General features: G+C 50.7%; 12 protein-coding genes and 7 pseudogenes across 14 annotated transcripts in view; 15 read left to right on the forward strand and 4 right to left on the reverse strand.

Moving 5' to 3' along the window:
- Serpina12 (serpin family A member 12) overlaps positions 1 to 3,254 on the reverse strand; it is an 11,775-nt gene extending 8,521 nt beyond the window's left edge. The window contains exon 1 of the mRNA XM_048362272.1: positions 3,235 to 3,254. The gene's annotated coding sequence lies outside the window, so the exon portion shown is untranslated. The remainder of the gene's footprint in view (positions 1 to 3,234) is intronic.
- Positions 3,255 to 33,504: 30,250 nt separating this feature from the next.
- Positions 33,505 to 36,792, forward strand: Serpina4 (serpin family A member 4). The gene is made up of 4 exons (XM_048362390.1): positions 33,505 to 33,978; positions 35,009 to 35,279; positions 35,887 to 36,046; positions 36,477 to 36,792. The coding sequence occupies exons 1-4, from the start codon at positions 33,591 to 33,593 to the stop codon at positions 36,675 to 36,677; spliced, it is 1,020 nt and encodes a 339-aa protein (XP_048218347.1). The 5' UTR covers positions 33,505 to 33,590; the 3' UTR covers positions 36,678 to 36,792.
- A 5,258-nt stretch (positions 36,793 to 42,050) lies between these two features.
- On the forward strand, positions 42,051 to 53,473 carry Serpina5 (serpin family A member 5). Its single transcript, XM_048362534.1, has 5 exons — positions 42,051 to 42,115; positions 47,874 to 48,496; positions 50,448 to 50,718; positions 51,692 to 51,839; positions 52,426 to 53,473. Exons 2-5 carry the CDS (start codon positions 47,884 to 47,886, stop codon positions 52,609 to 52,611), a joined length of 1,218 nt encoding a protein of 405 aa, XP_048218491.1. The 5' UTR covers positions 42,051 to 42,115; positions 47,874 to 47,883; the 3' UTR covers positions 52,612 to 53,473.
- Positions 53,474 to 59,012: 5,539 nt separating this feature from the next.
- Positions 59,013 to 79,593, forward strand: LOC125363042 (alpha-1-antichymotrypsin-like). The gene is made up of 8 exons (XM_048362017.1): positions 59,013 to 59,255; positions 59,544 to 59,747; positions 60,234 to 60,249; positions 60,610 to 60,775; positions 69,271 to 69,905; positions 76,230 to 76,503; positions 78,110 to 78,260; positions 79,279 to 79,593. The coding sequence occupies exons 1-8, from the start codon at positions 59,013 to 59,015 to the stop codon at positions 79,486 to 79,488; spliced, it is 1,899 nt and encodes a 632-aa protein (XP_048217974.1). The 3' UTR covers positions 79,489 to 79,593.
- Positions 73,917 to 75,886, reverse strand: LOC125363539 (annotated as a pseudogene).
- Positions 79,594 to 93,740: 14,147 nt separating the features above from the next.
- On the forward strand, positions 93,741 to 99,164 carry LOC125363546 (annotated as a pseudogene).
- Positions 99,165 to 108,375: 9,211 nt separating this feature from the next.
- Positions 108,376 to 115,927, forward strand: LOC125363043 (serine protease inhibitor A3N-like; the record flags this gene model as incomplete). The annotated part of the gene is made up of 5 exons (XM_048362018.1): positions 108,376 to 108,408; positions 109,781 to 110,381; positions 112,065 to 112,338; positions 114,549 to 114,699; positions 115,718 to 115,927. Coding segments are annotated over 5 exons (1,269 nt in total), but the record flags the coding sequence as incomplete, so codon positions are not given.
- Positions 115,928 to 119,688: 3,761 nt separating this feature from the next.
- LOC125363543 (alpha-1-antichymotrypsin-like) lies at positions 119,689 to 137,317 on the forward strand. Its single transcript, XM_048362841.1, has 6 exons — positions 119,689 to 119,727; positions 121,576 to 122,177; positions 123,748 to 124,021; positions 125,643 to 125,793; positions 126,811 to 127,065; positions 137,290 to 137,317. Exons 1-5 carry the CDS (start codon positions 119,720 to 119,722, stop codon positions 127,018 to 127,020), a joined length of 1,245 nt encoding a protein of 414 aa, XP_048218798.1. The 5' UTR covers positions 119,689 to 119,719; the 3' UTR covers positions 127,021 to 127,065; positions 137,290 to 137,317.
- Positions 137,318 to 140,919: 3,602 nt separating this feature from the next.
- Positions 140,920 to 191,171, forward strand: LOC125363542 (alpha-1-antichymotrypsin-like). Of its 3 annotated transcripts, XM_048362839.1 has the most exons (6): positions 140,920 to 140,951; positions 143,275 to 143,817; positions 180,612 to 180,658; positions 186,978 to 187,251; positions 188,853 to 189,003; positions 189,969 to 191,171. In XM_048362839.1, exons 1-6 carry the CDS (start codon positions 140,944 to 140,946, stop codon positions 190,176 to 190,178), a joined length of 1,233 nt encoding a protein of 410 aa, XP_048218796.1. In that variant the 5' UTR covers positions 140,920 to 140,943; the 3' UTR covers positions 190,179 to 191,171. The 3 variants fall into 3 exon arrangements, with proteins under 3 accessions (XP_048218796.1, XP_048218797.1, XP_048218795.1); XM_048362840.1 differs by lacking the exons at positions 180,612 to 180,658; positions 186,978 to 187,251; positions 188,853 to 189,003; positions 189,969 to 191,171 and adding exons at positions 145,339 to 145,612; positions 146,412 to 146,562; positions 147,585 to 149,044 and having other exon boundaries at positions 143,275 to 143,858; XM_048362838.1 differs by lacking the exons at positions 140,920 to 140,951; positions 143,275 to 143,817 and adding an exon at positions 178,181 to 178,262 and having other exon boundaries at positions 180,024 to 180,658.
- LOC125363540 (serine protease inhibitor A3N-like) lies at positions 155,302 to 166,160 on the forward strand. Its single transcript, XM_048362837.1, has 5 exons — positions 155,302 to 155,445; positions 157,433 to 158,067; positions 159,841 to 160,114; positions 162,439 to 162,589; positions 163,609 to 166,160. Exons 1-5 carry the CDS (start codon positions 155,438 to 155,440, stop codon positions 163,816 to 163,818), a joined length of 1,278 nt encoding a protein of 425 aa, XP_048218794.1. The 5' UTR covers positions 155,302 to 155,437; the 3' UTR covers positions 163,819 to 166,160.
- LOC125363581 lies at positions 170,241 to 173,383 on the forward strand (annotated as a pseudogene).
- On the reverse strand, positions 184,792 to 186,633 carry LOC125363538 (annotated as a pseudogene).
- Positions 191,172 to 193,854: 2,683 nt separating the features above from the next.
- LOC125363553 (serine protease inhibitor 2.1-like) lies at positions 193,855 to 204,348 on the forward strand. Its single transcript, XM_048362848.1, has 5 exons — positions 193,855 to 193,901; positions 195,870 to 196,471; positions 198,021 to 198,294; positions 202,771 to 202,921; positions 203,930 to 204,348. The coding sequence occupies exons 1-5, from the start codon at positions 193,894 to 193,896 to the stop codon at positions 204,137 to 204,139; spliced, it is 1,245 nt and encodes a 414-aa protein (XP_048218805.1). The 5' UTR covers positions 193,855 to 193,893; the 3' UTR covers positions 204,140 to 204,348.
- A 6,812-nt stretch (positions 204,349 to 211,160) lies between these two features.
- LOC125363544 lies at positions 211,161 to 221,028 on the forward strand (annotated as a pseudogene).
- On the reverse strand, positions 215,716 to 217,295 carry LOC125363537 (annotated as a pseudogene).
- Positions 221,029 to 242,156: 21,128 nt separating the features above from the next.
- LOC125363548 (alpha-1-antichymotrypsin-like) lies at positions 242,157 to 247,639 on the forward strand. Its single transcript, XM_048362843.1, has 4 exons — positions 242,157 to 242,508; positions 243,978 to 244,251; positions 246,163 to 246,313; positions 247,323 to 247,639. Exons 1-4 carry the CDS (start codon positions 242,163 to 242,165, stop codon positions 247,530 to 247,532), a joined length of 981 nt encoding a protein of 326 aa, XP_048218800.1. The 5' UTR covers positions 242,157 to 242,162; the 3' UTR covers positions 247,533 to 247,639.
- An 8,548-nt stretch (positions 247,640 to 256,187) lies between these two features.
- Positions 256,188 to 267,533, forward strand: LOC125363549 (annotated as a pseudogene).
- A 2,268-nt stretch (positions 267,534 to 269,801) lies between these two features.
- Positions 269,802 to 270,062, forward strand: LOC125363552 (mitochondrial import receptor subunit TOM7 homolog). The gene has a single exon (XM_048362847.1). It carries the CDS (start codon positions 269,802 to 269,804, stop codon positions 269,967 to 269,969), a length of 168 nt encoding a protein of 55 aa, XP_048218804.1. The 3' UTR covers positions 269,970 to 270,062.
- An 11,464-nt stretch (positions 270,063 to 281,526) lies between these two features.
- Positions 281,527 to 282,340, forward strand: part of LOC125363044 (serine protease inhibitor A3N-like) — a 5,777-nt gene continuing 4,963 nt past the window's right edge. The window contains exon 1 of the mRNA XM_048362020.1: positions 281,527 to 281,611. Coding sequence (XP_048217977.1) covers positions 281,542 to 281,611 — 70 coding nt within the window. The 5' untranslated portion in view covers positions 281,527 to 281,541. The remainder of the gene's footprint in view (positions 281,612 to 282,340) is intronic.

Below are 282,340 nucleotides of genomic sequence, written 5' to 3' on the forward strand. Positions count from 1 at the left end.
ACCCTAGAAAAGCTCCCTGGCACGCCGGTACCCTTACCCAAGGCTTTGTGCGGAGAGGCTGAGCTGCAGACGGGCACCGGGCCTTTCCACCGCATGGTTGTGGCCTGTGAGAACCGACCTGGGCATTCCAAGGTGGGCGTTGGCCGCCCCCTCATGAGGTGGGGGGCAAGTGTCTTTCTCACCTCCTGACCGTCTCTCTTCATGGACCGAATGGGCGGTCCCTACTCCATTCCACCCTGCTCATCAGCCCCTCTGAACAAAGACACGGCCATACCGTGCTGGGGTCTCGGCCTCTGCCCACTTCTGCCAGGCTGGGCCACTGCAGCCCCTTTCGGCCACTTGCCCAGTGCCCCCCTGGTGTCACCATCTGGGAACTCTCTCTCAACAACCTGCCCGTTCTGAGTCTGCCCATCTGTTATCACAGCCTCTAAACTGACCCAAATTTTTCAGATGGGCAAGATGCCTGAGGAGGCTACATTTTTTTCATTCCATAATTAAAAGAGCTGAGCCACTGTTTATTTCCCAATACATGGATAGGTTGCAATTTATTAAGCAATCCTTTACAGGGTTTTAGTGTGTGTGTGTGTGTGTGTGTGTGTGTGTGTGTGTGTGTGTGTGTGTGTGTTACCCAAAACAAATTAAATTAATACATTAAAGAAAAAGAAAAAAGAATGAGATAGAAGCCAAATTGTCTGGGGCACCCACAGGGCAGATAAAATTAAAAGAAATATCTGAATTCCCTGACAATCCCCGCCTCACATTTTCTATTAATTTGGGGAAAAGTATTTCCTTCTCCTGAAAAGGAGCAAAATAATATCTCGCAGACCCAGGACCCAGCCATCCTCCAAACAGATTCTCCAACCAGGTCACTTCAAAGCCACCCGGACAAGTGGCACACGTGGGTGAAAGTCCACGTGCGGAGGGGGTCCCCCACATTGAGGGGGTCCCCACAGGAGAGCTCTTCTCCCTCTCACATAGAGCAAAGTGACAGTGAGATATGACAGCAGATTTCATCCTTCTTCTCTTGGGCCAGGCATGGTGCCACAGGCCTGTAATCCCAGCACTTTGGGAGGAAGAGGCTGGAGGATCCTGACTTGGAGGCCAGCCTGAGATCTGTAAAACTCGGTCTCAAAAACTGAACAAATTGTAACCATTTCATACTTTTTTGTCTCCAGGTGATTTTTTTTCCCAGAATTTTCCAACACATAGATGCCAAAACTTACAGATAGCCAGTCTCCTATATAAAATGGCACCGCCTCTACATACAATCTACACAGCTTTCTGAGCCCTTTGAATTTGAGTCATGTCTGCATTGCACATGGCACCTAATACAGTGCAGGTGCTTTGAAAAGAGTTGGTGTACTCCGTTGCAATGCGACATGAAACACCACCTGCACATGCTCAGTACAGATGTAATTGTTCCTCCAAATATTTTCCAGCTGCGGTTATTTGAATCTGTGAATGTGGAACCCGTGGACTGGGAGTGAATGACATTTGTCATCTTGTAGAGTGCTTCCCCCAGCAGGTTGGGGAAGCAAGATGCAGGGAAATAGAGCTGCGGGAGATCTACCAGGTACACACTGGGTCCATTCACAGAGATCAGGAGTTCCCCTCCCCCATCAGCTCTCGCTCAATGTTTTCCCTGCCCACTTCCTCCCTCTTCCTGAGGATGGCTGGCCTGGGAAGTATTGCAATCACCAGATCAACACATTTAGGATGCTCCGGCCGTGCCCCAACCCAATATCGAGTCCAATGGGATGGGCTTCAGACAGCCTGAGCTCCCCGCCTAGTGGGAACACTTAGCTCAGGCTGGCTACAACACTCATCCTTTCCTGCCTGGGGACCCCGAGCCCTCTGAACCCCAGATTCCCTCAGCTCCTTCCCAGAGTTCCATGCAGAGCTCTCCCTCCCCTGAATTGAGTGATAGGAAGGGTCCTTCTTAAATATCTACTTGGATTCTCCCCCACACAAAGGAGAGCACCACAAAAAATCCTGGGCTTAGAGCCAGCCTATGTGTGCTCTGTGCTCCACCTGTATTGGGAACTGATATCGCTGTTTGGTTGTTCTTTCTTTCTTTTTTTGGAAATTACTCTAGATGTGTTAGAAACTAAATGACTATTTTCCTAAACAAGTCTGGAACTAAATGGTTAGAACGCATAATGCCTTCCCCTGGCTGAGTGAGAGGATCACAGAGAACTCCAGTCCCCGGGGCAACGGACCGTCTCCTCCCGCCTAGAAAACACTGGGGGAAACACATCCACTGTTGAACTTTTTGAGCACCAAGCAGAAAGATGCACACCTGTAATCCCAGCATTTGTGAGGCTGAGGAAGGCAAGGGGACTACTAGTTGGGGGCTAGCCTGGGCTACACAGAGAGAGTAAAAAAGAAAAGGGGGGGTGGACAGAAAAAGAGAAAAGTAGGGAAAGAAAAGAGAAATGAAAAAAAAGGAAAGGAAAGAGCAGAGGAAAACAGAAGTCCTGCTGAGTCCTCACTCTGAGCCAGGCACTGCCACACTAGAGGGATGCCTGGCTCCTGTCCACAGGACTGCTGCTGACCAGGAAACCATGGAGCTCGCCCTCCCTCAGACAACACGGTGGATGCCAGCAGCAAGACCCAGAACCCTCGGGGACTTTCATCTCTTTCCCTGGCTTGGTCCTCCTACCATTCACTGGCTTCATTCTAGACTGAGGAAACCGGGACTGGGAATCTGAGTGATCTCGTGCCACCAAGGAGAAACCAGAGTGGAAAAAGAGGGAGAGAGGGCTGCCAGGTGCTTTGATGATGGGGCAGAATAGTTACCTCGTCAGCTTAGGCAGCCCTGCAGAAATGCACTGAGAGGCCCCTGGCTTCACTTTCTCCACTCACTGTGGGCCGATGGATGGATGCAGCCTTATATCAGGGAGAGCTCCCACACAAAGCAGACTGGCCAATCAGAGAGCAGAGTGGGCTCCAGCTGGAGGGCGCGGCTGTCTATCTCCCCAGGACGCCCCCCCCCCCACACCGAGGTTTTCCCTTTAGTGCCATGAGTAAGATGTCCACGGAGCTGAATCAAGCCCCCACCGAGGTCCCAACAAGGTCCTCCAGGGGAGTTCTGCACATATTGGAAGTGTTCTAGACTGTTCCTCCAATAGGCACACCTTGAAGAGTACCCTGTCCTCCCTTTTGTGCACAGCCCACTTTATGAGGGAGAGAGTGGAAGCACTGGATCTTTCCAGAAAGGAGATAGCATACTCACAGTATGTCCAGGGAATCCACCAGTCCAGGCAAATGGACCTGCCCTTCCTTTGTTTTTATTTATACCTCCATGGCCTGCTGGAGAGGCAGGGCATGGCCAATAGAATTAGCTGGCCTGGGAGGTCAGGTGATGGGGGTTTCCAGAGCAGTGGCCACACCACTTCCCCAGGGGCTTCTCACACTGGAGGCTGGCCACGGGGTGATATATGCGGACCGCACCTGCTGGGCTGCGGCTACCTGAATGACGTCCACCTCATATCTTTTGCAACAACTTTGTTTCCCAAGTGCTGTCTGATCGGGTAGATGGAATATTCTGCCACTGGATCAGCCTGTTGTCCTGACATTGAAGAATCGACCTCAAATCACCTGTGACCTGTGTAAAGCTCCCAGGTGAACTCAAAGGCATCAAGAAAATGCAGAGGGCTAGAGAGGTACCCAAGAGCAGATCAGTGCAAGAGGTTAAGCACTAGTGTCCTGGGGGCTCGGGGCGGGTGGGGGGAGGGGATACCCAGTTCCTTTATCCCTGCAGCTCTTTCACCTGCCCCTATGTGGAATTGTGGGGTCCCGGGGACAAGGACTGAGACGAATAGCTAACTGCATATGTAACTTCTACTGGGGTGGCATTCATACCATAGCTTGTGCTCCTTCGAGACAGAGGGTGACTCCGTGCTCTAGTTCACTTTTGTGGGTTTGCGCTGATCCAATGGGTGCTTGAGTGGGGTCTGTCTCCCTCTCCTTGTTTTTGCACATGTTTCCAAACTGTCTTTAAGGAACAGGTATCATTTTAAAGTTAAGTTTCCAATGTTGGAAATATAGTGGGTAAGGTAGAAATCTTCCAACACCCGTGGACCTGGAATGGAAGAGCAATGAGCCCCATGGACAGATTCTCAATTCTCATTTCTCTTAATGAACTCCAGCCAGCACTCCTTTCCCACACGCTGGTGCTTTAGAACAGCCATTCTACGGCCAGAGCACCAGGAGGGCCTGGAAAGGGGTGCCTCCCTTTAGGAACATGGGACTCTCGTTCCCACAGCCGTGCAGACGCGTGGCCCAGTGAAGCCTTCTTGGACAGAGGCGATCCTGGCTCAGGGCCAGGCCCGTTTGGCCTGATTCGCCTTGAGCCATTCCATCTCTCCCTTTCTTCCTCCCACCCGCCGGGAGTCGGGCCTCCCTGCGGGGCTGTGTGTGTTGGTCAGATACACTTGTGACTGGACAAGAGACCTTTGTTCTGGTAGTCACTGAACGGAATAGAAGCTAGCGATGGTGGCCCCACGGTGACAGAGGCTAGGAGGTGGACACTGACCCAGAATCCTGCTCTGTGCCCGTGGACTGGAAGGGAAGAACCCTGCCCCCTAATAATAGGGTGAGGTCCATGTGAGTCCTATGGCCCTGCCCACCTGCCCCCCCACACCACCTATGCTCAGTTCGAACTCCCACAGGAGATTTTGTGGTGGGGGGGGTCCCCATTGGGGAGGTTCACCCAGTGATATGGGCTGCACCGATTTGCCTGAAGTCAGACGGAATAATTGGACCTAGGTGGAGCCACAGCCAGAGATGGGCCGCAGGCCAGGCTGGGCTCAGGACCTGGGTGAGGAGCCGTCCATCCTGCCTAGGGAGCCCTGCAGGTTGTCAGCTGTGTGGAGCAATGAAGGTGAGGTCTAAGGGGACCCGCCCCTCCCAGACCCCATCAGGGGGCCCGCCCTGCCCAGCCCCTATCACCGGTCCTTGGCCTTAGACTTGACTGTCCCCGACCACCCGTACGAAGGGGCGAGGATTTCCCTAGAGATTTGGGTGCCGTGAGCCCTGAGCACTGCCAGGGAACGTCAGGCAAAACCATTCTCCAAGCTGCTATAGAAATGGCATCTGAGTGGGCTGGTAGAGAGTGAAGGCGGGGTGAAGGGGGCGTGAAGAGCTTCCCTGAGGGGTGACTGTGAGTCCCCTGGGTGAAGAGCCTTCCCTCTCCGCAAGACCCAGCGGATGCTTGCCCGTTTGCCTTTAAAACCTCACTGCATGGGATAGCAAAAATAACCTATGAGATAGATACATCGACCTGAGGAGCTGACCAGAGGGTCCAGGGAGGCCCAGGAGGGAGGCGCCCCTGGACAGCTGGGCAAAGCATCACCGGAATCGGAGGGGAAAGGTCAGCCAGCAGCGGTGTCGGGGACACCAGAAGTCATGGAGGCCAGAATGAGCCTCAGCCCCACGTTCATTCTGTGTGTGAAAAGCTTGAGCCGCAGGAAAGAATGGTTGTCAGTTCTTTTAGGAAACAAATCACCGTGATCAAAGCAATAAAGCTTCCTGAATCTTGAAACGCCGACATACTTGATCAGTCTCTTTGATATGTTTGCTGTAAGATCTCCTGTTATCAATCTTTTCAACAGACAGAAGATCACGTTGAGCCTTTTGATGTCTTCAGCTACCAGCAAGGAAGTCGGTTTAGAGCATAATCAAAGGAGAGTCATATTATCGGTGCTATATTTATGATATGATACCAAATTTTATTCAAAATAATTTGAGCTCCTAAGGTTCCCCCCATGACTTTATTACTCGGATATGGGTATTTTAAAATCATGTATACAAATGTTGTTGGAAAATGAAAATCAGTTTTGGAGAATCCTGGTCATTTTGTACTTATAAGCTGGGGAGATATATTTTATGTTCACTATAGAGCTTTAGTTTAAATTACCTTTTTAACTGTACAAAAAAAAGAGTAAATAAAGCTGCCTGGAGAAAGTATAGTGTACTGTTTTCATGACCTTGTGCTGAGCAATGACTTCTTCAAAGCACACAGGAAAACCTAAATCAGATTTCGTTGTCACTAAGAGCTTTGTTTATCAGAACCACCTAAAGAGAATCAAATGTAAGCCTCAGACTGGGAAAGAGCATTGATCCTACTTCTGTCAAATGGAATATTAAATAACAAGTCAGACTTGGAAAACATCCCAGACTTGAATAAATACGCCACAAAATAAAGTATCCACCATGCGACTGAAAAGGCACTTACCATCGTCAGTCATCAAGCGTGCACAGGATAAAACCACAGCATGCTATGTCATAACACACCCAGGAAAAAACAACCGGAATTCAAGGGACTGACAAAAGCTGCTGCGTATGGAGCAAGTGGAACTCTCTCATCCTCGAGGCGGGGCATGAATGCTCTGGAAAATTGCTCCACAGGAACAATGCAAGCCAAATCTTTGCTTGCCCTTTGACCCATGAATTGTACTCTAGGGCATTTTTCCCAGTAGGAACAAGTGCTTGTAGGGCCCCCAAAGATGCATAAGCAGTGTCCACCACAGCTTTACAGACAAGGCCCCAAAGCAGCCACTGCCGGCACAGTGCGGCAGGGGATGTGCTAGGGCCGGGGACCGTGGGAATCAGGAACACACACTGTAGTGCCCGAGGCCCAGGGAACAAATGAAATTGCCATGGAGCAATTGGGCGATGAGAAAATTAATAAAAATGGCACTTGGTTCACTGTTAGACTCCCACTGGGGAGCTTTAGTGATAAACTAGTTAAATCACATAATTTAAAGGAATAAATAATTCCTTTAAAGAGGGGGGGAAAGAGCATGTTTAAAGCAATCTGCAACATGATCCTTGATTACCCTACGTGAAGGACTTACCTCTTATCTAGCCAAAGACAGAATATGAAAGATTGACCCCTCCCCCCCCCACACACCCTATTTCCCAGGTGCATGCAAATGTCAGGCACGACCCCAGGTATACATGGCCATGCTTGACACAGCCCTGGCCATAAACGTTCCATTGTGGGCCTAGCCTTAGGGAACGCCAAGGCCGAGCTGTGAGCCCAGGAAAGAGTTAAGAGGCTGGACGGCTGAGAACTGGACCCTGAGAAGGTCCAACCATCAAGGCAAGACAGATGTGGAGCTATGTGAGCATGGAGAAACTTGAGACCTTGGATACGGGAGTCAATTATTGGGAGAGCCAAGGAAATGTATATCTGCTCCCCCTGCCCTCCACCTTGCCCCGGAAGCTTCTAGAAACAACAGGGCTTGTAAAATTTCACTGTCTTAGAGTTTGCCATTAGTTTCTATAACTCCATTTTGGTGACTCCATGCTAGAGGGATGCCCCTCACCCCCACCCGTGAGACTAATCCCTCATAGTTTGCCATTTAAAAATACATGTAGCCCTCGCTCTTCTTTGTATCTAGGTAGCAACCCTAGTAACGGATTGTAAAAATGATCATAGTAACAGATTATAGAAATAACCACAGTAGTAGTTACAGAAGTGCCATGGCAACTGTCGGGTTGGTTCACTTATGATGGAGTACTGGATTGTTTTAGCCTGCTCATGCTTGCTTAGTTGATGTTAGGGAAATATGGTAACAATTGTTAAAATAAAAGTTGCTATTAGGTCAGCCTGACGGGGAAATTCTGCCTTTGTAAATGGCTTGCTTAACCCGTTTGTGACTTGCTCTGACCCCCTGCGTCTGTGCTACATGACCACCTGCTGTAGGATGCATAGCTTCTACCTTTAAAAACCCAGCCCTGCGGTGGCTCACTGCTGTTCTTTACCATCCCGATGGTGGAAAGCAGACGCTGTGCACAGCTAAACAAAGACTCCTCGCCAGACGGACCGAGTGCTGGTGACTTTCTTGTCGTGGGTGCGAGTCCTGGGTGATCAGGAGACTGCCGTTATCACTATGCTTACCCTATTCTCTGCCCACACCTGCAGTCACCTCCCCTGGACTGAACTCAAGTAACCTCTGTCTCCCTGCTCAGACCCCACAAAGTCCCAACTTCAGCCCCACCTCCTTGCACAACCTCCATTCCCACGGGAAGGCTGTGCCCTTCTTTGTGCCTCGAGGAACAGTCCTAGCCCGTAGAGAACGGAGTCCAGCCTTTGCCGTTTCCTTCCTCCTCCATTTTCCTAATGCTATGGAGATCTCCATCCACAATGTTTGAACAAAAATGGAAGCTTTTAGGTTTTCAAGAAAGAGAAAAGGGCTGGGGCTCCAGTAATAGACCACCTGATCAGATGCATAGGATTCACCAAGCACGAGGCTCTGAGCTCAAACCTCAGTCCCACCAAAAACAGGCAAAAGGAAAGGGAGAAAAATATAAATATGTCATGCAACATTAGAAATGACAGCACCCGAGATGATTTTCAAACAATGGGGAAAAGGTGAACGACTCCCTAAATGTTTCCAGATGGTGGCCACACCTCTGCCTTTAGCAGACAACAGACCAGAGTGTGGGAAATGCCCTGAAATGTTCTGGCCCGCAGCCTCCTCCTTTTCCTCTTTTCTCTTTCATCCTCCATCCTGTTTACGTTCCTAGTAGATCTGATCACTGATAGGAAGGAGGGATTTTTCACCTGGACTGCAAGTTCTGAGCTGCTAGATCCATTTTTAGCTTGGGGGGGGGTGGGGCGGGGGAAATCCTGAGGTCCCAAGAACCAGGTAATCAGCAAAACCAGGACTCGAAGATCAGGTCTTCTAGCTCTAACTTCTTCATGCCATCACCACTTCTGAACAACCAAAAAGACCAGCTGGGCCCACGGCCTTTGTCAGCCATCACTCCTCAGACTCCAGCCTCAGCCAAGTGTGGAAAGGACCAGAAGATGCCTGGATGTTTGAGTGGTGGCCTTGGCTGTTCTCTTTCCTAAGACAGACATGTGTTCTCTCTCTCTCTCTCTCTCTCTCTCTCTCTCTCTCTCTCTCTCTCACACACACACACACACACACACACACACACACACACACACACACACATACACCTTGACCAGACCTCACAGGCTCTTTTCTCCCCTTAGCATCTCTTCCTTGGCTCTCCCCCAAGCTAGCTGCTCCCTTCCTGGCAGAATGCCTTCTGCCCTGGCCAGGCGCCCTTGGGCTTCTAATATGTCTCAGTACCTTCCTCTGCTCCATGAGCCTCCTCAGCCAACGGGGTGGGCTTCTCCTGACTTGCTGAGCTCACTGCAACCCCTCCTCCCCCGGATTGGCTCCATGGGGGCGCCACACCCAGAGAGCAACAAGTCTGGGAGTTCCTATCCTTTCCTGTCCTTGCCCCTCCAGAAAGTTGGATCTCATGTTTCCCTGCCATCTCCTCAGTATACGATACATTCTGTGCTAGGCACATGCAAACGCTCTGCAGAGTTCATTGAAGGGGACCTGGTTTGCAGGATCCAAGTTTTGGCACCTAGAAAACCTCAGAGAGAAAGGTGATGCACACTGCCCAGCTACCAGGATGATATTCACCACTACAGCCCATCCCACGGCCCATCTCTAGATGTCTTTGAGCAGAGCCAACCACCCTAGATAGATTCTTTCCTGGGGGACCCTGGCAGACACCCAGTATTGTTGTTTATCTGGCCCTAGACCCAATTCCCAGAGCATACAGGGAGCAAATAGTATAACCCCACCTCACCCCCAAACTCTGGGAGGTCTCAGATCTGAGTCTGGGTTCTAGGTGGCAGGAATAGGAGACCCATAATGCACCAAGTGACTGGAGAAACCATCCTTTGCTCTGATTCCCAGTTTACCCACATTTCCATGGGCTGCAGTAGATCTATGGTTGGTGTTGGGAAGGGGGTGTGATTTCTTGGAAATTGCAGTCAATCAATTTCACTTAAAATATTACTGACACAGATTTGTGATAAGTGTCACTGTAGCAGAAGGCATAAGAATGGAGCATTACAGAAAATGTAACAGGAAGAAGTTAAATCACAAGCCACAGAAAGAAAACAGAGCACAAGAAGAAGAAGGAGGAGGAAGAGGGAGAAGGAGGAGGGGGAGGAGGAGAAGAAGAAGAAGGCTCTAATTCAATGTTTTACTATCCTTTGTGGCATGATGACTGATTTGACTTTAGCAGTGTGAATATTTATGTGATTGCTTGCATGTGCGCACACACACGCACACACGCACACACACACACACACACACACACACTCCATCTTGGGAGTCCTCCCTCTCCCAAGTGCCCCAGGGTGAGCCAGGGTGGATCCTCAGCATGAGTGCACTAGGTGCAAGACTGATTTCAACCCGTCCTTCCTCGCCGAGCCCGAGGAAAGTCTTAGGCCACATCTCCCCACCTGGAAACTGGGGCAGGAACTGTCAGAAGAAGGGAAGGAGGGTGGAGAGGGGAGTCAGGTTCCAGGGAAGGATGGGTCTCAGGCTGTGAGCGCCTCGCAGAGATGCACATTCATTTAACAGAGCCAAGGCTCCCAACCCCTTGGTCCCTGCTCCCCAAGGCCTGCCCACCTGGGTCCTGCCCACCCGGATCCTGCCCACAGAAGATGTGAGCTTGGGCTAGAGCACAAGTCCGGCTGTGGGTTTTGCTCCTGCAATGGCCATGCATTCGAGGCGCCTTATTCTGCCCATTTGTTCACTGTAAAGACTGACTCACATCACTAAATGGTTAGCAGTGGCCAATCCAAAGGAACATAATTAAAAATAACTAGTCATCACAGTAACAGCAATCACGGCAATTAATAATAATAATGATAGTGAGGTGAACACTGGGGGCTGATTCTCCCTGTGCAACCCTCCAGTATCAGCACGTGTGTGTACTTTAACAGAGCTGCCGGCGCCGGCTCTTCCGTCTCATCAAATGTGCTATCAATCATGAACCGGGTAAGAAGCACTGGATCTTAAAGAAGGCCAGGCTCTGTAAATAGTTTAATGTCACACAGTGGAAGATGCCCGTGTCTGTGTAAGTCCTGCTTTCAATGCTACGGGGCAGGATAAGGATAGGAAGAATGCACGTGTAAGCTTTCAGAAGTTCAGGAAGACACAGCAACCGTTGACCTCACATCAGAAAAGGTCGTTCCCAGGCTGGCAGAGAAGTATAAAGGAGTGTGCACTCCCAAGGAGCCCGGGACTCACACGTGCCTCAAGGAAGACTCGGGGCATGGGCATCGAGCAGCTGATACTGCCACCCGAAGAGGGAGGGTTTCCTCCATCTCCCCACAATTCCAAGGCTCTTGCCAGCGGCAACAGCAGCAGGCGGGTACAAACCATGCCCGTGTCTGTAAGTAGGTCAACTTTATCTGCAAAGGTGTAGTCTCAGGTGCCACTGCCTGTTTCGTTGATACCAGATCATCCATCTACAGGGGACGTCCTTGAGAGTCCCAGGGAATGGAGATCGATGGACTGTGAGAGCAGAACGTTTTTTTTATTTCAATTTCTGAGAGAATGTATGGATAGGAAGTTCCTCTCACTAAAGTATAAATGACTGATGTCAGGAAAGAAGCAGACGGTACCAATCTAAAGCAGGGCAGGAGGAAGAGGTCAGACTTGGGGGTGAGAGGACCAGATAATTTGATCCGAAGTCAGAAAATGACAGCAGACTTCCATGTCCACCACTTCCCAGATGCGCAGCTTCCTTGAGTGACTTTCTCCCTCGTGACCAGACTTCCCTCACCTTGAAAATTGGGGAAATGTTTGAGAAACCTCGCCGATCGCCCGGTGAGTAGGAACTGTGAGGTCCACAACCACAGAGAGATCCAGGCTGCTGTGCCATGTGGGGCCTCCCAGGGTCCCCAAGGGGTGAGAGCAGTTCTTTTCCTTTCTCCCCTTTTGGGATGGGCGTTTCCCCGGGCACTCAGCTGAAATCTGTGATGGGAGGCTTACACACAGGATTCCAGACACCAGCGCGGATATCAGAAATGGAATCTCTTGGCACAGAAACAGTGAAGAGCAAGCCCAGGGCCATGAGGAGTGCAGGCCATGCTTTTCAATCGGGGCAGAAGGGAAACAGCACCCATCAGAGGCGTGACTGAGGGAGAGGATTTTATTTATTTGCTGTAGCGGGCTGCTGGAGTTTTCTAATTTCCCTGTCTTGGGCACAGGAAGATGTTACTTTCTGTGCACAACCATTCTGACCTTGAGGCTTGCAGGCTACCAGGAGGTCAGCATCCCAAGAGGTGCCAGTTCCCCTCTCCTGTATCTGACTGATCCATCATTGTTTCACATAAACATCCCGGCTTCAGGGTTTGGTCGGGCCTAAAGCTAAAGGACTTAGGTTCCTGAGTTGCCAAGAAAGCACAGGGACAGAGAAGAAGAAATCTCTAGCAGCTCTAATGAGCAGGAAGTCAAACCAACCCCGTATTACTCAATTGCAGAGAAAACTATTTCAAATATTCAACATGTCTACATGCCTCTCAATAGAAGCTGACTCAAGGGTTAAGCCAACAAAGGGGACAGATATAAAGTAAAGGCAGAGATGTCAACATTTTATCTCATTCAGTCACCTATCAGCACGGTTGTAACCCATCCTTCAGAGGTGTGGGAGGCCAAGACAGCATTGTTGAGCTGTGTGATCCCCAAAGTTAGTGAAGGTGGCTTGAGAGGTTGATACAGAATATCTCTGTGTAACCCAGGATGGCCTCAAACTTGTGATTCTCTTGCATCTCGCTCCTAAATGCTGAGATTACAGGCATGAGGCACTACATTGAGCTAAAGTTAGCCATGAGTAAATGCTGTCATTCTACGTGGACAGACTGCTTGACACGCCTACCCATATTATAGTCTTGGACAAAACATTTTTTTCCAACTGCTTAACATGCCTATCTGCATGGGTGAGCAGAATCTGACCCAAGGGCTAAGAGAATGGAGGAGATTCTTACCAAGACTGTGGAGGTTACTAAGGGATTTGATGGGATGAGGATTTTCCTTACAACAAAGTGTCTGAAGAGTAGGAACGTGGACGAATTCGCTCTCCTCTGAAGCAGCTGCAGATCTGAAAGGTTTTCCCTTCCCCTAGTGGGCAGTCTGCAGGTTGTTCTAGTGGATTGGGGGTAGGGGGGAAGCTTCACAACTCAAGGAGAGACATGCGTGGAACCAGATCAGACTTCTAGGCATGTTTCTGGGCCTCTGCTTGCTGGGGTCTACTGTGCTTATCTCTTCACATTGAGTGGCTAAGGGAGGACAGCACAGAGCACTCTTAGTGGCTTCGTTGTTACATCATTGTTGTATGATCACATGCACTTTTAATTACTGTTTTATGATGACACTGATGCTGGAAGCCCAGATGGAACAGCCACGGCAAGCAGTGTATTACCATAGATGTGGCCACACCACCCTCCCCGCCTCCCTTTGAGCCACAGCTGGCAGGTGCCTGGCATGTTCTGGCAGCCTTCAGCATGCTTGGCTAGGTGAGAGGCACGTGCCCAAATGCCAGGGCCACCAAGCTGGCAGCCTCAGCCAGGCCCGGGGAGCCATGACTCACATCCTAGCTATGACTAGCAGAGGTGGGAGAATAGTGCTTAGAACTCAGTGCTGGAGAGGTGCAAACCGGGCAGGGCCAGGAGAAGCTGGGGACCTAGCAGGTGCTTGGAGATCAGGGATTTACCATGTTGGGAGTGGGGTGCAAGGGATCTGTATCCAGGCAGTGTCCAGAAATGGTATGTAGAAAAGATGTTCTCTGTGCTGGTAGTTCTACTCCCAAGGGCTTGGGTATCTGGGAGCTGGTGGAAAACTCAAGCCTGAGCTAGTCCTGAGTGACAGCGGTTGGCTACTAGAGATGGGAAGTTGATTTGCGTTGAGTATATTTGGGTAAAGGCTTTGTGGCTACTGGTCAAACAGGAGCAAGGCTGAGAAGGCAATTGGGAAGTATACCAGTTGCCAGGACAGCATTATGGCCCTGGCTAGTAAGAGGCTAGGCTTTGAGACAGGTTGAGTGACCTAGCCCTCCCTGAGGGCATTGAGCTAAAAGGTTGACCGAGGATCAGCACTATTGAGAAGGCCGATTCTGCCACAGGTCTTTATTACAAACACCCTTTGGTGCTTTCTTCTTCCCCTTTGTAATGGGCAGAGCCATTGGGAGTGGGCTATGTTGGATCTTTAGATGATCATTCCCTCATGCATGGGTGAGTGGAAGCTGTTGCAAATAACCCCTTTGTTACCCTTCCACTGCAGGTGTAAGAACCACTAGAAACACAGCAGTGGATGAAAACCAGGACAACTGGTCTGGGATACCTTGCTCCAGTCATGACTACTGCAGGCAGCTTGCTCTGCCTTTGGAAGCTTCCACTCTGGTCAGGACGGGCTGGGTGAACCGTATGGTAAAGGCTGACCCTACTCAGTCTGCAAGGAAGGAGGGGCATCTCCCCACAGCCTCAGCATGAAGCTTGTGATCAGTGCCCTGCAAGGCTTGTGACAGGTTCATAGGTACTGAGCCGAATGTAGCTCCAACGTGCATTGCTCAGGTAGCCACCATGATGTAGAACCATGCCAGGTGGAGAAACCTGAGGAATATGCTCCCCTCCGGGCTCAGTCAACACACCTGCCTGGAAAGAGCATCACATCGGTCTCTCCCATCAAGACTTAGGCCTTTCATCTTCCTGACCACAGTCCCTAATCCTGGGTCAGGTGACCCTTCCTGGACCAAACACCCCTGGGTATAGGGACAGGGCAAGAAGACAGCAAAATGGCAGCTCCTGTAGATAATTAAGGACTGATCATTTCTTAAGGACAGGAGGGATAAAATTATGTCATCCCAGTTATGATACACACACATCGATCAAAATAAGAATGCAGGGCTCCTGCAGGGGAGTAAAGAGTAGTAAAGAAGAGTGGGGAATCTTCCAGCTTCAAAAGATGATGCCATGCACTCGCGTGCAACCACGGCCGTCTGGGCTCTAGGAGCTGAGGGCCACACCCTGCCCCAGGGCTGTCTGCATGAGTGGGACTTGGAGTCACTCCCATACGCTTTAACAGCTCCATTGAGAAATAATTGTCATTCGCTCTACCAAGTCCATGACGTAATGGGTTTTGGTATATTCATGGAGGTTGAGGAGAGGGGGCATGTCCCTGTCAGACCTCATTCTCAAAATGATACAGCTACCTCAGTCTGTCTCTGCGACTGCCATGGGACACGAGGCCCTGTCTTTTACGAATAGGAGGGGTGAGTGTTGCCCATGGTTGTAGAAGCTGCGGAGTTGAGGAACAAGGGCTGGCATCTGCCCTGTGCAGGCTCATCACCTGACACAAGACATTTCATGGTGTCATGAGACAGTGGGTGCAAGGGGGACTCAACCTCAACACAGTCTCACGGTAACGTAACTCTGTCCACAATAACGGCACCAACCCGCATGTGAGATGCAGAGTCACCTCTTAAAGGCCCCAGTTCTCAATGTCACAATGGCCGATGACTTCCAAGGTAAAATGGTAGAGGAGACATTCAATCCAGAGTCCCAGGTAGAAGGCTATTTCTGTCACTACGATAGCTATTTATTCTATATATTTGTGCAGGGAAAAGAGAAAATTGGTTTTTTTTAATGGCGAAAAAAAATATATAGACCCACAGTTTGGGTTTCGTTGCATTGCTGGAATAGGGATGATTCAAAAGTAGATGACCAGGGGCTGGGAATATGGCCTAGTGGCAAGAGTGCTTGCCTTGTAATCATGAAGCCCTGGGTTCAATTCCCCAGCACCGTATCTACAGAAAATGGCCAGAAGTGGCGCTGTGGCTCAAGTGGCAGAGTGCTAGCCTTGAGCAAAACAGAAGCCAGGGACAGTGCTCAGGCCCTGAGTCCAAGGCCCAGGACTGGCCAAAAAAACCAAAACAAACAAACAAAAAAAAAACACCAAAAAAGTAGATGTCCAGCCACAAGGGAAAATAAAGTAGGGGGAGCATGAGGCTGGCAGAGGCTCAACCCACGATGTGCAGTGCAGCTTACTTCTGAGCTTGGCCGCGATGAGAATGTGTCTCCAGGACCCCATAGCGCCAGGAGGAAGAGAGCCACGTGGAACAGACATGGCCCCAAACTGTGACTCCATCCACCTAAACCATGCAACACTCAGCTAACCCACAGGCCTGTGCTCAAGCAAGAAATGCTATGCACGTAAACCAGTGAAAGTGCGAGGTGGTTGTCACACAGCTATAGCTGTCTAATACAGCTTGTCTGTCTGTCTGATACATACTTGTTGAAATTCCTCACTCCCTTCGAAGCAAGAGTCACCGCTGGACCCCAGCAGTAAGGCATGTGGTGTCAGACCATCCGGTGTTCTGTGCACAGAAGTGCTCCTCCCCACTGCTGGGTACCACATAAACTTAGCGCTTTCTAAAATAGGAGCTTGGAGCTCCTGGTGGCTCACACTTGTAATCCTAGCTACTCAACAGGCTGAGATCTGAGGATCCCCCTTCAAACCCAGCCTGGGCAGAAAAGTTTGTAAGACTCTTAAGTCCAATTTGAATCACCAAAAAAGCCAGAAGTAGAGCTGTGGATCAAAGAGCCTTGAACAAAAAGGCTCAAGGACAGAGCACAAGCCCTGAGTTCAAGCCCCAGGACCAGCGCACACACAAATAAAGAAGCCACAGTTGACCCCTGTTTTTGTTTGTTTCAAGACCCTTCTACACTCATTTCCCAACCTACAGAGAGGGGCTGCGTGTTCTAGGATGTTTGGCAGCATCCTTGGGGCCGCTTCTGGATGCCAGGGGCACCTTGCCCTCGCTGTAGAATCCATAAATGTCTCCTTGGTTGAGAACAGGGGCTGCAAGTCCCCTCTCAGCTCAGCATTGCCCGGCTGGAATGGATGAGGAGAGGGTAGAATCCACAGAAGCCTGAGGAGGCGTCCCTGAGCCCCCTGCTGGCCACGCAGAGCCTTTGCTCCCCCAACCTAGCCTCTCTTGCTTGGCTGGCAGCCGAGGGCAAACGTGGGCTGCATGAACCAGACCCAGAGGAGCCACCTGGAGGAATGGATGGCAAAAAGAAACGAAGAACATGAAGTTTGTAGAAGACTCACAAGTCGGGGGCAGAAGCCAGGTGGTTGTTAGAGAGAGCCGGTGTGGACATGGCTACGCTGAGCATTCTCCAAGGGGCAGGGGTGTGGAGGGCAGGACTGACCCCCCCAGGGACCCAACGTCTGTTCCCCATGTGACCAGTGGTCTCTAGGAAGTTAGAAACCAAGAAGCTTGAATATGCCCCGTGCACACTGGCTTCCAGTATGGCTTTTTTGAGCTGTGTACGTGACCAGGACTTGATAGTGGGTCTTGAAATTAAGTAGGGGAGTCCTGCAACTGAGCTTTCCTTCTTCACAATGGCTTCCATCCACGCTGCAGTTTAATTTCTATCTTCCCTGGTTGCTTGGGTTGTGATTTTTAATGTTTGAATCCTTTAACTTTAAATGGGAGGAATTTCCTGATTCGGCTCTGTATCTTCCGTGCAACCGCGAACCCGTCGGCTCTGTCGGGACTGCAGGGCTGAGGAAGACCTTGACGTCCTCCTAGCCAAAGGCATGCAGATCAGCACCACCGAGCACGTGCCATTTCTACACGGACTGAGATGAGGAGCCGTGTTCAAAAAGCGGAATAGGCCATATTTCTAAAAGTCTAAATTTCTAAATCCCTTAAGAATGAGGAAGTTTGAAGTGGCTGCAGGGCAAGGTGTCCAGATTCATCTCTGGCCCCCACACGTCTTGGCTGGACACCTGCCACATGGCGGTGACACCGTCAGAAGCCAGCCCTGGCAGAGCTGACAGGTTTTGCACTTACTCCTGTGGCCTACTTGGTTGTTACTGTAACAACCCAGTCTTGAGGGGATCAGTTAGAACCACTCCAGCCACTTGAACTCACAAATGGCCCAGGAAGGGAGTAACTCCCAATCACCACTCAGGGACCCAGGGCAAACATGGACCTGGAACTCGGCTTCTTGACCCATTCCCATGATGTTGGTCTGAGCCATGCCCTTTGGCCTTGAAGACTTTCATCTGCCCTTCCTCCCCACCACGATTCTGCTCTGCTTCCTGCCCAAGTCCCTTCTGCGTGGGTTTTCCCTCTCCCTGGAGCCTCTGTCAGTGAGCTGAGCTGAGCTGACCTGACCACAAGGCACATCCCTCTCGGCCCCAGCTAAAGAAAGTCCACCACTTCAGCACGGAATGTATGTGAAGAGCAGCTCCAGCCCCTGCCCTTGTAGGCAGCCAACTGAATAAGATTACTCTACCTTGTGTACTTGCTTAAAAAAAAAAAACTCCTAATCCACTCACATTATCTGCAGGCACATCTGACCTGCCATCTCTGTGAAGCTTGTCCACCTGAGTCATGATGATGACCAACTCGGCTTTTCCCTTCCTCCTACAACTCACCTGTGGGAGGCCAGTAACCTTGCTTCTCCTCCCGGTTCATTTCTACAGCTCTCCGGAGTGAGGAAGAGGGACCATTGCTTCCCTTGTTAGAGGGTTTCTATGACAACATAAGCTGTGGCTTCCAGAGAAGCAATGGCTACCTTTTCTACAGCCTCCCGTTGTTCCTTAGATGCACCTGCTGCTGAATTCCAATGGGGCTTGGACAGCACCCGCCATTCAGCCTGGAGCACTCAGTCCAAGCACTCGATGGCTTGCCCCTGTCCTTCATGCAGGTCTTGCCTCAGATGCCACTACCTCTGTGTGGACTTGGCTGACCTCCATCACTCGTTAGCCTTCTTCTCTCTTGCTATTACCACCAGCCAAAATTATTTTATTCACCTCTCATCACCCTGTTGGGAAGGTGAGTTCCACGGAGGTGGAGACTTGGCTCTGCTCAGTACTCAGTGTTCAGGGCCTTACATGGTCCCTGTCACGTGGTAGGTGACAAGCAGTGACTAACGATTAGGCAAACTGTTCTGTGCATGCTTGGCCAAGCTCCAGCTTCCTCTTCCATCCACAAGCACATCCCTGGTCCAAGCGTCACGTTGGACTACTTCCTGTCTCTGGGTGAACTTCCTTTGGAGTTCTTTAGAAGGAAAAACAAAGCAGGACAGCCATTAGGAAAGCTCTGAAGTCTGCGATGGCTTGCAGAACCCATAGCTATGGATAGGAAGACTCCCGACCTCTGCGGCTGAATCCATCCGCCTCATTTGCTCAGGGTTTGATGGCTCATGTGTGCAGGCGGGGCTTGGCCCCGTGCATCCTCGGCTCCACCTCAGGTGTAACTGGTGTTACGCATTCAGTTACATTCACACGGGGCTGGGCTAGGCCCAACAGCTCACACAGGCTTCACTCATGGGTGTGGTGCTCTTCCACGTGACTTCTTTGTCTCTGTTCTGTCATCTAGGCTTCCGCCAAAGCAGCCTCGGGGGACTCGGACTTCCAATGCCATGCTGTGCGCAGGGCTCAGCCTCCGAAGCTCACACAGCCTCCCTGCTACTGTGCACGAGCGTGACATCTCAGAAGAGGAGGAAATAGGGGCTCCCTTCCAGGGGAGCTGCTGTCAAGACTGCATTGGTAGTCACCCACTCGAGGGACCACCCCCTTCTCCGTCCTCTCTGGAAGGACCCAGGTCACGTGATGAGTCCCCTCACCCCCCACCCTGCCACTCATGTAAGGATTACAACAAATCCCAGGAAACCTACGCCCAAGGGTGGGTTGAGCTGTGAAGAATGGGTATGTTGGGCAAACCAATACTTAGGGACAAAATTGAGAAAGTACTTAGCCCAGTTGAGAGAACGCCATTTCATTATTGATCATATATACTAACAAAAATGGCTGTGCTACTTAAAGTTCTTGTGTTTGCAAAGCATCATAGAGATACTTTGGATTGCTTCAACAAGTGGATTTTTTTTAAGGCAGAGTCTTGAGCCCTGGACCCCAGGACCAGCTGCCGAAGTCTGTAGCTTTCCTTCCTGTTCTCCCCCACAACCACAAACTCAGCTCTCAGAATCACTGTTGGTTTGTTTGTGTAATCTACTTCTAAATCCAGCAAAGATACAGCCTTGGTGCCTGCCCAGTGTATCAGGGTCAGGCTCGAGAGAAGAACATGGCGGATAAACAGAGGCAGGATGGGCCTCACGCCCAAAGGAAGTTTGGATTGATGCTCCAAATTGATGATCCCACAGCATGAGCATTCAGAGTGTGTGAAAGAGTTTAATACTACTAAACTGGGCATGGTAGCAAACATCTGTAATCCCAGAACTAGGGATATGGAGGCAGGAGGGTGGAGAGTTTGAAGCCAGCATTGGGCTTTATCATGAGATCCTGTCTCAAAACAAAACAAAACAAAACAAAAAACACATTCAAAAGGTTAACAGTCATGTTAATGGAACTTCCTAGGAACAGTAGGGCTCATCTCCCATCCTCCTTCAAAAGTGAGAAAGCCAGCGAAGGAGACTATTTGGATTTTTAGGGTGAGTATTGGGGAACATGAGTCAAGGAGTCCCAGTCATGGTTTGCACTGCCCAATGGCACTCACCGCCAACCCCAGATGTGGGCAGCAGGACCTATGGGAGGGATGAGACTCAAAAGCTGTCAGCAGTCAGACATCAGTAATGGAGTCTCAATTCTGCCACCAGGGCCTGCTGCAGCCGTCAGACATCAATAACGGAGCAGCAGGAGGACCAAAGGCAAAGGGACCGAAGGTAGCTGAGATCATGGTCGAAGTGGGTAGAGACTGTAGGAGAAAACCGCCCTGAAAGGCAGACATCCTCATCCCATCCACAGAAATACACAAGGATGTTTACCTTCTCAGGTAACCGCCTCAGAGTCAGATAGGAAGTGCCGGTAGCTAAGGTAATACTTGCTCTCAGGGGACCCATGCACGTCGTGGTACCAAGCTAATGTGGATGAACCCGGACTCCTCCTCCAATAGCTGCTCCTCTCTCCCCCATCCAGCGTCTGCTCTATGTCTCCACTCTTGCCAGAGAAGCCTCCTTTTGTCAGTGCTCCTTGAAGCAAGGTGTTGTGTGGGATCCCACACAAAACAAAACAAAAAATCTAGGCTCAGACCTTACGGCTTCCAAAAACTTGCCTCAAAATGGATGCTAAGCCTAAGTGGATGCTAAGCAAATATATATCTATATATAGATATATAGATAGATAGATATCTATACTATATATATAGATATCTATATATACTATATATATAGATATCTAGATACTATATATATAGATATCTATCTATCTATCTATCTATCTATCTATCTATCTATCTATCTATCTATATCCTAGAAGACAACTGGAAAGATCTGGTGACCTTGGGCATGGCAATGATGTCTTAAATACTTTTTAAAAGACACAGTCCATGAACGTCATTAAAACTAAAACCTTGTGCTCCGTGCGACAATGTCCAGAGAAAGGAGAAGACAAGCCAGATTGGGAGAAAGTGTTTGTGTGAAAGAATTCTTTAACAAAGGATGGTTATCCAAACGCACGAATAATCCTTGTAGCTCAACAACAAGAGCATTAACAACTTGGTTAGGAAGTGAGATCGAGAATACGACAGATATGTCACCCCGGAAAACAGAGAGATGGTAAGGTAAGCGTGTGAAAAGACTGTCCACATGGTAAGTCATCAGGCAAGTGAGAATTCGAACAATGAGGCCCCATTGGACACCTATGAGAATGGCCAAAGTACCGAACACTAACAGCAGCAGAGGCTGGCGAGTATTTGAATGGCTGGAAGTCGCCACCATTTCCAGTGGGAAGCATGCTGGCTCAGGCACCTTGGAAGAAAACCTGGCAGGTGGAGAAAGGAGAGGAATTTGCATGTGTGTGGTTCTGGGGAATCCAGCCCGGGGCTCTGTGTGTGTTATGATACCCTCCACCGCGGAGCCGCACGCCCGGCCCCACGGTTGCAAGTTCCACAGCAGAGCATTTTATCTACTACATCTTGTATTTTATGTTCCAGTACTCTCTCCATGGAGGGGGCTCAGGAGGGTCCTTTGTGGAGGAAATGATTGCTTCCAATATCCTGGAATAAAAAAAAAAAAAAAGAAAAACGGCCTGTGGATTGTGAAAATTATACCAAGAATGGAAATTCCAATGGCTTTTCCTCCCGTTGTAATAATTTGGGAAGTAGTTGGAAACAACTCTGAGAACCACTAAAATTTCTGGAAAGCATATTGCTTCAACTTCTCAATTTCCGCCTTGTGACTTGCAGAGCACAGCAATGATTTGGGGCATAACTCTAACTGTGGTCTTTATTGCTCACTAGTTTGAGTCCCACAGAAGCTATCACCACAGGTCGGATGTGCATGGGGACTGTTCTGCCATCTCTGGAAAGCTGACTGTCACATACTTGTCAGCCTGAGACAGCTCCTCGATGCTCTCCAACATCCTCTGACTTTCCATTCTAACATGTATCACTAAGTCTAGCAGTTAGAAACACCAGAAATCTATCTATCTATCAAACATCTATCTATCACCTATCTATCTTTAATCTCAGCTCCACTATTCACTAGGTAAGTTATTTAAACTAAGCCTCAGTTACCTTATGTGTAAAATGGGGATACTAATACCCTCGTTTCATCAATGATCCGAATAAGTGTTTCTTGAGAGTTCTCACTGTGTGTCAGGTGCTTTGGAAACACTTGACTTGCACTCTTCCATTTAACCATACAATAGTCTTTGACATATTTGCAATCAGCACCTTTCATTTACAGATTAAAAAAAAAAGAACAGAAGGTCAGAGCCATTGAAGATTGTTTTTTAATTTTTTATTGTCAAACTGATGAACAGAGAGGTTACAGTTTCATATGTTAGGCATTGGATACATTTCTTATACTGTTTGTTACCTCCTCCCTCATTCCCCCCTCCCCCTTCCCCTTACCCCCACTCCCCATGAGTTGTTCAGTTCATTTACACCAAACAGTTTTGCAAGTATTGCTTTTGTAGTCGTTTGCCTTTTTTACCCTGTGTCTCTCGATTGTGGTCTTCCCTTTCAGTTTCCTAGTTCTAATACCAGTATACATGGTTTCCAATGTACTCAGATAAGATACAGAGATAGTGCAGGTACAACCATAGGAAAGGAATACAAGAAGATCATCAATAATAGAAGCTACGGTTTCACATCACATGTTGAAAGTAGTTACAACAGTGATATAACAGTCGTTTCCATAACATAGAGTTCATTTCCCTTAGCATCATCTTATGTGTTCATAAGGGTATAGCTATTGGGCTCTTGTGATCCTCTGCTGTGATTTGCCTAAACCATTAAAGATTTTATTGCTGTGATTTGGCCCTTAAAAAAATCTCACTCGGATTTTCATGCAAGCACGTTATTAGGGAATGCTCTCTGAAACGGTCCTTATGAAGCCACAAGAAAACCAAGCTTGGACAAAAGAAGAGTTTTAATACAAATTGCAATGGTGACTGTGGGGGCCACGCACAGGGCAGTCTGAAGTGGAGATGCACCAGATGGAGTCAAAGGGAACCAGACCTGGGTGCCCCCCATCGGCCCCTCATTGGTGTGGAAGTCTCCCCAGAGAAGTGGTAACTCTGGGGCATGGCAGCTTCCTTCAGCACAGAACAATTTTCAGAACGAAATAAAGTTATGGGTTGTTGGCAGCCAGCACTGTTGACAGCTGAGTGAATGAGAATCTTTCCCCCAGAACAACAACCCACAGTGCGCCGCCTTCTCCCCCCAAATGCGATGGTTAGAGGAGCCGGAATGGAGGGACAGCCCAGCCTCATCCCAGAGCGCACGCCTTTGCCTGCTTTCCTGCACCACTGGCCTAGTATGTGAAATGACTTGTGCTTCCTCCATGGAACACAGAAAGTACAGATCGAATGTTGATCCCTGTGTTGATCTAGGTCCAACCAGGAAACAGGGAACCATAGGATGATTTAATACAAAAAACAAACAAACATTAAACTATAAAAATATAAGTAGAGTAATTAGAAGGCACCAGAGAGCTGTGTAGAACACACTAGAGTTGACAAGGAATGCCCATAGAAAGCTGTGCTCCCCCGAGCTCCGGGCCTCAGTGGAGAGGGTGCTGTTTCCGTGCACTGGGGGTCGGAGGTGTTCGCTGGACTTCCTCAATCGCAGTTCATCTCCAGATGAACACAGGGAGGCAGGGCGGGCGAGGCAGGAGACTGAGGAGCCTTAATCCAGCAGCCCTGGGAATGGGAGGCCTGAAACTCACGGAGCCTCGATGGGGGAGGCTGGGATGTGGCAGCCGGCACGTTTGGCATGGCTGCCAGGCTGTCAAATGTTCCCACTCTGTGGCGGCACAGAACCCCCTCCACATCCTCACAACCTCCCAGCCCGGTCCCGCCCTGCCCCTTGCCATGCATCGCCAGCGCCCCCTACTGAGAAAGCCCGACACTGCCCACCGCATGAGGGAGAAAGACGGGGAGGGATCCCTCCGGCAGCCCGGTGCTCAGGCTGCAAGGTGAACCTGGAGGTGAGGGGCAAGGCATGGAGGGCTAGCGGACAGACATGCTGTGTTCTGGTGGAAAGAGTGCAGGCATTGCGATGGAGGTGGTGAATTAATTGGAAAACAGCAAGAGAAGGGGCGAGCCAATAATTTTTTTTAAAGAAATATTGTCGTAGATCAGTTCTTCAGCAGATCAAAATCACAAAGAGACTCCATTGCTGAAACAAAACCAGCTATGCCCTGAGCAGTGGCAGAAGCTGGCTGTCACAGCTGCCCCGGGATGGCAGGATGTCCACATCCCCAGGCCTCGGCTTCCGCCAGCATGCAGAAGTCTCTGGCCTCCCTCTTGCCACCCTCCGGATCCTGTCTCAGACGTTGCAGGGGTGTGAGGTGCCACGCGTCAACTAGGAATTCTGCTTTGGAGTTGGCAGCGCTGGCCACTCGCTCCTGTGTCCTGACACAGGATGGCAGCGCCAGGCTAAGGGGCAGCACGGAGTCAGCCTTGTGACCAGGGATACACAAGCAGCACCCACGGTCCCCTCACCAACATCGTGTACTTCCTGCAAGAGACAGCCCACCGGCCAAGCCCTACCAACAGCCTCTTGTCCCCAGTGAGTAGCACAACTACCTTTGCAATGCTGTCCCTGGGAACCAAGGTGACACTCTCACCCAGATCCTGGAGGGGCTGAGGCTCAACCTCGCAGAGACGCCCCGGGATAAGATCCACAAATGTTTCCACCACCTCCTGCACACCTGCCACCCACCGAACCACCAGCCCTGGCTGACCACAGGCAGCAGCCTGTCCACTGACACGCATCTGAGGCTGGTGGACATGTTTGTGCAGGGCGTCCGGGCGCTGTACCACTCCAAGACCGTCTCCATCGACTTCAGGGACACCACGGGGGCCAAGCCAGAGATCGACAAGCACGAGGAGAAGATGTCCCACCGGAACATAGTGGATGTGATCAGGGCTCTGGATACAGGCACGGCTCTGGTGCTGGTGACTTCCACTTCCTTCCATGGTAAGAGGGAAGCACCCATCTGCGCAGGTCCAGTCCGCAGTGCAGACACGGCCCCTCACTTCCATAGCTTTACCTTTGCTTGACAGCGCGGACTGGAGCGGGGCAGGGCGTCTGACATGGGCTCCTCACTTCTCCACCCTGAAGCACCTCCACAATTCCCATGAGCAAGGAGGTCTGAGGAATGAAGAGTTAAAGCCAGACAAGCCATCCTCCTCTCTCTGGGACTTCTGAGCTTTGATTTCTCTGCTGGTTTCCTTTGTATAAAAAGAATTTGGGAAGTAAAGATTGTCTTTGAGTGTTTATTTCAAAATGAAGAAAGGGAAAAACTAAGACTAACCACAGAACATCCAAGTAAGTAGCAGATGGTATGAGTATGTCTTGAAATTCATAAGGTAGTAGAGCTTGTTAGTAATGTTAGTGAAGTTGGCTGTGATTTAAATAAGGTCAAGATGAATGCACTGATGTTAAACCAGTTTCTCATTCTTTGTGCCCATCTGTGAAAGTAATTGTGTACTATTAAGTTTGTCGAGTTTTTAATGCCATAAAACTAAGTCGTAACTAGACCAAAGTTCACTTAAGTGTTTGTTTATGTCAAGGTCCTTCAAATGAACACCTTTTCTCGTATGGTTTTGCTTTGTTTTGTTTGTTGCTGTCTAATGTGTCTGTTTCCCCATCGTGTAAGCCTCCTTGGATTCAGAGCTCCTGTAGCAATTGCAGTCAGGCCCATAGAGGGACAAGTGACTCTTACAACTTTGTCACATTTAACTTTGAGTCTTAGTAACTTCCAGGTGAGCCCTACTTAAGAACTATTTCTGTTGACCTCCTTGTGGCTCGAGATGGAAATGAAAAGGGGCTATTGAAACAGACTCTCCGCCAACCTGTTAGCCGCCCCCTGCATAGTGGGATTCTGACAACTAGAACACGTCAGCCCAGCAAGAAGCAAAAAATGCTAACTGGGACATTAGCCCAGCAAGAAGAAGACAGCTACTGGGACCAAGCTCTTCCTGGCAGTGAGGGATGCTGGTGACAAGGAATCATTGAGGGAAGTTGGACAAAACCGCTCAGGTAAGAGGGGATGGCGTCAGACCCTGGATGCAGTCACTCTGTGCTGGCCCTTTCCAAACTAAAAAGCCAGGAGGTCATCAGGGAATAGTTCATAGGCATCCCCATCTAATGCCCATACCTACCTACCTACTTTGTAATTGGGCAGGAACTTCAACCTTACCGATCAGTCATCTGTTAGAGCAAGTGGTAAAAGGCTGGGGTTGTCAAATGGGGGATAATTGAAAATCAACAAAAGGCCCAGCCCCCGTATCTGCTCAAGGCCCTAATGGGCAGTGAAATTTGGTCTGGCCCTTGCCACGTGAGTCTATCTGCTGGGTTTAGAGGGTAAGGCTGGAGTGTTAGTAGGTCAGGACACCCTTCTCCAACCTGGTTTTTGGGGCCTAATAGAACCCCACATGCCTATAAAGAGGCCTGAAAAAACATCTGTACAGATGCTAAACATGCTTTCTTGGTACCACAAGCCCATGCAGACATTTAAGAAGGGGTTTATTAGCTAATGATGACTTCCCAATAAAACATGGACCTGAGCTCGTGCCCTTGTGAAAAGCTATCCAGAATCCTTCACAGGTAACAGTTACACATCACGGAGGCGACCAAAGACCAGGTCTCCCAGCCAGATAGGAAAATGCTTTTGCAAACTGGAGAGCTAAGCAGGCTGCACTCGCTAGCCTGCTGTATATATGTGGCTTTTCCACTCTTTCAGATCAACATTTACCTAGGTAGAAGGGTCCCTGTGCAGATCTTCTCAGTACTCCTAGAATGGTAACTCATTTTTACGATGAGTGCCAACTTTCATAAAGCCTGCAAATCTGCCAACGTGACTGCATGGGTAAACTAAGGCAGTTTTCCCACTAGTGTGATCATGGCCCTCTGTCTGCATTCCATCTCCTGGTCTGAAGGATATTTCCAAAGGGATCTCTTTTTAAATCTAGAGGTAAAAACGATGACGAGCTTTCCTTCAAAACAGGACATCTTTAGACATCCGTGCTGTAACCCAAGAAGAAACTGCACAGTTGTATAAAGTTAAATGCTGCATATGACTTAGATCTTTCCGAGCTTTAATGAGCTCCTTCCCTACAGTTTTCTGGAACCCCTTGGTGAAAAAAATTGCTATTTTTCTTTTGGGCACTAAAGTGCGGGGAGAGATTTGTTGTTCCTTACCATTTTTCTGTGGCTTGCTATCATCTCTAATTTGTCTTATGGTTCCCTTTCCAGTTTGAAGTAAAAACAACAACAACAAAACCCATCAGAAGTAATGACATCTGATCCTGGCAATCCAACAACTGAATTTCCCATCTCGCCCTTCGGCAAGATAGAACAAGACTTCGGGTCTCTGGGGCAGGGTCAGAGCCCTTACTCAGCTTGAAGCGGTTACAGAGGATGCGTGGATGCGTCTTCACTCCTCAACTTCCCCTGAGATCATTTTTTTTTTGGCGGGGGAGGGTGGGGAATGAGGCAGGATAGCTTAAGAAAAATAGGCATGGGAACACAGGGGTGACAAGTACAGACGCAGGTTTTGTGTCATGGCAGGAGGCTGTCCTGGAGCAGCCCTTGTCACGGGGCCAGGCGGGGCCTCCAGCAGCAATGAGCCTGGGTGGGGTCAGCACGTCCAACACGCGCCCCACGCAGACCCCTGAGTGACAACCGAAAAACGCCCACGACTTCCCGTCTCCACACACCTGCAGCAGGAGCTCTGTCCCTGCCTCCCGCTCTCCCGCGAGGGCGCAGGGCACGGGTGCGGGGCCCGGCTCGCCCCCTCTGCCGGTGTCCGCCAGGAGGAATGAGGAGCTGAGGCTCGGGTGGGAAGGAGGAACGAGGAAAGGGCAGGAGTGGAGGCCTCCTGCTGCACAGAGCCTGGCCCACCCGCCTGCCCCTCTGCCACACAGTGAGCTCCGAGAGGACGGAGCCTCTGGGCTGCGGGCAGAGAGCTGTGTCCTTCTCAGCTCAACTCCCCCACTAGCTGCTTGGAGCCACTTCTGTCCCTCTGTGAGAAGACCACAGGGCCACGAGAGCTTTCCCACAACCCAAGCCCACCCTTGCCCCCCAAAGCTCCAGGGCGGGAGTTTGGGTTCACCTGAAGCTGCAGGAGAGGCCCCAGGGTGCGTGATGGCGCGCCCTCTGGTGGTTGCACACCAAACTGCAGGCCCTAACCCAGCCCTTGCTGGGGGTTGGGGTGGGGGGGGTGCTCCTTCAGGACAGGTTCCTGGAGCACCCCTCCCACCCCTGCCACCCCTGCCACGGTTCTGCACCAGGAGAACCACTCAGAAAGCCTGTGATTCTCCCCTCCTCTCAAGACCCTCTTCCGGGACACTCCAGGGCCCTACTTGGAAGAACACTGGCTTCTGGCAAAAAGCAGGCGAATCCTTCCTTGTCCCCGCCCCCGTGAGACCTCCGGGGGCCGTCCTGTGTGCACAGGTGTGCATAGGCGTGGCACGGGTGTGCACAGGCCAGAGAGCAGCTTGGAGACGGGAGCAGTGGCATCATGGGGACGGCAGCCCATCACTCGGCAGCCGGGCCTGAATGCTGACCCTGGGAGGGCCGAGGCGGGCGGTGGAGCCCCGCTGCCCCCGCCAGCCTGGACTGCTGCGGGCTGCCCTCCCCACTGCCCGCCCTCCCCGCCTCCCCCCCGTGCCAGCCTGGACTGCTGCAGGCCGCCCTCCCCACTGCCCCCACCAGCCTGGACTGCTGCAGGCCGCCCTCCCCACTGCCTGCACTGCCCCCGCCAGCCTGGACTGCTGCAGGCCGCCCTCCCCACCGCCCCCGCCAGGCTGGACTGCTGCAGGCCGCCCTCCCCCCTACCCACAGTTTACAAATGAGGAAACCAAGGCAGAGTCAGCGACTTCATCCCCAGGCAGCAGAATCCCGCCCAGCAGCCGGTCTCCCTGCCCCGCGAGGCAGGAGGGGAGGAGGATGCACCCCGAGCCTGGAGGACTCAGCACACTCCTGCCTTCCTGCCAGCCTTTCCCACATGCCGACCGCCCCTAACTTGACCAACAAGGAAACTGAGGCAAGGAGGGAGAGGTGTGTGAGTTGTCCAAAGTTGCGGCTCAGAGACGGCACCTGGCTTCCGTCCAGAGCATCCCAGGGGCCAAGGAGCAAAGGCCAGCGCGGTGTGCTCGCCGCAGGGACAAGCTGCTGTCCCTGGCATGGACGCCAGGCACACGCTGACCCCTGGGTTCTGTTACGTCAGCCCCTCACTCGCTGCAGGCGCTGAGGGAGGACGGCGGGGAAGGGGGTATTGTGTTTTCACTTTCCTGAGACCAAACCCCAGGGCTCCCCTGTGTGACAGCCCCATCCTGCCCTTACAATGGCCACGGGGGACCAAGCCGGGGTGGTCATCCCAGCGGATGCGAGGTGGGTCCCAGGAGAGAAGCCTCAGGTACCACAGGGAAGCTCGGGTCCCAGCTCATGGCCAGCGGTGGGTCCTGACTCTGACATCCCGGTCGATGCCTTCCTTTGGTGTGCCATGTGTCAACGGGGCTCGAATGACAAAGACAGAGGTAGAACGGGAGAGACTTCACCGAGAACACAGATGTCACTGCCTAACACACCCAGTCCTCTCTTGTCCCAGTGTTGACATGATGACACCAGCGCTTCACTGGGCGTACTTTGCCATTCCGGGTTCTACCTGGCTCAGGGACCCCAGCCCTGTCCTGGAACCACATGTGCATATTTATTTTAGTTACGGTCCAAGCACCTAGAAACACTTCCAAGAGGTTACCTGAGCCGGGCACCAGTGGCTCACGCCTGTAACCCTAGCTACATAGGAGGCTGAGGTCTGAGGATTGCAGTTCAAAGCCAGCCCAGACAGGAAAGTCCTTGAGATGCTTATCTCTGATTCACTACCCCACAAAAAAAAAGCCATACAGGGAGCTGTGGCTCAAGTGGTAGAGCACGAGCCTTGATTGAGCACAGAAGCTCAGAGGCAGTGCCTACGTAGGCCCTGAGTTCAAGCCCCAGAACTGGCACCGAAAAAAAGTCTCCTGAAGGAAACCTGAGTCATTAAGGCCTCCTTCCGGACACTTTACGCTGTGCCCTTCCTGCCCTATCACCACGGTTCTTCCTCAACCTGCAGTTGCCCGGTGAGCCTCTGCTCAGTGGTTCCTAGAGAACGCAGGGTTCAGGTCTAGGGTTTAGAGAGGAAGCATGCTTGGCCCGAGAAGGGCTCTAGAGGCACTTTCCCTGGGCTTGAACCTGTGAGGTCCAAGGCTTCAACCCTCAGAAATCATACAGTCCATGGTGGTAATCAGAAGGTCCCGGACGGTCCCAGCCCACGGCTGGTGAGTGTGGCCGGATGACTGGCTCTCCACGTGGCTGCCGTCCTCGCCTGGCACCCGTCAACTCCCTCATCTAGTTCACAGAAGTCGGGGGGGGGGGGGCACGGACTTTGCTGTCCCCTCTCTGGAGCAGCCCTTCCTTGTCACGTGGGAGGGGGCCAGCTGAAGCCCAGAGATGGGGCCATATGGGCTAATACTCACACAGAAAGTGAGGGGCTGGTGGCCTCCAGAGCCTCCGTGCACTGAGCAAATGGGGACCGCCGGGGTCTCCAGGTCTAAAGGGGGAGTCCTCTGGAGTAGTGGCCCATCTGCAGGGAGTCTGGTCTGGGTGGGGACACCACGTCTTTGCTGCGCATCTGGGGGTTAATCATTAGCTGAGCGGGGAGGATTGCATCCTGCTCAAAGGCCCCATTTTCTGGTCCTCCCGGGCTTGGTAAGCAACAGCTCCGACAGCCACCCAGGCCCCTGCGGGACTGGCAGTGCGGTGAGTAGCCCGGGGACGGTGGGCATGCGGAGACCGGCAGGAGGGTGACCCGTTTGCACAGGACTGCGAGCCCTGCTGGGTCCCAGAAGCTCAGTGCTAGAGACAGGAAAGCTGCAGGCCACCGGGAACTACGGGTCACCACCCTGTGACCCCTGGAAGTGAGAAATGCTACCCCCACGTCCGGCGCCCCCTGTTCTTGCTGCACCACTGTGCGGCGGGTGTCCAGACCCAAAGGCCTCCCTGACATAGCTAGCTCGAGGCAAATCAGGCCAAGGCCAAGACCCTCCGGCTCTCAGGCCAGGAGCTGCTGGAGTGTCCTTGCCAGAGAAGATTGCGAGTGCTCTTACCTAAAGCCACAGAGAGGTTCCCGGCGTTGGGGGTGAGTGGGTGAGGACCTTGGATGCCATGCTGGGGTTGGGGGTGAGGGGAGACTGGGCAGGTGAGTAGAGAGGTCCCATCCAGCTGCTGAGGGGAAACCGAGGAGACGGACCGCTTAGGAGCTACTGCAGTAGTCAACGTGAGAAACGCATGGCTTTGGGTGAAATACGTCTCCTCTCCCCAACCCGTGAGCCACGAAAGGCCAATATAACATATATAAGTATGAAATGGAAGATGTTATACGGTGAATGTCAAGCATAAATGTAAGCTGTATAGGCAGCTGAAAAACATATCAATAGACACACTATTTTGTGATGTTTGAAAGTGCTTTCAGGGTCCCTAGAGTTTTGCTAGAACAGGGCTCTGTGTGTTTGTGTACATTGTATCCACACTGCTTTCCAAAGAGTGGTGACCACAGAGGGCACGGCCCTCCCAGATCACAAGGTCACGATCAGTCTCCTCCCTTCCCTAGGGAAAGTTTCTGAGCCCTGGTCTGAGGAAATTACATGGAGACCTGGACTAGGAGCCTGTCCTGCAGGGGAGGAGGGAGGTCCAGGGAAGAATCTTTAGGATGTGAGAACAGATGAAAGGGAGAGCGGTGGGCGAAAGGCCAGAGAGATGTTAGATCTGGCTGCCGGGCTTTTGGCCCCGGAGTCCATTAACAGTGGGTCCCTTTGATAGGGCAAGAGCAGATCTGGTGGGGGAAAAGGAGCCGCTTGCCTTAGCCAGGTCAAGTTCCTCAGGAGAAGGAGCTCAGTCCTCTCACTGCCACCATTAGCACGTTCCTCTTGACCATCACTTCCCGCCCCAGGAGGGGATGGAATAAGAACTGTTCTCCAGGCCTCCGCCTGGTGGGGGGTCACAGGAAGTGTCAGGAAAGTGGACTGCAGGCTGTAAAGTACAGCAGGGAGGGCAGGAGCAGCTGCTGCAGTGACCTTGGAGATGCACAGCCTGTGTCCTGTCACTGGGCTTGGAGATAAAGCACGGAGCTGCTGCCACAGGGGAATCAGGGCCTGGTGGAGACTAGATCTGGGCTCCTCCTTGCACACCGGCTAGGTGGTGACTTGGTCAAGTCACTTTGGGACCTTCTGTTTCTCATCTCCCCTCTGAAACGAGATGAAGCCTCATTATGTTCATGGGAATGACAAAAGTGTATCGAAAGCACTGTGCCATCCATTAAGGCACTGTGCATCTGGTGAGCACCAGTGCATTTCCTGGCCTTCTGTCTGCACTGGGGCATAGGTGTTCCTCCGTCATGGAACTCAAAGGGGTGAGTGCAAAGCCAAGAAGCACGACCAGGAGATAAAAGACTCAAAGAAGACATATCGCTGCAGGAAGTGAGCAGCAGGAAGAGTAGCAGGGCAAACACCCAAAGGAGCGTCTCCCTGAACACGGGAGGCGGGGCGCTTACGGGGGACACTGAGTCTTGCTCACAATGGAACAGCTCCCCATCTCATTCAGAGGCAGTACATTCAGCCGCAGTGGGAGATCATGCTTCGTACACCGTGTGGTCACAGACCATGGGCAGGAACGGCTTGATGGGGGAGAGCTAGCCCCATGCTTACGGCGGATCTGTAGGCGAGGGGCTGGATGGGCCATTCTGTCTGGCTTGAACCAGTCCCATGTAAGTTTTCTCTGGAAGGTCTTGTCTGAAACCCAAAAACAACTTGAAGGGGCGTTGGTAGTCCTGTGAAGGGACTGTAGCGTCTTACAAGCACAGGTGCTAGATCATAAGAGTCCCCATGGACAGCAACGCGTCCGCACCCCTGGGGCCGTGCCTGCTGCCATCTCAGCAAGGCGTGGCATCTGTCTCTTTCCTGCTGCAGGTCTGAGAGCCCAGCATGCCTTGTGCTCGCTGCCTGCTCCTCCTTCTGGTTGGACTCCTGGCCCTTTCCTGTGGCCAGGGGTATGCGGGCGGTGATGAAGCTCACACCAACAGCTCCCAGCAGCCAGCTCAGGGGGCAGATCAGGGCCCCTCCAGCCTCCAGGTTGGCAACATGGACTTTGCCCTCAGCCTCTTCCATGTGATTGGGTCGGAAAACCCCCAGAAGAACATCTTCCTGTCTCCCCTGAGCATCTCAGCGGCCTTTACCATGCTGTCCTTGGGGGCCCGTGGGCACAGCCAGACCCAGCTTCTCACCAGCCTCGGCTTCAACATCACCGAGTTGTCCACACTCGAACTCCACCAAGGCTTCCAGCAGCTGCTGCGAGACCTCAGCCCCCAGGATCACAGACTGGAAGTGCGCGTTGGCAATGCGCTGCTGCTGAACCACGACCTGGAGCTCCTCCCGGAGTTCCTCAATGACACCATGGCCTTCTACAACCCCATGGTTTTCCACCCCAACTTCGGAGACACTGCAGGCACAGCTCAGCTCATCAACGACCACATAAAGAAGGAAACTCATGGAAAGATCGTAGATTTGGTCAGTGACCTGAGCCCAGACACCGAGATGATGCTGGTGAATTATATCTACTTCAAAGGTGAGGTCAGAACCACTGTAATCAGCCCACTAGTGAACACAGGGGTGGGGGTGCTGCCCCGAAATGGGGCTTAGCCTACTTCCAGGTCTCTGACTGTGAGCAACTCCAGCCCAGAATTAACAGGGAACAAAATGCTGGGGCCATTCCTAGATGATCACCAAGCCACGTGTGTGTTGCACGTGGAATTCCCATGCACCAGCGAACTTCCCAATGTGAAGTAATTCAAGGACGGCAGGACATTAGGACAGTAGGACAGGGTTTGCGGTCAAGAAGATGCTGGGCAGAACAGGTTAGAGTCCCAGGTTGCTCACATTTATCTGGACTAACTTTCCTTGCTTCCTGTCTATCGCTTCCCATCTATCGCCTCCTGTCTCCAATCCCTGCACACCCAGGGCAGAGGCCGTGGCCTCTCCTTCGCACTTACCTGCACCAGCTTCATGCTGGTCCTCACCTCCGCTGAGCGGGCTGTGGCTGCCGGAAGTGACGCAAGTGCACAGTCACCTCACCTGGTGGCTGTGAGTGTGGGTCTGCACTGGCTCCCAGGAGAACCCCACTTCCTTCTTGCTCCCCATGCCCTTCTCCACTCCTGCTTACTAACCTTGTTTGCTAGACCGTGGAGAAAACCGCTGGAAGCCTCCCATCTTCTTGCCTCCACCTCTGCTCCCCTCCCTGCACCTAGAGCCATGTCGTGGCGGAAGGGACGCGCCTCCGGCGGAGAGCCAGCCCCACCGCTCCACTCCACCTTCTCTCTTCTGCTCAAGGATCCCACTGGACAGTCCAACCCCGTCCCATTTCCCCCTTGTGCTTCCATGCTGTGCACACAATGACGTGCCGCCAAGGAACACTCTCTGCTACCTCTTCTTGCAAAACCAGAACAAGCCTAAGGTCCCCGTCCCCCATGGATGCTCTTGGGAGAACACACGGATGAGATAAAGAGGACCACAGCTCGGGGCTGCGGGTGGAGCTCCCCTCTCAGGGGTTGGTCCTCGGGCCGCAGACGCTCTGTTGCCTCCTCCACGTGTCCCTTCAGGCCTGTGGGAGAAACCCTTCCCTGTCTTCAGAACCACCGAGGAAGACTTCCACGTGGACGAGCTCACCACGGTGAGGGTGCCCATGATGCAGAGTCTGTCGCATCACTGGTACATCCACGACAGACAGGTGCCCTGTTCTGTGCTGCGGCTGGATTACCAAGGCCCCGCAGCCGCCTTCTTCATCCTTCCTGACCCAGGCAAGATGAGGCAGGTGGAGCAGATGTTGACACCGACGATGATAGCGAGGTGGAACCGCCTGCTCCGGAACAGGTAACCAGCGTATCGCCTGGCTTTGGGTCGAGTGACATAGTCTCTCTGACATTGTCGCCCCTGTGCAACAGATGTGGTGCCCTCTGGCCAGATGGCTTCCTGAGTGGCTGAATAACATTAAATCTACCCCCACAAGGGAGTAGCAAGGCACCCACCCGAGGCCTCTGAGTGGCAAAGTTTATAGTCATAGTGAAAAAAAAAGATCCAGCCTGAGGTCCCTCATGGAGATGGAAAATTCACTCAGCTCTTGTGGCTGAAGGAATCCAAACTGAAGCAGGTGCCTAGGGCCCAGCAGAGGCAAAGGCAAAGGGCCATGGGTAGGGATCTGCACCCCACTATCCCAGCACCTGGACGCCCCAGAACTCAACGTCTGTGGAAGATGAGCTTCCAGGCAGCAGGGCCCAGGGGACATAGAGGAACCCGGCCTGCTGTCGCTGTGTGCTCCCTGAGAGGACACCTGAGCCATGGTGTGTTTCTTTTGAGCAAGCACAGAAATGGAGGTGTGGGCAGAGGATCCTTTCAGGAGGACCGAGCATCGCTGGAACCCTGGCTACTTCATGAATCTAATGGTTCTCCCCCGCCCCCCCCCCCCCAACCTTCATTCCAGGCGTTTTTATAAAGAAGTGGAGTTGTATTTCCCCAAGTTCTCCATTTCCACCTCCTATGAATTGGATGAGATTTTGCCCAAGCTGGGCTTCAAGGACATCTTCTCTCAGCAGGCTAACTTCTCTGGCATCACCAGACAGCGGAAGCTGCACGTATCCAAAGTAAGTCATCAAGGGGCAGCAAGGCTGTGGACATCTGGGGGGGGGGGCTCGAGCCCCCGAGGAGCAGCTGGGTGTGGAGCTGGGGTGGGCCCAGTCCAAGAGACCGTCACCTGCTAGGTGCTGTCTCAGAGCTGAGGGAGGCACTGACGCAGCCCTGGCCCTCAGGGAGGGAGGGAGGGAATGCAGTATGGAAATAGCCCGTGTGTGTGTGTGTGTGTGTGTGTGTGTGTGTGTGTGTGTGTGTGTGTGTGTGTGTGTACCAAAGACTCCACTAGTGGTAACTGTCATCCCGTTCAGTGGCTGCCCAGGGCTCACCGTCTCAGCCGATGGCCGGCAAGGCTGATCACTAAGAGTTCCCCAAGCCCCCGCTCTTTCTCAGCACCTCCCCGTGTGATGCCCGTGGAGGTGACACCCGGGGTTTCTCTTGCAGAGTTTCCACAAGGCCATGCTGGATGTGAATGAAGACGGCACGGAGGCTGCCGCGGCCACTGGCTTTTCCATCGTGTTTTTATCGGCCAGCCTCAGTCCTCCAGTCCTACGGTTCAACAGACCCTTCCTTATGGCCATCTTTTCCTCCAGCACGGAGAGTATCCTCTTTCTGGGCAAGGTGGTCAGGCCCAGAGCCCTATAGCCCGCTCCGGTCTCCCTGCCTCCAGCCGGAGGACTGGCTGGGAAGGGCTCCATGGAAGCAGCTCTGTGGTCAGGGCCTGGCCTGGGAGAGGGGTTCTGAGTCCAGGGCAGAAGCCATTGGCAAAGCGAAGGGAGTGGGTGGATGGGGGGTGAGATGGCTGGAGATCAGGAAGAGGACCTTCTGCCTGGCCACACGGATTAAACCAAATGATGCCTCTGAGACTCTGAAGCCATACTGCTCACTTCACAAAGGCATCCTCTGCCTGTCCCTCTGGGGTTTACCCTGTCCTTCCGTAGAAAACCTGGAGATATCGGGCAGCAGGTGCTCTAGGTCCCAGTGGACTGTCCAGGGGGGTGGTAAGGGGAAGTCAGGCCTCGTCCCAGGATAGGATCTGGGAAGGGGAAGACACCATCCCAGGCAGCCTGGACACAGTGCTGATGAGGGCTTCCTGCCTCTGGCCATAAGATGTGCTCTATTGCTCTGGTATGGGTGGCTTTGCTCCAGAGCTGGGAGACAGGAACAGGGGATGAGCTGGGAGCATGGATTTTACCTTCCAGCCCTGCCACTGATGTGCTATGGAAATACGTACTAGCAAACTCTGTCTCTTCTTGAGCCTCAGTTTCTCCTCCTGAGTAATATGGGGTGTCCCGGCTCGTCTTGCACATATTAAATTCAAGGAGCAATCCCTTTCGCCCCCAGAGAGTGGAAGAATGGACACCTTTCCTGTGGAAGGAGGCAGGCCTGCAGAAACTAGCTTTGTTAGCCACAGACCTCAGGCTTATGGCCAGCACTTCCTCTGGGCACCTGTGGGTTTATTGGTGGACATGGCTCAGGAGCTGAGTCACTTCCTTCTTCTCTTAGAGTGGGGGCTGGCCATGTCTGAGAAGGGACAAGACACCGTTCTCCCTTGATCTGCTCCCTGCCTGCCTCTCCTGCCTCACTTGCTCGTCCTGCTCTCCTGTCTCCTGCGATTTCAGTCACAGGAGATCCTGCCATTTCCCCAGGCCACCTCTAAGCCTTTCTGCTACAGACTTCCATCTGAGACTCCATACAAGGCCTCACACAAATGCCTGCCCACACTGCTTGGAGACAGAATGCCATCCTGCTATCAAAAACAGCCAGCCCTTGGGGCTGGGGATATGGCCTAGTGGCAAGAGTGCTTGACTGGCATACATGAAGCCATGGGTTTGATTCCCCAGCACCACATATATAGAAAATGGCCAGAAGTGGCGTTGTGGCTCAAGTGGCAGAGTGCTAGCCTTGAGCAAAAAGAAGCCAGGGACAGTGCTCAGGCCCTGAGTCCAAGGCCCAGGACTGGCAAAAAAAAAAACAAAAAAAAAAAAACCCAAGAAAACAAAACAGCCAGCCTGAGAACCATTTCTTCTCTTTAACTAGCCCCCTTAGATGAACCACCTCAGCCACTGCTATGTGATCTGACTTCCTTGAACTCCCTGATCCCTGGGCCAACAGTACACACCAGTGCCCTGGCCAGTATACTTGCGGAATGAGTCAATGAACAAATGACTGAGTGAATAAGTGAATAGGTGAGCTATGTACAAGGTCACTGAGCTATTTGCTCTGCATCACCACCCCTGACAGGCCCTGGCCTGAGATTGATTGGACAAATATTTAGTCCCTCTTTTCAGATTTCAAAACACCCTTTGGGAGCATTAAAGAAAATATTAATAAAGCAAAATAAAGATGTCAGGCAGGAGATGCTGCCGCCCCAGTGCGGTGCCCCGGGGCCCCTCTTGCATTTGCCACTGCCTTTGGCGCCTTGGGTTCGTGCAGATCTTCTTCTGCCACTAGTCCGAGGCCACTGTGCGGAGGAGACGCAGATGTGTGTGATTCTCTTGGCATCTCCCAGCAAGGAAAACAGCTCTGGCCTCGGAGGCCGAGGGCACACAGAGGCAGTGTGACCTCCAGTGACATGCTCTGGTCCCCACGCTGAACCGCAGGAGCGTGACAGTGGTGTGGACTATGGGAGTGTGTGCAGAGATTGGCAAGGTGGCACAGCGGCTGATTCCCTTCCTTCGTCACTGCGTCTGAGGGCGGGGAGGGAGGAGGAAGGGGGGGAAGCAAGCCCTTGGCTTGTTTTCACCTTCGGCACCACGTTCTGGGCACCAGAAGCGGCGGTCCCCACACCACAGGCACTTGTGTGGCAGATTCCACCACTGACTGAATCCTACAGGCCTGTTCTGCCCTCCCTGTCACTCTACCCTCAGAAGGGTCTGTTCCCCAGTCAGATCCTGCGGCTTGAGAGCCCAGTCCTGCCAGATTGTCCTTTAATACAAGCACCCAATTGTCACCTATGCTTCTGCAAAGCTGGCTCTCCTCTGCATGGCCACGCCCTGAGGGCCTGGTATTGGGCTAGGAAAGTCGATAGAACGTTGCCAGCTTATGATGTTAGTAAAGGGCAGCAATGAAGTCCTATGAAAGGGGTTCACGGGACCAGGCCTGGGGGGAGGGCGAGCCTCCAGGACCTTCCCCACACTTCCCCCTCCTCCTCCCTGCTCCTCCGTGCTCCTCCACGCGATCAGCTGCCATCTGGAAGCTCTCGGGATCTTGTCCTTTCCGTTTATGGAAGCTCCATGATTATGTGGGCCATTGGTGAGCAACCCAACACCTTCTCTTTCTCCTGTCCCCCGTGGGCAGGGGTGAGGGTGGTGCAGAACTTCCAACCTTCCAATCACAGGCTTGCTCCCCCTGGTAACCAGAATCCTGAGGCTCTGCAGGAGCCCAGCAAAGCACCTGACAACGGAGGCCTCCTACCACCCAGGAAGCTTCAAGAGGTTTAGGAGCTGTGCCAGACACTACGATCACTTAAGAAATTGCAAACGTTTCAGGGAATCAAATACAAAAGATCAGAAAAGAAGATTCTCCTGATACTGCTCTCTATGGGGTATAAGAACCTCTGGCTCAGTTGCTTAAGGAAAGAGCTCACATATTTATTTCCTACTACGTCACAGAACAACCAGAGGCCATGGCCAGGCAACCGAGGGAGGGACCACTCCAGTGTGGAGGAAGGCGGGCAGGAGTGCGGCCCCTGCCCCTCCATCAGGGATGTGCTGGGGCCATGGCTTCTCTTGTGGATCTGAATGACCGCCTCTGCGAATGAAGCATAGAGCCCTGCTCCAGTCATCACCCTGGAAATGGCTGGGTGGACACAGGGTCCCCGAGGATGCGGGTCTGGGGCCTTGGCTGCTGACTTGGTGTGGAGGACACAGGGCAGGGAGGAGGTCCCCCTATGGCTGACCAGACCTGGGCATGTGGTGCTTCTCTGAGATGAGGTGGGGGTCATGCTGACAGCCCCCAGGCAATGAGACCCTGCTGGGACTTAGGTGGCCAAGTACTTTCCAGCTTTCCTTTTGATAACAAGTACCCCTCATGCTGGATTAGCATCTACCCTGTTCCAGTGTGACCTTGCCTCAACTAATTACATCTGCAAGGAAGGAAGGGAAGAAGGGATAGAGGGAGGGAAGAGGGAAATGGAAGGAGGGGATTGAGGAAGAGAGAGAAGGAAAGGAGGAAAGAAGGAAGGAAGGAAGGAAGGAAGGAAGGAAGGAAGGAAGGAAGGAAGGAAGGAAGGGAGGGAGGAAGGAAGGAAGGGAGGGAGGAAGGAAGAAGGGAGGAGGGGAAATAGAAAGAGGGGAGAGAGGAAGGGAGAGAGGGAAGGAAGGAAGGAAGGAAGGAAGGAAGGAAGAAGGAAGGAAGGGAGGGAGGAAGGAAGGGAGGGAGGAAGGAAGAAGGGAGGAGGGGAAATAGAAAGAGGGGAGAGAGGAAGGGAGAGATGGAAGGAAGGAAGGAAGGAAGGAAGGAAGGAAGGAAGGAAGGGAGGGAGGGAGGGAGGGAGGGAGGGAGGGAGGGAGGGAGGGAGGGAGGGAGGGAAGAAGGAAGGAGGGAGGGAGGAGGAGGGAGAAAAGGAGGGAGGGAGGAAAGGAGGGAAAGGAGGAAAGAGAAGGAGAGGGGAGAAAGAGAAAAAGGAAGGAAGGGAGGGAGGGAAGGAGGAAGGGTGAACATGTGGACTTAGACCCAGGCAAGCAATTAACAGGTGCAGGAAGGCATGGTGCTCAACAGCAGGATTATGGCTGGTTAAAGGCAGGGTTGATCTAATACCAAATTCCCAGAATTATCCTGAAGACGTTGGGTTGGAGATTGACCAATGATGTATCCAACACTGCCTGATCACAGTACACGCAGCGTCCAGGATGGGAAGAGCCTGATTAATAGGTCTCACCCTCCTAGCGGCTGTCCAGAGGCCCTGTCACTGACTTGGCCCTCATTCATGAAACACTAGGAATGTTCTGGAGGGATCAGGGATCTGTTGGTGAGCATCAAGATTGCTCACGGGTGTATACCGGGCCCTGTCTCATTCTCTGGGCTGCACATCTTACCTTGTACCCACACGACCTTCCTGGGCAGTGGCCATGCACCGTGCACTGGGCTAAGAGGAAGCCTCAGATGCAGGAAGTTGGAAACATCACAGAGCCCCTGTCAGCAGCCAGCACCAGGTCTTAGAAACCACCTTGAGTGTAGTGCAGAGTGAGAGAGCCTCGGGTTCGAGGGAGAAAACTGGGCACACAGTGGAAGTCCCAGATGTGGCCCCGTTCTGAGCAAAGAGCTCTGGCTGCGAAGTTCTGGGCACCAGGGCCCTAATCTGATGGAGGACCTTGCTCGTTTTCCTTTGGGCCTCAGAGCACCGTGGGGTTGCTGCTGCCTTGAGGCAGGTGCAGTGACCTCTGCACACCAGCCATTGTGAGACTTCCACTGACCCCAGAAAATGGACAGCAGGCTTGTGGGGAAACGGCCCAAGGCCACAGAATCCACAGGAAATTGGCTACAGGAAATGAAAGAACTCTGCCCTGCAGAAGGAGGATGGCGGGGCTGGGGATATGGCCTAGTGGCAAGAGAGCTTGCCTTGTATACATGAAGCCCTGGGTTTGATTCCCCAGCACCACATATACAGTAAAGGCCAGAAGTGTCGCTGTGGCTCAAGTGGCAGAGTGCTAGCCTTGAGCAAAAGGAAGCCAGGGACAGTGCTCAGGCCCTGTGTTCGAGGCCCAGGACTGGCAAAAAAAGAAAAAGAAGGAGGATGGCCAGCTGTGCCCTTTGCTCTGCCTCTGGAATACCAGCAGCTGCTAGCCTGGCATTTCCATCTTTCAGGAGGCCCGTGCCCTGCCAGGTAGAGGGTGGCCAACGTAGCATTGGGAGACAGTAAACAGGCAGCCCTGTGAGAGGCTCAGACTCGGGTCACTGTGTCTGCGGAGGTCTGTTAGCCAGAAGTTTGACAGCCAGGATAGAGCAGGCTGGGCTGGACAGCCTGGGCGGGGCTGGGGTGGGGTGGGGACAGAGCCCTGGGATCAGAGACAATAACAAGCTGCAGCCCAGCCGGCCCTCTGCCCTTTCCTGAGCTCCGTGGACTGCACACACTTGGCAGAGTGAGTACAGCCATTGTGATGGGGCCCCGTGGGCTTGAGGGGGGTACAGGCCCCAGAGTACCAGGTTTGGAGAGATCTGAAGCTCTGTGGAGTCCCAGGGTGGCAGGAGAGGCCTCTGTGGTCCTCTGGGTCCTTCGGGGGGCCGGGGTGGGGGTGGTCCATGAGGTGAGTTTCCCCAGCCACCTCTGCAAAATCGAGCCTCAGTCTCCTCACGGGGAAGGTGGAGATGGTTACACCATCTACACAACATAACCGAGGCTCAGCTACGATGGGGCAACTCCACCGCTGCAGACAGGCTAGCTGGCCGCAGGCAGAAGGGGCGCGACTGGCATCTGGTAGACAGAGGCAGGGATGCTGCCAGACATTCCACAGGCCCCCCCAGAGCCGACCACAGGAACGACAGCCATTCCACACACACTCCCCCCGAGCCCCCCCACAGGAACGGTCCTGCAGGCAGAGGCGGGGAGCCCTGAAACAAGGCTGGAGGACAAGATGGGAACGCAGCCGTCTCTTCCATTCTCTGTGCCTGGTATCTTGGGTGTTAGAAATGAGGAAAAACTCTAATGTGATCTGCTCATCTGACGCCAGACAGCCCCCCAACTCTCCCACCAGGCCTGACGCTGGAGGCTGCCCGCGGGGTGGTCCTGCCGCTGCCCTGGCCCCTGGGGGGCTGCTGAGCAGCGTGTAAAATAAACACGACAGAAACTGAGAGGAATGTCCAGCTTTTCTAAGTAAGGGTGGGGCTTTGAGAACAAAAGCCAAGGGGAAAACCTTAGCTACGGAGAAGGCTGAGATCTGAGCTTTGAGATTCAAAGCCAGCCTGGGCAGAAAAGTCCATGAGATCCTTTTTTCCAAGTAATCGGAAGGAAGGAAGGAAGGAAGGAAGGAAGGAAGGAAGGAAGGAAGGAAGGAAGGAAGGAAGGAAGGAAGGAAGGAAGGAAGGGAGCCAACCCTGAAAGTGGAGTTGGGGCTCAAGTGGTAGAGAGCCAGCCATGAGCAAAAGAAACCAGGCAAGAGTGCAAGGCCCTGGGTCCAAGCTCTAGCTAGTACTGGTAACAAAAGCTAATAAAATTAAAGTTAAAAAAAAAAAAAGCCACAGGGAAGGCAAGCTGCTCATCTAGCATATCCTTGCCCACAGCAGGGATGGAAGCAATGAAAGTGAGGAGCCAGTAAGAGACATCTGGAGGTGATGGTGAAGATCATGGCTTTGCCTCTGGTGAAACTTTCCTGGTTGTACCTACAGCCAGGCTCAGAGGCTGGGGGTAGACAGTTTTGTTGTTGTTGTCATCATTGTTGTTTGTCAGTCCTGGGGCTTGAACTCAGGGCCTGGGCGCTGTCCCTGAGCTCCTCAGCTCAAGGCTAGTGCTCTACCACTTTGAGCCACAGCGTCACTTCTGGTTTTTTGGTGATTAATTGGAGATACAAGTCTCATGGACTTTCTTGCCCGGGGTTGGTTTTGAACCGTGATCCTCAGATCTCAGCCTCCTGAGTAGCCGGGATTACAGGTGTAAGCCACAGGCACCAGGCAAGTGGACAGTTTTTAATCTGTCAGCCACACCTCCAGAGTGTCTGTGAAAGGCAAAGAATGGAGGCACTAGTGACAGACAGGGGTTAATGTCTTGGGGCCACCTGACAAGACACACCCAGGCTAGTGAGCCCCCAACTCTGGCACCCAGCCCAGCTTAGCATCTACCAGTCAGTGTCCAGCTTGCATAGGATGCCTCTTAGGTACAAAGGACTAACCAGGACTCATGGAACAGATCGACCATCATTCATTCATTCAGGGCACATAGTACAAGCACAGGGTACCTCCTCTCCTTGCCAAAGGCTGGCGGCCAAGAGTAGTGTGGTGTGGGTCCCTTCTATTGACATCACATTTTCTCACAGGGAGAAAGATTGAACAAGAAATACAAAAGACAATTGTACGTGTACATGCATCAATGCCCTCAATGGAGCAGTGAGAGAAATGTGGCCCTTACAGAGAACAAGAGGGGACAGTATCAGCACAGCTGGGTCACCACAACTTGGCATCTGGGCAGGGGCTGACTCCCTACAAGGTCGGGTAGGGATTCCAGCCGAGTGAGCAGCGTCCAGACCCAGATTTCCCAATGCAGAGCCTGCTGCCGGTGCTGCCTCAGGAAAGGGAGGCCTGGGCAGGGACTCAGAGAAGAGCGGACTGTAGACTGGGGAGAGCCAGGCAGAGCAGAACAGGCGGGCTGACCCAAGGGCAGTGGGCACCTGTGGTCTTGCCAGCAAGGGGCACAGCACCCGAGTCGTGAGTGAACATGGCTGGTAGCCACAGAGCAGGGAGCCACTGGGGGGTGGGGAGGGGGGCTCTGTTCCATTCTGCGGAGGCCAGGAGAGATGGAGAAAGGTGAGGGGATTGAAGATCTGTTTTGCCAACGAGGCTGATGAGCCTTGCCGGTGGGCTGTGGGTGGACAGGAGCAGCTGGGTGTCCTGTCTCCCAGGAGGACCAGGAGGAAGCGCTAGCCTTGTCTTTCTCCACAGCCCACCTCCCACCTCCCATTCTAAAGAGCAGATAATGGACACACACACACACACACACACACACACACACACACACACCCCTGCACACTTCCCCCAGCTGAGTCAAGAATCAACTAGATAATCCTTTGCAGCTCCATCATGTTGGGCTAGGAGGGACCAGACTGGCCAGGGTCTCCCTGCTCCTCGTTGGGGCCTGGTACAGACATACCCTGGCTCAGAGTTGGCACCAATCTCCACCAAAGCTGCATATTTCCACCAGAGCAGAATGAGAATGCTCAGGCTTTCTAACAATTAAAAAGCAACAACAGCCAAACTAAAGGGAGCGGCTGAGGACTCTTCTTGCTGTCAGAGAAGCCTTTCCGACCCTCTGGTTCATCTTCTGCGCTACTAGGACGATCCCAAGTCTGTGTTGTTGCTGTGTTGTGCACGTGAGCTAACACAAGAGAACCGCCTGAGAGAAACTGGCAAACGGGAACCAGGAGATAAGGGCAAGGAAGGGAGTGTAGTTCCCCAGAGCCACAAAAGGCAGCCTAGATCAGCGTGCGCACCAGCCCACTGAAGCACACAGATAGGAACCCAGGTTCCATCACTCCCCGGCTGGAATAAGCACTTCCATGTCACTCTGCCTCCGTTTATCCATCTGTAAAAGGGGGCTGGTGACCAGGCCTTCCTGCTGTGAATTTAGACATAGCAATACCTATAGAGAGTCTCCTAAGGTCTTTCCAAAACAGTGGCTTTCCTAGAGGAGTGGGTCCAGACCGAACAAGACAACCCGAGGGGAATTGACGTGAACCTAGGCCCTCCCAGCAGAACCCCGGAGACCTAGAGAACTGCTCATCAATGGGGGGCGGGGCGATGCCGCTATTGTTACCCCCTCCCCAAGTGTTGATTATAGACCTGGTGCTGACAATGAAGAAACTGAGGCACCGGGAGCAGGAGGGGCTCGCTAAGGCGACCTGGGCAGCTGCACCGGCTGCCTGGGGCCCCCTGCTTCCTGTGGGAAAGCTCTTGGCTGGCCCTGAGGTTTTGTGGGTTGTCCAAAAGGACCTCTCCCCCTTCTAGATGGTTCTCAGGGAGCAGGAGGGAGCTGCTTGAGCCATAAGATAGGCAAAGTCACAAGATTTCATCCCTACAGTGTCCTTGAAGATGGAAGGGAGCTGTCACCGTGGGAACCGAGAGGGAGTGCGGCAGGAAGGCGGAGAGTGTTGCTGAATTATCTGCCGATTAGGGCTATCTGACTCGGGGCTCCCAGAAGCAGGATTTGGAGGCACAGCCCAGGGTCTGAGGGAGTTGAATGGAGGGGGGCGCTTAGAGCCGCTTCCCTGGGGAATGGCGCCTGAGACACCCCTTGCTGGGCGAGTCAGACAAAGGCAGGGTACCTGGTAGAGGAGGAATTCTCACTGGGCTTCCTGTGGCCAGGCTGTTGCACCCCAATCCCTGAGGTTCTGCAGGCCAAACACTCTAGATAAGCATTCTCTGAACTCAGGGTGCAACGTGAGACTGGCGATGGTAAGGATGAATTCCCCTCTACTCAGAGGCAGGCCGCCGTGTGGCTCCTACCTGTTCCTGGCCAGGGGTGTCCTCCAGGAGACCACACTGCTGCTTGGGCCTTTTGGGGTGTGGGTTTGCTTGGGTCTTATGACTGTGACAGGCTGTCCCTGCTGGCCTGGGTCCAGGCAACTCAGTGACAGGGTGACATGGGGACCCCAGAAACGGGTTCTTTCCAAGGACAATGCATGGATGAAATGTCACAGAACTTGCATCAGGCTCACATGACCGAGTTCAGGGGAGGCTAGCAGCCCACAGTACTCCCTGAGGAACTGGGGTACCGGCTGGGACTTTGGGACCTGTCGGGCCACACTAGGTAGGGGTGGGCTGCCACCGTACCAGTCCCCAGGTAGGGCACAGTTCCAGGAACGGCAACTTCCCAGATCCCACTGGGAGACCTCGGGGTGGGCTGAGGCGTGAATCCAGGCAGCGGATGAGGAGGCAGGTGCTGGACCGACAGGGTTGGGGGAGGAAGGGGCAGAGGGGCTGAAGGCTGGTGGAGGCAGGAGCATAGAAAGCCCCCAGGGGTTCACCTGAGAGACGAATGAAAGCAGCCACCTCTGTAAGACTTAAGGAGAGCCCTCCCCACCACCCAAGTCTGGGGGCTTAGACAGCAGAGATATATTTCCTTTACAATATTGGGTGGGAGAAGTCCAAGGTCAGAGAGACAGCGCTCCGCTCCTTGGCTGGTGGGTGGCTACACACTCTGTGTTTTCACGTAGTTAGCTAGCTGTGTCTCTGGATCCTGTCACCCTCTTTTTTTTTTTAATTTTCTAGTACTGGGATTTGAACTTAGGACCTCAGATCTGTTTGGCAGGCATTCTACCCCTTGAGCCAGACCATTAGCCAGGCTTTTTGCTGGTTGCTTTAGAGCTGGAGTCTCACGAACTTTTCTATCTGGGCTAGCTTCAAACCTCAGTCCTCCAGGTCTCAGCCTCCTGAGTAGATAGGACTACAGGTGTGAGCCACCAGCATTGGGCTTACAAAGATTACCATCCATTCAATGGCCTCATCCCAATGCTTTGTCAATGACCCTTTGAAAATATAGTTTCACAGTGAGGTGCTGGGGTGAACACTTCCTACGAATTTTAAGGGACTCTACTCACCCCCTAATGGAAGAAGAAGGAGTCCGGGTGCCCACACTGCGTGTGTAGAATTTCTCAGGCGGGGACAGTGTCTCTGATGACAGACAAGGAGCGGCCTCAGGAAAAGAAGGGGACCAATGGGTTTCCTGGTCCCCTGCCTGCCACAAATGAGCTGCTCAGTGCTCGTGGGAGCGGCCGGGCTGAGCTGATAGGACACCCACAGGAAAAGTCTGTGGCCACGGGTACAGACTGTAGATCGCTGACAACCTCCGCAATGCTGACAGGACAGCGCGCGAGAGGCTGTCTTTTCCCAGCCTCATCCTGACCCTCCACACGCACCTTGATGTGATGGCCAGGGAAGCCCCCTGTCCTGGTGGCCAGTAGCCTGCCTCCTATCTGCACCTCCTCGGCCTCCTGCTGGACATCATGTCCCCAAGTCTATCCTGAAGCCACCGTCACGTGGCGTCCCTGTAGATCCAGCCTACATGGCCGAGGCGGGGTGTGTGGGGGGGGGGCTGTTGGGAAGGAGGGCTCCGCCCTCTGGCGTGTCAGCTTTGCTCCCAGAGGCAGAGCAGCTACATCCTCTCTAAGAACAACTTCTTGCTCTTCCTGTCAGGGTGGCCGCCATGAAGCTGGTCCTCCTCCTCGGCCTGATGCTCCTCAGCTCTCAGGTGACGACTCGCCGCCACCACCCCCGGGAGATGAAGAAGAAGGGCAGGGACCCCGCCAGCAGAGCTCCAGTGGCCTCCAGTCCCAAGGACTTCGCCTTTGACCTCTACAGAACCTTGGCTTCCATTGCCCCTGGCCAGAACGTATTCTTCTCCCCCGTGAGTGTGACCATCAGCCTGGCCATGCTCTGCTTGGGGTCCCGTGCACACACGAAGGCAGAGATCCTGGAGGGCCTGGGCATCCACCTCCATCAGAGGTCGGAGGACCAGCTCCACGAGGGCTTCCGGCAGCTCCTGCTGGAGCTCAGCCATCCCAGAGAGGGCTTCCAGCTGACCCTGGGCAACGCCCTCTTCACCGACCCCATCATAGCCATTCAGGACAGCTTCGTGAGGGCCATGAAGACGCTGTACCTTGCAGAGCCTTTCCCCGTCAGCTTTACAGACCCCGCAGCCGCCATGAAGCAGATCAATGACTATGTGGCCAAGCAAACCAACGGCAAGATTGTGGACCTGATCCAGAACCTGGACAGTACCCATTTCATGGTGATCGTGAACTACATTTTCTTTAAAGGTAAGGAGCAGGGCTTAAATCTGCACTTTCTCTTTCCTGCCTGCTCTGAGCAAAACAGTATGCACAAAGAGGACGAGGAAGATAGTTTTCATCCTCTCCGGGGCCTGGGACGGAGGAAAGATGGGGCTTTCTTGCCAGGTGAGATGCTGTCTGTGGAGGCCGGGCCCCTTCCCAGCTGCCTCTTGGAGAGGGAGTATGGGCCTGAATGGGATATGCATATGTGTCCCGGCCCCTCCCTCCACCCAGGCCCTTGCCCCCTGCCCTCCCAGTGGCCCCCCGAGAAGTGCCTGCTCCTCTGGAAAGTTCTCTCTTCACCTATACTGCAGGTGAACACCCAGCCCCTGCCAGCGCGTGCCTCTGTTCCTCCTTCTAAAAGAGGCACCCCTGGTGGCCCGCCCAGCTCCCGCCCAGGTGGGAAAGTGCGAGTGGAGAAAGAGGAGGGAGAAAAGATAAAAGGCAGGAAGGGAGGGAGCTCAGTTGCCCTTTCCCTGTTCCTGGAGTTACAGACAGCCAGGGTCTCGGTCTGTTCTGCATGCCATAACAAAAAGCCAACACACCGGGTGGCTTATAAAGAGCAGAAATGAATTTCCCGAGGTTCTGGAGTTTGGGGTTGAGGATCAGCCACAGATCCAGAGTCTGTGGGGAGGCCTCGTCCCCTGATTCATATCGGTGTTCATGATGGAAGGACACACAGTCCCTCGGGCCTCTTCTATAGGGACAACACTCCCATTCACGAGGCTTTCACTCTTACTATCACTGATTTGCCTCCCAAAGGCCCCACCTCCTAAATACTGTCACCTTAAAGGTTAGGTCCAACAAATGAATTTTGGAGAATACGCACAAATGTCACACAATAGGGGTGAGTAGCAAACATGACGTCTAGAGTTCTTGATTCCTACCTCAGCGCTGATAGCGCTACAGCAGGCTGCAGAGGACAGTTGTGAAGTGAGTCTGGCATTTGGTAGGCTCTGCCTTTGGTAGCCACTAAAAAGTCAGAGCCAGACAAGGTAGCTCATTCCTATAATCCCAGTTAGTAGGGAGACAGAAATGGAGAGGATGGAGGTTCAAAGCCAACCCAGGCAACTTGAAAGTTAGTAAGACCCCATTTCAACTAATAATCTAGATGTGGTAATACTTGCCTATGATCCCTGGTGTACAGGGGGAAGTTGTGGGATGATCCCTCTCCAGTCTGGCCTTGATGAGAGAGAGGGAGGGGAGAGAGAGAGAGAAGAGAGAGAGAAAGGAGAGAGGGACAGAGGGAGGGAGGGAGGGAGAGAGAGAAGAGAGAGAGAGGAGAGAGGGAGGAAGGGAGGGAGGGAGAGAGAGAGACTGTCCAAAAAGGGGATGGGTGGAGTGTTGCTCAAGTGGTAGAGCACCTGCTTAGCAATTATAGGGCCCTCTGTTCAAACCCCAGTACTGCAAAGACCAACAGCAACAACAATAGTAATTTGGAAGCAATCACTTGTAGTGAGAAGAAGCCAGAGGAGAAAGCACAATGGCGGCTTTCTGAGGGGGGAGATCTCAAATATTTCCTGTACCCTCACAAACTCTCATCTAAACTGAGACCGAAATCAAATATTAGGGAAGGCAGAAGACCCACTCTCCCAGCTGTCAGGCTGAGCATAGACAGCTGTCCGTTCTTGGCTGACTCTCTTCCCTTGGCTATTTGAATAAAAGCAGAGAATCAAAGAACACGAGAAGCCTCTGCAGACAGTAAAGCCCATCTTATGGGGAGGGGGGAAGGCGAGGCTTCACGAGAGGTCTGGGCCATTCTGGAGCTATTAAAGGACTTCCCTTTGAGCTCAAGGAGTTTGGTTATGCTTGCTGCCGGGAACGCTTGAAAGAGGAAGCCCCTGCGACTACAGACTGTCTCCACGCTTCGTGGACAGCTGAGGTTTTCTCTTTCTTAGACAAAGTTCTCTTCCATTCCCACCCTACGTTTTGTCTTTAGCTAAGTGGGAAACCAGCTTCAGCATCAAAAACACCCAGGAGCAGAACTTCTACGTGACCCCGGAGACGGTGGTGCGGGTGCCCATGATGAGCCGAATAGACCAGTTTGACTACTTCCAGGACCAGAACCTGGCCTGCAGAGTGGTGGGTGTCCCCTACCAGGGCAACGCCACGGCGCTGTTCATTCTCCCCAACCAGGGCAAGATGGAGCAGCTGGAGAACGGGCTGAATGGGAGCACGCTGAGGAAGTGGCTGCGCATGCTCACAAAGAGGTACGCATCGGAGTCCTCCCAGGCCAGCCCAGTGCTGCCCACACCCAGGAAGACACCTGTCCCCCCAGCACCCCCACGGGAGTTCCACCAAGGGCCCGAGCAGCCAGCGCGCCGCCTCTAAACCCAGGCATCTCATGAGGTCGTGGGCCCTGGGATCTGGCCCTGCTGGAGGACCCAGAGCAGAAAGCTAGCTTTCCCGAGGGGGCTCTAGAGCAAGTCCATCTTAGACAAGGGGCCAGAGCAGCAGAAGAGGCTGAGAGGAGCTGATTGGAAGTGGTTCCGTGAGCCCATGATCAGCCTAAGTGTGTCCTTTGCTTGCCCAGCTCTGGGGCTCCCAGCCGTAATCCCAGCTACTCAGGAGGCTGGGATCTAAGGATCGTGGTTTGAAGGCAGCCTGCGCGGCAAAGTCTGTGACACTCTCCTCACCCATAAACCACCACAAAGCCCAAATGAGAGCTATGGCTCAAGTGATGGGACGCTGGCCTTGAGCACAAAGCTCATGGACGGGACCCAGGTCCTGAGGTCAAGCCCCAGGACCAGCACAAGGAAACAAAAAAAGTCCTTTTCCTGTCTGGGTGTGAGTGGCTCACACTGAAGCCTACCTCTGGGGAGGTTAAGAAAGCGTCTCAAGACCCTTTCTGAATCCATAGCTGAGCGCAGCGGCCCACACCTGTCATCCCCAGCTACACGGGATACAAGGGTAGAAAGATCCCGGAGACTCCACCTCCGCGGGGAGAGGCTGAACATAGCGGTCTTGAGAGCTTGCTCCAAGAAAGGAGAGCAGTTCTCAGCTGAGCCATGTGCCCAGGTGGGAAGCAAGACTTTAATCCTACAAATAATTAGAGAGGAAAAAAAAACAAAACAAAACAGAGCTGGAGGCACAGCCAGCCTAGCAAACGTGAGGCCCTAGTTCTGTCCCCTCCCCCCAAAAGTGAGTTGTTTTGCCTTTTGTTTCTTGTTTTTCTTTCTCCAGGGAACTCCGGCTTTACCTTCCCAAGTTCTCCATTGAGGGCTCCTACCAGCTGGAGAAAATTCTGCCCAGGCTGGGTATCAGCGAGGTCTTCTCCTCCTTTGCAGACCTGTCTGGCATCACTAACCACTCCCACACCCAGGTGTCAGAGGTGGGTCTGCAGACTCCTGAGTACCTTCAGACTAATCCATCTCAGACATCCTATCCCCCCCACCCACCCCATCCCCCCACCCATCCCATCCCCCCACCCACCCCATCTCACCCCACCACAACATCCCATCCCAGCCTACCCCAACCTAATCCGTCCTACCCCACCCCATTCCAGCCCAGCTCAGCCCATCTCTTCCTCATTTCCCTAGAGAACAAAGATGTTCCTTTAAGTCTTATCCTTTTGCAATGGAAAGCTATGCCTGGGGGAAAGGAGGCTTGTATTAAGCGATCAGATCTCAAAATCCGGGGCACACTTCTTTCTTCCCTAGATATGTGACCTCCAGGAATCCTTGAGTCTCCAGGCCTTTCTCTTGTCTATGAAAGGAGTCGTGTCATTCTCAGATGTCACACAAAGTCAATGGCTGGCATGTGTGGCTGCCTCTGGGCCCCTGTTCAATGGCTTCGTTGCTCAGTGTTATGGTGCTTTGGGTGGTGATTCCCACAGACATGGTTTCAATGTCTATGCCAGTTCTTAGAAAGCCTTGCCCAGCCCCTGCAGTCCACTGATACCGAGTGTCCTCCTGCAGATGGTACACAAAGCAAAGGCAGACGTGGACGAGGCAGGAACCACAGCCGCCGCCGCCACGGGGATCGTTTTCACCTTCCGATCAGCCCATCTGAATCCTCCAAGGATCGTGTTCAACAGGCCCTTCTTGATGCTCATCTTGAAGAACATGAACATCCTCTTCCTTGGGAAAGTGAGCAGGCCCTGAGGCGGGTGCTGCTCCTGAATTCCACAGGCCTCCATAGTGGACAGAGCTCACAGGAGAGCAAGGAGTCTGTGACGGGTCATCTGTCTGCTAGTAGCTAGTGATTCGCATAGGTTTCATCGCCTAATGAGGTGTCATCGACCGTCATACACTGATAGTTGCTTCCTCTGACATACATCAAGGAGACGTGAGTGGTTAGAACAACACTGATCTTTCCCTTGCCTTTGGCCAGTGAAGATGAGCACAGAGGCCTAGGCCCAGGCTCACACTGTACCTTAGTGGCACAGACAGACTTAGAATCTAGGGCCACCGACGCTTTATGCCAGAATTCTGTGGAAGAGTGGGCCTAGTAGGCGTGAGCCACCAGGAAGGACCTGGTTAAGTCCGGTCCCCACCTACCAGCTAACAACTCTCAATTCATCATGGTTTGGGAAGAACTCTGGAATGAAGGTCTGGGAGGGTCTAGACAATCCCAGCCTTGTCCAATTGTGTGACATTGGCATAACACAGTCCATCTCTAAGCCTGACTTTCCTCACCTAGTAGGAAGGATCAAGATAAGAATCCCACCCTGGGAAACCTTAAAGGCTATTCTATGGCAGTCATGGCTGGCTTTAGTCCACTCACATGCCATTCATCCATTAAGCGGAACAGTTGAGCATCCTCTGTGAGCCCATCATGTTGGGATCCAGTGTAGGTTCACGCCATCCCTAGAATGATCTCTATCAGCCACCATCTCTCTCAGCTCACAGGCGGGGCCAAGGTGGGAGAAGAGAAGTCTTTTGTAGACAGTAGAGTAGCGACGTGACAGACACTGATGACTAGCTTTCTGAATTTTAGTTTGTAATAATAAAGCATTTGCAAAGACTGGGTCTTTTCTATGTGGAGACAGCTACAGGCACGGTGACACAAATGACTTGGTACAGGACACCACCTGGGCGTTCACATTCACCCCTCACGAGGCAAGATCACCCCTATGTTCACTTTTTTTTTCTTTTTCATTTCATTTTCTTCCCTTTTGTTTCCTTCATCTCTTTTCTATCACTCATAGCCTACCTGCTTTATTTACCCTTGTTTGCTCGCTTACTCATCTATTTTCTGCACTCTGGTAACTCCTGTGAGAAACGTTTCTTTTCTATCAGAGTAGTTTTCTTCCTTTCTGCTAATCTTGAAAGAACTGTTTTTCTGAAAAGTTCCTGCTTTGCCAGGTGGCTTGGCCCTTGTTAATTACATTTTAGTTACATGCATCCTTTTCCTGAGCACTTGAATTAAGACATCCTGTTAGAAGCTCCTTGACTTTTCATTGCTTCCTGTTAGGTAAGCCACATCCTTTTGCAGATTGTGAACCTGAGCTCAGCCAGTGTGAGCAGAGGGGTGGAGACTGATGGGTTGGGGATCAAAAGGGAGCAGCAGACCTGCTCTGTGTGCTTAGCTGGCCATGTCTTTGGGTGATACACACACCCTTCTGCAGAAGTAAGTTTGAGTTCCTGTGGACTTGGTGACTAGTCCTATGCTACAGACACCCCAGCATCCCGAGTTATTTCTAACACTCCTGACAACCACCCTTCTCCATGGCAAGTGAACGAGCAGGTGAGTACAGTAATGCCGGCTCTCACCAGCTTCCTCACTCCACACCTCTTCCTCTCCCTCCCTGATCTGCCCAGGGCTTTACATATAACATGGAAACCCAGCCCTCAGCACCTGCTGAGGCACAAATGGTGGCATAACTGGATGGCTGGTGCTGCCAGTGGCGTTTTACTGTATCTAAATACTTTGTTGGGTTTTGAAATGGGGAAATGATTCAAGCTGAGATTTCCCCCTCATACCTGTGGCCGGAAACTGCTTATCAGGTCAGCAAATACCAGTCCTGTGAGACTATAGAGGCACACGGATGAGTAAAACCCAAGACAAAACATATAAAAAAGTTATGAGAAAACATGGAAGCACAGTTCCCCGAGAAATCAGTAATCACACCTTGAAGGACTGAAATGCTGCTGGGGAGGGGATGTAATACACTGAGCCCAAAAGAACGTTGGTAAGAACGTTCACTGAGAGGAAAGGAGCGGTACACACGCAGCTGCAATGAACTGGGGGCGAGATCCGGGGAGGCATGGTTAAAGGTGACAAGGGAGTATTAGTCGGTCTGCAACTATCTTGTCCTGGGTCAACCCAGAACAGCCCCCAAGGGGGTGGGCTTTTTTCCCCTTCTTCCTCTCCACAGGCATCTCCTTCTCCCAGGACTCTGAGGCCTCTCCCCTCCTCTGCAGGCTGGGGGGGGAGGAAAGGGGGGCTTGGGCCTCTCCTGTCCCCAAGCCTGAGGACAGCCCTGCTCGGCCCTAGGAGGCACCCCTTGCTGCCATCCTTTCTCTGCATCTCTCTTGGCCCCTTCTGGAACCCTGCCCTTTTATACCCCACCACCCTGTGGGAGGGCATGGCAGTGGCCTCTGTGGGGTGGGACTTCCTGTCCCTCAGCCCCCACCCACCTACCCAGGGCATGGCAGTGACCTCAGTGTGGGGCGGGACTTCCCATCCCTCAGGTTCTCACACAGTGACCTGAACACAAACAGCACAAAGAAATAGATTGAGTGAAGACACAGACGAAAAGCAGATAAACAGTGAAATGAGCTCAGAGAGAATGTGCATAACGGCTGAGAGAAGTCAGCGAATACACAGGTAGACAGATTAATGAGGTAATGTATCACAATAAAGAGAAATCCTAAATAGAAAAATCAAACAAAGTGGAAAGCTTCTCCATCATAGAAGATGATATGAAAGTCAGAATTCCAGGCTTGGAGATAGAACCAATACAATAGAAAACAAGGGAAAAAGATGAAATACAAGTGGAATTTGCAAGAACTTCAGGGCTCAAAAGAACAAATTAAACCTTATGGGCATTGAAGGTGAAGAGATGATATGAAAAGGCATAGCAATTGTTCAGTAGAGTAAAAACAAAAAAGAAAATCCCAAATCTTAAAAAAGATAAATCTATCCAGGTACAGGAGGGTTTGGGTTGGGGTTTTTTTCTTTGCATTTTTTGTTTTGTTTTTGCTAAATTTTTCATTTATTTCCCAATAGTGATTATTACAAACAAATATTTTGAAGAAAACAAAACTGAAAAGACATGAGAACAGAATTATAAAACCAAAAGAAAGAAGTTTAAAATGAATATGTTGGGTTAAATGGAAAAATTAAGATAACAGTTACATCATTTGCTGATGACAATAACTATTGTGAGGGACAAGAAAAGGCTATTTTCCTGATTCTGAAGATAGTATTGTTCTTTCTTTCTAGTACAGAAGTTAGCCACAAGTATAGAAATTTACATAGATGCCTATCACTAGGAGTCTACATTTTTGAAGGGTTAAATTAAAGTGACTCTGTTTTGAGGTGTTAGTCAGTTTGTTGTTTACATTAAAATATAAATGACCCTAAACATGCATAAAGCCCAGGAACTGGCTTGCTTGTGCTAAAGCTGTTGAGCTGCAAATTCCTTAACAACCCTAAAGTCAGACTCCCCACCTCGCTTGTAGATTCCTAGAACAAAGCTATCTTGAAGTCAGGCTCCACTCTGGGCGGTGCCTGGCTTTGGAAAAGACTGTCAATCACCCCATTTGGCAGGACAGCTTGTAAAAACCCAGACAGCCTGGAAACTCCCTTGATAACCTTTGACCGTCCTAGAAGGCCCCTAGCCTCAAGCCAGTCAGCCTTCGGCCTGTACCCTAATTCTGTCCAAACACCTGGTTGCTGTAAATTTCGTAGTTTTTGCCTTTATAAGCCCTGTAAAAATCCAGCTCAGGGCTTCCTCCCTATCTCCGCTGCGTCGGTGTAAGGGACGAGGCCCGAGTTGCAACTCGCCTGATTAAAGCCTTGCTTTTGCATTTCGGGATGTCTGGCTCTCGGTGATCTTCTTGGTGGGTTTCTCTCGACTTGGGCATTACAATTTTTAACCTGCCAAAAGACTTATATGCTGTTATTAAACTTATGTTTTACTTTTTTGTTCCATTATGTTATTGTCTTTACCCGTCCTTAAGAAAACATAGGCATTCATATTTCATTACAAGAGGTGTTTAAAACACTAAACAAGCCATAGTTGGTGTAATAGGGAGGCCAGATCTGCCCAGTGCCATCATTAACTGTGGAGGGACTTCAGGTTGACTCCAGCTCAGATAAGAGCAGAAGCCAACTCCATCTCCACTGAGCCCTCCCCCACCCTATTCAGGGAAGCTCCCCTTTACTATGTTAAGTTATGTAGATTTTCTACCTGAGGCCTGGGAGCTTCAAGAGAACCTGTGACCTCCTCTTTATTATGATAAGTTATGTAGATTGACCACCTGAGGCCTGGGAGCTTCAAGGGAACCTGCTATGAGTAGGCATAGAATGATAGGTTACTTCAAATAGATATTATGAGACAGATTGTAACTCTCTTGGCCACCTGTGTGCGGCCTAGCATGCTCTGTAAGTGTTGTATCTTCATTGGTCACCTGCATGTGATAAGTTTGTCTGTGATGTTTGCCTTATAACCAGTCTGGAAGGCCACACGGACACGCGGTCCCAGCTCCCGAGTCTGGGCTGCACAGGTGTGCGTGGTTCCAGCTCCCGAGTCTGGGCCCTGATCCTGCACTCGTGGTCGGCAGTTTCCAGTTTCGGCTCCCGAGTCTGGGCTGTGACCAAGGCCGGTCGGTTCACTTTTCATTCACTTTTTACTTCCCCAATAAAACTGTCTTTTTGTCACCTTGTAGCTGGAGACTGTGTGGTGGACTCTTGGGGGAACCAGGAATCCCCTCCTTTGGGGGGGGCCCGTTTCATTGTAGCGAACCCCCACTCTACTTCATATTGGTGCATGGGCCGGGAAGAGTCCTTAACCACAATATTTTGTTGGGGAAGGCACCCAGGTGAAGAAAAGGAACCTCCGGAGGTATGAGGTATGTGTAGGGCTGCCTGAGCGGGCCCGTTTTTAGGGCCACCGAAGTGGGCCCATTCGTAAAAGGGCTGCCGAGTGGGCCCATCTGCATGAGTGCACTGGCCGTGGAGGCCGTCTGTGGGGCTGCCGAGTGGGCCCGTCTGAATCTGAAGGTGCACCGTCTGTATGCCTAAGACAGAAGCTGGACGCAGCAGAGCTCTCTAAGGCTGGGGTGGTCAAGGGACGCCTTGACTCCCTTCTGGAAGTCCTCATTGGGGAGGACATGTATAAATTTTGTAAAAAAAAAAAAAAAAATCAGCAATTCTGACCTGGTTGTGCACATGGTCTTGTCTGTGTCTGTTCACACTTCTACTGCTTGCTAGTGCTGTGATTGACTTTTCTCTGCAGGGAAGCATGGGATGAGCAAAGTCCACCAAGGAACTGCTCCTCGACCTGTGTCTGTTCTTGCTTTTGCTTATTGTTGTTATCAGATGTGTTTTACTGGAAAATATGGGACCCCCTGAAGAGGGTCAGATTCACCCTTATGAGGTTCCTGTCCCCTTCGCTTCTAATGACCTATTAAATTGGAAACAGCAGAACCCTCCCTTCTCAAAGAAGCCTCAGGCACTAACCTCTTTGTTAGAAACTCTCTTTGTGATTCATCGACCCACCTGGGCCAATATTCAGCAACTCCTGGACGTCCTCTTCACCACTGAGGAGGAAGACAGGATTCTCCAGGAAGCCAAGAAGCTGGTCCCAGGAAACAACGGCAGGCCATCAGAAGACTCCCTTGAGATAGAGAAAGCCCTGCCCTCCTGGAATCCGGACTGGAACCCGAATTCGTCGGCAGGTAGGGAGCGGCTAAAGGTTTATTGCCAGACTATTCTGGGTGGTCTCCGGCTGCTGGAAAACGCCCTATAAATTTGTCTAAGGTTGGGGAAGTAAGACAGGGAATGGATGAGTCCCCAGCAGCCTATTTAGAAAGGCTTCTTGATGCTTACTGTACTTATACTCCTATAGATCTCCACTCCCAAGACTAAGAGACAAGTAAGGGAATTCTTGGGAACTGTAGGGTACTGTAGACTCTGGATTTTGGGGTTTGCTGAAGTAGCACGGCCCTTATATGAGATTACCAAAGGGCCAGGAGAAAATATTAGATGGACAGAAGAAGAGGAATGGGCGTTCCAGACCCTTAAAAAGCAGCTAGTCTCAGCTACAGCCCTGGCCATTCCGGATATCCACAAACCTTTCCACCTATTCGTGGATGAAAAGGCTGGAGTGGGAAAAGGCGTGCTAACTCAGAAGTTAGGACCCTGATATTGGTCAGTGGCCTACTTATCTAAAAAATTGGACCCTGTTGCATCAGGATAGCCTACCTGCCTTAGAGTGATTGCAGCAATGGCTCAGCTAGTTAAAGACTCTAAAAAGCTAACATTGGGGCAGGACCTAGTGGTAACTACTCCGCATGTGGTTGGGAACTTGTTGCAAAGCCCCCCAGACCGGTGGATGTCCAATGCCAGGCTAACACAGTACCAGGCCCGGTTGCTCAACCAGCCTAAAGTGACTTTCCCAGCTTCCACAGCCCTCAACACTGCTACCCTGCTGCCAGACACTGATCAGACAGTGCTGTACAACTGTGCGGAGGTTGTTGCCCATGTCCACAGCATTCGACCAGACCTCACAGATGTCCCGCTACCAGACGCGGAAAAGACCATGTTCACTGATGGGAGCAGCTACGTGATGGACGGAGTAAGGCTAGCGGGAGCAGCGGTCGTGGAAGGGGACCAGGTCATCTGGGCCGAGCCGTTACCAGTGAGCACCTCAGCGCAAAAAGCTGAGCTCATTGCCCTAACCCAAGCTCTGACGCTGGGAAAGGACAAGAAGGTCAACATCTATACGGACAGCAGGTATGCATTTGCCACTGTACATGTACATGGGGCCATTTATAAGGAACGTGGGCTGCTGACAGCAGAAGGCAAAACCATCAAAAACAAAGAACAGATATTAGGCCTACTTCAGGCCATATGGTTGCCAAAGGCAGCCGCTGTAATGCACTGCCAAGGACATCAGAAGGGAAACTCAGAGGAGGAAAAGGGGAACCGGAGAGCTGATGAGGCTGCACGGGAAGTGGCTACAAGAGATAGGGGCCTGATGGCATTAGCCCTTCTCCCAACGCCAGCCCTCCCAGAGGAGCCCCAGTATTCTTCTGAAGATCAAAAGGTTCTCCAGTCTCTTCACAATGTAAGTTAAAAGGGAAACTGGAAACAGACTCACAGCGGAAGAATTATTCTTCCACGAGCATTAGGACAGACTCTCATTAAACAAATACACCAGGGAATCCATCTAGGAAAGAGCAAGCTAGCAGAATTAATCCGCTGGTTCTACTATATACCTGAAATGGACAAAATGCTAGAAGATATTACCAGCCGGTGTGTGCCATGCCAGAGGACAAATGCTGCTGGTGGAGTAGCCGTCAAAGGAAGGAGGGAAAGAGGAACGGTGCCAGGAGCCTATTGGGAGGTAGACTTTACTGAGTTAAAAACAGGCAAGTATGGATGTAAGTACCTGCTAGTTTTTGTAGACACCTTTTCAGGATAGACAGAAGCTTTCCCAACCAAGTGGGAAACAGCACAGACTGTAACGAAGAAGCTGCTAGAGGAGATAATTCCCAGGTTTGGACTCCCAGTGGCCATAGGCTCGGACAATGGCCCTGCTTTCATCTCTCAGGTAACCCAGCTTTTGGGTAAGTCATTGGGGATTAATTGGAAATTACATTGTGCCTATCACCCCCAAAGTTCAGGTCAGGTAGAGAGGATTAATAGGACTCTAAAGGAGATCTTAACCAAATTGACCCTTGAGACTGGTGAAAACTGGACGGCCCCACCATACTTTAAGGGCATCACACCTTATGAGATAATGTTCGGGAGGCCTCCTCCCTTATGCCCTAAGCTTGGTTCTGAAGCCATAGCTGAACTGTCTAACCAACATTTGTTACAGTCCTTACAGGCCCTGCAGAGAGTCCAAAATGAACTTTACTCCCAGATCAAAGCCGCTCATGAGGAGCTGCCTAAGGATGCCCCAGCCTTACACCCCTTTGTGCCAGGACAGGTGGTGTGGGTAAGGCGACATAAGACTGAGTCCTTGGAGCCTCGCTGGAAAGGCCCCTACACTGTAGTCCTGACCACTCCTACTGCTGTCAAGGTAGATGGCCTAAGGACCTGGATCCACGCTTCCCACGTCAAAGCAGCTAACCTGACCAAGGAGGACAAGTGGGAGGTGGTGCAATCTGGTGATGACCCACTAAAATGGACATTTGTAAAACATTTGAACTAGTAATGTTCTTGTGACTTTGATAAAGAGTAAAAATGGGCAAGTTTAAGTTTAAACTCGGAGTTTGAGCATTACCAAATTTTTGGAGGTTTTTTTACATTGTCAAAAGAGAAACTAAAGAAAAGACTTTAAAATCAAAAACACATTTCCAGTCTGTCTATAGGCATTTTGTAACAGTTTTCAACAGACCCACAGAGGACAGGTGATTCCTAACATTGGCCCTTAATAAGTTCCAGGTAAGAGCATACTTAAAAACTATTTCTGTGTGGACCATCTTGTTGCCTTAATTGGAGTAAAGTGGCCTCTTGTAAGACTCTGATCTGAAATCTGTGGTTCGAAGCCAGCCTGGGCAGAGAAAGGTCCCTGTGAGAGTCTTCATCTCTACTCAGCCAGCAGAGTGCTGGGAACAGAGCTATGAGTTGCTTTGAGGCTCAAAGTGGTAGAGTGCTAGTCTTGAGCTGGAGAGCTGAGGGACAGCACTCAAGCCCTGAGTCCAAGTCCAGTGACAGACCAAGAAAAATGCCAAAGGTGCATTTACCTCTGAGTGAAAAAGTCACTCCTGGGACAAATGGAGCATCCAGAGGCAGCAAGCCACTGCTTGGATGGCAGAGACAGTGTCAGATCTCAGAGTCACCTGTGTTTGGCCTTTCAAAAGTTAACTGGAGCTGGGAGGTCCTAAAAGAATAGTTTGTAAACATGCCTTTCTAAATGCCCATGTCTATCTACTGGGCAGGAACTTGCCAGTCATCTGTAATAGTGGGTAGTAAAGCTAAGATATTGGGGAGACATTCTTCCTGTGGTAACCTTCCCACTCCTCTAAGTTAACTGGAGTTGAGTTCTATTAAGAAAAACATGCATGGCAGGCTACAGAGTCACTCCCAGGAAGTGCTTGGAGTGGGAGGTGTGTCCAAGTGTATTAGAGTGTCCAGATGAACTAGGGTGTGACCTCAGCGGAGGTATGCCAGTTACCTAGGTAACTGGATGGAGACTTAAAACAAGTGAGAACACCTGTAGCTGTCCTGGGGATGGACCTCATAGATAACCAGGTTCTTTCTGGGTACAAGCTTAAGAGCAGCAGTCACATCAGACTGGCTCTTGTATCATCCTTGCTCTCCCCAGAAACCTGTGGATGGAATCATGTTACAGTCCAGGCAAAAAGCTCTCAGAGAGAAATGAATGATTTGATTTTTATGTACAAGAAAAAAATGGGGGAATGTAATAAGAAGGCCAGATCTGCCCAGTGCCATCATTAACTGTGGAGGGACTTCAGGTTGACTCCAGCTCAGATAAGAGCAGAAGCCAACTCCATCTCCACTAAGCCCTCCCCCACCCTATTCAGGGAAGCTCCCCTTTACTATGTTAAGTTATGTAGATTTTCTACCTGAGGCCTGGGAGCTTCAAGAGAACCTGTGTCCTCTATTATGATAAGTTATGTAGATTGACCACCTGAGGCCTGGGAGCTTCAAGGGAACCTGCTATGAGTAGGCATAGAATGATAGGTTACTTCAAATAGATATTATGAGACAGACTGTAACTTTCTTGGCCAACTGTGTGTGGCCTAGCATGCTCTGTAAGTGTTGTATCTTCATTGGTCACCTGCATGTGACAAGTTTGTCTGTGATGTTTGCCTTATAACCAGGCTGGAAGGCCACATGGACACGCGGTCCCAGCTCCCGAGTCTGGGCTGCACAGGTGTGTGTAGTTCCAGCTCCCGCGTCTGGGCTGCACACGTGCGGGCGCTCCCAGCTCCCGAGTCTGGACCCTGATCCTGCACTCGTGGTCGGCAGTTTCGGCTCCCGAGTCTGGGCTGTGACCAAGGCCGGTTGGTTCACTTTTCATTCACTTTTTTCTTCCCCAATAAAACTGTCTTTTTGTCACCTTGTAGCTGGAGACTGTGTGGTGGACTCTTGGGGGAACCAGGAATCCCCTCCTTTGGGGGGGCCCGTTTCATTGTAGCGAACCCCCACTCTACTTCAGTTGGTACCAGTGGTTCATCCCTATAATCCTAGCTACTCAGGAAGCTGAGATCTAAGGATTGGGGTTTGAAACCAGAACAGATAGGAAAGTCCATGAGAGTCTTATCTCCAATTAATCACCAAAAACATTAAACCCCAGAGGTGGAGATGTAAATCAAGTGGTAGACTACTAGCCTTGAGCACAAAAGCTCAGAGAGAGTGCCTAGGTCATGAGTCCGACTCCCAGAACACACACATACAACAAACACACACACACCACACACACTGGCTTTTATGTAATCAACAGTGAACAGAATGAAAGGGATATCAGGAGAACAGTTTTCTTCAGAATAACTTCAAAAAATAAATAAAATACTTAGGAATAGAATTAACTAAAGGATTGATTGTTGAGAAGCATCTGTACATACATGGACTTGTTAATGATACCCCTCTGTGCCACTTAACTGATGTAAGTTTAAGTAAATGCATAGATGGGGTCAGTGATGCCACTTAGTGCAGAACAGTTGCCTAGCATGTATAATGAGCCAAGAGTAAGGGCAGTGTACATGGCTGAGTCATGAACTGCCACAAAACTAACAACCCAACACCACAGCTTGCAAGAATAAACCTGTATTATCTCACAGCCCCAAGAGGGGCTGAGCTGGTAGGTTCTTGCTCAGGGTGCTTCTTCTGAGTCTGTGTCACATTGTTGGCCAGGGCTAAGGTGCCCCATCCAAGCTCACTCATGTGACTGTTGCTGGGAAGTCTCTGTGGGCCTAATCAGAGGGCTGATCAAACATGACTTCCAAGAGAAAGAAGGGTGGATGGGGTGGGGGAGGAGAGAGAGAGAGAGAGAGGAAGCAAAGCAAATGACTGTGAAAGACAAAACACAAACAGAATCTCACTCTTTATAATTCAGTCCCCAAAAACATTCATCTATCTTTCCTGTCATACTCTTTGCATTACTAAAAGCCATTCAGCAAGTCCAAACTCAATGCAAAGGAGCCTCTTCTGAAGGAAGTAGTAGCAGAGAATTTATGGACCTATCAATAAGATGAATCAAGTTTTATAACCTAGTAGCCCACGAGAGACACAGCCCTCATTTGAAGAAATGATTGGCAGCTGGGTGCTGGTGGCTCACCCTGTAATCCTAGCTACTCAGGAGGCTGAGATCTGAGGACCACTGTTCTAAGCCAGCCAGCCAGGAAAGTCTGAGATTCTTACCTCCAGTTAGCCAACAGGAAACTGGAAGTGGGGCTGTGGCTCAGAGTGCTAGAATGCTAACCTTGAGCAAAAGAGCTCAGGAGCAATGCCCAGGCCCCAGGTTCAAGTCCCACAACTGACAAAAAACAAAAAATAAAAAGAAATAAATGACTGAATGGTGCTGAGAATCCCAGCCCTCAGGAGGCTGAGCAAGGGGATCCTAAGAAACATAGTAGAATCCTGTGTGAGAAACAAAACAAGAAGATTGGACAGATGAACTAATCCACTTAAACTGGTGAGAATACAGGGCTGTGGAAAGGATGAAGGAGTGCGAGGAAAAGGAAATCCAAAGGAAGAGAAACACTTGGGCTCATTGGCACAGGAAGAACCATCCTTAATAAAGGCCCAGAAATGCTACAAATCAAAGGAAAGTTGGACAAATGGGACTGCACCAAACAGCTGAGGCTCTGCAGGGCAAAAGACATAGCTCACAAGATAAACAGACAGTCCACAGATTGGGAAAAGATCTTTACCGGCCATACAACAGACAAAGACCTCATATCTAAAATATAGGAAGAAATAAAAAAATTAACTTCCTCCAAAACAAAACCGCAAAGAACCAACAGCCCACTCAACAAGTAGGCTAAAGACTTAAAAAGAGATGAGGAAATGAGAATGGCCAAGAGACATATGAGAAAGTGCTCTACCTCACTGGCCATATAAGAAATGGAAATCAAAACATCATTGAGATTCCATCTCACCCCAGTAAGAATGTCCTATATTAAGAAAACTAACAATGACAAATGTTGGAGGGGATGTGGCCAAAAGGGAACCCTACTTCATTGTTGGTGGAAATGTAAACTGGTTCAGCCACTCTAGAAAGCAGTAGGGAGATTCCTCAGAAGGCTAAACATAGAGCTCCCCTAAGACACAGCAGCCCCACTTTTGGGCATCTACCCAGAAGACCACAAACAAGAACACACTAAAGCCACCAGCACACAATGTTCATCGCAGCACAATTTGTCATAGCTAAAATATGGAACCAACCCAGATGCCCCTCAGTAGATGAATGGATCAGGAAAATGTGGTACATATACATAATGGAATTTTAAGCCTCTATCAGAAAGAATGACATTGCCCCATTTGTAAGGAAATAGAAGAACTTGGAAAAAATTGTACTAAGTGAAGTGAGCCAGACCCAAAGAAACATGGACTCTATGGTCTCCCTCATAGGGAATAATTAGCACAGGATTAGGCAAGTCACAGCAGAGAATCACAAGAGCCTAATAGCCATGCCCTATGAACGCATAAGATGATGCTAAATGAAATGAGCTCCATGTTATGGAAACAAGTGATATATCACTGTTGTAATTACTTTCAACACGCCATGTGAAACCGTAGCTTCTTTTGTTGATGATCCTCTTGTATCCCCTTCGTGTAGTTGTACTCATGCTATCACTGAATCTCATCTGAATACACTGGATACTGTATATACTGGTATTAGAACTAGGGAAGTGAAAGGAAATATCAAAATCAAGAGACAAAGGATAAAAAGTCAAAGGACTCCAAAAGCAATACTTGCAAAAACCATTTGGTATAAACCAACTGAACAACTCATGGGCAGAGAGGAAAAGGGGGAGGGAGAGGGGGGAATGAGGGAGGAGGTAACAAACAGTACAAGAAATGTACCCAAGGCCTAACCTATGAAACTGTAACCTCTGTGTACATCAATTTGGCAATACAATTTTTTAAATGAAAAAAAAAAAAAAGAAATGGGTGTTCTCCTTTCTCTGCCCTTTGCTATTACATGATTCTGCTTCAGATGTGATGGAGAGTGTGGATAGATCTGATCTAAGGAAACCAGCAATTAGAGCCCAGCGCCTAACATTCCCTGTTATAAGTGGAGGAGCTGGCTCTGGAGGGTTCTAGAAGTTGCTGCATTATATGGCCAATGCTTTGCTTTTCTGCAATTTCCCTTCCTTTCTCTGAGGAGAGCACTGTGCCACCCAGCACCCTGTATACATGGCGCTTGTAGAATCCACAGGGGTGGCAGACAAATGAGACAGGAGGAGCCTGGCTTCATGACAAGGTAAGGCTACAATACCAATCCACTTCAGCATGCAAGAGTCCATTTAGCATGCAAGAAATCTATCCTCAATTCACCTAAAAAATGTAATTAAATATGTATTCAACGGTGGCAATATTCTGAGACCTGAAGAACATAAAACAGGTTTTCAAAGAGGGATGGATCTAAACTGAGTGCTTGTGATGTGTGTGTTTGTGAGTGGGCTGGTAGTGTGTATTCAATTGATGATATGGGCACTGTTGCTTAGCTTTCTCACTCCAGTTTGGCACTCTACCAGTGGGGCCACAGCTACACCTTTGGCTTTTTGCTGGTGAATGGAGATGAGAGTCTCACAGACCTTCTGGCCTGCGTGGCTTCAAACCACAATAGTCACATGTCAGCCTCTTATGTACCTAGGATTCCAGATATGATCCATGGGGACTCAACCTCATCTGACTCTGAAAGTACACTCCACGGTGTTTATCCAAGCTGGGCAGTAGCCAGCAGTGCATTTCTCAGAATGTGCTGCCTGTTTTCCATTATCTTGGCTCATAGACATCAGGAAGGCCAGACATAAGGACCAGAGGTCACACAGGTAGTGAGTAGCAGCCTCAGGAAACAGACCCAAGCCCTCAGGCCCAAGCTATCAGCTCTCTGCTAATCCAGAGGTTTCCAGACCTGACATTGTGGAACCTGGGGCGATTTCACCAAGTGTCTCAGGAGCTGTCATGGAAGGCCATTTGGTTAGGAGCCCAAGGCAGGCCCAAGACGAAGTATGAGGAGACCTGAACATCAAAGGTACTGAGCTTGAAGCAGCAGAGGAGGCGGGAGAGGGTGAAGCCCAAGGTGAAGGAGGCCCCAAAGACCCAGAAAGCCTGGGGACTGGAGCCCCCTAGCAAGGGTTCTCTGGACATCCTGCCGCCCACATCTCTAGGTGCGAATGTGGGGAGGGGCACAGCCCTGAGGCCTATCCACCCCGGGGAAGGATACCCTACTGTATCTAAATGTGCAGGGAGAGAACACACACACACACACATGCACACACACACACACACACGTACCAAATGCATATGTTTCTGCTTTTATTTTTTTAATGATCTTTAAGTACTTGTACTAAGGAGTGTCAATTAAACACATCTGTTTATGAGTACAGTTTATCTTGATCAATGTCACCCCTTCCATTACTCCAATATTCTAGTCGTGATTGTTGTTTTCAAAGAACAGGACTGGGGAAGGGGTGGGGAAGAAGATTCCTGTAACTGGATATTCCCAGTAAATTGCCTAAACCAAGTTTACAAGAAGAGATCATTTGGCATTTCGAATTGGAACACAGCATCGATTGTCCTTGTCAGCATTTCCTAAGCTGGAGGAGGACATCTTCACAGGCATAAATAGCCATTAGGGATCACTCCAGAAACCCCTGCACTGCGGCTGGGTGACCATCTCGCTCTGGACAGCAGCTCTGGGCAGGCATCGCTGAGGTTTGTCCCTGGGAGTGAAGGCCCCGTGGCTGCTGGGTGGCGCTGGCTGTGGTCTGGAACCCAGGACTTGTGGAGGGTGGCAGTCTAGGCACCGAGCCCAGGGCCCCAGGGTGGGAGTCGGGACAGTTGTGGGACGTGGTTGGAGAGGGTCGGTCCAGATAGATGTGTGCACACCTGCCAGGGGGCCAGGGCGGGATGATGGCGCCTGTGGGCTCTGTGTGCATCACTGGAAGGAGAGAGGAGCTGCCACGCCCAGGCTGGCACTGGGGCCTCTGTCAGGAGGGGGGTTGTGGAAATGGGCCTCTCGGGGCTGACATCAAAAGCCCCATAGTGGGTTGGGGGATCCCATGGGAAGTGCGTCAGTGGGGTGGGGTGTCCAGGTCTCAACCAGGCTCTCCGGTTTACCTTGAAGAGAGAGAGAGCTCTCAGCAATAGAGCCAGACCTCCAGTGTGGAGAACTGAAATGAACAGCAGGGTGGGGTGGGGATATTGTTGTTGAACCTATTCCTAAAGCTGTGGTTGCCACAGAGAGGAAAAAACACTAGAGACAACCAGGCCACCACTGTCTCCGGGGTTCTAGAAAGGACTTCCAGGAAACCAGGCCCCTCACCCCTGCTCCACTTCCTCTTTTCATCTTTCCCTCTTCCTCTGACCCTCCCACCCAATCTCTCTCTCTGCCCCTTCGTCTCTCCCTCCTCTTCTCTCCTTTTCCCTTTGCCCCATCTCCCCTCTAATTGCTCCTCCCTTCTCCTCTCCCCTCCTCCCTCTCCCCCAGTCCTCCTTGGCCCTTCCTCCTCTTTCTCCCTCAACTTTCTCCTCACGCCCTCCTTCCTCTCTCTTCCTGCTCCCTGTCTCCTCATCTCCTTCCTTCCCCCTCCTCCCTTCTCCTCTGAAGGCCAGGACAGAGCTGGCAGAGGCTGACAGTGAGGAACTCTGTTGCTAGTGACAGGCTTTGCACTCGGGTCACTTGTGCACAGCTCCAGTCTCATGTGGAAGGAGGCGACTCTAGGGGACGCCCTGGGGAGCCAGCCACCTGCATCACTTGTGTCACCTGAGCACAGGACATGCTGCAGGAAGGGGGATTTGAGGCCCTGGGGGACTGTCTGATCCTTCCCCCCACACATGCTCTGGGCTTTCTCCTCACCTGAAGGCCTTTCCAGCCTGAAGGTGGAAATAAATGACCACACCCAAACCTGGAGGCATGGAAAGAAGATTACACAGCCTGGAGTCTTTATGCCAATTGCCAATCAACAAACATGTCGGGAGCCATCGTAGCTCCAGCTCCAGGCCAAGCACGATTGTGTGTTGCTCTCACTGAGTCTGCACTACAATTAGGCACTGACCTGGCCTAGCCTAGGCGCTGCCCTTCATTAAGAGCCCAGCAAGTGTGCAGTGCTCTTGGACTGCTCTGGGACCAGGGAGGAGACAAAGAAAAGCAATCTCTCTCTCTCTCTCTCTCTCTCTCTCTCCCTCTCTCTCTCTCTCTCACACACACACACACACAAACACACATAATAGCAATAATACCACTTTCCTCATTGGTAGAAAGAAACCTAGGACCTGTTGAGTAACCAGTTCAGCACCTTCCAGACCTTCCATGGAAGATCACACAGCCAATGGGGGGAGGGGAGGGTGCAGGGTCAGAATGCAGGCAGAGTGGGAGGCCATAGGAGATCGTGGCTGAGGGCACCAGCTGCTCCTCCAAGGCTTAAAGGCTTCTTTCTTTCCAGAATGAAGAGAATGGCGCTGGCCCTGGTTCTGGGACTCTTGTTTTCTGTGTGCTGCCACCCTGGTGGCACAGTGGACAAGAAGAGCCCAGTTCAGGCAGAGCAGGACAAGGCTATGCAGGTGGACATGCAAAGCACCATTGCCTCTAGCAACACCCAATTTGCCTTGGACCTCTACAAGCTGTTGGTCCTCAGGAAGCCTGATGACAATGTCATCTTCTCCCCCGTGAGCATCTCCACCAGCGTGGCCTTGCTCAGCCTCGGGGCCCGAGGAACCACCCTGGCAGAGATCATGAAAGGCCTGAAGTTCAGCCCCACACAGAGCCGTGTGCCCGACATCCACCGGGGCTTCCAGCACCTCGTGCGCACACTCAACCAGCCCCGCGAGCAGCTGCAGCTCAGCACGGGCAACGCCATGTTCATCCGAGAGCAGCTGGAGGTGCTGGCCTCGTTCCTGGACGATGCGCGCGCCCTGTACGCGGCCCAGGTTGTCCCCACCGACTTTGAGCAGCCGGCAGCCGCTGAGCAGCTCATCAATGACTTCGTCAGCAATGAGACCCACGGGAAGATCCGAGACCTGATCAGCAACCTGGACTGTGACACGGCCGTGATTCTGGTGAATTACATCTTCTTGAAAGGTGAGCGGCTGTGCTGGGGTTGGGAGGAAACAGAGTTCTGAGCTCTCAGGGTGATCCGTGTGCCCTGGACAGGAAGTGCTGGGGTTGGGGCGACACAGGCCCCAGGCTCTGCCCACACTCTAGCTGTCTTCATGTGGGTTGTGGTTCCCATACAAACGTTGAGGCATGTCCTTAACCAAGACTCTGATCTAAATTTTCCCAGAACACAGCAGGTACCAGTGCTCCATGCTGGCGAGGTCCACGCCCTTTCCTACAGAGCCACTATGGGACATGGTGGGAAGGCCCACAGCCCCGGCAAGCCTGGGTGGGCCTGGCCTACCCCTGCATGAACGGGCGTGTCTCTGTTGGAAGAGAGGGCTTTGTCTCTGGTGGGGATCCAGCTGGGGTACAGGGGCCATCTCCCAGGGGATAGATAAGGAGGCCCCTAAGAAGCCTGGCCACCCTGAAGTTCTACACCCGGGCGCTACTCTGGCATGGCCCCACCTGGGGAAGAGCCTCTGGGAGGAGCAGACTCCATGTTCTGTGCACCCTGGATTCTGATCACACTGATAGCAACCCAGCAATGCCCACCTCAACCGCCTGGGGGTGCAGTGCAAACTTCAGCCTGAAGGACAGTGCCTGTGACCCAGTCCTGAGGGAGGAGGACTGACAGGGAAGGAGGGAGAAAGCAGAGGGATGAGCCTGCCATGCTGTGGGCCCACAGGTGGTGGAGACAAGAGCCCATTCTGAGACCCCAGGAGCAACACCCATGTGATTTCCCCCGGATCACGAAGCCATGTGGAGAGCCCAGAGGCTGAGATGGAAACCCAACCACATTGTGCCATGGCTGGCGTTGGGTCTGGGGCTGAACCGGGGATGGCCCAGAGCAGAACGATGGGAGGGTCTTAGATTACAGACAGGAAACCCAGTCAGTCATGGAGAGCACAGTGCAGAGGGAGCAGGGCTGGAGTTAGGAGAGGACAGGGCCTGGCTGGGCCCACAGCCGCCTGGAGTAGAATGGCCCGGGAGACCACAGGGAACTCCCGGGGTTTTCGTTATGGTCCCTGCACCAATTTGCAGGTAGAGCTCAGTCTGTCTTTCTGGTCCCACCAAACCCCACAAGTCACTGGCAGGGGAATAGAGATTTAAGGTGTTTGCGGGATAGGGGGTTGTTGTTGTAGGTTCACATCCTGTAGTGTCTGGGACTCATAATTACTTACTTCATTTTTAAGAACTAAGGGTTCCCTGCTTGTCCACATCCTCCAGCACCTTCTGTTGTCCTGCCTCTTCCCCTGCCCCCCACTTTCTAACCTCCATCCCTTTCTCCTGATCCCAGAGATTCGTACTGACTTCCATTTAGCACCAGTACCATGTCATATTTTCACAACCCCTTTCTTTTTTTTTTTCACTAATAGATCTAAACTTTATGTTCATTTTTATTACATGTTTATTATTGACATTGAATACATAGTAGAACTGACAATCTACAATTTAGGAGAAAAGTTTGCATTCTCCATTGCATGGGTTAAAAAGAAGGAATGAAAAACTACAAAATACTTGAGTTTGAGTTCTAAATTATGATAAACAGAACAATAAATACTTTGTTATTTTCCTCTTCCTAATGTTCCAAGATGGTTTTCACTATAAAACCTTTCTTATAACAATGTATTTCTAGAAAGGCAATAAGGAGTAATCATAAAAAAACATTTTACTTTATAATGGGCATAGGGTACAAATAACTCCAGAGTTTTAACCCCTATTTAAAATATGAACAGAGGATTAATTCATTAATGCCAACTACAAATCCAATGTTTTAAACCCATATGAGGCTATTTGCTTTTCTAGTCAGGAAGAGTTAGGCTGATTTAAGATTGACACACAGCACAATTTTATTTGACAATCACAGTAACCATTTGGTGCTCGGAATAGGGATGGCCAAATATCCATGGCTTAGTGAGAGAAATTCAGAGCTAACAGAAGTAACCTTTCTATCTTCTGCTCTGTGTTCAGCTACAAATGTAGACTTTATTCCACATTCACTGAAAGTTGGCTGCTGAAATACAGAACACAAAGAATACTGCCTGTAGTATAATTCCAGTGTTCACACAGGGAAAAAATTATCCTGGCTATCAAGGCTGTTATTGGTAATAATAAATACTTTCAATTCTTTATAAGCCCTTTAACATACTTTGTGAAGTTGTGTCTTTTTAATGCTACCTTTACATGAGTACAATAAAACCCAAAATCTCTAATTATGGATCATAGCATGAAGATGCTTACTAAATGTGAATATTACTTATTGTTCTAAGTGTTTAGAATTATCTGTAAAAACCTATATTCCTTTTAATGCCACATGGACCAGAATAGCTTACCTCATTAAACTCTCAGGATAGATAAACTAGATAAACTCTCAGGATTAGATAAAGTATGTTTGTCAGGTTAACTTCTTAGATAATTTATGGCCTTAGAACTTCATATTTATTACCATGTTGTTAAAATTTTCATAAACTAGTCTTCTAATTCCAAACCCTCAAACCAACATTATTCTTAACCCTGCTCCTTGATGACAGCTGGCAAACTTTGTGGTGATTTTGTGCAAAGGCTTTGTGGATTAAATTTACTCTCTGTTACAACTTCTGCCACTGTAGTGGGAAAGCATCCATAAAAAGGTATTGACAAATAAAGGAGCAGTCTGTGAGATTTGGACTGTGGCGCAGAGCTGGCTGGCCTTGCCTTAGAAGAACAGACCTGTATAGATGAGTCATTTGCCAGGAAAGTGGTCTCTAGTTTTGCTGACTGACTCAATTTAGCAGTTAGTCACTTAACATTTTGGCGTTGAACACTTTAAAAATTTAGCCAACTCTGTATTTAGTCAAGACACTACCATCAAAAGTTCATGTTACCATGCTTTTCACTGGGGATAAGTTATCCTCGTTTAAGAACCTGATTGTTATTAAGGGATACGATTTTAAATTAATAAATGATGTCCATACAGTTTAATATCCAATTTAAATTTTAAAAAAACATAAGGGAAAATATAACAGAATCAAAATATTTAAAACGAGTACACTCACTACCCATTTCAGTAAATCATGGTAGTCATATCGACTATATAATATGAAAAATACATTCAGAAGTGTAATTCCTTTAAAATACACTACCTCCACTTTTGTCAATAGTTCACATTTATGTATATATTCTATATTGGAAGCAGAAAATCTCTCTAAAAACATTAGCTCCTTAAAATCTTGAGGTGCATATGAGAGCCACAGGCAATACCTGCCATATAAAATTGCAGTACAGGCCTTTCGAATTTGGCATTTCACTGATACATTACAATGACCACGATATATAACTGTAGAGTGCCTAGACATTCCAGTAAGAACCACTATTTTCTTTAGTGTAGAATGATGAGTACCTCTTCCACAAGGGGCAGTGAGGTCTAATTCTAGAGGGTATGTCTTGACATAATTTCCAAATTGTACAATAACACAAACAACTTTGTTAAGGCCATGTTTTATTTGCTGATTAATGGACAAAAGGCAATGTAATTTATTTTCTAGTATTTTCTTGAAAGTCTGTGCTCATAAAAATCATGAAAAGTTGGAAATACTGTTAAATCACTGAAACTTTAATATATCTTACACAATCATGTTTGTACAAAAATACAAGTTAAATATAAACATAAAGCAATCATGATAATTTTATGCAAATCTGTTTTATGTGATCTTTAGTTACATATAAAAATCTCTAGTTCTGTTACTTGTGAAAAGATCAATACCAGATTGAGTTACTACCTATTGGCAAAGGGCCCTAAAAAGCTCACTTTAGCATTAATCTTTTACGTGGTTATGTGTATTTCTTAATCTGAGTTCACTTAGACACTGGGGAAAAGGGCAGTATGTGCATAAACCAACAAATAATCTGGCTAAAATGTATCATAAAACACAAAGAACTCCCACATAGCTATACAAAAAAATTACGCATTACATACACACAGGTGTATACAGGCATGTATACACAAGGGCACACACATGCACACCCAGGCCTAAGGCAAAGCCTAATGAGGTGCTGCTTCCAGTTCCATATTCAGCTGTGCATATTTTCTGACTTCATCAAAGGTGTAGCTTTTTGTCATCTTCCCATTCTTGAAAACTGTATGGAGAAGATCGTGACCATATTCTTCTAGGTCTCCTTTTCCTACCTCTAGTGTAACAAAATTGCCAGCTGGTGTCCTATGTAAAGATAATGGGCCCTTTTTGGACCTTTTGTTGGGATCAGCAACTGGGTCCCTGAAGACATAAATCCCAAGGCCAGTGGTTACAACATAGCTACACTTAAGGAACAATTCAAAAGATCTCTTGTCAACTTCTGTAGCAAAGCTCCACCAGAACCAAAGGAAACATTTTGAATACTCCACTTCTTTTGTTTCATGCCTTCTACAATCTCCTGTAAGGTATAACTATCGACTCCATCCCCTCGAATGACTCTGAGATAGGGTGGCAACAACTTGTAGCCCTTGGAGTTCTCAAGAACAGGAAACTTCTTACCTAAAATATCCCAAACCTTTAATACAGTGTCCAGGGGATTTCCAGAATCAGGTCTGGTTATCAGTGGTGCCTCTGTACTTCTTGATACTATTAAATGTCTTAGATCTTCACCCCATATTTTCTCACACGCATTATAAATGTCATAGCTATCGCTGACCACAGATACAGGCACCTATGTAAACTGTGTCACTGTATGTTCAAAAGCATCTTTTTCATGATCTTTCCCCAAGATGTTATGGTACTGTGTTCTGCTGCTGGTACAGAATAGTCTGGAACAGGATCTTTTGTTCCATAATATTTTTTAATTAGCGCAATCCCTGCTACTGTATCTGTTCCTTTGAAGTTAGCCAAATGAGCAGATGCCCCAATGCCAGCAGTCTCTTGGGAGGAGACTCCTCTGTAGCCAAAACTGTGTAACTTATATTCCAGACCATCTAAGTTTCCAGAAGTTTCTAATAAGTATTTGGCCAATATTTTCTTCTGCTCCCTTGAATTTGTGGCCTCAGTCATTGGATAGGAGGATTGAGCAAGAACAGTCTCAATTCAGGTTGTAAAGCAGTAGCACTCTGGACCTGTGTTTTCCACTGTGAAGAGAACATTTCCTCTGGGAATGACAGCACCCTCAGGCATGGCCTTCACTTCCATTGAAGATGACCATCGTATTGCTCAAGAATATAGTTCCATCCCTTTTCTTTTCTTTCTTTTTTTTTTTTTTTTTGTGGCCAGTCCTGGGGCTTGGACTCAGGGCCTGAGCACTGTCCCTGGCTTCTTTTTGCTCAAGGCTAGCACTCTGCCACTTGAGCCACAGCGCCACTTCTGGCCATTTTCTGTATATGTGGTGCTGGGGAATTGAACCCAGGGCCTCATGAATACGAGGCAGGCACTCTAGCCACTAGGCCATATCCCCAGCCCAGTTCCATCCCTTTTCATTAAAGACATCATCCTGGAAATGTTCTTTGTACACTTCTTTAGCTTCCTGGATTTTTCCTATGGTCACTGCTTTACCTAAAAGGATTTACATGTCCTCTTTACATTTCTAAAGGCATTCTGGAAGTTGCTGACTTGTCACTCATTTTTGGAGTTTTCTGTCTTCTTTTCATGGCATTCAAATTAGGAATAAACTTAGCTTGTGTTGGGTGGGTATTGTTTTTTTTTCTTTTGTTTTTTTTTTTTTGCCAGTCCTGGGCCTTGGACTCAGGGCCTGAGAACTGTCCCTGGCTTCTTTTTGCTCAAGGCTAGCACTCTGCCACTTGAGCCACAGCACCTCTTCTGGCCGTTTTCCGTATACGTGGTGCTGGGGAATCGAACCTAGGGCTTCATGTATGGGAGGCAAGCTCTCTTGCCACTAGGCCATATCCCCAACCCCATGGGTGGGTATTGTTTATAGTGAGTAACCTTGGAGGAGTCGGTGGCCAAGAGGATGTTGAACTTGGCCTCTGCTGCCGGGTTCATCTTGGGCCGGAGCGGAGGGGCCTCGTGCCGTGAGCTACCCAGTGCAGCTAGGAGGAAGGGGGAAAAACACGGGCTTCACCATGCTCCGTTCCATGGCTTAACTCACCACTCGGTCGGAGGAGGCAGGAGACCCGGGAGAACACAACCCTCTTTCCATACCAGCTGTGTGGATCTCTCCGTAACCCCAAGAACCTTTCCATTAGCACAAGGATTTCTCCTCACCCAGCCAGGGCTCCCCGCTAGGAGGTGCTGTGGGTGGCCGTGGACATCCTGGGGCCAGCATTGTCCTGAAGCTGGACCAAGACAGCTCTTTCATGGTCTCTGATCAATTGCTTTCCTGCAGCCAAGTGGAAGACACCCTTTGACCCTGAGGATACCATCGAGTCCAGGTTCTACCTGAGCAAAAGCCGATCTGTGCAGGTGCCCACAATGAAGGTGGAAGACCTGACTGTACCCTACTTACGGGACAAGGCACTGTCCTGCACCGTGGTGGAGCTGAAGTACTTAGGCAATGCCAGCGCCCTCCTCATCCTTCCCGACCAGGGCAAAATGCAGAAGGTGGAAGCGAAGCTGCTCCCAGAGACCCTGGCCAGGTGGAGGAACAACCTGAAGCCCAGGTGCGTTTGCCCCACCAGCCAGCTCCCCTAATTCCCAGCTCCCACAGACTGCATGACTCATCTCAGGGCCCAGCCATGTCTGATGCTCAGGGCTGGGAAAGTCACACAGGAAGCGGAGGAATCTGGGGTGATTTTGGCTCTGCTGCCTCGCCTGATTCGTCATTCTTCCTTAGTTTATGACATCAGATAGAATAAGAAGACAAAGTTCTCATGTCTTCTAGCCTATTCTAAGTTCATGAGCAATTTCCAAGGCAATCCCAGTCCCCATGTGTGGGTAAAGACATAAGGAGATGGAGCCCTTTGGTCATTAGAACACAAAGTGACTCAGGCTCCAAGAATCAGCTCTGCACAGATGCACCATTATGTTCATCTATGAGTCATTCATTTCAATGCTGCATTAGCTGAGTGATTACTTTAAGACATACTAAGCCAGGCAATGGGGCTCATGCTTGTAATCCTGACAACTCAGGAGGTTGAGATATGAGGAACTAGGTTCAATCCAGCACAGGAAAGAAAAGCGATGAGTTCCTTATTTCCAATTAACTACCAAAAGTTGGAAATGAAGTCATGGCTCATGGGGTAGAACAATAAACTTGAGCTAAATATCTCAGGGACAGCACCCAGGCCCTGAGTTGAAGCCCAGGACTGGTACACACAAAAAATTAAATACTTACTACGTGCAAAGCATAGATTTAGTTCCTACAATATATTAGAGGCAAAAACACACAATTTTCTAGTTCCTACTCTAGGTGCCTCGTTTTAATTGAGAGAAGAGAGGAAGAGGGAGAGAGGAACATAAGTCAGTAAAGCATATGGTAAATAAGAAGGTGAGAGTTGGGAAGGTCCAAGTGTCTGGCAGGCTGGACCTGGACCTGGAGGGAGTTTGAAGTTGTGTCATAGCACAGATGCTAGGTCAAAGGTGAGGGGAGGTGACAGAGTCCCATGGGAGTTGGGAAAGGGGTCCCAAACCAGGGAACAGACAGCTAAAAACCTCAAAAGCCAGCAAGCCCAGCATGTGTGTTTGTAACCCTCTGCCAGATAGCTGCAGTCCAGGAAGAGAGGGAACAGTAGGAGAGGTCAGGGCCATGCAGAGCCATGGAGACCCTGGAAATCCCTGACCTTCCTCCTCTGGGGTTTTCCAGGAGAGATGGACCCAGACGCTGTTGTAAGGGGATCTCCTCGTTACTTGGTGGAGACCAGATGTTGGGGTAGTCATGGGGCAGGAGAGAACAGTCAGGGGGAGCAAGGAGCTCAGGCAGAGCCCATATGGCCAGCATTTCATGAGGGACACCTATTGTCTAAGTAGGGGGCAAGTCATGGATTCATCTAAGACCAGCCAGGCCATGGATCAAAACTTCTAAGCTGCAGAAAGGCCTTGAGCAGACTTAGGTGGAGTACCAGTTCAATCCTGGCACATTTCCTGGGTCATACGGACCCTCACAAGTGTTGCCAGAGAATCAATGAGTAAAGAAGAGGGATTCTAGAAAGGGAAGGGATGGGGTCTTCTGTCCAGAGGATGAGGGTGATGGTGGAGGAACCCACACAGCCCACGCTGCGAGACAGGGGGTGCTACGATGTGGTGTTCAGCTGTTGTCTTCTTCTCCAGGTTCATAAATGCCATCTACCTGCCCAAGTTTTCCATCTCGGGCAGCTATGAACTGCAGAGAATTCTTCCCCAGATGGGCATCAGGGAAGCCTTCTCCACACAATGTGACCTGTCAGGAATCACAACACGTCACAAACTAAAGGTCGCCGAGGTGAGTGGTGAGCTTGCAGCCCTTCATGTGCCACGCCTGGGCTTGAATGGGCCAGTGAGCACTTGGGGAGGGGACTGGTGAATGTGGACAGACACTTCCACTTCCTCACATCCAGTCACCCACTCTGGGCATGCCTACCCCCAGGACAGCCAGGCCCCTGCCCTGCTCCTCCTCCTGCCATAATGCAATGCCAGCAGCACCCTCCTCCACTCCACTGCCTTGTAATTGGATGCCCCTCCAGAAGCCCAGCATGGGAAACAGCCTGGCCTTGGCCTTGAACAGCTGCAGGCACCAGGCACACTCCACTGTGAGGACACAGGCCTTCCCCTCTCCTCTAGTTTAGAGTAAGAATTTCCAGCTAGAACCCAGGACCAAATGAGGTAGTATAGCTCAAAGGGATTAGAGAACAGAATGGTAGCGTAAATATTGTATGCCTAGAGCCTAAAAGAAGGCATGGGGGGACCCTCTAACTGCATTTCTAGAAGCATGTCAGTGAGAACAAAGGAGCAATACTGCAACACTCCACTGAAACCCCAACATCCTGGGTCCCTGAGCCCAGGCTTAGACCTGTGGAAAGGAAAAGGGTGTACCTAGCTGCTCCCAGCATGCAAAGCCTTGTCCCATGCCACATAGAGGAGCGCCCCCTAGTGGCTGGAGCAGGCGCACTGCCCCTGGCTAGCACAGGCATGGCAACATCAAGGTGGAAGCTGCTGACAGAAAAATTACCTGGTTCTGCCCCTGCCCCTCCTCACAGCAGTGAACTTTAGGGACAGGGCAGTTTCTGTGCTCAGAAAGAGAAGACTGTGGTTAGGGACCCTCGCCTTCACCCCTGTGGCTCTGAGGGAATCTCTTCTGCCTGTGCATGTCAGACTGCACAAGCAGCCAGCTGGTGGAGGGAGGAAGAGCAAGGAGACCGGCCAGTGGGTGACGCTTGGCACAGGGGTGTCCCCTGGGGGTCCTCGGGCCAGCTGCCTCCTCCTGCACCCCTGGCTGTCATCAGTAACACTCTGGTGCACAGGTGGTGCACCGCGCTCTGCTTGATGTGGCAGAGGAAGGCACTGAAGCCGCGGCTGCCACCGGAATTAAACTGATAAATATGTCTGCAATACTGAACCCAACAGTTATACGATTCGACAGGCCTTTTCTGATGAACATCTACGACAAAAACAGTGACACCATTCTCTTTCTAGGCAAAGTGGCCAACCCCAGTCAAGCACAGAGCTCCTAACTGAGCTGTGGGTTTTCACTGAGGAGCAGGGCTACACATCCAACTTGCAGGCCTGTGTGTGCAGCCCACGCTTCGTGAGCCCAATGGCCAGGGCCACACTGGGGAGGTGGCAGTGACTCTGTGACAACCATATGGCTCCTGCTGGGGCTCTGGCCGCAGTAAACCCTCACCCTGGGTCTGGACAATGTTCCTGGGCCCCTCCATCCTGACCCCCTGTTCCTCTGTGTCTGTCTGCCTCTCCCACAAAGTCACTCCCCCACCATGAGAGCATCTCAGTCCAAACCCAAGCTATGGTCATTTCTGCCTTCAGCTTCAACAGCCTGGTCAGGTCACATGAGCACAAAGTCAAATCCACCTGGATCTCAGGTCCAGCACTGAGATGGGACTCTGATGCTCTAAGCCCCTTCTTAACTCTGGGGCCACCTGGTGTCTTGATGTGAGTGCAGTCTTTCCCCTCTAGTTCCCCAGGTTGTATCACCCGTGGCCTCTTGCTCGGCCTCTAGAACCCCTGCTTCTTTCACTCCTGCAGCTGCTGGGGACCAGCATTTTGCATGCCCCTTCTGTCCACCCCTCCTCCTAGCTCCTCCAATTGATTGCCAGTAGCTATTTGTGTCATAGAAGGACTTCACCTGACTAATGCCCTCTGACCTAAGCACCAGAACACACTTGGGGGCCTAGGAGCAATGAGCACACAGGTCAGGTATGCTTTCCAGCAACAACAAAGGGAATGGTCATTATCTCTAACCATGGAGCACCACTGGCACTAGTCCTACCCAGTGAGTCAACATGTCAGACCATGTTTGTGTCCAGGTCCATATCTAAAAAAACAAGAAAAGAAAAGCCAACCCACTAGGGTTGGAGTTGTGGTTCAGTGGGAAGAATGTGAGGGGTTGCTAAAGGGCACCACTCAGGAGGCCCCTGTTGTTGAAAGAGGCCTTGAAACACCAAGTCCCCGAAGCACTTCTGGTCCTGGGAGGTGGACGATGTCACAGAAGATCATCAGGCATGCCCCTCACCCCTCACCTCCAAGTCCAATGGAATCCATGCAAGCAGAGCAGCCCAAGACATATGAACACGACCAGCAGGCCCCAGGTCCTTTTCTTCCCCAAGGCCCTGCGGTGGGCTGCCACAGAAGAGGTGCAAGATCTGAGTTGGCTGCATCCAGACTCCCCCTTCCCCGGGTGACAGCAGAAAACTGAAGCCCAGGGGCTGCTGTGTCAGCCATGCTGGGCCCAGGTCAGCCAGGAGTGGGCTGTGCTCACTGGACAGGGTGACTGCATGGACTGGAGGTTCAGCATCCCTGCTCTTATTCTGACTAGGAAGTTCCTGGATTTGTCTTCTTCCCTGTAGAGCAGAAAGAACAGTCAATACAACCCAGGTCTGCCAGAGGGTGGGACAACTCAAACCTAGAGAAGAGAACAATCATGAAGGCCAGGACTACAATCCAAGTCCTGAGGCATCTGTGGGATGAGGGAAGGAAAGCAAATTTGCACAAGACAAAAAATGGGACTCATATCTAGTAAGATATCTGCCCATGGTTAGTGTTATGATGTAGTCTGGCTGTCTTCTAAAATCTTCAAACTTCTCTTCTGATATAACGAGCCAAGAAAGGGCAGTGTGCATGGCTGAGTCATGAACTGCTAGTAAAGAAACAACCCCAAACAACAGCTTGCGATAATAAACACGTATTGTCTCACAGTGTCAGGAATCCAAGAAGGGCTGAGCCTGATGGTTCTTGCTCAGGGTGTCTCTTCTGAGTCCTTCTTAGATTATTGGCCAGGACCAAAGTTTCCCATCCAAGCTCACTCATGTGACTATTGGCCGGAATTCTCTGGGAGCCTAATCAGAGGGCTGATCAAATATGACTTCCAAGGAAAGGAGGGTGGAGGTGTGGGGGAGGACAGAGGGAGGATTCTAGAAAAGTTGAGTGAGTTCTAGAAAGGGAAAATCCAGAGGAAGAGAAATCCTGTGGAAATGGGTGTTCTCCTTTCTCTGCCCTTCACTATTACACAATTCCTTTTTTTTTTTGTTTGTTTTGTTTTGTTTTGTTTTGTTTTTGGCCAGTCCTGGGGCTTGGACTCAGGGCCTAAGCACTGTCCCTGGCTTCTTCATGCTCAAGGCTAGCACTCTGCCACTTGAGCCACAGCGCCACTTCTGGCCATTTTCTGTATATGTGGTGCTGGGGAATCGAACCCAGGGCCTCATGTATACAAGGCAAGCACTCTTGCCACTAGGCCATATCCCCAGCCCCTATTACACAATTCTTAATCAGATGTGATGGAGAGAGTGGCTGGATTGACCTAAGGAGTCCAGTGCCTCACATCTCCTGTTATAAGTGAAACAGCTGGCTCTGGAGGGTTCTAGAAGGTGCTGCCGTAGATGGCCTATGCTTTGTTTTTCTGCAATTCCCTTCCTTTCTCTTGGTCCCTGGGTGAGCACTGTGCCACAGAGCACCCTGTATACATGGCCTCTGCAGAGTCCATAGGGGTGACAGAGAAATGAGACAGAAGGAGCCTGGCTTCATGACAAGGTGAAGCTACAATACCAATCCACTTTAGCATGCAAGAGTCCATTTAGCATGCAAGAAATCTATCCTCAATTGAACTAAATAATGTAATTAAATATGTATTCAATGGTGGCAATATTGAGACCTGAAGAACATAAAACAGTTATTCAAAGAGGGATGGATAGAAACCGAATGCTTGTGATGTGTGTTTGTGAGTGGGCTGGTAGTGTGTATTCAATTCAGGATCTGGGCACTGTTGCTTACGTTTTTCACTCCAGTTTGGTACTCTACCAGTGGGGCCACAGCTCCACCTTTGGCTTTTTTCTGGTTAATGGAGACAAGAGTCTCACAGGGGAATGAAAATGGCTCCATCACAATAGGGAGGCACCCCAACTCGCTCCAACCATATACTGAGCTGGGAAATCCAACACCCAATGCCCCATCAAGAGACCAGCAAACCCAACATCCAGAAGAAACAGAGAAACACAGGAAACAAAAAAAGAACAAAGAAAGAAAAGCCTATAACCTGCACGTAGCTGGGAAATCTCTGGGGTACCCTCCCGACCCCGCCTCGAACAGGGCCAGGCTGGAAAAGCAGCCCCGGTGATGGTAAACGGGACCACACACCATCAGCGACCACAGAAGCAACATCAGAAAAGTTCCACCACAAGTGCAGAGTCCAGACCACAGGAGCTCCATGGGTCCCAGACTGAGTGCAGACTGGACTGAGACAGACAGCGGTGCGGGACCGGAGGTACGGGATCGTACAGCGGCCGGGACCAGACAACAACAGCAGGGTAACCAGGTAGCGTGGACCAGGAGAGCTGGGACATCTACTGCCAAATGATCGATCGCCACACCCTATCCCAAAAAAGCCCACAGCAGCGCAGGACATACACACAATCTAGAACCAGTAAGTTCCCCATTGCCCCTCTCCAATGGGAGATCAGCTCTGGCAGAGACCCAAAACCTGATGTAGATCTCATCACAAGAGGACAAAGAAGCTAGAGCTCCCTCCCTCTCCCTCCCTGCCCCAAGGGAACAAAAGAGCCCCATATCTGGTGGCTCTAGGCCCCTACAGCTCCTGGGAGGACACAGGAGCTAGCAGCGGCAGAGCAGCACCCAACAAAGTGGCTGGGAGACACCTTAGGCAGCGTCCCCCAAAACCTCAACTGGGGAGCCTAAATCTTTCCGCATGAGTCCCCCTTACCAGCAGGGACCTGGGGACTGATAGGCATTTGAATACCACCTGAGGCACCCTAGTATGCACTTTAGAGGTTTGCTGGTGTGCAATACCAGCCCAGCAGGGTAGACTGGGCCCGAGCACACACACACAACTCACAGTGGAGGCGCAGAGAATCTGTGGGCACCAATCCACAACCAGACACTAGAACCTGCTGGGGATCACACATTCCACCCCCACAGTAGATTTGCGAGAGGGCACAAGCACCTTTCAACAATCTGGGGCAGCACCCCCCCCCCAAAAGAAGCACAAGAGCGCACATGCATGTGCCCCCTGGAGGGCCTGCGTGGGTCATCATGCTAGCCCTTCAGCAAGTGGATCTTGTGCCACCCCCCTGCAGGAGTGCACAAGTGGGCAAGCTGCCCCTTAGCAGCAATGCCCGCTCTGATTGGCACACTCCACACAGGTGGGCGGGCCACCCCTCAACAGCAACACCTGCTCTGACAGGAACACTCCTCACAGGTGGGCGAGCCACCCCTCAGCGGCAATTCTCAATCTGAGTGGTGAGCTCTCTTGACCCACAGCAACTAGAGGGGAAAGAATCAAAGAAGAGAAAAGTCTCCACGCCAAGCTGAATCAGCAACCTGTGAATCCCCAACAGGAGCCCACAAGGGTCAGCACAACACAGCGGCAGAGCACAGTCCTGCAGAGAAAGACAAAGAACCTACCCATCCCTAACTGCACTGAGGGTAACTGCCTCGGCCACAACCGAAACAGTCACACTCACCCATAGGGCAGTAAGGTTCAACAGCCAAACTTAAACCAGGACCCAGGATACAACCAAGTCCCCACTGACCGACCAGCGGGAACCAGCACAAAGCCAAGCTAAGGCCGCCACCTACAGGCCCCTGAAAGTGCAAAAGCTCCAGATGCGTAAATTACAAAGAAATAGTACAAATTTCATGAAAGGTCAAGTCAACTCGCAGCTCCAAAAAGAATTCGACCGAGGAGGAGATGGAGAATAAAAAAACTACTGAGGCTAAGATAGCAGAAATGAATGAAAACCTCAGGAACAAATTCAGAAAACAATTCCAGGAGTTTAGAATGGAAGTCTTGAAAGACCTTCAGGAAGTCAAGAAAGAAATGGGGGCAAAAAATAGATACAGTCTATTCATCCATCAAAGAAGACCTTAACATCCTGAGAAACGAAATGCATGAAAAAACAGATTGAAAACACAACGCATTAAAAGAAGAAATTACCACAATGAGAAGTGATCTGGCAACCATAAACAGCTCACTCACGTGGATGAAAACCACACTTGAAGCCACATCACAAAGAATTGATGATCTTGAATCTTGAGTCTCTCTTTTGGACGACAATTCAGCTGATAAGGACCAGAAGATTATCACACTCCAAAAAACTGTCAAACTCCAGGGCAGACTAATCCAGGAGATAGTGTGCAGGGCCCTCGCTCCCTCACACGTCCTCTCCCGTTCCGCGGGTGGAGTAGCTGGGGAGTGCCCTAGTATGAGAAGCTATAGACAGTGTGTAGTCGCAAATACGCCCACCCAGTCCCCTTATGTTTAAATAACGGACTCAGGATGCCAGGCATTTTGGGGATTACCTCGCACAAAAATCCAAAGATTTTAATTCAGGGTGGGGTTTATATAGCAGTAATGGCGCCAGGAAAGGGAGGGATTTGGAGTGGCTAACTAGGCATGGCGATAGGCTGATTATGAGCTGTCCATCACAGTGATGTCATGGGACTTCCTCTATGGGCGGTCGTCACATACCACAGGACCGCCCTCTGGGTTCCGCCCGCCGCCATCTTGGCGCACATGGAGTCCGAGGCGGGAGGCAGGGCTGATTAGAGCCACACTTTCCGGTTCCAGACCCAGAAGAGGGTAGGAATGGCTAACAGCCACACGGGCCCCAGGGTGGGAGAAGAGGCAGGTCTCTCCTGCCTGCCCCTTAAAGCTATAGCAGAGCCCAACAGTAGTGGACAGGGAGAAGAGATATAATCTGCGTACAATCAGAATAGATGAAGGAGAGGAGTACCAGAGCAGAGGCATACAACACATATTCAATAGAGTTATTGCAGAGAACTTCCCTAATCTCACAAGGGATAATGTCACCCAAATAACAGAAGCATATAGGTCACCTGGCAGACCAGACCCTAGAAAATCCTCACCTTGGCACATAATTATCAAGGCCTCAGATCTCAAGAATAAAGAGCAAATGTTGAACGCAGCAAAAAAGAAGGAAGAACTATACTACAATGGAAAAATAGATCAGAATCACAGCAGACCTCTCCACACAAACTTACAATGCACGATGAGTCTGGAAGAACACAATCCAAGTGCTCCAGTCCAACACTTGCCAACCCAGAATTTGATACCCAGCAAAATTAGAATTCACCTTCGAGGGAAAAAGAAGGGCACTACATTTTAATATAAGAAAAAATCCAGAATCAAGATATCAGGGTGATAAATTTATACTCACCAAACAAAAAAGGCCCTAAATATGTCAAACAAATTCTCTCAGAACTACAGAACAAGGTACACCCAAACACAATCCTAGTGGGAGACTTTAATACTCCACTCTCTCCAAGAGACAGATCCAACACACAGAGGATGAGCAAGGGAGCCGAAGACCTAAGTAACACCATATCCCACATGGATCTGACAGATCTGTACAGAGTTTTTCACCCTACAGAGACCCAATGCACATTCTTCTCAGCAGCCCATGGAACATACTCCAAAATAGATCATGTTATAGTCCACACAAAGAACCTCAGAAAATACAAGAGTATTGACGTTATCCCATGTATTTTATCGGATCACAGTGGAATCAAGGTAACCCTCAATAAGAACCATACCACAGAGGCTACATAATTACTTGGAGGTTAAACACCTCACTGTTATCTAACACTTGGGTCACAGAGCAAATGAAGGACGAAACTAATGAATTCATAAGCCACAATGACAATGAAAATACATCACAAAGAAAACTATGGGATGCAGCTAAGGCAGTGCTGAGGGGCAAGATCATTGCCCTCAGCGCACACATTAAAAGACTGGAATCAGATCAGGGGCCTAACCTCATGATGCAGCTAAAACATCTGGAGAAACCAGACAAAAAGTGAATCTAAAATGACTAGGAGGAGAGAGATCACAAAGACTAAAGAAGAGACAAATCTGATTGAAAATAGAAAGACCATTCAACAAATAAAACTAAAAGCTGGTTCTTTGAGAAAATAAAAAAATTGACAGACCCCTTGCAAGACTTACAAAAAAAAAAGAAGAGAAGAGACTCATATCCGTAAGATCAGGGACTCCACTGGAAAAATTACAACAAATACACAGGTTATTCAAACAATCATAAGGAATGATTTCCAGAACCTCTACTCACTAAAAAACAATAATTTTACAGAAATGAATCAATTCTTAGAGAAGTATAAACTGCCCAAACTGAACCAACAAGAAATAAATCAACTAAATAAACCAATAACTTACAGTGAGATACAGGGGGTAATCAAGAACCTCCCAACAAAGAAAAGCCCAGGCCCAGATGGATTCACCAACGAATTTTATTAAACCTTTAGTGAGGAGCTAATACCAATGCTCCTCAAATTCTTCTGCGAAATAGAAACAGAGGGAGAAATCCCAAACTCATTCTATGAAGCTAATATTATACTCATCCCCAAACCAGGCAAAGATCCAACAGAAAAAGAGAACTACAGACCAATATCACTAATGAACACAGACGCAAAACTACTCAATAAAATATTAGATAACAGGATCCAGAAACTGATCAAGAAAATTATACATCATGACCAAGTAGGCTTCATCCCACAGTCACAAGGGTAGTTCAACATCCGTAAATCAATCAATGTAATTCACCACATAAACAGAACTAAAATCAAGAATCACATTGTTATCTCAGTCGATGCCCAAAAAGCCTTTGACAAAATACAACATCCATACTTATTAAAAGCTCTGGAGAGAACAGGAATAGATGGAACATTCCTCAAAACAGTAAAAGCCATATACAACAGACCAACTTCTAATATCGTATTAAATGGGGAGAAACTAAAATCATTCCCCCTAAACTCAGGAACAAGACAAGGATGCCAAACCATGTATACTGGTATAGAACTAGGAAATTGAAAGGGAATACCAAAATTGAGAGACACAGGGTAAAAAAAGAGAAACAACTACAAAAGCAATACTTGCAAAACCGTTTGGTGTAAGTGAACTGAACACTTCAGGGGGGGAAGGGTAAGGGGGAGGGGGGAGGGGGTATGAGGGACAAGGTAACAAACAGTACAAGAAATGTATCCAATGCCTAACGTATGAAACTGTAACCTCTCTGTACATCAGTTTTATAATAAAAACTTAAAAAAAAAAAGACAAGGATGCCCACTCTCCCCACTTCTATTCAACATAGTGCTGGAATCCCTAGCCATAGCAATAAGGAAAGAGGAGGACATCAAAGGATCTACATCGGCAAGGAAGAAATCAAGCTATCCTTATTCGCAGACAATATGATCTTATATCTGAAGGACCCAAAAAACTCAGTCCCCAAACTCCTACACCTAATAAACCAATTTGGCAAAGTAGCAGGATACAAAATCAACCCACAAAAGGCAGCAGCTTTTCTGTACACCAGCAATGTACAAGCAGAAAAGGAAATTATGGAAATAATACCATTTACAATAGCTAAAAAAGTATAAATTACCTAGGGATTAACCTAACTAAAGACGTGAATGACCTATTTAATGAGTACTATAAAAATCTAAAAAGGAAAATAAAACAGGATACAAGGAGATGGAAAGACCTCCCATGCTCATGGGTAGGCAGAATCAATATAGTGAAAATGTCCATATTGCCCAAAATGTTATACACATTCAATGCAATCCCCATCAAGATCCCAGCTACATTCTTCACTGAAATAGAGAAAGCAACCCATAAATTCATATGGAACAGCAAAAGACCTAGCATAGACACAGCAATTCTAGGCAAAAGAAGCAGTGCAGGAGGTATGAAAATACAAAATTTCAAGCTCTATTATAGAGCCATCATAACAAAAACAGCCTGATTTTTTTATGGAAACAACCCAGATGCCCCTCCACAGACGAATGGATCCAAAAAATATGGTACTTATACACAATGGAATACTACATAGCGATTAGGAATGGTGAAATATTGTTATTCGCAGGGAAATGGTCAGAACTTGAACAAATAATGTTGAGTGAGACAAGCCTAGAACACAAAAAACAAAGGGCCATGATCTCCCTGATATATGACTGTTAACAAAGGGAGACGGAGAGACAGTAGAGACCAAGTCTGTGAAACCAAAAACTGCTTGTCAAATAGTATTCCCCACAGGATTGGGGCAGCGACCCAACAGTATGTAACTAAAACCAAATAATTACTCAACATATAAAGGTCAAAAATTGACCTCTCAGGGGAATACAATAGCTCAAAAGCTAGGTATGTACGTTCATATAAGACTACTGTTGACATATGGTCTAATATCGACATTACATTTAAAGCCCTAGGCGAACTTTCTTGGGCGTGGCCACGTGGCTACTGTATATGTTCTTCTTTTTTTTTTTTTTTTTGGCCAGTCCTGGGCCTTGGACTCAGGGCCTGAGCACTGTCCCTGGCTTCTTCCCGCTCAAGGCTAGCACTCTGCCACTTGAGCCACAGCGCCGCTTCTGGCCGTTTTCTGTATATGTGGTGCTGGGGAATCGAACCTAGGGCTTCGTGTATCCGAGGCAGGCACTCTTGCCACTAGGCTATATCCCCAGCCCCCTGTATATGTTCTTGATACATTGTATATTGTATATATGTCTACCTGACCTAGAGAACAGATAGAAAAACAGGACGTAAGATATCACAAGAAATGTACACACTGCCCTCCTATGTAACTGTACCCTTTTTGCACAACACCTTGTCAAAAAATTGTGTTCAATTAATAAACAAATAAAAACAAAACAGCCTGATTTTGGTATAAAAACAGACCTGAAGACCAATGGAATAGAATAGAAGACCCAGAAATAAAGCCACATTCTTACAGTCAGTTAATATTCAACAAAGGAGCTAAAGACATACAATGGAAAAAAACATAGCCTCTTCAACTACTGGTGCTGGGAAAATTGAGTAGCCATATGTAGAAAACTCAAAGTAGACCCTAGCCTATCACCATGCACCAAGATCAACTCAAAATGGATCAAGGGCCTCAACATCAGACCTGAATCTTTGAAACTACTGAAGGACAGAGTAGGAAAGACGCTAGAACTTATAGGCACAGGAAAGAACTTCCTGAATAGAGTCCCAGGGGCACAACAGATAGAGGAGAGACTTGATAAATGGTACTACTACAAAATAAAAAGTTTCTGCACAGCTCAAGACATAGCCACCAAACTAGAAAGACAGCCAACCATATGGGAAAGGATCTTTACCAGCACAGGAACAAAGGCCTAATATCTGTCATCTACAGAGAACTCAAAAAATTAACCCCCTCCAAGCCCAGTAAACCAATTATTAAATGGGCAAGGGAGTTAAAGAGAGAATTCACAGGAGAAGAGATAAAAATGACAAAGAAACATATGAGGAAATGGTCAACATCCCTGTCAGTAAAGGAAATGCAAATAAAAACAACCCTGAGATACCAGGTCACTAAAGTTAGAATGGCCTATACTCTGAACTCCGGCAACAACAAATGCTGGGGGGGATGTGGGGAAAGAGGAACCCTTCTCCATTGTTGGTGGGAGTGCAAATTAGTACAACCACTTTGGAGAACAGTATGGGGGGTTCATCAAAAAAATCTCAGCATAGACATACCCTATGACCCAGCCATTTCACTTCTAGGCATCTATCCTGACCAATAGATCTCAGGATATCAAAAAGACAACTGCACATCCATGTTTATCACTGCATAATTCACAATAGCTAAAAAAAGGAAACAACCCAGATGCCCCTGTACAGATGAATGGATCCAAAAAATGTGGTACCTATACACAATGGAATATTACATAGCGATTAGAAATGATAAAACATTGGTAATCACAGGGAAATGGTCAGAACTTGAATAAATAATGTTGACCGAGACAAGCCTAGAACACAGAGAGCAAAGAGGCATGGTCTCCTTAATATATGACTGTTAAGTGGGGGTGGGGGAGGAAAGAGTAGAGACCAGGTCTGCAAAATAAAAAGCTTCTTGTCAAATGGTATTTCCACAGGTTCGGGTCAGCGACCTTACATTATGTAACTAAAACCAAACAACTACTAAACATAAAAAGGTCTAAAATAGACCTCTCAGTGGATCGCAATAGCTCAACAGCTATGTATGTATGATCATATAAGACAGGGATAACCAAACTCTATTGTTGATGTTATTTTTAAAGTTCTACATGAATTTCCTTTGGTGTATGCCACGTGGCTACTGTATATGTTTTGGTACACTGTGTATTGTATATGTGCTGACCTGATCTAGGGAAGGTAAAGAAAAACGAGGGTGTAAGATATCACAAGAAATGTACACACTGCCCTATTATGTAACTGTACCCCTTTTGCACAACGCCTTGTGAACAAATTTTAATTAAGTAAAAAAAAAAGTCTCACAGACTTTCTGGCCTGCGTGGCTTCAAACCACAATCATCAGATCTCAGCTTCCTATGTACCTAGGATAACAGACATGATCTACTGGGACCCAACCTCATCTGTCTCTGAAAGTGCACTCCATGGTGTTTATCCGAGCTGGAGACTAGCCAGCAGTGCATTTTTCAGAATGTGCTGCCTGCTTCCTTCCCATTATCTTACCTCTTAGACATAAGGAAGGCCAGACATAAGGACCAGAGGTCACCCAGGTAGTGAGTAGCAGCCTCAGGAAACAGACCACAGCCCTCAGGCCCAAGCTATCAGCTCTCTGCTAATCCAGAGGTTTCCAGACCTGACGTTGTGGAACCTGGAGGGATACCATCAGGTATATCAAGAATGGTCCTGGAAGGTCATTTGCTTAGGAGCCCAAGGCAGGCCCAAGATGAAGCAGGAGGAGACCTGAACATCAAAGTTACTGAGCTTGAAGCAGCAGAAGAGGCAGGCAAGGAAGGAGGCCAAGGCAAAGGCGGCCCCAAAGACCCAGAGAACCTGGGGATTGGGGACCCCTAGCAAGTGATCTCTGGACATCCTGCCTCCCCCCTCTCTAGTTTCCCATGTCAGAAGGGGCAGAGCCCTCAGGCCCACCAATCCGGGGGAAGGATACCCTACTGTACCTAAATAGCACACACACACACACACACACACACACACACACACACGCACACACGCACACATGCACACATGCGGGTACACAAATACAGATGTGCCTGCTTTTACATTAAAAAATTGTCTTTAAGTACTTGTACAAGGGGCTTTCAATTCCACACAGGTCATTTAAAAAAGCGACTTCAAAATAAGTGCACCAAATTGCTAATTGCATAGCTCTCCTGTCATTTTTCATACATACAATGTTTTCCCATGTGCCTCTGTGAGCATTTCATGAACAAGCACATTGAGCAGGGGGGTGGGGTGTGGTGGTGCTTGTGATTTATTTTTAACAGAACAGCTCTTAGGGTGGGGAGGAGATTCCTGTAACTGGCTATCCCCAGGAGTTTTGCAGCTCACAAGAAATAACACTCCACTGAACATCCTTGCAAGCATTTCCTAAGTAGGAGGAGGAGGACATCTTCACAGGCATAAATAGCCATTAGGGATCAGTCCTGAAACTCCTGCATTCCAGCTGGGTGACCATCTCTCTCTGGACAGCAGCTCTGGGCAGGCAATGCTGAGGTTTGTCCCTGGGGGTGAAGGCCCCGTGGCTGCTGGGTGGCGCTGGCTGTGGTCTGGAACCCAGGACTTGTGGAGGGTGGTGGTCTAGGCACCGAGCCCAGGGCTGCAGGGTGGGAGCCGGGTCAGTTGTGGGACTTGGTTGGAGAGGGTCTGTCCAGATAGATGTGTGCACACCTGCAGAGGGGGCAGGGCGGGATGATGGCGCCTGTGGGCTCTGTGTGCATCACTGGAAGGAGAGAGGAGCTGCCACGCCCCGGCCTGGCACTGGGGCCTCTGTCAGGAGGGGGATTGTGGAAATGGGCCACTGGGGCAGACTTCAAAAGGCCCACAGTGGGTTGGGGTCCCCAATCCTCAACCAGGCTCCTCAGTCAGCCAAGAAAAGAGAGAGATAGATCTCAGCAATAGAGCCAGACCTCCAGTGTGGAGAACTGAAATGAACAGCGGGGTGGGTTGGGTATATTGTTGTTAAACCTATTCAAAAAGCAGTGGTTACCACAGAGAGGAAACAAACACTAGAGACAACCAAGCCACCACTGTCCCCGGGGTTCCCGAAAGGATTTCCAGGATGCCAGGCCCCTCACCCCTGCTCCTCTTCCTCTTTTCCTCCTTTCTCCCTCCTCTGTTTCTCCTGCCCTCTCTCTCTTCCTCTCTCCCTCCTCTTCTCTCCTTTTCCTCTTGCCCCATCTCCCCTCTAATTGCTCCTCCCTTCTCCTCTCCCCTTCTCCCTCTCCCCCATTCCTCCTTGGCCCTTCCTCCTCTTTCTCCCTCAACTTTCTCCTCACGCCCTCCTTCCTCTCTCTTCCTGCTCCCTGTCTCCTCATCTCCTTCCTTTCCCCTCCTCCCTTCTCCTCTGAAGGCCAGGACAGAGCTGGCAGAGGCTGACAGGGAGGAACTCTGTTGCTAGTGACAGGCTTTGCACTTGGGTCTCTTGTGCACAGCTCCAGTCTCATGTGGAAGGAGGCGACTCTAGGGGACGCTCCGGGGAGCCAGCCACCTGCATCACTTGTGTCACCTGAGCACAGGACATGCTGCAGGAAGGGGGGATCCGAGGCCCTGGGGGATTGTCTGATCCTTCCCCCCACACATGCGCTCTGCTTTCTCCTCACCTGAAGGCCTTTCCAGCCTGAAGGTAGAAATAAATGACAGCCTAATATGGTAGGCATGGAAAGAATATTCTACAGCCCACCAGTCTTTTGCCAACTGTAAGTCAACAACAATTTGGAGGGCAATCAGAGCTCCAGTCCCAGCCCAAGAAGGCTTGCGTGTTGCTCTCAATTAATCCGCACTACATTTAGGCACTGGCCGGGCCTGAACTAGGCCCTGACCTTCATGGAAAGGCTAGCAAGAGTGCTGTGCTCTGGGACTGGTCTGCAGACAGGGAAGAGACCAAAAAAATAGCTTCCTCCTCTCTCGTCGTTTCCCCTGACTTGGCTTGTGAGGTTCCTACAGTAGACCCCCCCGCCACACACACACACACTCAGTGATCGCACTTGGTAGAAAGAACACGGGAACCAATGAGTAACCAGTTCAGCACCTTCCATAACATTCCATGGGAGGTCACACAGACAATGTGGGGTACAGGGACAGAATGCAGGGAGAGTGGGAGGCGGTAGGAGACAATACCTGCTGCTCCCAGACTAAAGCCCTCTTGCTATTCAGACTGAAGAGAATGTCACTGGTCCTGGTTCTAGGTCTCTTTTTGGTTGGATGTCACAACTCGGTGGCACAGTGGACAAGAAGAGCCCAGTCCAGGAGGAGCAGGACAAGGTTATGGAGGCTGACATGCTTAACACCGTTGCCTCTAGCAACATCCAATTTGCCTTGGACCTCTACAAACTGTTGGTCTTCAGGAAGCCTGGGGAGAATGTCATCTTCTCCCCTGTGAGCATCTCCACCAGCGTGGCCTTGTTGGGCCTGGGGGCCCGAGGAACCACCCTGGCAGAGATCATGAAAGGCCTGAAGTTCAGCCCCACACAGAGCTGGGTGGCCAACATCCACCAGGGCTTCCAGCACCTCGTGCGCACACGAGCTCAGCATGGGCAACGCCATGTTCATCCGAGAGCAGCTGGAGGTGCTGGCCTCGTTCCTGGACGATGCGCGCGCCCTGTACGCGGCCCAGGTTGTCCCCACCGACATCGAGCAGCCGGCAGCCGCTGAGCAGCTCATCAATGACTTCGTCAGCAATGAGACCCACGGGAAGACTGTAGACCTGATCAGCAACCTGGACTGGGACACGGCCCTGATTCTGGTGAATTACATCTTCTTGAAAGGTGAGCGTCTGTGCTGGGGTTGGGAGGAAACAGTTCTGAGCTCTCAGGGTGATCCGTGTGCCCTGGACAGGAAGTGCTGGGGTTGGGGTGACACAGACCCCAGGCTCTGCCCACACTCTAGCTGTCTTCATGGGGGTTGTGGTGCCTGGACTCACTGTGAGCAATTCCTTAACCAAGACCCTGATCTAAATTTACCCAGACCAATGCAGGTACCAGTGCTCCATGCTGTTGAGGTCCACGCCCTTTCCTACAGAGACACTATGGGACATGGTGGGAAGGCCCATGGCCCCGGAAAACCTGGATGTGCCTGGCCTGTACCTGCATGAACGGGCGTGTCACTGCTGGGAGAGGGCTTTGTCTCTGGTGGGGATCCAGCTGGGGTACAGGGGCCATCTCCAAGGGGAAAGATATGGGGGCCCCTAAGAAGCGTTGCCACCCTGAAGTTCTACAACCTGGCGCTTCTCTGGCCTGGCCCCACCTGGGGAAGCGCCTCTGGGAAGAGCAGACACCACGTCCTGTGCAGCAATGCCCACCTCAACCGCCTGGGGGTGCAGTGCAAACTTCAGCCTAAACTGTGACCCAGTCCTGGGGAGGAGGACTGACTGGGGAGGAGGGAGAAAACAAAGGGCTGAGCCTGCCATGCTGCAGGCCCACAGGTGGTGGAGACAAGAGCCCATTCTGAGACCCCAGGAGCAACACCCATGTGATTTCCCCAGGATCACGAAGCCATGTGGAGAGCCCAGAGGCTGAGATGGAAACCCAACCTCACTGTGCCATGGCTGGCGTTGGGTCTGAGGCTGAACCAAGGATGGCCCAAAGCAGAAAGATGGGAGGGTCTTAGGTTACAGACAGGAAACCAGGCCAGTCATGGAGAGCACAGTGCAGAGGGAGCAGGGCTGGAGTTAGGAGAGGACAGGGCCGGGCTGGGCCCACAGCCGCCTGGAGTAGAATGGCCCGGGAGACCACAGGGAACTCCCGGGGTTTCGTTACCATCCCTGCACCCATTTGCAGGTAGAGCTCAGTCTGTCTTTCTGGTCCCACCAAACCCCACAAGCCACAGGCAGGGGAATAGAGATTTAAGGTGTTTGGGGGATAGCTGGTTGTTGTTGTAGGTGCTCATCCTGCAGTGTATGGGACTCAGAATTACTTACTTCATTTTCAAGAATCAAGAGTTCCCTGCTTCTGCCCAGCATCCAGAAGCTTCTGTTGTCCTGCCTCTTCCCCTGCCATCACATCCTCTAACACCCAACTATTTTCTGCACCCCTGATCCCGCAGATTCCTACTCACTTCTCATTTAGCACCAATAACCATGTCATACTTTCACAGCCCTCTTTCCATACCAGACTTCTAGATGTCAACCTAACCCCAAGGGCCTTTTCATTTACCCAAGTATTTCTCCTAACCTGGCATGACTCCCCGCTAGGAGGGACTGTGGATGGTTGTGGACTGTCCGGGGCCAGCATTGCTCCAAAGCTCGAACAAGAAAGCTCTCTCATAGTCGCTGATCAATTGTTTGCCTGCAGCTAAGTGGGAGACACCCTTTGACCCTGAGGATACCGTCCAGTCCAAGTTCTACTTGAGTGAAGGCCAATGTGTGCAGGTACCCATGATGAAGGTTGAGGTCCTGAGGGTACCCTACTTGTGGGATGAAGCACTGTCCTGCACCGTGGTGGAGCTGAAGTACTTAGGCAACGCCAGCGCCCTCCTCATCCTCCCTGACCAGGGGAAAATGCAGACGGTGGAAGCTGAGCTGCTCCCTGAGACCCTGGCCAGGTGGAGGAACAACCTGAAGCCCAGGTGTGTTTGCCCCACCAGCCAGCTCCCCTAATTCCCAGCTCCCTGAGACTGCGTGACTCATCTCAGGGCCGGGCCATGTCTGATGCTGAGGGCTGGGAAAGACACACAGGCACCGGAGGAATCTGGTGGGTTTTTGCTCCTCTGACTCACCTGATTGTTTATTTTTCCTTCATTTATGACATCAGACAGAACAAGAGACGAGGCTCTCATGGCTTCTAGCAAATGCTAAGTTCATGAGCAATTTCCAAGGCAATCCCAGCCCACATGTGTGGGTAAAGGCAGAAGGAGATGGAGCCCTTTGGTCATTTGGAGGCAAAGTGACTCAGGCTCCAGGAATCAGCTCTGCACAGATGCACCATTATGTTCTTCCATGACCCATTTTTTTCAATACTGCATTAGCTGAGTGGTTACTTTCACTGCCTACTAAGCCAGGAAACGGTGGCTCAGCTGGAAATCCTGCCAACTCAGGAGGTTGAGATATGAGGATTAGTTTCAAATGCACTCCATGCAAGAAAGCAGATTATTCCCAATTAACCACCAAAATGTTAGAAGTGGAGCTTTGTCTAAAGTAGTCGAGCAATGACATTAAGCTAAATACCTCAGCTACAGGATGCTGGACCTGAGTTGAAGCCCAGGACTGGTACACACTTGAAATGAATGTTACTGTGTGCTAGGCATAAACTTAGATAATAACTTTATATAAGAGACAAACCACCCAATTTATCTACTCCTGCCATGGGTAGCTTATACTATAACAGAGGGAAGAAAGGAAGAGGGACAGAGAGAGAAACCTAAGACAGTACAGTATTTGGTAACTAAGAAGGTGAGATTAGGGAAGGTCTAAGGGGTTGGATGGCTGGAGCTGGACCTAGAGGGAGTTTGTAATTGTGTCACAGCACAGCAGTTAGGTGTGCAAGAGTCCACAGGTCAAAGGAGAGGGGAGGCGACGAAGTCCCATGGGAGTTGGGGAGAGGTCTCAAACCATGGAATAGCCAGCACAAAGCCTGTAAAGCCAGGAATCCCAGCATGTTTGTTTGTAACCCTCTGGCAGATAGCTGCAGACCAGGAAGAGTGGGGACAGTAGGAGAAGTCAGGGCCATGCAGAGCCATGGAGACCCCTGGAAATCCCTGACCTTCCTCCTCTGGGGTTTTCCAGGAGTAATGGACCCAGTCGCTGGTGTAAGGGGATCTCCTGTTTACTTGGTGGAGACCAGATTGTGGGGTAATCATGGGGCAGGAGAGATCAGTCAGGGGGAGCCAGAAGCTCAGGCAGAGCCCATGGGTGCCCCATTTCAGGAGAGCACCCTAATTTACAAACAGCGGTTCAATCCTAGATAAATCTAAGACAATCAGGCCACAGAACCAAACTTCTAAGCTGCAGGAAGGCCTAGAGAAAACGGAGGGGGCTCCAGCGCCACCTTGCAACACTGCCTGGCCCTTAATGGCAAAGACCTGTGTTTCCAGACAGGTAATGAGTGAAGAAGAATGATTACATAAAGGAAAGGGATGAGGTCTTCTCTACAGAAACACTGGGTGACAGTGGAGGAACCCACACAGCCCACGTTGTAAGACAGGGGGTACTACGATGTGGTGTTCAGGTGTTGTCTTCTTACCCAGGTTCATAAATGAGCTCTACCTGCCCAAGTTTTCCATCTCGGGCAGCTATGAAATGCAGAGCATTCTTCCCCAGATGGGAATCAGGGAAGCTTTCTCCACACGGTAACCTGTCAGGAATCACCACACATCAGCAACTGAAGGTCGCCCAGGTGAGTGGTCAGGTTCCAACCGTTCATGCTCCAAGCCTGGGTTTGAATGGGCCAGTGAGCACTTGGGGAGGGGACTGGTGAACATGGACAGACACTTCCACTTCCCCACATCCAGTCACGCACATTGGGCATGCCCACCCCAGGACAGCCAAGCCCCGGCCCTGCTCCTCCTCCTGACATAATGCAATGCCAGCGGCCCCCTCCCCCACCCCACTGCCTTGTAACTGGATGCCTCTCCAGAAGCCCAGCATGGGAAAGAGCCTGGCCTTGGCCTTGAACAGCTGCAGGCACCAGGCACGCTCCACTGTGAGGACACAGGCCTTCCCCTCTCCTCTTCTTTAGGGCAAGAATTCCTGGCTAGTACCCTGGACCAATGAGGTAGTAGAGTTCAAAGGGAGAAGTGATCAAAATGATAGAGTAAATATTGCATGCCGAGAGCCTGAAAGAAGGCATGGGGGGACCCTCTAACTGCATTTCTAGAAGCATGGTAGAGAAAACCAAGGGGCAACCCTGTAACACAACGCTGCACCCCAACGTCCTGGATCCCTGAGCCCAGGATTAGACCTGTGGAAAGGAGAAGGGTGTGCCTAGCTGCTCCCAGCAGCCTTGTCCCTTGCCACATAGTGGAGCGCCCCCTCGTTGCTGGAGCAGATTTGCTGCCCCTGGCCAGCACAGGTTTGTCAGCTTCAAGGTGGAAGCTGCTGACAGAAAAATACCTGGTTCTGCCCCTGCCCCTCCTCACAGCAGTGAACTTTAGAGACAGGGCAGTTTCTGGGCTCAGACAGAGAAGACCTGGGTCAGGGCGCCTCGCCTTCACCCCTGTGGCTCTGAGGGAATCTCTTCTGCCTGTGCATCTCAGACGGCACAAGCAGCCAGCTGGTGGAGGGAGGAAGAGCAAGGAGACAGGCCAGTGGGTGACGCTTGGCACAGGCGTGTCCCCTTGGGGTCCTCGGGCCAGCTGCCTCCTCCTGCACCCCTGGCTGTCATCAGTAACACTCTGGTGTCCCCACAGGTGGTGCACCGCGCTCTGCTTGATGTGGCAGAGGAAGGCACTGAAGCCACGGCTGCCACAGGAATGAAAGCCGAACCTTGTTGTAGAAGAGTGAACCCAACAATTATACGATTCGACAGGCCCTTTCTGATGAACATCTACGACAAAAACAGTGACACCATTCTCTTTCTAGCCAAAGTGGCCAACCCCAGTCAGTCACAGAGCTCCTAACTGAGCTGTGGGCTTTCACTGAGGAGCAGGGCTACACATCCAACATGCAGGCCTGTGTGTGCAGCCCACGCTCCGTGAGTCCAGTGTCTAGGGACATACAGGGGAGGTGGCAGTGACTCTGTGACAACCACATGGCTCCCCCTGAGGCTCTGGATGCAGTAAACCCTCACCCTGGGCCTGGACTCTGTTCCTGAGCCCCTCCCTCCTGATGCCCTTGTTTCTTCTTGTCTGTCTGTCTCTCCAGCAGAGCCACTCCCCCACCATGTGAGCAGCTCAGTCCCAACCCAAGCTCTGGTCCTTTTTGTCTTTAACTTCAACAACCTCGTCGGGTCCATGTCAGCAAAGTCAATCCACCTGGATCTCAGGTCCATCACTGACATGGGACTCTGTTGCTCTCAGCCCCTTCCGAACCCTGGGGCCACCCAGTGGCTTGATGTGAGTTCAGTTTTTCCCCTCCAGTTCACCAGGTTCTGTCACCCACGGCCTCTTGCTGGTGCTCTAGAACCCCTAGATCTTTCATTCCTGCAGCTGTTGAGGACCAGATTTCAGGAACCCCCCCCCTTCTGTCCACCACTCCACCCCAGCTCCTCCTGCTGGTTGCCAATGGCTATTTCTGGGTTCATAGAAGGACTTCACCTGATCAGTTCCCTATGACCTTGGCACCAGAACACACGTTGGGGCCTTGGAGCAATGAGCACACATCTAAGCATTGACAGGTGTGCCCTTCAGCCACAATAGTGGTCCTCGTCTCTCACCGCGGAGTACTACTAGACATCCTCCTCCAGCCAACTGGAGATGACTCATTGAGACGCTATGATGGGCTCTGACCTAGAAATTATTACTAATCCACTCACAGCTGAGGAAATGGCAGCAGAGAGACCCCTGCCCTATCCCCAAGGCCATGGAGTTAGTAGTTATATCAGTAGGTGTCATCACAACCTGATTGAGAATGGTGGAGCAATCTGGAAACAATGGGGTTCTGTTCCTGAAGACTGAAGGATTGCAGTTTTACTTAAGTAAAGGAGGCCAGAGAAAAGAGAAAGAGACAGACGAGCTGTCCTTATGGGTGTCTTCCTTTTTCTGTATCATTCCATCTAGTCCCTCACAGCCTGTGGCATAGTGTCCCCACATTCAGGGTGCCCCCTCATCCAGCTCTTCTCTCTTTTTTTTTTTATTGATTGGACATAAATTTTTTTACAAGGTGTTGTGCAAAGAGGGTGCAGTTACATAGTAGGGCAGTGTGTAGATTTCTTGTGATAGCTTATGACCTGTTTTTCTATCCCTTGTCTAGGTCAGGTAGACATATATGCAATATACAATGTATCAAGAACATATACAGTATTCACAGACTTGGTCTCTACTGTCTCTCCGTCTCCCTTTGTTAACAGTCATATATCAGGGAGATCATGCCCCTTTGTTTTCTGTGTTCTAGGCTTGTCTCACTCAACATTATTTGTTCGAGTTCTGACCATTTCCCTGCGAATAACAGTATTTCATCATTCCTAATCGCTATGTAGTATTCCATTGTGTATAAGTACCATATTTTTTGGATCCATTCGTCTGTGGAGGGGCATCTGGGTTGTTTCCATATTTTGGCTATTGTGAATTGTGCCGCGATAAACATGGAAGTACAAATGCCTTTTTGATATCTTGGATTTTGCTGTTTAGGATAGATGCCTAGGAGTGGTATGGCTGGGTCATAGGGTAGGTCTATATTGAGCTTTTTGAGAAACCTCCATACTGTTCTCCAAAGTGGTTGTACTAATTTGCACTCCCACCAACAATGGAGAAGGGTTCCTCTTTCCCCACAGCCCCTCCAGCATTTGTTGTTTCCTGAGTTCAGAATATAGGCCATTCTAACTGGGGTGAGGCGGTATCTCACGGTTGTTTTTATTTGCATTTCCTTTACTAGCAGGGATGTTGAGCATTTCCTCATATGTTTCTTTGCCATTTTTATATCTTCTCTTGTGAAGTCTCTCTTTAGCTCTTTTGCCCATTTCCTAATAGGTTTATTGGGCTTGGAGGGGCTTAGTTTTTTGAGTTCTCTGTAGATGACCGATATCAGGCCTTTGTCTGTTGCTGTGCTGGTAAATATCCTTTCCCATATCGTTGGCTGTCTTTCTATTTTGGTGGCTATGTCCTTAGCTGTGCAGAAACTTTTTAATTTGTAGTAGTCCCATTTGTCGAGTCTTTCCCCTATTTGTTGTGCCCCTGGGACTCTATTCATGAAGTTCCTTCCTGTGCCTATAAGTTCTAGTGTCTTTCCTACTCTGTCCTTCAGTAGTTTCAAGGATTCAGGTCTGATGTTGAGGCCCTTGATCCATTTTGAGTTGATCTTGGTGCATGGTGATAGGCTTGGGTCTACTTTGACTTTTCTGCATATGGCTGCCCAGTTCTCCCAGCACCAGTAGTTGAAGAGGCTATGTTTATTCCATTGTATGTCTTTAGCTCTTTGTCGAATATCAGTTGGCTGTAAGAGTGCGGTTTTATTTCTGGGTCTTCAATTCTAATCCATTGGTCTTCCGATCTGTTTTTATACCAATACCATGCCGTTTTTGTTATGATGGCCTTGTAGTAGAGCTTGAAGTCTGGTATTGTGATACTTCCTGCACTGCTTTTTTTTGCCTAGAATTGCTTTGGCTATTCTAGGTTTTTTGCTGTTCCATATGAATTTATGGATTGGTTTCTCTATTTCAGTGAAGAATGTGGCTGGGATTTTGATAGGTATTGCATTGAATTTGTAGAACAATTTGGGCAATATGGCCATTTTCACTATATTGATTCTGCCTACCCATGAGCATGGGAGGTCTTTCCATCTCCTTGTGTCTTCTTTGATTTCCCTTATTAGATTTTTGTAGTTTTCATTGAATAGGTCTGTCACGTCCTTGGTTAAGTTGATCCCTAGGTACTTTATTCTTTTTTTGGCTACTGTAAATGGAATTGTTTCCATAATTTCCTTTTCTGTTTGTCTATTGCTGGTGTACAGAAAAGCTGCTGACTTTTGTGGGTTTATTTTGTATCCTGCTACTTTGCCAAATTGGTTTATTAGGTGTAGGAGTTTGGGTACTGAGTTTTTTTGGGTCCATCAGATATAAGATCATGTCGTCTGCGAATAGGGATAACTTGATTTCTTCCTTGCCGATGTGGATCCCTTTGATGTCCTCCTCTTGCCTTATTGCTATGGCTAGGGATTCCAGCACTATGTTGAACAGAAGTGGGGAGAGTGGGCATCCTTGTCTTGTTCCTGAGTTTAGGGGGAATGATTTAAGTTTCTCTCCATTTAATATGATATTAGCAGTTGGTCTGTTGTATATGGCTTTTATTGTTTTGAGGAATGTTCCATCTATTCCTGTTCTCTCCAAAGCTTTTAATAGGTATGAATGTTGTATTTTGTCAAAGGCTTTTTGGGCATCGACTTAGATAACAATGTGATTCTTGATTTTAGTTCTGTTTATGTGGTGAATTACGTTGATTGATTTACGGATGTTGAACCATCCTTGTGACTGAGGGATGAAGCCTACTTGGTCATGATGTATGATATTCTTGATCAGTTTCTGGATCCTATTAGCTAATATTTTATTGAGAAGCTTTGCATCTGTGTTCATTAGTGATATTGGTCTGTAGTTCTCTTTTTTTGTTGGATCTTTGCCTGGTTTGGGAATGAGTATGATATTAGCTTCGTAGAATGAGTTTGGGATTTCTCCCTCTGTTTCTATTTCGTGGAAGAGTTTGAGGAGTATTGGAATTAGCTCCTCACTAAAGGTTTTGTAGAATTCGTTGGTGAATCCATCTGGGCCTGGGCTTTTCTTAGTAGGGAGGTTCTTGATTACCTCCTGTATCTCACCGTAAGTTATTGGTTTATTTAGTTGATTTATTTCTTCTTGGTTCAGTTTGGGCAGTTTGTACTTCTCTAAGAATTGATCCATTTCTGTAAAATTATTGTTTTTTGCTGAGTAGAGGTTTTGGAAATAGCTCCTTATGATTGTTTGAATATCGTGTGTACTTGTTGTAATTTTTCCTGTAGACTCCCTGATTTTACGAATATGAGTCTCTTCTCTTCTTTTTTTTGTAAGTCTTGCAAGGGGTCTGTCAATTTTGTTTATTTTCTCAAAGAACCAGCTTTTAGTCTTATTTATTTGTTGAATGGTCTTTCTATTTTCAATCAGATTTATCTCTTCTTTAATCTTTGTGATCTCTCCCCTCCTAGTTGTTTTAGATTCTGTCATTTCTAGTTTCTCCAGTTGTTTTAGTTTCATCGTGAGGGTATTCACCTGCTCTGCTTCCATTCTTTTAATGTGGGTGCTGAGTGCAATGATCTTGCCCCTCAGTACTGCCTTAGCTGTGTCCCATAGGTTTCTTTGTGATGTGTTTTCTTTGTCATTGTGGCTTATGAATTCGTTGATTTCATCTTTAATTTGATCTGTGGCCCAAGTGTTGGATAGCAGCGTGGGGTTTAGCCTCCAAGAGTGTGTATAGGCTCTGTGGTATCCTTTGTTGTTGAGGGTTACCTTTAATCCACTGTGATCAGATATAATACATGGGATGATGTCAATACTTTTGTATTTGCTGAGGTTCTTTGTGTGGGTCCGCACCCTGCCTTGTGTCCGTGGGGTCTCCCACTATATGAATTCTGCGCTCCTGGCAGCCTGTCTGCCGATCGCCGGGTTCCCCTTTCCCAGCCTGACCCTGTTTGGGCAAGGGTCGGCTGGTGGCGGGAGGGTGCCCTGGTGAATCTCTGGCTCCATGTAGGTTTTCGGTTCTTCTTTTTTGCTCCTTTTTATTTTCCTGCGTTTCTCCACAGCTTCTGGCTGCTGGTTTTGCTAGTTTCTTGATGGGGTGTTGGGTGTTGGAGTTCCCAGCTCACTATTCCATTGGAGGGAGTCGGGGTGCCTCCCTATTCTATCGGTGCCATCTTTCCTCTCTCCCAGCTCCTCTCTTTAAACACCGTCACAGACACACTCAAACTGTGCTTTTCTTTTTCTTCCTCAATGCAACCCAGCTGTCTGCCAAATAAGAGATCACGGAATTTAAGTATGCAGAAGGTCGAGCAGGTTCTATGTGTTCATCAGGATGTGCTCCAAGCTGATACGAGCTCACACTGGGTGCTCGATAGGACAAGGTTTGTCCATGCCTACTGGGCATAGCTCTAGTGCCTAGTGGGCATGGTTCCAATGCCTAGTGGGCATTTCTCTAGAGCCTAGTTGGCCTGCCGTTAATCCCCACACCAGGGGCTCAGCAAAGCCCATCTTCTGAGTTATCCTGAGGAGATGAGTTGTTGGTGCTGTGACCCCTGGTTTGGAGGACACACTCCATTCTGTCGTTTGGGGGGTGCTCAGGGCTGCCCAGAATGACAGCTTTTGTGCTGCCCAGGCAGCCGCAGTGATTCACCCACAGAGGTGAAGTCTCTCCTGGTTCAGGTTGTCCAGCCCTGCACCCCCCTCCTCGCCCACGGGGACTTCAGGCTATGGCTTCATGTTTGGGGCCATTCCAACGTCTTCCTGTAACCCAAGATTTTCCAGTGTCCTGGGCCTCAGACACGGCTTCAGACACTCAGTGTCGCATTTCTCCTTGTCCCTGCAAAAAGACCTTGCTCTCCTGGTTATCTCCTCTGTGTCTCTTGTCTAGCCATGCCCTGGAACTCCCACCCCGCCCCAACTCTGGAAAAGGATCTCCCTCAATTGACTGTGAGCTCAGACACTGACAGTGACCAGAGCAGGCGGGACCCCTGTGGTCATCTGACTTTGTGCCTTCTGTCCCAAGAGCCCCACCTTCCTGCCGCTAGGAGCCTCTGGCCAGCCAGTCCATTCTCCAGCCCTCAAGATGTTCCCACCAGGAGTGGGAGTCATGGCCCAGTTGATGGAGTGCTAGCCAGTGAGTGAAAGCGTCAGATACCAAGTTTGTGTCCAGGTCTCAAACCTAAACAACAAGACAAGAAAATATATAAGCAACCCACTGGGGTTAGAATTGTGGTTCATTGGGGCAATGTGAGGGGCTGCTCTGGGGAGCCGAGCCAGAGGCCCCTGTGGTTGATGGAGGCCTTGAAGCACAGTGTTCCCGCAGCCCTTCTGGTCCTGGGAGGCAGATGATGTCACAGAAGATCACCAGGCATGCCCCTCCCCCCTCACCTCCACGTCCAATGGAATCCTTGCAAGCAGAGAAGCACAGTGCATGCGATCAACACCCCCAGACCACAAGTCCTCTTCTTCCCCAAGGCCCTGCGGTGGGCTGCCACAGAAGAGGCTCAGGCTCTTAGCTGGCTGCATCCAGCCTTCCCCTCCCCCAGGTGACCTCAGCAGGGAACTGAAGCCCAGGGGCTGCTGTGCCAGCCATGCTGGACCCAGGTCAGCCAGGAGTGGGCTGACCTGGCATAGCGAATTTGCACAACGAGGAGAAACAGGGACTCGCATCTTGTAAGATATCTGCCCAGGGTTAGTGTTGTCACATAGTCTTGCTGTCTTCTAAAATCTTCAAATTTCTCTTCAGATCTCAGGAGCCAAGGAAAGACAGTGTACATGGCTGAGTCATGAACTGCCATGAAAGAAACAACCCAACACCACAGCTTGCGAGAATAAACACGTATTGTCTCAAAGCGTCAGGAATCCAAGAGGGGCTGAGCATGATGGTTCTTGCTCAGGGTTTCTCTTCTGAGTCCTTCTTACATTATTGGCCAGGACCAAAGTTTCCCCATTCAACCTCACTCGTGTGACTATTGGTGGGAAGTCTCTGTGGCCCAATCATAGGGCTGAATAAACATGACTTCTAAGGAAAGGATGGTGGAGTGATGGAGGAGAACAGAGAGAGAGGGAGAGAGAGAGAGGCAGAGAGAGAGAGAGGAAGCAAAGCAAATGACTGTGAAAGAGAGAACACAAAGCAGAAAGTCTCAGTCTTTATAATTCAGTCCCCAAAATCATTCCTCTATTCTTCCCGTCATACTCTTTCCATTACTAAAAGCCATTCAGCAAGTCCAAACACAATGCAAAGGAGCCTTTTCTGAAGGAAGGAGTAGCAGAGAACTTATGGACCTATCACTAAAATGAATTCAGTTTCAAAGCCTAGTAACCCACGAGAGACACACCCGTCATTTGAAGAAATGATTGGCAGCTGGGTACTGGTGGCTCACCCTGTAATCCTAGCTACTCAGGAGGCTGAGATCTGAGGACCACTGTTCCAAGTCAGCCAGCCAGGAAAGTCTGTGAGATTCTTACCTCCAGTTAGCCACCAGGAAACTAGATGTGGGGCTGTGGCTCTGAGTGCTAGAATGCTAACCTTGAGCAAAAGATCTTAGGAGCAATGCCCAGGCCCCAGGTTCAATTCCCACAACTGACAAAAAGTAAAAAATAAAAAGAAGTAATTGATTGAATGGTGCTGAGAATCCCAGCCCTCAGGAGGCTGAGCAAGAGGATCCTAAGAAACACAGTAGAATCCTGTGTGAGAAACAAAACAAGAAGATTGGACAGATGAACTCATCCACTTAAACTGGTGAGAATACAGAGCTGTGGAAAGGATGAAGGAGGAAGAGGAATTCCAAAGGAAGAGAAATGGGTGTTCTCCATTCTCTTCCCTTCGCTATTACATGATTCTTCTTCAGATGTGATGGAGAGAGTGGATGGATCTGACCTAAGGAAACCAGCAAGTTGAGAGCAGGGCCTAACATTCCCTGTTATAAGTGGAGGACCTTGCTCTGGAGGGTTCTAGAAGGTGCTCCCTTAGATGGCCAGTGCTTTGCTTTTCTGGAATTTCCCTTCTTTTCTCTCAGGAGAGCACTGTGCCCCACAGCACCCTGTATACATGGTGCTTGTAGAATCCACAGGGGTGGCAGGGAAATGAGAATGAAGGAGCCTGGCTCCATGACAAGATGAAGATAAAAATACCAACCCACTTCAGCATGCAAGAGTCTCTGAGTTCCATCCACAATTCAACTAAATAATGTAATTAAATATGTATTCAATAGAGGCAATATTCAGAGACCTGAATATTGTTATTCAAAGAGGGATGGCTCTAAACCAAATGCTTGTGATGTGTGTGTTTGTGAGTGGGCTGGTAGTGTGTATTCAATTGAGGATCTGGGCACTGTTGCTTAGCTTTCTCACTCCAGTTTGGCACTCTACCAGTGGGGCCACAGCTACACCTTTGGCTTTCTGCTGGTGAATGGACACAAGAGTCTCACAGACTTTCTGGACTGAGTGGCTTCAAACCACAATCGTCAGATCTCAGCCTCTTAAGTATCTAGGATTCCAGATATGAGCCACTGGGTCCCAGCCTCATCTATGTCTCTGAAAGGACACTCCACGGTGTTTATCCAAGCTGGGCAGTAGCCAGCAGTGCATTTCTCAGAATGAGCTGCCTGCTTCCCTTCATCTTGCCTCTTAGACATAAGGAAGGCCAGACATAAGGGCCAGAGGTCACACAGATAGTGAGTAGCAGCCTCAGGAAACAGACCAAAGCCCTCAGGCCCAAGCTATCAGCTCTCTGCTAATCCAGAGGTTTCCAAACATGACTTTGTGGAACCTGGGGGGATTCCACCCAGGTTTCTCAGGAGATGTTATGGAAGGCAGTTTGGTTAGGAGCCCAGGGCAGGCCCAAGATGAAGTATGAGGAGACCCGAACTTCAAAGTTACTGAGCTTGAAACAGGAGAAGAGGCAGAAAAGGAAGAAACCCAAGAAAAGGAGGCTCCAAAGACGCGGAGAACATGATGACTGGGGCCCCCTAGCAAGCGAACTCTTGATACCCTGCTTCCCAACTCTCTAGGTGTTCCTGTGAGGACAGGAAGAGCCCTGAGGCCCAGCAACCCCGGGGAAGGATACCCTACTGAACCTAAAGGCGCATAGAGTGACATAGTGCACATGCTTTCACACACACACATACACACGCACAGGCTCACACACACACAGGCTCACACACACACGGTCACACACACAGAGACACAGGTGCACAAATACAGATGTTTCTCTTTATTTTTTTAAAAAATGATTTTTAATTAGTTGTACAAATAGGTATAAATTCAATAAGTCTGTTTATGAGTACAGTTTATCTTGATCAATGTCACCCCTTCCACCATTCTGGTTGAGATTGTTGTTTTAAGAAACAGCACTGGGTGGGGGGTGGGGGAGGAGGTTCCTGTAACTGGATATCCCAGTAGATTTCCGAAACCCAGGTTACAAGAAATGATCATCTGGCATTTTCCAATCAGAACAAGCCATCGATTGTCCCAGCCAGCATTTCCTAAGCAGGAGAAGGAAGTCTTCACAGGCATAAATAGCCATTAGGGATCAGTCCAGAAACCCCTGCACTGCGGCTGGGTGACCATCTCGCTCTGGACAGCAGCTCTGGGCAGGCAACGCTGAGGTTTGTTCCTGGGAGTGAAGGCCCCGATGCTGCTGGGTGGCGCTGGCTGTGGTCTGGAACCCAGGACTTGTGGAGGGTGGGGGTCTAGGCACCGAGCCCAGGGCCCCAGGGTGGGAGTCGGGACAGTTCTGGGACGTGGTTGGAGAGGGTCCGACTGGACAGATGTGTGCTGACCCTCCCAACCAATCTCTCTCTCTCCCTCTTCCTCTCTCCCTACTCTTCTCTCCTTTTCCCCTTACCTCATCTCCCCTCTAATTGCTCCTCCCTTCTCCTTTCCCCTCCTCCCTCTCCCCCATTCCTCCTTGGCCCTTCCTCCTCTTTCTCCCTCAACTTTCTCCTCACGCCCTCCTTCCTCTCTCTTCCTGCTCCCTGTCTCCTCATCTCCTTCCTTTCCCCTCCTCCCTTCTCCTCTGAAGGCCAGGACAGAGCTGGCAGAGGCTGACAGGGAGGAACTCTGTTGCTAGTGACAGGCTTTGCACTCGGGTCACTTGTGCACAGCTCCAGTCTCATGTGGAAGGAGGAGACTCTAGGGGACACCCCGGGGAGCCAGCCACCTGCATCACTTGTGTCCCCTGAGCACAGGACATGCTGCAGGAAGGGGGGATCCGAGGCCCTGGGGGATTGTCTGATCCTTCCCCCCACACATGCGCTCTGCTTTCTCCTCACCTGAACGCCTTTCCAGCCTGAAGGTGGAAATAAATGACCACGCCCAAACCTGGAGGGCTGGAAAGAATTTTTCACAGCCCAGAGTCTTTATGCCAATTGCAAATCAATAAACATTTCCAGGGCCATCAGAGCTGCAGGCCCAGCCCAAGCAGGCTTGTGTGCTGCCCTCAAATAATCTGCACTACATTTAGGCGCTGGCCTGGCCTGGTCTAGGTGCTGCCTTTCATGGAGAGCACAGTAAGTGTGCAGTGCTGTCGGACTGCTCTGGAGACAGGGAAGAGACAAAGAAAAGCAACTTCCTCCTTTCTAATCTTTTCCCTTGACTCTGCCTGTCAGGTTCGTCCACTAGACCACACGCCCACGTGCGGGCGCACACACACCCACACAAAGGCACAAAACACACGTGTGCACATGCGCTCAAGCGCACACGAACACACACACACACACACACACACAGTAGCAATGATATCATTTTCCTCCTTGGTAGAAAGAAACACAGGACCTGTTGAGTAACCACAACAGCACCTTCCAGAACCTTCCCTGGGAGATCACACAGCCAACAAAGGGTAGAGGGTCAGAATGCAGGCAGAGTGGGAGGCCATAGGAGATGGCGGCTGAGGCACCAGCTGCTCCTCCCAGGCTTGAAGGCTTCTTTCTTTCCAGAATGAAGGGAATGGCGCTGGCCCTGGTTCTGGGGCTCTTGCTGGCTGTGTGCTGCCACCCTGGTGGCACAGTGGATGAGGAGAGCCCAGTCCAGGAGGAGCAGGACAAGGCTATGCAGGCAGACATGCTCAGCACCGTTTCCTCTAGCAACACCCAATTTGCCTTGGACCTCTACAAACTGTTGGTCTTCACAAATCCTGATGACAATGTCATCTTCTCCCCCGTGAGCATCTCCACGAGCGTGGCCTTGCTTGGCCTGGGGGCCCGAGGAACCACCCTGGCAGAGATCGTGAAAGGCCTGAAGTTCAGCCCCACACTGAGCCGCGTGGCCGACAACCACCGGGGCTTCCAGCACCTCGTGCGCACACTCAACCAGCCCCGCGAGCAGCTGCAGCTCAGCATGGGCAACGCCATGTTCATCCGAGAGCAGCTGGAGGTGCTGGCCTCGTTCCTGGACGATGCGCGCGCCCTGTACGCGGCCCAGGTTGTCCCCACCGACTTCGAGCAGCCGGCAGCCGCTGAGCAGCTCATCAATGACTTCGTCAGCAATGAGACCCACGGGAAGATCGTAGACCTGATCAGCAACCTGGACCAGGACACGGCCGTGATTCTGGTGCATTACATCTACTTGAAAGGTGAGCGGCTGTGCTGGGGTCGGGAGGAAACAGAGTTCTGAGCTCTCAGGGTGATCCGTGTGCCCTGGACAGGAAGTGCTGGGGTTGGGGTGACACAGGCCCCAAGCTTCGCCCACCCTTTAGCTGTCTCCATGGGGGTTGTGGTGCCTGGCCGCAGCATTGAGTCACCTCACTAACCAAGACTCAGATCTAAATTTTCCCAGACCACAGAAGGCACCAGCCCTCCTTGTAAATCCCTCCAACTGGGTGAGATCCATACCCTTTCCAAGAGTGTCCACTAACAGGGCAAGCCTGGATGCCCCTGCCTGCATGTGCCGGAACAGGCGTGTCTCTGCTGGGGAGACGGCTTTGTCTCTGGTGAGGATCCAGCTGGGGTACAGGGGCCATCTCCCAGGGGAAACATAGGGAGGCTCCTAAGAAGCCAGGCCACCCAGTTCTACAACCTGGCACTTCTCTGGCAGGGCCCCACCTGGGGAAGAGCCTCTGGGAGGAGCAGACTCCATGTTCTGTGCACCCTGGATTCTGATCACACTGATAGCAACCCAGCAATGCCCACCTCAACCTCCTGGGGGTGCAGTGCAAACGTCAGCCTGAAGGACAGTGCCTGTGACTCAGTCCTGGGGGAGGAGGACTGACGGGGGAGGAGGGAGAAAGCAGAGGGCTGAGCCTGAGGGCGCACAGGTGGTGGTGACAAGAGCCCATTCTGAGACCCCAGGAGCAACACCCATGTGATTTCCCCAGATCACGAAGCCATGTGGAGAGCCCAGAGGCTGAGATGGAAACCCAACCGCACTGTGCCATGGCTGGCGTTGGGTCTGAGGCTGAACTGGGGATGGCCCAGAGCAGAACGATGGGAGGGTCTTAGGTTACAGACAGGAAACCCAGCCAGTCTTGGAGACCACAGTGCTGAGGGAGCAGGGCTGGAGTTAGGAGAGGACAGGGCCTGGCTGGGCCCACAGCCGCCTGATGTAGAATGGCCCAGGCGACCACAGTGAACTCCCGGGGTTTCGTTACCGTCCCTGCACCAAGTTGCAGGTAGAGCTCAGTCTGTCTTTCTGCGTACAGCAGTGTCTGGGATTAATAATTACTTACTTCATTTTCCAGAACTAAGGCTTCCCTGCTTGTCCCAGCCTCCAGTACCTTCTGGTATCCTGACTCCTCCCCTGCCCCCCACTTTCTCTAAACCCCTACTCTTTTTTTTTTTGGCCAGTCCTGGGCCTTGGACTCAGGGCCTGAGCACTGTCCCTGGCTTCTTCCCGCTCAAGGCTAGCACTCTGCCACTTGAGCCACAGCGCCGCTTCTGGCCGTTTTCTGTATATGTGGTGCTGGGGAATCGAACCTAGGGCCTCGTGTATCCGAGGCAGGCACTCTTGCCACTAGGCCATATCCCCAGCCCCTAAACCCCTACTCTTTCATCCACTCCTGACCCCGCAGATTCCTACTCACTTCTCATTTAGCACCAATAACCATGTCATATTTTCACAGCTCTCTTTCCATACCAGATTTCTACATCTCAACCAAACCCCAAGGACCTTTTCATTTGCCCAAGTATTTCTCCTAACTCAGCCAGGGCTCCCTGCTAGGAGGGATTGTGGGTGGCTGTAGACAACCTGGGGCCATCATTGCTCCAAAGCCGAACCAAGATAGCTCTCTCATGGTCTCTGATCAATTGCTTTCCTGCAGCCAAGTGGGAGACACCCTTTGACCCCGAGCATACCTTCAAGTCCAGGTTCTACCTGAACAAGAGCCAATCCGTGCAGGTGCCCATGATGAAGGTTGAGGACCTGACCGTACCCTACTTGCGGGACGAAGCGCTGTCCTGCACCGTGGTGGAGCTGAAGTACTTAGGCAATGTCAGCGCCCTCCTCATCCTCCCTGACCAGGGCAAAATGCAGAAGGTGGAAGCAAAGCTGCTCCCGGAGACCCTGGCCAGGTGGAGGAACAACCTGAAGCCCAGGTATGTTTGCCCCACCAGCCGGCTCCCCTAATTCCCACCTCACTGAGAGTGCGTGACTCATTTCAGGGCCTGGCCTTGTCTGATGCTGAGGGGTATGAAAGTCACACAGAGTCCAGAGGAAGCTGAGGTCATTTTCCCCTCTGTTGCCTGGCCTGATAGGTTTTCTTAGTTTACGACAACAGACAGAACAAGAGACGAGGCTTTCATGCCTGCTAGCATATTCTAAGTTCATGAGCAATTTCCAAGGCAATCCCGGCCCACATGTGCTGGTAAAGGCAGAAGGAGATGGAGCACTTTGGTCAGTGGAGGGCAAAGTGACTCAGGCTCCAATAAGGAGCTCTGCACAGATGCACCATTCCTTTCATCCATGACCTATTCTTTTCAATTCTGCCTTAGCTGAGTGATTATTTAAACAGCTACTAAACCCAGCAATGCTGGCTCATGCTTGTAATCCTGACAACTCAAGAGGTTGAGATATGAGGATCAAGATTCAAACCCAGCCCAGGCAAGAAAATCGATGAGATTCTTATTCCCAATTAACTACCAAAAAGTTGGAAGTGGAGTTGTAGCTCAAGTGGTAGAGCAATAACCTTGAGCTAAATACCTCAGGGACAGCACCCAGGCCCAGAGTTGAAGCTCAGGTCTGGTACACACAAAATGAAATACTATGTGCTAGGCATGGATTTAGATCATAAAATTATATTAGAGAAAAAAACACACCATTTTGTAATTCCTGCCTTGGGTAGCTTATAGTATGAATGAGAGAAGAGACTGGGAGAAAGATAAAGAGAAACGTAAGCCAGTAAAGCATTTGGTAAATTAGAGGGTACAGTAGGGAAGGTCCAAGTGTCCGGCTGGCTGGAGCTGGACCTGATGGGAGGTTGTAATTGTGTCATAGCACAGCTGCTAGGTGATGTGCAAGAGTCCACTGGTCAAAGGTGAGGGGAGGTGACAGAGTCCCATGGGAGTTGGGGAAGGGGTCCCAAACCAGGGAACAGCCAGCACAAAGCCTGTAAAGCCAGCAAGCCCAGCATGTGTGCAGTCCAGGAAGAGAGGGGACAGCAGGAGAGGTCAGGGTCATGCAGAGCCATGGAGACCCTGGAAATCCCTGACCGTCCTCCTCTGGGGTTTTCTAGGAGTGATGGACCCGGACGCTGTTGTAAGGGCATCTCCTGGTTACGTGGTGGAGACCACTTTGTGGGGTAATCATGGGGCAGGAGAGGACAGTCAGGGGAAGCCAGGCGCTCAGGCAGAGCCCCTGGGGGCAGCATTTCAGGAGGCACCCTAATGTATGAGTAGGGGTGAAATCCTGGATAAATCTAAGACAAGCCAGGCCAAAAAGCCATGCTAATAGTGAAGGAAAGTAACACAGGGAAGACATTCTGGGCCAGGGCTCTGCAGTGGGAGCCAAGGAAACATTACTGCCTCCCTTGTCTGGATGTGGACGGCTCTTCATAAACCGTCAAGACAAGGGCCTAGGTCTGTAATCATCGAAGACCCCAGACACTGCTCAGATGTCTGCGCATCTCATGACTCCCAGGAGATCCCAGGATCTGTGGTCCCAGCCCACTCCTCCATTTTCTCCCTCTAGACTCGCCCCTCCCTTCATCTCCACATAGGACCACAGAGCAGGGTTCAAGGAAACATTCTGAGTGGAGAAGTGAAGTGAAGTCGTAGTTGCCTTCCATCTACTAATGAACAGGGGCTGTGTCTGCACCTGCAGAGCCCATAGTGCACTCAGTAAATGCTGTTCATTGTACAAATCAGTGAATGGGCAGAGATACTGCACAGCTAGCATCCCTGGTGGCCGTGGAAGACCTTCATGTCTTGACTGTGGTCCCTGCCCAGACCCATCCACTGCCTCCCACAGAAAACCTCTCAGTTGTCTGTGGGGCAGGTAGCTGTGTGTCTGCCCTTGTAAATGGCTGTGGGTTCATGGTACAGTGCCGCCCCCTCTGCTGAGCTAAGCTGCAGAAAGGCCTTCAGAAGCCTTAGCCGGGCACCAATGCCACCCTGGAACACTGCCTGGCACATACGAGTACTCACATGTATTGCCAAGCAGTAAGGGGTAAAGAAGAGGCATGAAAAAAAGGGAAGGGATGAGGTCTTCTCTATAGAAGGAGTGGGTGACAGTGGAGGATCACACACAGCCCATGCTGTGAGACAGGGGGTGCTACGATGTGGTGTTCAGCTGTTGTCTTCTTCTCCAGGTTCATAAATGAGCTCTACCTGCCCAAGTTTTCCATCTCGGGCAGCTATGAACTGCAGAGAATTCTTCCCCACATCGGCATCAGGGAAGCCTTCTCCACACAATGTGACCTGTCAGGAATCACAACATGTCACCAACTGCAGGTCGCCCAGGTGAGTGGTCAGCTTCCAGCTGTTCATGCCCCATGCCTGGGCTTGAATGGGCCAGTGAGCACTTGGGGAGGGGACTGATGAATATGGACAGACACTTCCACCTCCCCACATCCAGTCACCCTCCCTGGGCATGCCCACCCCAGGACAGCCAGGCCCCTGCCCTGCTCCTCCTCCTGCCATAATGCAATGGCAGCAGCACCCTCCCCCACCCCACTGCCTTGTAACTGGATGCCTCTCCAGAAGCCCAGCATGGGAAAGAGCCTGGCCTTGGCCTTGAACAGCTGCAGGCACCAGGCACAGCCCACTGTGAGGACACAGGCCTTCCCCTCTCCTCTTGTTTAGGGCAAGAATACCTGGCTAGGACCCAGGACACAATGAGGAAGTAGAGCTCAAAGGGAGAAGAGACCAGAATGATAGAGTAAATATTGTATGCCATGAGCCTGGAAGAAGGCATGGTGGGATCCTCTAACTGCATTTCTAGAAGCATGTCACTAAGAACAAAGGAGCAATACTGCACCTCCACTGCAACCCCAACATCCTGGGCCCCTGAGCCCTGGATTAGACCTGTGGAAAGGAGAAGGGAGTGCCTAGCTGCTCCCAGCATGCAAAGCCTTGTCTCATGCCACATAGCAGAGCGCCCCCTAGTGCCTGGAGCAGGCGCGCTGTCCCTGGCCAGCACAGGCATGGCAGCTTCAAGGTGGAAGCTGCTGACAGAAAAATACCTGGTTCTGCTCCTGCCCCTCCTCACAGCAGTGAACTTTAGGGGCAGGGCAGTTTCTGGACTCAGACAGAGAAGATCGTGGTCAGGGCGCCTCGCCTTCACCCCTGTGGCTCTGAGGGAATCTCTTCTGCCTGTGCATCTCACACTGCATAAGCAGCCAGCTGGTGGAGGGAGGAAGAGCAAGGAGACCGGCCAGTGGGTGACGCTTGGCAGAGGGGTGTCCCCTGGGGGTCCTCAGGCCAGCTGCCTCCTCCTGCACCCCTGGCTGTCATCAGTAACACTCTGGTGTCCCCACAGGTGGTGCACCGCGCTCTGCTTGATGTGGCAGAGGAAGGCACTGAAGCCGCGGCCGCCACCGCAATGAAAATCGTACCTTTGTCTGGAACGCTGAACCCAACAATTCTACAATACGACAAGCCCTTTCTGATGAACATCTACGACACAAACAGTGACACCATTCTCTTTCTAGCCAAAGTGTCCAACCCCAGTCAGTCACAGAGCTCCTAACTGAGCTGTGGCTTTCACTGAGGAGCAGGGCTACACATCCAACACACAGGCCTGTGTGTGCAGCCCACGCTGCATGAGCCCAGTGGCCAGGTCCACACTGGGGAGGTGGCAGTGACTCTGTGACAACCTTATGGCTCCATCTGGGGCTCTGGCCACAGTAAACCCTCACCCTGGGCCTGGACACTGTTCCTGTGCCCTCCATCCTGACCCCCTCCCCCCCTGTTTCTCTGTGTCTGTCTGCCTCTCTTGAAAAGCCACTTCCCCCAACACATGAGCAGCTCAGTCCCAACCCAAGCTCTGGTCCTTTCTGTCTTCAGCTTCAATAGCCTGTTCGGGTCCACGTGAGCACAAAGTCAAATCCACCTGCATCTCAGGTTCAGCACTGAGATGGGACTCTGTTGCTCTAAGCCCATTCTGAACTCTGGGCCACCTGGTGCCTTGATGTGAGTTCAGTTTTTCCCCTCTAGTTACCCAGGTTGTATCACCCATGGTCTCTTGCTGGGACTCTAGACCCTCTGGATCTTTCACTCCTGCAGATTCTGGGGACCAGTTTGTGGGACCCCCCTTCTGTACACCACCCCACCCCAGCTCCTCCAGCTGGTTCCCGGTGGCTATTTCTGGGTTCATAGAAGGACTTCACCTGAACAATGACCTATGACCTTTGTATCACAACACTTGATGCAGCCTAGGAGCAAATGAGCACACATCTGGTTGTTGACAGCTGTGCCCTTCAGCCACAACAGTGGTCCTCATCTCTCCTCATGGAGTACTACTAGACATCTTCCTCCAGCCAACTGGAGATGACTCATTGAGACGCTGTGATGGGCTCTGACCTAGAAGTTATTACTAATACACTCACAGCTGAGGAAATGGCAGCACAGGGAAAACCGCACTATCCCCAAGGCCATGGAGTTAGTCGCTATATCAGTAGGTGTTATCCCCACCTGGGAAAGGATGGAGGAACGATCTAGAAACACATGGGGTTCTTCCCCTGAAGACTGAATGGTAGCAGAGCTGTTTCTGGCATGGTGGCCAAGAAAAAGAGAGAGAAAGAGACAGATGAGCTGTTCCCATGGGTGTCTTCCTTTTTCTGTTGAATTCCAACCAGTCCCCCCAAGGGCCTGGGGTGGGCTGCCACAGAAGAGGCCCAGGCTCTGAGCCAATGCATCCTGCCTCCACCTCCCCCAGGTGACCTCAGCAGGGAACTGAAGCCCAGGGGCTGCTGTGTCAGCCATGCTTGGCCATGGTCAGCCATGAGTGGGCTGTGCTCACTGCTGGGGTGAGTGCGTGGACTGGAGGTTCAGCATCCCTGCTCTCATTCTTACTAGGAAGCTCCTGGGTTTGTCTTCTCCCCTGTAGAGCAGAAAGAACAGTCCATACAACCCATGTCTGCCAGAGGGTGGGACAGCTCTTAAGCCTAGAGAAGAGAACAATCATGAAGGCCAGGACTAAAACCAAGTTCTGAGGTATTGTGGGATGAGGGATGGAAAGTGATTTTGTGCAAAGAGGAGAAACAGGGACTCACATCTAGTAACTTATGTGGCCAGGGTTTGTGTTATCACATAGTCTGGCTGTCTTCTAAAATTTCTCTTCTGGTGTAATGAGCCAAGGAGAGGGCAGTGTACATGGCTGAGTCATGAACTGCCAGGAAAGAAACAACCCAACACCACAGCTTGCAAGAATAAACACTTATTGTCTCACAGCATCAGGAATCCAAGAGGGGCTGAGCTTGATGGTTCTTACTCAGGGTGTCTCTTCTGAGTCCTTCTTACATTATTGGCCAGGACCAAAGTTTCCCATCCAAGCTCACTCCTGTGACTATTGACGGAAATTCTCTGTGGGCCTAATCAGAGGGCTGATCAAACATGACGTCCATGGAAAGGAGGGTGGTGGGGTGGGGAGGAGAGAGGGAGGGCTCTGGAAAGGTTAAGTCGGTTAAAGGTGATGGGTGTTCTCCTTACTCTGCCCTTCGCTATTACACAATTCTTAATCAAATGTGATGGAGAGAGTCCTGGATTTGACCTAAGGAATCCAGTGTCTAACATCCTGTTATAAGTGGAGGAGCTGGCTCTGGAGGCTTCTCGAAGATGCTGCATTAGATGGCTTATGCTTTGCTTTTTTGCAATTTTCCTTCCTTTCTCTCGGTCCCTGGAAAGCACTGTGCCACACAGCACCCTGTATACATGGCGCCTGCAGAATCCACAGGGGTGGCAGAAAAATGAGAACGAAGGAGCCTGGCTTCAGGACAAGGTGAAGCTACAATACCAATCCACTTTAGCATGCAAGAGTCCAGTTAGCATGCAAGAAATCTATTCTCAATTCAACTAAGTAATGTAATTAAATATGTATTCAATGATGGCAATATTGAGACCTGAAGAACATAAAACAGTTATTCAAAGAGGGATGGATCTAACCCGAATGCTTGTGATGTGTGTGTTTGTGAGTGGGCTGGTAGTGTGTATTCAATTCAGGATCTGGGCACTGTTGTTTAGCCTTTTCACTCCAGTTTGGCACTCTACCAGTGGGGCCACAGCTTTGCCTTTGGCTTTTTACTGGTGAATGGAGATGAGAGTCTCACAGACTTTGGGACTGGGTGGCTTCAAACCACAATTGTCAGAACTCAGCCTCGTATATACCAAGGTTTACAGGTATGAGCCACTGGGACCCAACCTCATCTGTCTCTGAAAGTACACTCCACAGTGTTTATCCAAGCTGGAGATTAGCCAGTAGTGCATTTCTCAGACTGTGCTGACTGCTTCCTTCCCGTCATCTTGCCTCTTAGACATAAGGAAGGCCGGACATAAGGGCCAGAGGTCACCCAGGTAGTGAGTAGCAGCCTCAGGAACAGACAAAAGCCCTCAGGCCCAAGCTATCAGCTCTCTGCTAATCCAGAGGTTTCCAGAACTTACACTGTGGAACCTGGGGGGATTCCACCAGGTATTTCAGGAGCTGTCCTGGAAGGCCGTTTAGTTAGGAGCCCAAGGCAGGACCGAGATGAAGCGGGAGGAGACCTGAACATCAAAGTTACTGAGCTTGAAGCAGCAGAGCAGGCAAGGGAGGAAGGAGGCCAAGGCAAAGGTGGCCCCAAAGACCCACAAAGCCTAAGGACTGGGGCCCCTTAGCAGGCAATCTCTGGACACCCTGCCTCCCCTCTCTAGATTCCCATGACAGGAGGGGCAGAGCCTGAGGCCAAGCAATCCCAGAGAAGGATACCCTACTGTACCTAAATAGCGCACACACACACACACACACACACACACACACACACGCACACGCACACACACACATGTACACACATGCACACATGCGGGTGCACAAATACAGATGTGTCTGATTTTACATTAAAAAATGTCTTTAAGTACTTGTACAAGGAAGGGACTTTCAATTCCACACAGGTCATTTTAAAAGGTGACTTCAAAATAAGTCCGTCAATATGCTAATTGCATAGTTCTACTGTCTTTTTTCATACATACAAGGTTTTCCCATGTGCCTCTGTGAGCATTTCATGAACATCAAGAACATTGAGCAGGGGGGTGGGGTGGTGGTGATGCTTGTGATTTTTTCTTTTACAGAACAGCTCGTAGGGTGGGGAGGAGATTCCTGTCCCTGGCTATCCCCAGGAGATTTGCAATTCACAGGAAGTGACACACAACTGATCATCCCAGATAGCATTTCCTAAGCAGGAGGAGGAGGAGTGTGCATGACCATAAATAGCCATTAGGGATCACTCCAGAAACCCCTGCATTCCGGCTGGGTGACCATCTCGCTCTGGACAGCAGCTCTGGGCAGGCAATGCTGAGGTTTGTCCCTGGGAGTGAAGGCCCCATGGCTGCTGGGTGGCACTGGCTGAGGTCTGGAACCCAGGACTTGTGGAAGGTGGTGGTGTAGGCACCGAGCCCAGGGCTGCAGGGTGGGAGTCGGGACAGTTGTGGGACGTGGTTGGAGAGGGTCCGTCCAGATAGATGTGTGCACACCTGCAGAGGGGCAGGGCGGGATGATGGCGCCTGTGGGCTCTGTGTGCATCACTGGAAGGAGAGAGGAGCTGCCACGCCCGGGCCTGGCACTGGGGCCTCTGTCAGGAGGGGGGTTGTGGAAATGGGCCACTGGGGGAAGACATCGAAAGCCCCACAGTCATTTGGGGAATCCCATGGCAAGTGTGTCAGTGAGGTGGGGTCCCCAATTCTCAACCAGGCTCATCAGTCAGCCATAAACAGAGAGAGACAGAGAGAGACAGAGACAGAGAGAGAGACACAGAGAGAGACAGAGAGAGACAGAGAGAGAGACAGAGACAGAGCTCTCAGCAGTAGAGCCAGACCTCCAGTGTGGAGAACTGAAATGAACAGCGGGGTGGGGTGGGGATATTGTTGTTGAACCTATTCCTAAAGCAGTGGATGCCACGGAGAGGAAAAAACACTAGAAACAACCAAGCAGACACTGTCCCCGGGATTCTAGAAAGGACTTCTAGAATTCCAGGCCCCTCACCCCTGCTCCTCTTCTTCTTTTTCTCCTCCCCCTCCTCTGTTTCTCCCACCCTCTCCCTCTCTCTCTCTCTTCCTCTCTTCCTCCTCTTCTCTCCTTTTCCCTTTGCCCCATCTCCCCTCTAATTGCTCCTCCCTTCTCCTCTCCCCTCCTCCCTCTCCCCCATTCCTCCTTGCCGTTCCTCCTCTTTCTCCCTCAACTTTCTCCTCACGCCCTCCTCCCTCTCTCTTCCTGCTCCCTGTCTCCTCATCTCCTTCCTTTCCCCTCCTCCCTTCTCCTCTGAAGGCCAGGACAGAGCTGGCAGAGGCTGACAGGGAGGAACTCTGTTGCTAGTGACAGGCTTTGCACTCGGGTCACTTGTGCACAGCTCCAGTCTCATGTGGAAGGAGGCGACTCTAGGGGACGCCCTGGGGAGCCAGCCACCTGCATCACTTGTGTCCCCTGAGCACAGGACATGCTGCAGGAAGGGGGGATCCAAGGCCCTGGGGGACTGTCTGATCCTTCCCCCCACACATGCGCTCTGCTTTCTCCTCACCTGAAGGCCTTTCCAGGTTAAAGTTAGAAATAAAGGCACCCTAATATGGTAGGCATGGAAAGAATATTCCACAGCCCACCAGTCTTTTGCCAACTGCAAGTCAACAACAATTCAGGGGGCAATCAGAGCTCCAGGCCCAGCCCAAGTAGGCTTGTGTATTGCTCTCAATTAATCTGCACTACATTTAGGCACTGGCCTGGCCTGGTCTAGGTGCTGCCCTTCATGGAGAGCCCAGTAAGTATGCAGTGCTCTCGGACTGCTCTGGGGACAGGGAAGAGACAAAGATAAACAACGTCCTCCTCTCTAATCTTTTCCCCTGACTCTACCTGCCATGTTCCTCCAGTAGACCACAGACACACATACACACACACCCAGATACACATACACACACACACACACACACACACACAGTGATAGCACTTGGTAGAAAGAACACGGGAACCAATGAGTAACCAGTTCAGCACCTTCCATAACCTTCCATGGGAGGTCACACAGCCAATGTGAGGTACAGAGACAGAATGCAGGCAGAGTGGGAGGACATAGGGGATGACTGCTCAGGACAACAGATGCTCCTCCCAGGCTAAAGCCCTCTGGCTATTCAGACTGAAAGGAATGTCACTGGTCCTGGTTCTAGGTCTCTTTTTGGTTGGATGTCACAACCCGGTGGCAGAATGGAAAAGGAGAGCCCAGTCCAGGAGGAGCAGGACAAGGTTATGGAGGCTGACATGCTTAGCACCGTTGCCTCTAGCAACACCCAATTTGCCTTGGACCTCTACAAGCTGTTGGTCCTCAATAATCCTGGGGATAATGTCATCTTCTCCCCCGTGAGCATCTCCACCAGCGTGGCCTTGCTCGGCCTGGGGGCCCGAGGAACCACCCTGGCAGAGATCATGAAAAGCCTGAAGTTCAGCCCCACAGAGATCAGTGTGGAAGAAATCCACCAGGGCTTCCAGCACCTCGTGCGCACACTCAACCAGCCCCGCGAGCAGCTGCAGCTCAGCACGGGCAACGCCATGTTCATCCGAGAGCAGCTGGAGGTGCTGGCCTCGTTCCTGGACGATGCGCGCGCCCTGTACGCGGCCCAGGTTGTCCCCACCGACTTCGAGCAGCCGGCAGCCGCTGAGCAGCTCATCAATGACTTCGTCAGGAATGAGACCCATGGGAAGATCGTAGACCTGATCAGCAACCTGGACCAGGACACGGCCCTGATTCTAGTGAATTACATCTTCTTGAAAGGTGAGCGCCTGTGCTGGGGTGGGGAGGAAACAGAGTTCTAAGCTCTCAGGGTGATCCGTGTGCCCTGGACAGGAAGTGCTGGGGTTGAGGTGACACAGGCCCCAGGCTCTGCCCAGTGTCTAGTTGTCTTCATGGGGGTTGTAGAGCCTGGCCTCAGCATTGAGTCACCTCACTAACCAAGACTCTGATCTAAATTTACCTAGACCACAGCAGGTACCAGTGCTCCATGCTGGGCGAGGTCCACGCCCTTTCCTACAGAGCCACTATGGGACATGGTGGGAAGGCCCACAGCCCCGGCAAGCCTGGATGGGCCTGGCCTGCACCTGCAGGAACGGGTGTGTCTGCTGGGGAGAGGACTTTGTCTCTGGTGGGGATCCAGATGGGGTACAGGGGCCATCTCTCAGGGGAAAGATAAGGAGGCCCTTAAGAAGCCTGGTCACCCTGAAGTTCTACAACCTGGCCCTTCTCTGGCATGGCCCCACCTGGGGAAGAGCCTCTGGGAGGAACAAACTCCATATTCTGTGCACCCTGGATCTGATCACACTGATAGCAACCCAGCAATGCCCACCTCAACTGCCTGGGGGTGCAGTGCAAACTTCAGCCTGAAGGACAACGTCTGTGACCCAGTCCTGGGGGAGGAGGACTGACGGAGGAGGAGGGAGAAAGCAGAGGGATGAGCCTGCCATGCTGCAGGTCCAGAGGTGGTGGTGACAAGAGCCCATTCTGAGACCCCAGGAGCAACACCCATGTGATTTCCCCAGATCACGAAGCCATGTGGAGAGCCCAGAGGTTGAGATGGAAACCCAACCACACTGTGCCATGGCTGGCGTTGGGTCTGAGGCTGAACTGGGGATGGCCCAGAGTAGAAAGATGGGAGGGTCTTAGATTACAGACAGGAAACCCAGTCAGTCATGGAGAGCACAGTGCAGAGGGAGCAGGGCTGGAGTTAGGAGAGGACAGGGCCTGGCTGGGCCCACAGCCGCCTGGAGTAGAATGGCCCGGGAGACCACAGGGAACTCCCGGGGTTTTCGTTACCTTCCCTGCACCCATTTGCAGGTAGAGCTCAGTCTGTCTTTCTGGTCCCACCAAACCCCACAAGCCGCTGGCAGGGGAATAGAGATTTAAGGGGTGTGTGGGAACTGGGAGGTGTTGTTGTAGGTGCTCATCCTGCGGTGTATGCGATTCATAATTACTAACTTCATTTTCAAGAATCAAGAGTTCCCTGCTTCTGCCCAGCATCCATTAGCTTCTGTTGTCCTGCCTCTTCCCCTGCCATCACATCCTCTAACACCCAGCTATTTTCTGCACCCCTGATCCCGCAGATTCCTACTCACTTCTCATTTAGCACCAATAACCATATCATACTTTCACAGCCCTCTTTCCATACCAGACTTCTAGATCTCAACCTAACCCCAAGGGCCTTTTCATTTACCTAAGTATTTCTCCTAACCTGGCATGGCTCCCCGCTAGGAGGGACTGTGGGTGGATGTGGACTGTCCGGGGCCAGCATTGCTCCAAAGCTCGAACAAGAAAGCTCTCTCATAGTCGCTGATCAATTGTTTGCCTGCAGCTAAGTGGGAGACACCCTTTGACCCCGAGGATACCGTCAAGTCCAAGTTCTACTTGAGTGAAGGCCAATGTGTGCAGGTGCCCATGATGAAGGTTGAGGACCTGAGGGTACCCTACTTGTGGGATGAAGCACTGTCCTGCACCGTGGTGGAGCTGAAGTACTTAGGCAACGCCAGCGCCCTCCTCATCCTCCCTGATCAGGGGAAAATGCAGATGGTGGAAGCTGAGCTGCTCCCTGAGACCCTGGCCAGGTGGAGGAACAACCTGAAGCCCAGGTGCGTTTGCCCCACCAGCCGGTTCCCCTAATTCCCAGCTCGCTGAGACTGCGTGACTCATCTCAGGGCCTGGCCATGTCTGATGCTGAGGGCTGGGAAAGTCACACAGGCACCGGAGGAATCTGGTGGGTTTTTGCTCCTCTGACTCACCTGATTGTTTATTTTTCCTTAGTTTATGATATCAGACAGAACAAGGGACGAGGCTCTCATGGCTTCTAGCAAATACTAAGTTCATGAGCAATGTCCAAGGCAATCCCAGCCCACATGTGTGGGTAAAGGCAGAAGGAGATGGAGCCCTTTGGTCATTTGAAGGCAAAGTGACTCAGGCGCCAGGAATCAGCTCTGCACAGATGCACCATTATGTTCTTCCATGACCCATTTTTTTCAATACTGCATTAGCTGAGTGGTTACTTTCACTGCCTACTAAGCCAGGAAATGGTGGCTCAGCTTGAAATTCTGACAACTCAGGAGGTTGAGATATGAGGATTAAGTTTCAAACGCACTCCATGCAAGAAAGCAGATTAGACTATTCCCAATTAACCACCAAAATGTTAGAAGTGGAGCTTTGTCTCAAGTAGTCGAGCAATGACATTAAGCTAAATACCTCAGCTACAGGATGCTGGACCTGAGTTGAAGCCCAGGACTGCTACATACTTGAAATGAAACAGTTACTGTGTGCTAGGCATACACTTAGATAATAACTTTATATAAGATACAAACCACCCAATTTATCTACTCCTGCCATGGGTAGCTTATACTATAACAGAGGGAAGAAAGGAAGAGGGACACAGAGAGAAACCTAAGTCAGTACAGTATTTGGTAACTAAGAAGGTGAGATTAGGGAAGGTCTAAGGGGTTGGATGGCTGGAGCTGGACCTAGAGGGAGTTTGTAATTGTGTCACAGCACAGCAGTTAGGTGTGCAAGAGTCCACAGGTCAAACGAGAGGGGAGGTGACTGAGTCTCATGGGAGTTGGGGTAGGGGTCCCAAAACATGGAATAGCCAGCACTAAGCGTATAATGGCAGCCCAGCATGTTTGTTTGTAACTCACTGCCAGATAGCTGCAGACCAGGAAGAGTGGGGACAGTAGGAGAAGTCAGGGCCATGCAGAGCCATGGAGACCCCTGGAAATCCCTCACCTTCCTCCTCTGGGTTTTTCCAGGTGTGATGGACCCAGTCGCTGGTGTAAGGGGATCTGCTGTTTCCTTGGTGGAGACCAGATTGTGGGATAATCATGGGGCAGGAGAGATAAGTCAGGGGGAGCCAGGAGCTCATGCAGAGCCCATGGGAGCCCCATTTCAGGAGAGCACCCTAAATTACATATAGGGGTTCAGTTCTGGAAAAATCTAAGACAAGTCAGGCCACAGGGCCAAACTTCTAAGCTGCAGGAAGGCCTAGAGAAAATGGAGGGGGCTCCAGCGCCACCTTGCAACACTGCCTGGCCCTTTATGGCAAGGACCTGTGGTTCCAGACAGGTAATGAGTGAAGAAGAATGATTACACAAAGGAAAGGGACGACTTCTCTGCAGAAGCACTGCGTGACAGTGGAGGAACCCACACAGCCCATGCTGCGAGACAGATGGTGTTACTATGTGGTTGTTCAGCTGTTGTCTTCTTACCCAGGTTCATAGCTGAGCTCTACCTGCCCAAGTTTTCCATCTCGGGCAGCTATGAACTGCAGAGCATTCTTCCCCAGATGGGCATCAGGGAAGCCTTCTCCACACCATGTGACCTGTCAGGAATCACCACAGGTCAGCAACTGAAGGTCGCCCAGGTGAGTGGTCAGCTTCCAGCTGTTCAGGTGCCATGCCTGGGTTGAATGAATCAGTGAGCACTTAGGGAGGGGACTGGTGAATATGGACAGACTCTTCCACCTCCCCACATCCAGTCATGCACATTAGGCATGCCCACCCCAGGACAGCCAGGCCCCTGCCCTGCTCCTCCTCCTGCCATAATGCAATGCCAGCGGCGCCCTCCCCCACCCCACTGCCTTGTAACTGGATGCCCCTCCAGAAGCCCAGCATGGGAACGAGCCTGGCCTTGGCCTTGAACAGCTGCAGGCACCAGGCACAGGCCACTGTGAGGACACAGGCCTTCCCCTCTCCTCTTGTTTAGGGCAAGGATTCCTGGCTACTACCCAGGACCCAATGAGGGAGTTGAGTTCAAAGGGAGAAGTGACCAGAATGATAGAGTAAATATTGTATGTCGAGAGCCTGGAAGAAGGCATGGGGGGACCCTCTAACTGTGTTTCTACAAGCATGGTAGAGAAAACCAAGGGGCAACCCTGTAACACAACGCTGGACCCCAGCGTCCTTGGTCCTTGAGCCCAGGCTTATACCCGTGGAAAGGAGTAGACTGTGCCTAGCTGTTCCCAGCATGCAAAGCCTTGTCCCATGCCACATAGCAGACCGCCCCCTAGTGCCTGGAGCAGGCACCCTGCCCCTGGCCAGCACAGGCATGGCAGCTTCAAGGTGGAAGCTGCTGACAGAAAAATACCTGGTTCTGCCCCTGCCCCTCCTCACAGCAGTGAACTTTAAGCGCAGGAAGTTTCTGGGCTCAGACAGAGAAGACCTGGGTCAGGACACCTCCCCTTCACCCCTGTGGCTCTGAGGGAATCTCTTCTGCCTGTGCACCTCACACTGCACAAGCAGCCAGCTGGTGGAGGGAGGAAGAGCAAGGAGACAGGCCAGTGGGTGTCGCTTGGCACAGGGGTGTCCCCTGGGGGTCCTCGGGCCAGCTGCCTCCTCCTGCACCCCTGGCTGTCATCAGTAACACTCTGGTGTCCCCACAGGTGGTGCACCGCGCTCTGCTTGATGTGGCAGAGGAAGGCACTGAAGCCGCGGCTGCCACAGGAATGAAAGCCGTACCTTGTTGTGCAAGGGTGAACACAACAATTATACGATTCGACAGGCCCTTTCTGATGAACATCTACAACAAAACCAGTGACACCATTCTCTTTCTAGGCAAAGTGGCCAACCCCAGTCAGTCACAGAGCTCCTAACTGAGCTGTGGGCTTTCACTGAGGAGCAGGGCTACACATCCAACACGCAGGCCTGTGTGTGCAGCCCACGCTCCGTGAGCCCAGTGTCCAGGACCACACTGGGGAGGTGGCAGTGACTCTGTGACAACCACATGGCTCCCCCTGGGGCTCTAGATGCAGTAAACTCTCACCCTAGCCCGGGACACTGTTCCTGTGCCCCTCCATCCTGACCCCCTTGTTTCTCTGTGTCTGTCTGCCTCTCCAGCAAAGCCACTCCCCCCACCACAGGCGCAGCTCAGTCCCAACCCAAGCTCTGGTCCTTTCTGCCCTCAGCTTCAGCAGCCTGGTCGGGTCCTTGTGAGCACAAAGTCAATCCACCTGGATCTCAGGTCAAGCACTGAGATGGGACTCTGATGCTCTAAGCCCCTTCTGAACCCTGGGGCCACCCAGTGGCTTGATGTGAGTTCAGTTTTTCCCCTCCTGTTCCCCAGGTTCTGTCACCCACGGCCTCTTGCTGGGGCTCTAGAACCCCTAGATCTTTCATTCCTGCAGCTGCTGAGGACCAGACTTCAGTACCCCCCCCCCTTCTGTCCACCACTCCACCCCAGCTCTTCCTGCTGTTTTCCAGTGGCTATTTCTGGGTTCATAGAAGGACTTCACCTGACCATTGCCCTGTGACCTTGGCACCAGAACACACGTTGGGGCCTAGGTGCAATGAGCATACATCTGGGCATTGACAGGTGTGCCCTTCAGCCACAACAGTGGTCCTGGTCTCTCCTAGGGGAGTACTACTAGACATCCTCCTCCAGCCAAATGGAGATGACTCATTGAGACGCTGTGATGGGCTCTGACGTAGAAGTTATTACTAATCCACTCACAGCTGAGGAAATGGCAGCACAGAGACCCTTGCACTATCCCCAAGGCCATGGAGTTAGTAGTTATATCAGTAGGTGTCATCACAACCTGAGGGAGAATGGTGGCACAATCTGGAAACAATGGGTTTCTGTTCCTGAAGACTGAAGGATTGCAGTTTTACTTAAGTAATGGAGGCCAGCGAAAAGAGAAAGAGACATCCGAGCTGTCCCCATGGGTGTCTTCCTTTTTCTGTTGAATTCCAACCAGTCCCCCCAGCCTGTGGCATAGTGTCCCCACATTCAGGGTGCCCCCCACCCAGCTCCTCTCTGGAAACACCATCACAGACACACTCAAAACTGTGCTTTTCGGGGCTGGGGATATAGCCTAGTGGCAAGAGTGCCTGCCTCGGATACACGAGGCCCTAGGTTCGATTCCCCAGTACCACATATACAGAAAACGGCCAGAAGCGGCGCTGTGGCTCAAGTGGCAGAGTGCTAGCCTTGAGCGGGAAGAAGCCAAGGACAGTGCTCAGGCCCTGAGTCCAAGGCCCAGGACTGGCCAAAAAAAAAAACAACTGTGCTTTTCTTTTTCTTCCTCAATGCAACCAAGCTGACTGCCAAATAAGAGATCACGGAATTTAAGTATGCAGAAGGTCGAGCAGGATCTATGTGTTCGTCAGGATGTGCTCCAAGTTGATACGAGCTCACACTGGGTGCTCGATAGGACAAGGTTTGTCCATGCCTACTGGGCGTAGCTCTAGTGCCTAGTGGGCATGGTTCCAATGCCTAGTGGGCATTTCTCTAGAGCCTAGTTGGCCTGCCATTAATCCCCACACCAGGGGCTCAGAAAAGCCCATCTTCTGAGTTATCCGGAGGAGATGAGATGTTGATGGTATGTCCCCCGTGCTTGGAGGACACACTCCATTCTGCCTTTTTGGGGGTACTCAGGACTACTCAGGCTGAGGGCTTTTGTGCTGCCCAGGCAGCTGCAGTGATTCACTCACAGAGGCGAAGCCTCTCCTGGTTCAGGTTATCCAGCCCTGCACTCCCCCAAGGACCTCCGGCTATGGCTTCAGTTTTGGGAACATTCCAACCTCTTCCTGTGAAACAAGATTTTCCAGTATCCTTGGCCTTGGAGATGACTGCAGTCACTCAATGTTGCATTGCTCCTTGTCCCCACTGAAAGAACTTTATCTCCTGGGAATCTCCTGTGTCTCTGGTCCAGCCATGCCCTGGAACTCCCACCCCAACTCTGGAAAAGGATCCTCCCTCAATCCACTGTGAGACACTCACAGTGACAAGAGCAGGAGGGACCCCTACGGTCATCTGACCTAGTGCCTTCTGTCCCAAGAGCCCCACCTTCCTGGTGCTAGGATCCTCTGGCCAGCCAGTTATTTCTCCAGCCCTCAAGAAGTTCCCAACAGGAGCATGAGTCATGGCCCAGTTGATAGAGCACTAGCCAGTGAATGCAAGCGTCAGATACCAAGTTTGTGTCCAGGTCTCAGACATAAAAAAACAAAGAAAGGAAAGAAATAATTGACCCACTGGGGTTGGAGTTGTGGTGCATTGGGGTAATGTGAGTGGCTGCTCTGGGGAGCCATTCTGGAGGTCCCTGTGGTTGCCAGAGGCCTTGAACCACGAAGTCCCCGCAGCCCTTCTGGTCCTGGGAGGTGGGCAATGTCACAGAAGATCATCAGGCATGCCCCTCCCCCTCAGCTCCAAGTCCAATGGAATCCTTGCAAGCAGAGAAGGCCAAGCATGGGATCACGACCACCAGGCCCCATGTCCTCATCTTCCCAAGGCTGCCACAGAAAAAGCCCAGGCTCTGAGCTTGCTTCAACCAGCCTCCCCCTCCCCCAGGGTGACCTCAGCAGGGAACTAAAGCCCAGGGGCTGCTATGTCAGCCATGCTGGGCTCAGGTCAGCCAGGAGTGGACTAACCTGACGAAGCAAATTTGCACATCGAGGAGAAATGGAGACTCACATCTAGTAAGATATCTGCCCAGGGTTAGTGTTATAACATAGTCTGACTGTCTTCTAAAATCTTCAACTTTCTCTTCTGATATCATGAGCCAAGGAAAGAAAGGGCAGTGTACATGGCTGAGTCATGAACTGCCAGGAAAGAAACAACCCAACACCACAGCTTGGGAGAATAAACACATATTGTCTCACAGTATCATGAATACAAGAGGGGCTGAGCCTGATGGTTCTTGCTAAGAGTGTCTCTTCTGAGTCCTTCTTACATTATTGGCCAGGAGAAACGTTTCTCCATCCAAGCTCACTCATGTGACTATTGGTGGGAAGTCTCTGTGGGCCTAATGAGAGGGCTGATTAAACATGACTTCTAAGGAAAGGAGCGTGGAGGGGTGGAGGAGAACAGAGAGAGAGAGAGAGAGAGAGAGAGAGAGAGAGAGAGAGAGAGAGAGAGCAGAGAGAGAGAGAGAGGAGGCAAGCAAATGACTGTGAAAAAGAGAACACAAAGCAGAAAGTCTCAGTCTTTATAATTCAGTCCCCAAAATAATTCTCTGTTCTTCCTGTCATACTCTTTCCGTTACTAAAAGCCATTCAGGAAGTCCAAACACAATGCAAAGGAGCCTTTTCTGAAGGAAGGAGTAGCAGAGAACTTATGGACCAATCAATAAAAGGAATCAAGTTTCATAAACTAGTAACCCATGAGAGACATACCCCTCATTTGAAGAAATGATTGGCAGCTGGGTGCTGGTGGCTCCCCCTATAATCCTAGCAACTCAGGAGGCTGAGATTTGAGGACCACTGTTCCAAGCCCGTGAGGCAGGAAAGTCTGTGAGAATCTTACCTCCAGTTAACTACTAGGAAACTAGAAGTGAGTTGTGGCTCAGAGTGCTAGAATGCTAACCTTGAGCAAAAGAGCTCAGGGGCAGTGCCCAGGCCCCAGGTTTAGGTCCCACAACTGACAAAAAGTAAAAAATAAAAAGAAAGAAATGATTGAATGGTGCTGAGAATCCAGCTCTCAGGAGGCTGAGCAAGAGGATCCTAAGAAACATAGTATAATCCTGTGTGAGAAACAAAACAAGAAGATTGGACAGATGAACTAATCCACTTAAACTGGTGAGAATAGAGGGCTGTGGAAAGGATGAAGGAGTGCGAGGAAAAGGAAATCCAAAGGAAGAGAAGTGGGTGTTCTCCTTTCTCTTCCACTCACCATTACATGATTCTTCTTCAGATGTGATGGAGAGAGTGGATGGATCTGACCTAAGGAAACCAGCAATTTGAGAGCAGCTCCTAACATCCCCTGTTATAAGTGGAGGAACTGGCTCTGGAAGGTGCTGCCTTTGATGGCCTATGCTTTGCTTTTCTGCAATTCCCTTCCTTCCTCTCTGTCCTTGGAAAGCACTGTGCCACACAGCACCCTGTATACATGGCGCCTGCAGAATCCACAGGGGTGGCAGACAAATGAGACAGGAAGGAGCCTGGCTTCAGGACAAGGTGAAGCTACAATACCAGTCCACTTTAGCATGCAAGAGTCCATTTAGCATGCAAGAAATCTATCCTCAACTCAACTAAATAATCGAATTAAATATGTCTTCAACGGTGGCAATATTCAGAGACCTGAAGAACGGAAAACAGTTATTCAAAGAGGGATGGATCTAAACTGAATGCTTGTGATGTGTGTGTTTGTGAGTGGGCTGGTAGTGTGTATTCAATTCAGGATCTGGGCACTCTTGCTTAGCTTTTTCACTCAAGTTTGGCACTCTACCAGTGGGGCTACAGCTCCTCCTATGGATTTTTGCTGGTGAATGCAGACAAGAGTCTCACAGACTTTCTAGCCAGGGTGGCTTCAAACCACAATCATCAGATCTCAGTCTTTTAAGTACCTAGGATTACAGATATGAGCCACTGGGACCCAATTGTGGGAGAATAACTTCTCTGACCAGTGGGAAACTTATATTTGGCACAGAAGTTCTGATGCCTTATTTGCAAACTAATAGGCCTATGGGGAAAAATCTCCATTAAAAAAGTCTCCTGTGTTTGTTGGCCAAAGGAAGCCACTTTTGTCATGAGACTCTCTCCTCCCCTGTATAGAGCCTCCCTGGGGAGACATGTTTGCCCAGCTGCTTTAGGGAAAGCTTTTCACAGTAAATAGGGAAGTCATGGTGAAGATAATTAGTCTTGAGGAAATAGTAGCTAGGTGATAGTTAGAGTTCTGCTTTGACTGGTTTAATCCTTTGTTTTAGTATCAACAATGTTTGTAGTAGCAAAGCCCTTTGTAGTAGAAGCCCTTTGTAGTAGCGACATCCAACATCTGCAACTTTTGTATTGATATGGATATCATTCTGCATTAATTTTACTCTTGAAGTTGTGAATTGATTTCTAACCCTATATAAACCCTGGCCCTCCTGAAATCAAGTCTGTATTGTTCTACTCGCCTCTGCATCCCCGGTGTCCTGACTACGGTTGCAGATACCCGGGTCTAACACCCAACCTCACCTGTCTCTGAAAGAGCACTCCATGGTGTTTATCCAAGCTGGGACTGGGTGGCTTCAAACCACAATCGTCAGATGTCAGCCTCTTAAGTATCTAGGATTACAGATGTGAGCTACTGGGACCCAACCTCATCTGTCTCTGAAAGTACACTCCACAGTGTTTATCCAAGCTGGAGACTAGCCAGCAGTGCATTTCTCAGAATGTGCTGCCTGCTTCCTTCCCATCACCTTGCCTCTTAGACATAAGGAAGGCCAGACATAAGGACCAGAGGTCACCCAGGTAGTGAGTAGCAGCCTCAGGAAACAGACCAAAGCTCTCAGGCCCAAGCTATCTGCTCTCTGCTAATCCAGAGGTTTCCAGACCGGACTTTGTGGAACCTCAGGATTTCCACCCAGGTTTCTCAGGAGCTGTCATGGAGGAGAGTTTGGTTAGGAGCCCAAGGCAGGCCCAAGGTGAAGTAAGAGGAGACCTGAATGTCAAAGTTACTGAGCTTGAAGCAGCAGAAGGGGCAGGGGAGGAAGGAGGCCAAGGCAAAGGAGGCCCCAAAGACCCACAGAGCCTGAGGACTGTGGCCCCCCAGCAAGCAATGTCTGGACACCCTGCCTCCCCCTCTCTAGATTCCCATGTCAGGAAGGGCAGAGTGCTGAGGCCCACCAACCCCGGGGAAGGATACCCTACTGTACGTAAATAGCACACACACACACACACACGCGCGCGCACACATGCACAAATGCACACATGCAGGTGCACAAATACAGATGTGTCTGCTTTTACATTAAAAAAAAAGTCTTTAAGTACTTGTACAAGGGGCTTTCAGTTCCACACAGGTCATTTTAAAAAGTGACCTCAAAATAAGTGCACCAATATGTGATTTGCAGAGCTCTCCCGTCTTTTTTCATGCATACAAGGTTTTCCCATGTGCCTCCTGAGAATTTCTTGATCAACAAGCACATTAAGCAAGGGGGTGGGGTGGTGGTGATGCTTGTGATTTTTTTCTTTTACAGAACAGCTCTTAGGGTGGGGAGGAGATTCCTGTCCGTGGCTATCCCCAGAGATTTGCAATTCACAGGAAGTGACATGCCACTGATCATCCCTGCCAGCATTTCCTAAGCAGGAAGAGGAGGCACCATGAACCAGCATAAATAGCCATTTTCAAGAATCAAGAGTTCCCTGGTTCCCCCCAGCGTCCAGCACCATCTGTTGTCCTGGCTCTTCCCCTGCCCCCCACTTCCTCTAACCCCCATGGATTTTGTGCACTCCTGATTCCGCAGATTCCTACTCACTTCTCATTTAGCACCCATAACCATGTCATACTTTCACAGCCCTCTTTCCATACTTGATTTCTACATCTCAACCAAACCCCAAGGACCTTTCCATTAGCCCCAGTATTTCTCCTAACCCAGCCAGGGCTCCCGCTAGGAGGGACTGTGGGTGGCTGTGGACATCCTGGGGCCAGCATTGCTCTGAAGCTGAACCAAGATAACTCTCTCATGGTCTCTGATCAATTGCTTTCCTGCAGCCAAGTGTGAGGCACCCTTTGACTCTGAGGATACTGTCAAGTCCAAGTTCTACTTGAGTGAAGGCCAATGTGTACAGGTTCCCATGATGAAGGTTGAGGACCTGACCGTACCCTACTTGCGGGACAAGGCGCTGTCCTGCACCGTGGTGGAGCTGAAGTACTTAGGCAATGCCAGCGCCCTCCTCATCCTTACCGACAAGGGCAAAATGCAGAAGGTGGTAGCTGAGCTGCTCCCAGAGACCCTGGCCAGGTGGAGGAACAACCTGAAGCCCAGGTGCGTTTGCCTCACCATCTGGCTCTGCTAATTCCCAGCTCGCTGAGACACCGTGAGTCATCTCAGGGCCCCGCCATGTCTGATGCTCAGGGGTAGGAAAGTCACAGAGGCACCGGAGGAATCTGGTGGGTTTTTGCTCTGCTGCCTCACCTGATTGTTTATTCTTCCTTAGTTTATGACATCAGACAGAACAAGAGATGAGGCGCTCATGGCGGCTAGCAAATTTTAATTTCATGAGCAATTTCCAAGGCAATCTAATTCCCCATGTGTGGGTAGAAACAGAAGAAGATGGAGCACTTTGGTCATTTGAAGGCAAAGTAACTCAAGCTCCAAGAATCATCTCTACACAGATGCACCGTTATGTTCATCTATGAGTCATTCATTTCAATGCTGCTTTAGCTGAGTGATTACTTTAAAAACCTACTAAGCCACACATTGCTGGCTCAGCTTGTATTCCTGACAACTCAGGAGGTTGAGATATGAGGATAAAGGTTCAAAACCAGCCCAAACAAACTAAGCTAGAAGATTCTTATTGCCAATTAACCATTAAAAAGTTTGAAGTGGAGCTGTGGCTCAAGTGGTAGAGCAATAACCTTGAGCTGAATAATGCAGGGACAGCATGCAGGACCTGAGTTGAAGCCCAGGACTTATACTTACAAGAAACAATATACTTGTTATGTGCTAAACATAAATTTAGATTCTAAGATTATTTTACTAACAAAAACACACCATTTTCTAATTCCTGCTCTGTGTAGTTTATGTTGTAATTGAGAGAAGGGAATCAGGAGGAGAGAGAGAAAGAGAAACATAAGTCAGTAAAGAATTTGGTAATCAGAAGGTGAGATTAGGGAAGGTCTACGGGTTCGGAAGGCTAGAGCTGGACCTGGAGGGAGTTTGTAATTGTGTCATAGCACAGCTGCTAGGTGATGTGCAAGAGTCCACAGGTCAAAGGTGAGGGGAGGTGACAGACTCCCATGGGAGTTGGGGAAGGGGTCCCAAACCAGGGAACACCAGCATAAAGCCTATAAAGCCAGCAAGCCCAGCATGTGTGTTTGTAACCCTCTGGCAGATAGCTGCAGTCCAGGACGAGAGGAAACAGCAGGAGAGGTCAAGGCCATGCAGAGCCATGGAGACCCCTGGGAATCCCAGACCTTCCTCCTCTGGGGTTTTCCAGTAGAGATGGACCCGGACGCTGTTGGTGGAGAAGAGTTTGTGGAGTAATCATGGGGCAGGAGAGGACAGTCAGGGGGAGCCAGGAGCTCAGGCAGAGACCATATGGCCACCATTTCAGGAGGGACACCTATTGTCTAAGTAGGGGTCAAGCCCTGAATAAATCTAAGACCAGCCAGGCCATGGATCGAAACTTCTAAGCTGCAGGAAGGCCTTGAGCAGATTTATGTGGAGTACCAGTTCTACCTTGGCACACGACCTGGGGCCTACAAACACTCACAAGTGTTGCCAGAAAATCGATGAGAAAAGAAGAGGTATTCCAGAAAGGGAAGGGATGGGGTCTTCTCTACACAGGATGAGGGTGATGGTGGAGAAACCCACACAGCCCACGCTAAAGACAGGGGGTACTATGATGTGGTGTTCAGCTATTGTCTTCTCCTCCAGGTTCATAAATGAGCCTTACCTGCCCAAGTTTTCCATCTCGGGCAGCTATGAACTGCAGAGCATTCTTACCCAGATGGGCATCAGGGAAGTCTTCACCACACAGGGTGACCTGTCAGGAATCACAACACGTCAGCAACTGCAGGTCACCCAGTTGAGTAGTCAGTTTCCAGCTGTTCATGCGCTAGGCCTGGGCTTGAATGGGCCAGTGAGCACTTGGGGAGGAGACTGGTGAACATGGACAGACACTTCCACTTCCCCACACACAATCACCCACCCTGGCCATGCCGCCCCCACCCCCAGGACAGCCAGGCCCCTGCCCTGCTCCTCCTCCTTCCATAATGCAATGCCAGCGGCTCCCTCCCCCACCCCACTGCCTTGTAACTGGATGCCTCTCCAGAAGCCCAGCATGGAAAAGAGCCTGGCCTTGGCCTTGAACAGCTACAGGCACCAGCCACACGCCACTGTGAGGACACAGGCCTTCCCCTATCCTCTTGTTCAGGGCAAGAATTCCCGGCTAGTACCCAGGACCCAATGAGGGAGAAAAGTTCAAAGGGAGAAGTGACCAGAATGATAGAGTAAATATTGCATGCCAAGATTCTTAAAGAAGGCATTGTGGGACCAACTAACTGCATTTCTAGAAGCATGTCAGTGAGAACAAAGGAGCAATACTGCAACTCCATTGCAACCCCAACATCTTTGTTTCCTGAGCTGAGGCTTAGACCTGTGGAAAGGAGAAGGGAGTGCGTAGCTGCTCCCAGCATGCAAGGCCTTGAACCATGCCACATGGCAGAGCGCCCCCTAGTGCCTGGAGCAGGCACCCTGCCCCTGGCCAGCACTGCCATGGCAGCTTCAAGGTCGAAGCTGCTGACAGAAAAATATCTGGTTCTGCCCCTGCCCCTTCTCACAGCAGTGAACTTTAGGGGCAGGGCATTTTCTGGACTCAGACACAGAAGACCGTGGTCAGGGCGCCTCACCTTCACCCCTGTGGCTCTGAGGGAATCTCTTCTGCCTGTGCATCTCAGACTGCACAAGCAGCCAGCTGGTGGAGGGAGGAAGAGCAAGGAGACAGGCCAGTGGGTGACACTTGGCACAGGGGTGTCCCCTGGTGGTCCTCGGGCCAGCTGCCTCCTCCTGCACCCCTGGCTGTCATCAGTAACACTCTGGTGTCCCCACAGGTGGTGCACCGCACTCTGCTTGATGTGGCAGAGAAAGGTACTGAAGCCGCGGCCGCCACAGGAATGAAAGCCGTACCTTGTTGTGGAAGGCTGAACCCAACAATTATACAATTCGACAGGCCCTTTCTGAATAAGATCTTTGACACAACCTCTAACACCATTCTCTTTCCAGGCAAAGAGGCCAACCCCAGTCAGTCACAGAGCTCCTAACTGCGCTGTGGGCTTTCACTGAGGAGCAGGGCTACACATCCAACATGCAGGCCTGTGTGTGCAGCCCACACTCCTTGAGCCCAGTGGCCAGGGCCACACTGGGGAGATGGCAGTGACTCTGTGACAACCACATGGCTCCACCTGGGGCTCTGGCAGCAGTTAATCCTCACCCTGGGTCTGGACTCTGTTCCTGTGCCCCTCCATCCTGACCCCCTGCTTCTCTGTGTCTGTCTGTCTCTCCCGCAAAGCCACTCTCCCCAACACGAGTGCAGCTCATTCCCAACCCAAGCTCTGGTCCGTTCTGTCTTCAGCTTCAACAGCCTAGTCTGGTCCACGTGAGCACAAAGTCAACCCCACCTGGATCTCACGTCCAGCACTGAGATGGGCCTCTGTTGCTCTAAGCCCCTTCTGAACTCTGAGCCACCTGGTGTCTTGATGTGAGTGCAGTCTTTCCCCTCCAGTTCCCCAGGTTGTATCACCCATGGTCTCTTGCTGGGGCTTTAGACACCCTGGATCTTTCACTCCTGCAGCTGCTGGGGACCAGTTTCTGGGACCCCCCCTTCTGTCCACCACCCCACCCTAGCTCCTCCAGCTGGTTTCCAGTAGCTAATTGTGGGTTCATAGAAGGACTTCACCTGACCAATGCCCTCTGACCTTGCCACCAGAACACACGTGGGGGCCTAGGAGTAATGAGCAAACAGCTCAGGTGTGCCTTCTAGCAAAAACAAAGGCAATGGTCATCATCTCTAAACATGGAACAGTACTGGCACTAGTCCTAGCCAGTGAGTGAACATGTCAGACCATGTTTGTGTCCAGGTCTCACACCTAAATAACAAGAAAAGAAAAGCCACCCACTGGGGTTGGAGTTGTGGTTCAATTGGAAGACTGTGAGGGGCAGCTCTGAGGAGCCACTAGGAGGCCCCTGTGGTTGATGGAGGCCTTGAAACACAAAGTCCCCACAGCCCTTCTGGTCCTGGGAGGCGGACAATATCACAGAAGATCACCAGGCATGCCCCTCCCCCTCACCTCCACGTCCAATGGAATCCTTGCAAGCAGAGAAGCCCAAGGCATACAATCAGGACCCCCAGACCACACGTCCTGGTCTTCCCCAAGGCCCTGCGGTAGGCTGCCACAGCAAATGCCCAGGCTCTGAGCTGGCTGCATCCAGCCTCCCCCTCCCCCGGTGACCTCAGCAGGGAACTGAAGCCCAGGGGCTGCAGTGTCAGCCATGCTGGGCCCAGGTCAGCCAGGAGTGGGCTGTGCTCACTGGACGGGGTGACTGCGTGGACTGGAGGTTCAGCATCCCTGCTCTCATTCTGACTAATGACCTCCTGGGATTGTCTTCTCCCCTGTAGAGCAGAAAGAACAGTCAATACAACCCATGTCTGCCGGAGGGCGGTGGGACAGCTCTGAAGCCTAGACAAGAGAACAATCATGAAGGCCAGGACTACAATCCCTGTCATGGGGCCCCTGTGGGATGAGGGATGGACAGCAAATTTGCACAAGGAGGAGAATTGGGGACTCACAACTAGTAAATATCTGTCCAGGGTTTGTGTTATGACATTGTCTGTCCCTTTTAAAAAATCCTCAAATTTCTCTTCTGATATAACGAGCCAAGGAAAGGGCAGTGTACATGGCTGAGTCATGAACTTCCAGGAAAGAAACAAATCAACACCACAGCTTGCGAGAATAAACACGTATTGTCTCACAGTATCATGAATCCAAGAGGGGCTGAGCCTGATGGTTCTTGCTCAGGGTGTCTCTTCTGAGTCCTTCTTACATTATTGGTCAGGACCAAAGTTTCCCCTCCAAGCTCACTCATGTGACTATTGTTGGGAAGTCTCTGTGTCCCTAATCAGAGGGCTGATTAAACATGACTTCCAAGGAAAGGAGGGTGGAGGTTTGGGGGATGACAGAGGGAGGACTCTGGAAAGGTTGAGTGTGTTCTAGGAAGGGGAAATCCACAGGAAGAGAAATCCTGTGGAAATGGGTGCTCTCCTTTCTCTGCCCTTCACTATTACACAATTCATAATCAGGTGTGGTGGAGAGAGTGGACAGATCTGACCTAAGGAGAACGGCGCCTAACAGCCCCTGTTATAAGTGGAAGAGCTGGCTCTGGAGGGTTCTAGAAGGTGCTGCCTTAGATGGCCTATGCTTTGCTATTCCGCAATTCCCTTCTTTTCTCTCGGTCCCTGGAAAGCACTGGGCCACACAGCACCCTGTATACCTGACGCCTGCAGAATCCACAGGGGGTGGCAGAGAAATGAGACAGAAGGAGCCTGGCTTCAGGACAAGGTGAGGCTACAATACCAGTCCACTTTAGCATGCAAGAGTCCATTTAGCATGCAAGAATTCTATCCTCAATTCAACTAAATAATGTAATCAAATATGTATCCAATGTTGGCAATATTTAGAGACCTGAACAAAAAACAGTTATTCAAATCAGGTTGGATCTAAACCGAATGCTTGCTATGTGTGTTTTTGAGTGAACTGTTCGTATGTATTCAATTGAGGACCAGTGCACTGTTGCTTAGCTTTCTCAATCAAGTTTGGCACTCTACAACTGGGGCCACAGGTCCACCATTGGCTTTTTGCTGGTGAATGGACACAAGAGTCTCACAGACTTTCTGGCCTTGGTGGCTTCAAACCACAATCGTCAGCTCTCAGTCTCTTAAGAACCTAGGATTCCAGATATGAGCCACTGGAACCCAACCTCATCTACGTCTCTGAAAGGACACTCCACAGTGTTTATCCAAGCTGGACAGTAGCCAGCAGTGCATTTCTCAGAATGAGCTGCCTGCTTCATTCCAATCATCTTGCATCTTAGACATAAGGCAGGCCAGTCATAAGGACCAGAGGTCACACAGGTAGTGAGTAGCAGCTTCAGGAAACAGACCAAAGCCCTCAGGCCCAAGCTATCAGCTCTCTGCTAATCCAGAGGTTTCCACACTTGACTTCGTGGAACCTGGGGGATTCCACCAGGGTTCTCAGGAGCTGTCATGAAAAGCAGTTTGGTTAGGAGCCCAAGGCAGGCCCAAGATGAAGTAGGAGGAGACCTGAACTTCAAAGTTACTGAGCTTGAAGCAGCAGAAGAGGCAGGTGAGGAAGGAGGCCAAGGCAAAGGAGGCTCCAAAGACCCACAGAGCCTGGGGACTGGGGGCCCCTAGCAAGCAATCTCTGGATACACTTCCTCCCCCCTCTCTAGATTCCCATGTCAGGAGCGGCACAGCACCAACCCTGGAGCAGGATACACTACTGTTCCTAAATGAGCAAGGAGAGACATAGCACACACACACACACATACACACACACACACACACACACACAGAGGCAGGCACACATGCACACATGCAGGTGCACAAATACAGATGTGTCTGCTTTTACATTTAAAAAAATTGTCTTTTAGTACTTGTACATGGGGCTTTCAGTTCCACACAGATAATTTTAAAAAACGACTTCAAAATAAGTGCACCAATATGTGAATTGCATAGGTCTTCCGTCTTTTTTCATACATACAGGGTTTTTCTATGTGCCTCTGTGAGCATTTCATGAACAAAAGCCCATTGAGCAAGGGGGTGGGGTGGTGGTAGAGCTTGTGATTTTTTTTTTTAACAGAACAGCTCTTAGGGTGGGGAGGAGATTCCTGTAACTCTCTATCCCCAGGAGTTTGTAATTTACAGGAAGTAACACGCCACTGATCATCCCTGCCAGCATTTCCTAAGTAAGAGGAGGAGGAGCTGTTCACTGGCATGAATAGCCAATAGGGATCAGTCCAGAAATCCCTGCATTCCAGCTGGGTGACCATCTCGCTCTGGACAGCAGCTCTGGGCAGGCAATGCTGAGGTTTGTCCCTGGGAGTGAAGGCCCCGTGGCTGCTGGGTGGCACTGGCTGTGGTCTGGAACCCAGGACTTGTGGAGGGTGGGGGTCTAGGCACTGAGCCTAGGGCACCAGGGTGGGAGTCGGGACAGTTCAGGGACGTGGTTGGAGAGGGTCTGTCCAGATAGATGTGTGCACCCCTGCAGAGGGGCAGGGCGGGATGATGGCGCCTGTGGGCTCTGTGTGCATCACTGGAAGGAGAGAGGAGCTGCCACGCCTGGGGCTGGCACTGGGGCCTCTGTCAGGAGGGGGATTGTGGAAATGGGCGACTCGGGGCTGACATCAAAAGCCCCACAGTGGTTTGTGGGATCCCTTGGGTAGTGCCTCAATGGGGTGGGGTCCCTCATTCTCAGCCAGGCTCCCCAGTCAGCTAAGAAAAGAGAGAGAGCTCTCAGCAATACAGCCAGACCTCCAGAGTGGAGAACTGAAATTAACACAGGATGGGGTGCGGGTATTGTTGTTGAACCTATTCCTAAAGCCGTGGTTGCCACAGAGAGGAAACAAAAACTACAGACAACCAGGCCACCACTGTTCCCAGGGTTTCAGAAAGGATTTCCTGGATGCCAGGCCCCTCACACCTGCTCCTCTTCCTCTTTTCCTCTCCCCCCCCTCCTCTGTCTCTCCCGCCCTCTCCCTCTCTCTCCCTCTTCCTCTCTCCCCTCCTCTTCTCTCCTTTTCCCCTTGCCCCATCTCCCCTCTAATTGCTCCTCCCTTCTCCTCTCCCCTCCTCCCTCTCCCCCATTCCTCCCTGGCCCTTCCTCCTCTTTCTCCCTCAACTTTCTCCTCACGCCCTCCTTCCTCTCTCTTCCTGCTCCCTGTCTCCTCATCTCCTTCCTTTCCCCTCCTCCCTTCTCCTCTGAAGGCCAGGACAGAGCTGGCAGAGGCTGACAGGGAGGAACTCTGTTGCTAGTGACAGGCTTTGCACTCTGGTCACTTGTGCACAGCTCCAGTCTCATGTGGAAGGAGGCGACTCTAGGGGACGCCCTGGGGAGCCAGCCACCTGCATCACTTGTGTCACCTGAGCACAGGACATGCTGCAGGAAGGGGGGATCTGAGGCCCTGGGGGATTGTCTGATCCTTCCCCCCACACATGTGCTCTGCTTTCTCCTCACCTGAAGGCATTTCCAGTTTGAAGTTAGAAATAAATGATGCCTTAATGGTAGGCATGGAAAGCATATTCCACAGCCCACCAGTCTTTTGCCAACTGCAAGTCAACAACAATTTGGGGGGCTATCAGAGCTCCAGGCCCAGCCCAAGGAGCTTGTGTGTTGCTCTCAATTATCCTGCACTATATTTAGGCTCTGGCCTGGCCTGGTCTAGGTGCTGCCTCTCATAGAGAGCCCAGCAAGAGTGCAGTGCTCTCAGACTGCTCTGGAGATAGGGAAGAGACAAAGAAAAACAACTTCCTCCTCTCTCATCTTTTCCCTGACTTTGCCTGCCACGTTCCTCCAGTAGACCACACACACATACACACACATACACACACACACACACACACACTAGCAATTATAGCACTTTCCTCCTCGGTAGAAAGAAACATAGGACCTGTTGAAAAACTAGTTCAGCACTGTCGAGTTCTCTAGCCTCCTGCGCTCTCCTGACCTGCGCGGAGAAATGGGGAAACTTGCCCCCACCAGGCGAGCCAAGAAGAGGAGAGGGCCGACGGACCGCCCGCACCCAGCCCTCCCTCACCGGAGGACAAACAGACAAATCGGGAGCTAAGTCAGTTCAGAGTCTCATTTATTCAGGCAGATCCTTCTATTAAATAAGGCACAGGAACCAATCAGGTGAAAGATCGGCAGGAAGGGGAGAGGTGTACATGCACCTATCTAGAGACTGGGAAGGGTGGCCTGAACTGTCCGTCAAGGGTGGAGGGCTGAGGGACCAATCTTAAGAGGCGGCCTAATTCTACGTCACAGCCCACAGGACTGCCTCCGGGTTCACCACCAGGCGCCACCTTGGCCACACGTGGTCCCAAGGCTGGGAGGCAGGGCCAGCTAGAACCGCCTTTCCAGCATAATAGCCACATGTGACCCCAGAGCTAGGAAACAGGCAGGGCTGGCAGGGACTTCCTCTGAGACAAGGCATCTGGGCATGCCCCACACAGCACCTACCAGAAACTTCCATGGGAGATCACACAGCCAATGCGGGGTACAGAGACAGAATGAAGGCAGAGTGGGAGGCCATAGGGGATGACAGCTCAGGACAACAGTTGCTCCTCCCAGGCTAAAGCCTTCTTGGATTCAGACTGATGAGAATGTCCTGGTTCTAGGTCTCTTGTTCTTGTAGGCCACAACCCGGTAGCACAGAGGACAAGGAAAGCCCAGTCCAGGAGGAGCAGGACAAGGCTATGCAGGCAGACATGCTCCGCACCGTTGCCTCTAGCAACACCCAATTTGCCTTGGACCTTTACAAGCTGTTGGTCCTCAGGAGGCCTGGGGAGAATGTCATCTTCTCCCCCGTGAGCATCTCCACCAGTGTGGCCTTGCTCGGCCTGGGGGCCCGAGGAACCACCCTGGCAGAGATCATGAAAGGCCTGAAGTTCAGCCCCACTGAGAGCCGCGTGGCCGACATCCACCGGGGCTTCCAGCACCTCGTGCGCACACTCAACCAGCCCGGCGAGCAGCTGCAGCTCAGCATGGGCAACGCCATGTTCATCCGAGAGCAGCTGGAGGTGCTGGCCTCGTTCCTGGATGAAGCGCGCGCCCTGTACGCAGCCCAGGTTGTCCCCACTGACTTCGAGCAGCCGGCCGCCGCTGAGCAGCTCATCAATGACTTCGTCAGCAATGAGACCCACGGGAAGATCGTAGACCTGATCCGCAACCTGGACCGGGACACGGCCCTGATTCTGGTGAATTACATCTTCTTGAAAGGTGAGCACCTGTGCTGGGGTCGGGAGGAAACAGAGTTCTGAGCTCTCAGGGTGACAGGAAGTGCTGGGGTTGGGGTGACACAGGCCCCAGGCTCCGCCCACCTTTTAGCTGTCTTCATGGAGGTTGTGTTGTCTGGACTAACTGTGGGCATCTCCTTAACCAAGACTCTGAGCTAAAATTACCCACAGCACAGCAGGTACCAGCACTCCATACTGGGTGAAGTCCACGCCCTTTCCTACAGAGCCACTCTGGGACATGGTGGGAAGGCCCACAGCCCCGGCAAGCCTGGATGCGCCTGGTGTGCACCTGCAGGAACGGGCGAGTCATTGCTGGGACAGGGCTTTGTCTCTGGTGGGGATCCAGCTGGGGTACAGGGGCCATCTCCAGGGGGGAAGATAAGGAGGCTCCTAGGAAGCCTGGCCACCCTGAAGTTCTACAACCTGGCTTTTCTCTGGCATGGCCCCACCTGGGGAAGAGCCTCTGGGAGGAGCAGACTCCATGTTATGTGCACCCTGGATTCTGATCACACTGATAGCAAACCAGCAATGCCCACCTCAACCCCCTGGGGGTGCAGTGCAAACTTCAGCACAGAAGAACAGTGCCTGTGACCCAGTTCTGGGGGAGGAGGACTGACAGGGGAGGAGGGAGAAGGCAGAGAGCTGGGCCTGCCATGCTGTGGGCGCACAGGTGGTGGTGACAAGAGCCCATTCTGAGACCCCAGGAGCAACACCCATGTGATTTCCCCGGATCACGAAGCCATGTGGAGAGCCCAGAGGCTGAGATGGGAAACCCAACCGCACTGTGCCATGGCTGGCGTTGGGTCTGAGGCTGAACCGGGATAGGCCAGAGCTCAAATGTGGCTAGAGTTAGGAGAGGACAGGGCCTGGCTGGGCCCACAGCAGCCTGGAGTAGAATGGCCCGGGAGACCACAGTGAACTCCCGGGGTTTCGTTACCTCCCTGCACCCAGTTGCAGGTAGAGCTCAGTCTGTCTTTCTGCTCTTACTAAAACCCTCAAGCCACTGGCAGAGGAATGAGAATTTTAAGTTGTGTGCGGGGTGTGGGGCTTTTGTAGGTTCACATCCTGCAGTGTCTAGGACTCATAATTACTTCCTTCATTTTCAAGAACCGGGGTTCTTGATTGTCACCAGCCTCCAGCACCTTCTGTTGTCCTGCCTTTTCCCCTGCCTCCCACTTCTCTAACCCCCATCTCTTTTGGGCACTCCTGATCCCGCAGATTCCTACTCACTTCTCATTTAGCACCCATAACCATGTCATACTTTCACAGCCCTCTTTCCATACCAGATTTCTAGATCTCAACCAAATCCCAAGGATCTTTCCATTAGCCTAAGTACTTCTCCTAAGCCAGCCAGGGCTCCCCACTAAGGACTGTAGGTCCCTATGGGCAGCCTGGGGCCAGAATTGCTCTGAAGCCCAACAAGATAGCTCTCTCATGGTCTCTGATCAATTGCTTTCCTGCAGCCAAGTGGGAGACACCCTTTGACCCAAGGGATACCGTCAATTCCAAGTTCTACTTGAGCAATGGCCAATGTGTGCAGGTGCCCATGATGAAGGTTGAGGACCTGACCGTACCCTACTTGTGGGATGAAGCGCTGTCCTGCACCCTGGTGGAGCTGAAGTACTTAGGCAACGCCAGCGCCCTCCTCATCCTCCCTGACCAGGGCAAAATGCAGACGGTGGAAGCTGAGCTGCTCCCAGAGACCCTGGCCAGGTGGAGGAACAACCTGAAGCCCAGGTGTGTTTGCCCCACCAGCCAGCTCCCTACTTCCCAGCTCGCTGAGACTGCATGACTCATCTCAGGGCCTGGCCATGTCTGATGCTCAGGGCTAGGAAAGTCACACAGGGATGAGAGGAAGCTGAGGTCATTTTGCACCATGGGAGTTGGGGAAAGGGTCCCAAACCAGGGAACAGCCAGCACAAAGCCTCTAAAGCCAGCAAGCCTAGCATGTTTGTTTGTAACCCTCCAGCAGATAGCTGCAGACCAGGAAGAGTGGGGACAGTAGGAGAAGTCAGGGCCATGCAGAGTCATGGAGACCCCTGGAAATCCCTGACCTTCCTCCTCTGGGGTTTTCCAGGAGTGATGGACCCAGATGCTTTTGTAAGGGGATCTCCTTGTTACTTGGTGGAGACCAGATTTTGGGGTAATCATGGTGCAGGAGAGAAGAGCCAGGAGGAACCAGGAGCTCAGAAAGAGCCCATGTGTGCCTTATTTCAGGAGAGATCCCTAATTTACAAATAGGGGTTCAGTACTGGATAAATCTAAGACAAGTCAGGCCACAGGGCCAAACTTCTAAGCTGCAGGAAGGCCTAGAGCACACGGAGGAGACACTAGCCCCACCCTGCAACACTACCTGGCACATAAGGGCAAGGACCTGTGGTTCCTGACAGTTAATGAGTGAAGAAGAAGAGTTCCAGAAAGGGAAGGGATAAGGTCTTCTCTACAGGAGTGGGTGACAGTGGAGGAACCCACACAGCCCACACTGCGAGGCACAGGGAGCTACAATGTGGTGTTCAGCTGTTGTCTTCTGCTCCAGGTTCATAGATGCCATCTACCTGCCCAAGTTTTCCATCTCGGGCAGCTATGAACTGCAGAGAATTCTTCCCCAGGTGGGCATCAGCGAAGCCTTCTCCACACAATGTGACCTGTCAGGAATCACAACACGTCCCAAACTAAAGGTCGCCCAGGTGAGTGATCAGCTTCCAGCCGTTCATGCGCCACGCCCGGGCTTGAATGGGCCAGTGAGCACTTGGGGAGGGGACTGGTGAATGTGGACAGCCATTTCCACTTCTCCATATACAGTCACGACCTAGGGCATGCCCTCCCCAAGGACAGCCAGGCCCCTGCCCTGCTCCTCCTCCTGACATAATGCAATGCCAGCGGCTCCCACCCCACTGCCTTGTAACTGGATGCCCCTCCAGAAGCCCAGCATGGGAAACAGCCTGGCCTTGGCCTTGAACAGCTGCAGGCACCAGGCACGCTCCACTGTGAGGACACAGGCCTTCCCCTCTCCACTTGTTTAGGGCAAAAATTCCTGGCTAGTACCCAGGACACAATGAGGTAGTAGAGCTCAAAGGGACAAGAGAACAAAATGTAGAGTAAATATTATATACCGAGATTCTTAAAGAAGGCATGGTGGAACCCTCCAACTGCCTTTCTAGAAGCATGGTAGAGAAAACCAATGGGCAAACCCGCAACACAACTCTGCACCCCAACATGCTGGGCCACTGAGCCCAGGCTTAGACCTGTGGAAAGGAGAAGGGAGTGCCTAGCTGCTCCCAGCATGCAAAGCCTCGTCCCATGCCACAAAGCGGAGTGCACCCTAGTGGCTGGAACAGGCGCAATGCCCCTGGCCACCATGGGCATGGCGGCTTCAGGTGGCAGCTGAGGGGAATCTGCTGACAGAAAAAAACCTGGTTCTGCCCCTGCCCCTCCTGACAGCAGTGAACTTTAGGGGCAGGGCCATTTCTGGGCTCAGACAGAGAAGACCGTGGTCAGGGCGCCTCGCCTTCACCCCTGTGGCTCTGAGGGAATCTCTTCTGCCTGTGCATCTCAGACTGCACAAGCAGCCAGCTGGTGGAGGGAGGAAGAGCAAGGAGACAGGCCAGTGGGTGGTGCTTGGCACAGGGGTGTCCCCTGGGGGTCCTCGGGCCAGCTGCCTCCTCCTGCACCCCTGGCTGTCATCAGTAACACTCTGGTGTCCCCACAGGTGGTGCACCGCGCTCTGCTTGATGTGGCAGAGGAAGGCACTGAAGCCGCGGCCGCCACCGGAGTGAAAATCATACCTTATTGTCTAAGGTTGAACCAAACAATTATACGATTCGACAAGCCCTTTCTGATGAACATCTACAACACAAACAGTGACACCATTCTCTTTCTCGCCAAAGTGGCCAACCCCAGTCAGTCACAGAGCTCCTAACTGAGCTGTGGGCTTTCACTGAGGAGCAGGGCTACACATCCAACACGCAGGCCTGTGTGTGCAGCCCACGCTGCGTGAGCCCAGTGGCCAGGGCCACACTGGGGAGGTGGCAGTGACTCTGTGACAACCACACGGCTCTTCCTGAGGCTGTGGCCTCAGTAAACCCTCACCCTGGGCTTGGACTCTGTTCCTTTGCCCCTTCATCCTGACCCCCTGTTTTCTCTGCGTCTGTCTGCCTCTCCCGGAAAGCCACTTTCCCCACCACGCGATCAGCTCATTCGCAACGCAAGCTCGTGTCCTTTCTGTCTTCAGCTTCAACAGCCTGGTCAGGTCCACATGACCACAAAGTCAAATCCACCTGCATCTCAGGTCCAGCACTGAGATGGGACTCTGTTGCTCTAAGCCCCTTCTGAACTCTGGGGCCACCTGGTGTCTTGATTTGAGTGCAATCTTTCCCCTCCAGTTCCCCAGGTTGTATCACCCATGGCCTCTTTCTGGGGCTCTAGACCCCCTGGATCTTTCACTCCTGCAGCTCCTGGGGACCAGTTTTTGGTAACTCCCTACTATCCACCACTCCTCCCAGCTCCTCCAATTGATTGCCAGTAGCTATTTGTGGGTTCATAGGAGGACTTCACCTGACCAATGCTCCATGACCTTTGCTTCATAACACTCGTGGGAGCCTAGGAGCAATGAGCACACATTTGGGCATTGACAGATGTTCCCTCCAGACAAAGCAGTGGTCCTCATGTCTCACCGTGGAGTACTACTAAACATCCTCCTCCAGCCACCTGGAGATGACTCATTGAGACGCTGTGATGGGCTCTGACCTAGAAGTTATTACTCATCCACTCACAGCTGAGGAAATGGCAGCACAGAGACACCTGCACTATCCCCAAGGCCATGGAGTTAGTTGTTATTTCAGTAGGTGTTATCACAACCTGAGGGAGGATGGATGAACAATCTGGAAACACATGGGGTTCTGTGTCTGAAGACTGAAGGGTAGCAGAGCTGCTTCTGGCATGGTGGCCAAGAAAAAGAGAGGAAGAGAAAAAGACGAGCTGTCCCCATGGGTGTCTTCCTTTTTCTGTTGAATTCCATCCAGTCCCCCCAACCTGTGGCAGAGTGTCCCCACATTCAGGGCAGCCCTGCCCCCCCTTCTCCTCTGTGGAAACACCATCACAAAGCAAAAGTTTGCTTTTCTTTTTCTTCCTCAATGCAACCAAGCCGAATACCAAATTAAAGGTCCTATAATTTAAATATGCAGAATGTAGAGCATTCAACGCGTTCCACCACGTGTGTTCCGCAGTGATCCGAGCTCAGTAAGGCTGCAGGACAGGAAGCCGGTAGAACAGCCACCCCAACCCTTACCGTGCCTCGTGGGCGTGGCTCTCTGGTGTAGAGGGCGTGGCTTTAGTGCCTGGTGGGAGTGGCGCATTCCCTAGTGGGCGTGGCTTTCATCTCCACTCCTGGGGCTCAGGCAAGGCCCATCTTCCCAGTTCTCCAGACGAGATGAGATGCTGGCACTGCATCCTGAGACAGTTTGGGGGGCAGTGGTGCTCAGGGCTGCCCAGGCTGATGACTTTTGTGCTGCCCAGGCGGCCGGCAGTGATTCACCCACACAGGCGACTTCTCTCCATGTTCAGGTTATCCAGCCCTACACTCCCCAGGGGAGTTCAGGCTATGGCTATAGGTTTAGGGCCATTCCAACCTCTTCCTGTGAAACAAGATTTTCCAGTGTCCTGGGCCTCGGAGATGACTGCAGTCACTCAATGTCGCATTGCTCCTTGTCCCCACTGAAAGAACTCATTCTCCTGGGTATCTCCTCTTTGTCTCTGGCCCTGCCAGGCCCCAGAACTCCCACCCTGCCCCAACCCTGGAAAAGGATCTCCCTCAATACACTGTGAGCTCAGACACTCACAGTGACCAGAGCCGGCGGGACCCCTGTGGTCATCTGACCTTGTGTCTTCTGTCCCGAGAGCCCCACCTTCCTGCTGCTAGGATCCTCTGGCCAGCCAGTCCGTTCTCCAGCCCTCAAGAAGTTCCCACCAGGAGTGGGAGTCGTGGCCCACTTGGTGGAGTGCTAGCCAGTGAGTGAAAGCATCAGATACCAAGTTTGTGTCCAGGTCTCAAACCTAAAATCCAAGACAAGAAAAGATATAAGCAACCCACTGGGGTTAGAATTGTGGTTCATTGGAAGAATGTGAGGTTCTGCTTTGGGGAGCCACTCCAGAGGCCCCTGTGGTTGATGGAGGCCTTGAAGGACAAAGTCCCTGCAGCCCATCTGGTCCTGGGAGGCGATAATATCACAGAAGATCACCAGGCATGCCCCTCCCCCTCACCTCCACGTCCAATGGAATCCTTGCAAGCAGAAAAGCCCAAGGCATGTGATCACAACAAGCAGACCCCAATCCTCCTCTACTGTTGGGGTCAGCTGCACCTTTAAGGGGCCACAGCTGACCTCAGCCTGTCCCTCCCCTTCCTGTCTTTAACCGGAAGAGAAGGAAGTCTGACATCACTTAAGGGACAGCTCCTTGGGACCAATCAGGGGCCCCTCTCTTGTGCCCGCCTTTAGGGTATATCTGGGGGGTTCCTCATTTGAATAACCAGAAGCCCTAATGGCTTTCTCCAGGGGCCCATGCGTCCATGTCATTCTTGGCGGCTTTGGGGCACCCTGCGACCACACGCCACCGAGGCTACCCGTGGCCATCGCTCCCTCGTGAGCGATCATGGACCACCCGGGAAGGGGCGGACAAGCCCCTTCCCCCCCCCAAGTGAGGGGAAGTCGAGAGAGCCCACAAAATGGCGGCCCGGCGTGGGGCAGGATGCCCACGAGAAAAGCAATAGGAGCTGTCGGTAGCCTTCGGGAAGGATGGAGTGAGTAATCCGGAGCGTGTGGTACCCCCATCCACGGCGATGGGGCAGAGCAGAATCAATCCGCGTCCCAAGAGGCCGGATTGGATCAATGGCACTCTGACCAAGGGCTGAGAGAATTCTGCAACCCTCGGAGATGGGCTTGCAGCTTCGCACCTCTGGGCGCCAGGCGAGGCAGCAGCGGCAGTCTAGCCCAGGGCCCCCGCCCGGGACTTTTAAAGTCCCAAGTAGGGAGCAGCCACGCGCAATGGGCGCTGGCCTCCGGGAACGCGGGACCCAAGGCGGCAACGGGAGCCGCAGGGGGTCACGGCCTGGCATTGTTCGGATCTCAGAAAGCGCAGGCCTCATGGAGCCTAGCGCCGGTGGCAACGTGCATAGAGGTATTGTGAGTGTACAACATGCATCTGTGAGTCTGTGAGTGTTTCTGTTGAGTGAGGAGAGGTTTCCTTTTGTTTTTATCAACCACGTGGTTCTATTATGGGCAAAATAATACCATTTGCCACTGGAATTCCAGAAAACTTACATGGCCAATTTAAAAAAAAAAAAAAATCTAAGCATGCTTCAAAACGCACAAGTATCAGTATGTCTGTCCGTGTGTGTTGGTAAAACGTGGTTTCAAAGTTACTTGCCTTTTGATTACTAATCTGACTCTAATTCTTAATGTTAAACTGTTCTTTGCAGCTTGTGGGTGGAGTCACAGTAAAGGGCCTGGAGGCAGGTGTGACTCTTATCACTAAACAGCCTGGAGGCAGGTGTTACTCTTATCACCAAACTCCAAGCCAAAAGAAAAAAAAAAGGTGTTATTCTTTCTCTCCTGTGCTCTCATAAACTCTTTTAAGATCAAGGGACCAGAGTCATCTTGGAACAACTGCGCAAACCTCCATTTTCCTGACTCAGGATTAATACTTTGCTTTATAGGATGCAGGTCGACGTGTGCTAGCTGCATGGACTGTGGCAGTCTGTGGCTACAGGAAACTGACTCCACAGTCTGCTCCCAAACTGCCTTGGTTTTTTTTTCTCTTCTTTGACCTATAGTTGTTGTTTCCCCACCCCCACCCCCAAGCCGGGGACGGAGCCCCAGACCTTGCACTCTTCCGCTGAACTAAATCCCCAGAGCCTTGTAAAGGCTTTTACAGATTGGAAAACTAAAAACCCAGAGCACTTGCTCTGGAGAAATGTCTCTTCTTGTTCTCTTCAGGAAAACAAGGAATATACTGCAATTCTTCTGCTCTTCTAAAGAGAATAAGCGCTTCTTGAAGTGCAATATTTAGCTGTGGCAGTGTCGCTTGCAGTTTTGTACAAAAATTAAAGAAATTTTGCACCATGTTTCTTCTACTCCTCTCTCCCTACTGTTTGGTTTAAGGGAGTCCCGTTACAGGGAAATAGGAGCTGAGGGTTTGACACCCAACCTTAATGTCTAAAAAAAAAAAAAAAAAAAAAAAAAAAAAGTAGGCGCAAAGGTTTAACACCTTCCCTTCAATGTTTATATATAAAAAGAATGTTTTACTAATCACTTATGTATAAATTATCAGCTACTGTGAACTACCAGGGATGCCAGAACTCCAGCCTACTTCTACTTCACCACCAAAAGAGGGCTGATGGTCTGCAACTTCCTGCACTTGGCAGAAACCAGCTGAGGATTCCAGCTTCTCTGGACAAAGCCAGATGGACGGCCACCTTACCTACCCCTTCCCTCTGTGGAAGAGGCCCCCTATATATTTATATATATGTCTTATGTCAGCATTTGCCTTATGCCTACATGTGTGTTTACAACATCCCCTACTAAAAAAAAAAAAAAAAAAAAAAGAGTAGCAGATGTTGGGGTCAGCTGCACCTTTAAGGGGCCACAGCTGACCTCAGCCTGTCCCTCCCCTTCCTGTCTTTAACCGGAAGAGAAGGAAGTCTGACATCACTTAAGGGACAGCTCCTTGGGACCAATCAGGGGCCCCTCTCTTGTGCCCGCCTTTAGGGTATATCTGGGGGGTTCCTCATTTGAATAACCAGAAGCCCTAATGGCTTTCTCCAGGGGCCCATGCGTCCATGTCATTCTTGGCGGCTTTGGGGCACCCTGCGACCACACGCCACCGAGGCTACCCGTGGCCATCGCTCCCTCGTGAGCGATCATGGACCACCCGGGAAGGGGCGGACAAGCCCCTTCCCCCCCCCAAGTGAGGGGAAGTCGAGAGAGCCCACACTCTACCCCAAGGCCCTGCGGTGGGCTGCCACTGAAGAGGCCCAGGCTCTGAGCCAGCTGCATCCAGCCTCCCCCTCGCCCGGGTGACCTCAGCAGGGAACTGAAGCCCAGGGGCTGCTGTGTCAGCCATGCTGGGCCCAGGTCAGCCAGGAGTGGGCTGTGCTTGCTGGACGGGGTGAGTGCGTGGACTGGAGGTTCAGCATCCCTGCTCCTATTCTGACTAGTGACCTCCGGGGTTTCTCTTCTCCCCTGTAGAGCAGAAAGAACAGTCAATACAACCCATGTCTGCCAGAGGGTGGGACAGCTCTTAACCCTAGAGAAGAGAACAATCATGAAGGCCAGGACTACAAACCCAGTCCTGAGGCACCTGTGGGATGAGGGACAGAAAGCAAATTTGCACAAGGAGGAGAAATGGGGACTCACATCTAGTAAGATATCTGACCTGGGCTTGTGTTATGACATTGTCTGGCCGTCTAAAAAATTCCTCAAATTTCTATTCAGATATCACGAGCTAAGGAAAGGGCAGTGTACATGGCTGAGTCATGAACTGCCAGGAAAGAAACAACCCAACACCACAGCTTGCAAGAATAAACACATATTGTCTCACAACATCAGGAATCCAAGAGGGGCTGAGCCTGATGGTTCTTGCTCAGGGTGTCTCTTCTGAGTCCTTCTTACATTATTGGCCAGGACCAAAGTTTCCCCTCCAAGCTCACTCATGTGACTATTCAAACATGACTTCCAAGGAAAAGGAGGGTGGAGGTTTGACAGAGGGAGTGTGTTCTAGGAAGGGGAAATCCACAGGAAGAGAAATCCTGTGGAAATGGGTGTTCTCCTTTCTTTGACTTTCACTATTACACAATTCTTAATCAGATGTGATGGAGAGAGTGGCTGGATCTGACCTAAGGAGTCCAGCACCTAACATCCCCTGTTATAAGTGGAGGAGCTGGCTCTGGAGGGTTCTAGATGCTGCCTTAGATGGCCTGTTCTTTGCTTTTTTGCAATTTTCTTTCTTTCTCTCGGGCCCTGGAAAGCACTGTGCCACACACACAGCACCCTGTATACATGGCGCCTGCAGAATCCACAGGGGTGGCAGACAAAGGGGCCAGAATGAGCCTGGCTTCATGACAAGGTGAAGCTACAATACCAATCCACTTTAGCATGCAAGAGTCCATTTAGCATGCAAGAAATCTATCCTCAATTCAACTAAGTAATGTAATTAAATATGTATTCAATGATGACCATATCCAGAGACCTGAAGAACATAAAACAGTTATTCAAAGAAGGATGGATCTAAACTGAAAGCTTGTGACATGTGTGTTTGTGAGTGGGCTGGTGTGTGTATTCAATTGAGGATCTGGGCACTGTTGCTTAGCTTTCTCACTCCAGTTTGGCACTCTATACCAGTGGGGCCACAGCTCCACCTTTGGCTTTTGCTGATGAATGGAGACAAGAGTCTCACAGACTTTCTGGCCTGGGCAGCTTCAAACCACAATCGTCAGATGTCAGTCTCTTAAGTAACTAGGATTACAGATATGAGCCACTGGGACCCAACCTCATCTATGTCTCTGAAAAGACAGTCCACGGTGTTTATCCAAGCTAGACAGTAGCCAGCAGTGCATTTCTCAGAATGTGCTGCCTGCTTCCTTCCCATCACCTTGCCTCTTAGACATAAGGAAGGCCAGACATAAGGACCAGAGGTCACACAGGTAGTGAGTAGCAGCCTCAGGAACAGACCAAAGCCCTCAGGCCCAAGCTATCAGCTCTCTGCTAGTCCAGAGGTTTCCAAACCTGACTTTGTGGAACCTGGGGGGATTCCACCCAGGTTACTCGGGGCTGTCATGGAGGAGAGTTTGGTTAGAGGCCAAGGTAGGCCCAAGGTGAAGTATGAGGAGACCGGAACATCAAAGATACTGAGCTTGAAGCAGCAGAGGAGGCAGGAGAGGGTGAAGCCCAAGACAAAGGAGGCCCCAAAGCCCCAGAGAGCCTGAGGATTGGGTCCACCTAGCAAATGTTCTCCGGACACACTGCCTCCCAACTTTCTAGTTGCTCGTGTGGGGAGGGGCATAGCCCTGAGGCCTATCAACCCTGGGGAAGGATAGCCTACTGTATCTAATTGTGCAGGGAGAGAATTATCACACACACACACACACACACACACACACATGCAGATGTTCCTGCTTTTATTTTTTTTAATGATTGTTAAGTAGTTGTACTAAGGGGTGTCAATTAAACACATTTGTTTATGAGTACAATTTATTTTGATCAATGTCACCCTTTCCACTATTCCAGTATTGTAGTTGTGATTGTTGTTGTTTTTAAAGAACAGGACTGGGGTAGGGTTAGGGGAGGAGATTCCTGTAACTGGATATTCCCAGTAGATTGCCTAAACCAAGTTTACGAGAACTGATCATTTGGCATTTCGAACTGGAACACAGCATCGATCGTCCCTGCCAACTATTCCTAAGCAGGAGGAGGAGCTGTTCACAGGCATAAATAGCCATTAGGGATCAGTCCAGAAACCCCTGCATTCCACCTGGGTGACCATCTCGCTCTGGACAGCAGCTCTGGGCAGGCAATGCTGAGGTTTGTCCCTGGGAGTGAAGATCCTGTGGCTGCTGGGTGGTGCTGGCTGTGGTCTGGAACCCAGGACTTGTGGAGGGTGGGGGTCTAGCCACCGATTCTAGGTGGGAGTCGGGACAGTTGTGGGACGTGGTTGGAGAGGGTTCGTCCAGATAGATGTGTGCACACCTGCAGAGGGGGCAGGGCGGGATGATGGAGCCTGTGGGCTCTGTGTGCATCACTGGAAGGAGAGAGGAGCTGCCACGCCTGGGGCTGGCACTGGGGCCTCTGTCAAAAGGCGGGTTGTGGAAATGGGCCTCTTGGGGCAGACATTGAATGCCACACAGTGGGTTGTGGGATCGCATGGGTAGTGTGTCAGTGGGGTGGGGTCCCCAATTCTCAACCAGGCTCCCCAGTCAGCCATAATCAGAGAGAGAGAGCTCTCAGCAATACAGCCAGACCTCCAGAGTGCAGAACTGAAATGAACAGCAAGGTGCGGTGGGGTTATTGTTGTTGAACCTATTCCTAAAGCAGTGGTTGCCACAGAGAGGAAAAAACACAAGAGACAACCAAGCCACCACTGTTCCCAGGGTTCCAGAAAGGATTTCCAGGATGGCAGGTCCCTCACCCCTGCTCCTCTTCCTCTTTTCCTCTTCCTCCCCCCCGTCTCTCCTGTCCTCTCTCTCTCTCTCTGCCTCTTCCTCTCTCCCCTCCTCTTCTCTCCTTTTCCCTTTGCCCCATCTCCCCTCTAATTGCTCCTCCCTTCTCCTCTCCCCTCCTCCCTCTCCCCCATTCCTCCTTGGCCCTTCCTCCTCTTTCTCCCTCAACTTTCTCCTCACGCCCTCCTTCCTCTCTCTTCCTGCTCCCTGTCTCCTCATCTCCTTCCTTTCCCCTCCTCCCTTCTCCTCTGAAGGCCAGGACAGAGCTGGCAGAGGCTGACAGTGAGGAACTCTGTTGCTAGTGACAGGCTTTGCACTCGGGTCTCTTGTGCACAGCTCCAGTCTCATGTGGAAGGAGGAGACTCTAGGGGACGCCTTGGGGAGCCAGCCACCTGCATCACTTGTGTCACCTGAGCACAGGACATGCTGCAGGAAGGGGGGATCCGAGGCCCTGGGCGACTGTCTGATCCTTTTCCCCAAATATGTGCTCTGCGTTCTCCTCACCTGAACGCCTTTCCAGCCTGAAGGTGGAAATAAATGACCACGCCCAAACTGGAGGGCTGGAAAGAATGTTACGCAACCCTGGGTGTTTATACCAACTGCAAATCAATACACATTTCCAGAACTATCAGAGCGCCAGGTCTAGCCTAAGCAGGCTTGTGTGTTTCCCTCAATTAATCTGCACTACATTTAGGCACTGGCCTGGCCTGGTCTAGGCGCTCCCCTTCATGAAGAGCCCAGCAAGTGTGCAGTGCTCTTGGACTGTTCTGGGGCCAGGGAGGAGACAAAGAAAAACAATTTCCTCCTTTCTAATCCTTTCCCCTGACTCTGCCTGCCAGGTTCCTCCACTAGACACCACACACACACACACACACACACACACACACACACACACACACACACTCACACGAAGTAGCAATGACAGCCCTTTCCTCCTTGGTGAAAAGAACCTTAGTGGGGCTGGTAATATGGCCTAGTGGCAGGAGTGCTCGCCTCCTTTACATGAAGTCCTGGGTTTGATTCCCCAGCACCACATATACAGAAAATGGCCAGAAGTGGTGCTGTGGCTCAAGTGGTAGAGTGCTAGCCTTGAGCAAAAAGAAGCCAGGGACAGTGCTCAGGCCCTGAGTCTAAGCTCCAGGACTGGCAAAAAAAAAAAAAGAAGAAGAAGAAGGAAAGAACCATAGGACCTGATGAGTAACCAGTTCAGCACCTTCCAGAACCTTCCATGGGAGATCACACAGCCAACAGAGGGTAGAGGGTCAGAATGCAGGTAGAGTGGGAGGCCATAGGAGATGGCGCCTGAGGGCACCAGCTGCTCCTCCAAGGCTTGAAGGCTTCTTTCTTTCCAGAATGAAGAGAATGGCGCTGACCCTGGTTCTGGGGCTCTTGGTGGCTGTGTGCTGCCACCCCGGTGGCACAGTGGATGAGGAGAGCCCAGTCCAGGAGGAGCAGGACAAGGCTATGCAGGCGGACATGCTTAGCACCGTTTCCTCTAGCAACACCCAATTTGCCTTGGACCTCTATAAGTTGTTGGTCCTCACAAAGCCTGAGGAGAATGTCATCTTCTCCCCCGTGAGCATCTCCACCAGCGTGGCCTTGCTCGGCCTGGGGGCCCGAGGAACCACCCTGGCAGAGATCGTGAAAGGCCTGAAGTTCAGCCCCACAGAGAGCCGCATGGCCGACATCCACCGGGGCTTCCAGCACCTCGTGCGCACACTCAACCAGCCCCGCGAGCAGCTGCAGCTCAGCACGGGCAACGCCATGTTCATCCAAGAGCAGCTGGAGGTGCTGGCCTCGTTCCTGGACGATGCGCGCGCCCTGTACGCGGCCCAGGTTGTCCTCACCGACTTCGAGCAGCCGGCAGCCGCTGAGCAGCTCATCAATGACTTCGTCAGCAATGAGACCTATGGGAAGATAGTAGACTTGATCAGCAACCTGGACCAGGACACGGCCCTGATTCTGGTGAATTACATCTTCTTGAAAGGTGAGCGGCTGTGCTGGGGTCGGGAGGAAACAGAGTTCTGAGCTCTCAGGGTCATGCGTATGCCCTGGACAGGAAGTGCTGGGGTTGGGGTGACACAGGCCCCAGGCGTCCCACAGATACTGTCTTCATGGGGGTTGTAGAGCCTGGACTCACTTTGGGCAATTCCTTAGCCACGACTCTGATCTAAATTTTCCCAGAACACAGCAGGTACCAGTGCTCCATGCTGGGCGAGGTCCACACCCTTTCTTACAGAGCCACTATGGGACATGGTGGGAAGGTCCATGGCCCCAGCAAGCCTGGATGGGCCTGGCCTGCACGTGTAGGAATGGGCGTGGAGCAGGGATGGAGTTAAGAGAGGACAGAGCCTGGCTGGGCCCACAGCTGCCTGGTGTAGAGTGGCCAGGGAGACTACAATGAACTGCCAGGGTTTTGTTACTGTCCCAATTTGCAGGTAGAGCTCAGTCTGTCTTTCTGGTCCCAAAGTTAGGCCTAGATTTCCGGTCCCCAAGACCACCAAGGAGCCGATACCAATGCAAACACATGAGTCTTTATTACAAGCTCAAGCCTGGACTCCCAACTGTCCCCAGCACAGCGGTTCTGGATTGAGAGTCCCGACCCTCAGATAGGCAGGGTTTTTATTGTGATCACAACAGAGGCAGGGTATTTCCAACTTGGCAGATACTTGATTGGATGGCATTTAGCAAGCAAGTCTTGTTCTATTTCTATTGGCTATCTACCCCTTCAGTTATCAATGTTGGCTTTGGTATTGGGAGCTGGCCTCGATATCAGGAATTGACAACTGGTGGTCACATAGCACTGATGCAGGGGGTCAGTACAGAGGGTAGAGCAAGTCACAAATGGGTTGAGCAAGCCGTTTACAGAAGCAGAATATTGCAGTCAGGCTGACCTAGTACCAACTTTATTTTAACAATTGCAGCCATGTTTTCCTATTACCACTAAGCAAGCTTGAGCGGGCTAAAACAATCCAGTACTCAATCATAAGTAAACCAACCTGACAGTTACCATGGCATTTCTACTACTATTATGGTTATTTCTGTAGTCAGTGACTGTGATCATTTTTACTGTCCATTACCATGGTTGTTACCTAGGTATAGAGGTGAACAAGTGCTCCCTACATTTTTAAATGTCAAACTATAAGAAACTAGTTTCACGGGTGGGGGTGCAGCCCTCTATCATGGAGTCATCAGCAGGGTTTAGAAGCTGTTATAATTTTAACACTAAAATTTATATTTAGTTATTCCAGTTTTCAGGTCATCCCTAATACCAACAAACCCCACAAGCCACTGGCAGGGGAATAGAGATTTAAGGTGTTTGCAGGATAGGGGGTTGTTGTTGTAGGTGTACATCCTGCAGTGTATGGGACTCATAATTACTAACTTCATTTTCAAGAATCAAGAGTTCCCTGCTTCTCCCCAGCCTCCAGCACCCTCTGTTGTCCAGACTCCTCCCCTGCCCCCCACTTTCTCTAACCCCCATATCTTTTGTGCACTCCTAATCCCACAGATTCCTACTCACTTCTCATTTAGCACCAATAACCATGTCATACTTTCACAGCCCTCTTTCCATACCAGATTTCTACATCTCAACCGAACCCCAAGGACCTTTTCATTTGCCCAAGTATTTCTCCTAACCCAGCCAGGGCTCCCCGCTAGGAGGAACTGTGGGTGGCTGTAGACAGCCTGGGGCCAGCATTGCTCCAAAGCTCGAACATGAAAGCTCTCTCATGGTCTCTGATCAATTGCTTGCCTGCAGCCAAGTGGGAGACACCCTTTGACCCCGAGGATACCTTCGAGTCCAGGTTCTACCTGAACAAGAGCCGATCCGTGCAGGTGCCCATGATGAAGGTTGAGGACCTGACCGTACCCTACTTGCGGGACAGTGTGCTGTCCTGCACCGTGGTGGAGCTGAAGTACTTAGGCAACGCCAGCGCCCTCCTCATCCTTCCCGACAGGGGCAAAATGCAGAAGGTGGAAGCAAAGCTGCTCCCGGAAACCCTGGCCAGGTGGAGGAACAACCTGAAGCCCAGGTGCGTTTGCCCCACCAGCCGGCTCCCCTAATTCCCAGCTCGCTGAGACTGCGGGACTCATCTCAGGGCCCGGCCATGTCTGATGCTCAGGGCTGGGAAAGTCACACAGGGACGAGAGGAAGCTGAGATCATTTTGAACTCTGCTGCCTGGATTGATTGGTTTTTCTTCCTTAGTTTATGTCATCCGGTAGAACAAGAGATGAGGCTCTCATGTCTTCTTGCATATTCTATGTTCATGAGCAATTTCCAAGGCAATCCTAGCCCACATATGTGGGTAAAGGCAGAAGGAGATGGAGCACTTCGGTTAGTTGAAAGCAAGTGAATCAGACTCCAAGAATCAGGTCTGCACGGATGCACCAGTACGTTCTTCTATGAGTCATTCATTTCAATGCTGCATTAGCTAAGTGATTACTTTAAACACCTACTAAGCCAGGCATTGCTGGCTCAGCTTGTATTCCTGACAACTCCGGAGGTTGAAATATGAGGATCAAGGTTCAAGACCAGCCCAGGCCAGGAAATCTATGAGAGTCTTATTTCCAATTAACCACCAAACTCTTGGAAATGGAGTTGTGGCTCCCAGGGTAGAGCTAAATACCTCAGGGACAGCACCCAGGACCTGAGTTGAAGCCCAGGGCTGGTACACACAATAAAATGAAATACTTACTATGTGCTGGGCATAGATTTAGATCCTAAGATTATATTAGAGACAAAAAACCCCACAATTTTCCAATTCTGGCCCTGGGTAGCTTGTGATATAATTGAGAGAAGAGAGGGAGAGGGGGAGAGAGAGAAACACCAGTCAGTAAGCATTTGGTAAATTAGAGGGTGACAGTAGGGAAGGTCCAAGTATCCAGGAGGCTGGAGCTGGAGCAGGGGAGAGGTTGTAATTGTGTCATAGCACAGCTGCTAGGTGATGTGCAAGAGTCCACTGGTCAAAGGTGAGGGGATGTGACAGAGTCCCATGGGAGTTGGGAAAGAGATCCCAAACCAGGGAACAGCCAGCACAAAGCCTGTAAAGCCAGCAAGCCCAGCATGTTTGTTTTCAACCCACCAGCAGATAGCTGCAGTCCAGGAAGAGAGGGACAGAGGAGAGGTCAGGGCCATGCAGAGCCATGGAGACCCCTGGAAATCCCTGACCTTCCTCCTCTGGGATTTTTCTAGGAGTGATGGACCCGGACGCTGTTGTAAGGGCATCTCCTGGTTATGTGGTGGAGACCACTTTGTGGGGGCACTCACGGGGCAGGAGAGGACAGTCAGGGGGAGCCAGAAGCTCAGGCAGAGCCCCTGGGGGCAGCATTTCAGGGGGCACCCCTAATGTATGAGTAGGGGTGAAATCCTGGATAAATCTAAGGCAAGCCAGGCCAAAAAGCCATGCTAATAGTGAAGGAAAGTAACACAGGGAAGACATTCTCGGCCTGGGCTCTGCAGTGGGAGCCAGGGAAACATCACTGCCTCCCTTGTCTGTGACCCAGCTTCCTTCTCCAAAGGAAGGAGGTAATGGCCCTGTGGTCCTGGTTCTTAAAGGTGGTGATTGGAATTCTGGGAAGCAATGGATGTGGACGGCTCTTCATAAACCGTCAACACAAGGGCCTAGGTCTGTAATCATCGAAGACCCCACCACTGCTCAGATGTCTGCGCATCTCATGACTCCCAGGAGACCCCAGGATCTGTGGTCCCAGCCCACTCCTCCATTTTCTCCCTCTAGACTCTCCCCTCCCTTCATCTCCACGTAGGACCACAGAGCAGGGTTCAAGGAAACATTCTGAGTGGAGAAGTGAAGTGAAGTCCCAGATGCCTTCCATCTACAAATGACCAGGGGCTGTGTCTGCACCTGCAGAGCCCATAGTGAACTCCGTAAATACTATTCATTGTATAAATCCATGAATGGGAGGAAGCACTGCACAGCTAGCCTCCCTGGTGGCCCTGGAAGACCTTCATGTCTTGACTGTGGTCCCTGCCCAGACCCATCCACTGCCTCCCACAGAAAGCCTCTCAGTTGTCTGTGGGGCAGGTAGCTCTGTGTCTGCCCTTGTAAATGGCTGTGGGTTCATGGTACAGTGCCGCCCCCTCTGCTGAGCTAAGCTGCAGAAAGTCCTTCAGAAGCCTTAGCCAGGCACCAATGCCACCCTGGAACACTGCCTGGCACATACGAGTACTCACATGTATTGCCAAGCAGTAAGGGGTAAAGAAGAGGCATGCAAGGAAAGGAAGGGATGAGGTCTTCTCTACAGAAGAAGTGGGTGACAGTGGAGGAACCCACACAGGCCACACTGTGAGACAGGGGGTACTACGATGTGGTGTTCAGCTGTTGTCTTCTTCTCCAGGTTCATAGATGAGCTCTACTTGCCCAAGTTTTCCATCTCGGGCAACTATGAACTGCAGAGCTTACTTCCCCAGATGGGCATCAGGGAAGCCTTCTCCACACAGAGTGACCTGTCAGGAATCACCACAAGTCACCAACTGAAGGTCACCCAGGTGAGTGGTCACCTTCCAGCCGTTCATGTGCCACGACTGGGCTTGAATGGGCCAGTGAGCACTTGGGGAGGGGACTGGTGAATGTGGACAGACACTTCCACTTCCCACATCCAGTCACCCACCCTGGGCATGCCCACCCCAGGACAGCCAGGCCCCTGCCCTGCTCCTCCTCCTGACATAATGCAATGCCAGCAGCACCCTCCCCCACCCCAGCCTTGTAACTGGATGCCCCTCCAGAAGCCTAGCATGGGAAAGAGCCTGGCCTTGGCCTTGAACAGCTGCAGGCACCAGGCACAGCCCACTGTGAGGACACAGGCCTTCCCCTCTCCTCTTCTTTAGGGCAAGAATACCTGGCTAGTACCCAGGACCCAATGAGGTAGTAGAGTTCAAAGGGAGAAGTACCCCGAATGGTAGAGTACATATTGTATGCTGAGAGCCTGAAAGAAGGCATGGGGGGGGGGGTGTGAACCCTCTAACTGCTTTTCTAGAAGCATGTCAGTGAGAACAAAGGAGCAATACTGCAACTCCACTGCAACCCCAACACCCTGAACCCTTGAGCCCAGGGTTAGACCTGTAGAAAGCAGAAGGGTTGGCCAATCTGCTCCCAGCAGCCTTGTCCCATGCCACATAGCAGACTGCCCCCTAGTGGCTGGAGCAGGCGCACTGCCCCTGGCCAGCACAGGCTTGTCAGCTTCAAGGTGGAAGCTGCTGACAGAAAAATACCTGGTTCTGCCCCTGCCCCTCCTCACAGCAGTGAACTTTAGGGGCAGGGCAGTTTCTGTGCTCAGACAGAGAAGACCTGGGTCAGGGCGCCTCGCCTTCACCCCTGTGGCTCTGAGGGAATCTCTTCTGCCTGTGCATCTCAGACTGCACAAGCAGCCAGCTGGTGGAGGGAGGAAGAGCAAGGAGACAGGCCAGTGGGTGACGCTTGGCACAGGGGTGTCCCCTGGGGGTCCTCAGGCAGGCTGCCTCCTCCTGCACCCCTGGCTGTCATCAGTAACACTCTGGTGTCCCCACAGGTGGTGCACCGCGCTCTGCTTGATGTGGCAGAGAACGGCACTGAAGCCGCGGCCGCCACCGGAATGAAAATGATTCCTATGTCTGCAACACTGAACCCGACAATTATACGATTCGACAGGCCCTTTCTGATGAACATCTACGACACAAACAGTGACTCCATTCTCTTTCTAGGCAAAGTGGTCAACCCCAGTCAGTCACAGAGCTCCTAACTGAGCTGTGGGCTTTCACTGAGGAGCAGGGCTACACATCCAACATGCAGGCCTGTGTGTGCAGCCCACGCTGCGTGAGCCCAGTGGCCAAGGCCACACTGGGGAGGTGGCAGTGACTCTGTGACAACCACATGGCTTCCCCTGGGGCTGTGGCCGCAGTAAACCCTCATCCTGGGCCTGGACTCTGGTCTTGTGCCCCTCCATCCTGACACCCCTGTTTCTTTGTGTCTGTCTGCCTCTCCTGCAAACCCACTCCCTCCAGCACACGAGCAGCTCAGTCCCAACCCAAGTTCTGGTCCTTTTTGCCTTCAGATTCAACAGCCTAGTCAGGTCCACATGAACACAAAGTCAAATCCACCTGGATCTCAGGTCCAGCAATGAGATGGGACTCTTTTGCTCTAAGCCCCTTCCAAACTCCGGGGCCACCTGGTGTCTTGATATGAGTTGTCTTTCCCCTCCAGTTCCCCATGTTCTGTCACCCATGGCCTCTTGCCTGAACTCTAGACCCCCTGAATCTTTTACTCCTGCAGCTGCTGGAGACCAGTTTTTGGGACCCCCCCTTTTGTCCACCACCCCACCCCAGCTCCTCCAGCTGGTTGCCAGTGGCTAATTGTGGGTTCATAGAAGGACTTCACTGGACCAATGCCCCATGACCTTGCCACCAGAACAGGTGGGAGACTAGGAGCAATGAGCACACATCTGGGCCTTGACAGTTCTGCCCTCCAGACACAACAGCGGTCATTGTCTTTCATCGTGGAATACATCCTCCTCCAGCCAACTGGAGATGACTCATTGAGACCCTGTGATGGGCTCTGACCTAGAAGTTATTACTAATACACTCACACCTGAGGAAATGGCAGCACAGGGAAAACTGCACTATCCCCAAGGCCATGGAGTTAGTTGTTATATCAGAAGGTGTTAACACAACCTGAGGGAGGATGGAGGAACAATCTGGAAACACATGGGGTTCTTCCCCTGAGGACTGAAAGGTAGCAGAGCTGCTTCTTGCATGTTGGCCACGAAAAAGAGAGGAAGAGAGACAGATGAGCTGTCCCCATGGGTGTCTTCCTTTTTCTGTTGAATTCCATCCAGTCCCCCCAAGGCCCTGCGGTGGGCTGCCGCAAAAGAGGCCCAGGCTCTGAGCCAATGCATCCTGCCTCCACCTCCCCCAGGTGACCTCAGCAGGGAACTGGAGCCCAGGGGCTGCTATGTCAGCCATGCTTGGCCATGGTCAGCCAGGAGTGGGCTGTGCTCGCTGGATGGCCTGAGTGTGTGGACTGGAGGTTCAGCATCCCTGCTCTCATTCTTACTAGGAAGCTCCTGGGTTTCTCTTCTCCCTTGTAGAGCAGAAAGAACAGTCCATACAACCCATATTTGCCGGAGGGTGGGACAGCTCTTAAGCCTAAACAAGTGAACAATCAGGAAGGCCAAGATAAAATCATGTTCTGAGGTATTGTGGGATGAGGGACGGAAAGTGATGTTGCACAAAGAGGAGAAACAGGGACTCACATCTAGTAACTTATCTGGCCAGGGTTTGTGTTATCACATAGTCTGGCTGTCTTCTAAAATTTCTCTTCTGATGTAACAAGCCAAGGAGAGGGCAGTGTACATGGCTGAGTCATGAACTGCCAGGAAAGAAACAACCCAACACCACAGCTTGCAAGAATAAACACTTATTGTCTCACAGCATCAGGAATCCAAGAGGGGCTGAGCCTGTTCTTGCTCAGGGTGTCTCTTCTGATTCCTCCTTACATTATTGGCCAGGACCAAAGTTTCCCCATCCAAGCTCACTCATGTGACTATTGGTGGGAAGTCTCTGTGGGCCTAATCCGAGGGCTAAATAAACATGACTTCCAAGGAAAGGAGGGTGGAGGGGTGGGGAGGAGATAGGGAGGACTCTGGAAAGGTTGAGCGGGTTCTAGGTAATGAGTGTTCTCCTTTCTCTGCCCTTCACTATTACACAATTCTTAATCAGATGTGATGGAGAGAGTGGCATGATCTGGCCTAAGGAGTCCAGAGCCTATCATCCCCTGTTATAAGTGAAACAGCTGGTTCTGGAGGGTTCTAGAAGATGCTGCCTTAGATGGCCTAGGCTTTGCTTTCTTGCAATTTCCCTTCCTTTCTCTCGGTCCCTGGAAAGCACTGTGCCACACAGCACCCTGTATACATGGCGCCTGCAGAATCCACAGGGGTGGCAGAGAAATGAGACAGAAGGAGCCTGGCTTCAGGACAGGCTGAAGCTACAATGCCAAACCACTTTAGCATGCAAGAGTCCATTTAGCATGCAAGTATTGTATCCTCAATTCAACTCAATAATGTAATTAAATATGTATTCAACGGTGGCAATATTCAGCGACCTAAAGAACATAAAACAGTTATTCAAAGAGGGATGGATCTAAACCGAGTGCTTGTGATGTGTGTGTTTGTGAGTGGGCTGGTAGTGTGTATTCAATTCAGGATCTGGGCACGCTTGCTTAGCTTTGTCACTCCAGTTTGGCACTCTATCAGTGGGGCCACAGCTTCGCCTTTGGCTTTCTGCTGGTGAATGGAGATGAGAGTCTCACAGACTTTGTGGACTGGGTGGCTTCAAACCACAATCGTCAGAACTCAGCCTCTTATGTACATAAGCTTACAAGTATGAGCCACTGGGACCCAACCTCATCTGACTCTGAAAGGACAGTCCACGGTGTTTATCCAAGCTGGAGACTAGCCAGCAGTGCATTTCTCAGAATGTGCTGACTGCTTCCTTCCCATCACCTTGCCTCTTAGACATCAGGAAGGCCAGACATAAGGACCAGAGGTCACCCAGGTAGTGAGTAGCAGCCTCAGGAAACAGACCACAGCCCTCAGGCCCAAGCTATCAGTTCTCTGCTAATCCAGAGGTTTCCAAACCTGACTTTGTGGAACCTGGAGGGATTCCACCAGGTTTCTCAGGAGTTGTCATGAAAGGCCGTTTTTTTTAGGAGCCCAAGGCAGGACTGAGATGAAGTAGGAGGAGACCTGAACATCAAAGTTACTGAGCTTGAAGCAGCCAAGGAGGCAGGGGAGGAAGGAGGCCAAGGCAAAGGAGGCCCCAAAGACCCACAAAGCCAAAGGACTGGGGCCCCTTAGCAAGAAATCTCTGGACACCCTGCCCTCCCCTGTCTCTAGATTCCCATGTCAGGAGGGGCAGAGCCTGAGGCCAAGCAACCCCAGAGAAGGATACCCTACTGTACCTAAATAGCACACACACACTGACACACACACACACACACGGACACACACACACACACGGACACACACACACACACGGACACACACACACATGCGGGTGCACAAATACAGATGTGTCAGCTTTTACATTAAAAAATAGTCTTTAAGTACTTGTACAAGGGGCTTTCAGTTCCACACAGATCATCTTAAAAAGGGACTTCAAAGTAAGTCCATCAATATGCTAATTGCATAGCTCTACTGTCTTTTTCCATACATACATAGGTTTTCCCATGTGCCTCTATGAGCATTTCATAAACAAAAAGCACATTGAGCAAGGGGATGGGGTGGTGGTGATGCTTGTGATTTTTTCTTTAACAGAACAGCTGTTAGGGTGGGGAGGAGATTCCTGTCCCTGGCTATCCACAGAGATTTGCAATTCAGAGGAAGTAACATGCTGCTGATCATCCCAGATAGCATTTCCTAAGCAGGAGGAGGAGGAGCCATGCACGAGAATAAATAGCCATTAGGAATCACTCCAGAAACCCCTGCATTCCGGCTGGGTGACCATCTCCCTCTGGACAGCAGCTCTGGGCAGGCATTGCTGAGGTTTGTCCCTGGGAGTGAAGGCCCCGTGGGTGCTGGGTGGCACTGGCTGTGGTCTGGAACCCAGGACTTGTGGAGGGTGGGGGTCTAGGCACCGATTCTAGGGCCCCGGGATGGGAGTTGGGACAGTTCTGGGACTTGGTTGGAGAGGGTCGGTCCAGATAGATGTGTGCACACCTGCAGAGGGGGCAGGGCGGGATGATGGTGCCTGTGGGCTCTGTGTGCATCACTGGAAGGAGAGAGGAGCTGCCACGCCCTGGCCTGGCACTGGGGCCTCTGTCAGGAGCGGGGTTGTGGAAATGGGCCTCTGGGGGAAGACATCGAAAGCCCCACAGTGGGTTGGGGGATCCCATGGGAAGTGTGGTAGGGTGAGGTGGGGTGTCCCAGGTCTCAAGCAGGCTCCTCGGTCAGCCATGAAGTGAAAGAGAGAGAGAGAGAGAGACAGAGAGACAGAGACAGAGCGACAGAGAGACAGAGAGACAGAGAGACAGAGAGACAGAGAGAGAGAGAGAGAGAGCTCTCAGCAATAGAGCCAGACCTCCAGTGTGGAGAACTGAAATGAACAGCGGGGTGCGGTGGGGATACTGTTGTTGAACCTATTCCTAAAACAGTGGTTGCCACAGAGAGGAAACAAACACTAGAGACAACCAGGCCACCACTTTCCCCGGGATTCGAGAAAAGATTTCCAGGATGCCAGGCCCCTCACCCCTGCTCCTCTTCCTCTTTTCCTCTGCCCCCCTCCTCTGTCTCTCCCTCCCTCTCCCTCTCTCTCCCTCTGTCTCCCTCTTCCTCTCTCCCTCCTCTTCTCTCCTTTCCCCTTGCCCCATCTCCCCTCTAATTGCTCCTCCCTTCTCCTCTTCCCTCCTCCCTCTCCCCCAATCCTCCTTGGCCCTTCCTCCTCTTTCTCCCTCAACTTTCTCCTCACACCCTCCTTCCTCTCTCTTCCTGCTCCCTGTCTCCTCATCTCCTTCCTTTCCCCTCCTCCCTTCTCCTCTGAAGGCCAGGACAGAGCTGGCAGAGGCGGACAGTGAGGAAGTCTGTTGCTAGTGACAGGCTTTGCACTCGGGTCACTTGTGCACAGCTCCAGTCTCATGTGGAAGGAGGCGACTCTAGGGGACGCCCCGGGGAGCCAGCCACCTGCATCACTTGTGTCACCTGAGCACAAGACATGCTGCAGGAAGGGGGGATCCAAGGCCTTGGGGGATTGTCTGATCCTTCCCCCCACACATGCGCTCTGCTTTCTCCTCACCTGAAGGCCTTTCCAGCCTGAAGGTAGAAATAAATGACAGCCTAATATGGTAGGCATGGCAGGAATATTGCATAGCCCCCAAGTCTTTTGCCAACTGCAAGTCAAAAGAACAATTTGGCGGGCCATCAGAACTCCAATTCCTGCCCAAGCATGCTTGTGTGTTGCTCTCATATACTCTGTACTACATGTAGACATTGGCCTGGCCTGGTCTAGGCGTTGCCCTTCATGGAGAGCCCACTAAGTGTGCAGTACTCTTGAACTCATCTGGGGACACGGAAGAGACAAAAAAAAAAAAAAACAAACTTCCTCTTTTCTACTCTTTTCTCATGACTCTGCCTTCCAGTTTCCTCCTGTAGACCACACACACACACACACACACACACACACACACACACACACACACAGTAGCAATAATAGCACTTTCCTCCTTGGTTGAAAGAGACATAGGACCTGTTGAATAACCAGTGCAGCACCTTCCATAACCTTCCATGGGAGATCACACAGCCAATGTGAGGTACAGAGACAGAATGCTGGCAGAGTGGGAGGACATAGGAGATGACTGCTCAGGACAACAGCTGCTCCTCCCAGGCTAAAGACCTCTTGCTATTCACACTGAAGAGAATGTCCTGGTTCTAGGTCTCTTTTTGGTTGTATGACACAACCCGGAGGCACAATGGATAAGGAGAGCCCAGACCGGGAGGAGCAGGACAAGGCTATGCAGGCAGACATGGTCAGCACCATTTCCACTAGCAACACCCAATTTGCCTTGGACCTTTACAAGCTGTTGGTCCTCAGGAAGCCTGGGGAGAATGTCATCTTCTCCCCCATGAGCATCTCCACCAGTGTGGCCTTGCTCGGCCTGGGGGCCCGAGGAACCACCCTGGCAGAGATCATGAAAGGCCTGAAGTTCAGCCCCACACAGAGCCCCGTGGCCGACATCCACTGGGGCTTCCAGCACCTCGTGCGCACACTCAACCAGCCCCGCGAGCAGCTGCAGCTCAGCATGGGCAACGCCATGTTCATCCGAGAGCAGCTGGAGGTGCTGGCCTCGTTCCTGGACGATGCACGTACCCTGTACGCGGCCCAGGTTGTCCCCACCGACTTCGAGCAGCCTGCAGCCACTGAGCAGCTCATCAATGACTTCATCTAGATGTCAACTGAACCACAAGGGCCTTTTCATTTGCCTAAGTATTTCTCCTAACCCAGCCATGGCTCTCCACTAGGAGGGACTGTGGGTGGCTGTAGACACCTGGGGCCAGCATTGCTCCAAAGCTGAACAAGATGTCTCTCTCATGGTCTCTGATCAATTGCTTGCCTGCAGGCAATTGGGAGACACCCTTTGACCCTGAAGATAGCTTCCAGTCTAAGTTCTACCTGAGCAAGAGCTGATCTGTGCAGGTGCCCATGATGAAGGTTGAGGACCTGACCGTGCCCTACTTGAGGGACGAAGCGATGTCCTGCACCGTGGTGGAGCTGAAGTACTTAGGCAACGCCAGCGCCCTCCTCATCCTCCCTGACCAGGGAACAATGCAGATGGTAGAAGCTGAGCTGCTCCCAGAAACCCTGGCCAGGTGGAGGAACAACCTGAAGCCCAGGTGCGTTTGCCCCACCAGCCGGCTCCCCTAATTCCCAGCTCGCTGAGACTGCGTGACTCATCTCAGGGCCCTGCTATGTCTGATGCTCAGGGGTAGGAAAGTCACACAGGCACCGGAGGAATCTGGTGGGTTTTTGCTCTGCTGTCTCACCTGATGGTTTATTCTTCCTTAGTTTATGACATCAGACAGAACAAGAGATGAAGCTCTCATGGCGGCTAGCATATTCTAATTTCATGAGCAATTTCCAAGGGAATCTCAGTCCCCATGTGTGGGTACAAACAGAAGAAGATGGAGCACTTTGGTCATTTGAAGGCAAAGTGAGTCAGGCTCCAAGAATCAGCTCTGCACACATGCACCATTACGTTAATCTATGAGTTATTCATTTCAATGCTGCTTTAGCTGAGTGATTACTTTAACCACCTACTAAGCCAGGCATTGCTGGCTCAGCTTGTAATCCTGACAACTCAGGAGGTTGAGATATGAGGATCAAGATTCAAAACCAGCCCATGCAAACAATGCTAGGAGATTCTTACTTCCAATTAGTCATCAAAAAGTTGGAAGTGGAGTGGTGGCTCAAGTGGTAGAGCAACAACCTTCAGCTGAATAACGCAGGGACAGCATGCAGGACCTGAGTTGAAGCCCAGGACTTATACATACAAGAAAAGATATACTTATTATGTCCTAAGCATAAATTTAGATCCTAAGATTACTTTACAAAAAAAACCATACGATTTTCTAATTCCTACTCTGGGTAGCTTATGTTGTAATTGAGAGAAGGGAATTAGAAGGAGAGAGAAAAACAGAAACGAAAGTCAGTAAAGCATTTGGTAAATTGGGAGGTGACAGTAGGGAAGGTCCACGTGTCTGGCAGGCTGGAGCTGGACCTGGAGGGAGTTTGTAATTGTGTCAGAGCACAGATGCTAGGTGATGTGCAAGAGTCACAGGTCAGAGGAGAGGGGAGGTGACAGAGTCCCATAGGAGTTGGGGAAGGGGTCCCAAACCAGGGAAGAGCCAGCACAAAGCCACTAAAGCCCTCTGCCAGATAGCTGCACATAAGGAAGAGTGGGGAGAGAGGAGAGGTCAGGGCCATGCAGATCCATGGAGACCCCTGAAAATCCCTGGCCTTCCTCCTCTGAGGTTTTCCAGGAGAGATGGATCCGGACACTGTTGGTGAGGAAGAGTTTGTGGGGTTAATCATGGAGCAGGACAGGACAGTCAGGGGGAACCAGGCAGAGCCCCTATGGACAGAATTTAAGGAGGCACACATATTGTCTAAGTAGGGGTCAAGCCCTAGATACATCTAATACCAGCCAGGCCATGGATCAAAACTTCTAAGCTGCAGGAAGGCATTGAGCAGACTTAGGTGGAGTACCAGTTCAACCGTGGCACATGTCCTGGGGCCTACGAACACTCACAAGTGTTACCAGACAATCAAGGAGTAAAGAAGAGGGATTCCAGAAAGGGAAGGGATGAGGTCTTCTGTCAACAGGATGAGGGTGATGGTGGGGGAACCCAAACAGCCCTCGCTGAGAGACAGGGGGTGATACAATGTGGTGTTCACCCTCACCATCTACCTGCCCAAGTTTTCCATCTTGGGCAGCTATGAACTGCAGAGCATTCTTACCCAGATGGGCATCAGGGAAGCCTTCTCCACACAGAGTGACTTGTCAGGAATCATAGCACATCAGGAACTACAGGTCACCAAGTGAGTGGTCAGCTTCCAGCTGTTCAGGCACCATGCCTGGGCTTGAATGGGCCAGTGAGCACTTGGGGAGGGGACTGGTGAATGTGGACAGACACTTCCACTTCCCCACATCCAGTCACCCACCTAGGGCATACCCTCCCCCAGGACAGCCAGGCCCCTGCCCTGCTCCTCCTCCTGCCATAATGCAATGCCAGCGGCTCCCTCCCCCACCCCACTGCCTTGTAACTGGATGCCCCTCCAGAAGCCCAGCATGGGAAAGAGCCTGGCCTTGGCCTTGAACAGCTGCAGGCATCAGGCACACTCCACTGTGAGGACACAGGCCTTCCCCTATCCTCTTGTTAGGGCAAGAATTCCCAGCTACTACCAAGGACCCAATGAGGTAGGAGAGCTCAAATGGAGAAGTGACTAGAACGGTAGAGTAAATATTGTATGCTGAGAGCCTGAAAGAAGGCATGGGGGGACCTTCTAACTGCATTTCTAGAAGCATGTCAATGAGAACAAAGGAGCAATACTGCAACTCCACTGCAACCCCAACATCCTGGGCCCCTGAGCCCAGGCTTAGACCTGTGGAAAGGAGAAGGGAGTGCCTAGCTGCTTCCAGCAGCCTTGTCCCATGCCACATGGGGGAGCGCCCCCTTCTGGCTGGAGCAGGCATGCTGCCCCTGGCCAGCACAGGCATGGCAGCTTCAAGGTGGAAGCTGCTGACAGAAAAATACCCGGTTTTGCCCCGACCCTCCTCACAGCAGTGAACTTTAGGGACAGGGCAGTTTCTGGGCTCAGACACAGAAGACCGTGGTCAGGGCGCCTCACCTTCAGCCCTGTGGCTCTGAGGGAATCTCTTCTGCCTGTGCATCTCAGACTGCACAAGCAGCCAGCTGGTGGAGGGAGGAAGAGCAAGGAGACAGGCCACTGGGTGACGCTTGGCACAGGGGTGTCCCCTGGTGGTCCTCGGGCCAGCTACCTCCTCCTGCACCCCTGGCTGTCATCAGTAACACTCTGGTGTCCCCACAGGTGGTGCACCGCGCTCTGCTTGATGTGGCAGAGGAAGGCACTGAAGCCGTGGCCACCACCTCAGTGATAATCAGACGTCGTAGTGCAATACGGTTCCCAACAATTTTACGATTCGACAGGCCCTTTCTTATGAATGTCTACGACAAAAACAGTGACACCATTCTCTTTCTAGGCAAAGTGGTCAACCCCAGTCAGTCACAGAGCTCCTAACTGAGCTGTGGGCTTTACTGAGGAGCAGGGCTATACATCTAACACGCAGGCCCATGTGTGCAGCCCATGCTCCGTGTGCCCAGTGTCCAGGGCCACACTGGGGAGGTGGCAGTGACTCTGTGACAACCACATGGCTCCTCTTGGGGCTCTGGCCACAGTAAACCCTCACCCTAGGCCTGGACACTGTTCCTGTGCCCCTCCATCCTGACCACATGCTTTTCAGTGTCTGTCTGCCTCTCCTGCAAAGCCACTCCCCCCACCACGTGAGCAGCTCAGTCCCAACCCAAGCTCGCACCCTTTCTATCTTCAGCTTCAACAGCCTGGTTGGGTCCACATTAGCACAAAGTCAACTCCACTTGGATCTCAGGTCCAGCAGTGAGCTGGGCATCTGTTGCTCAAAGCCCCTTCCTAACTCTGGTGTCACCTGGTGTCTTGATGTGAGTTCAGTATTTCCCCTCCAGTTCCCCAGGTTGTATCCCCCATGGCCTCTTGCTGGGGCTCTAGACACCCTGGATCTTTCACTCCTGCAGCTGCTGAGGACCAGTTTTTGGGACCCCCCTTCTGTCCACCACTCCTCCCAACTCCTCCAACTGATTGCCAATGGCGATTTCTGGGTTCACAGAAGGACTTCACCTGACCAATGCCCTGTGACCTTTGCATCAGAACACACGGGGGAGCCTAGGAGCAATGAGCACACATCTGGGCGTTGACAGCTGTGCCCTCCAGACACAACAGTGGTCCTTGTCTCTCCTCGTGCAGTACTACTAAAAATCCTCCTACAGCCACCTGGAGATGACTCATTGAGACGCTGTGATGGGCTCTGACCTAGAAGTTATTACTAATCCACTCACAGCTGAGGAAATGGCAGCACAGAGACACCTGTACTATCCCCAAGGCCATGGAATTAGTTGTTATAACAGTTGGAGTTATCACAACCTGAGGGAGGATGGATGAACGATCTGGAAACACATGGGGTTCTGTGTCTGAAGACTGAAGGGTAGCAGAGCTGCTTCTGGCATGGTGGCCAAGAAAAAGAGAGGGAAAGAGACAGATGAGCTGTCCCCATGGGTGTCTTCCTTTTTCTGTTGTATTCCATCCATTCCCCCAGCCTGTGGCAGAGTGTCCCCACAATCAGGGCCCCCAACTCCCACCCCGCTGCAGCTCCTCTGTGGAAATACCAGCACAAAGAAAAGTGTGCTTTTCTTTTTCTTCCTGAAGGTCCCATAATTTAAATATGCAGAATGTAGAGCATTCAGTGCATTCCACCACGTGTGTTCCGCAGTGACTCAAGCTCACTAAGGCTGCAGGACAGGAAGCGAGAAGAACAGCCAGTCCAACCCTTTCCTTGCCTCGTGGGCGTGGCTCTAGGGTGTAGATGACTGTAGTCACTCAATGTCGCATTGCTCCTTGTCCCCACTGAAAGAACTCTCTCCTGGGTGTCTCCTCTTTGTCTCTGCCCGAGGAATTCCCTGGAACTCCCACCCCGCCCCCAACCCTGGAAAAGGATGTCCCTCAATACACTGTGAGCTCAGACACTCACAGTGTCAAGAGCAGGCGGGACCCCTGTGGTCATCTGACCTTGTGCCTTCTGTCCCGCGAGCCCCACCTTCCTGCTGCTAGGAGCCTCTGGCCAGCCAGTCCATTCTCCAGCCCTCAAGAAGTTCCCAACAGGAGTGGGAGTTGTGGCCCAGTTGGTGGAGTGCTAGCCAGTGAGTGAAAGCATCAGACACCAAGTTGGGTCCAGGTCTCAAACCTAAAAAGCAAGACAAGAAAAGATATAACCAACCAACTGGGGTTAGCATTGTGGTTCATTGGGGCAATGTGAGGGGCTGCTCTGGGGAGCCGAGCCAGAGGCCCCTGTGGTTAATGGAGGCCTTGAAGCACAGTGTCCCCGTAGCCCTTCTGGTCCTGGGAGGCAGACGATGTCACAGAAGATCACCAGGCATGCCCCTTGCTCCTCACCTCCACGTCCAATGGAATCCTAGCAAGCAGAGAAGTCCAAGGCATGTGATCACAACAAGCAGACCCCAGGTCCTCGTCTTCCCCAAGGCCCTGTGGTGGGCTGCCACAGAAGAGGCCCAGGCTCTGAGCTGGCTGCATCCAGCCTCCCCTGCCCTCGGGTGACCTCAGCAGGGAACTGAAGCCCAGGGGCTGCTGTGTCAGCCATGCTGGGCCCAGGTCAGCCAGGAGTGGGCTGTGCTTGCTGGACAGGGTGTGTGCGTGGACTGGAGGTTCAGCAACCCTGCTCTCATTCTGACTAGTGACCTCCTGGGATTGTCTTCTCCCCTGTAGAGCAGAAAGAACAGTCAATGCAACCCATGTCTGCCGGAGGGTGGGACAGCTCTTAAGCCTAGACAAGAGAACAATCATGAAGGCCAGGACTACAATCCCAGTCCTGAGGCACCTGTGGGATGAGGGACAGAAAGCAAATTTGCACAAGGAGGAGAAATGGGGACTCACATCTAGTGACATATCTGCCCAGGGTTTGTGCTATGACATTGTCTGGCCGTCTTAAAAATTCCTTAAATTTCTCTTCTGATATAATGAGCCACGGAAAGGCAGTGTACATGGCTGAGTCATGAACTGCCAGGAAGAAATAACCCAACACCACAACTTGTGAGAATAAACACGTATTGTCTCACAACGTCAGGAAACCAAGAGGGGCTGAGCCTGATGGTTCTTGCTCAGGGTGTCTCTTCTGATTCCTTCTTACATTATTGGCCAGGACCAAAGTTTCCCCTCCAAGGTCATTCATATTTCTATTGGTAGGAAGTATCTGTGGGCCTAATCAGAGGGCTGATCAAATATGACTTCCAACGAAAAGGAGGGTGGAGGTGTGGGGGAGGACAGAGGGAGGACTCTGGACAAGTTGAGTAGGTTTTAGGAAGGGGAAATCCACAGGAAGAGAAATCCTGTGGAAATGGGTGTTCTCCTTTCTCTGCCCTTCACTATTACATGATTCGTAATCAGATGTGATGGAGAGAGTGGCTGGATCTGACCTAAGCAGTCCAACATCTAACATCCCCTGTTATAAGAGGAGGAGCTGGATCTGGAGGGTTCTAGATGCTGCCTTAGATGGCCTGTGCTTTGCTTTTTTGCAATTCCCTTCCTTTCTCTTGGTCCCTGGAAAGCACTGTGCCACACACACAGCAGCCTGTATACATGGTGCCTGCAAAATCCACTGGGTGGCAGAGAAATGAGAACGAAGGAGCCTGGCTTCATGACAAGGTGAAGCTACAATACCAATCCACTTTAGCATGCAAGAGTCCATTTAGCATGCAAGAAATCTATCCTCAACTCAACTAAACAATCAAATTAAATATGTATTCAATGGTGACAATATTCAGAGACCTGAAGAACACAAAACAGTTATTCATAGAGGGATGGATCTAAACTGAATGCTTGTGATGTGTGTGTTTGTGAGTGGGCTGGTAGTGTGTATTCAATTGAGGATCTGGGCACTGTTGCTTAGCTTTGTCACTCCAGTTTGGCACTCTACCAGTGGGGCCACAGCTTCGCCTTTGGCTTTCTGCTGGTGAATGGAGATGAGAGTCTCAAAGACCTTCTGGACTGGGGGGCTTCAAACAACAATCGTCAGATCTCAGCCTCCTAAGAATCTAGGATTCCAGATATGAGCCACTGGGACCCAACCTCATCTGACTCTGAAAGGACAGTCCACGGTGTTTATCCAAGCTGGAGACTAGCCAGCAGTGCATTTCTCAGAATGTGCTGCCTGCTTCCTTCCCATCATCATGCCTCTTTGACATCAGGAAGGCCAGACATAAGGACCAGAGGTCACACAGGTAGTGAGTAGCAGCCTCAGGAAACAGACCACAGCCCTCAGGCCCAAGGTATCAGCTCTCTGCTAATCCAGTGGTTTCCAAACCAGACTTTGTGAAACCTGAGAGGATTCCATCCAGGTTTCTCAGGAGCTGTCATGGAGGAGAGTTTGGTTAGGAGCCCAAGGAAGGCCCGAAATGAAGTAGGAGGAGACCTGAATGTCAAAGTTATTCAACTTGAAGCAGCCGAAGAGGCAGGGGAGGTAGGAGGCCAAGGCAAAGGAGACCCCAATGACCCAGAGAGCCGGGGAACTGGGGCCCCCTAGCAAGGGTTCTCTGGACATCCTGCTGCCCACTACTCTAGGTGAGCATGAGGGGAGGGACAGAGCTGTGAAACCCCAAACCCCGGGGAACAGACAACCTACTGTATCTAAATGTGCACGGAGAGACATAGTCAAACACACACATACAACTACACACACGCACACACACACCTACACTCACACGCACAGTGCGTGCAGGTGCACAAGTAAAGATGGTTCTGCTTTTACTTTGTGTAAAAGAATTATTTGTAAGTAGTTGTACGGAGGGGTTTCAGTTCAACATGTCTGTTTATGAGGACAGTTCATCTTGATCAGTGTCACACCTTAAAAAATTCTCCGAAACACAGAATTTTGTTTTCCAAACACAGATAACTTTAAATAGTGAGTTGGAAATAAGTCCACCAACATGTGAGTTACATGGCACTCCTCTCTTTCTTCATACGTACAAGGTTTGTCCAAATGCCTCTGTGACCATTCATGAACAGAAAGCATATTTAGGAGATAAAAAGGGATTGTGATGTTGTTTATAAAGAACAGGATTGGCGGAGGGTCATGTAACTGGATATCCCCAGTAGATTTCCTGTTTACAAGAAGTGATCATCTGGCCATTTCCATTTGGAACACAGCATCGATTGTCCTTGTCAGCATTTCCTAAGCAGTAGGAGGAGGAGCTCTTCACAGGCATAAAAAGCCATTAGAGATCAGTCCAGAAACCCCTGCATTCCAGCTGGGTGACGATCTCGCTCTGGACAGCAGCTCTGCACAGGCAACGCTGAGGTTTGTCCCTGGGAGTGAAGGCCCCGTTGCTGCTGGGTGGTGCTGGCTGTGGTCTGGAACCCAGGACTTGTGGAGGGTGGGGGTCTAGGCACCGAGCCCAGGGCTGCAGGGTGGGAGTCGGGACAGTTGTGGGACGTGGTGGGAGAGGGTCCGTCCAGATAGATGTGTGCACACCTGCAGAGGGGGCAGGGCGGGATGATGGTGCCTGTGGGCTCTGTGTGCATCACTGGAAGGAGAGGGGAGCTGCCACGCCCCGGCCTGGCACTGCAGCCTCTGTCAGGAGCGGGGTTGTGGAAATGGGCCACTGGGGGAAGACATCGAAAGCCCCACAGTGGGTTGGGGGATCCCATGGGAAGTGCATCACTGGGGTAGGGTCTCCAGGTCTCAACCAGTCTCCCCTGTCAGCCATGAAGAGAGAGAGAAAGAGAGAGAGAGAGAGAGAAAGAGAGAGCACTCTCAGCAATAGAGCCAAACCTCCACTGTGGAGAACTGAAATTAACAGATGGTAGGGTGGGGATATTGTTGTTGAACCTATTCCTAAAGCAGTGCTTGCCACAGAGAGGAAACAACACTAGAGACAACCAAGCTACCACTGTTCCCAGGGTTCCAGAAAGGATTTCCAGGATGGCAGTCCCCTCACCTCTGCCTCTCTTCCTCTTTTCCTCTGCCCCCACTCCTCTGTCTCTCCAGCCCTCTCTCTCTCTCTCTCCCTCTTCCTCTGTCCCTCCTCTTCTCTCCTTTTCCCCTTGCCCCCTCTCCCCTCTAATTGCTCCTCCCTTCTCCTCTCCCCTCCTCCCTCTCCCCCAATCCTCCTTGGCCCTTCCTCCTCTTTCTCCCTCAACTTTCTCCTCACGCCCTCCTTCCTCTCTCTTCCTGCTCCCTGTCTCCTCATCTCCTTCCTTTCCCCCCCTCCCTTCTCCTCTGAAGGCCAGGACAGAGCTGGCAGAGGCTGACAGGGAGGAACTCTGTTGCTAGTGACAGGCTTTGCACTCGGGTCTCTTGTGCACAGCTCCAGTCTCATGTGGAAGGAGGAGACTCTAGGGGACACCCCGGGGAGCCAGCCACCTGCATCACTTGTGTCCCCTGAGCACAGGACATGCTGCAGGAAGGGGGGACCCGAGGCCCTGGGGGATTGTCTGATCATTCCCCCCACACATGCGCTCTGCTTTCTCCTCACCTGAAGGCCTTTCCAGCCTGAAGGCAGAAATAAATGACCACGCCCCAACCTGGAGGGCTGGAAAGAATATTCCACAGCTGCTGGGTCTTTATACCAACTTGAAATCAATAAACTTGCCTGGAGCCATCAGAGCTCCAAATCCATCCCAAGAAGGCTTGTGTGTTGCTCTTAATTTATCTGGACTACATTTAGGCACTGGCCTGACCTAACCTAGGCGCTCCCCTTCATGACGAGCCCAGCAAGTGTGCAGGGCTCTTGGACTGCTCTGGGACCAAGGAGGAGACAAATAAAAACAATCTCTCGCTCTCTCGCTCTCTCTCTCTCTCTCTCTCTCTCTCTCTCTCTCTCTCTCTCTCACACACACACACACACACACACACTAGCAATTTCCTCTTTGGTAGAAAGAACCACAGGACTTGTTGAGTAACCAGTTCAGCACCTTCCAGAACTTCAGGGGAGATCACACAGCCAATGGTGAGGGGGGAGGGTGCAGGGACAGAATGCAGGCAAGTGGGAGGCCATAGGAGATGGCCGCTGAGGGCACCAGCTGATCCTCCCAGGCTTGAAGGCTCCTTTCTTTCCAGAATGAAGGGAATGGCGCTGGCCCTGGTTCTGGGGCTCTTGGTGGCTGTGTGCTGCCACCCCGGTGGCACAGTGGACAAAGAGATCCCAGTCCAGGAGGAGCAGGACCAGGTTATGGAGGCAGACATGCTCAGCACCGTTGCCTGTAGCAACACCAGATTTGCCTTGGACCTCTACAAGCTGTTGGTCCTCAGGAGGCCTGGGGAGAATGTCATCTTCTCCCCCGTGAGCATCTCCACCAGCGTGGCCTTGCTCAGCCTGGGGGCCCGAGGAACCACCCTGGCAGAGATCATGAAAAGCCTGAAGTTCAGCCCCACACAGAGCCGCGTGGCCGACATCCACCGGGGCTTCCAGCACCTCGTGCGCACACTCAACCAGCCCCGCGAGCAGCTGCAGCTCAGCATGGGCAACGCCATGTTCATCCGAGAGCAGCTGGAGGTGCTGGCCTCGTTCCTGGACGATGCGCGCGCCCTGTACGCGGCCCAGGTTGTCCCCACCGACTTCGAGCAGCCTGCAGCCGCTGAGCAGCTCATCAATGACTTTGTCAGCAATGAGACCCACGGGAAGATCCAAGACCTGATCGGCAACCTGGACCAGGACACAGCCCTGATTCTGGTGAATTACATCTTCTTGAAAGGTGAGCGCCTGTGCTGGGGTGGGGAGGAAACAGAGTTCTGAGCTCTCAGGGTCATCCGTGTGCCCTGGACAGGAAGTGCTGGGGTTGGGGTGACACAGGCCCCAGGCTCCATCCAGACTCTAGTTGTCTTCATGGGGGTTGTGGTGCCTGGCCTCAGCATTGAGTCACCTCACTAACCAAGACTCTGATCTAAATTTACCCAGAACACAGCAGGTACCAGTGCTCCATGCTGGGCGAGGTCCACGCCCTTTCCTACAGAGCCACTATGGGACATGGTGGGAAGGCCCACAGCCCCGGCAAGCCTGGGTGGGCCTGGCCTGCCCCTGCATGAACGGGCGTGTCTCTGCTGGAAGAGAGGGATTTATCTCTGGTGGGGATCCAGCTGGGGTACAGGGGCCATCTCCAAGGGGAAAGATAAGGAGGCCCCTAAGAAGCCTGGCCACCCTGAAGTTCTACAACTTGGCGCTTCTATGGCAGGGCCCCACCTGGGGAAGAGCTTCCGGGAGGAACAAATTCCATTTTCTGTGCATCCTGGATTCTGATCACACTGATAGCAACCCAGCAATGCCCACCTCAACCGCCAGGGGGTTGAGGTGGGGGTGCAGTGCAAACTTCAGCCTGAAGGACAATGCCTGTGACCCAGTCAGGGGGAGGAGTACTGATGGGTGAGGAGGGAGAAAGCAGAGGGCTGAGCCTGCCATGCTGCTGGTGCACAGGTGGTGGTGACAAGAGCCCATTCTGAGACCCCTGGAGCAACACCCATGTGATTTCCCTGGATCACGAAGCCATGTGGAGAGCCCAGAGGCTGAGATGGAAACCCAACTGCACTGTGCCATGGCTGGCGTTGGGTCTGAGGCTGAACCGGAGATAGCACAGACAGAAAGATGGGAGGGTCTTAGATTACAGACAGGAAACCCAGCCAGTCATGGAGAGCACAGTGCAGAGGGAGCAGGGCTGGAGTTAGGAGAGGACAGGGCCTGGCTGGGCCCACAGCCGCCTGGAGTAGAATGGCCCGGGAGACCACAGGGAACTCCCGGGGTTTCGTTACGGTCCCTGCACCCATTTGCAGGTAGAGCTCATTCTGTCTTTCTGGTCCCACCAAACCCCACAAGTCACTGGCAGGGGAATAGAGATTTAAGGTGTTTGCGGGATAGGAGGTTGTTGTTGTAGGTTCACATCCTGCAGTGTCTGGGACTCATAATTACTTACTTCATTTTTAAGAACTAAGGGTTCCCTGCTTGTCCTAGCCTCCAGCACCTTCTGTTGTCCTGCCTCCTCCCCTGCCCCCCCCCCACTTTCTAACCCCCATCCCTTTCTCCTAATCCCAGAGATTTGTACTGACTTCCATTTAGCACCAGTACCATGTCATATTTTCACAACCCTCTTTCTTTTTTTTTTCACTAATAGATCTACGGTTTATGTTCATGTTTATTGCATGTTTATCATTGATGTTAAATACATAGTAGAACTGACAATATACAACTAGGAGAAAAGTTTACATTGTCCATTGCATGGGTTAAAAAGATGGAATGAAAAACTACAAAATACTTGAGTGTGAGTTCTAAATTATGATAAACAGAACAATAAATACTTTGCTATTTTCCTCTTCCTAATTTTCCAAGATGGATTTCACTACAAAACATTTTTCATAACAATGTACTTCAAGAAAGGCAATAATTAGTATTCATATAAAAGCATTCTACTTCATAATGTGTATAGGGTACAAATATCTCCAGAGTCTTAACCCCTATTTAAAATATGAAGAGAGGATTAATTCATTAATGTCAACTACAAAACCAATGTTTCAAACCCAAATGGTGCCATTTGCCTTTCTAGTCAGGAAGAGTTAGGCTGATTTAAGATTGACACACAGCTCAATTTTATTTGACAATCACAGTAACCATTTGGTACTCAGAATAGGCATGGCCAAATATCAATGGCTTATTGAGAGAAATTCAGAGCTAACAGAAATAACCTTTCTATCTTCTGCTCTGTGTTCAGGTACAAATGTAGACTTTATTTCGCATACCTTAAAAGTTGGCTTCTGAAATACAGAACACAAAGAATACTGCCTGTAGTATAATTCCAATGTTCACACAGGGAAAAACTTATCCTGGCTATAAAGGCTGTTATTGGTAATAATAAATACTTTAAATTCTCTATAGGCCCTTTAACATACTTTGTGAAGTTGTGTCTTTTTTTTTTTTTTTTTTTTTTTTTGGCCAGTCCTGGGCCTTGGACTCAGGGCCTGAGCACTTTCCTTGGCTTCTTTTTGCTCAAGGCTAGCACTCTACCACTTGAACCACAGCGCCACTTCTGGCCGCTTTCTGTATATGTGGCGTTGGGGAATTGAACCCAGGGCTTCATGTATACAAGGCAGGCACTCTTGCCACAAGGCCATATCCCCAGCCGCAAGTTGTGTCTTTTTTATGCTACCTTTACATGAGTACAATAAAATCCAAAATCTCTAATTATGGATCATAGCATGAAGATGCTTACTAAATGTGAATATTACTTATTGTTCTAAGTGTTTAGAATTATCTGTAAAAACCTATATTCCTTTTAATGCCACACAGACCAGAATAGCTTACCTCATTAAACTCTCAGGATAGATAAACTAGGTAAACTCTCAGGATTAGATGAAGTATTTTTCTCAGGTTAACTTCTTAGATAATTTATGGCCTTAGAACTTCATATTTATTACCATGTTGTTAAAATTTTCATAAACTAGTCTTCTAATTCCAAACCCTCAAACCAACATTGTTCTTAACCCTGCTCCTTGATGACAGCTGGCAAACTTTGTGGTGATTTTGTGCAAAGGCTTTGTGGATTGAATTTAGTCTCTGTTACAACTTCTGCCACTGATGTGGGAAAGCATCCATAGACAGGTATTGACAAACAAAGGAGCAGTCTGTCTGATTTGGATTGTGGTGCAGAGCTGGCTGGCCTTGACTTAGAAGAACAGACCTGCATAGATGAGTCAAGAAAGTGGTCTCTAGTTTTGCTGACTGACTCAATTTAGCAGTTAGTCACTTAACATTTTGGCGTTGAACACTTTAAAAATTTAGCCAACTCTGTATTTAGTCAAGACACTACTATCAAAAGTTCATGTTACCATGCTTTTCACTGGGGATAACTTATCCTTATTTAAGAACCTGATTGTTATTAAGGGATATGATTTAAAATTAATAAATGATGTCCGTACAGTGTAATATCCAATTTAATTTTTTAAAAAACTTATTGGAAAATAAAACAGAATCAAAATATTTAAAACAAGAACACTCACTACCCATTCCAGTAAATCATTTCAGTCATACCGACTATAGAATATGAAAAATACATTCAGAAGTGTAATTACTTTAGAAGACACTACCTCCACTTTTGTCAATAGTTTACATTTATGTATATATTCTATAGTGGAAGCAGAATATCTCTCTAAAAACATTATCTCCTTAAAATCTTGAGGTGCATATTAGAGCCACAGGCAATAACTGATATATAAAATTGCAGTGCAGGCCTTTCAAATTTGGCATTTCACTGATACATGACCATGACCACGATATATAACTGTACAGTGCCTAGATATTCCAGTAAGAACCATTATCTTCTTTGGTGTAGAATGATTAGTACATCTTCCGCAAGGGGCAGTGAGGTCTAATTCTAGAGGGTATGTCTTGACATAATTTCCAAATTGTACAATAACACAAACAACTTTGTTAGGGCCATGTTATATTTGCTGATTAATGGACAAAAGGCAATGTAATTTATTTTCATGAACGTCTGTGCTCATAAAAATCACGAAAGTTGGAAAGACTGTTAAATCACTGAAACTTAAAATATATCTTACACCATCTTGTTTGTACAAAAATACAAGTGAAATATAAACATGAAGAAATCATGATAATTGTATGCAAATCTGTTTTATGTGATCTTTACTTACATATAAAAGTTTCCCAGGTCTGTTATTTGTGAAAACATCAATACCAGATTGAGTTATTACCTATTGGCAAAGGGCCCTAAAAAGCTCACTTTAGCATTAATCTTTTACATGGTTATGTGTATTTCTTAATCTGAGATCACTTATACCCTGGGGAAAAAAAAGGTCAGTATGTCCATAAACCAACAAATAATCTGGCTAAAATGTATCATAAAACACAACGAACTCCCACAGAGCTATACAATAAACATTACGCATTACATACACACAGGTGTATACAGGCATGTTTACACATGCCCACACACATACACACCCAGGCCTAAGGCAAAGCCTAATGAGGTGCTGCTTCCAGTTCCATATTCAGCTGTGCATTTTTTCTGATTTCATCAAAGGAGTAGCTTCTTGTTACCTTCCCGTTCTTGAAAACTGTATGGAGAAGATCGTGACCATATTCTTCTAGGTCTCCTTTTCCTACCTCTAGTGTAACAAAATTGCCAGCTGGTGTCCTATGTAAAGATAATGGGCCCTTTTTGGAACTTTTGTTGGGATCAGCAACCGGGTCCCTGAAGACATAAATCCCAAGGCCAGTGGTTACAACATAGCTACACTTAAAGGAACAGTTCAAAAGATCTCTTGTCAACTTCTGTAGCAAAGCTCCACCAGAACCAAAGGAAACATTTTGAACACTCCACTTCTTTTGTTTCATGCCTTCTACAATCTCCTGTACGGCATTACTCTCCACCCCATCCCCTTGAATGACTCTGAGATAGGGTGGCAACAACTTGTAGCCCTTGGAGTTCTCAAGGACAGAAAACTTCTTACCTAAAATATCCAAAACCTTTAATACAGTGTCCAGGGGATTTCCAGAATCAGGTCTGATTATCAGTGGTGCCTCTGTACTTCTTGATACTATTAAATGTCTTAGATCTTCACCCCAAATATATATTTTTTAATAACACACACATTTTTTTTTTTTTTGCCAGTCCTGGGCCTTGAACTCAGGGCCTGAGCACCATCCCTGGCTTCTTCCCGCTCAAGGCTAGGACTCTGCCATCTGAGCCACAGCGCCCCTTCTGGCCATTTTCCATATATGTGGTGCTGGGGAATCGAACCCAGAGCTTCACGTGTAGGAGGCAACCACTCTTGCCACTAGGCCATATTCCCAGCCCCTTCACCCCATATTTTCTCACATGCATTATAAATGTCATAGCTATCACTGACCACAGATACAGGCACCGATAAAAACTCTGTTACTATATGTTCAAAAGCATCTTTTTCATGATCTTTTCCCCAAGCTGTTATGGTACTGTGTTCTTCTGCTGGTACACAATAGCCTGGAACAGGATCTTTTGTTCCACAATATTTTTTAATTAGAGCAATTCCTGCTACTGTATCTGCTCCTTTGAAGTTAACCAAATGAGCAGATGCCCCAATGCCAGCAGTCTCTTGGGAAGAGATTCCTCTGTAGCCAAAATCGTGTAACTTATATTCCAGACCATCTAAATTTCCAGAAGTTTCTAATAAGTATTTGGCCAATATTTTCTTCTGCTCCCTCGAATTTGTGGCCACTGTGATAGGATACCAAGATTGAACAAGAACAGTCTCAATGCAGTTTGTAAGCCAGTAGCACTCTGGATCTCTGTGAAGAGAACATTTCCTCTGGGAATGACAGCATCCTCGGGCACAGCCTTCACTTCTACTGGGAGATGACCATCGTATTTCTCAAGAATGTAGTTCCATCCCTTTTCATTAAAGACATCATCTTGGAAATGTTCTTTGTACACCTCTTTGGCTTCCTGGATTTTTTCTTTGGTCACTGCTTTACCTAAAAGGATATACATGTCTTCTTTACATTTCTAAAGGCATTCTGGGAGTTGCTAACTTGTCACTAATTTTTGGAGTTTTCTGTCTTCTTTTCACGGCTTTCAAAGTAGGAATAAACTTAGCTTGTGTTGGGTGGGTATTGTTTATAGTGAGAAACCTTGTAAGAGTCGGTGGCCAGGAGGATGTTGAAATCAGCTTCTGCGGCCGGGTTCATCTCGGGCCGGAGCAGATAGGCCTCCTGCCGCGAGCTCCTCAGCTCAGCTATGAGGAAGGGGAAAAAAATACCAGCTTCACCACACTCCGTTCCGTGGCTTAAATCACCACTCGGTCAGAGGAGGCGGGAGACCCGGGAGAACACAACCCTCTTTCCATACCAGATTTGTGGTTCTGTCCGTAACCCCAAGAATCTTTCCATTAGCCCAAAGATTTCTCCTAACCCAGCCAGGGCTCCCTGCTAGGAGGTGCTGTGGGTGGCCATGGACATCCTGGGGCCAGCATTGCCCTGAAGCTGAACCAAGATAGCTCTTTCATGGTCTTTGATCAATTGCTTTCCTGCAGCCAAGTGGAAGACACCCTTTGACCCCAGGGATACCATGGAGTCCAGGTTCTACCTGAGCAAGAGCCGATCCGTGCAGGTGCCCATGATGAATGCTGGGAGACTGACCGTACCCTACTTGCGGGACAAGGCGCTGTCCTGCACCGTGGTGGAGCTGAAGTACTTAGGCAACGCCAGCGCCCTCCTCATCCTCCCTGACCAGGGAAAAATGCAGAAGGTGGAAGCGAGGCTGCTCCCAGAGACCTTGGCCAGGTGGAGGAACAACCTGAAGCCCAGGTGCGTTTGCCCCACCAGCCGGCTCCCCTAATTCCCAGCTCGCTGAGACTGCGTGACTCATCTCAGGGCCCGGCCATGTCTGATGCTCAGGGCTGGGAAAGTCACACAGGCACCGGAGGAATCTGGGGTGATTTTGGATTTCCTGCCTCGCCTGATTATTTATTCTTCCTTAGTTAATGACATGAGACAGAACAAGAAGATGAAGTTCTCATGGCTTCTAGCATATTCTAAGTTTCCAAGGCAATCCCAGTTCCCATGTTTCGGTAAAAACAGGAGATGGAGCCCTTTGGTCATTTGAAGGCAAAGTGAGTCAGGCTCCAAGAATCAGCTCTGCACACATGCAACATTATGTTCATCTCTGAGTCATTCATTTCAATGCTACATTAGCTGAGTGATTACTTTAAACACCTATTAAGCAATGGGGGCTCATGCTTGTAAACCTGACAACTCAGGAGGTTGAGATATGAGGAACAAGGTTCAATCCAGTGTAGGAAAGAAAAGCGGTGAGTTTCTGATTTCCAATTAACTACCAAAAGTTGGAAATGGAGCCATGACTCACGGGGTAGAGCAATAACCTTGAGCTAAATATCTCAGGGGCAGCACCCAGGCCCTGAGTTGAAGCCCAGGACTGGTACACACAAAAAATTAAATACTTACTACGTGCTATGCATAGATTTAGGTCCTACCATATATTAGAGGCAAAAACACACAGTTTTCTAGTTCCTAGCCTAGGTAGCTCATGTTGTAATTAAGAGAAGAAAGGCAGAGGGAGAGAGAAACCTAAGTCAGTAAAGCATTTGGTAACTAAGAAGGTGAGAGTTGGGAAGGTCCAAGTGTCCAGCAGGCTGGAGCTGGACCTGGAGGGAGTTTGCAATTGTGTTAAAGCACAGATGCTAGGTCAAAGGGGAGGGGACATGATAGAGGCCCATGGGAGTTGGGAAAGGGGTCTCAAAGCAGGGAACAGCCAGCACAAACCCTCTAAAGCCAGCAAGCCCAGCATGATTGTTATCAACCCTCCGGCAGATAGCTACAGACCAGGAAGAGAGGGGACAGCAGGAGAGGTCAGGGCCATGCAGAGCCATGGAGACCCTGGAAATCCCTGACGTTCCTCCTCTTTAGTTTTCCAGCATTGATGGACCTGGATGCTGTTGTAAGGGGATCTCCTGGTTACTTGGTGGAGACCAATTTGTGGTGGGAAACATGGGGCAGGAGAGAAGAGTCAGGGGGAGCCAGGAACTCAGGCAGAGCCCATATGGGAAACATTTCAGGAGAGACACCTATTGTCTAAGTAGGGGTCAAGTCCAGGATAAATCTAAGACCAGCCAGGCCACGGAAAGAAACTTCTTTCTAAGCTGCAGGAAGGCCTTGAGCAGACATAGGTGGAGTACCAGTTCTACCCTGGCACATGTCCTGGGGCCTACGTACACTCAAAAGTGTTACCAGACAATCATTGAGTGAAGAAGAGGGATTCCAGAAAGAGAAGGGATGAAGTCTTCTCTACAGAAGGAGGGGGTGAATGTGGAGGAACCCACACAGCGCTGGCTGTGAGAAAGGGGGTGCTACGATGTGATGTGGTGTTCAGCTGTTGTCTTCTGCTCCAGGTTCATAAATGATCTCTACCTGCCCAAGTTTTCCATCTCGGGCAGCTATGAACTGCAGAGCATTCTTCGCCAGATGGGCATCAGGGAAGCCTTCTCCACACAGGCTGACCTGTCAGGAATCACAACACGTCAGCAACTGGAGGTCACCCAGGTGAGTGGTCAGCTTCCAGCCGTTCAGGCGCCGCACCTGGGCTTGAATGGGCCAGCGAGCATTTGGGGAGGGGACTGGTGAATGTGGACAGACACTTCCACTTGCCCACATCCATCACCCACCCTGGGCATGCCCACCCCCAGGACAGCCAGGCCCCTGCCCTGCTCCTCCTCCTGCCATAATGCAATGCCAGCGGCCCCTCCACAACTCCACTGCCTTGTAACTGGATGCCCCTCCAGAAGCCCAGCATGGGAAAGAGCCTGGCCTTGGCCTTGAACAGCTGCAGGCACCAGGCACACTCCACTGTGAGGACACAGGCCTTCCCCTCTCCTCTTGTTTAGGGCAAGAATTTCTGGCTAGGACCCAGGACCCAATGAGGTACTAGAGTTCAAAGGGAGAAGTGACCAAAATGATAGAGTACATATTGAAGCATGTCAGTGAGAACAAAGGAGCAATACTGCAACATGCCACTGCAACCCCAACACCCTGGGTCCCTGAGCCCAGGCTTAGACCTGTGGAAAGGAGAAGGGAGTGCCTAGCTGCTCCCAGCATGCAAAGCCTGTCCCATGCCACATAGCGGAGCGCCCCCTAGTGGTGGGAGCAGGCGTGATGCCCCTTGCCAGCACAGGCTTGTCAGCTTCAAGGTGGAAGCTGCTGACAGAAAAATACCTGGTTCTGCCCCTGCCCCTCCTCACAGCAGTGAACTTTAGGGGCAGGGCAGTTTCTGGGCTCAGACAGAGAAGACCTGGGTCAGGGCGCCTCGCCTTCACCCCTGTGGCTCTGAGGGAATCTCTTCTGCCTGTGCATCTCAGACGGCACAAGCAGCCAGCTGGTGGAGGGAGGAAGAGCAAGGAGACAGGCCAGTGGGTGACGCTTGGCACAGGGGTGTCCCCTGGGGGTCCTCGGGCCAGCTGCCTCCTCCTGCACCCCTGGCTGTCATCAGTAACACTCTGGTGTCCCCACAGGTGGTGCACCGCGCTCTGCTTGATGTGGCAGAGGAAGGCACTGAAGCTGCGGCCGCCACCGGAATTAAACTCTCAAATTCGTCTGCAATACTGAACCCAATAATTATACGATTCGACAGGCCCTTTCTGATGAACATCTACGACACAAACAGTGACACCATTCTCTTTCTAGGCAAAGTGGCCAACCCCAGTCAGTCACAGAACTCCTAACTGAGCTGTGGGCTTTCACTGAGGAGCAGGGCTACACATCCAACACGCAGGCCTGTGTGTGCAGCCCACGCTGTATGAGCGCAGTGGCCAGGTCCACACTGGGGAGGTGGCAGTGACTCTGTGACAACCACATGGCTCCACCTGGGGCTCTGGCCACAGTAAACCCTCACCCTGGGCCTGGACTCTGTTCCTGTGCCCCTCCATCCTGACCCCCTTGTTTCTCTGCGTCTGTCTGTCTCTCCCGCAAAGCCACTCCCTACCAAGGGAGCAGCTCAGTCCCAACCCAAGCTGGTGTCCTTTCTGTCTTCAGCTTCAACAGCCTGGTCAGGTCCATGTGAGCACAAAGTCAAATCCTCCTGCATCTCAGGACCAGCACTGAGATGTGCCTTTGTTGCCCTAAGCCCCTTCTGAACTCTGAGCCACCTGGTGTCTTGATGTGAGTTCAGGATTTCCCCTCCAATTCCCCAGCTTGTATCACCCATGGTCTCTTGCTGGGGCTTTAGACACCCTGGATCTTTCACTCCAGCAGCTGCTGGGGACCAGCTTTTAGGACCCCCCTTCTGTTCACCATCCTGCTCCAGCTCCTCCAGCTAGTTTCCAGTAGCTAATTGTGGGTTCATAGAAGGACTTCACCTGACCAATGCCCTCTGACCTTGCCACCAGAACACACGTGGGAGCCTAGGAGCAATGAGCACACAGTTCAGGTGTGCCTTCCAGCAACAGCAAAGGCAATGGTCATCATCTCTAAACATGGAGCAGTACTGGCACTACAGTGAGTGAACATGTCAGACCATGTTTGTGTCCAGGTCTCACACCTAAATAACAAGAAAAGAAAAGCCAACCCACTAGGGTTGAGTTGTGCTTCAGTGGGAAGAATGTGTGGTTCTGCTCTGTTGAGCCACTCAGGAGGCCCGTGTGGTTGACGCAGGCTTTGAAACACGAAATCCCCGCAGCCCTTCTGGTCCTGGGAGGTGAGCGATGTCACAGAAGATCACCAGGCATGCCCCTCCCCCTCACCTCCACGTCCAAGGGAATCCTTGCTAGCAGAGAAGCACAGTGCAGATCCCCAAGGCCCTCTGGTGGGCTGCCACAGAAGGGGCCCAGGCTCTGAGCTGGCTGCATCCAGCTTCCCCCTCCACCGGGTGACCTCAGCAGGGAAATGAAGCCCAGGGGCTGCTGTGTCAGCCATGCTGGGCCCAGGTCAGCCAGGAGTGGGCTGTGCTCACTGACGGGGTAACTGTGTGGACTGGAGGTTCAGCATCCCTGCTCTCATTCTGACTAGTGACCTCCTGGGTTTGTCTTCTCCCTTGTGGAGCAGAAAGAACAGTCAATACCACCCATGTCTGCCACAGGGGCAGGGGGACAGCTCTGAAGCCTAGACAAGAGAACAATCATGAAGGCCAGGACTACAATTCCAGTCCTGAGGCACCTGTGGGATGAGGGATGGAATGGGAATTTGCAAAAGGAGGGGAAACAGGGACTCACAGCTAGTAAGATATCTGCCCAGGATTAGTGTTATCACATAATCTGGCTGTCTTCTAAAATCTTCAAAATTCTCTTCTGATATAACAAGCCAAGGAAAGGGCAGTCATGAATTTTCAGGAAAGGGACAACTCAACGCCACAGCTTGCAAGATTAAACTCGTATTGTCTCACAGCATCAGGACTCCAAGAGGGGCTGAGCCTGTTGGTTCTTGCTCAAGGTGTCTCTTCTGAGTCCTTCTTACATTATTGGCCAGGACCTTAGTTTCCCATCCAAGCTCACACATGTGATTATTGGTAGGAAGGCTCTGTGGGCCTAATTAGAGGGCTGCTCGAACATGACTTCCAGGAATAAGGAGGGTGGAGGTATGGGGGAAGACAGAGGGAGGACTCTGGAAATGTTCAGTGAGTTCTAGGAAAAGGAAATCCACAGGGAGAGAATTCCTGTGAAAATGGGTGTTCTCCTTTCTCTGCCCTTCACTATTACATGATTCGTAATCAGATGTGATGGAGAGAGTGGCTGGATCTGACCTAAGCAGTCCAGGGCCTCACATCCCCTATTATAAGTGGAGGAGCTACCTTAGATGGCTTATTATTTGATTCTCTGCAACTCGCTTCCTTTCTCTTGATCCCTGGTGAGCACTGTGCCACACAATACCCTGTATACATGACACCTGCAGAATCAACAGGGGTGGCAGAGAAATGAGACAGAAGGAGCCTGGCTTCATGACAAGGTGAAGCTACAATACCAATCCACTTTAGCATGCAAGAGTCCATTTAGCATGCAAGAAATCTATCCTCAATTGAACTAAGTAATGTAATTAAATATGTATTCAACGGTGGCAATATTCAGAGACCTGAAGAACATAAAACAGTTATTCAAAGAGGGATGGATCTAACCTGAATGCTTGTGATGTGTGTGTTTGTGAGTGGGCTGGTAGTGTGTATTCAATTCAGGATCTGGGCACGCTTGCTTAGCTTTGTCACTCCAGTTTGGCACTCTACCAGTGGGGCCACAGCTTCGCCTTTGGCTTTTTGCTGGTGAATGGACACAAGAGTCTCACAGACCTTCTGGCCTGGGTGGCTTCAAACCATAATTGTCAGATCTCAGCCTCTTAAGAACCTAGGATTACAGATATGAGCCACTGGGATCCAACCTCATCTGTCTCTGAAAGGATACTCCACGGTGTTTATCCAAGCTGGAGACTAGCCAGCAGTGCATTTCTCAGAATGTGCTGTCTGCTTCCCTTCATCTTGCCTCTTAGACATAAGGAAGGCCAGACATAAGGACCAGAGGTCACACACGTAGTGAGTGGCAGCCTCAGGAACAGACCAAAGCCCTCAGGCCCAAGCTATCAGCTCTCTGCTAATCCAGAGGTTTCCAGACCTTACACTGTGGAATCTGGGGGGATTCCACCAGGTATTTCAAGGAGCTGTCCTGGAAGGCCGTTTAGTTAGGAGCCCAAGGCAGGACCGAGATGAAGCGGGAGGAGACCTGAACATCAAAGTTACTGAGCTTGAAGCAGCAGAGCAGGCAAGGGAGGAAGGAGGCCAAGGCAAAGGAGGCCCCAAAGACCCACAGAACCTGGGGACTGGGGCCTCCTTGCAAGGGTTCTCTGGACAGCCTGCCTCCCCCCTCTCTAGATTCCTATGTCACGAGGGGCAGAGCCCTGAGGCCCAACAATCCCATAGACTTACACTACCTAAATACACACACACACACACACACACACACACACACACACACGCACATATGCGGGTGCACAAACACAGATGTGTCTGCTTTTACATTAAAAAAATGTCTTTAAGTACTTGTACAAGGGGCTTTCAGTTCCACACAGATCATTTTACAAAGTGACTTCAAAATAAGTGCACCAATATGTGAATTGCATAGCTCTCCCGTCCTTTATCATACATTCAAGGTTTTCCAGGTGCCTCGTGAGCATTTCATAAAAAAAGATCATTGAGCAATGGGGTGTGGTGTGGTGGTGCTTGTGGTTTTTTCTTTTACAGAACAGCTCGTAGGGTGGGGAGGAGATTCCTGTAACTGGCTATCCCCAGGAGATTTGCAGTTCACAGGAAATGACATGCCACTGATCATCCCTGCTAGCATTTCCTAAGCAGGAGGAGGAGGAGCTGTTCACAAGCATAAATAGCCATTAGGAATCACTCCAGAAACCCCTGCATTCCGGCTGGGTGACCATCTCGCTCTGGACAGCAGCTCTGGGCAGGCAATGCTGAGGTTTGTCCCTGGGGGTGAAGGCCCCGTGATTGCTGGGTGATGCTGGCTGTGGTCTGGAACCCAGGACTTGTGGAGGGTGGTGGTGTAGGCACCGAGCGGGAGTCGGAGAGTTGTAGGACGTGGTTGGAGAGGGTCCGTCCAGATAGATGTGTGCACACCTGCAGAGGGGCAGGGCGGGATGATGGCGCCTGTGGGCTCTGTGTGCATCACTGGAATTTAATTCTTTTTTTTTGTTTGTTTGTTTGTGTTTTTTTTTTTTTTGCCAGTCCTCGGCTTTGGACTCAGGGCCTGAGCACTGTCCCTGGCTTCTTTTTTGCTCAAGGCTAGCACTCTGCCACTTGAGCCACCACGCCACTTCTGGCCATTTTCTATATATGTTGTGCTGGGGAATTGAACCCAGGGCCTCATGTATAGCAGGCAAGCACTCTTGCCACTAGACCATATTACCAGCCCCTGTGTGTGCATCACTGGAAGGAGAGAGGAGCTGCCACGCCCCGGGCTGGCACTGGGGCCTCTGTCAGGAGGGGCGTTGTGGAAATGGGCAACTCGGGGCAGACATTGAAAGGCCCACAGTGGGTTGGGGATCCCATGGGAAGTATGTCAATGGGGTGGGATGTCCAGGTCAACCTTGAAGAGAGAGAGAACTCTCAACAATAGAACCAGACCTCCAGTACGGAGAACTTAAATTAACATGAGAAAATATTGTTGTTGAACCTATTCCTAAAGCAGTGGTTGACACAGAGAGGAAAAACACTAGAGACAACCAAGCCCCCACTGTCAGTGGGGTTCCAGAAAGGACTTCCGGGATGCCAGGCCCCTCACCCCTGCTCCTCTGCCTCTTTTCCTCCTTTCCCCCTCCTCTGTTTCTCCTGCCCTCTCCCTCTTCCTCTCTCCCTCCTCTTCTCTCCTTTTCCCCTTGCCCCATCTCCCCTCTACTTGCTCCTCCCTTCTCCTCTCCCCTCTTCCCTCTCCCCCATTCCTCCTTGGCCCTTCCTCCTCTTTCTCTCTCAACTTTCTCCTCAAGCCCTCCTTCCTCTCTCTTCCTGCTCCCTGTCTCCTCATCTCCTTCCTTTCCCCCCCTCCCTTCTCCTCTGAAGGCCAGGACAGAGCTGGCAGAGGCTGACAGGGAGGAACTCTTGCTAGTGACAGGCTTTGCACTCAGGTCACTTGTGCACAGCTCCAGTCTCATGTGGAAGGAGGCGACTCTAGGGGACACCTCGGGGAGCCAGCCACCTGCATCACTTGTGTCACCTGAGCACAGGACATGCTGCAGGAAGGGGGGATCCGAGGCCCTTGGGGATTGTCTGATCCTTCCCCCGACACATATGCTTTGCTTTTTCTTCACCTGAAGGCTTTCCGGGTTGAAGTTAGAAATAAATGACACCCTAATATGGTAGGCATGGAAAGAATATTCCACAGCCCACCAGTCTTTTGCCAAATGCAAGTCAACAACAATTTGGGGGGCTACCAGAGCTCAAGTCCCAGCCCAAGCATGCTTGTGTGTTGCTCTCAGTTAGTCTGCACTACATTTAGGCATTAGCCTTGCATGGTCTAGGCGTTGCCCTACATGGAGAGCCCAGCAAATGTGCAGTGCTCTCGGACTGCTCTGAGTACAAGGAAGAGACAAAGAAAAACAACGTCCTCCTCTCTAATCTTTTCCTCTGACTCTGCTTGTGAGGTTCCTTCAGAATACCACAAACACACACACGCACACGCACACACACACACACACACACACACGCAATGATAGCACTTTGTAGAAAGAAACATGGGACCTGTTGAGTAACCAGTTCAGCACTTTCCATAACCTTCCACGAGAGATCACACAGCCAATGCGGGACACAGGGACAGAATGCAGGCAGAGTGAGAGGTGGTAGGAGATGACAGCTCAGGACAGCAACAGCTGTTCCCAGGCTAAAGGCCTCTTGCTATTCAGACTGAAGAGAATGTCACTGGTCCTGGGTCTAGGTCTCTTTTTGGTTGGATGACACAACCCGGTGGCAGAATGGACAAGGAGAGCCCAGTCCAGGAGGAGCAGGACAAGGCTATGCAGGTGGACATGCTCCACATCGTTGCCTGTAGCAACACCAGATTTGCCTTGGACCTCTACAAGCTGTTGGTCCTCAGGAGGCCTGGGGAGAATGTCATCTTCTCCCCCATGAGCATCTCCACCAGCGTGGCCTTGCTTGGCCTGGGGGCCCGAGGAACCACCCTGGCAGAGATCATGAAAGGCCTGAAGTTCAGCCCCACAGAGATCAGTGTGGAAGAAATCCACCGGGGCTTCCAGCACCTCGTGCTCACACTCAACCAGCCCCACGAGCAGCTGCAGCTCAGCATGGGCAACGCCATGTTCATCCGAGAGCAGCTGGAGGTGCTGGCCTCGTTCCTGGATGATGCGCGCGCCCTGTACGCGGCCCAGGTTGTCCCCACCGACTTCGAGCAGCCAGCAGCTGCTGAGCAGCTCATCAATGACTTCATCAGGAATGAGACCCACGGGAAGATAGTAGACCTGATCAGCAACCTGGAACGGGACACGGCCCTGATTCTGGTGAATTACATCTTCTTGAAAGGTGAGCGGCTGTGCTGGGGTCGGGAGGAAACAGAGTTCTGAGCTCTCAGGGTGATCCGTGTGCCCTGGACAGGAATTGCTGGGGTTGGGGTGACACAGGCCCCAGGCTCTGCCCAGACTCTAGTTGTCTTTATGGTGGTTGTGGTGCCTGGCCTCAGCATTGAGTCACCTCACTAACCAAGACTCTGATCTAAAATTTCCCAGACCACAGCAGGCACCAGCCCTCCATGTAAATACCTCCAACTGGGTGAGATCCATACCCTTTCCAAGAGTCCCCTAACAGGGCAAGCCTGAATGCCTCTGCCTGCACGTGCAGGAACGGGGGTGTCTCTGCTGGGGAGAGGGCTTTGTCTCTGGTAGGGATCCAGCTGGGGTACAGGGGCCATCTCCCAGGGGATAGATAAGGGGCCCCTAGGAACCCTGACCACCCTGAAGTTCTACAACCTGGCACTTCTCTGGCATGGCCCCACCTGGGGAAGAGCCTCTGGGAGGAGCAGACTCCATGTTCTGTGCACCCTGGATTCTGATCACACTGATAGCAACCCAGCAATGCCCACCTCAACCGCCTGGGGGTGCAGTGCAAACTTCAGCCTGAAGGACAATGCCTGTGACCCAGTCAGGGGGAGGAGGACTGATGGGTGAGGAGGGAGAAAACAAAGGGCTGAGCCTGCCATACTGCAGGTCCAGAGGTGGTGGTGACCAGAGCCCATTCTGAGACTCCAGGAGCAACACCCATGTGATTTCCCCGGATCATGAAGCCATGTGGAGAGCCCAGAGGCTGAGATGGAAACCCAACCGCACTGTGCCATGGCTGGCGTTGGGTCTGGGGCTGAACCGGGGATGGCCCAGAGCAGAAAGATGGGAGGGTCTTAGGTTACAGACAGGAAACCCAGCCAGTCATGGAGAGCACAGTGCAGAGGGAGCAGGGCTGGAGTTAGGAGAGGACAGGACCTGGCTGGGCCCACAGCTGCCTGGAGTAGAATGGCCCGGGAGACCACAGGGAACTCCCGGGGTTTCGTTACTGTCCCTGCACCAATTTGCAGGTAGAGCTCAGTCTGTCTTTCTCATCTCACCAAAAGCTGTAAGCCACAGGCAGGGGAGTAGAGATTTAAGGGGTGTGCGGGAACTGGGAGGTGTTGTTGTAGGTGCTCATCCTGCGGTGTATGGGATTCATAATTACTTACTTCATTTTTAAGAACTAAGGGTTCCCTGCTTGTCCCAGCCTCCAGCACCTTCTGTTGTCCTGCCTCCTCCCCTGCCCCCCACTTCCTCTAAAGCTCCTGTCTTTCATGGAGTCTTGATCTCGCAGATTCCTACTCACTTCTCGTTTAGCACCAATAACCATGTCATACTTTCACAGCCCAATTTCCATACTAGATTTCTAGATCTCAACCGAACTCCAAGGGCCTTTCCAAGTATTTTTCCTAACCCAGCCAGGGCTCCCCCCTAAAAGGGACTGTGGGTGGCTATAGAGAGCCTGGGGCCAGCATTGCTCTGAAGCCAGACCAAGATAGCTCTCTCATGGTCTCTGATCAATTGTTTGCCTGCAGCCAAGTGGGAGACACCCTTTGACCCCAGGGATACCATCAATTCCAAGTTCTATTTGAGCAACGGCCAATGTGTGCAGGTGCCCATGATGAAGGTTGAGGACCTGACCGTACCCTACTTGCGGGACAATGTGCTGTCCTGCATCGTGGTGGAGCTGAAGTACTTAGGCAATGCCAGCGCCCTCCTCATCCTCCCCGACCAGGGGAAAATGCAGAAGGTGGAAGCTGAGCTGCTCCTGGAGACCCTGGCCAGGTGGAGGAACAACCTGAAGCCCAGGTGCGTTTGCCCCACCAGCAGGCTCCCCTAATTCCCAGCTCGCTGAGACTGCGTGACTCATCTCAGGGCCTGGCCATGTCTGATGCTCAGTGGTAGGAAAATCACAGAGGCACCGGACAAATCTGGTGGGTTTTTTGCTCTGCTATATAGCCTGACTGTTTATTCTTCCTTAGTTTATGACACCAGACAGAACAAGAGACGAGGCTCTCCTGCCTTCTAATACATTCTAATATCATGAGCAATTTCCAAGGCAATCCAGCCTACATGTGTGGTAAAGGCAGAAGGAGATGGAGTACTTTGGTCATTTGAAGGCAAAGTGAATCAGGCTCTAAGAATCAGCTCTGAACAGATGCACCATTACATTCTTCTATGACCCATTCATTTCAATGCTGCATTAGCTGAATGATTACTTTAACATCTGCTAAGCCGGGAAATGAGGGCTCAGGTTATAATCCTGACAACTCAGGAGGTTGAGATATGAGGATTACTTTTCAAACTCACCACATGCAAGAAAACTGATTAGATTATTCCCAATTAACCACCAAAAATTTAAAAGTGGAGCTTTGTCTCAAGTGGTCAAGCAATAACATTGAGCTAAATACCTCAGCTACAGCACACAGGACCTGAGCTGAAGTCCAGGACTGGTACACACTTGAAATGAAACAGTTACTGTGTGCTAGGCATAAATTTAGATAATAACTTTATATAAGAGACAAAACCACCCAATTTAACTATTCCTGCCTTGGGTAGCCTATACCATAACAGAGGGAAGAAAGGGAGAGGGAAAGAGAGAGAAACCTAAGTCAGTAAAGCATTTGGTAACTAAGAAGGTGAGAGCAGGGAAGATGCAAGTGTCCGGCAGGCTGGAGCTGGACCTGGAGGGAGTTTGTAATTGTGTCATAGCACAGCTGCTAGGTGATATGCAAGAGTCCACAGGTCAAAGGAGAGGGGAGGTGACAGAGTCCCATGGGAGTTGGGTGAAAGAGCAGGTCCCGGCCATCCCAGAGATCCATGCGGAGATAATCACAGGCCGGAGAAGAAGGTTCATCAGGAGGTTTATTGTGGGGCCATAGTTCCCACGGGAGAGTGAGCTACATGGCGTCTGCACCTTATCCATGTGGCAGCTTCTCTCTCTGGGGATAAAGGGGAAGTAGGTAGGTAGTGAGTAGGAGTGGCTCATTAGGTATGTGTGGATCTGGGGGCTAGTGAGAGGAGCTGAGGACCTGAGGCTAGGAAAATGCTAACATTCCCCCATTTTTTTTTTATTAATATCAGAGGAGGGGTACCAGGCTGGGAGTATGGGCGGAGGCTGTTTCTTCTGGAGCTACTTCCTGCTGTAAAGGGGTGAAGTAGTCAGGGGTCCCTGATTTGTCATTTGGCCTGGTACCATCTAGTTTGGTTGGTAAAAGTCCTCATCATTTCCATGAGAATGCTTATCAGGGCCAATGCGTGTCATGGTCTCCTCTGGCTACCTCCTGAAGCTTGGGCACATCAAGGAGTCACTGAGCCTGGGGTCTTCAGGGTCCAGATCTGCGCTGGGCAGAGCAGTGTAGTAAGAGGATGGCCTTGAACTGCAAGTTCCCAGGAGGCATCCTGGGTGAGGGCTGTTATCCTGTTAAAAGAGACTTTTGAAAAGGTCAGGCAAAAGGCTGACAAGTTCACAGGACCAGTTAACATGAACGACATGGGAGAACACACCCTGAGCACAAGCCAGAGAAGTTCCATTTGGAACATAAACCCATTTGTGGCCCATTACCAGGAAGGAGAAATAACTGGACTGGGGGCAGGGAGGAAGTGTTTAGGGATAGTGGACTGGTTGGGAGTAACCAGTCAGAAGCAAGTAACAAGGGCAAGAATGCAAGTTTCTGTCCAGATGGGAAATGGACAGGTATGGACATTAGGTGGGTAAACAACTATTCCTCTTGATCTCCCTGCACTGATTAATTTTGGAAGTGCAAGTTTAAATTGACTCCATTTAAGATGAGACTTCCTCTCCTCTTACTCCTCTCCGTGGTTCCTCATTGCCAGGATTGACCTCGTCCTGAAGGTCTAAGTGCTCATTGCTTGGATAGCTTGTCCCAGTTGGCATTCACGGGGTTTGAACTCAAGGCCTGGGCACTGTCCCTAAGCACTTCTGCTCAAGGCTAATGCTCTACCACTTGAGCCACGGTACCGCTTTCAGCATTTGGCTGGTTCTCTTGAGCCAAGCTTCCACTCTGGCTCTTTTTTGGTTAGCTGGGAGATGGAGTTTCAGAGGGATATTTTTTTTCTGCCCGGGCTGGCTTTGAACTGCAATCCAAGGAGTCTTAGCCATAAAAGCCCTTTTTATTTCCAATTAAATCAACAGGAGAACAACAGGAGTAGAGCTTACCTGTAACTTGTTGAGAATTGACCAACAAATACTTGTCAGAATTCTGCTGTAACACTTAGAGAACAGCAGACTGAATGAGATCCATGTGCCATCAAATCAAATCATATCATTTAACCTTACTGGCAGGTGAAAGAGAATACAAATGAATACCAATCAAGAGGACAAAGGGTCAGGACAATGTAAAAGTCTCAGCTTCAGTGGATCGGAGGGGGCTGTGTTTTCCATCCTGAATCAGCAGGCTTTGTTAGTAAGGTGTGATGGAGGCAGGCAGGAGAGATGGGTTGGATCTGGGCTAGGCTGTAGTGGCATCTCTCACAGTCCCCTGGATAGATTGTCACACCTCCTGCTGGGTTGCCTGCAAAATTCTACACAGACTGGTTAAAGACATTTGAAATCTCCCAGTATTCCCTGGTTGCTTACTCTGAGTACCCTGGCTTTTGTAGGCGGGTGCCCTACTGGTTTAAGCAGGGTGACAACTTTTCTTGGGGTTGAGGGGGGTGGGGGGAAGAGCCAGGGCAGGAGCACTCTGGGCCTGTTTTCACAGGACTCCTAGATTCTCTGAGCAGTTTTCCATGCAACAGACAGAGAATAAGGAATCACTAGTAGGGAAACCAGGCAGTTTGGGAGCAGACTGCGGAGGCAGCTTCCTGTAGCCACGGGCCGCCACAGTCCACCCAGCTAGCACACATGTCAACCTGCATCCTATAAAGCATAATATCAATCCTGGGTCAGGAAAATCGAGGTTAGTAGCCACATTCGCACACTGGTTCCAAAATGTCTCTGGTCCCTTGATCTTAAAGAGTTTATGGGAGCACAGGAGAGAAAAATGAAGAAGCAAAATCTTAGTCTATACCAAAGAATTGTCAGGATGAGATGTACACTTGACTTTTAGCATAGATGGACATAAAGAATAACACACTGGTTTTAAATCATTGTACTATACCACGTGCTGCGTATTTGAACATTTTTTAGACACATTTGCTTGCACCTAAACATAATTAGTTTGGGTTTAAAACCTGGGTTTTTTTCTTTTGGCTTGGAATCTGGTGCTAAGAGTCAGGATTGCCTCCAGGCTGTTCACTGTGACTCCACCCACAAGCTGCAAAGATCAGTTTAACACAAGACTTAAAAGTAAGTAAAAATAGTAGTAAAAGACAAGTAATTTTGACACCGTGTTGCCAGTTTTTACATGTTTTACCAACAGACAAACAGACATACAAACAGTTATGCACAGCTTTGGAGCGCGCTTAGAATTTTTTCTTTTAAATTGGCCATGTAAGTTTTCTGGAATTCTAGTGGCAAAATGATATTATTTTGCCCATATTTTAGAACCACGTGGTCAGTTAGAAAACAAAAACTTTCCTAGCAAACAAAAATTCCCACAGATTATCCGGTGAGGAAATGGAGAGGCCACATTTTGAGAAACAAGTTCAGCTCCAATGGGGAGCTGAAGTGGGATGCTATGACCAGAGAAGGTCCAGAAGATGGGAGACAGGACATGAACAGAACACAGACACGTGCATGGCATAATGGTGGTGGAGCTCCTCAGAGCCTTAGCAGGCTCACAGCAAGACACCTTCACCTCTGAGCATTTGAATTGCAAGGCCACAGTTACAGAGTTCAGGGTGGGGGGCTGGGTTACCCGGAACTTGAGTCTCCACATCCCTGCCCAGCCTTGAGGAATTTGGCTCGCCCATTACCTGGGGGTAGGGGGGAACCTCCACCTCCAAGAGTTTTTGGAGCCTTGATGGAACCAAGATGGCGCTTGTTAAAACTAATTCTATTGTCCACCATGTGGTCAATGCTAGAGAAAATGTAGGGTTTAGCCAACAACAAGCAGAACTTAACCGAATCTCCAAGCTTAACAAACATCAATAACAAGAGGCAGAAAGAGAGAGAGAATTCCACCCTTTGACACTGGCTGGCCCATTAGGGAAAGGACTGTGTTTCCACACAGTTAATGAGTGAAGAAGAAGAGTTCCAGAAAGGGAAGGGATGAGGTCTTCTCTACAGAAGCACTGGGTGGCAGTGGAGGAACCCACACAGCCTGGGATGTGAGACAGAGGTGCTACGATGCGGTGTTCAGCTGTTGTCTTCTTCTCCAGGTTCATAAATGAGCTCTACCTGCCTAAGTTTTCGATCTCAGGAAGCTATGAACTGCAGAGCATTCTTCCCCAGATGGGCATCAGGGAAGCCTTCTCCACACAGGCTGACCTGTCAGGAATCACAACACGTCAGCAACTGCAGGTCACCCAGGTGAGTGGTCAGCTTCCAGCCGTTCAGGCGCCGCACCTGGGCTTGAATGGGCCAGCGAGCACTTGGGGAGGGGACTGGTGAATGTGGACAGACACTTCCACATCCCCATAAGCAGTCACCCACCCTGGGCATGCCCACCCCCGGGACAGCCAGGCCCCTGCCCTGCTCCTCCTCCTGCCATAATGCAATGCCTGCGGCTCCCTCCCCCACCCCACTGCCTTGTAACTGGATGCCCCTCCAGAAGCCCAGCATGGGAAAGAGCCTGGCCTTGGCCTTGAACAGCTGCAGGCACCAGGCACACTCCACTGTGAAGACACAGGCCTTCCCCTCTCCTCTTGTTTAGGGCAAGAATTCCTGGCTAGTACCCAGGACCCAATGAGGTAATACAGCTCAAAGGGAGAAGTAACAGTAAATATTACATGCAGAGAGCCTGGAAGACAGCATGGGGGGACCCTCTAACCGCATTTCTAAAAGCATGTCAGTGAGAACAAAGGAGAAATACTGTAACTCCACTGCAACCCCAACATCCTGGGCCACTGACCCCAGGGTTAGACCTGTAGAAAGAGAAGGGAGTGCCTAGCTGGCTCCCAGCATGCAGAGCCTTGTCCCATGCCACATATTGGAGCGCCCCCTAGTGGCTGCAGCAGGCGCACTGGCCCTGGCCAGCACAGGCATAGCAGCTTCCAGGGGGAAGCTGCTGACAGAAAAATACCTGGTTCTGCCCCTGCCCCTCCTCACAGCAGTGACCTTTAGGGGCAGGGCAGTTTCTGGGCTCAGAAAGAGAAGACCTTGGTCAGGGCGCCTCACCTTCACCCCTGTGGCTCTGAGGGAATCTCTTCTGCCTGTGCATCTCAGACGGCACAAGCAGCCAGCTGGTGGAGGGAGGAAGAGCAAAGAGACAGGCCAGTGGGTGACGCTTGGCACAGGGGTGTCCCCTGGGGGTCCTCGGGCCAGCTGCCTCCTCCTGCACCGCTGGCTGTCATCAGTAACACTCTGGTGTCCCCACAGGTGGTGCACCGCGCTCTGCTTGATGTAGCAGAGAACGGCACTGAAGCCGCGGCCTCTACTGGAATAAAAGCCGTATTTTATTGTGCAAGGGTGAACCCAACAATTTTACGATTCGACAGGCCCTTTCTGATGAACATCTACGATAAAAACAGTGACTCCATTCTCTTTCTAGGCAAAGTGGCCAACCCCAGTCAAGCACAGAGCTCCTAACTGAGCTGTGGGCTTTCACTGAGGAGCAGGGCTATACATGCAACACGCAGGCCTGTGTGTGCAGCCCATGCTCCTTGAGCCCAGTGTCCAGGGCCACACTGGGGAGGTGGCAGTGGCTCTGTGACAACCACATGGCTCCATCTGGGGCTCTGGCTGCAGTAAACCCTCACCCTGGGCCTGGCCACTGTTCCTGTGCCCCTCCATCCTGACCTCCCCTGTTTCTCTGTGTCTGTCTGCCTCTCCCGCAAAGCCACCCCTCCCCCCTTACCCCACCCCATGAGCAGCTCAGTCCCAACCCAAGTTCTGCCTTCAACTTCAACAGCCTGGTCCGGTCCACATGAGCACAAAGTCAAATCAACCTGGATCTCAGGTCCAGCAGTGAGATGGGACTCTGTTGCTCTAAGCCCCTTCCGAACTCTGGGGCCACCTGCTGTCTTGATGTGAGTGCAGTCTTTCCCCTCCAGTTCCCCAGGTTGTATCACCCATGGCCTCTTGCTGGGGCTATAGAACCCCTGGATCTTTCATTCCTGCAGCTGCTGGGGACCAGATTTCAGGACCCCCCTTTCTGGCCACCAACCCACCCCAGTTCTTCCAGCTGGTTGCCAGTGGCTATTTGTGGGTTCATAGAAGGACTTCACCTGACCAAATGCCCTGTGACCTTGGCACCAGAACACGCGTGGGAACCTAGGAGCAATGAACACAAATCTGGGCCTTGACAGCTGTGTCCTCCAGGCACAACAAAGGCAATCGTCCACATCTCTCATCGTGGAGTACTACTAGAAATCCTCCAGCCACCTGGAGATGACTCATTGAGACGCTGTGATGGGCTCTGACCTAGAAGTTATTACTAATCCACTCACAGCTGAGGAAATGGCAGCACAGAGATACCTGCACTATCCCCAAGGCCATGGAGTTAGTCGTTATATCAGTAGGTGTTATCACAACCTGAGGGAGGATGGAGGAATGATCTGGAAACACTTGGGGTTTTTCCCCTGAGTACTGAAGGGTAGCAGAGCTGCTTCTGGCATGGTGGCCAAGAAAAAGAGAGGAAGAGAGACAGACGAGCTGTCCCCATTGGTGTCTTCCTTTTTCTGTTGAATTCCATCCAGTACCCCCAGCCTGTGACAGAGTGTCCCCACATTCAGGACAGCCATGCCCCCCATCTCCTCTGTGGAAACACCATCACAGGCACACACAAAATGTGCTTTCTTTTTTCTTCCTCAATGCAACCAAGCGGAATACCAAATTAAAGGTCCCATAATTTAAATATGCAGAATGTAGAGCATTCAACGCGTTCCACCACGTGTGTTCCGCAGTGATCCGAGCTCACTAAGGCTGCAGGACAGGAAGCCCGTAGAACAGCCAGCCCAACCCTTTCCGTGCCTCGTGGGCGTGGCTCTACTGTGTAGAGGGCGTGACTTTAGTGCTTGGTGGGCGTGGCTCCTTCCCTAGTGGGCGTGGCTGTCATCCCCACTCCTGGGGCTCAGCAAGGCCCCTCTTCCCAGTTCTCCAGAGGAGACGAGATGCTGGCCCTGCATCCAGAGACCATTTGCGGGGGGTGGGGGGTGGGGGTGGTGCTCAGGGCTGCCCAGGCTGATGACTTTTGTGCTGCCCAGGCGGCCGCAGTGATTCACCCACTGAGGCAAAGTCTCTCCATGTTCAGGTTATTTAGCCCTACACTCCCCAGGAAACCTCCGGCAATGGCTTCAGGTTTAGGGCCATTCCAAACTCTTCCTATGATCCAAGATTTTCCAGTGTCCTGGGTCTCGGAGATGACTGCAGTCACTCAATGTCACATTGCTCATTGTTCCCACTCAAAGAACTCATTCTCTTGGGTATCTCCTCTTTGACTCTGGCCTACCCAGGCTTTGGAACTCCCTCCCCACCCAAACTCTGGAAAAAAATCTCCCACAATCCATTGTGAGCTCAGACACTCACAGTTACAAGAGCAGGCAAGACCCCAGTGGTCATCTGACCTTGTGTCTTCTGTCCCGTGAACCCCACCTTCCTGCCGCTAGGAGCCTCTGGCCAGCCAGTCCGTTCTCCAGCCCTCAAGAAGTTCCCACCAGGAGTGGGAGTCGTGGCCCAGTTGGTGGAGTGCTAGCCAGTGAGTGAAAGCGTCAGATACCAAGTTTGTGTCCAGGTCTCAAACCTAAAAAACAAGAAAAGAAAAGATATAAGCAACCCACTGGGGTTAGAATTGTGGTTCATTGGGGCAATGTGAGGGGCTGCTCTGGGGAGCCGAGCCAGAGGCCCCTGTGGTTGATGGAGGCCTTGAAGCACAGTGTTCCCGCAGCCCTTCTGGTCCTGGGAGGCAGATGATGTCACAGAAGATCACCAGGCATGCCCCTTGCTCCTCACCTCCACGTCCAATGGAATCCTTGCAAGCAGAGAAGCACAGTGCATGCGATCAACACCCCCAGACCACAAGTCCTCGTCTTTCCCAAGGCCCTGCGGTGGGCTGCCACAGATGAGGCACAGGCTCTGAGTTGGCTGCATCCAGCCTCCCCTGCCCTCGGGTGACCTCAGCAGGGAACTGAAGCCCAGGGGCTGCTGTGTCAGCCATGCTGGGCCCAGGTCAGCCAGGAGTGGGCTGTGCTTGCTGGACAGGGTGAGTGCGTGGACTGGAGGTTCAGCATCCCTGCTCTCATTCTGACTAGTGATCTCCTGGGATTGTCTTCTCCCCTGTAGAGCAGAAAGAACAGTCAATACAACCCATGTCTGCCGGAGGGTGGGACAGCTCTGAAGCCTAGACAAGAGAACAATCATGAAGGCCAGGACTACAATCCCAGTCCTGAGACACCTGTGGGATGAGGGACAGAAAACAAATTTGCACAAGGAGGAGAAACGAGACTCACATCTAGTAAGATATGTGGCTAGGGTTTGTGTTATGACATTGTCTAGCCGTCTTAAAAATTCCTCAGATTTCTCTTCTGATGTCACGAGCCAAGGAAAGTGCAGTTTACATGGCTGAGTCATGAATTGCAAGGAAAGAAACAACCAAACACCACAGCTTGCGAGAATAAACACATATTGTCTCACAGCATCAGGAATTCAAGAGGGGCTGAGCCTGTTCTTGCTCAGGGTGTCTCTTCTGAGTCCTTCTTACATTATTGGCTAGGACCAAAGTTTCCCCATCTAAGCTCAATCATGTGACTATTGGTGGGAAGTCTCTGTGGCCCTAATCAGAGGGCTGATCACACATAACTTCCAAGGAAAGGAAGGTGGAGTGGTGGGGAGGAGAGAGGGAGGGCTCTGGAAAGGTTGAGTGGCTTCTAGGTAATGTGTGTTTTCCTTACTCTGCCATTCGCTATTACACAATTCTTAATCAGATGTGATGAAGAGAGTGGCTGGATATGACCTAAGGAGTCCAGTGCCTAACATCCGCTGTTAGAAGTGGAGGAGCTGGCTCTGGAGGGTTCTAGAAGGTGCTACCTTAGATGGCCTATGCTTTGCTTTTCTGCAATTTCCCTTCCTTTCTCTCAATCCCTGGAAAGCACTGTACCACACAGCACCCTTCATACATGGCGCTTGCAGAATCCTCAGGTGTGGCAGAGAAATGAGAACGAAGGAGCCTGGCTTCAGGACAAGGTGAAGCTACAATACCAATCCACTTTAGCATGCAAGAGTCCATTTAGCAAGCAAAAATTCTATAATCAATTGAACTACGTAATGTAATTAAATATTTATTCAATGGTGGCAATATTCAGAGACCTGAAGAACATAGAACAGTTATTCAAAGAGGGATGGATCTAAACCGAATGCTTGTGATGTGTGTGTTTGTGGGTGGGCTGGTAGTATGTATTCAATTGAGGATCTGGGCACTGTTGCTTAGCTTTCTCACTCCAGTTTGGCACTCTACCAGTGGGGCCACAGCTCTACCCTTGGCTTTCTACTGGTGAATGGAGACAAGAGTCTCACAGACTTTGTGGACTGTGGATCTGGTTTGAAGCCAGATCTGAGTCAGATCTCAGCCTTTTATGTACCTAGGATTACAGATATGAGCCACTGGAACCCAACCTCATCTGACTCTGAAAGGATACTCCACAGTGGTTATCCAAGCTGGAGACTAGCCAGCAGTGCATTTCTCAGAATGAGCTGCCTGCTTCCTTCCCATCATCTTGCCTCTTAGACATCAGGAAGGCCAGACATAAGGACCAGAGGTCACACAGGTAGTGAGTAGCAGCCTCAGGAAACAGACCAAAGCCCTCAGGCTCAAGCTATCAGCTCTCTGCTAATCCAGAGGTTTCCAAACCTGACTTGGTGAAACCTGGGAGGATTCCACCCAGGGTTCTCAGGAGCTGTCATGGAGGAGAGTTTGGTTAGGAGCCCAAGGAAGGCCCGAAATGAAGTAGGAGGAGACCTGAATGTCAAAGTTATTCAACTTGAAGCAGTCGAAGAGGCAGGGGAGGTAGGAAGCCAAGGCAAAGGAGGCCCCAATGACCCAGAGAGCCGGGGGACTGGGGCCCCCTAGCAAGGGTTCTCTGGATATCCTGCCTCCAACATCTCTTGGTGCGCATGTGGGGAGGGACAGAGACCTGAGACCTACAAACCCCTGGGAAAGCACACCCTACTGTATCTAAATGTACACTGAGAGACATAGCAAACACACACACACACACACGCACACACAGTGCTTGGATTTTCACAAGTAAAGATGGTTCTGCTTTTACTTTGTTTAAAAGAATTATTTGTAAGTACATGTACGGAGGGGTTTCAGTTCAACACGTCTGTTTATGAGTTCATCTTGATCAGTGTCACACCGGAAACCATTCTCTGAACACAGAATTTTTTTTCCAAACACAGATAATTTTAAATAGAGACTTGGAAATAAGTCCACCAACATGTGAGTTACATGGCATTCCTCTCTTTCTTCATACATACAAGGTTTGTCCATAAGCCTCTGTGACCATTCATGAACAGAAAACATATTAAGGAGATAAAGGGGATTGTGATGTTGTTTATAAAGAACAGGATTGGGGGAGGGTCATGTAACTGGATATCCCCAGTAGATTTCCCTTTTACAAGAAGTGATCATCTGGCCATTTCCATTCGGAAGACAGCATTGATTGTCTCTGTCAGCATTTCCTAAGTAGTAGGAGGAGGAGCTCTTCACAGGCATAAAAAGCCATTAGAGATCAGACCAGAAAACCCTGCATTCCAGCTGGGTGACCATCTCCCTCTGGACAGCAGCTCTGGGCAGGCATCGCTGAGGTTTGTCCCTGGGAGTGAAGGCCCCATGGCTGCTGGGTGGTGCTGGCTGTGGTCTGGAACCCAGGACTTGTGGAGGGTGGGGGTCTAGGCACCGAGCCCAGGGCTGCAGGGTGGGAGTCGGGACAGTTGTGGGATGTGGTTGGAGAGGGTCCGTCCAGATAGATGTGTGCACACCTGCAGAGGGGGCAGGGCGGGATGATGGCGCCTGTGGGCTCTGTGTGCATCACTGGAAGGAGAGAGGAGCTGCCACGCCCTGGCCTGGCACTGGGGCCTCTGTCAGGAAGGGGGTTGTGGAAATGGACCTCTGGGGCAGACATCGAAAGCCCCATAGTGGTTTGAGGGATCCCATGGGTAGTGTGTCAGTGGGGTGGGGTCCCCAATTCTCAACCAGGTTCCCAGTCAGCCATAAACAGAGAGAGAGAGAGGGAGGGAGGGAGAGAGGGAGAGAGAGAGAGAGAGTGAGAGAGCTAGATCTCAGCAATAGAGCCAGACCTCCAGCATGGAGAACTGAAATGAACAGCAGGGTGCGGTGGGGATACTGTTGTTGAACCTATTCCTAAAGCAGTGGTTGAAACAGATAGGAAACAACACTAGAAACAAACAGGCCACCACTGTCCCCCGGGTTGTAGAAAGGATTTCCAGGATGCCAGGCCCCTCACCCCTGCTCCTCTTCCTCTTTTCCTCTTCCCCCATCCTCTGTCTCTCCTGTCCTCTCCCTCTCTCTCTCTCTCTCTTCCTCTCTCCCTCATCTTCTCTCTTTTTCCTCTTGCCCCATCTCTCCTCTAATTGCTCCTCCCTTCTCCTCTCCCCTCCTCCCTCTCCCCAGTCCTCCTTGGCCCTTCCTCCTCTTTTTCCCTCAACTTTCTCCTCACGCCCTCCTTCCTCTCTCTTCCTGCTCCCTGTCTCCTCATCTCCTTCCTTTCCCCTCCTCCCTTCTCCTCTGAAGGCCAGGACAGAGCTGGCAGAGGCTGACAGGGAGGAACTCTGTTGCTAGTGACAGGCTTTGCACTCAGGTCACTGTGCACAGCTCCAGTCTCATGTGGAAGGAGGCGACTCTAGGGGACGCCTTGGGGAGCCAGCCACCTGCATCACTTGTGTCACCTGAGCACAGGACATGCTGCAGGAAGGGGGGATCCAAGGCCCTGGGGGATTGTCTGATCCTTCCCCCCAAATATGCGTTCTGCTTTCTCCTCACCTGAAGGCCTGTCCAGCCTGAAGGTGGAAAAAATGACCACACCCAAACCTGGAGGGCTTGAAAGAATATTCCACAGCTGCTGAGTCTTTATGCCAACTCAATAATCAACAAACATGGCTGGAGCCATCAGAGCTCCAAGTCCATTCCAAGAAGGCTTGTGTGGTACTCTCAATTTATCTGGGCTACTTTTAGGCACTGGCCTGACCTAGCCTAGGTGCTGCCTACGTAAAGAGCCCAGCAAGTGTGCAGTGCTCTTGGATTGCTCTGGGACCAGGAAAAGGACAAATAAAAACAATGTCTCTCTCTCCCTCACTCTCTTGCTGTCTCTCTCTCTCTCTCTCTCTCTCACACACACACACACACACACACACACACACACACACACACACACACTCTAGCATTGAAAGCAATTTCCTCTTTGGGAGAAAGAACCACAGGACCTGTTGAATAACCAGTTCATCACCTTCCAGAAACTTCAGGGGTGATCACACAGCCAATGGTGAGGGGGGGAGGGTGCAGGGTCAGAATGCAGGCAGAGTGGGAGGCCATAGGAGATGGCGGCTGAGGGCACCAGCTGATCCTCCAAAGCTTAAAGGCTTCTTTCTTTCCAGAATGAAGAGAACGGTGCTAGCCCTGGTTCTGGGGCTCTTGGTGGCTGTTTGCTGCCACCCTGGAGGCACAGTGGACGAGGAGAGCCCAGTCCAGGAGGAGCAGAACAAGGCTATGCAGGCAGACATGCTCCGCACCGTTGCCTCTAGCAACACCCAATTTGCCTTGGACCTCTATAAGTTGTTGGTCCTCACAAAGCCTGAGGAGAATGTCATCTTCTCCCCTGTGAGCATCTCTACCAGCGTGGCCTTGCTTGGCCTGGGGGCCCGAGGAACCACCCTGGCAGAGATCATGAAAGGCCTGAAGTTCAGCCCCACACAGAGCTGGGTGGCCGACATCCACCAGGGCTTCCAGCCCCTCATGCGCACACGAGCTCAGCACGGGCAACGCCATGTTCATCCGAGAGCAGCTGGAGGTGCTGGCCTCGTTCCTGGACGATGCGCGCGCCCTGTACGCGGCCCAGGTTGTCCCCACCGACTTCGAGCAGCCAGCAGCCGCTGAGCAGCTCATCAATGACTTTGTCAGGAATGAGACCCACGGGAAGATCCAAGACCTGATCAGCAACCTGGACCGGGACACGGCCCTGATTCTGGTGAATTACATCTTCTTGAAAGGTGAGCACCTGTGATGGGGTCGGGAGGAAACAGAGTTCTGAGCTCTCAGGGTGACCTGTGTGCCCTGGACAGGAATTGCTGGGGTTGGGGTGACACAGACCCCAGGCTCCGCCCAGTGTCTAGTTGTCTTCATGGGGGTTGTAGAGCCTGGACTCACTTTGGGCAACTCCTTAACCAAGGCTCTGGTCTAAATTTACCCAGAACACAGCAGGTACCAGTGCTCCAAGCTGGGCGAGGTCCACACCCTTTCCTACAGAACCACTATGGGACATGGTGGGAATGCCCACGGCCCCAGCAAGCCTGGATGCGCCTGGCCTGCACCTGCAGGAACAGGCATGTCTCTGCTGGGTAGACGGCTTTGTCTCTGGTGGGGATCCGGCTGGGGTGCAGGGGCCATCTCCAAGGGGAAAGATAAGAAGGCCCCTAAGAAGCGTGGCCACCCTGAAGTTCTACAACCTGGCCCTTCTCTAGCATGGCCCCACCTGGGGAAGAGCCTCTGGGAGGAGCAGACTCCATGTTCTGTGCACCCTGGATTCTGATCACACTGATAGCATCCCAGCAATGCCCACCTCAACCGCCTGGGGGTGCAGTGCAAACTTCAGCCTGAAGGACAGTGCCTGTGACCCAGTCCTGGGGGAAGAGGACTGACGGGGGAGGAGGGAGAAAGCAGAGGGCTGAGCCTGCCATGCTGAGGGCGCACAGGTGGTGGTGACAAGAGCCCATTCTGAGACCCCAGGAGCAACACCCATGTGATTTCCCCCGGATCATGAAGCCATGTGGAGAGCCCAGAGGCTGAGATGGAAACCCAACCGCACTGTGCCATGGCTGGCTTTGGGTCTGAGGCTGAACCGGGGATGGCCCAGAGTAGAAAGATGGGAGGGTCTTAGGTTACAGACAGGAAACCCAGCCAGTCATGGAGACCACAGTGCAGAGGGAGCAGGGCTGGAGTTAGGAGAGGACAGGCCTGGCTGGGCCCACAGCCGCCTGGAATAGAATGGCCCTGAGACCACAGGGAACTCCCGGGGTTTCGTTACTGTCCCTGCACCAAGTTACAGGTAGAGCTCAGTCTCTCTTTCTGCTCTCACCAAAAGCCACAAGCCACAGGCAGGGGAATAGAGAATTAAGGGGTGTGCGGGAACTGGGAGGTGTTGTTGTAGGTTCACATCCTGTAGTGTCTGGGACTCATAATTACTTACTTCATTTTTAAGAACTAAGGGTTCCCTGCTTGTCCCAGCCTCCAGCACCTTCTGTTGTCCTGCCTCCTCCCCTGCCCCCCCCACTTTCTAACCCCCATCCCTTTCTCCTAATCCCAGAGATTTGTACTGACTTCCATTTAGCACCAGTACCATGTCATATTTTCACAACCCTCTTTCTTTTTTTTTCACTAATAGATCTACATTTTTCATAACAATGTACTTCAAGAAAGGCAAGGGCTGGGGATATGGCTTAGTGGCAAGAGTGCTTGCCTTGTATACATGAAGCCCTGGGTTGGATTCCTCAGCACCACATATATACAAGATGGCCAGAAGTGGCGCTGTGGCTACAGTGGCAGAGTGCTAGCCTTGAGCAAAAAGAAGCCAGGGACAGTGCTCAGGCCCTGAGTCCAAGCCCCAGGACTGGCCAAAAACAAAAACAAAACAAACAAACAAACAAAAAAACCCAGAAATATTTCTAAAAAAAAAAAAAAGAAAGGCAATAAGGAGTAATCATAAAAACCCATTTTACTTTATAATGGTTATAGGGTACAAATAACTCCAGAGTCTTAACCCCTATTTAAAATATGAACAGAGGATTAATTCATTAATGCCAACTACAAATCCAATATTTTAAACCCATATGAGGCTATTTGCTTTTCTAGTCAGGAAGAGTTAGGCTGATTTAAGATTGACACACAGCACAATTTTATTTGACAATCACAGTAACCATTGGGTGCTCGGAATAGGGATGGCCAAATATCCATGGCTTAGTGAGAGAAATTCAGAGCTAACAGAAGTAACCTTTCTATCTTCTGCTCTGTGTTCAGGTACAAATGTAGACTTTATTCCGCATTCACTGAATGTTAGCTGCTGAAATCCACAGAACACAAAGAATACTGCCTGTCGTATAATTCCAATGTTCACACAGGGAAAAAATTATCCTGGCTATCAAGGCTGTTATTGGTAATAATAAATACTTTCAATTCTCTATAAGCCCTTTAACATACTTTGTGAAGTTTTGTCTTTTTAATGCTACCTTTACATGAGTACAATAAAACCCAAAATCTCTAATTATGGATCATAGCATGAAGATGCTTACTAAATGTGAATACTACTTATTGTTCTAAGTGTTTAGATTATCTGTAAAAACCTATATTCCTTTTAATACCACATGGACCAGAATAGCTTACTTTATTAAACTCTCATGACAGAATTAGATAAAATATTTTTCTCACATTAACTTCTTAGATAACTTATGGCCTTAGAACTTCTTATTTATTACCATGTTGTTAAAATTTTCATAAACTAGTCTTCTAATTCGAAACCCTCAAACCAACATTATTCTTAACTCTGCTCCTTGATGACAGCTGGCAAACTTTGTGGTGATTTTGTGCAAAGGCTTTGTGGATTAAATTTAGTCTCTGTTACAACTTCTGCCACTGTAGTGGGAAAGCATCCATAGACAGGTATTGACAAACAAAGGAGCAGTCTGTCAGATTTGGATTGTGGCGCAGAGCTGGCTGGCCTTGCCTTAGAAGAACAGACCTGCATAGATGAGTCAAGAAAGTGGTCTCTAGTTTTGCTGACTGACTCAATTTAGCAGTTAGTCACTTAACATTTTGGCGTTGAACACTTTAAAAATTTAGCCAACTCTGTATTTAGTCAAGACACTACTATCAAAAGTTCATGTTACCATGCTTTTCACTGGGGATAACTTATCCTTATTTAAGAACCTGATTGTTATTAAGGGATATGATTTAAATTAATAAATGATTCCAAACAGTTTAATATCCAACTTGAATTTTTAAAAAAAACTTAATGGAAAACATAACAGAATCAAAATCATTAAAACAAGTACACTCACTACCCATTCCAGTAAATCATTTCAGTCATACCGACTATAGGATATGAAAAATACATTCAGAAGTGTAATTACTTTTAAATGCACTACCTCCACATTGGTCAATACTGTACATTTATGTATATATTCTATATTGGAAGCAGAAAATCTTTCTAAAAACATTATCTCCTTAAAATCTTGGGGTGCATATTAGAGCCACAGGCAATACCTGCCATATAAAATTGCAGTACAGGCCTTTCGAATTTGGCATTTCACTGATACATTACCATGACCACGATATATAACTGTAGAGTGCCTAGACATTCCAGTAAGAACCACTATTTTCTTTAGTGTAGAATGATGAGTACATCTTCCACAAGGGGCAGTGAGGTCTAATTCTAGAGGGTATGTCTTGACATAATTTCCAAATTGTACAATAACACAAACAACTTTGTTAAGACCATGTTATACTTGCTGATTAATGGACAAAAGGCAATGTAATTTATTTTCAAGTATTTTCTTGAACGTCTGTGCTCATAAAAAACACGAAAAGTTGGAAAGACTGTTAAATCACTGAAACTTAAAATATATCTTACACCATCTTGTTTGTACAAAAATACAAGTGAAATAGAAACATAAAGCAATCATGATAATTGTATGCAAATCTGTTTTATGTGATCTTTAGTTACACATAAAAGTTTCTCAGTTCTGTTATTTGTGAAAAGATCAATACCAGATTGGATTACTACCTATTGGCAAAGGGCCCTAAAAAGCTCACTTTAGCATTAATCTTTTACATGGTTATGTGTATTTCTGATTCTGAGATCACTTAGACACTGGCAAAAAAAGGGCAGTATGTTCATGAACCAACAAATAGTTAGGCTGTAATGTATCATAAAACACAACGAACTCCCACATAGCTATACAATAAACATTACACATTATATACACACAGGTGTATACAGGCATGTTTACACATACGCACACACATGCACACCCAGGCCTAAGGCAAAGCCTAATGAGGTGCTGCTTCCAGTTCCATATTCAGCTGTGCATATTTTCTGACTTCATCAAAGGAGTAGCTTTTTGTCACCTTCCGGTTCTTGAAAACTGTATGGAGAAGATCGTGACCAATTCTTCTAGGTCTCCTTTTCCTACCTCTAGTGTAACAAAATTGCCAGCTGGTGTCCTATGTAAAGATAATGGGCCCTTTTTGGAACTTTTGTTGGGATCAGCAACTGGGTCCCTGAAGACATAAATCCCAAGGCCAGTGGTTACAACATAGCTACACTTAAGGAACAATTCAAAAGATCTCTTGTCAACTTCTGTAGCAAAGCTCCACCAGAACCAAAGGAAACATTTTGAACACTCTGCTTTTTTTGTTTCATGCCTTCTACAATCTCCTGTAAGGTATAACTATCGACTCCATCCCCTTGAATGACTCTGAGATAGGGTGGCAACAACTTGTAGCCCTTGGAGTTCTCAAGAACAGGAAACTTCTTACCTAAAATACCCAAAACCTTTAATACAGTGTCCAGGGGATTTCCAGAATCAGGTCTGATTATCAGTGGTGCCTCTGTACTTCTTGATACTATTAAATGTCTTAGATCTTCACCCCATATTTTCTCACATGCATTATAAATGTCATAGCTATCACTGACCATAGTACAGGCACCGATGAAAACTTTGTTACTATATGTTCAAAAGCATCTTTTTCATGATATTTTCCCCCAAGCTGTTATGGTACTGTGTTCTTCTGCTGGTACACAATAGCCTGGAACAGGATCTTTTGTTCCATAATATTTTTTAATTAGCGCAATCCCTGCTACTGTATCTGTTCCTTTGAAGTTAACCAAATGAGCAGATGCCCCAATGCCAGCAGTCTCTTGGGAAGAGACTCCTCTGTAGCTAAAATTGTGTAACTTATATTCCAGACCACCTAAGTTTCCAGAATTTCTAATAAGTATTTGGCCAATATTTACTTCTGCTCCCTCGAATTTGTGGCCACTGTGATTGGATACCAGGATTGAACAAGAATAGTCTCAATCCAGGTTGTAAACCAGTAGCACTCTGCATCTGTGTTTTCCACTGTGAAGAGAACATTTCCTCTGGGAATGACAGCATCCTCGGGCACAGCCTTCACTTCCATTGGAAGATGACCATCGTATTGCTCAAGAATGTAGTTCCATCCCTTTTCATTAAAGACATCATCCTGGAAATGTTCTTTGTACACCTCTTTGGCTTCCTGGATTTTTTCTTTGGTCACTGCTTTACCTAAAAGAATATACATGTCCTGTTTACATTTCTAAAGGCATTCTGAGAGTTGCTAACTTGTCACTCATTTTTGGAGTTTTCTGTCTTCTTTTCATGGCTTTCAAAGTAGGAATAAACTTATCTTGTGTTGGGTGGGTATTGTTTATAGTGAGAAACCTTGTAAGAGTCGGTGGCCAGGAGGATGTTGAACTCGGCTTCTGCCGCCAGGTTCATCTCGGGCCGGAGCGAAGGGGCCTCGTGCCGTGAGCTCCTCAACTCGGCTACAAGGAAGGGGGAAAATATGGGCTTCACTGCACTCTGATCCATGGCTTAAGTCACCACTCGGTCGGAGGAGGCGGGAAACCCGGGAGAACACAACCCTCTTTCCATGCCAGATGTGTGGATCTCTCCGTAACCCCAAGAACCTTTCCATTAGCCCAAGGATTTCTCCTCACCCAGCCAGGGCTCCCCGCTAGGAGGGACTGTGGGTGGCTGTAGACAGCCTGGGGCCAGCATTGCTCCAAAGCCGAACAAGATAGCTCTCTCATGGTCTCTGATCAATTGTTTGCCTGCAGCCAAGTGGAAGACACCCTTTGACCCCAGGGATACCATGGAGTCCAGGTTCTACCTGAGCAAGAGCTGATCCGTGCAGGTGCCCATGATGAAGGTTGAGGACCTGACTGTACCCTACTTGCGGGACAAGGTGCTGTCCTGCACCGTGGTGGAGCTGAAGTACTTAGGCAACGCCAGCGCCCTCCTCATCCTTCCCGACCAGGGCAAAATGCAGAAGGTGGAAGCTGAGCTGCTCCCAGAGACCCTGGCCAGGTGGAGGAACAACCTGAAGCCCAGGTGCGTTTGCCCCACCAGCCGGCTCCCCTAATTCCCAGCTCGCTGAGACTGCGTGACTCATCTCAGGGCCCGGCCATGTCTGATGCTCAGGGCTGGGAAAGTCACACAGGCACTGGAGGAATCTGGGGTGATTTGGGCTCTGCTGCCTCGCCTGATTGTTTATTCTTCCTTAGTTTATGACATCAGATAAAACAAGAAGATGAAGTTCTCATGGCTTCTAGTTTCAGGAGCAATTTTTGAGGTATTCCCCAGTCTCCATGTTTGGGTAAAGACAGAAGGAGATGGAGCCCTTTGGTCATTTGAAGGCAAAGTGAGTCAGGCTCCAAGAATCAGCTCTGCACACATGCAACATTATGTTCATCTCTGAGTCATTCATTTCAGTGCTGCATTAGCTGAGTGATTACTTTAAACACATACTAGGCCAGGCAATTGGGGCTCATGCTTCTTGTAATCCTGACTACTTAGGAGGTTGAGATATGAGGAACTTGTTTCAATAGAGCACAGAAAGAAAAGCGGTGAGTTTCTTATTTCCAAATGACTAACAAAAGTTGGAAATGGAGCCATGGCACATGGGGTAGAGCAATAACCTTGAGCTAAATACCTCAGGGACGGCACCCAGGCCCTGAGTTGAAGCCCAGGACTGGTACAAAAAGTTAAATACTTACTACGTGCTATGCATAGATTTAGGTCCTACCATATATTAGAGGCAAAACCACACAATTTTCTAGTTCCTACCCTAGGTAGCTAATGTTGTAATTGAGAGGAGAGAAAGAGGGAGAGAGGAACATAAGTCAGTAAAGCATATGGTAAATAAGAAGGTGAGAGTTGGGAAGGTCCAAGTGTCCCGCAGGCTGGAGCTGGACCTGGAGGGAGTCTGTAATTGTGTCATTGCACAGATACTAGGTCAAAGGTGAGGGGAGGTGACAGAGTCCCATGTGAGTTGGGAAAGGGGTCCCAAACCAGGGAACGGCCAGCACAAAGCCTCTAAAGCCAGCAAGCCCAGCATGTTTGCTTTCAACGTTCTGCCAGATAGCTGCAGTCCAGGAAGAATGGGACAGCAGGAGAGGTCAGGGCCATGCAGAGCCATGGAGACCCCTGGAAATCCCTGACCTTCCTCCTCTGGGGTTTTCCAGGAGAGATGAACTTGGATGCTGTTGTAAGGGGATCTCCTGGTTACTTGGTGGAGACAAGACTGAGGGGGCAATCATGGGGCAGGAGAGATCAGTCAGGGGTAGCCAGGAGCTCAGGCAGAGCCCATATGGGCAGCCTTTCAGGAGAGACACCTATTGTATAAGTAGGAATCAAGTCCTGGATAAATCGAAGACCAGCCAGGCCACGGAAAGAAACGTCTAAGCTGCAGCAATGCCTTGAAAAGACTTAGGTGTAGTAGCTATTCTACCCTGGCACAATTCCTGGGGCATACGGGCACTTACAGTTGTTACCAGACAATCCATGAGTAACAAGAAGGATTCCAGAAAGGGAAGGAATGAGGTCTTCTCTACAGAAGGAAGAAGTGAAAGTGGAGGATCTCATATACCTTGGGCTGCGAGCCAGGGATTGCTATGATGTGGTGTTTCGCAGTTGTCTTCTTCTCCAGGTTCATAGATGAGCTCTACCTGCCCAAGTTTTCCATCTCGGGCAGCTATGAACTGCAGAGCATTCTTCCCCAGATGGGCATCAGGAAAGCCTTCTACATACAGAGTGACCTGTCAGGAATAACAACATGTCACCAACTGCAGGTCACCCAGGTGAGTGGTCAGCTTCCAGCTGTCCATGCACCACGCCTGGGCTTGAATGGGCCAGTGAGCACTTGGGGAGGGGACTGGTGAATGTGGACAGACACTAACACTTGCCCATATCCAGTCTCCGCCCCCTCCCGACCATGCCCCTGCCCTGCTCCTCCTCCTGCCATAATGCAATGATAGCAGTCCCCTCCCCCAACCCACTGCCTTGTAACTGGAGGCCCCTCCAGAAGCCCAGCATGGGAAAGAGCCTGGCCTTGGCCTTGAACAGCTGCAGGCACCAGGCACACTCCACTGTGAGGACACAGGCCTCCCCCTCTTCTCTCTTTAGGGCAAGAATTCCCGGCTAGTACCCAGGAGCCAATGAGGTAGTAGAGCTCAAAGGGAGAAGTGACCAGAATGATAGAGTAAATATTGTATGCCGAGAGCCTGAAAGAAGGCATGGTGGGATCCTCTAACTGCATTTCTAGAAGCATGTCAGTGAAAACAAAGGAGCAATACTGCAACATGCCACTACAACCCCAACATCCTGGGCCCCTGGCCCAAGCTTAGACCTATGGAAAGGAGAAGGGAGTGCCTAGTTGCTCCCAGCATGCAAAGCCTTGAACCACGCCACACAGCGGAGTGATCCATAGTGGCTGCAGCAGGCGCTCTGCCCCTGGCCAACACAGGCTTGTCGGCTTCAAGATGGAAGCTGCTGACAGAAAAATACCTAGATCTAACCCTGCCCCTCCTCACAGAAGTATAATTTAGCAGCAGGGAAGTTTCTGGGCTCAGACAGAGAAGACCGTGGCCAGGGCGCCTCACCTTCACCCCTGTGGCTCTGAGGGAATCTCTTCGGTCTGTGCATCTCAGACAGCACAAGCAGCCAGCTGGTGGAGGGAGGAAGAGCAAGGAGACAGGCCACTGGGTGACGCTTGGTGCAGGGGTGTCCCCTGGTGGTCCTCGGGCAGGCTGCCTCCTCCTGAATCCCTGGCTGTCATCAGTAACACTCTGGTGTCCCCACAGGTGGTGCACCGCGCTCTGCTTGATGTGGCAGAAGAAGGCACTGAAGCCGCAGCAGCCACCGGAATTAAACTCTCAAATTCGTCTGCAATACTGAACCCAATAATTATACGATTCGACAGGCCCTTTCTGATGAAGATCTACGACACAAACAGTGACACCATTCTCTTTCTAGCCAAAGTGGCCAACCCCAGTCAGTCACAGAGCTCCTAACTGAGCTGTGGGCTTTCACTGAGGAGCAGGGCTACACATCCAACATGGAGGCCTGTGTGTGCAGCCCATGCTCCGTGAGCCCAGTGGCCAGGGCCACACTGGGGAGGTGGCAGTGACTCTGTGACAACCACACAGCTCCTCCTGGGGCTCTGGCCACAGTAAACCCTCACCCTGGGCCTGGACTCTGTTCCTGTGCCCCTCCCTCCTGACCCCCCTGTTTCTCTGTATCTGTCTGCCTCTCCTGCAAAGCCACTCCCACCAAGGGAGCAGCTCAGTCCCAACCCACGCTCGCATCATTTCTGCCTTCAACTTCAACAGCCTGGTCGGGTCCACATGAGCACAAAGTCAAATCCACCTGGATCTCAGGCCCAGCACTGAGATGGGACTCTGTTGCTCTAAGCACCTTCCTAACTCTGGCACCACCTGGTGTCTTGATGTGAGTTCAGTCTTTCCCCTTCAGTTACCCAGGTTGTATCACCGATGGCCTCTTGCTGGGGCTCTAGGCCCCCTGGTGTTTTCACTCCTGCAGCTGCTGGGGACCAGCTTTTATGACCCCCCTTTTATCCACCACTCCTCCCTGCTCCTCCAACTTATTGCCAGTAGCTATTTGTGGGTTCATAGAAGGACTCAGTTGTCTAATGCACTCTGACCTTGGCACCAGAATACACGTGGAAGCCTAGGAACAATGAGCACACAGCTCAGGTTTGCCTTCCAGCAACAACAAAGGCAATGGTCATCATCTCTAACCATGGAGCACTACTGGCACCAGTCCTAGCCATTGAATGAACCCGTCAGACCATGTTTGTGTCCAGTCTCAGTCCAAAAAAAAACAAGAAAAGAAAAGCCAACCCACTAGCGTTGGAGTTGTGGTTCAGTGGGAAGAATGTGAGGTTCTGCTCTGGGGAACTACTCAATAGGCCTCTTCGGTTGACTGAGGCCTTGAAACACAAAGTCCCTCCAGCCCTTCTGGTCCTGGGAGGTGGATGATGTCACAGAAGATCATCAGGCATGCCCCTTGCCCCTCACCTCCAAGTCCAAAGGAATCTTTGCAAGCAGAGCAGCCCAAGGCATGTGAGCATGACCAAAAGGCCCCAGGTCCTTTTCTTCCCCAAGGCCCTGTGGTGGGCTGCCACAGAAGAGGCACAGGCTCTGAGTTGGCTGAATCCAGACACCCCTTCCCCAGGTGACCTCAGCAGTGAACTGAAGCCCAGGGGCTGCTGTGTCAGCCATGCTGGGCCCAGGTCAGCCAGGAGTGGGTAGTGCTCACTGAACAGGGTGAGTGCTTGGACTGGAGGTTCAGCATCCCTGCTCTTATTCTGACTAGGAAGTTCCTGGATTTGTCTTCTTCCCTGTAGAGCACCTAACATCCCCTGTTATAAGTGGAGGACCTTGCTCTGGAGGGGTCTAGATGCTGCCTTAGATGGCTTATGCTTTGCTTTTTTGCAATTTCTCTTCCTTTCTCTCAGTCCCTGGAAAGCAATGTGCCACACAGCACCTTGTATACATGGTGCCTGCAAAATCCACTGGGGTGGCAGACAAATGAGACAGAAGGAACCTGGCTTCAGGACTAGATGAATCTTCAATTCCAATCCACTTTAGCATGCAAGAGTCCATTTAGCATGCAAGAATTCCATCCTCAATTCAATTAAATAATGTAATTGAATATGTATTCAATGGTGGCAATATCCCGAGAACTGAAGAACATAAAACAGTTATTCAAAGAGGGATGGATCTAAACCGAATGCTTGTGATGTGTGTGTTTGTGAGTGGGCTGGTAGTGTGTATTCAATTCAGGATCGGGGCACTGTTGCTTAGCTTTGTCACTCCAGTTTGGCACTCTACCAGTGGGGCCACAGCTCCACCTTTGGCTTTTTGCTGATGAATGGAGACAAGAGTATCACAAGGGAGAGAAGATGGCTCCATCATAATAGGGAGGCACCCCAACTCGCTCCATCCATATAGTGAGCTGGGAAATCCAACATCCAACTCTCCATCCAGAGACCAGCAAACCCAACAACCAGAACAAACAGAGAAACACAGGAAACAAAAAAAACAACAAAGAAAGAAAAGCCTATAACCTGCACGGGGCCAGAAAACTCCAGGGTACCCTCCCGACTCCGGCCCAAACGGGGCCAGGCTGGAAAAGTGGCACCAGTGCCGGTAAACAGGACCCTAGGCCATCAGCGACCACAGAAGCAACAGCAGAAAAGTTCTGCCATGAGTGCAGGGACCAGACTGCAGGAGCTCCATGGGCTCCAGATGGCGTGCAGACCAGACCGAGACAGATGTCGGTGAGGGACCGGAGGCGCAGGACCGAACGGCCAGCCGGGAGCAGACAACAACAGCAGGCAGGGTAACCAGGGAGCGCGGACAGGGAGAGCCAGGACATCCACCGCCAAAAAATCGATTGCCACACCCACTTCCTCCCTGCCCCAAGGGAAAAAAAGAGCCCCAAATGTGGTGGCTCTAGGCCCCTACAGCTCCTGAGAGGACACAGGAGCTAGCAGTGGCAGAGCAGCACCCAACAAAGTGGCTGGGAGACACCTTAGGCAGCGTCCCCCAAAACCTCAACTGGGGAGCCTAAATCTGTCCAAATGAGCCAGCCTTCCCAGCAGGGACCTGGGGACTTATAGGCCTTTTAATGCCACGTGAGGCACCCTTGTATGCACGTCACAGCTTTGCTGGTGTGCAATAACTTCCCAGCAGGGTAGACTGAGCCTGAGCACACACACACCCCTCACAGCAGAGATGCAGAGAATCTGTGGGCACCAATCCACATCCAGACACTGGAACCTGCTGGGGACCACACATACCACCCCCACAGTAGATACGTGAGAGACTACAAGCACCTTCCAACAATCTTGGGCAGCATGCCCCCCAAAAGAAGCACAAGAGCGCACACACAGGTGCCCCCTGGAGGGCCTGTGTGGGTCATCATGCTAGCCCTTCAGCAAGTGGATCTCCCGCCCACCCCCCCCCCCCACCTCACAGGAGTGCGCAAGTGGGCAAGCTGCTCCTCAACAGCAAAGATCGCTCTGATAGGCACACTCCACACAGGTGGGCAGGCCACACCTCAACAGCAACACCTGCTCTGACAGAAACACTGCTCACAGATGGGCGAGCCACCCCTCAGTGGAAATTCTCAATCTGAGTGGTGAGCTCTCTTGATCCAGAGCAACTAGAGGATCTGACAGATCTGTACAGAGTTTTTCACCCTACAGAGACCCAATACACATTCTTCTCAGCAGCCCATGGAACATACTCCAAAATAGATCATGTCATAGTCTACACAAAGAACCTCAGCAAATACAAGAGTATTGAAATTATCCCATGTATTTTACCTGATCACAGTGGAATCAAGGTAATCCTCAATATCAAAGAATACCACAGAGGCTACACAAATTCTTGGAGGTTAAACCCCTCTCTGTTATCTAACACTTGGGTCACAGAGAAAATTAAGGACGAAATTAACGAATTAATAAGCCACAATAACAATGAAAATACATCACAAAGAAACCTATGGGATGCAGCTAAGGCAGTGCTGAGGGGCATGATCATTGCCCTCAGCGCACACATTAAAAGAATGGAATCAGATCAGGGGACTAACCTCATGATGCAGCTAAAACGTCTGGAGAAACCAGAAAAAACTGAATCTAAAACGACTAGGAGGAGAGAGATCACAAAGATTAAAGAAGAGACAAATCTGATTGAAAATAGAAAGAACATTCAACAAAGAAAACTAAAAGCTGGTCCTTTGAGAGAATAAAAGAAATTGACAGACCCCTTGCAAGACTTACAAAAAAAAGAAAAGGAGAGACTCATATCTGTAAGATCAGGGACTCCACCGGAAAAATTACACCAAATACACAGGATATTCAAACAATCATAAGGACCTATTTCCAGAACCTCTACTCACTAAAGAATGATACTTTTCCAGAAATGGATCAATTCTTAGAGAAGTATAAACTGTCCAAATGGAATTAAGACGAAATAAATCAACTAAATAAGTCAATAACTTACAGCGAGACACAGGAAGTAATCAAGAGCTTCCCAACAAAGAAAAGCCCAGGCCCGGATGGATTCACCAAAGAATTCTATAAAACCTTTAGTGAGGAGCTAATACCAATACTCCTCAAGCTCTTTCACGAAATACAAACAGAGGGAGAAATCCCAAACTCATTCTATGAAGCTAATATTATACACATCCGCAAACCAGGCAAAGACCCAACAACAAAAAAGAGAACTATAGACCAATATCACTAATGAACACAGAAGCAAAGCTCCTCAACAAAATACTAGCTAACATGATCCAGAAATTAATCAAGAAAATTATACATCATGATCAAGTAGGCTTCATCCCACAGACACAAGGATGGTTCAACATCTTTAAATCAATAAATGTAATTCACCACATCAATACAGTTAAGACCAAGAACCATATCATCATCTCAGCCAATGCCCAAAAAGCCTTTGACAAAATACAACACCCATACATGTTAGAAGCTCTGGAGAGAACAGGAAGGGAGGGAAAATTCTCTGAAACAATAAAAGCTACATACAACAGAACAACTTCTAATATCATATTAAATGGGGAGACACTAAAACCATTACCCCTAAACTCAGGAACAAGACAAGGATGCCCACTCTCCCCACTTCTATTCAACATAGTGCTGGAATCCCTAGCCATAGCAATAAGGCAAGAGGAGGACATCAAAGGGATCCACATCAGCAAGGAAGAAATCAAGCTATCCTTATTCGCAGACGACATGATCTTATATCTGAAGGACCCAAAAAACTCAGTCCACAAACTCCTACACCTAATAAACCATTTTGACAAAGTATCAGGATACAAAATCAACCCACAAAAGGCAGCAGGTTTTCTGTACACCAGCAATGTACAAGCAGAAAAGGAAATTATGGAAATAATACCATTTACAATAGCTAAAAAAGTATAAATTACCTAGGGATTAACCTAACTAAAGACTTGAATGACCTATTTAATGAGAACTATAAAAATCTAAAAAGGAAAATAAAAGAGGACACAAGGAGATGGAAAGACCTCCCATGCTCATGGGTAGGCAGAATCAATATAGTGAAAATTGCCATATTGCCCAAAATGTTATACACATTCAATGCAATCCCCATCAAGATTCCAGCTACATTCTTCACTGAAATAGAGAAAAAAACCCATAAATTCATATGGAACAGCAAAAGACCTAGAATAGCCACAGCAATTCTAGGCAAAAGAAGCAGTGCAGGAGTTATCAAAAGACAAGATTTCAAGTTCTATTATAGAGCCATCATAAAAAAAAAAACAGCCTGGTATTCGTATAAAAACAGACCTTAAGGCCAATGGAATAGAATAGAAGACCCAGAAATAAAGCCGCATTCTTACAGTCAGCTGATATTCGACAAAGGAGCTAAAGACATACAATGGAAAAAACATAGCCTCTTCAACTACTGGTGCTGGGAAAACTGCGCAGCCATATGTAGAAAACTCAAAGTAGACCCTAGCCTATCACCATGCACTGAGATCAACTCAAAATGGATCAAGGACCTCAACATCAGACTTGAATCTTTGAAACTACTGAAGGACAGAGTAGGAAAGACGCTAGAACTAATAGGCACAGGAAGGAACTTCCTGAATAGAGTCCCAGGGGAACAACAGATAGGGGAGAGACTCAACAAATGGGACTACTACAAAATAAAAAGTTTCTGCACAGCTAAGGACATAGCCACCAAACTAGAAAGACAGCCAACCATATGGGAAAGAATCTTTACCAGCACAGGAACAAAGGCCTAATATCCGTCATCTACAGAGAACTCAAAAAACTAACCCCCAGTGGGTGTCACTTGGCACAGGGGTGTCCCCTGGTGGTCCTCGGGCCAGCTGCCTCCTCCTGCACCCCTGGCTGTCATCAGTAACACTCTGGTGTCCCCACAGGTGGTGCACCGCGCTCTGCTTGATGTGGCAGAGAAAGGCACTGAAGCCGCGGCCGCCACCGGAATGAAAATCATTCCTATGTCTGCAACACTGAACCCAACAATTTTATGATTCCACAGGCCCTTTCTGGTGAACATCTACGACAGAAACAGTGACACCATTCTCTTTCTAGGCAAAGTGGCCAACCCCAGTCAGTTACAGAGCTCCAAACTGAGCTGTGGGCTTTCACTGAGGAGCAGGGCTACACATCCAACATGCAGGCCTGTGTGTGCAGCCCACACTGTGTGAGCCCAGAGGCCAGGGCCACACTTGGGATGTATCAGTGACTCTGTGACAACCACATGGCTCCACCTGGGGCTCTGGATGCAGTAAACCCTCACCCTGGGCCTGGACACTGTTCCTGTGCTCCTCCATCCTGACCCCCTGTTCCTCTGTGTCTGTCTGCCTCTCCCACAAAGCCACTCCCCATACCATGGGAGCAGCTCAGTCCCAACCCAAGCTCTGGTCCTTTCTGTCTTCAGCTTCAGCTGCCTGGTCGGGTCCACATGAGCACAAAGTCAAATCCACCTGCATCTCAGGTCTTGCACTGAGATGGGACTCTGATGCTCTAAGGCCCTTCTAAAGCCTGGGGCCCCCTGGTGCCTTGGTGTGAGTTCAGTCTTTCCCCTCCAGTTCCCCGGGTTCTGTCACCCATGGCCTCTTGCTGGGAGTCTAGACCCCCTGGATCTTTCATTCCTGCAGCTGCTAGGGACCAGATTTCAGGAAACCGCCCCCCCCCCCATTCTGTCCACCACCCCACCCTAGCTTCTCCAGCTGGTTGCCAGTGGTTATTTGTGGGTTCATAGAAGGACTTCACCTGTCCAATGCCCTCTGACCTTGGCACCAGAACACATGTTGCAATGAGCAATAGCACACATCTGGGCACTGACAGCCTCAACAGTGGTCCTTGTCTCTCCTCGTGGAGTACTACTAGACATCCTCCTCCAGCAAACTGGATATAACTCATTGAGACCCTGTGATGGGTTCTGACCTAGAAGTTGTTACTGATCCACTCACAGCTGAGGAAATAGCAGCACAGAGAAACTTGTACTATCCCCAAGGCCATGGAGTTAGTCGTCATAACAGTACGTGTTATCACAACCTGAGGGAAGATGGTGGAGCAATCTGGAAACAATGGGGTTCTGTTCCTGAAGACTGAAGGGTAGCAGTGTTACTTAAGTAATGGAGGCCAGCGAAAAGAGAAAGAGACAGGACGAGCTGTTTCCATGGGTGTTTTCCTTTTTCTGTATCATTCCATCTAGTCCCCCCAGCCTGTGGCATAGTGTCCCCACATTCAGGCCAGCAAGCCCCCTCCCCCCCAGCTCCTCTCTGGAAACACCATCACAGACACACTCAAAACTGTGCTTTTCTTTTTATTCCTCAATGCAGCCAAGCGACTGCCAAATAAAAGATCACGGAATTTATGTATGCAGAAGGTCGAGCAGGTTCTATGTATTCCTCAGGATGTGCTCCAAGCTGATACGAACTTACACAGGATGCTAGATAGGACAAGGTTTCCCGTGTGTGGACATGGCTCTAGTGCCTAGTGGGCATGGTTCCAATGCCTAGTGGGCATTTCTCTAGAGCCTAGTTGGCCTGCCATTAATCCCCACACCAGGGGCTCAGCAAAGCCCATCTTCTGAGTTATCTGGAGGAGATGAGTTGGTGGTGCTGCGTCCCCCTGGCTTGGAGGACACGCTCCATTCTTCCATTTTGGGGGTGCTCAGGGCTGCCCAGGCTGACAGCTTTTGTGTTGCCCAGGTGGCCACAGTGATTCACCCACTTATGTGAAGACTCTCCTCGTTCAGGTTATCCAGCCCTGCACTCCCCCAAGGACCTCCGGCTATGGCTTCAATTTTGGGGCCATTCCAACCTCTTCCTGTGAATCAAGATTTTCCAGTGTCCTGGGCCACAGAGAATGACTGCAGTCACTCAATGTCGCATTGCTTTTGTCCCCACTCAAAGAACTTGCTCTCCTGGGTATCTCCTGTGTCTCTTGTCCAGCCATGCCCTGGAACTCCCACCCCAACTCTGGAAAAGGATCTCCCTCAATCCACTGTGAGCTCAGACACTGACAGTGATCAGAGCAGGCGGGATCCCGGTGGTCATCTGACCTTGTGCCTTCTGTCCCGCGAGCCCCACCTTCCTGCCGCTAGGAGCCTCTGGCCAGCCAGTCCTTTCTCCAGCCCTCAAGAAGTTCCCAACAGGAGTGGGAGTCGTGGCCCAGTTGGTGGAGTGCTAGCCAGTGAGTGAAAGCATCAGTTACCAAGTTTGTGTCCAGGTCTCAAACCTAAAAAACAAGACAAGAAAAGATATAACCAACACACTGGGGTTAGAATTGTGGTTCATTGGAAGAATGTGAGGTTCTGCTTTGGGGAGCCACTCCAGAGGCCCCTGTGGTTGATGGAGGCCTTGAACCACAATGTCCTGGCTCAGGGCTGCCCAGGCTGACAGCGTTTGTGCTGCCCAGGTGGCCACAGTGATTCACCCACAGAGGCAACGTCTCTCCTTGTTCAGGTTATCCAGTCCTGCACTCCCCAGAGAGATCAGGCTATGGCTTCAGGTTCAGCGCCATTCCAACCTCTTCCTGTGACCCATGATTTTCCAGTGTCCTGGGCCTCGGAGATGACTGCAGTCACTCAATGTCACAATGCTGCTTGTCCCCACTGAAAGAACTCATTCTCCTGGGTGTCTCTTCTGTGTCTCTGGCCTAGCCATGCCCCAGAACTCCCACCCCGCCCCAACCCTGGAGAAGGATGTCCCTCAATCCACTGTGAGCTCAGACACTCACAGTGACAAGAGCAGGCGGTATCCCTGTGGTCATCTGACCTTGTGCCTTCTGTCCCTTGAGCCCCACCTTCCTGCCACTAGGATCCTCTGGCCAGCCAGTCCATTCACCAGCCCTCAAGAAGTTCCCAACAGGAGCATGAGTCCTGGCCCAGTTGGTTGAGCACTAGCCAGTGAATGCAAGGGTCAGATACCAAGTTTGTGTCTGTAAGCTTATAGATGTACCCCGGCCCATCAGCTCTGCCCTTGGCAATGCGACTCCGCCCCTGGCTACCTGAGGGGCAGGTGGAGCACCTCCCACCTTAGTTGCATGAGGGTATAAAGACCTCCCAAAAGAGAGTTCAGGTGCCATTTTCCTCTCCTCTGTGGGAACTTGGCCTTGCCAGTCCTACTGGCAATAAACTCTTTGCTCTATGTGAATTTGTCTATGGTCTGTGGTTCTTCTGGGACAATTTTCCTTTCATTGATGCCAAACCCGGGATAGGTTCCCCGGCAGATTGGCTCCCCCATTTTTTTGTGGGGGGCCCAAGCTCCCGCCGGGACATAGCCCGAATTCCTAACCAACCCAGAAGACTGCCAAGCTGGCCTCCTCCTAAGCGAACGCTTCCCTGCATCCAACAGTGACAAATTTGCCCTCACACCCAGGGTAAGTGATTTTCTAAACGAGGGCTCGGATCTGATTTTCCGATTTACCATAGGGCCACAGTGAAAATCTTGGCGTCAACTTCCCAGCCCCACTCAATTACCGTAGCATAGGGCCAGAGGGCCACACTCTGCACTCGGTCCGAGACACAGTGATTGGGGTGACGATTCCATGGCTGATTGTCTCTCACATTTCAGCTGACCAGAGTAATACCAAGGACGCTTGGTATTGACTCCTCAGCTCTGCTAATCACTTACCATGGGAGGGGCACAATCTGACATTCCTCAGGACTCTCCCCTGGGCTGTCTCCTAGACAACCTAAAAGTTCTAAAACTTGAGTCCGACATTGACCCTGAAGAGCTTATACAATTACGCAATAAAATCTGGCCCTAATATCCATTGGACAATCAGTCCACGTGGCCCATTAATGGGACTCTGGATCCTGATATTACACAGGATCTCACCAACTACTGCAAGCGTTCAGGCAAGCTAATGGAGGCCAGCTACGTAGAGGCTTTCTCTTTACTGTAAACTTGTTCCTGGGACCTCACATTCACCTACTCCAGTACTTCTAGCCACGATGCCGCCGCCACATAACCCAGACTCTTTTCCAGATCCCGCGGATGAGTTGCCGCCATACCGGACACGTGCAGCAATCCCTCCTCTCATTCCGGTAGGACCTCAGCCAGGGAAGGGGGGGACTTCCATCCCAGGAGGCGGGACTTCCATCCCATGAGGCAGGACTTCCGCCCCCGAAGACGAGACTTCGGCCCCAGGGGATGGGACTTCCTCCCCAGAGGGCGGGACTTCCTCCTTCAGCACCTCCTATGCCCAACTTCAGTCTGCCAGTTACCCGCTCCCGCACATGCCTGTAACCGAAGCTCCTCTCCGTCAGCACCCCCTCTCCCACCTCAGGACCCCGCAAAAGAAAAAGGCAACTCCACGGGAAAAACAGACACTGGGCGACAGACAAAGCTATGCCGTGGAACACCTTACATGGCTTGTGGATACACTGGGTGCCGCACTTGCCCAAATCCAAATGGCTCAAGGTTCCAATCGCTCCACCCCAGCCCCCCTACTCCCCTTACAGGAGGTGGTGGGGGTAGACGGTAGAGTTCAAGTGCATGTTCCTTTTTCGCTAAATGATTTATCCCAGGTTGAGGCCCGCCTCCGGTCTTTTTCCACCAATCCCACTAGTTACATCCAATCATATAGGGTAACATGGCATGATGTGTATGTAATCTTGAGCGGCACACTAATGCCAGGGGAACAGAAGGAGGTTTGGGAAAAAGCCCGCGGCTATGAGGACGAGGCCCACCAAACCACCCCAGATCACCCAATTAGGACTGAAGCTGTGCCGGACCAGGAGCCCCACTGGGATTACAATTCCCAGGAAGGTCGCCAAAGCAAGAATCATTTTATTACCTGCGTGATGGAGGGTCTCAAACAGGCAGGCTGCAAAGCCATTAAATATGACAAAATGACTGAGGTAATACAGGATACAGACGAGAACCCATCAGCCTTTTGGGCTAGATTATGTCGGACTGTGCTCCAATATACTTAGACCCCAAATCTGTTGATGGACAACGCTGCTTAATGACCCATTTCATTAACCAAGCAGCCCCAGATATTTGAGCCAAGCTAAAAGCACTAGAAAAGGGGCCCCTAACGCCCGCGGGTCAGGCTATGGAGGTGGGCTTTAAGGTGTACCATGGCAGGGAGGAAAAAGCCCAGAAACTAAAGTACCAGATGCTAGCAAAGATCCACCAGCCTCAGGCCTGGCAACCAGCCCCTTCCCGATGGGGTCTACCTGAGTCCTGTTATGGATGTGGAAAAAGGGAGCACTGGAAGGGATCCTGCCCCCTAAGGAAACCATGCTACCAATGTGGCCAGCGAGGCCATAAGGGCACAGACTGCCCGCAGCCACGGAAGACAACCGGGCCATGCCCCCGGTGTGGAAATTTAGGGCACTGGGCTGTGGACTGTCCATTATCCTCTCAGGGACAACGGCCATCCACCCATGCTCCAGTGCCCCCTTCTGATATTCTGGCACTGGCTGAACAAGAAGACTGAAGGGGCCCTGGACTCCTGGACCTGACCACTCCCATCACCACACAGGAGCCCAGGGTAGTGATCACGGTTCCAGGTAGGATGACCTCATTTCTGGTGGACACAGGTGCTTCATATTCGGTGCTCACTGAGTTTCAAGGCCAAACCTACCCAGCTGAAACCTCCATAGTTGGGGTGGAAGGTAAACCTTACAAGCCCCAAAAGACACCCCCTGTTATTTGCCTTTTCTCAGGAGTGACCTTTTACCACTCCTTCCTTATTATCTCCCATTGCCCAATCCCGTTACTGGGTAGAGACCTTATGGCCAGATTCGGGGCCTCCATTACCTTATGCCTCTCCCAATTGACAGAACAGGATAATAATTCGGCCTCCCCTATTATTTCTCTACTGATGGCTTTAGTACGCTCGCCTGGAGACTCCTCAGGGTTCCCTTTCCCCACCTCCGAAGTGGATCCCACAGTGTGGGACACCCACAACACTTCTGTTGCCAAACACCACCTCCCCATTCACATCTCTCTGAGGGGCCCCAGACACTTCCCTTCGCAACCCCAGTATCTGCTCTCCCACAGCAGCCTCTTGGGGCTACAGCCAATTAGCCAAGTACTACTAAGGAAGGGGTTATTATGCCCTGGTAATTACCCCTATAATACACCTACCTAAGTGGTGGCCAAGCCTAAGGGCTCATTCTGCCTAGGGCAGGACCTCCACCTTATAAACGATGCTGTTATTCCCTTACACCCCATTGTGCCTAACCCTTACACATTACTTTCTACAATCCCCCCAACGGTTACCTTTTATTCAGTATTAGATTTAAAAGATGCTTTCTTTACTATCCCCGTATCTCCCTCTTCCCAGGACCTCTTTGCATTTATGTGGACTGACCCTGTCACCCAAACCTCAACGCAGCTCACCTGGACTGTGCTGCCACAAGGGTTCTGGGACAGTCCCCATTTGTTTAGCCAATCCTTAGCAAAAGACTTAGAAGACATGAACTTAAGCCCATCCACCCTTATACAATATGTGGATGATCTTCTCCTTTGCAGCCCCACCAAACTATTGTGTTACAATCATACTGTAACACTCCTTAACTTTCTGGCCTCCAGGGGATACCAGGTCTCACTCAGTGAGGTGCAGACTGTCGATCAGTCTGTGACCTACCTGGGAGTTCAACTTACTCCCACACACAAGGCCATTACAACCCCCAGAAAGCAGTTGATTGCTAACTACCCTACTGCCTCCACTAAGTCTGAGCTTCGTTCCTTTCTGGGCTTGGCTGGGTATCTCAGGGCCTGGGTCCCCAACTACTCTATCTTGGCTCACCCCTTATATGAAGCAGCTAGAGGATCACCGGAGGAACCCCTTTTATCCCCCTCCTCTCTCATCTCCCCTTTCAGGAGGCTCCAACGGGCCCTGTTACAGGCCCCCGCCCTCAGGTTGCCAGATCTTATACACCCATTCCTTCTGTGTGTAACTGAATATCAAGGCTTTGCATTGGGTGTTCTAGGCCAACAGAGCAGACTTTCATTTGCGCCGGTTGCCTGCCTATCGAAACGTCTGGATCCGAATATTAGGGGATGGGCCCCTTGCCTCTGCACCCTGGCTGCCTCCTCTGTCTTAATACAAGAATAAAAGAAACTAATCTTTGGCACAGCTCTCACTATTCTCTCCCACCATCACCTTTCTGAGTTACTAACCTACAAGGGGCTAAATACAATGCCTCCTTCCCATATTCTCTCTCTACAGGTGTCCCTGATAGAGAACCCCACCCTAACCTTCCAAACCTGCCCCCAACTAAACCCCTCCACCCTACTACCCATTCCAGATATGGAAACCTCGCTGCTACACTCCTGTGTGGAAACCTTGGAGGACCTGCTGCCTCGTCCAACCCACATCAGTGAAGGACAACTAAAGGACTTCCATTTTGCTTGGTTTACAGATGGCAGCTCCCTCTTCTGGAAAGGTTCACGGGTGGCTGGGTATGCTGTGGTGTCAATCTCTGGTGTTGTGGAGTCTGGTCGCCTGCCTTTCCAGACCACCAATCAACAGGCTGAGCTAGTAGCCCTAACATGGCCATTTCACCTGGCTGCAGGCCACTCCCTGACAGTATATACATACTCTACGTATGCCTTCTATACTGTCCTTTCTCACACAGCCATCTGGAAAGAACGCGGGCTTCTGACAACCAAGGGGACCCCAGTCATAAATGGCCCCTACATTAACAAGATTTTAGAAGCCTCCTTTGTGCCCTCAGCCATTGGCATAGTCCACTGCAGAGCCCACAGATCAGATGACTCCTTTATAGCTGAAGGAAACAACCCGGCCGATGAGACTGCCAGGCTGGCTGCTATGTCCTCAAAACAATGAGCACTACTACTACCAATAACAGAATGTTCTACTGCTCCCTCCAGACAGGACATTCTTAAATACTTACACTGTCTTTTTCATCCTCACACAGGCTCCTTAAGGGAGTTCCTTAAGCAGAGCCTCCCTCTACCCAATCTTACTCTTGCAATGACCAAAACTTAACACAAAACCTTCAATGAATGATTTAAACATTTTTTAGTCTTATTCACCAGGGCCTGCTAGTTTCAGCAAGACATTTTAGCATACTAAATACTTTTCAGCTGAAGATAACTGGGTTGGGGTCCCCTGGAGTATAACTGAGCCCACCCAGTACTTGACTCTAATGTTTAGCCCAATTTTAGCTAGGGGCATTTTACAGTTTTGAATTACTCTCAGGCTAAGATTAGCTGGCTGTTTGAACCCAGCTCCTAGCAGCCTGCACCCTTTCAACTGCCATCTTGCAGAAGGAGACACAGCACATTGTAGACTCTGATGTTTTCCCCATAGACATGTAAATGGACAATAGAAACATGGGAAACAAAAGTATATATTTAAAACTGGTACCAACCTAAAAGACAAAACTAGTCAAGACAAAACAGGACATAGAAATAGAGGCTTTATGCCTTGGAGGACATGTCCAGCGTCCACAAGCTGCCAGCCAGAATGATGGAAAGTCCATAGGGCCCTGAAAATTCTCAGGGGTATTCTCGCCAGTGGAGATTTCCATCCCCTGGCAATCAGCCTGCTGAGGCCACCTGCCAGAGGCCTTTTTCCCAATATAGTAGTCCACACAAAACACAACTAATCAGACAAGGACAAAGACACATGAAACACATAGCACAGGCGCAAATTAAAAGTGCAATTGCAGTAAAAATTGTCTTGAGAGGTAAAAGAAAAATCACTAGTCCTTCCCCAATTCCAGGCTGATGGACTGAAACAGCGAATGTCAGCTCCCCTGCTAGTGAGTGGTTGTAAAGAAACGATGATGGGGAGCCTCGTTCACTGAAACGGAGCCACGAGTCGCCCCTTATTATAGCTGTCCTAAGTTAATAGAATCAGGTCAATATCTTCATAATGAGGGGGCTGTGCTACACCTCCGGTTGGAGAAGGATGAATGACAGGAAAAGTTTGATAGCAAGAGAGAGAAACAGAACCATAGGAATTAGAATAGGTGAAATAAAAGTGGGTGCCACGGCCGCAATGTTTTGTTTTTCACTTTCACCTTCCTGATGGGCCCTGGCAGATGGCAAGAGTGTCTGTAGCGCTCCGACTGCGCTGCTGAGCGACCTAAGTTAGCGTCGTTCTCTGAAGGAGCATATGCAGAGGCTGAAAGCTTATTTGATGTTAATTTTTCTTTAACAAAACTGACAGGAGATTGTTCAGGTGTAGCCATCTCTTTTAGCTCTTGCCCGATTCAAGTTTTTAACCTCCTCGGACAAATTATTAGCCTTTATAGCGTTCTCCAAGTCAGCCTCTGGCTCAGCAGCTGATGTGATGATAGCATCAGGAGTCAACATGCCCAGGGCTGCACGCATTAATGCCCAAACACATCAAAATGTAACTGGAACCTTGTCACCATACCTATATGCCTTTTCCACATTATTCTTTTCTTGTTCCCAGACTTCTAGATCTAAAATATCTCCCTCCAGGAGCCAAGGATTATACTGCACTACCACCTGCATGCACTCATCTCTGTGAACGCGAGAACATAGCTCCGTTCTGTTTCAGTACCTGGTGGATAAAATTAGAAAAAGGAGTTGATTTAGCTCGACCCATAACCCCGTAATTTTTTAAGAATAGGAACTCACCACACACAGTTCCCTTATCTCCTGTAAATTACACACAGTTCCCTTATCTCCTGTAAATTACACACCGTTCCCTTATCTCCTGTAAATTACAGTTCCCTTATCTCCAGTGAATTGAAAATATCTCTCACCTTCACTCAAGAGCTCCGCAGTTCTGCAGTCTCCTATGGATGAATTATCAGGTCTCTGTTCGAGCGCCATTGTTGGGCCTGGGTAACTGCAGCCATAGTCAGGACTTCGGGGATGCAAGGCGAGTGAACCAATGCATGCTTTATTTCAGGAGGGCCAGGGTTTATATAGGGTTAGAAATCAATTTCACAACTACAGGGTAAAAATTAATACAGCATGATATCTGTCTCAAATACAAAAGTGGAGGATGTTGCTAATATCAGGGAAGAAACTAATGCAAAAGCTTTCCTATTACAGGAGGAAATTAATACAAAGATTGTTGATAAAAATAACAAAAGATTCTAACCATTGGAGGCATAATACTAATTATCACCTAGCTACTATTTCCTCAAGACTAATTCACTTTGACCATGACTTCTCCATTAACTTGTGAAGAGACTTTCCTATCTACAGTGAGAATCTTTCACTAAAGGCAGCTGGTCAAGCAAGAGACTCTAAGCAGGGGAAAGGGAGATTCTCATAACAAAATGTGGCTTCTTTGGCCTGCAAACACAAGGGAACTCTTTACTGGGAATAGGTTCCCAAGGGCCTATTAGCATGCTAATGAGGCATCAGAGTAACTGTGCCTAGGCTAAGCTTTCCACTGGTCAGAGAAATTAATTCTCCAACAGTGGACAATGTCACAGAAGATCACCAGGCATGCCCCTCGCCCCTCACCTCGACGTCCAATGGAATCCTTGAAATCAGAGAAGCCCAAGCAAGGGATCACAACCAGCAGGCCCCACATCCTCGTCTTCTCCAAGGCCCTGCGGTGGGCTGCCACAGAAGAGGCCCAGGCTCTGAGCCAGGTGCATCCAGCCTCCCCCGCCCTTGGGTGACCTCAGCAGGGAACTGAAGCCCAGGGGCTGCTGTGTCAGCCATGCTGGGCCCAGGTCAGCCAGGAGTGGGCTGAGCTGGCAAAGCGATTTGCATACAAGGAGAAATGGGGACTCACATCTAGTAAGATATCTGCCCAGGGTTAGTGTTATCACAGAGTCTTGCAGTCTTCTAAAATCTTCAAATTTCTCTTCTGATATAATGAGCCAAGGAAAGGGCAGTGTACATGGCTGAGTCATGAACTGCCAGAAAGAAACAAATCAACATCACAGCTTGCAAGAATAAACACGTATTTTCTCACAGTGTCAGGAATCCAAGAGGGGCTGAGCCTGTTGGTTCTAGCTCAGGGTGTCTCTTCTGAGTCCTTTTTAGATTATTGGCCAAGACCAAAGTTTCCCCATCCAAGCTCACTCTTGTGACTATTGGTGGGAAGTCTCTGTGGCCCAATCAGGGGCTAAGGATCAAACATGACTTCCAAGGAAAGGAGGGTGGAGGGGTGGGGGAGAAGAGAGAGAGAAAGAGAGAGAGAGAGGAGGGAGGGAGACAGAGAGAGAGACAGAGAGAGAGGAGGCAAAGCAAATGACTGTGAAAGAGAGAACACAAAGAGTGTCTGTCTTTATAATTCAGTCCTAAAACACATTCCTCTATTCTTCCTGTCATACTCTTTCCATTACTAAAAGTCATTCAGGAAGTCCAAACACAATGCAAAGGAGCCTCTTCTGAAGGAAGGAGTGGCAGAGAACTTATGGACCTATCAATAAAATGAATCAAGTTTCAAAGCCTAGTAACCCAGGAGAGACACACCTGTCATTTGAAGAAATGATTGGCAGCTGGGTGCTGGTGGCTCACCCTGTAATCCTAGCTACTCAGGAGGCTGAGATCTGAGGACCACTGTTCCAATTCAGCCAGCCAGGAAAGTCTGTGAGATTCTTACCTCCAGTTAGCCACCAGGAATCTACAAGTGGGGCTGTGGCTCTGAGTGCTAGAATGCTAACCTTGAGCAAAAGAGCTAAGGAACAATGCCCAGGCCCCAGGTTCAAGTCCCACAACTGACAAAAAGTAAAAAATAAAAAGAAGTAAATGACTGAATGGTGCTGAGAATCCCAGCCCTCAGGAGGCTGAGCAAGAGGATCCTAAGAAACATAATAGAATCTTGTGTGAGAAACAAAACAAGAAGATTGGACAGATGAGCTAACCCACTTAAACTGGTGAGAATACAGGGCTGTGGAAAGGATGAAGGAGTGCTAGGAAGAGGAAATCCAAAGGAAGAGAAATGGGTGTTCTCCTTTCTCTTCCCTTCCCTATTACATGATTCTTCTTCAGATGTGATGGAGAGAGTGGATGGATCTGACCTAAGGAAACCAGCAATTTGGGAGCAGGGCCTAACATCTCCTTTTATAAGTGGAGGAGCTGGCTCTGGAAAGTTCTAGATGCTGCCTTAGATGGCCTGTGCTTTGCTTTTCTGCAATTTCCCTTCCTTTCTCTCAGGAGAGCACTGAGCCACACAGCACCCTATATACGTGGAGCCTGCAGAATCCACAGGGATGGCAGAAAATGAGACAGAAGGAGCCTGGCTCCATGACAAGGTGAGGGTACAATACCAATCCACTTCAGCATGCAAGAGTCTCTGAGTTCCATCCCCAATTCAATTAAATAATGTAGTTAAATATGTATTCAATGGTGACAATGTTCAGAGACCTGAAGAATATAAAATAGTTTTTCATATAGGGATGGATCTAAACCGAGTGCTTGTGATGTGTGTGTTTGTGAGTGGGCTGGTAGTGTGTATTCAATTGAGGATCTGGGCACTGTTGCTTAGCTTTGTCACTCCAGTTTGGCACTCTACCAGTGTGGCCACAGCCCCACCTTTGGCTTTTTGCTGGTGAATGGACACAAGAGTCTCACAGAATTTCTGGCCTTGGTGGCTTCAAACCACAATCGTCAGATCTCAGTCTCTTAAGTAACTAGGATTACAGATATGATCCATGGAACTCAACCTCATCTGACTCTGAAAGTACACTCCACGGTGTTTATCCAAGCTGGAGACTAGCCAGCAGTGCATTTCTCAGAATGTGCTGCCTGCTTCCTTCCCATTATCTTGCCTCTTAGACATCAGGAAGGCCAGACATAAAGACCAGAGGTCACCCAGATAGTGAGTAGCAGCCTCAGGAAACAGACCACAGCCCTCAGGCCCAAGCTATCAGCTCTCTGCTAATCCAGAGGTTTCCACACATGACTTTGTGGAACCTGGGGGGCTTCCACCCAGGTTTCTCAGTAGATGTCATGGAAGGCAGTTTGGTTAGGAGCCCAAGGCAGGCCCAAGATGAACTATGAGGAGACCTGAATGTCAAAGTTATTGAGCTTGAAGCAGCAGAAGAGGCAGAAAAGGAAGAAGCCCAAGGCAAAGGAGGCCCCAAAGACCCAGAAAGCGTGGGGACTGGGGCCTTCTAGCAAGCGATCTCTTGATACCCTGCTGCCCAACTCTCTAGGTGTACCTGTGAGAACAGGAAGAGCACTGAGGCCCAGCAACCCCGGGAAAGGATACCCTACTGAACCTAAAGGCGCATAGAGTGACATAGTGCACATGCTTTCACACACACACATACACACGCACAGGCTCACACACACACAGGGTCACACACACACGGTCACACACACAGAGACACAGGTGCACAAATACAGATGTTTCTCCTTTACTTTAAAAAAAAGATCTTTAATTAGGTGTACAAAGAGGTTTAAATTCAACAATTCTGATTATGAGTACATTTTAGATTGATCAATGTCACCCCTTCCACCATTCTGGTTGTGATTGTTGTGTTTTTAAAAAAAAAAAAAAAAAAAAACAGCACTGGGTGGGGGTGGGGAGGAGGTTCCTTTAACTGGATATCCCAGTAGATTTCCTAAGCCCAGGGTACAAGAAGTGATCATCTGGCATTTTCCAATCAGAACAAGCCATCGATTGTCCCTGTCAGCATTTCCTAAGCTGGAGGAGGAGCTCTTCACAGGCATAAATAGCCATTAGGGATCAGTCCAGGAACCCCTGCACTGCGGCTGGGTGACCATCTCGCTCGGGATAGAAGCTCTGGGCAGGCAATGCTGAGGTTTGCCCCTGGGAGTAAAGGTCCCGATGCTGCTGGGTGGCGCTGGCTGTGGTCTGGAACCCAGGACTTGTGGAGGGTGGGGGTCTAGGCACTGAGTCCAGGACTTCAGGGTGGGAGTCGGGACAGTTCTGGGACTTGGTTGGAGAGGGTCCGTGCAGATAGATGTGTGCTGACCCTCCCAACTAATCTCTCTCCCTCTCTCTCCCTCTTCCTCTCTCCCCTCCTCTTCTCTCCTTTTCCCCTTGCCCCATCTCCCCTCTAATTGCTCCTCCCTTCTCCTCTCCCCTCCTCCCTCTCCCCAATTCCTCCTTGGCCCTTCCTCCTCTTTCTCCCTCAACTTTCTCCTCACGCCCTCCTTCCTCTCTCTTCCTGCTCCCTGTCTCCTCATCTCCTTCCTTTCCCCTCCTCCCTTCTCCTCTGAAGGCCAGGACAGAGCTGGCAGAGGCTGACAGGGAGGAACTCTGTTGCTAGTGACAGGCTTTGCACTCGGGTCACTTGTGCACAGCTCCAGTCTCATGTGGAAGGAGGCGACTCTAGGGGACGCCTTGGGGAGCCAGCCACCTGCATCACTTGTGTCACCTGAGCACAGGACAGGCTGCAGGAAGGGGGGATCTGAGGCCTGGGGGATTGTCTGATCCTTCCCCCCACACATGTGCTCTGCTTTCTCCTCACCTGAAGGCCTTTCCAGCCTGAAGGTGGAAAAAATGACCACACCCAAACCTGGAGGCCTGGAAAGAAGATTCCACAGCTGCTGGATCTTTTTGCCAATTGCAAATCAATACACATTTCCAGGACCATCAGAGCTCCAAGTCCATTTCAAGAAGGCTTGTGTGCCACCCTCAAATAATCTGCACTACATTTAGGCGCTGCCCTGCCTGGTCTAGGCGCTGTGCTTCATGGAGAGCCTGGCAAGTGTGCAGAGCTCTCAGACTGCTGGGGGGACAGGGAAGAGACAAAGATAAACAACTTCCTCCTTTCTAATCTTTTCTCTTGACTCTGCCTGCCAGGCTCCTCCACTAGACCACACACACACACACACACACACACACACACACACACAGTAGCAATGATATCATTTTCCTCCTTGGTAGAAAGAAACACAGGTCCTGTTGAGTAACCCCAACAGCACCTTCCAGAACCTTCCCTGGGAGATGACACAGCCAACAGAGGGTAGAGGGTCAGAATGCAGGCAGAGTGGGAGGCGGTAGGAGATGGCGGCTGAGGCACCAGCTGCTCCTCCCAGGCTTGAAGGCTTCTTTCTTTCCAGGATGAAGAGAAAGGCACTAGCCCTGGTTCTGGGGCTCTTGTTGGCTATGCGCTGCCACCCAGGTTGCACAGTGGATGAGGAGAGCACAGTCCAGGAGGAGCAGAACAAGGCTATGCAGGCAGACATGCTCAGCACCATTGCCTCTAGCAACGCCAGATTTGCCGTGGAACTCTTCAAGTTGGTGGTCTTCACATATCCTGATGACAATGTCATCTTCTCCCCCGTGAGCATCTCCACCAGCATGGCCTTGCTCTGCCTGGGGGCCCGAGGAACCGCCCTGGCAGAGATCATGAAAGGTCTGAAGTTCAGCCCCACACAGAGCCCCGTGGCCGACATCCACCGGGGCTTCCAGCACCTCGTGCGCACACTCAACCAGCCCCGCGAGCAGCTGCAGCTCAGCATGGGCAACGCCATGTTCATCCGAGAGCAGCTGGAGGTTCTGGCCTCGTTCCTGGACGATGCGCGTGCCCTGTACGCGGCCCAGGTTGTCCCCACCGACTTCGAGCAGCCGGCAGCCGCTGAGCAGCTCATCAATGACTTTGTCAGGAATGAGACCCACGGGAAGATCGTAGACCTGATCAGCAACCTGGACCCGGACACGGACCTGATTCTCGTGAATTACATGTTCTTGAAAGGTGAGCGCCTGTGCTGGGGTCGGGAGGAAACAGAGTTCTGAGCTCTCAGGGTGATCCGTGTGCCCTGGACAGGAAGTGCTAGGGTTGGGGTGACACAGACCCCAGGCTCCGCCCAGTGTCTAGTTGTCTTCATGGGGGTTGCGGTGCCTGGACTCACTTTGGGAAACTCCTTAACCAAGGCTCTGATCTAAATTTTCCCAGACCACAGAAGGCACCAGCCCTCCTTATAAATCCCTCCAACTGGGTGAGATCCATACCCTTTCCAACAGAATCCCCTAACAGGGCAAGCCTGATGCCCCTGCCTGCACATGCCGGAACGGGCGTGTCTGTGCTAGAGAGAGGGCTTTGTCTCTGGTGGGGATCCAGCTGGGGTACAGGGGCCATCTCCATGGGGAAACATAAGGAGGCCCCTAGGAACCCTGGCCACCCAGTTCTACAACCTGGCGCTTCTCTGGCAGGGCCCCACCTGGGGAAGAGCCTCTGGGAGGATCAGACTCCATGTTCTGTGCACCCTAGATTCTGATCACACTGATAGCAACCCAGCAATGCCCACCTCAACCGCCTGGGGGTGCAGTGCAAACTTCAGCCTGAAGGACAGTGCCTGTGACCCAGTCCTGGGGAAGAGGACTGACGGGGGAGGAGGGAGAAAGCAGAGGGCTGAGCCTGCCATGCTGCGGGCACACAGGTGGTGGTGACAAGAGCCCATTCTGAGACCCCAGGAGCAACACCCATGTGATTTCCCCGGATCACGAAGCCATGTGGAGAGCCCAGAGGCTGAGATGGAAACCCAACCGCACTGTGCCATGGCTGGCGTTGGGTCTGAGGCTGAACTGGGGATGGCCCAGAGCAGAAAGATGGGAGGGTCTTAGATTACAGACAGGAAACCCAGCCAGTCATGGAGAGCACAGTACAGAGGGAGCAGAGCTGGAGTTAAGAGAGGACAGGGCCTGGCTGGGTCCACAGCCACCTGAAGTAGAATGGACTGGGAGACCACAGGGAACTCCCAGGGTTTCGTTACCGTCCCTGCACCAAGTTGCAGGTAGAGCTCAGTCTGTCTTTCTGCATACAGCAGTGTCTGGGACTCATAATTACTTACTTCATTTTCCAGAACTAAGGGTTCCCTGCTTGTCCCAGCCTCCAGTAACTTTTGGTGTCCTGCCTTTTCCCCTGCCCCCCACTTTCTCTAATCCCCATCTCTATTGTGCACTCCTGATCCCACAGATTCCTACTCACTTCTCATTTAGCACCAATAACCATGTCGTACTTTCACAGCCCTCTTTCCATACCATAGTTCTAGATCTCAACCTAAATCAAGGGCCTTTTCATTTGACCAAGTATTTCTCCTCACCCAGCCAGGGCTCCTGGCTAGGAGGGACTGTGGGTGGCTGTAGACAGCCTGGGGCAAGCATTGCCATGAAGCTGGACCAAGATAACTCTCTCATGTTCTCTGATCATTTGCTTGCCTGCAGCCGAGTGGGAGACACCCTTTGACCCCGAGGATAACTTCGAGTCTAAGTTCTACCTGAACAAGAGCCAATCTGTGCAGGTGCCCATGATGAAGGTTGAGGACCTGACCGTACCCTACTTGCGGGACAATGTGCTGTCCTGCACCATGGTGGAGCTGAAGTACTTAGGCAATGTCAGCGCCCTCCTCATCCTCCCTGACCAGGGCAAAATGCAGAAGGTGGAAGCGAAGCTGCTCCCTGAGACCCTGGCCAGGTGGAGGAACAACCTGAAGCCCAGGTGTGTTTGCTCCACCAACCAGCTCCCCTAATTCCCAGCTCGCTGAGACTGCGTGACTCATCTCAGGACCCGGCCATGTCTGATGCTCAGGGCTGGGAAAGTCACACAGGCACCGGAAGAAGCTGAGGTTATTCTTCCCTCTGTTGCCTGGCCTGATAGGTTTTCTTAGTTTATGACATCAGACAGAACAAGACACAAGGCTCTCATGGCTTCTAGCATACTCTAAGTTCATGAGCAATTTGCAAGGCAATCCCAGCCCACATGTGCTGGTAAAGGCAGAAGGAGATGGAGCACTTTGCTCATTTGTTTTGTTGTGTTTTTTTTTTGTTTTTTTTTTTTTTTTGGCCAGTTCTGGGCCTTGGACTCAGGGCCTGAGCACTGTCCCTGGCTTCTTCCCACTCAAGGCTAGCACTCTGCCACGTGAGCCACGGCGCCGCTTCTGGCCGTTTTTTCTGTATATGTGGTGCTGGGGAATCGAACCTAGGGCCTCGTGTATCCGAGGCGGGCACTCTTGCCACTAGGCTATATCCCCAGCCCCACTTTGCTCATTTGAAGGCAAAGTGACTCAGGCTCCAAGAATCAGCTCTGCACACATGCACCATTCCTTTCATCCACGATCTATTCTTTTCAATTCTACATTAGCTGAGTGATTATTTAAACAGCTACTAAACCATGCAATGCTGGCTCATGCTTTTAATCCTGACAACTCAAGAGGTTGAGATATGAGGATCACGATTCAAACCCAGCCCAGGCAAGAAAAGTGATGAGCTCCTTATTCCCGATTAACTACCAAAAAGTTGGAAGTGGAGCTGTACCTCAAGTGGTAGAGCAATGACCCTGAGCTAAAAACCTCAGGGACAGCACCCAGGCCCTAAGTTGAAGCTCAGGATTGGTACACACAAATGAAATATTATGTGCTAGGCATGGATTTAGATCATAACATTATATTAGAGAAAAAAGCACACCATTTTGTAATTCCTTCCTTGGGTAGCTTATGTTATAATTGAGAGAAGAGACTAAGAGAGAGATAAAGAGAAACGTAAGCCAGTAAAGCATTTGGTAAATTAGAGGGTGACAGTAGGGAATGTCCAAATGTCCGGCAGGCTGGAGCTGGACCTGGATGGAGTTTGTAATTGTGTCATAGCACAGCTGCTAGGTGATATGCAAGAGTCCACGGGTCAAAGGTAAGGGGAGGTGACAGAGTCCCATGGGAGTTGGGAAAGGGGTCCAAACCGGGGAACAGCCAGCACCCAGGATCTGTGGTCCCAGACCACTCCACCATTCTGTCCCTCTAGACTCTCTCCTCCCTTCATCCCCACAGAGGACCACAGAGTAGGGTTCAAAGAAACATTCTGAGTGGAGAAGTGAAGTGAAGTCCAAATGCCTTCCATCTACAAATGACCAGTGGCTGTGTCTGCATCTGCCAAGCCATAGTGCACTCCGTAAATACTATTCATTGTTTAAACCCATGAATGAGAGGAAGCACTGCACAGCTAGCCTCCATGGTGGCGCGGCACACCTTCAAGCCTTGACTGTGGTCCCTGCCCAGACCCATCCACTGCCTCCCACAGAAAGCCTCTCAGTTGTCTGTGGGGGAGGTAACTGTGTGTCTGCCCTTGTAAACAGTTGTAGGTTCAAGGTACTGTGCCGGCCCCTCTGCTGAGCTAAGCTGCAGAAAGGCCTTCAGAAACCTTAGCCGGGCACCAATACCACCCTGGAACACTGCCTGGCACATATGAGTACTCACGTGTATTGCCAAACAGTAAGGGGTAAAGCAGAGGCATGCAAGGAAAGGAAGGGATGAGGTCTTCTCTACAGAAGAAGTGGGTGACAGTGGAGGAACCCACACAGGCCACGCTGTGAGACAGAGGGTGCTATGATGTGGTGTTCAGCTGTTGTCTTCTGCTCCAGGTTCATAAATGAGCTCTACCTGCCCAAGTTTTCCATGTCGGGCAGCTATGAACTGCAGAGCATTCTTCCCCAGATGGGCATCAGGGAAGTCTTCACCACACACGGTAACCTGTCAGGAATCACCACACGTCAGCAACTAAAGATCGCCCAGGTGAGTGATCACCTTCCAACTGGGCTTCCAAGCCTGGGCTTGAATGGGCCAGTGAGCACTTAGGGAGGGGACTGGTGAATGTGGACAGACACTTCCACTTGCCCACATCCAGTCACCCACCCTGGGCATTCCCACCCCCAGGACAGCCAGGCCCTGCCCTGCTCCTCCTCCTGACATAATGCAATGCCAGCGGCCCCCTCCCCCACCCCACTGCCTTGTAACTGGATGCCCCTCCAGAAGCCCAGCATGGGAAAGAGCCTGGCCTTGGCCTTGAACAACTGCAAGCACCAGGCACACTCCACTGTGAAGACACAGGCCTTCCACTTTCCTCCTGTTTAGGGCAAGAATTCCCGGCTAGTACCCAGGACCCAATGAGGTAGTAGAACTCAAATGGAGAAGTGTCCCGAATGGTAGAGTAAATATTGCATGCCGAGAGCCGGGAAGAAGAGGGGCCCTCTAACTACATTTCTGGAAGCATGTCAGTGAGAAAAAAGGACCAATACTGCAACACTCCACTGCAACCTCAACATCCTGGGTCCCTGAGCCCAGGCTTAGACCTGTGGAAAGCAGAAGGGAGTGCAGGCTGCTCCCAGCATACAAAGCCCTATCCCCAGCCACATAGAGGAGCGCCCCCTAGTGGCTGGAGAAAGTGCGCTGCCCCTGGCCAGCACAGGCATGGCAGCTTCAAGGTGGAATCTGCTGACAGAAAAATACCTGGTTCTGCCCCTGGCCCTCCTCACAGCAGTGAACTTTAGGCGCAGGAAGTTTCTGGGCTCAGACAGAGAAGACCTGGGTAAGGACACCTCCCCTTCACCCCTGTGGCTCTGAGGGAATCTCTTCTGCCTGTGCATCTCAGACGGCACAAGCAGCCAGCTGGTGGAGGGAGGAAGAGCAAGGAGACAGGCCAGTGGGTGACGCTTGGCACAGGGGTGTCGCCTGGTGGTCCTCGGGCCAGCTGCCTTCTCCTGCACCCCTGGCTTTCATCAGTAATACTCTGGTATCCCCACAGGTGGTGCACTGCACTCTGCTTGATGTGGCAGAGGAAGGCACTGAAGTCGCGGACACCACCAGAATGAAAATCATGACTGTGTCTACAACACTGAATCCAACAATTATACGATTCAACAGGCCCTTTCTGATATACATCTACGAGAAAAACAGTGACACCATTCTCACTATAGGCAAAGTGGCCAACCCCAGTCAGTCACAGAGCTCCTAACTGAGCTGTGGGCTTTCACTGAGGAGCAGGGCTACACATCCAACACGCAGGCCTGTGTGTGCAGCCCAAGCTTCGTGAGCCCAGTGGCCAGGGCCACACTGGGGAGGTGGCTGTGACTCTGTGACAACCACTCAACTGCTCCTGGGACTCTGGCCACAGTAAACCCTCAGCCTGGGCCTGGACTCTTTTCCTGTGCCCCTCCATCCTGACCCCCCCCCCCTGTTTCTCTGTGTCTGTCTATCTCTCCAGCAGAGCCACTCCCACACCACGGGAGCAGCTTAGTCCCAACCCAAGCTCTGGTCCTTTCTGCCTTCAGCTTCAACAGCCTGGTCAGGTCCACATGAGCACAAAGTCATATCCACCTGCATCTCAGGTCCAGCACTGAGATGGGACTCTGTTGCTCTAAGCCCCTTCCTAACTCTGGGGCCCTCTTGTGCCTTGATGTGAGTTCAGTCTTTCCCCTCCAGTTCCCCAGATTGTATCACCCACGGCCTCTTGCTGGGGCTCTAGAACCCCTGGATCTTTCATTCCTGCAGCTGCTGGGGACCAGCTTTTAGGGCCCCCCTTCTGTCCACCAACCTACCCCAGCTTCTTCAGCTGATTGCCAGTGGCTATTTCAGGGTTCATACAAGGACTTCACCTTACTAATGCCCTCTGACCTTTGCATCAGAACACTCATGGGAGCCTAGGAGCAATGAGCACACATCTGGGTGTGCCCTCAAGCCTCAAAAGTGGAACTCATGTCTCACCGTGGAGTACTACTAGACATCCTCCTCCAGCCACCTGGAGATGACTCATTGAGACGCTGTGATGGGCTCTGACCTAGAAGCTATTACTAATCCACTCACAGCTGAGGAAATGGCAGCAGAGAGACACCTGCACTAGCCCCAAAGCCATGGAGTTAGTCGTTATTCCAGTAGGTGTTATCACAACCTGAGGGAGGATGGATGAACGATCTGGAAACACTTGGGGTTTTTCCCCTGAGTACTGAAGCGTAGCAGAGCTGCTTATGGCATGGTGGCCAAGAAAAAGATAGGAAGAGACAGACGAGCTGTCCCCGTGGGTGTCTTCCTTTTTCTGTTGAATTCTATCCAGTACCCCAGTCTGTGGCAGAGTGTCCCCACATTCAGGCCCTCCCCCCCCATCTCCTCTGTGGAAACACCAGCACAAAGCAAAGTGTACTTTTCTTTTTCTTCCTCAATGCAACCAAGCAGAATAACAAATTAAAGGTCCCATAATTTAAATATGCAGAATGTAGAGCATTCAATGTGTTCCACCACGAGTGTTCCGCAGTGATCCGAGCTCACTAAGGCTGCAGGACAGGAAGCGCGTAGAACAGCCAGCCCAACCCTTTCCGTGCCTCGTGGGCGTGGCTCTACTGTGTAGAGGGCGTGGCTTTGGGACCTGGTGGGCATGGCTCCTTCCCTAGTGGGCGTGGCTGTCATCCCCACTCCTGGGGCTCAGCAAGGCCCATCTTCCCAGTTCTCCAGACGAGGTGAGATGCTGGTGCTGCGTCTTGTGACCGTTTGGGGAGTGCTCAGGGCTGCCCAGGCTGACGGCTTTTGTGCTGCCCAGGCGGCCTCAGTGATTCACCCCACAGATGACGTCTCTCCTTGTTCAGCTTATCCAGCCCTACACTCCCCAGGAAACTCAGGCTAGGGCTTCAGGTTTGGGGCCATTCCAAACTCTTCTTGTGAATCAAGATTTTCCAGTGTCCTGGGACTCTGAATAGACTGCATTACCATAAAGTCCCGTTGCTACTTGTCCCTGCTCAAAGACTCCTTCATCTGGGTATTTCCTCTGTGTCTCTGGTCTAGCCATGCCCCAGAACTCGCACCCTGCCCCAACCCTGGAAAAGGATCTCCCTCAATCCACTGTGAGCTCAGACACTCACAGTGACAAGAGCTGGCCGGACCCCTGTGGTCATCTGACCTTGTGCCTTCTGTCCCGAGAGCCCCACCTTCCTGCCAATAGGAGCCTCTGGCCAGCCAGTCCGTTCTCCAGCCCTCAAGAAGTTCCCAACAGGAGTGGGAGTCGTGGCCCAGTTGGTGGAGTGCTAGCCAGTGAGTGAAAGCATCAGATAACCAAGTTGGGGCCAGGTCTCAAACCTAAAAAACAAGACAAGAAAAGATATAACCAAACCACTGGGGATAGAATTGTGGTTCATTGGAAGAATGTGAGGTTCTGCTTTGGGGAGCCACTCCAGAGGCCCCTGTGGTTGATGGAGGCCTTGAAACACAATGTCCCTGCAGCCCTTCTGGTCCTGGGAGGTGTCACAGAAGATCACCAGGCATGCCCCTCCCCATCCCTTCCACATCCAATGGAATCCTTGCATGCACAGAAGCACAGTGCATACGATCACGACATCCAGGCCTCAGGTCCTCGCCTTCCCCAAGGCCCTGCGGTGGGCTGCCACAGAAGAGGACCAGGCTCTGAGCTGGCTGCATCCAGCCTCCTCCTCCCCCGTATGACCTCAGCAGGGAACGGAAGCCCAGGGGCTGCTGTGTCAGCCATGCTGGGCACAGGTCAGCCAGGAGTGGGCTGTGCTCGCTGGACAGGGTGAGTGCGTGGACTGGAGGTTCAGCATCCCTGCTCTCATTCCGACTAGTGACCTCCTGGATTTGTCTTCTGCCCTGTAGAGCAGAAAGAACAGTCAATACGACCCATGTCTGCTGGAGGCGGGGACAGCTCTTAAGCCTAGAGAAGAGAACAATCATGAAGGCCAGGACTACAATCCAAGTCCTGAGACATCTGTGGGATGAGGGAAGGAAAGCGAATTCACAAGATGAAAAATGGGACTCACATCAAATAAGATATCTGCCCAGGGTTAGTGTTATCACATAGTCTGGCTGTCTTCTGAAATCTTCAAATCTCTCTTCTGATATAATGAGCCAAGGAAAGGGCAGTGTACATGGCTGAGTCATGAGCTGCCAGGAAAGAAACAATCCAACACCACAGCTTGCAAGAATAAACACATATTGGCTCATAGCATCAGGAATCCAAAGAGGCTGAGCCTAATGGTTCTTGCTCAGGGTGTCTCTTCTGATCCCTTCTTTTATTATTGGCCAGGACCAAAGTTTCCCATCCAAGCTCACTCGTGTGACTATTGGTGGGAATTCTCTGTGGGCCAAATCAGAGGGCTGATCAAACATGACTTAAAGAAAGGAGGGGGAGGGTTGGGAAGGACAGGGAGAATTCTGGAAAAGTTGAGTGAGTTCTAGGATAGGGTTCTAGATGTAATTCACCAGAATCAGGGCCGTGTCCTGGTCCAGGTTGCGGATCAGGTCTATGATCTTCCCGTGGGTCTTATTCCTGACGAAGTCATTGATGAGCTGCTCAGCGGCTGCTGGCTGCTCGAAGTCGGGGTGGGGGGGGAACAACCTGGGCCGCATACAGGGCCCGCGCATCGTCCAGGAACGAGGCCAGCACCTCCAGCTGCTCTCGGGTGAACATGGCGTTGCCCATGCTGAGCTGCAGCTGCTCGCGGGGCTGGTTGAGTGTGCGCACGAGGTGCTGGAAGCCCCGGTGGATGTCGGCCACGCGGCTCTGTGTGGGGCTGAACTTCAGGCCTTTCATGGTCTCTGCCAGGGTGGTTCCTCGGGCCCCCAGGCCGAGCAAGGCCATGTTGGTAGAGATGCTCATGGGGTTGAAGAAGAAATTCTCATCTTGACTCGTGAGGAGCACCCGCTGGTAGAGTTCCAAGGCAAATTGGGTGTTGGCAATGTCAAAGGGGCTGAGCATGTCCGCCTGCATAACCTTGTTCTGCTCCTCCCGGACTGGGCTCTCCTCGTCCACTGTGCCACCCGGGTGGCAGCACACAGCCACCAGAACCAGGGCCAGCGCCATTCCCTTCATTCTGGAAAGAAAGAAGCCTTCAAGCCTGGGAGGAGCAGCTGGTGCCCCCAGCCGCCATCTCCTACCGCCTCCCACTCTGCCTGCATTCTGACCCTCTACCCTCTGTTGGCTGTGTGATCTCCCAGGGAAGGTTCTGGAAGGTGCTGTTGTGGTTACTCAACAGGTCCTGTGTTTCTTTCTACCAAGGAGGAAAAATGATATCATTGCTACTGTGTGTGTCTGTGTGCACGCGTGCTTGAGTGAATGTGCACACGCGTGATTTGTGCCTGTGTGTGTGTGTGTGTGTTGTGTGTGTGTGGTGTATAGTGGAGGAGCCTGGCAGGCAAGGCAGGGGAAAAGATTAGAAAGGAGGAAGTTGTTTTTCTTTGTCTCCTCCCTGTCTCCAGAGCAGTCTGAGAGCTCTGCACACTTGCCGGGCTCTCCATGAAGCACAGCGCCTAGACCCGGCCAGGCCAGCTCCTAAATGTAGTGCAGATTATTTGAGGGCAGCACGCAAGCCTGCTTGGGCTGGACCTGCAGCTCGCATGGCCCTGGCAATGTTTATTGATTTGCAGTTGGCAAAAAGATCCAGCGGCTGTGGAATCTTTTTTCCAGCCCTCCAGGTTTGGGTGTGGCCATTTTTTCCACCTTCAGGCTGGAAAGGCCTTCAGGTGAGGAGAAAGCAGAGTGCATGTGTGGGGGGAAGGATCAGACAAGCCCCCAGGGCCTCGGATCCCCCCTTCCTGCACCACAACTTGTGAGAATAAATACATATTGTCTCACAGTGTCAGGAATCCAAGCGGGGCTGAGACTGGTTGTTGGTTCTTGCTCAGGGTGTCTCTTCTGAGTCCTTCTTACATTCTTGGCTCGGAACAAAGTTTCCCCCATCCAAGCTCACTCCTGTGACTACTGGTGGGAAGACTCGGTGGGCCTAATCAGAGGGCTGACCATAAATGACTTCCAAGGAAAGTAGGGTGGAGGGGTGGGGAGGAGAGAGGGAGGGCTCTGGAAAGGTTGAGTGGCTTCTAGGTAATGTGTGTTCTCCTTACTCTGCCATTCGCTATTACACAATTCGAATCGGATCTGATAGAGAGAGTGGCTGGATGCGACCTAAGGAGTCCAGCTCCAAACATCCCCTGTCATAAGAGGCGGACCCGGCTTTGGAGGGTTCTAGAAGGTGCTGCCATAGATGGCCTGTGCTTTGCTTTTCTGCAATTTCCCTTCCTTTCTCTTGATCCCTGGAAAGCACTGTGCCACAAAGCACCCTGTATACATGGCGCCTGCAGAATCCACAGGTGTGGCATAGAAATGAGACAGAAGGAGCCTGGCTTCAGGACAAGGTGGAGCTACAATACCAAACCACTTTAGCAAGCAGGAGTCCATTTACAAGCAAAAGTTGTATCCTCAATTCTACTAAATAATGTACTTAAATATTTATTCAACGGTGGCAATATTCAGAGTCCTAAAGAACATAAAACAGTTATTCAAAGAAGGATGGATCTAAACCAAATACTTGTGATGTGTGTGTTTGTGAGTGGGCTGGTAGTGTGTATTCAATTGAGGATGTGGGCACTGTTGCTTAGCTTTCTCACTCCAGTTTGGCACTCTACTAGTGGGGCCACAGCTCCACCTTTGGCTTTTTGCTGGTGAATGGACACAAGAGTCTCACAGACCTTCTGGCCTGGGTGGCCTCAAACCACAATGATCAGATCTCAGCCTCTTAAGTACCTAGGATTACAGATGTGAGCCACTGGGACCCAACCTCATCTGTCTCTGAAAGGACAGTCCACGCTGTATATCCAAGCTGGACAGTAGCCAGCAGTGCATTTCTCAGAATGTGCTGCCTGCTTCCTTCCCATCATCTCTCCTGTTAGACATAAGGAAGGCCAGACATAAGGACCAGAGGTCACACAGGTAGTGAGTAGCAGCCTCAGGAAACAGACCAAAGCCCTCAGGCCCAAGCTATCAGGTCTGCTAATCCAGAGGTTTCCAGACCTGACATTGTGGAACCTGGAGGGATTCCACCAGGTTTCTCAGGTGCTGTCATTGAAGACCGTTTGGTTAGGAGCCCAAGGCAGGCCCAAGGTGAAGTAGGAGGAGACCTGAACTTCAAAGTTACTGAGCTTGAAGCAGCCATGGAGGCAGGGGAGGAAGGAGGCCAAGGCAAAGGAGGCCCCAAAGACCCAGAGAACCTGGGGATTGGGGACCCCTAGCAAGGGATCTCTGGACACCCTGCCCCGCCCCTCTAGATTCCCATGTCAGGAGGGGCAGAGTGCAGAGGCCCACCAAGCCCGGGGAAGGATACCCTACTGTACCTAAATAACCACGAGAAACATAGCACACACACACACACACACACACACACACACACACAACACACGCGCCCACACAGGCACAAATGCACACATGCGGGTGTACAAATAAAGATGTGTCTGCTTTTACACTAAAAAAATCATCTTTAAGTACTTGTACAAGGGGCTTTCATTTCCACACAGGTCATTTTAGAAAGTGACTTCAAAATAAGTGCACCAATATGTGAATTGCATAGCTCTCCCGTCTTTTTTCCTACATACATAGGTTTTCCCATGTGCCTCTATGAGCATTTCATGATCAACAAGCACATTGAGCAAGGGGTAGAGTGGTGGTGGTGCTTGTGATTTTTTCTTTTACAGAACAGATCTTAGGGTGGGGAGGAGATTCCTGTCCCTGGCTATCCCCAGAGATTTGCAGTTCACAGGAAGTGACAGGCCACTGACCTTCCCTGCCAGCATTTCCTAAGCAGGAGGAGGAGGAGCCATGCACGAGCATAAATAGCCATTAGGAATCAGTCCAGAAACCCCGGCATTCCAGCTGGGTGATCAACTCGCTCTGGACAGCAGCTCTGGGCAGGCAACGCTGAGGTTTGTCCCTCGTAGTGAAGGCCCCGTGGCTGCTGGGTGGCGCAGGACTTGTGGAGGGTGGGGGTCTAGGCACCAAGCCCAGGGCTGCAGGGTGGGAGTCCGGACATTTGTGGGATGTGGTTGGAGAGGTTCGTCCAGATAGATGTGTGCACACCTGCAGAGGGGGCAGGGCGGGATGATGTTGCCTGTCAGCTCTGTGTGCATCACTGGAAGGAGAGAGGAGCTGCCATGGCCCGGCCTCGCACTGGGGCCTCTGTCAGGAGGGGGGTTGTGGAAATGGGCAACCAGGGGCAGACATCGAATGCCCCACAGTGGTTTGGGGAATCCCATGGCAAGTGTGTCAGTGGGGTGGGTGCCCAATTCTCAACCAGGCTCCTCAGTCAGCCATAAACAGAGAGAGAGACAGAGACAGAGGGAGGGAGAGAGAGAGAGAGAGAGAGAGAGAGAGAGAGAGAGAGAGAGAGAGAGAGAGAGAGAGAGAGAGAGAGAGAGAGCTCTCAGCAATAGAGCCAGACCTCCAATGTGGAGAACTGAAATGAACAGCAGGGTGCAGTGGGGATACTGTTGTTGAACCTTTTCCTAAAACAGTGGATGCCACAGAGAGGAAACAAACACTAGAGACAACCAGGCCACCACTGTCCATGGGGTTCCAGATAGGATTTCCAGGATGCCAGGCCCCTCACCCCTGCTCCTCTTCCTCTTCCCCCCTCCTCTGTCTCTCTTGCCCTCTCCCTCTCTCTCCCTCTTCCTCTCTCCCTCCTCTTCTCTCCTTTTCCCTTTTCCCTATCTCCCCTCTAATTGCTCCTCACTTCCCCTCTCCCCTCCTCCCTCTCCCCCATTCCTCCTTGGCCCTTGCTCCTCTTTCTCCCTCCTCTTTCTCCTCATGCCCTCCTTCCTCTCTCTTTCTGCTCCCTGTCTCCTCATCTCCTTCCTTTCCCCTCCTCCCTTCTCCTCTGAAGGCCAGTACAGAGCTGGCAGAGGCTGACAGGGAGGAACTCTGTTGCTAGTGACAGGCTTTGCACTCAGGTCACTTGTGCACAGCTCCAGCCTCATGTGGAAGGAAGCAACTGTAGGGGACACCTCGGGGAGCCAGCCACCTGCATCACTTCTGTCACCTGAGCACAGGACATGCTGCAGGAAGGGGGGATCAGAGGCCCTGGGGGATTGGCTGATCCTTCCTCCCACACATGCATGGTGCTTTTTCCTCACCTGAAAGCCTTTCAGGGTTGAAGGGAGAAATAAATGACACCCAAATATGGTAGGCATGGAAAGAATATTCCACAGCCCACAAGAGTTTGCAAACTGCAAGTCAACAACAGTTTGGGGGGCTATCAGAACTCCAATTCGAGCCCAAGCATGCTTGTGTGTTGCTCTCAATTAATCTGCACTTCAATTAGGCACTGGCCAGGCCTGGTCTAAGCGCTGCCCTTTATGGAGAGCCCAGCAAGTGTGCAGTGCTCGTGGACTGCTCTGGGGACAGGGAAGAGAAAAAAAACTTCCTCCTTTCTACTCTTTTCCCCTGACTCTGAATGCCAAGTTCCTCCAGTAGACCACACACACACACACACACACACACACACACACACACACACACACACTAGCAATGATAGCAATTTGCTCCTTGATAGAAAGAAACTTAGGACCTGATGAGTAACCAGTGCAGCACCTTCCATAACCTTCCATGAGAGATCACATAGCCAATGTGGGGTGCAGAGATAGAAATCAGGCAGAGTGAGAGGCTGTAGGAGATGACAGCTCAGGACACCGGCTGCTCCTCCCAGGCTAGAGGCCTCTTGTTATTCAGAATGAAGAGAATGTCACTGGTCCTGGTTCTAGGTCTCTTGTTGGTTGTATGACACAACCCGGAGGCAGAATGGACGAGGAGAGCCCAGTCCAGAAGAAGCAGAACAAGGCTATGCAGGCGGACATGCTCAGCTCCGTTGCCTCTAGCAGCACCCAATTTGCCTTGGACCTATACAAGCCGTTGGTCCTCAGGAGGCCTGGGGAGAATGTCATCTTCTCCCCCGTGAGCATCTTCACCAGCATGGCCTTGCTCGGCCTGGGGGCCCGAGGAACCACCCTGGCAGAGATCATGAAAGGCCTGAAGTTCAGCCCCACAGAGAGCCCCGTGGCCAACATCCACCGGGGCTTCCAGCACCTCGTGCTCACACTCAACCAGCCCCGCGAGCAGCTGCAGCTCAGCATGGGCAACGCCATGTTCATCCGAGAGCAGCTGGAGGTGCTGGCCTCGTTCCTGGATGATGTGTGTGCCCTGTACGCGGCCCAGGTTGTCCCCAACGACTTCGAGCAGCCGGCAGCCGCTGAGCAGCTCATCAATGACTTCATCAGGAATGAGACCTATGGGAAGATAGTAGACCTGATCTGCAACCTGGACCAGGACACGGCCCTGATGCTTGTGAATTACATCCTCTTGACAGGTTATGGCCTTTACTGGGGTCGGGATGAAACAGGGTTCTGAGCTCTCAGGGTCATCCATGTGCCCTGGACAGGAAGTGCTGGGGTTGGTGTGACACAGGCCCCAGTCTCCGCCCAGATACTAGTTGTCTTCATGTGGGTTGTTGTGCCTGGACTTACTGTGGGCATCTCTTTAACCAAGACCCTGATCTAAATTTACCCAGATCACAGCAGGTACCAGCACTCTATGCTGGGTGAAGTCCACGCCCTTTCCTACAGAGACACTATGGGACATGGTGGGAGGCCCACAGCCCCGGTAAGCCTGGATGGGCCTGACCTGCAGCTGCATGAATGGGCATGTCTCTGCTGGGGAGATGGCTTTGTCTCTGGTGGGGATACAGTTGGGGTACCGGGGCCATCTCCAAGGGGAAAGATAAGAAAGCCCCTAAGAAGCCTGGCCACCCTGAAGTTCTACAACCTGGCTCTTCTCTGGCATGGCCCCACCTGGTGAAGAGCCTCTGGGAGGAGCAGACTCCATGTTCTGTGCACCCTGGATTCTGATCACACTGATAGCAACCCAGCAATGCCCACCTCAACCACCTGGGGGTGCAGTGCAAACTTCAGCCTGAAGGACAGTGCCTGTGCTCCAGTCCTGGGGGAAGAGGACTGACAAGGGAAGAGGGAGAAAGTAGATGGTTGAGCCTGCCATACTGGGGGCACACAGGTGTGGGGACAAGAGCCCATTCTGACACCCCAAGAGCAACACCCATGTGATTTCCCCTGGTTCACAAAGCCATGTGGAGTGCTCAGAGGCTGAGATGGGAAACCCAACCGCACTGTGCCATGGCTGTCATTGGGTCTGAGGCTGAAGCGGTATCAGCCTGAGCCAAAAGATGACTGGAGTTAGGAGAAGACAGGGCCTGGCTTGGCCCACAGCAGCCTGGTGTAGAATGGCACTAGAGACTACAGTGAACCCCGTGGGTGCCGGGCTAGATTTACCTCCCCTTGTGCTGGGATGCTCAGTTTACTCCCTTATCAGTGCTCCCCTTTTCACCCTCTCTCCGGGGCGCCTGACCCGAGGGTGGCCAAGGTGGAGTGAAGGGACACAGGTAAGCCTAAAGTGCACATGGCCAAACGAGATCCCCTTTTCCTCCCTCCTTACCCACCATGGAAGCCAGGCACAGACAGATCTTGGAGATGCTTCAGAGAGCAATCTGATTTAATCGGGAGGGGCTCACAGTAATATAATGATGATGACGAGGATTGAGCATGAGCTGGCGATAGGCCGGCGAGCTTGTCCATCCAAGAGCAGCTCCCAAGGACCTCCCTCATGGGCTAACTTCACTTCCCATAGTACCGCCCTCTGGGAAAAGCCCACGAAAAAAGGAGCACACATGCTCGCTGATGCAAGGTGGAGGATGGTCTCAAAGCTAACCCTTCTGGTTCCGGACCCAGAAGGAGAAAGGTGTGGCTCACTTCCACACTGCCCCAGGGCTGGGGGAAGGGCGGCGTCTCGGGAGCCCTCTCATCGCCCTTCCCCCCTTAAGGCCAAGATGAATCACCAACACGGGGGTTTCATTTCCGTCTCTGCACCAATTTGCAGGTAGTGCTCAGTCTTTCTTTCTGCTCTTACTAAACCCATCAAGCCACTGGCAGGAGAATAAGAGTTTTAAAGTGTGTGTGGGGTGTGGGGTTTGTTGTAGGTTCCCATCCTGCAGTGTCTAGGACTCATAATTACTTAATTCTTTTTGAAGAACCAGGGGTTCTTGATTGGCACCAGCATCCAGCATCATCTTTTGTCCTGCCTTTTCCCCTTCCCCCCACTTTCTCTCACCCCCATCTGTTTTGTGCACTCCTGATCCCACAGATTCCTACTCACTTCTCATTTAGCACCCATAACCATGTCATACTTTCACAGCCCTCTTTCCATACCAGATTTCTAGATCTCAACCGAACCCCTAGGGGCTTTTGATTTGCCCAAGTATTTCTCCTAACCCAGCCAGGGCTCCCTGCAAGGACGGACTGTGGGTGGCTGAGGACAGCCTGGGACCAGCATTGCTCTGAAGCTGGAAAAAGATAGCTCTCTCATGGTCTCTGATCAATTGTTTGCCTGCAGCCAAGTGGGAGACACCTTTAGACCCCAGGGATACCGTCAAGTCCAAGTTCTACGTGAGCAAGTGCTGAACAGTGCAGGTGTCCATGATGAAGGTTGAGGACCTGAGGGTACCCTATTTTCGGGATGAAGTGCTGTCCTGCACCGTGGTGGAGCTGAAGTACTTAGGCAACGCTAGTGCCCTCCTCATCCTCCCTGACCAGGGGAAAATGCAGATGGTGGAAGCTGAGCTGCTCCCAGAGACCCTGGCCAGGTGGAGGAACAACCTGAAGCCCAGGTTCGTTTGCCCCACCAGCCGGCTCCCCTAATTCCCAGCTTGTTGATACTACCTGACTCATCTTAGGTCTTGGCGATGTCTGATGCTTAGGGGTTGAAATGTCACACAGGGACGAGAGGAAGTTGAGGTCATTTTGCACCATGGGAGTTAGGGAAAGAGTCCTAAACCAGGGAACAGCCAGCACAAAGCCTCTAGATCCAGAAAGCCCAGCATTTTTGTTTGTAACCCTCTGGCAGAAAGCTGCAGACAGGAAGAGAGGGAACAGCAGGAGCTGGACCTAGAGGGAGTTTGTAATTGTGTCATAGCACAGCTGTTAGGTGATGTACAAGAGTCCACAGGTCAAATGAGTGGGGAGGTGAGTGAGTCTCATGGGAGTTGGGGAAGGGGTCCCAAACCATGGAACAGCCAGCACGAAGCGTCTAACGGCAGCAAGCCCAGCATGTTTGTTTTCAACCCTCTGCCAGATAGCTGCAGACCAGGAAGAGTGGGGACAGTAGGAGCCTGCCGAGCCAGCCGGCAGTGAACGGGAATCCTGACTGAGGGCGGCGAGGATTAAGGAAAAGGAAAAATACAAGACAAGAGAAAAAAGACAAGAGGCAAAGATGGGGTACGGGAGGTCTGCATCTCGAGATTGAAACTCAAGACTGCAGCCATGTTTATTCTTAACTTGCAGCTTATATGCAGTTTGAAAACCAGGAAACAGCATAGGCTTAAAATTCCAGAACACAAAAAGGCTTGGAGTTAGCAATACCCGATGATAACTAAGACAGGATGAGGTTGTTTAACATAAGAATGGACTCCAGAGCAATATCTAGTGGTAGCAAAGACAGGATGAGGTTGGTTAACATAGAATGGACTCATGGCAGACACAGTAAAGCATTTCCGATTTTCCATTAAGCCATGTCCTTGCACGTCCTTGAAAACACAGCCAGAGGTCAGGAAGAATTTAGCTGCTAGCTCGGCTTCCAGCAGATCCCCCATCTTTTTTATTAAAAGAAGCGAACCCGCCTGTCTTAGGTGGGGTGGGTACCCCAGCCTGCCTTACCCGTCTCAGGGAACAACTTCAGAGCAGTACTGAAGCCCCGTGTCTTAGGTTGGTCAAGCTGGTACCGCCTCATACCCGTCTCTGGCTGCGGATCCTCTCGGGGGAAAGTTTACTTGGAGCTTGATCTTATGCAGCTGTCTGGCTAAACTCATGAAAGAGTTTTGCAATATGTGTACAATGCAAGGATGGCATAGGAAAGCCATCAGCAAAAGTATCCCTGGGCCAAGCAATGTCATTAGCAGCCCCTTAACGTTAGTTAAGGTAGGGACATACTGTTGAAGTTGTTCAAACAGTTCTTTTGCTGTTTCTGCCACTTCAGAATCCAAAGGCAGAGCTTGTTCTGGTCCGGCTATTTGTCTATGGAGTTGAAAGAGATCTAAGGACAAGTTATTATGGTGCCAAATACCATTTAGATGTGCTACAACTTGTTCCCAAGGATAGCTTGACCCATTATACTTATGGAGGGTCACACAAATAAAGTCAAACCCAGCATGACAGTGCACCTGTTGCAAAGTTTGTAAGGCACGAATTTGTTCTCCCAGTGACAAGACAGATTCACACAATGCTTCTAATTTTTGTTCTACCTTATCATCAACCCTGCCTTGAAAGCACAGGGCTTGCGTGGTATTCTGAGCAAGCTGATTAACATAGTGAGCTGTCTGCACATTTTGTGTTAAGGCCACAGTAGCCACTGCAGCAGAGGCAGCTAAGGAAATAAAGGCTACAATGCCTGCTATTAATAGCCCTACAAATCATCTAGGGCGCATAAGCTCTTTTCAATGTTTTAACACTTGAATACCTGTTTCTTCATACCAAGCTTCAGATAAGTTTACAGGAAGCATAACAAATGGTGGTTCCTTAACAATAATTACAGAATTAGTAAGACCACTATACAAGCAATTTTTAAAAGAACAGTTAGTGCAAATAACATTGAAATACATGGCTCCTATAGAAATATTAAAAGGTCCATACATAATAGCATAAGGGGGTGTTACACAACACATAATATTTTTTAAAGAAGTAGAAGTGGGCCAGGAGATATTATTCAGGGAAGCCACTAACGTCCAGACATGACGATGAGGGTGTCCATTCATCCACCACAGACCTGGGTTGTACTTGTTGGTGAGATTCGCTCCGGACCAGTCCATCAGCTGAGAATTAGTTCCTGAAATATTGGTTATAAAAGCATGATCATGTCTACACTTTATGGGGTGCAGTTCTCCCGTGGATTCTACAATTTGAGAGGAGTTGATGCAGCAAGGTATCATGAAGGACGAGGTAGAATAGGCATGTACAGGAAACCCAGTAGGCAATGAAGTCATTCGTATATTATATACTTGACTATTATTAGGAATCCAAATTCTGTGATTTATGGATTGCATTACAGTACAGCCTGGAATATAACTGTTGGAGTCAGTTGTAAAGCATAAAGGGGTTCCAATGCCAGAAGCTGCAAAATCTCCCATTTTAATGTGTTGGACAAAAGGGTCTGGAGCTGTACCGTATGCTGATCTGTTGACATGGACGAACACCTCAGCTCCCTCCCAGGTCGCAGGGTGCACAATCGGTGGATCTGACATGTAAGCACAGTGGGACAGCGCTTGTACCATTCTGATGAGTTTCCACAATCCGAACACAATGCTCAGGTAGCCAGCGGGCATCATTTTCATCCTGTGAAAAAACACAGACATGTCCTCGACCCCATGTCAATACCGGATCTGGCCCGTGCCAAGCACTTGTTAAAGGATCTTTCCACTTAAATTGGGCAAAATTTCTTTGCTCTCTCTTTTCCCAGAACCACTGTGCTGCGGAGTGGACATTGCAGTCCAAATTTTAAAAATTTAGTACGAATAAAGTATGAGAAAGTATATTTACAGGAGAGAAGGGGTACAGTTCCCCCCCCTTTAAATTTAGAAATTTGGTATTTTAACAAACTGTTGGCCCGTTCGACAATTCTCGACAATTCCTTGACCATGAGGATTATAGGGAATTCCTGTAGAGTGAACAATTTGGTAAGATTTGCAAAATGTTTGAAAACCTCGTCCAACATATGCCGGACCATTATCAGTTTTAATTTGTTTAGGAAGTCCCATAGTAGCAAAGCAGCATAAGGCATGGGAGATACAATGTTTGCCGTTTTCCCCGCTAGGAGGAGTAGCCATAATAAAATTAGAGTAAGTGTCTATTGTAACATGGACAAAGCGGAGCCATCTAAAAGAGGGGATGTGGGTAACATCCATTTGCCAAACATAGTTGGCCACTAAGCCTCGGGGGTTAATACCATTGGAGGGCACAGGTAGGAAGGTAGCACAGTTGGGACAAGTTTTTACAATTTGACGAGCTGCCTCATGAGTAATATGAAATTGATGATGTAAGGCACGACTGTTTTGATGGTGGGCAGCATGTGATTGCTTTGCCAAGTCAATTTGAGTGAGAAAAATTTGGGTAGCCTCATCCATAATAGCATTGCCCTCCCTTAATGGTAAAAAGAGACAAAGTGAAGTAACTTGTTAGAGGGATAATGATGTGAAATTGTGCCAACAAAATTGGCCCAAGCAATGGCCCAGGAATCACAATGAATATAAAGCCATTCTTGCTGCTGCAAAGTGTAGGGTATATAAATAACCTGTGGATCTCGTCCAAGATACTTAGAAGATTCTACACGGCACATATGGACTAAGGTGGCTACCAATTCATAATAAGGAGTTAACACTTTTGAAGGAGTAGCAGGCAAGGAAAACCACAAAAGGGGTCCCTTCTGCCAGAGACCGCTGTTGGAGAATGAGGTGTAGTTAAAATATAAGCTTCCCAAGGGGCTGAGTAATCAATATAATTTATATGTTGGGAAGAAATGGCAGAATTTACTATGCTCAAGGCTTCTGCTGCTTCAGTTGTCATTTCTCTGGGAGATGTAGGGTCACGGTCCCCCTTTAATAGATCAAAAAAGGGTTTTAATTTAGATGTGAATAATTTAAGACAAGGGCGAAGCCAATTAATATCTCCCAGAAATTTTTGAAAATCATGCAAAGTACGTAAATGAGAAGTCTTAACCTGTAATTTCTGGCTAGTAAAATAATAAGGACCCAAAATATGACCGAGATAAGTATACGGAGGATGCTCTTGCACCTTTTCACCAGCTATTATTAAACCAAAAGAGGGGAGATCATGTTTCAATTGTCCAAAGGCTTGGCATACTACTGCAGGGTTTAGGTGAGCTAATAAAATATCATCCATATAATGAATAATATAAACAGAAGGAAAATATTGGCGAGTAGAAGAGAGAGCCCGAGCTACAAAGCTTTGACACAAGGTGGGGCTATTCACCATGCCTTCGGGCAACACTAGCCAATGGTACCGTTTCATGGGTTCTTTAAAATTAGTAGAGGGGACACTGAATAGCAAAGCATTTGCAATCTTGAGGAGCAAGGGGTATGGTATAAAAACAATCTTTTAAGTCAATTATAATTTTGTATGTATTTTGAGGAATTGCCATAGGAGAGGGCAAACTTGGTTGTAATGCCCCCATAAGTTCCATAGTGGCATTTACTCGTCGGAGATCCTGTAGAAGTCTCCATTTACCAGATTTCTTTTTAACAACAAAAATAGGCGAATTCCATGGGGAGGTAGTAGGAGCAATGTGGCCCAAGTCCAGCTGTTCCTGCACCAGCTGTTGGGCAACAATAATCTTTTCAATTGATAGGGGCCACTGATCCACCCACACCGGAGTGTCTGATAACCATGTGATAGGATCGGCATGAGGGACAGGATGAGCAGCAGCCCCCGTTAAAAATATCCCAGCCCTTGTCTAGGAGGGCAGGGCTGAGGTTGAATGGGTTCTCTAATTCCTTGTTGATGAATTCCCAATCCTCCTGAAGGCAGGATTCCACCCCAACCAATCCTATTGTCGACCATGTGCTCAATGCTAGACAAAGCTTACGATTTAGCCAAACAAGCAGAATTTAACTGAGTTTCCAAACTTAACATCAATAACAAGAATAGAAAATCTTTCTTTGAGTCTTTTAAAGCAGATGTTAAACAAATATCAATACCCATCCTATGTCACAGGCAGGCAGGCAGAGTTTAGAGGGAGGCAGAAAAAGAGACAGAGAGAACTTCATCTGCCTGAGCGCTCATAGAAGTTAGGTAAGTCCTGCAAAATATTCCAAATATATAAGATTGGGCTCAAACTTGAGCAGCTTTCCTGAAGCAATTTAGACTTGACGAGCAACCAGCTGAGCTGAACTAGAGATCAGTTGTCTCCAAACACCCACAATTGCTGATCTCCTTGACCTAGCCCAGTGGATTTCTGGAAAATGTAAGCTCCAGGCTAATGGTCACTCACCCTGGTTAGGGTTTCAAATCTGTCCTGGTGGATGGAAATAGAGCGCTCGATCAGGAGAAGTTACCTCGGTGGTGTTAGTATTTCCCTAACTTCAGGTCCCTTCTCCCTGCTAGCAGCCTGCACCTAGGAGAGCTGTAAGTCTGCCAGGACTGTTCATGGGGGCTCACCAGTATCTCCCTATAATGGAGTTTGTTGTTCTGGAGGAAGCTGTGACAATAGAGCTATACTGATTTCAACATATTCTCAACATAGGTCAATCTATCTTTAGTAGGCTCATTGCATAATTTCTTCTCAGTGTCTGAGACACCTGAGTCTTCCTTAATGTCTAGCCTAGTGGGTTCAGGTCTTGTTAATTTTCTCAGCTCTTCCTGGGCAGCAGCATATGCTCCAGGGGCAGGGCAACACTCATCAGGTCCCTGTTCAGTTTTTCCAATCGACTGATCGAATGTAATCTGTTCATGTCTAGGATCTAAGCAATCTCGGACCAGATACCAAAGAATAATAGCATCCACTGAGGTTTTCTCAGGGCCATTTGCATCATAATGTTCCCTTTTTTTTTTTTTTAAAGCAAGTTTCTAAGTTATTGGTTCCTTCCTCCAGGAACTGAGGGCATGCTTCCTCAATAAAGTAAAAGAAATATTCTAAGTTACTTTGGCCAACTTTCACTGCCCAGGCATTAAGCATGCCTTTGTGGGCCTGCAAGTATAGCATGCAGCCTATACTTTATCCCATAATTTCTTACTCCCAACAATACTCTCTCTCTCGCTCTGCTTCCCAAGTGATCGGACGTCCTTACCTGAGCAGGAGTCCTCTGTCGTCGATCCCAGGCTTTCAGGTTCCTGTTCCAGGCGCCACACCTGCCAAGCCAGCCGGCAGTGAACGGGAATCCTGACTGAGGGCGGTGAGGAATAAGGAAAAGGAAAAATACAAGACAAGAGAAAAAAGACAAGAGGCAAAGATGGGGTACGGGAGGTCTGCATCTCGAGATTGAAACTCAAGACTGCAGCCATGTTTGTTCTTAACTTCCAGCTTATATGCAGTTTGAAAACCAGGAAACAGCATAGGCTTAAAATTACAGAACACAAAAAGGCTTCGAGTTAGCAATACCCGATGACAGCTAAGACAGGATGAGGTTGGTTAACATAAGAATGGACTCCAGAGCAATATCTGATGGTAGCAAAGACAATTTAAGGTTGGTTAACATAGAATGGACTCATGTCAGAGACAGTAAAGCATTTCCGATTTTCCATTAAGCCATGTCCTTGCACGTTCTTGAAAACACAGCCAGAGGTCAGGAAGAATTTAGCTGCTAGCTCAGCTCCCGACATAGGAGAAGTCAGGGCCATGCAGAGCCATGGAGACCCCTGGAAATCACTGACCTTCCTCCTCTAGGGTTTTCCAGGAGTGATGGACCCAGTTGCTGGTGTAAGGGGATCTCCTGGATATTTGGTGGAGACCAGATTGTGGGGTAATCATGGGGCAGGAGAGATCAGTCGGGGAATCCAGGAGCTCAGGCAGAGCTTATGTGTGCCCTATTTAAGTAGAGCACCCTAATTTACAAATACAGGTTCAATCCTGGATAAATCTAAGTCACGTCAGGCCGCAGAGGCAAACTTCTAAGCTGCAAGAAGGCCTAGAGCAGAGGGAGGAGACACCAGCGCCACCCTGCGACACTGCCTGGCCAATAATGGCAAGGACCTGTGGTTCCAGACAGGTAATGAGTGAAGAAGAGGGATTCCAGAGAGGGAAGGGATGAGGTCTTCTCTACAGAAGCACTGGGTGACAGTGGAGGAACACACACAGCCCACGCTGCAAGACAGGGGGTGCTACGATGTGGTGTTCAGCTGTTGTCTTCTCCAGGTTCATAGATGCCGTCTACCTGCCTAAGTTTTCCATCTAGGGCAGCTATGAACTGCAGAGCATTCTTCCCCAGATGGGAATCAGGGAACCCTTCTCCACACCGAGTGACCTGTCAGGAATCACCACACGTCACCAACTGCAGGTCAACCAGGTGAGTGGTCAGCTTCCATCCGTTCATGCGCCACGCCTGGGCTTGAATGGGCCAGTGAGCACTTGGGGAGGGGACTGGTGAATGTGGACAGACACTTCCACTTCCCCACATCCAGTCACCCACCCTGGGCATGCCCACCCCCAGGACAGCCAGGCCCCTGCCCTGCTCCTCCTCCTGTGATACTGCAATGCGAGCGCCCCCCTCCCCCACCCCACTGCCTTGTAACTGGATGCCCCTCCAGAAGCCTAGCATGGGAAAGAGCCTGGCCTTGGCCTTGAACAGCTGCAGGCACCAGGCACAGTCCACTGTGAGGACACAGGCCTTCCCCTCTACTCTTGCTTAGGGCGAGAATTCCCAGCTAGTACCCAAGACCCAGTGAGGTAGTAGAGCTCAAAGGGAGAAGTGACCAGAATGCTACAGTAAATATTGCATGCCAAGAGCCTGAAAGAAGGCATGGGGGGAAACTCTAACTGCATTTCTAGAAGCATGGTGGAGAAAAACAACAGGCAACCTTGCAACACAACTCTGCACCCCAACATTCCGGGCCCCTGAGCCTAGGCTTAGACCTGTGGAAAGGAGAAGGGTGTGCTTAGCTGCTCCCAGCAGCCTTGTCCCATGCCACATGGCGGAGCAGCCCCTAGAGGCTGGAGCATGAGCGATGCCCCTGGCCAGATCAGGCACGGAAGCTTCAGGGTGGAGGCTGCTGACAGAAAAATTCCTGGTTCTGCCTCTGTCCCTGCACACAGCAGTGAAGTTTAGGGGCAAGATGTTTCTGGGCTCAGACAGAGAAGACTATGGTAAGGGCACCTCTGTGATTCTGAGCAAATCTCTTCTGTCTGTGCATCTCAGACTGCACAAGCGGCCAGCTGGAGAAGGATGAAGAGCAAGGAGACAGGACAGTGGGTGGTGCTTGGCACAGGGGTGTCCCCTGGTGGTCCTCGGGCAGGCTGCCTCGTCCTGCACCCCTGGCTGTCATCAGTAACACTCTGGTGTCCCCACATGTGGGGTACCGCGCTCTGCTTGATGTGGCACAGAACGGCACTGAAGCCTTGGCCGCCACCTGAATTAAACTCATACCTTGTTGTGGAAGAGTGAACCCAACAATTATATGATTCGACAGGCCCTTTCTTATGAACATCTACGACAGAAACAGTGACACCATTCTCACTCTAGGCAAAGTGGCTAACCCCAGTCAGTCACAGAGCTCCTAACTGAGCTGTGCACTTTCACTGAGGAGCAGGGCTACACATCCAACACGCAGGCCTGTGTGTGCGGCCCACGCTCCGTGAGCCCAGTGGCCATAGCAACACTGGGGAGGTGGCAGTGACTTTGTGACAACCACATGGCTCCCCCTGGGGCTCTGGCTGCAGTAAACCCTCACCCGGGCCAGGACACTGTTCCTGTGTCCTCCATCCTGACCCCCTTTTTTCTCTGTGTCTGTCTGTCTCTCCAGCAGAGCCACTACCCCCCCCCCACACAAGCAGCTCAGTCCCAACCCAAGCTCGTGTCCTTTCTGCCTTCAGCTTCAAAAGCCCGGTCGTGTCCACATGAGCACAAAGTCAAATCCACCTGCATCTCAGGTCCAGCACTGAGATGGGACTTTGTTGCTCTAAGCCCCTTCCTAACTCTGGGGCCACCGGGTGCCTTGATGTGAGTTCAGGATTTCCCCTCCAGTTCCCCCGGTTCTCTCACCTCCAGCCTCTTTCTGGGGCTCTAGACCCCCTGAATCTTTCACTCCTTCATCTGCTGGGGACCAGATTTCAGGACCCCCCTTCTGTCTACCACCTCATCCCAGCTCCTCCAGCTGGTTTCTAATGGCCATTTCTGGGTTCATGGAAGGACTTCACCTGACCAATGCCCTGTGTCCTTGGCACCAGAACACAGGAGGGAGCCTAGGAGCAATGAGCACACATATGGGCATTGACACGTCTGTCCTCCAGACACAAAAGTGGTCCTTGTCTCTCCTCGTGGAGTACTACTAGAAATCCTCCTTCAGCCAACTAGAGATGACTCATTGAGACACTGTGATGGGCTCTGATCTAGAAGTTTTTACTAATCCCCTCACAGCTGAGGAAATAGCAGCACAGAGAAACCTGTAATTTCTCCAAGGCCATGGAGTTAGTCGTTATATCAGTAGGTGTTATCACAACCTGAGGGTGAATAATTGAGCAATCTGGAAACAATGGGTTTCTGTTCCTGAAGACTGAAGTGTAGCAGTGTTACATGAGTAATGGAGGTCAGCAAAAAGAGAAAGAAACAAACTCGCTGTCCTGGTGGGTGGTTTCCTTTTTCTGTATTATTCCATCTAATTCCCCCAGCCTGTGGCAGAGTGAGCCCACAATCAGGGCATCCCCACCCCACCCCCCTCAGCTCCTCTGTGGAATACGAGCAAAGACACACTCAAAACTGTGCTTTTCTTTTTCTTCCTCAATGCAACCAAGCTGAATACCAATCTAAAGATCACGGAATTTAAGTATGCAGACGGACAAGCAGGTTCTATGTGTTCGTCAGGATGTGCTCCAAGCTGATACGAGCTCACACTGGGTGCTGGATAGGACAAGGTTTTCCGTGCCTACTGGACATGGCTCTAGTGCCTAGTGGGCATGGTTCCAATGCCTAGTGGGCATTTCTCTAGAGCCTAGTTGGCCTGCCATTAATCCCCAAACCAGGGGCTCAGCAAAGCCCATCTTCTGAGTTATCGGGGGAGATGAGTTGTTGGTACTGCGTCCCCCTGGCTTGGAGGACACACTCCATTCTGCTGTTTGGGGCGTGCTCAGGGCTGCCCAGGCTGACTGCTTTGTGCTGCCCAGGCAGCCACAGTGATTCACCCACTGATGTGAAGTCTCTCCTGGTTCAGGATATGCAGCCCTGCATCCCCACCCCCACCCGTGGGGACTTCAGGCTATGGCTTCAGGTTTGGGGCCATTCCAACCTCTTCCTGTGACCCAAGATTTTCCAGTGTCCTGGCCCTCGGAGATGACTGCAGTCCCTCAATGTTGCATTGCTCCTTGTCCCCACTGAAAGAACTCAATCTCCTGGGTATCTCCTTTATGTCTCAGCCCGAGCCATGCCCCGGAACTCCCACCCAGCCCCAACCCTGGAGAAGGATGTCCCTCAATCCATTGTGAGCTCAGACACTCACAGTGACAAGAGCAGGAGGGACCCTTGTGGTCATCTGACCTTGTGCCTTCTGTCCCTTGAGCCCCACCTTCCTGCCGCTAGGAGCCTCTGGCCAGCCAGTCCTTTCTCCAGCCCTCAAGAAGTTCCCAACACATTCCTTCTGATTTCGGCCAAGGCTGTGAGTTACCTTGGTGTTCCTAGCAGCTATCACGATGGTGAAGCTGAGGAAAGAGGCCAAGCAGAGGCTGCAGCAACTCTTCAAGGGCAGCCAGTTCACCATCTGCTGGGGGTTTATCCCTCTCATTATTCACCTGGGATTTAAAAGGGGTGAAGATACTGGGATGCAGGAACCAACAGTTTTAACCCTACTTTGGGGATAAAGGACTATTTGGTCATCTGGACTTAGAAGCAATACTCGAACAAAGACACCATGGAAGGTGTGTGCTCTTGATAGGATAAGACATAGGACATAGTTCAGGTGGCCAGTCTTCAGACTGATGGCACAGGGATCTTCTCAGAAGCATCTGTGATGGAGTAGAGACTCTACTGACTTATTTATCATACATACACTTTCAAAATAAATATTTTCAACAATGTTAAAAAAAAAGAAGTTCCCAACAGGAGTGGGAGTCATGGCACAGTTGGTGGAGTGCTAACCAGTGAGTGAGAGCGTCAGACACCAAGGTTGTGTCCAGCTCTCACACCTAAAAAACAAGATAAGCAAAGAAATAACCAATCCACTGGAGTTGGAGTTGTGCTTCATTGGGGGAATGTGAGGGGCTGCTCTGGGGAGACCCTCCGGAGGCCCCTGTGGTTGACAGAGGCCTTGAATCACAAAGTCCCTGCAGCCCTTCTGGTCCTGGGAGGTGGAAGATGTCACAGAAGATCACCAGGCATGCCCCTCCCCCCTCAGCCCCACCTCCAAAGGAATCCTTGCAAGAAGAGAAGCACAGTACATTCAATCACGACCCCCAGACCGCAGGTCCTCGTCTTCCCCAAGGACCTGCAGTGGGCTGCCACAGAAGAGGCACAGGCTCTTAGGTGGCTGCAACCAGCCTCCCCCTCCCCCGGGTGACCTCAGCAGGGAATTGAAGCCCAGGGGATGCTGTGTCAGCCTGCTGGGCCCAAGTCAGCCAGGAGTGGGCTGACCTGGCAAAGCGAATTTGCACAATGAGGAGAAACAGGGACTCACATCTAGTAAGATATCTGTCCAGGGTTAGTGTTATCACATAGTCTGACTATCTTCTAAAATCTTCAAATTTCTCTTCTGATATAATGAGCCAAGGAAAGGACAGTGTACATGGCTGAGTCATGAACTGCCAGGAAAGAAACAACCCAACAGCACAGCTTGTGAGAATAAACACGTATTGTCTCACAGTGTAAGGAATCCAAGAGGGGCTGAGCATGATGGTTCTTGCTCAGGGTGTCTCTTCTGAGTCCTTCTTACATTATTGGCCAGGGCCAAAGTTTCCCCATCAAAGCTCACTCATGTGACTACTATTGGTGGGGAGTCTCTGTGGGCCAAATCGCAGGGCTAATGATCAAATATGACTTCCAAGAGTAAGGAGGGTGGAGGGGGTGAGGGAGAACAGTGAGAGAGAGAGAGAGAGAGAGAGAGAGAGAGAGAGAGAGAGAGAGAGAGAGGCAGAGAGAGAAAGGAAGCAAAGCAAATGACTGTGAAAGAGAGAAGACAAAGCAGAAAGTCTCAGTGTTTGTAATTCAGTCCCCAAAATATTTCTCTGTTCTTCCTGTCATACTCTTTCCATTACTAAAAACCATTCAGCAAGTCCAAACACAACGCAAAAGAGCCTCTTCTGAAGGAAGGAGTAGCAGAGAACTTATGGACTTATCAATAAAATGAATCCAGTTTCCAAGCTTAGTAACCCATGAGAGACACACCCCTCATTTGAAGAAATGATCTGCAGCTGGGTGCTGGTGGCTCACCCTGTAATCCTAGCTACTCAGGAGGCTGAGATCTGAGGACCACTGTTCCAAGCCAGCCAGCCAGGAAAGTCTGAGATTCTTACCTCCAGTTAGCCACCAGGAAACTAGAAGTGGGGCTGTGGCTCAGAATGCTAGAATGCTAACCTTGAGCAAAAGAGCTCAGGAGCAATGCCCAGGCCCCAGGTTCAAGTCCCACAACTGGCAAAAACTAAAAAATAAAAAGAAGTAAATGATTGAATGGTCCTGAGAATCCCAGCCCTCAGGAGGCTGAGCAAGAGGATCCTTAGAAACATAGTAGAATCCTGTGTGAGGAACAAAAAAAGAAGATTGGATAGATGCACTAATCCACTTAAACTGGTGAGAATAGAGGGCTGTAGAAAGAATGAAGGAGTGCTGGGAAAAGAAAATCCAAAGAGAAATGGGTATTCTCCTTTCTCTTCCCTTCGCTATTACATGATTCTTCTTCAGATGTGATGGAGAGAGTGGATGGATCTGACCTAAGGAAACCAGCAGTTTGAGCCCAGCGCCTAACATTCCCTGTTATAAGTGGAGGAGCTGGCTCTGGAGGGTTCTAGAAGGTGGTGCCTTAGATGGCATATGCTTTCCTTTTCTGCAATTTTCCTTCCTTTCTCTGAGGAGAGCATTGTGCCCCACAGCACCCTGTATACATGGCGCTTGCAGAATCCACAGGGGTGGCAGAGAAATGAGAAAGAAGGAGCCTGGCTTTATGACAAGGTGAAGCTACAATACCAATCCACTTCAGCATGCAAAAGTCTCTAAGTTCCATCCTCAATTTAACTAAATAATGTAATTAAATATGTATTCAACGGTGGCAATATTCAGAGACCTGAAGAACATAAAGTAGTTACTCAAAAGAGGTTGGATCTAACTCGAATGCTTGTGATGTGTGTGTTTGTGAGTGAGCTGGTAGTGTGTATTCAATTGAGGATCTGGGCACTGTTGCTTATCTTTCTCACTCCAGTTTTCCAGTTTGGCACTCTACCAGTGGGGCCACAGCTCCACCTTTGTCTTTCTGCTATGGAATTGACATGAGAGTCTCACAGACTTTCTGGCCTAGGTGGCTTCAAACCACAATCCTCAGTTCTCAGCCTCTTAAGTATCTAGGATTCCAGATATGAGCCACTGAGACCCAACCTCCTCTTTGTCTCTGAAAGTACACTCCACGGCGTTTATCCAAGCTGGAGACTAGCCAGCAGTTCATTTCTCAGAATGTGCTGCTTGCTTCCCATCATCTTGCCTCTTAGACATAAGGAAGGCCAGACATAAAGACCAGAGGTCCCACAGATAGTGAGTAGCAGCCTCGGGAAACAGAACAAAGCCCTCAGGCCCAAGCTATCAGCTCTCTGCTAATCCAGAGGTTTCTTCCTGACTTGGTAGAACATGGAAGGATTCCACCCAGGTTCCTCAGGTCCTGCCATGGAGGAGAGTTTGGTTAGGAGCCCAAGGAAGCCCCAAGATGAAGTATGAGGAGACCTGAATGTCAAAGTTACTGAGCTTGAAGCAGCAGAAGAGGCCGGGGAGGAAGGAGGCCAAGGCAAAGGAGGCCCCAAACATGCAAAGAACCTGGTGACTGGGGCCCCCTAGGAAGAGATCTATTGATACCCTGTGGCCCAACTCTCTAGGTGTTCCTGTGAGGACAGGAAGAGCCCTGAAGCCCAACAACCCCGGGGAAGGATACCCTACTGAACCTAAAGGCGCACAGATAGACCTAGTGCACTTGCACACACACACACACACACACACATACACGCGCACAGATTCACACACAAACAGGGTCACACACACAGTCACACACACAGAGACACAAATACAGATGTTTCTCCTTTACTTTCTAAAAAAATGATCTTTAATTAGATGTACAAAAGGGTTTAAATTCAAAATATCTCTTTATGAGTACAGTTTATCTTGATCAATGCCACCACTTCCACCATTCTGGTTGTGATTATTGTTTTAAGAAACAGCACTGGGTGAGGGTGGAGAAGGAGGTTCCTTTAACTGGATATCCCAGTAGATTTCCTAAACTCAGGTTACAAGAAGTGATCATCTGGCATTTTCCAATCCGAACAAGGCATCGATTGTCCCAGCCAGCATTTGCTAAGCAGGAGGAAGACGTCATCACAAGCATAAATAGCCATTAGAGATCAGTTCAGAAACCCCTGCATTCTGGCTGGGTGATCATCTCGCTCGGGACAGCAGCTCAGGGCAGGCAATGCTGAGGTTTGTCCCTGGGAGTGAAGGTCCCATGGTTGCTGGGTGGCGCTGGCTGTGGACTGGAACCCAGGACTTGTGGAGGGTGGTGGTCTAGGCACTGAGCCCAGGGATGCAGGGTGGGAGGCGGGACAGTTCTGGGACGTGGTTGGAGAGGGTCCGTCCAGATAGATGTGTGCACAACTGCAGAGGGGACAGGGCGGAATGATGCCACCTGTGGGGTCTGTGTACATCACTGGAAGGGGAGAGGAGCTGCCATGCCCCAGCCTGGCTGGGGCCTCTGTCAGGAGGAAGTTGTGGAAATGGGCGACTTTGGGAAGACATCGAAAGCCCCACAGTGGGTTGGGGGATCCCATGGGTAGTGCGTCAGTGGGGTGGGGTCCCAGTTCTCACCAGGCTCTCCGGTCATCCATAAAGAGAGAGAGAGGGAGAGAGAAAGAGAGAGAGAGAGCTCTCAGCAATAGAGCCAGACCTCCAGTGTGGACAACTGAAATGAACAGCAGGGTGGGGTGGGGATATTGTTGGTGAACCTATTCCTGAAGCAGTGGTTTCCACAGAGAGGAAACAAACACTAAAGATAACCAGGCCATCATTGTTCCCGTGGTGCTATAAAGGATTTCCAGGAAGCCAAGCCGCTCACTCCTGCTCCTCTTCCTCTTTTCGTCTCCCCCCTCCTCTGTCTCTCCCGCCCTCTCCCTCTCTCTCGCTCTTCCTCTCTCCCTCCTCTTCTCTCCCGCCCTCTCCCTCTCTCTCGCTCTTCCTCTCTCCCTCCTCTTCTCTCCTTTTCCCTTTGCCCCATCTCCCCTCTAATTGCTCCTCCCTTCTCCTCTTCCCTTCTCCCTCTCCCCCATTCCTCCTTGGCCCTTCCACCTCTTTCTCCCTCAACTTTCTCCTCACATGCTCCTTCCTCTCTCTTCCTGCTCCCTGTCTCCTCATCTCCTTCCTTTCCCCTCTTCCCTTCTCCTCTGAAGGCCAGGACAGAGCTGGCAGAGGCTGACAGTGAGGAAGTATGTTCCTAGTGACAGGCTTTGCACTTGGGTCACTTGTGAACAGCTCCAGTCTCATGTGGAAGGAGGCAACTCTAGTGGATGCCTCGGGGAGCCAGCCATCTGCATCACTTGTGTCACCTGAGCACAGGACATGCTGCAGGAAGGGGGGATTCAAGGCCCTGGGGTATTGTCTGATCCTTCTGCCACATATGCGCTCTGCTTTCTCTTCACCTGAAGGCCTGTCCAGCCTGAAGGTGGAAAAAATGACCATGCCCTCTTAGGTTGCCCCCCATGGGGGGTCTTACCCATCCTGGGAAATGCCCTTGCTCTTCAGGCTAACCTGCCTGTTGGGCTGGCCAGCCCGATGAGAGGACTCAGGGATTGTGGGATTGGCACTTGAAAGAAAGCCCTGATAATTTTTCTCTCATGCCAGCGGACCTCAGTGAGCAGCAGGTCCTAATGGTCGTGTGACGAGCCTCATGGGGTTCCTAGATGGCTAAAAGGCCAAAGGCCACTTGTTATCTAGACAACTCTGGCCTATCGCTTACAATATAAGAGACCCATGTGTCTAGCACAGGGCAATGTAAACATAATGTAAATGGGAGCATAAAGCAGACATGAGCATAAGCAATCGTAATGCAAGGCAAATGCAAACATGAGCAACTGTAACACATGAGCAATTACAACACAGGCACAAAGCAATGGAGGGTCTTTTATCTGGCTTAGTCCATAGGAAATAGAGGAGTCCTGATCCATTCTGGTGTCACTCAAGGTAGTGCACATGGCTCTCCCTTTCCTCGATGGTGAGGTAGAGGTAGGTTCAGGCCCTGGTGATTTGATTGCCAGGGTGCCTGGTAACTTAACAACTGAGGTTAGTAAACACTTTATAGTAAACATTGCAGCAAGGTGCCAATCCCTTGCTTATTGTAAACATTTATCATAAAACATTAAGGTGTCCAAATCCTTTAGCTCCTATTTCCCTCTAATGGGGGCCCCCAAGATAAGCAGCAAAGGGGGTGGGGGTGAAGGAAGAAACAACAGTGTGCAAAATTTCACTTTGGTTCTTGTGCAAGGCTGTGGGCCACGCTGCCACAGCAAACATTACTCCAAAGGGCGCCAGGCAAGGTACAGGGAAGAAACAGGGCTGACACTGGGTCCATGGCCTGTACAGGCAGGTTTTCCCATTTCTCCATAGAAAAATCCACCACGGTCTTTGCTTTCCTGAGAGGAAACAAGGAGAGACATCCCTCAAGGGCAGATGCCCTTGCGTGGTCATTCTGATGAACAATATTTTAAGTCTCTAGCTGGTATCCAGATTGGATTCGGTTCCCCATTTGGGAAAACACAGGCGAAGCCCCTTCCTGCACTGATAAGTGGGTCTGGGCCTCGCCTGTGAGGGGGTTCTTCCAACGGACTTCCACCTTTAAGTAGGTTGTTTGGCTTGACCAGTGTCTCTGGAAAGCTGATAGAGGTTGGTCCCTAGACAAATTTAAAATATTCAATGTAAACATCGCTGTCCTCAGCTGGTAATGGGGGCTTCCCCCACCTTTTGTTTTAATAATTGATCCTTTAGGGCCTTATTATGCCTCTCAATTATGGCCTGACCCTTTGGGCTGTATGGTAGTCTAGCGGTATGTTTAATATTCCACATTTGGAAAAAGGCCTGTAAAGGCTTACTGGTGAAGCAAGGTCCATTATCTGTCTTCACCTGTAAAGGAAGCCCTAGGATAGCAAAACATTGTAAGAAGTGGCTTTCAGCATGCCGTGCTCTTTCCCCCGTATGCAGAGAGGCCCAACAGGCATGAGAATGTGTGTCAATAGACATAAATATGTATTTTAGCCTTCCAAAAGGAGCATAGTGGGTTACATCAATCTGCCAGATAACATTGGGCTTTAGGACTCTGGGGTTAACCCCAGGAGATTGCAGGGGAGGCACTTGCAGGAAGGGCATACATGACTTGCAAGTCCTTATAATCTTTTTTAAGTCTTTTATAGGAATTGAAGGAAATCTTTGATGTAACCCTCTCCAATTTAAGTGAGTATGCTCATGCAGTCCTTGGGCCATTTGAAGGTTTTGAGGTTGAACAACGGCCAGAGCTATAATGGTCCCATTAGTGGTCAGCCGGTCTGCCAAATGATTACCTTGTGCCAGGTCCCCAGGAAATCCTTGGTTTCCACGAAGGTGCTGTAAAAATATAGGCTCAGCCCGCTCTTTTAAGAGAGCCCTGACTTGGATCATCAGAGGGGTGATTGGGTTTTCATCTAATTTAATGTATGAGAATACCAGGTTGGGTAGCAAATTAACCACATGCAGACTATCAGAAAACAAGTTCATTGGCTGTTTGACATGGGTCTGTGCCAGGGCGACTGCGTACAATTCCTTAAACTGTGCAGATCCAGTAACTGCCTCAAAGTAATGGGTGTTTTCTTTCCCACCGGCAGGGGGCGAGGCGGAGAGTACCACTACGGCAGCCCCTGCTCTTCCCCCATCTGTAAAAACATTGGCAGCCTTGACAAGAGGCCTGGTAGAGAAAAGTATAGGAAGTGTCCATTGTATCCTGGAAAATGAGGTCACCCACCTCGAGGTGCCATAGTGGCAATCTACCTTTCCCATAAAGCCCTCCAGGGCACTGGACACACGTGCATTATTCCTTCTGACCCATTAAAAATCTGACAACCGGTAGGGAATGGTTAGCACATCGGGATCTCGCCCATAATGCCTCAGGGAAGTATCCCTGCCCTTAATTACCAAGTCAGCTAGCTGGTCTAGCTGGGAATAAACTCTGGGAGCTCCTGCCACTGATTCGTGCACCCATTGAAGAGGCTTGCCTGACTAGGTAATAGCAGCTGAGGAAAGTTCAGACCCGGGGAGGATCCAAAGGCAAAGTGGGCACTCAGGCTTGTAGCGTGCCAGCTGTTCCATATTTAGGGCCATTTGGATTTTCTGGAAGGCTGTTTGAAGTGATGGAGTTATTGTAGTAACCTCAGTGGGCGCTTTGCCCTTCAAAGAGTCATGGAGCGGAAGCAGCTCCTCTGTAGGCAGGTGAAGCCAGGGTCTTAACCAGTTAATCCCACCTAACAATCGCTGCATTTCCACCAGAGTATAAGATGACTGGAAGGATAACTGGGGCTTAAGGGGGCACACAGAGTCTAGTTTAAGTTCTGCCCTCAAGATCTGAAAGGGGTATACTTTCTGAACCTTGTCACTGGCTATATGCAGTCCTCCTCCTTGTAGGAGGGTTTGTACCTTGTTATAGGCAAAGTTCAGCACTTGGACATCTGCTGCTCCAAAAATGATGTCATCCATATAAACATATAAAATAATATCTGACTGGTTCTGAAGAGGTTGAAGAACTTGTGACACATAATGTTGGCAGAAGGCAGGACTATTAAGCATGCCCTGAGGTAAGACTACCCACTCATACCTCTGGTCTGGCCCCTGATAGTTAACCGAGGGAACAGAGAAAGCAAACTTCTCACAATCCTGGGGGTCAAGGGGAATGGAAAAGAAACAGTCCCTGATGTCAATTATAATTAAGTTAAGATCCCGAGGAACAGAGGGGATCCATGGCAGCCCCCGTAAAGGAGTGCCAGTGGGGATTATCCGCTCATTAATCTTTCTTAGGTCCTGTACCATCCTCCATTTACCTGAGGCCTTTTGTACAACAAATACAGGGCTGTTCCAAGGGCTCAGCGAAAGTCTAATATGCCTGAGGGACAGTTGTTCTGATACGATTTCCTTTAACTTTTCTAATTTGTTTGAGGGAATAGGCCACTGTTCCACCCAAATTGGGGCGCTCAGGTGCCATCGAATGGCGGGGACAGTAGGAACAGTGGCCCTTAGGATTGGGGGTGAGGCCCTGTAGAAGAATTAGGAGCCTCCTGCCCCAAGGCCTCAGAGGGAGGCGCTTTTTAGCAGCCACTAGGGCCACCTGACAGGTCCTGGCCTGTGATGACCGCGGCCTTAATCTTTCCCAAGATATCTTGTCCCAACAGGTTATCTGGTGAGTTTGTCATTATTAAAGGACGTACTATTCCCTTACCACCATTCATATCATCCCAGGAAAGCCAGTCCTTGGTTGTCTCACTCCCAACTGTGCCTCCCACCCCCGAGATCTGGGGCCGGGGATTAGGTCCTACCATGGAGGCACTAGTTCCTTCTTTAATATGGTCCGATCTTGGTCTGTGGAGAATTGGTAAGTCAGGCCGTAAAGCTAATGCTCCGCCCAGGGCATGTTCAGCCCACCTCTCTCAAGGACCACCCTCCTGAACTCACGGAAATCTTGTTTCCTGCAACTCCCACGAAGTGGTAAGGGCTCCGAGTTTAAAACCGGCAGGGCCGTTTGCGCTCGGTGGCAGAGCGCCGCCGCTGCCACTGCAGCCACCGTCACCACGGCTGTGAAGGGGCCACTCAGCGGGGCTCCCAGAATCTGCATATGTATGGAGCTGAGCCGGGCCTCCGGTGGGGGAGGGGTAGCGAGCCGGCAGCGTTGGGCGCCTCTCAGAAATGGAGTCTGGATTGGGATCCCGGAGATCAAGCTTTCGCTCGTCCCTGGGCCTCTCGGAGCGGGTCGTCGGGGCCCCCTCCAGACCAAAATTCCCTCCGGCTGCCCTCTCCTGAGTCCAGGGAATCTCCCCTGGGTCCGAGGAGAAGCAAGCCTTGAGGGTCTTAATAGCTTGCAGGGCCACGAGTGGGAGTTCTCCCCATTCCATCTCCTCTAGCTCCTGCTCTAGCCGGTCCCAAGTTTCCCAAGACAGTGGGTTGGCTCCAGTTAGCCACGGGACCCTGAGATTTAGCTCCTGCCAAATAATCATGGCACAGGGTTCTGAGATACTCATCCCCGTGTTTTAGAGGGTGAACCTCAGGATTTTAAGGGGTGAATTACTTCGCCTACTTTGGCCTTGTCCCATAGTCTTTGCTGATCTGGATGGGAGGACCACGCATCCCGGGGTTTCCACCCCAATTCCCTGAGATTCTAATGGGAGACACGGACTTCCTCGAGTGGGTTCTGTTCCCCACGTTGGGCGCCAAAATGCTGGGCTCGGGTCGCCTCCTCCGGCACAGTGGGTCAGGCTCTACTCTACTCTAATCGCTCCCTTTCTCACCCTCTCCCCTGGTCACCCGAGCTGCACGTAAGGCCAGAGTGGAGTGGGGGCTCAGGAAAGACCTCAGGTGCATACGGCCGTAAGAGATCGCTTTTCCTCCCTCCTTACCCTTGAAGAAAGCCAGGCTTACGCGGATCTCGGAGACACTTCAAGAGCAAATCTGATTTAATAAGGGAGTGGCTAGCAGTTGATATGGTAGGGGGAGAAGAGAAAAGGGGTGATCGAACAAGAGCTGGCGATAGGCTGGCGAGCTTGTCATAGGACCCCCTCATGAGCTAACGTCACTTGCTTAGCACCACCCCAGGGGCAAAGCCCTCGAGAATTGGAAGCACATGGGCTGGCGAGAAAGGTGGGGGGCTGGTCGCAAAGCCAATTCTTCTGGTTCTGGACACAGAGAATTGTGGCCTGCTTCTGCATTACCCCAGGGCTGGGAGAAGGGAGAAATCTCAGGAGCACTCTCCTCTGCCCTTCCCTCTCAAGGCCAAAGCTGAACCAAAACAATGCTCAAACCTGGAGGTCCGGAAAGAATATTCCACAACCCTGGGTCTTTATGCCAACTACAAGTCAACACAAATTTCCAAGGCCATCAGAGCTCCAGGTCCAGCCCAAGCACACTTATGTGTTTCCTTCAAATAATCTGTACTACATTTAGGCGCTGGCCTGGCCTGGTCTACACACTGCCTTTCATGGAGAGCCCAGCAAATGTGCAAAGCACTCAGACTGCTCTGGGGACAGGGAGGAGACAAAGAAAAGCAACTTCCTCCTTTCTAATCTTTTCCCTTGACAGCCTGTCAGGTTCCTCCACTAGACACCACACACACACACACACACACAAACACACATGCACAAAACATGCACGTGCACTTTTGCTCGCGCACACTTGCACACACACATGCACACACACACACACGGTAGCAACGATATCATTTTCCTACTTGGCAGAAAGAAACACAGGACCTGTTGAGTAACCACGACAGCAACTTCCAGAACCTTCCCTGGGAGATCACCCAGCAAACAGAGGGTAGAGGGTCAGAATGCAGGCAGACCAGGAGGCGGTAGGAGATGGTGGCTGAGGGCACCAGCTGCTCCTCCCAGGCTTGAAGGCTTCTTTCTTTACAGGATGAAGAGGAAGGCACTGGCCCTGGTTCTGGGGCTCTTGTTGGCTATGCGCTGCCACCCAGGTTGCACAGTGGATGAGGAGAGCACAGTCCAGGAGGAGCAGAACAAGGCTATGCAGGCAGACATGCTCAGCACCATTGCCTCTAGCAACACCAGATTTGCCGTGGAACTCTACAAGTGGTTGATCTTCACATATCCTGATGACAATGTCATCTTCTCCCCCGTGAGCATCTCCACCAGCATGGCCTTGCTCTGCCTGGGGGCCCGAGGAACCACCCTGGCAGAGATCATGAAAGGTCTGAAGTTCAGCCCCACACAGCGCCGCATGGCCGACATCCACCGGGGCTTCCAGCACCTCATGCACACAATCAACCAGCCCCGCGAGCAGCTGCAGCTCAGCATGGGCAACGCCATGTTCATCCGAGAGCAGCTGGAGGTGCTGGCCTCGTTCCTGGAGGATGCGCTCGTCCTGTACACGGCCGAGGTTGTTCCCACTGACTTCGAGCAGCCGGCAGCAGCTGAGCAGCTCATCAATGACTTCATCAGGAATGAGACCCATGGGAAGATGGTAGAGCTGATCAACAACCTGGACAAGGACACGGACATGATTCCAGTGAATTACATCTTCTTGAAAGGTGAGTGTCTGTGCTGGGATCGGGAGGAAACAGAGTTCTGAGCACTCAGGGTGATCCGTGTGCCCTGGACAGCAAGTGCTGGGCTTGGGGTGACACTGGTCCCAAGCTCTGCCCACACTCTAGCTGTCTTCATGGGGGTTGTGGTGCCTGGACTCAGTTTGGTCACCTCCTTAACCAAGACTCTGATCTAAATTTACCCAGAACACAGCAGGTACCAGTGTTCCATGCTGGGTGAGGTCCACGCCCTTTCCTACAGAGCCACTATGGGACATGGTGGGAAGGCCCATGGCAAGCCTGGATGCGCCTGGACTCCACCTGCAGGAAGGGGCATGTATCTGCTGGGGAGACGGCTTTGTCTCTGATCTGGATCCAGCTGGGGTACAGGAGCCATCTCCCAGGGGGAAGATGAGTCCCCTAAGAAGCCTGGCCACCCTGAAGTTCTACAACCTGGCACTTCTCTGGCATGGCCCCACCTGGGGAAGAGCCTCTGGGAGGAGCAGACTCCATGTTCTGTGCACCCTGGATTCTGATCACACTGATAGCAACCCAGCACTACGCACCTCAACCGCCTGGGGGTGCAGTGCAAACATCAGCCTGAAAGACAGTGCCTGTGACCCAGTCCTGGGGGAAGACGGCTGATGGGGGAGGAGAGAGAAAGCAGAGGGCTTAGCCTGAAATTCAGGGGGCTCACAGGTGGTGGTGACAAGAGCCCATTCTGAGACCCCAGGA

Source organism: Perognathus longimembris, chromosome 14 (assembly GCF_023159225.1).
Source record: "Perognathus longimembris pacificus isolate PPM17 chromosome 14, ASM2315922v1, whole genome shotgun sequence".
Classification (NCBI taxonomy): Eukaryota; Metazoa; Chordata; class Mammalia; order Rodentia; family Heteromyidae; genus Perognathus; species Perognathus longimembris.

What these genes read in the sequence shown, in the direction of transcription:
- Serpina4 (XM_048362390.1), top strand. Translation starts at nt 33,591, where the DNA reads ATGCTGTCCTTGGGGGCCCGTGGGCACAGCCAGACCCAGCTTCTCACC. An exon ending in AACCGCCTGCTCCGGAACAG is followed by an intron (nt 35,280 to 35,886) that starts GTAACCAGCGTA and finishes CCTTCATTCCAG; the next exon opens with GCGTTTTTATAAAGAAGTGG. An exon ending in GGAAGCTGCACGTATCCAAA is followed by an intron (nt 36,047 to 36,476) that starts GTAAGTCATCAA and finishes TTTCTCTTGCAG; the next exon opens with AGTTTCCACAAGGCCATGCT.
- Serpina5 (XM_048362534.1), top strand. Translation starts at nt 47,884, where the DNA reads ATGAAGCTGGTCCTCCTCCTCGGCCTGATGCTCCTCAGCTCTCAGGTG. An exon ending in CTGCGCATGCTCACAAAGAG is followed by an intron (nt 50,719 to 51,691) that starts GTACGCATCGGA and finishes TTCTTTCTCCAG; the next exon opens with GGAACTCCGGCTTTACCTTC. An exon ending in CCCACACCCAGGTGTCAGAG is followed by an intron (nt 51,840 to 52,425) that starts GTGGGTCTGCAG and finishes GTCCTCCTGCAG; the next exon opens with ATGGTACACAAAGCAAAGGC.
- LOC125363042 (XM_048362017.1), top strand. Translation starts at nt 59,013, where the DNA reads ATGTCCAATGCCAGGCTAACACAGTACCAGGCCCGGTTGCTCAACCAG. An exon ending in GAATTACATCTTCTTGAAAG is followed by an intron (nt 69,906 to 76,229) that starts GTGAGCGGCTGT and finishes GCTTTCCTGCAG; the next exon opens with CCAAGTGGAAGACACCCTTT. An exon ending in ACAAACTAAAGGTCGCCGAG is followed by an intron (nt 78,261 to 79,278) that starts GTGAGTGGTGAG and finishes TCTGGTGCACAG; the next exon opens with GTGGTGCACCGCGCTCTGCT.
- LOC125363543 (XM_048362841.1), top strand. An exon ending in GAATTACATCTTCTTGAAAG is followed by an intron (nt 122,178 to 123,747) that starts GTGAGCGCCTGT and finishes GTTTGCCTGCAG; the next exon opens with CTAAGTGGGAGACACCCTTT. An exon ending in AGGAACAACCTGAAGCCCAG is followed by an intron (nt 124,022 to 125,642) that starts GTGCGTTTGCCC and finishes CTTCTTACCCAG; the next exon opens with GTTCATAGCTGAGCTCTACC.
- LOC125363540 (XM_048362837.1), top strand. An exon ending in AGGAACAACCTGAAGCCCAG is followed by an intron (nt 160,115 to 162,438) that starts GTGCGTTTGCCC and finishes CTTCTTCTCCAG; the next exon opens with GTTCATAGATGAGCTCTACT. An exon ending in ACCAACTGAAGGTCACCCAG is followed by an intron (nt 162,590 to 163,608) that starts GTGAGTGGTCAC and finishes GTGTCCCCACAG; the next exon opens with GTGGTGCACCGCGCTCTGCT.
- LOC125363542 (XM_048362838.1), top strand. Translation starts at nt 180,025, where the DNA reads ATGAAGGGAATGGCGCTGGCCCTGGTTCTGGGGCTCTTGGTGGCTGTG. An exon ending in GAATTACATCTTCTTGAAAG is followed by an intron (nt 180,659 to 186,977) that starts GTGAGCGCCTGT and finishes GCTTTCCTGCAG; the next exon opens with CCAAGTGGAAGACACCCTTT. An exon ending in AGCAACTGGAGGTCACCCAG is followed by an intron (nt 189,004 to 189,968) that starts GTGAGTGGTCAG and finishes GTGTCCCCACAG; the next exon opens with GTGGTGCACCGCGCTCTGCT.
- LOC125363553 (XM_048362848.1), top strand. An exon ending in AGGAACAACCTGAAGCCCAG is followed by an intron (nt 198,295 to 202,770) that starts GTGCGTTTGCCC and finishes CTTCTTCTCCAG; the next exon opens with GTTCATAAATGAGCTCTACC. An exon ending in AGCAACTGCAGGTCACCCAG is followed by an intron (nt 202,922 to 203,929) that starts GTGAGTGGTCAG and finishes GTGTCCCCACAG; the next exon opens with GTGGTGCACCGCGCTCTGCT.
- LOC125363548 (XM_048362843.1), top strand. Translation starts at nt 242,163, where the DNA reads ATGAAAGGTCTGAAGTTCAGCCCCACACAGAGCCCCGTGGCCGACATC. An exon ending in GAATTACATGTTCTTGAAAG is followed by an intron (nt 242,509 to 243,977) that starts GTGAGCGCCTGT and finishes GCTTGCCTGCAG; the next exon opens with CCGAGTGGGAGACACCCTTT. An exon ending in AGCAACTAAAGATCGCCCAG is followed by an intron (nt 246,314 to 247,322) that starts GTGAGTGATCAC and finishes GTATCCCCACAG; the next exon opens with GTGGTGCACTGCACTCTGCT.
- LOC125363552 (XM_048362847.1), top strand. Translation starts at nt 269,802, where the DNA reads ATGGTGAAGCTGAGGAAAGAGGCCAAGCAGAGGCTGCAGCAACTCTTC.